Raw genomic sequence first — 279,828 nt, 5'->3', positions numbered from 1 at the left:
TCTCATAAATTTATTACAATCAATTTGGCCTAAAATAAATAAATTAATTAATCTTAAAAATTAATCAAGTTTAAGATGTAAGGGACTTACTGATGCCAAAATTACATTTTCAGTGTTTAATCTACTGGCTTACAAACCCTTCACATTCAAAAGCCTAACCATATAACAATATTTATTTTCGATTATAATTAGTTTGTTTAAAAGTAGATATTTCCGTAGGTTTTCTTTGGATATGTGTATCATGTTTGTGTGACGAGTATTTGCAGAGTAATTGATTTTTGTAACGTGTTTTGAGAGACAGCTTGTGGAGACAGAGTTGCACCCTGTTTATTTTCTTTATTTGACAAAAACACAAAGATTTGTTATTATTGTGAATGTACACAAATTAAAGAAGACCCTTCACGGTTTCAAATGATGTCTAACACATAATTGTATGATTATTAATATTTTAAGCTGATTCTGCTTTGATAAGGGAAAAACACATCAAAACGCAGAGCCATTTTGGACCCCAGGGAGTTAAATTAGATGTGCCATTAACAGAGATTTATGAGACCGCTTACACATCTAAATTGGAAAGTTAAAATTTCAGTGTTAAACATTGCTGAGTTGAATTCAACATCTAAAAAATAAATTGAACATATTTAGAGTAAATTGTTGTTCAGAGTTGGAGTTAATTGACAGTGTTAATCATGCCAGTTTTAACCCAACTCCTTATGCTGCGTTTACACCAGCCGCAGTAAAGGCGGCAAAAATGGGCTATTCGCAAGTAGTTGGACGCTTGAACATTTGAGTTCACTCGCTTCATAAACATGAACAAACGATAGGTTCTTACATATGAATATCTCTAAGTAATATTACATACTGAAGAGAGACACAGAGCGGGCTCTGATAAGGGAAAACGTGGGCTGGTAGTATTAACCCCACAGAGAATACACATAGGAACCCCACGTACGAGACGCTTTCTTTACGCCTACCCCTAACACAGGTTACAGAGAATACATTTGATGAAAAGCTGACAGCCGATGCTCCGCAACATCAGCCGCCAAGGCGGTGGAGGAGTACCAAGCTTTTTTGTAAGCATTTTGGGACTAACAGCATTCCATAACGGTACTATAGTATAGCACCAAAATGGTGCAGACATGCGAGCCGGTGCTCAGTGCTTCACCGATTTGAAGAGAGAACACGAGAGGATACCCGCTCGACTATAGAATCCAGTAAATGTGTTAGGTGTCACCCAGCCAGCAGCTCTGCAGATGTCTCTGCAGATGTCTGTCAGCGAGGAACTACGAGCTAATGCCCAAGATGATGCCACACTTCTCGTGGAGTGAGCTCTCAAATTAAAAGGGCATGGGATGCCCTGCTTTTGGTAAGCAAGAGCGATTGTGTCCACTTTCCAGTAGGACATCCTCTTGGTGACAGCTTTCTCCTTCTGCTGACCACCGTAACAGACAAAGAGCTGGTCTGAGGTCCTAAAGCTTTGCGTTCTGTCATCGTACAACTGCAGTGCACGTACGTGACATAAAAAAGTCATGGCTGGGTCTGTCTCCTTCAGCAGCAGTGCTTGCAGGCTCACCAGGGTCTGTCTCCTCCAGTAGCAGTGCTTGCAGGCTCACCACCTCATCTCTGAAAGGCGTGGTGGGAAACTTGGGCGCATAGCCAAACTGAAGGCACAAATCATCAATGCATAGAGGTGCCCTACCCTTTTAATCAGAGTTTTTATTGTGAGAAACTTGACACTCGTGGACTACAGAGGCTCAAAGGGAATATCCTGAAGGGCTTTCAGCATCACAGACAGATCCCAAGGGGAAATATAGAGGGGCAGCGAGAGATTTAACCGTTGCACACCCCTTAAAAACCTAATAACCAGGTAGAGCTGACCCACTAACCTACTGTTTATCAGTGTATGGTGAGCGGATATCGCAACAATATCTACTTTAATGGTGGAGCGTGACAGCCTACCGTCCAACCAATGCTGAAGACACAAAAGCACAACACTGATGGGGCATTCTCGGGGGTTTTCTTATTAAGAAGAACACCAAAGGAAGAACAGGTTCCATTTTTGTGTATAAAAAGTGTCACGTGGACAGAGTTCGTGCTGCAGCAATATTGTTAGATACCGCTAGCGGTAAATCACTTAGAACATCCAACATGCCATAATGTGCCCCCTTCTTGAGAAAAAAGATCGTTCCTCAGGGAAAAATGACAACCCCACCTCCGATGCTGCGACAGACATGAAATCATCCACAAGAGAGCCGTCGGATACCGGAGGCGTTGTAGAACACAACCCAGCCATCTCCATTGGCACCTCTACTGGCCGCGAATCTGAGTGCTGTGAGCCAGAGGGATTACTAGCCAGTCTAGTCAGCGCGGTGATGCGGACATCGTCCCTCCGCAGCAACAGAGGGGGGTACACATTCCTGGAGAAGGGGGACCCGGTCTCCTCAGATACGCATAGGTCATTTCGCGCAATAGAAACATGATGCCTCACATAACACAGCCTCAGCATGCTGAATGCCCAAGTAGGCCTACAAGAGACAGCGGTCATGACCATCCTTGGAACTCATGTAAATGCCGCATCCAGAACGGCACGGATGAAATGACATCTTTATAAAGACGCAATCCGCCTTGACATGAGAGAATGGCTGTCTTTAGAAAGACACAAATTCAACTCGCATTGCTCTTTTAGGGAAAAACTCTTTTTGGGTGGTGAAGTAATGTAACACACAGGGGAGTACAACGCACGGACTGAGAGTCAGAGGTGGAAATCCGTGAGCTTCCGCTTAAGTGCCTTTTCTCTAACCAACTTCACCAACTAAAATTTTATGATCTTGAAAGTGTTCATTTAACTGATAAATGTGGGGCTTAACACTGGACTTTTGCTATGTAGAGAACTTTAATGAACAATGTAACATGACGTTGATTTGTTTTAAATCTTTACCTGTATAAGTTTGTTCCTTTACTCTCATCGTCTTTGTCAATATATTCAGGTGTGAAGACTTCTGCATCATTCAAACACTGAAATACCAGCAGTATAAAAGAAAATCATTAATTTGCTAATTATAAAGTTTGTACTGTAAGTGATTCTTTACTAAATATGCTTTATATATTAATCATCAATGGGAGGTTTCCTGGATGGGGTTTTTATCCTAGTCCCAGACTAAAATGCATGTTTGAGCTGCCTTAATTTAAAAACACCTTGCACTGACATATCTTAACATATACCAGTGCCATTGTTTTGTTTCAAGATGTACACCAGTATTGTTTTTTGCAAGGTTTGTTGTTTATAAAAACGTCTTAAATGTCCTAATATAACCAAGGCCTGGATTAATTTAAACCCAGTCCATGAAACCACCTCAAACCTTTTTTATTGTAATGGAATTTTTTATTTGCTTGTAATGGAAACCAGAGCTACTGGGATGTAAATGTATGTTTTTTGTGCTGTTTTATAGCAATGCAATGTTGTACCAGAGTAATAAGCACTGTAATCTATAAACTTTAACCTTACTATATGAGGAATAAACATGAAAACATTTTTGCACTTGTTGATTCATTCAGGAATGTTATTGAAGACAAAGTTCTCACTGATTGGTCTGTAGAAGATGAGTCAGCTCCTAATGATACACATGACACAGAATCCAAACTCTCATCCTCTGTCAGACAAAACAACTTAAATGTTATATGAAGCAAAAGGTTTAAAGTTCACACAGTTCACTCAAACATACATCTATTTTTTAAAGTCAGTATTCATCTAATATCAATATACAGTATGCCTTGAAGTCTTTTTTAATTGTGCAGTTTTATTGCTGTCCACTAGGTGACATTATGTTGTCACTTTAGGATAAGTTAAAGGAATATTCAATTTTCTTAGAAGAAAAATCCAGATAATTTACTCACCACAATTTTTTTCAATTCAATTTTATTTATATAGCGCTTTTCACAATTGTTAATTGTTGCAAAGCAGCTTTACATGAGTAGATGTAGAGGAGAACATTGAAAATCAATACATAGTATAAGAAGTAGAATATAGCGGCTAAGGATAAAAAACTGTGTAAGCGAGCATATTAATAATGTAACGTATACAGTAAAGTGCTAAGTTAAGCCAAAGTTGGCTGACTCTCCCTGGGACTAAAAAAACCCCTAGGAGAAAACCCAATGGGAAAAAATCCTAGAAGGACAAAAAACCCTAGGGAGAAATTTATATTTATAATATATAGACATGGTAGGGATAGGAATCGGGTAAGCGGATTAAACTGGTTCAGCCGGTGGCTGTAGGTCGCGCATCGGTTGGGCATCACGTTGAAGGACAGCCAGTAGATCAGTGGTGCGATGACCTTTACAGCAACAGGAACTGGGTCTGTTTATCTCATTGTCCTCGGGGTCAATGTCATCCAAAATGTTGATGTCTTTCTTTGTTCAGTCGAGAAGAAATTATGTTTTTTGAGGAAAACATTGCAGGATTTTCCTCATTTTAATGGACTTTAATAGACACCAACATTTAATACTTAACTCAACACTTAAAAGTTTTTTTCAACAGAGTTTCAAAGGATGATAAACAATCCCAAACGAGGCATAAGGGTCTTATCTAGCAAAACGATTGTCATTTTTGACAAGAAAAATAACAAATATACACTTTTAAAGCACAACTTTTCGTTTAGGTCTGGTCCAGCGCGACCTAACATAAATGCGTAGTGACGTAGGGAGGTCATGTGTTACATTTATAAAACGCACATTTGCGGACCATTGTAAACAATAAACTGCCACAAAGACATTAATTAGTATCAGTTGACATACAACAACGTAGGGATGGTCCTCTTTCACCCCACTTGTAAACACTGGGGCGGAGTTTCGCGTTCGTCCTCTGTGACCTCTTGACGTGATGACGTATTGCGTCGGGTCACACTAGCGCATGACGACCGGATCTAAAGAGAAGTTGTGCTTTAAAGTGGATATTTGTTATTTTTATTGTCAAAAATGACAATAGTTTTGCTAGATAAGACCCTTATGCCTCATTTGGGGTTGTTTATAGTCCTTTGAAAATGGTTGAAAAAACTGTTAAGTGTTGAGTTAAGTATTAATTGTTGATGTCTATTAAAGTCCATTAAAATTAGAAAAATCCTGCAATGTTTTCCTCAAAAAACATAATTTCTTCTCGACTGAACAAAGAAAGACATCAACATTTTGGATGACATTGTGGTGAGTAAATTATCTGGATTTTTCTTTTAAGAAAATGGAATATTCCTTTAAAAACAAAAGCACCCAGTTTTGTTTTATGTAAAAGGATATCTTTCAAAACAATAAAGTTATTTTTAGAGTTTTCTAAAACATGTTTAAACACTCACAGTCGACCGTTTAGAGACATTCAACCAGTATTTCCAGTGCATTACCTAAGATGTACGTTCTATATACGTCTTATGGCTAACTGTTTAAAAATTATTTCAAGAAACTGCAACACTCAGGCTCAAGCTGCAAGAAAACAAGTCTTAAACTTCTCATAAATGTGTCGTTTATAAAGTCTAATGAAAGGACAGCCATAAGATTGATATTTTTATACAAACCATTTTAATTAAAAACACTTACATCACATTTAAAGATGGAGTAAATATCTCTCACCATTTTCTCTTTCTTCTGTCTTCAGCTCCTCCTCTGTCAAACTCTTCCTATCTCTCTTCTTGTCACGCTCAATCAACATTGACTTCCTGCAGCTACAGGACACAACATTTTACAGGACACTGATCACTTTACTGTAAAGTCTTTATAAAATTAATTTCAAATCCATTTTTTTTAAGTCTAAGGTCACACTCCATCACGCTTGGGTCCAAATGCTCTATCAGATGCTTAAAGCCAACGACAAACAATACTCTCCATACTGAAATCCCGGATGACCAGACTATGATTCATCTTTTATTAATCGTTTAAATATTAGTGTCCAGGCGGGATGCTGTGAGCCAGAAGTAGAGTGGATTGTGAAGTAGTGTGCACTGTGAAATTTTAAAAGTTATTTAGTTTAGTTTAAAGACGTGATAGGAATAAATAGCATTCATAAATGGCTTTTGAGATTGTTATCTCACTTAAAATGAGTGAATGGTTGGTCCCAAAACTTTTATTTTTTGTGACAAAACAAAGCGGATAGCTACAATAATTTGCTGTTTAACAATGACTGCTCTAACATTAGAAACAAGCAGAAATAAAGAAGCAGACAAACATACACAATTATATATATTTGAATGCTTGATTAATTATACCTATACTTTACTTACACTGTCATGGTCCAGCCCATCTGTCTCAGTGATTCCTTCAGGGTTACCAACAATGGAATAAAAGATAATCTGGTATTTATCCTAAAATCAATAAAATGTTTAGCTGCATATGCATTTCTGGTTTGCTGTGATGATAAATGTATAATTATATACATACACACTTGGTCAATTTTGTGCTTTCCTAGATGGCATAATGATAAAACAGTTACACTATAGACCCCTTGCACGTGACGTCACGCTCTACTCGCGCGAATTATGGCGGACGGCGGAAGTGCTATGTTGTAGACGGACGGCAAGCCGAACAAGTACGTGTTTGTGTTCGTAAGGGTCATAAAATGGTTATTTCGTGTTGCTATGATGCACCTACCATTACAGAAAAGTGGCATAAATACATTATTTTTACATGAATGTTATTGTTTAATGCTGCAGTGACACCATAAATCATAGCTGCTAACTCCCACGCATCGCAATTGACCCCATTCTCACGCTCTCACGCCACACATCCATTTTCACGATGTAAGTAGCTAAACCAGTGCTCGCAGTACTGACACTTTTATATTTTAGCGTACCTTCACTGTCTTTTGCGTGCCACCACTTCTCATGTTGCTGGTACTTTGCTGCAAAGAGTCAAAGAGCATTTCACTTTATGTGGCGCTGCGCAGGAAGTTCGGAAGCGAGGACATCAGAGAACCGCGAGAGCAAGTCGAAATGTTACAAAAGGGTCCGCCTTTACCTTTGCTCTCGCGTTACTCTGATGTCATATGCCGATCAGTCAGCGCCGCACCAGTCGAACACACAAAGCGTCAAGGTATGGATGAAAAGCAGAGACCTGCCCGGATTCCACGCACGCAGATACTCTCAGAAAACAGCCATTTTAATCAACCATCAGTCGCGTGTGCATGTTTGCAAGCAGTACAAGCCTGCGTGATGTTTGCGGTGACAGGTTTTAATAAAAGAGAAAAACGTCAATTGATATTTGACATCTATAAACAATAATATATACGAAATATAATTATATGGTCTTGACATCTGTTGCTTTAGTTTAATATAAACTACTCATTTGGTTTATTTGATTGTGACAGTCCCTCTATCACCAATCACAAATCATCACTTTACGCTTCTCTTTCTCAGTGGATAAACTGAATCAAAGCTGCTGTTATCTGCAGTTATACATTTTACAGAGACCAGTAGCCTATTCATTAGATTTTAAGAACTTTTTTTGGCACTTTTATCAGAAGGAAAGCATAATAGAAGTGTATAAAATAATAGTAAAGACTCTAATCTCAGGCATTTAAACTCAGTAAAAGCTTTATTCAATTTAATTTCTAAAATATGATTCGATTTGTATTGTGAACCATTTTAACGCAGTCTTTTCCAACTTTTTAACACAGAAATAGCTAAAATCCACACTATTATCAATTGGCAAATGGTTAGGACTTATATAAAAAATTATTTCCACAAACCCCCACCCCCCAAAAAAATATCACTCCGAGCTGAACTCAGAAGTTGGCAGCTCTGCAGACTTTTAAAAGCCTTAAGATCAGCACCAGTGTATGGGGATATCCCGTTTACCACATAGTGGTACAAATCATGCGGGCTGAAGTCGGGCAGACTCGGCGTTTAATGAGTTCCGTGAAAATTGAAGGAGGAAGAAGGTAAGGATCGGTATCCAGTCCCGCTATCTCTAACTTCTCTAAATAGCGCTTTTAGTGAGGACCTACCACATGCCCTACCTCGACCGATAACGGCACAACAACTTCCTTAATATAAGAAGCCATGTATTTTAGTGTAATATATATTTAAACTGTTTAAAACGAATCAAAAATCCCGCTCGTTTATTACTAATCAACCTAGTGCGTCAGTGATTTTGCCGTCCAGCATGGCGTCGTCACGTGGTCTAGGTCACGTGTTTGCAAAGGGTCTACACAATGAGGTTTCATTTATTAACATTACGCAACTACCTTAGTTAACATGACCTTACAATGAACAATATATTTCTAAAACACTTATTTAAGTTATTGTTAATCTTAAACTTCTAATTTTACTGGGGATCCTCATCTGCATCAATTTAAATAAATATGTTACATACAGGTGAGGTGACAGACTGATTAGATGGGAATAATACTGAGTTACTGATTATAAACTACATTAAAAAGTCAGTAGTAACAAAACAAAACATTTTTGGTAATGCACTGCTTACGTTTCAAAAATGTTTATTTGATATCACATACATTTAATAAAGATTGTATTTCTATTACTATTGAGTACTATTTTGACATTCAAAGAAGAAGTAAACACATTCCATGACTCTTTAAAGCAACACCAAAGAGTTTTTTTTACCTTAAAATAACGCTTCCAAAACAGTTTCAGTCATTCATCCACTCTAAACAGGGTGAACAGCACTTTCACATTCGCTTTGCAGCCCTCTATCGGCCAAAACCGCACTAAAGAAGTTTCCAACCGTCGGGTAGCGGTCCTGTAGTCCGAGTGAATACTACAAAAACTTGCTTTACGGCAGACCTACAATCCAATCAGAGCCAACTATGCCTCAGTATTTATGACAGTGGGTAATGGACAATTACGCTTCTAACCTGTAGGGGGAGCAAAGAGCAAAAACTCTTTGGTGTTGCTTTAAACAAACAAGATCCTCACAAAAGCTTCAGACATACTAAAGTGAATTTAGCATGACATTTAATGTAAAATCATTAATTTTTGAGAATGGTAAACTTTAACAAAGTTTAAAATTCTCAACTATAAAGTTTATAAAACTGATCTTTCTGTTACCTGAGTTTGTTGAGACTGGGACAGGATTTGATGAGGGAACGGATAACTGAAATCCATTCATCAGTCCATTTGTTCACCTCAAGATGGACTTTCTTTAAACCAGACAAAGATTGCAGGACATTCATCACAGCGACTGTCTCTACTAAACCGCCTTCACCAGAACCTCCGAAACTACGAAAAAAGGTGAATCATATTTGCAGCTAGATGTAAATACTAGAATACTTAAATGCAAACATTGGAATGCAATGGCATAAATTGGTATTTTTTGCATGGTAACTTGCTAATATGTTTTTATGTTGCCATTATGTTTTATGATTTGTTTAAATAACATATAAGCCGTATGGGGCAGTTTCCCGGACAGGGTTTAGATTAATCCAGAACTAGGACTTCATTATTTTAGGACATTTAGCTCGTTTTTACAAACGTACCTTACAAAAAAACTATATTGGTTTGCATTTTGAGACAAAACAATGGCACTGATTATGTTAAGATATGTCAGTGCAAGATGTTTTAAATAAAAGCAGCTTAAACATGTATTTTATTCTGGGACTAGAATAAACCCTGTCCGAGAAACCCCCCATAATGTTTACAGACCTTGGTAATGTCTGGAGTGTTTGCAGGAGGTTTCTACAGCTGGAAATCTCGGAGTGTGAACAGGTGAAAGTTAATTCTGACAGCACCTGTGATGATACTGAAAACCATGGTTTACTTTTGGAACAGCTAACAGACAGTCTGAAACAGCCACACAAACCATTTTAATTAAAGAATAAATTGTTGTATTAATTTTGTATAATTGAATTAAATTTGTATAAATTAAATGTCTTGATTAATGATGAGAGTTTTACGTCAGGTCTCCATCTCTGACTGAAGCAATAATCTCAGAGTAGTTTTGGCCTCTGTCTTCATCCATCTTTACACTGTTAAATATAATAAAGACATTTAATTTAATAAGTGCATTACTACACACAGTGACTGACTCTACACACAGCTACCTTCACATATTGTCAGTGCCAATTCAGCTACATCTGTTTTTTCATGTTTTAGTTTATAGGACAAGAACTTGTTGTTTTATCCAGTAAAAATGAGCAGGTGTTAAAAATATTTATACAACAGTTCTTTCTGGTTCTCAAATCTGATTGGCTAAGAGCTATGCGATATTGTACTGATAACGGCACTGTAACCGCTTCACCTTTCGTATCATTCCGCCACCTAGTAAATGGAGGTCCTAAACAGGCTCATCTCTGTTTTGAATCACTCTCCGTGTGTCTCATTAGTTCACTAGCTCAAAAATCAGTCTGTGAATCCCCAATCGGAAGTTATTATTCCGTTAAAGATCAGCGCTTTTGGATGTTACGTTAAACTTAATGGGATTAATGTCTTGTCACATCGTGTGGACACTTGGAAAGAGGAATGTAAACACTCGGTTTTTCTTCTGGAGCTATATCTCTTATCAGTACGCGAAAACACCGTGGAATTGCAGGTAAGCACTGCAGCTTTTAAATGTGGACATTGATCATTTATTTAATCGCGACGTGACTATTAAAACATGTTATGAGAATATCGCCACTGGTATATTTATAAGCAGCATGCAAAAACATCTCTCTGACACTTATAAAAAACAGTTTTATATAGTACTGACAAGAACAAAGTTTAATAATAATAATCGAGTGCTCGTATCGCGTTAAGAGTAAATGGGAAACCAATAATAACATTATATAAGTATAGTTTTATTAACTTTTACCTCGCGCCAAAACAATAACCACACAAAAGACACTAAATATGAATAAGAAAACAAGTAATAGTTTTATCATGACACCAAATACTGCTGATTTGATCTCATTTTGACCATCAAAAACAAACAAGGCGAATATCAGAGCCAGGGAATCCCTGTCAGAGATGTAGCCCAGAGAGGGCATTGGTCAGCGGGGCGAGTGAACACTGACGTCCGCTCATGCTTTGGTTCTCATTCGTACCTAATCTCACTAAGCAAACGTTCAAACAGGCGCTATCTTTACTAATCGACTGTAGATTTAAATATAATAAATATATATTCTCGACTGAACTAATCTTAAAACTACACTTTGTGACCAAGAAACGTTAATATAAAGAAACGCCTATCCGTCCATTGAGTTATTATGAGATTCAAAGCAGCCGAAAGTGTTACCTGTCATTCTGGCCGCCCTTAAATCCGTGGCGGAAGAAGTAGTTCTCAAACAAAGAGGCTTTTAAAATAACTTCGTCGTTGTTTTCAATTTTTCGTTTTTCAAATGTGTGCCGTCAAACTGTTGTATAAAAGCAATATCGCTCTCAGAGTCATGTGATATAGCTCTATATCATCACGGCTGTGATTGCCTCCGGCACTCGGCCACGATAGAGCTATATCACACTCCTACTCGAGCGATATTGCTTAAATGTACAACCCCAAATCAGAAAAAGTTGGGACACTGTAGAAATTGTGAGTAAAAAAGGAATGGAATAATTTACTAATCTCATAAACTTATATTTTATTTACAATAGAATATAAATAAAATATCAAAATTTGGAAAGTGAGACAAATATTGGCTCATTTTGGATTTCATGAGAGCTACACATTCCAAAAAAGTTGGGACAGGTAGCAATAAGAGGCCAGAAAATGTAAATGTACAGAAGGAACTTATATAGAAGCTTATGGACTAATTTGCAACTTATTAGGTCAATTGGAAACATGATTGGGTATAAAAAAAGCCTGTCAAAGTGGCAGTGTCTGTTAGAAGTCAAGATGGGCAGAGAATCACCAATTCCCCCAATGCGGCAGCAAAAAATAGTTTTCTGAGTTTCTCAGAGAAAAATTGCAAAGAGATTGGAGTTATCATCATCTACAGTGCATAATATCATCCAAAGATTCAGAGAATCTGGAACAATCTCTGTGCGTAAGGGTCAAGTCTGGAAAACCATACTTGATGCCCGTGATCTTCGGGCCCTTAGACGGCACTGCATCACATACAGGAATGCTACTGTAATCGAAATCATAACATGGGCTCTGGAAAACTTTCAGAAAACATTGTCGGTGAACACAATCCACCGTGCCATTCGCCGTTGCCAGCTAAAACTCTATGGGTTAAAAAATATCTAAACATGACACAGAAGGGCAGGCGTTTTCTCTGGGCAAGGCTCATTTAAAATGACTTTGGCAAGGTGGAAAACTGTTCTGTGGTCCAACAAATCAAAATTTGAAGTTCTTTTTGGAAAACTGGGACGCCATTTCATCTGGACTAAAGAGGACAAGGACATCCCAAGTTGTTATTAGCGCTCATTTCAGAAGCCTGCATCTCTGATGATTTGGGGTTGCATGAGTGCGTGTGGCATGGGCAGCTTACAGATCTGGAAAGGCACCATCAATGCTGAAAGGTTTATCCAAGTTTTAGAGCAACATATGATCCCATTCAGATGTCGTCTCTTTCAGGGAAGACCTTGCATTTTCCAACATGACAATGCCAGACCACATACTGCATTAATTACAACGTCAAGACTGCGTAGAAGAAGGATCTGAGTACTGAAATGGCCAGCCGGCAGTCCAGATCTTTCACCCACAGAAAACATTCGCCGCATCATAAAGAGGAAGATGCGACAAAGAAGACCTAAGACAGTTGAGCAACTAGAAGTCTGTTTTAGACAAGAATAGGACAACATTCCTATTCCAAAACATTGGTCCTCCTCCAGCTGTTCCTTATATGTACATGTAACTTTTCCTGCCTCTTATTGCTACCCAACTTTTTTTGGAATGTGTAGCTCTCATGAAATCCAAAATGACTCAATATTTGAAAAGACATTTCAAAATGTCTCACTTTCTACATTTGATATGTTATTTATATTCTATTGTGAATAAAATATAAGTTTATGAGATTTTTAAATTATTCCATTTCTTTTTTACTCACAATTTCTACAGTGTCCAAACTTTTTCTGATTTGGGGTTGTATTTCAAGTGTAAGCAACTATGAGGGAGGATTGTTTTCTGTTAAAACTAAGTTTTTGTCTATTTAAAAATCATTTGACAAATGATGAAGTTACTTTGGTTGCATGTCTAATGTGTGGGAAATTAAGTTGTTTTTTTCTAATCATCCTAAAACTTTTTAATCAGTGATCATTATTTATCTTACACTCATAGGAGAGATGTTTGCTACTACTGTCTGACACTTTGCTTGATCCAAACCTGACAGCAGTAGTACAGGTGCTACCAGAGTCTATAACAGTAATCTCCAAAATGGTGCCCGCGGGAACCAGGTTGCTCGCCAAAGCACATTCTATTTATAGCCTCAATTGTATTTATTACATATTTGTTATATTAGCTTAGTTTCTTTTAAATATGTTAACATTTTAAACAATGATAAAACATATCAACAAGTGAAATAAAATTAAATTAAATCAACAAGTAAAGCAAAAAAAGTTTTGAGTAGACTATATAAAAAGTAGCCCTCCAGATTGTTTTATCCATTGTGGCAGCCCTTGCTCACAAAAAGGATGGAGACCCCTGGTCTGTAAAAAGATATTACATAAAGTTTTGAACTAAATATTCATTACATCAGATGATTCAGAATGTTTCTTTCTCCAAGAGCTAAGAGGAAAATTTCAACATCTTCTGAGAAATCATCCACCATCAACCTATGAAAGTGAACAGAACACAACATCAGACATAAGACATAAATTCACATTATGACTTGATAAGAATTCATATATTCTAGCTTGATTAATACTAATTCATGAAGGATAATGTGTTTCATTGTTCTCTTTACTGTCAAGTGTTAGTATGTTTAATCAGACAGAGTGTCTGATCTTCACTCACCACAGCTCTTCACAACTAGACAATGCAGGCTGAAGTATCTTCAGATGATCAGATGTAACATTGAGTCTCAGGTTTCTGATGCGTTCACAGCACTGAAAACAAAACCGCAGCACCCAGCAGTCTGTCTTGTTTAGTGGAGTGTTGGAGAGATCGATCAGAACCAAATCTCCCAAAACTTTCCCAATGAAGCTCCTCTCATGAAGCTCATAGAGACAATGAAGAATGAACATCATGTTTTCATGTTGATATTTCAATAAACACTGATGGATCCATTCCTTCAGCTGGGTTTTTATGTTGATACTAACAGCCACATTGTGCTTTTTGAAGAATGAATCGATCATTTCATTCTTACAGAGACCACAGAGGAACAAAATCACAGACTGTAACTGATGTGAACTTCTTATTTCTGAATCTCTGTTTGAAAACTCAGCAACAGACCAACAGGACAAAGCCCATCCTCTCTCTACAATGTGAAGAAGCTCTTTGACTTTCTTCTGAGACTCATCTTCATCCAATAAGACAAAGTACAGAGCAGTGAAGAACTCCTGAAAGCTGAGATGTATGAATCTGAACATTGTCATCTGCTGTTTTCTTTTCTTAAGATGCAACTTATCCAGAAGTGGATTGCCGGCAGGGTCTAAAACAGTTTCATTTATGTTTTTCTCATCAAACAGAACTTGTTGTTCCAGCATCCCTCTCTCTGCCAGTTGACCAAGACTCCTCAGCAGGTTTGGGACAGACTCATTTAAACCCTGACAGTGATGCTCCAGTACAGTGGACACAAACTCAACATATATGGATGTGGTTGTTTCCAGACATCTTATATCTGCACCATCATTGAATCTTTCTGTGATAACTGTGCAGATGATCCAGCAGATAAGAGGAATGGAGCAGGCATTAAACAGGGTTTCATTTGACTTAACAGACTCATAAGCTTTCCTAAAGAGCTCCTCATCCTGAAAAAACTTCTGGAAGTACTCCTCTATCATCTTCTCAGAAAAGCCCACAATCTTAAAATGCTGTGGTCTTTTAAGCATTGTGCCCTGTATCACCTCAGTTCTAGTGGTGACCAGCAGGGTAGATCTGGGCAGGATTTCACCCCTTAGCAAAGCACAAACAACGACCTCAGGTGGTGCTTTCTTGGATACATGTAACACGAAATAGTCATAAAAGAGTCTACATTCATCAAATCCATCAATGAGAAAAAGCACATTGCATGATGACTGCAATATTATCTGTGAGATCACTTGTGATGGTAAATTACAGCTCCAGCTCAAAAGTTCAAACAAGTTCATCTCTTTAGAAATAAACTTCAGCTCTTCATACTTCAGATAGAAAACTAGTTGAAAGTTAAGGTAAAGTTTTCCAGATGCCCAGTCCAACATGATTTTTTGTGCTATGAAAGATTTGCCACTGCCAGAATTGCCTTGAAGAATGACAGATGTATTCCAAAGTGCCTCTGATCCAAGCAACTCATCGACACAAACATTCTTGAAACCCCCACTCTTACTTTTCTGAATGATGTCAGGTTCAGTATACATATCGGCCAGAGACGCTTTTGCACCAAAAAGGTGGTGTTGATCCTTATGCTGAATATATTTCTGTTTGATTGACATCTTATATTTATCTACAATCTCTGTCCACTCTAGACAAAAAACATAAAAAATTATACTCGTAACACGCGGTTAAATAAAACAGAGAATAGTCTAGTTCAGGGGTGGGCAATCCTGGTCTTGGAGGGCCACTGTCCTGAAAAGTTTAGCTTCAACCCTACTGAAACACACCTGAATGTAATTTCCAAGTCATACTGAAGCCTTTGATTGGGAGTTTCAGTTGTGTTTGATTAGGGTTGGAGCAAAACTTTGCAGGACAGTGGCCCTCCAGGACCAGGAATGCCCACCCCTGGTCTAGTTAAACTGCACTAAACAGACAACAATACTAACAAACATATATGAAGAGCTTTTGCAACTGACTGAAATTTATTAAACATATTGCATTAGATTACTTAAAGGAGTCATAGCGTGAAAATCAGACTTTTTTAATGTTTAAGGGCGCTCTAAGCGAATCCGTGTAACGTCACTTTTTGTTGATGTTTGAACTTTTTTCAAACAAAGGGACCGTAGTTAACTGCTCCCCCTCCCATCCGTGCTTTCATGAACGCGCCCAATCCCCACCCTCAAATCCTTCTTGTCGTTTATTGGCTGGAACACTTTGTTATGGTTTCTGTTTGTAGGTTTGGCCACTGTGTTGTTATTGGCATTTGTGGAGCCTGGGCTGTCTACAGAGATCGCTTTTTTTAAAGTTTGATCAGCGGACAGGCAGCAAGCAAATAGTGAGGAGATGTTTGCTGTATGTAACAAAAAATGTTTTATGGTCTAAAATGTGTAAATTCGCTTAGAGCACCTTTAAGTGCTAGAATTGGATCCCAAGTGTTTCTATCAAACTGGAAAATGTAAAAAAGAACAACCCTGTAACTTAGTTTTGGTAAACCGTTCTCTGCAAGCATGTGAAAAAAAATAAGTTGTTTAGATTTCGCCTGTTAATTACAATAATACAATAACATCATCTTATTACAATAATTAACCATTTAGTGCAGAGAGAAAGAGAGAAAAAAATAATTGACAGCACAATTAAAGTGCCCGTATTATGAAAAACTCACTTTTTCTGGGTTTTGGGGTGTTATTTTGTGTCTCTGATGCTCCCACACGCATACAAACTTGGAAAAAAATCCATCCATGCTGTTTTGAGTGAGATACAGGTTTCTGAATGTCCTCTGCCTTGAGTCTCAGATTGCGCGAGTTAAAACTCAGCTCCGTTGTGACGTAACAAAAAGTTTTGTCACATTCAGTTTGAATTTTCCCGCCCACCACCCCACTCGCAGGTCTCCACCCACCAGGTAGCTAGAGAGCATAGAGCAGTCACTTGAATGAGACCCTCTGTGCTGTTATCATGTCTCACGGAAATAACAGCGCTATTTGGATATTATGGATTATACTCCCGCCTACTTTTAAAAACAAAGTTTTAACGCGTGATTATTGGAACCCGGAGTAATCTTATATACACTGTGTTACAACGCAAACAGTCCTCAGATTGTAGGCGATAAGACCTTCATGCGAAATCTGATGTAAACAACAGACTATGTATCTATATTTCACGGATTATAAGCATTTGTGGACAAAAATGGTAATTGGATGTATTTTATTGGACTTTCATGGATCATTCACACATCTGAAACAGACTGGATTCGATTCGCGATCGCGTTGTTTCATCACAAAGGTAAGAAGTCACGTTATATTTTGCATGTTGTCATCTTCTGTCACAAAATACTACATTTATGATGCTAGAGCTAAAAGCTTTTTGCCAAACTAACCGAGACCGTACGCCCCGGCTTTTCTGACGAGGCGAGCCTCTAATAACTTTACGGTCCGCATAGATATATAAGTTACATGGTCCGGACCTCCCGCTAGCTTCTAGCAATTAGCACGCGGTCCACAAGCAGTATACATCCCCCGCCGGGTCTTAATTTCTGTAATTTGCGAAAATAATGCGTTTGAAAATGTTTTATAATGGGAATATGTTAGCATTGTCCAGGGAAAACGAGTTTATTGTTGTGACTGCTAACGTAACATCACAATTTACTCTGGAATCATTGTGTGTCATGAGTTTCTTCTCCTGTAGTGTAACGTTACTTATTAGTGATACTTTTCTGCATGATTTGTCTGTTGGCAACATAAACCGTTAATAATAATAATATATAAAATAATAACACAGTATGGTCTGTACTGCTCACGAGACCACTGAGCATGCGCACGGGCACATGACGTTAGTAGTGGGGCGTGATCAAAGGAGCAGCAGCTCATAAATATGTAAGACTAGCTCAAAACGGCACAATCTGAACTGCCCTGAAAAAGAGGCTACTAGAGATGGGTAACAATCTTTTCCTACAAGCTATTTCGAGCAAACAACTTTTGAAACATGCTTTATGGAACTCATACACCTATATAACTTGTGGAAAAGCAGTCATAAGATGGGCACTTTAAGTTTAAATTTCAATCATTGTGATCAGTGCTTGTTTTTCATTAGCTCATTTGCATTTAAGATGACACACCCAAAAACAGCACATTTTTGCTCGCACCTACAAACTGCCAATTTAAACCTGCTATTATAAATTATCCGTGGGGTATTTTGAGCTTAAACTTCACATATGCACTCTGGGGACACCAAAGGCTGATTTTACATCTTAAGAAACTCATAAAATAAAAAATAACTAATAAAATTTAAAAAATAATCTGATTGCTGCTCATCAGTTGCTGATTTATTATCCACCATAACACATTCATTAGCAACCAAAGCAGAGATCTCATATTGAAAGAAAAAGCTTGATCTTACCTTTTGTCCAGGGTTTGTGAATTCTAGACCGATAAAATGGCCCACTAAACTGCAAATACAAAGAATATTAAGCAGATCAAGAAACATGAAGTACACAGACAGACTCAAATAACAGTTTTATAATGTGAAGGCTCTGAAATCATTCCCAGTGCACCAAATGTCTCATTATACTGTAAGAAAAACACATCACCAGAAATTCCACTTACATCACTTAAATCCGACAGAAATGACTCTATGTTTCGCCCTGTTTAAAAAGAACAAGTTAGAGTTTAGTTGGGTTGTAATGTCAATATGAAACTGTTCAGATGCTAATTGAGCTAAAATAGTTTAGCTTTATATTCCAATAGAGACCTCATAAACTAAAGTATTAAGCTCTCCTCCATGCACATGCATGACTGCAAACACATCTTCGCCTTTTTCTGAATCGAGACCGTTGCATTAAGCTGTCATCTCTGAATAAGTTTTAAAAGTTAAAGATGTAAAGCACTAACGTTTTAAATTAATTTATTGTCTGTTGTTCTTATGACTGCGGGAAATGATAAAGCAACTAGCAAGATGTAGGTTTTATCAGGCAATCTTTGTCTTTAACCATTTTGACCTCGTATGCATTTAAACCTGTTGTAGGGACAATATTAGGCAACTTTAAAATACAATCTGAGGGGCACTTTGTGATATGTCAGTGCAACAGTTTTTAGTTAGGACAGCTCAAACAAGCATTTTATTCTTGGATTTAAGACTTCTTAAGACTTAAAGGAGCATTTCACCCATAGAAACATTAATCTTTATTGAAAGTGTGTCATATTTGTAGTCGAAATGTAACATACATTTAGAATTTGGTGCCTATTTGACAGAGAATAGGGGTGTTTGTAGTCTCACCCCCTCAACAAAGATATGGCACTTCCTTCTTTCAATGATGCAAAATGATGATTTTTACATCATTGAAAGAAGGAAGTGCAACACTGTAATCTGTATTTCTCCTGTCTCAGCGGCAACTGAGAAAATGATGCACGACCATTCAAAAACATGACTGGGGTTCTAACTATACAAAGCTTAATGTAAATGGGTGAAGTGTCCCTTTAAGCACTGTCCGGGAAAACTGCCCCACAGTCACCTCTACATTTATGTGTGTTGATGGTTTTGTGACATTAAGTGATTTGACTGATTTGATAACAATTTATAGAAGACTATCACAACGATTAAACTATATTTAAAAACTTTTTGTGACTTGCTTGTCAAGCATGCTTGTCGTACTCAAAATGTGACCTCTGCATTTAACCTATCCCAGAGAGTATAGTGAACACACGCACTGTAAGTCGTGAACCCACACACACCCTGAGCAGTGGGCACTATGTCTGCAGCACCAGGGAGCAATTAGGGTTAAGGTTCTTTACTCAAGAACACCACAGTGACAACCAGCCAGTTGTGAAACTCAAACTGGCAACTCTCGGGGGTTACAAACCCGACTCTCTAAGGACTAGGCTACTAAACGCCTTATAGAATTCTGTGCAGGTCTTAAGTTGGTGACTTACTATCCATTATAACATACATCAGCAATCAAAGAGATCTCATATTTAAAAGAAAGCATAACAGACAACCATACCTCGGCCCAGAGCTCTGACCTGGATTTCACCATGTGAGCCATATTCTAGCCACTCCTCCGAAGTTTTCGAAAACTGTATGGAAGATCAAAAAAAGTAAATGCGCAGACAGACTCAAATGACAGCTGAATAAGATAAACTCTAATATTATTCCCAGTGCACAATTAGTGTCTCAGTATAACAAACTTATGTAATGAGAAATTCATTATCACTTACAGGACCCTGAAGTGTCATAATTCTCTCCTCTGTATCTGAATCTGTTTGAAAAAAATAAAGAGATCAGCTGGATTGAATAAAAAACAATATGAAAATGTTTTGTTGCTAAATAAGCTGAAACAGTTTAGTGTCCTATGCTTTTGATTCTAGTATAGATCTCATAATCTTAAGGCCTAAAGTTCCTGGGTCCCTCTAAAGTTTAACATGGTGTCTTTAAACCAGTATTCTCTGGAGATGCTGTACATTATGAAAATGCTATCTGTTAAGCCACTGATTGCGCATTGAATTAGTAACAGGGGTGTTTTGAGATACAATCAAAATTGGACACCAAAAACTGGCAGAAGTCTTTGTAAGCCGTTTTTAATTTTTAGTTGGACTGCGGAAAAGATTTACATCCCACAAATTAGCTTGAATTACATCAGCGAAAAAGTGAGTCTGTAAATTTTCTTATGTTTTCTTTGTCTCTTATTACAAGTCTCCGTGAAATCAAAGTACATCATATGTTTTACTCTCACACAATAGTTTTATAATGGAAATGGAAATCCATCACACTGCTTCAATTTTGCAAAGATTTTTGTAAGTTGTCAACCGTATGAAATGCCAATGTTGTGCTGAATTTTGACTCCCTGCCAGACTATGACTCCCCTGTTGAAACTGGAACTGGTTAGCTAATCCTAAACTTAACACTACTAACAAATGGAGTAACCCCAGGGTGCACCCTGGACGATGGGGCGGCCATATTTGTTCCCCCCGCCTTTGGCAATTTCCTCCGACCCAGCAGGGGGCAGTTAGCGTTGAAACGGTGGCAACTGCGGTAGCAGAGTAATCATATAATAACCTTGTTGATTGCAGGAGGTGAAAGCAAAGAGTATAGAAGTTCTTTGGTAGAAGTGGTCAGAAAAAGTGGAAGCAACGGTAAAATACATTTTTTATTAGTAAAATGAGATGGAAAAATGTCAAATAAATGAATTTTATTTGTTTTATTTAAAATTATGAATTTTGAACTGTTGCCTAAGAATCATAAAGCACATCGCTTTCTGCATGGTAAAGTAATAGTCTAAATTATTTTATGGATAACGAGATATAGAATATGTATCTGATAATTGTTTCTTTGTTACAGGATTTCAACGTGTATGTTGCTAATTCATACGTGATAGTGACCTGGCTTTCACTCCATTCTTGTTTCCCTGGGTTGTCTTTTTCGGTACGTTTTGTAATGTTGTATCTTATGAATGATTGAACTATCACTGAATATAAACAACATATTTCCTAGGCTCTGATTTGGTTCTATATATTTTAGCCTAATGTCAGTTTAGCAATGTCCAATACTTAACAATGTGCTGTTGAATTTGGTTAAGTTGCACAATGCTATTAATTACATAAACCATTACAGAGATGTTTGTGTAGAGCATGTGTGTTATACAGATAGACACACCAAAGACATGAGAAATGTATTTTCTTAACCCATATGCAACAAGCAGGATTTGGACCGTACATTGACACATTCAGGTTATAGAAATGTTATCAGAATGCGTTCAGAGATTCTGTTTTAAACTGTAATCATATTTTTTTGTTTATTGAAAATTTCAGTGCATGAACAGTTATGTATCAACAAACCACCTATATGACACTTGAAAATGAAATATAAATGTGGTAATTGACACCCTAAAATATTGGGTGTCATTTTTCTTTACAGAAACATTGCGAAACAAAGTGCCAATACATTTGAAGTGAAACATTTTATTTAAATGCTAACAAAAGTCTATTTCATACATAAATTATAACATTTACAATAACTGATGTGATACTAATCTGTAAAGGTAAAACTATGTGCTTGTTTTCATCCAAACCTCACAGGGAATTCCGAAGCAGATGGGTGGGAGCCACTGTTGGATTTACATACTAATGGTAGGTAAAATTTGAAGAGTTATTGTTAAAAATTGTAATAACCTGCTAATGTTCTTGTTCTTTGTGGATTGTACATGGCTTTGGGTCTGGAATTTGATTTTACAGAGGTCATGTCATTAAATGTCTTAAGTTATTTAAACAGACATACATGATTATTTTGTGTGTGTGTGTGTGTGTGTGTGTGTGTGTGTGTGTGTGTGTGTTGGTCTATGTGGTTTACGAGGACATGAATAGTGTACAATAACATGTTTATTATGCTATAAAGGTGGTTTACGGGGACACAGAGAGTGTCCTCATAAACGGAAAAGCTAAAAAAACATACTAAATGATAGTTTTTCATAGATTAAAGACTGGCAACAGGTTTTTGTGACATTGGGGTTAGGGATTGGGGTAGGTAAGGGGGATAGAATATAACAGTTTGGACAGTATAAAATGCATTGCGTCTATGGAGATGTCCCCGTAAACCACATACACCAACATGTGTGTGTGTGTGTGTGTGTGTGTGTGTGTGTGTGTGTGTGTGTGTGTGTGTGTGTGTGTGTGTGTGTGTGTGTGTGTGTGTGTGTGTGTGTGTGTGTGTGTGTGTGTGTGTATTATTATTATTATTATTGTTTTTTTTCCAGAATGATGCCTCTGATTAATAGGTGGTGGTGTTCTGTTCTCCTGGACAATGTATGTAGCTAATAGAATGTTCCTACATTAAACATTACTCTGTACCATATCTACCAATATACCTACCTCTTGTCATTTGTTTTTCAGCACTCAACCACTGAGGGGGGTCTTCACTATTCAAAATGCAATGTCTTCAGGCAGAGTTCAGTGTAGCAGGTTATTTGTGCACATGCATTCATTAAGAACTAATAATAACATGTGTGTACATGCAGAGGTATTTTTTCTTAGTTGTTACAACTACAAAGTTGTTCAGATATGAAATTGAAGGGATTAAGTACAAGTACTACATCGGTCAGCACTGCAGATCATTTCATATTATCAGTTAACATCAGCATCAAAGACATATAGAGGCTGTTTACACTTGGCATTAACATGCGTTTTCATCGATCGGATCACAAGTGGACGACAGAGACACATTACGTTTACACCTGGTATTTAAATCCGTCTCTTTTGTCCACTTTCGACCGCATCTGTCCTGAATACTGTGAGGGGGTGGTCTGTGAGACGGTGGGCGAGTCTCTCTGCTGTCATTCAAACCCGAGCGGGAGTAATTATGAGTTTATATGGACGCAAACTATATTATTTCGGAGTCCACTGCTTGTTTAGCAAGTAAAAATGCTGCACGTAGTGTTTTGTACGTTTATATGTTCGAGCTTTCACTGAATTTTCAGCGCAATTGATGAAATAGGATCGCGCAACTTTCACACGCTTTCAAAACGAAACTACGGAGATCAGCCGCTTTAGTTGTATCAATGAAAGGCTAAAAATAGCGCTGTTCACCGTATGTTCACGCCAGAAGTCGAAAAAAGACGTAAAACTTGTGTTTAATACCTCAGATAAGATAAATGGGCGGAGAGAAGGCGGTCGCGTGTGGCTGTTCGAACACATTCAACCACATATGCGTTCCGCAACTCCAAAGCGATCCGATCGAAAGTGGTTTCGACTACCTCTGGATGTGGTTGAAAGTGGTCGAAAGTGGACGAGCTCAAAACGTTTTGAACACCGTTTACACCTGGCATTAACGTCGTCCACTTGTGATCCGATCGACGAAAACGCATGTTAATGCCAAGTGTAAACAGCCTCTTAATAACATTTCAGCTTAACTCAATTTCTGTTTGCTATCCAATGTGGATTTTGTTCACCATATAAGACAAATATTTATATTCAATACAAAAGATCCCCATGTGGATCATACTGCCGGTCTTCAGACTCCTTGTAAATACCAAACTGGATTATTACAATTGAACGCAAAATGAATGTTTGGAAATGTAAACTGTAATTTCCTACTGACACACTACACCAAAAGATATATATGGATTAAAACATTTTTTTTTTCAGTGTGAAAATACTAACATGCCTAAGACTTCTGCACAGTATATTAATATTTTATTGTAGTATTATAAAATAATATTAATCTTTATTTAGAGTATGAAGTTGAACAATCTTTCAGGTTTGTCTAAACTAAGGTTGTCTGTAGTCAGTGTTTATATAATGTTTAAAGAGTAACTAAACCCTAAACCAACTTTTTTTAGTTAGTGATCTGTAAGAATGATGCTTTATTAGTGCTGTTCATTGATTTTAGTAAGTTTTTTGACATTTGGATATAAAGTGTTTCAATACTACAATATATGGTGTAAAAACGTCTGAGTGCTGCCCTCTTGAGGTTGAACGGTGGCTTCTGCAGTTGAATTTTCCTATTGGATGTTGGGTCCAAGAAATGACTCGTGACGTAAGCAGGTTCAAGCTCACCACGCCCTTGTTACGATCTCACCACACACTTAGTTCGTCCCCTCTATCTCCGTTGGGATCTGCCCACTTTTCTTGCATTTTTCAAATATTGCAGTGGGTGGAGTCAGGCTCTGACCAGGGGTTTAGTTACTCTTTAATGACTTTTATAGTATAAATAAACATATGTTTGTTTATGTTTCAACAGCTTCCTCTGGAAATCTTTTCTGAACTCCTCTACTATTTGACACTTTCTCTGGGATGCAGATGATTTATGGATGTGGTCACTCAAGAAGTTTTTCGGAAAGCAGTGCAACACTTTGCATGGCCAGACGGTAAGATTCACCCCCCTGTTCAATGCACATTCTTCAATTGAATTTCTTTTTATTTATCTTTCCTGTATTTTGTCTTTAGAATTTAAGGTGTGGCCATCTGGAAGAATTTCAGTCCTGTCTACTGGACAGAGTTTAGATTGTGTACAGCATCAGGGATTGCTTGCAGTGCAGAGCCCTTTTCAAGTCATACCCACCGGGGTATAGGGGAAGAGGCCGACGTGGTGAACTTCTGGGCTTTTACTGAAATTTTTGCACAGGATTTTGCTTCCAGGACTGTTTTTTTGTGGGAGGAGACACATTGGTGTGTTAAGCGAGAATGAACTGAGATCAACTGGTTTTGATGTATGAATTTATAATTTAAAGTTAAACTTTGAAGTGTATAGTGTTCTAATAAAAAAAGCTATGGCAAACACGTGCATGAAAACAAGGTTTCAGTCATTTACATCATATTGTTCTTTAAGGTTTCTCATATTCCATGTAAACATAATTTGCTATGTATTGCTTTAAGCAGGCATGAAGTCCATCTAATTAATCAATTCTTAATTTAGCTGTGACAATTTTGTGTAATATTTCAATTACCAATGATTTTAGAAAGTGTTTAAAGGGTTATTAAATGTATTGTTTTTAAGTTTTTTATATAGAAATGGGTGACTACATTCAGGATTAATAATAATGTTTTCAGTAATGCAGTTCAGAAATCAAATACGATCTAGTTACTTCCTTGCGAAAAGTAATTTTTATTGGTAAGATTGACCATTTTAAAAAGTAAGGTTTTATTGTTGTAAAAGTCTTTGTTGGCATATGGATTACCATGTGTTACACAAACACATTTTATAAATATTATGTGTGTGTTTGAATATATTAATCAAGGTACATCTACATAACCATGCTTCGCATTATATTGTCGTGTCACTTACAAAAACCAGCGAGTAATGTCGAGGTAACCTTAGTGTCTGAGGGTGTCAGCTGTTGAGGGAGTAAATTAAACCATTTATTTATATTCTGTTCGTCGTAATCCTCAATTCTTTGTATATCTGTTTTCATGAAATGTTGTGGAATTGCAACAATAAACGCAAAAACACAATTTGTATTCGCTTTTTAATATATATTAAAAGTGTATTAATCTCATGCTTCGTCTGAATGGCTACTTCTGCATTCCAAGCCTGCTCAAAGCGTCATAATTATCTAACCAATAAGCTGTAAAAGCGTCGCACATCTCTACGCCAATAAGCTCAACATAATCATAAACCAATAACAGTCGAGCTGGGCGGGGCGACACCATCGTCCAGGGTGCACTCTGCTGGGGTACTTGGGGTGCGTTCCACTCCAGTTTTAGACACACACTCGTGAACTTCCCTAAGCACTTCCCCTCGGTGGAATCCCTGTAGCCATTTTGAAGTGCGTTCCACTTCGTCTAGTGGACGAGGGAAGTTTGTATGGACAGACCCTCGCTCCCTCGATTTTGACAGAGGGAGCGAATCTGCTTCATATGTACACTTCATGCAGCTTCATATCCCACAATGCAACACGATTGTGACGTCACTTCACCAACTTGCGCTTTGCACATGGAGGGGGCGGTCTCCACTTTCCATGTGATCAAGGGCTCAGGGCGATCCATTTGAATCCACTTCAAGTATTCTAGCAGTAGTGGGCACTCGTACAACGTAAGCAATGACGTACATCCGAGTGAACGAGACTGAGGGAAGTTAGCGAGGGAAGTTCATAAAAAAACAACTGGAACGCAGGGTTGGACAAATGGGGAGAGTCGTAATTTGGCGGGAGTCATTTTTTGCCACTACACCCAGTCCTTCCTATACACAAAGTATGCAACGTGAATAAGTCTAGTCTTTAGAGTTCAAAAGTCACCATGCGATGATGTGGTGACAATGGGACTTGCAATTATCTCCATTAAGGCTACTAAAGATGATCTACGTGACGATGATTTTATTTCTTTGTTACCGTTTCTTTAAATATTTTTTCTCATCTCCAATATGGCCCTTGGCCTTGTTTATGCCAGCCAGGGGCGTCGCTAGACCCCTTTTACTGGGGCACGTGCCCCACTGTAAATCTTCTGTGCCCCAGTGTAAATTTCAAGTTTACATTTTAGCAGTTAACTTGTGTATTAATTTTCAAATATAATCGAGGCAAAACGGATCTATATGCAATGTAGTTACCCAATTCACGTTTGAAAAAGCGACACAGCAGTCGCACTGACGCGTGCACGCACCAATTCATGTTCGTGCGCGTCTATTCAGACATGCGCAGCCGCAAACAAAAGTCCAGGTAAGGCTACGCGATTGAGTTGACTTATGAAAACATGACGAGACAAAAAAAAAACATGACGAGACTAAAGTAAGTTTCTAAATAATAATAATAATATTTTTTTGACTCGATCGTTATTGGCTCTTGTGATGGGCATCAGAAATGTTTTGTGCTAAGCAGAGAAAGGGAAGCAAAAAAAGAAAAATATTTTGTATAATCATTGTTATGTAAAATGCAAATGTGCATCAAAATATTTTCTCTGCTGTCATTATTTTCAAACATTTTATGCCTTCAAACATGTTAATAATGTTAAGCATATGAAGATACTTATACTTAAATATTTTTAAATACATGTTTTTTCATTCCCAGTGTTGGAATAGTGGGTTTAGCAAAGGAAATTGTATAGAAGTGTTGCACACTTATGGACACTGCGGGTTTTCAAGAAAAAAGTAAAAAAAAAAATGGGGAGCCTGTGCCCCAGTAGAGCTTTATATCTAGCAACGCCCCGGATGCCAGCTTTATGACAAGTGCTCAATGTAACCATAAGCAGAACATAATTCATACATCATTATAAATCCTGAAACAATCATGATTCTTACATATATGCTTTAAGACATTAAATACAGAACACGTCACTACTCATTTGGCACCTCCATGTAAAGCATAAAACAGTATGCTGTTACTTTTTGCAAACAAAGTTAACAGTGGCGGCTGGTGCTATTTTTTTTTTTTTTTTTTTTTTTGATGCTTACCTTCAGATAACTCAACCTATAAAAAACACTTTTGCATATAAAAACATTTAAATTAAATTAAACTTGTCCACTTACCGTAAGGGTCCGTCATCGTGAAAAATCGACTTTATTTTGCGAATTTTAACGCTTCCAGATATAGTACAACTATGGGGAAGTTTTCCTTAAGTTTATACAGAAATTAAGCCACGCAAAAATCGACTTTTCTCATTTTTGTTTGTCCTCCTACGAAAAGCCCAAAGAACCCGATCGTGACTACTGAATCAGGAAGTTGTTGATCTACGTCTACTATCATGGCTGTGTCCGAAACACTCAATTCATTCACTGTTCCCTTCACTCCCTACACACTCAATCACTGTAGCCTGCTTCACTAGTACAGTCCACGCGGCTACTGGGAAATACTGGCTGCGTCCAAATACCCACACTTGCACGCTGCGACCCAAACCGCCTACTTCCATACTATATAGCAGGCGAAGTAGTGCTTTTTACATACTATATAGTATGAAAGTAGGCGGTTTGGTACACAGCGGAAGTCTTTGCACTAGATCACTTCAAGCATGCGTGTAGAATTATTCACCCGATGGAACACACACACACACACACACACACACACACACACACACACACACACACACACACACACACACACACACACACACACACACACACACACACACACACACACACACACACACACACACACACACACACACTTAGCAACAGTAAAAAAAATGTCAGTTCTGGTAGTGGCAGCATGCAGCATGCACCAAAACGTATTCGTTTTTTATTTAGGCTACTTAAAATACGTATTTCTTTAAATATAATGAACAAACACTTCGAAATGAACATTTGCTAAACTTAAAGATTATTATCTACACTTATCTGAAACTTTTAGAAGTTTGTTTGCCCCTGTAAAAAAAACTCTTCATTTTGTACATGCAGCTTTAACAAAGTTGATTGTTTGTTCAGTAGTCCCTGAATAAACACAGTTAATACTGTTTCTAATTATGGGATAAAGACAGCTGCAGATGTTTTGCAAAAATACAATAATGCGATATGGATTTTGAAAAAAAAAAACAATAATAATAATAATTTTGGCCATACTGCGATTATTTACCTCATGTAAACACAATACTTCGTTAAAAAAATAATGCGATTAAGCTTATAATATTGGATATTTCTTGTAATAAAAACTTTTTGCAATTAATTGTTTATGTGAATATGTATGCTGTTCTTGCATTTACACAGCTGTACCAGCAGATGCCACCAACACGCTGCGTTTCTCTTAACTAAACAGTGAAACTAGTTTGTGTAAACTCTTACCTTTTGGCGTAGTCTCTGTGGCAGAAAAAAGCATTACTTAGTGAATTTCACACCAACTGCATCAGCGCTGGACACCTGAGGTAATTTACTGTATAGACCCCAGCACAGCATTCAAATTCGCATGCACTTCAAATAGATTTGATTGGCTGTCAATGGTTTATCGTTCATCATGTGGGAAAAAATTCCTCAGAAAGTGATCCCAACGTCACGATATTGTATCTTCTCGTTATAGTTGTGGCGTGAACTCCGCTATTATATTTAATATAAAAAAATTCAAAACTATATTTTTATAGTTATCGTTAAAATGTGAACGGCCCTTACAGGCACTGTCATAATATTTTCGTCTTCATCACGGCACCGGATGTATAACAACGTGTTTGTCAAGTAAATTAAAACAGTGGGAAGTATAGTTCACCATGGGCTATGTGCGAATAATACGAAAATAAAAACTGCATGTAAACAGGAGTGAAGGTTCCAGTCATGTAAACGTCTTACTGCGACTTTATTATTGGAAAAATCGCATTTTGGTGTACATATAAACGTACCAATGAAATGAAACACTTGTGTTTTACTACCAAAATATGTCAAATCCATTTACAATTAAAAGTTTCCACGACATCTTGCGAGGTTTGGGCAAAATTCGGATACGGCCTTGAACTCTACTCCAAAGTATTTGAGATAATGTTGTTTATGCCAGTGGTTTTCAAACTGGGGGCCTTATGGCATTTTATGAAATACATTAATCTATCATGAATTCTGTGTAATTAAACCTAAAAAAATAAGGCTACTAACCAAAAGCACTACTTTCTTGTATAATTTCATGGTTTTTTTTATTAAAATCTTGAGTTTTAGAACAGTTTTTTTGTCACAAATTTTCTTTGGGGGGCCGCGAAGGAATGTACCGTACACAAGGGGGGCCGCACGCTGAAAAATTTTGGGAACCACTGGTTTATGCACTTTGCCAGTTGTAAAGAAAAACACCACTGTTTTTCAATATTTTACTAAGTTCTTCCCTCTTACCGTGGGTTCACACCAGCTGCGCTTGAGGCGTCAAAATCGCATATACGGTGTCTAGTTAGCCGCTTAAACATTTGAGTTTACTCGCTGCATTCGCGCGTGAAATTCTAGTCATCAAGACATTCACACGGAAATCCGCGTCATTGGAGGGGCTTCTGCGACTCCGCTTGCTTTCTGTAATCAATTCACTACTAGAGCAAGCTCCTGATTGGTTAACGCGGCGCGTTTTTCTGCCAAAGTTCACATTTTTTTACTAGATGCGCAAATGAGGTGGAATCGTGTCTACCGCTCTGCACGAAGCGCCTCTTTCGTGCCGCGAGACCTCCAGATGTACGTCAACGTTTTTTTACATTGACTTAACATTGAAATCACTTGCGCTTGATGCCTCTACCGCGGCCGGTCTGAACGCAACATTAGAAGAATTAATACATACCTCTCTTTTCTCAATGTGTGCACTTAATTGCTGTATAGCGCGTCATAAATGTGTTAGCATTTAGCCTAGCACCATTCATTCATTAGGATCCAAACAGGGATGAATTTAGAAGCCACCAAACACTTCCATGTTTTTCCTTTTTAAAGACTGTTACATGAGTACAAGTAAGTATGGTGGCAGAAAATAAACGTCGCGATTTTCTAAGCGGATAAAAAATGAGAACACTATTGTATGGCGGAAGAGCACTTAGTTTGCAGCACTTCCACCTCGGGCGCAGTAACATCATCACTCCTGACAACTCTCATCCTCAATCAAACTTTAAAAAAAGTAATGCTCACCCTTAAAATGTATTCTATAAAGAACATCCTTTACAAAATGTCCACCAAAACATGGTTGACACATTTTTACAATTTTATAAAACCATGTTATTTCCTAGGTTATGCCATTTCTCACAGCAGTCAAGTGTCAATTCACAAAGGACACGCGATACAAAAATTGCCAAGATTGATGTGCCCATTGTACTTACACATTGCTGTAATTGATCTAACATAAAATATATTACTGTACTGTATTGTATGTATGTATGTAGTTATGAAGAAAACATCATGAACATAGAACTGTGAATGCCCCTAATTAAAATCCCCCCTTCAGGGCTTGACCCCTAATAACTTAACAACTCATTGCCTGACAACAATTAATTTTCCTGCAAATACATGAGGTCAGATAATGTGGTTTGGTGAAAAAGATGTGGTACATATTTACATAAGTCTGCAACATACATCTCAATTCTCAAACAGAGATGTTTATCTTAAGTTAATGTTCTCTTCAGCATTACTGAGATGTACTGGGTTCAGACTCCAATTCATCCACTAGATGAGGTTCCCTCTCTTTCAGCAGTCTCCAGAATTCTGCTTTTACAGCTGAACCTCCTGACTCAAGAACATCAAAAACAATCCTCATCTTCTCCTGTCGTGGTTCTGCACTATGTACTTTCTTGTACATTTCACCTGTTATCATGTATTTGCTCATGAGACAGTCAGCTATCTCCATCACTGATGTGACTCTTTGAATCAGTTGATCTCTGTGTTTGTCCAAAAATTCAGATTCTGATTGAAGAAAACGCCGATTCAGATGTTGATATGTGTGATATAAGCACAATAATTAACATCTCATTGAAGTTTTAAGCATAGAAGTCATACTATACCTGTAAACCTTCTGCCAACTGGAGGTTCCACACCTTGAGCTGGTGCTTTAAATAAAAAAAGACATGATCAAAAAAGAAATATCCATCATAATATTTATAGCTTAGATTAGAAATTTGTCAATGAAAATAAATTACTTTTTGCAGCTCTGTTGCTGCAGATCACTGAATGTTTAAATGGCATTTAATAAATGATCCCTCACAATGCCTCTTCATATCGACAAACAACTGATCTCTAATTCTCACTTCATAAACTGATTTACTTCAAACAACTGAATTTCATCAAGTACCTGAGAGAAGAACTCGTCGTTGCTTCCACACTTCTTTCCCTTTATTATCTGAATCCAGAAGACCAAGCCTGACCTCCTCAATGCTGACATTCAGAAACACTTCAAATGTAGTGTGAAAGTTTGGGCCAAAATTACAAACAAACACCTCATCCTGAAAAATTATCATCATAGAATAAAAATACTCAAATGTAAAACTATCAACAAAGCAAAAATATTGTGCTTTATATTTCACAAAAAAAACAGTCTGAAAAAAACTATTAATCACAACTGAAGGTTGTGTTATATAATAATTAGCATCTAAAGATGTTGCACAATATATTTTTTTGCTTAAATCTATTAAAATATATCAAACTACCGATGGCTGCACTTCACATTCTTCTGGATGACAGCACAGTTTGTATTCTTTCCCTGGAATCAGATGACAAATTGAACTTGTTTCAATGTATGTTTTCTCCTGATGTTGACTCTGAACCTTGAAGTAAGATAAAAGAAATTTTTTGTTAGGGGATGAAATGTTAAGCATCGAGTTATATCATGTGTATATTGAAAAAGTCTCTCTTTGAATATGAAGACAGGCTTAGAAGCTCATTTTAAGTACAGTAATTTGATTCCTCTATACACTAGGGATGTGCATTTATGTCATTTTTTCATTTCGATTAATCCATAGGTCTGAAGAACGAGTACTCGATTAACTGGGCGCGGGGCAATCATTTTCACCACGTCATGGTGAAAATGAAAATAATTAGATAAAAACACTCAAATAAAACTTAATTTTGAAGAAACTATGACAGAACAATGAACACATACGAGATTCCTAATTAATCAAATGTTTTTAACAGAAACCTCTAACAGGAAAAGCTGTGTGATGAAGTGAAACTAAAGGGTTAATAAACACAAACCGCAGCGCTTTCTATTTGACGCACTCTGCATAATATTAAGCCTTTATACAACATAAATGTACAACTATCTGCATAAAATGCAAGACTTCAACTAAGGTTTCAACTAAGTTATCTAAAAAAAAAGAAAGTTTAATTCCCTTTGTGGATGTGCATCAAAAACAGCGCACTTTTAAAAACGTCCAGTCAAAGTTCAAGCTTCATAACATTAAGCAGCTTTAAGTGTTTTGCTATCATTTTAGCGTTTAGCTGTGTCGTGTCGTCCTCTTACCTCAGTCAAGATGTAATGGTAATGCTCGTATGGCTCTCTGTATCTCTTGACATTTGATGTTTAAATATGAGATGATAACCAATTGAACTTTTGACGGCGCTGTACATTTTGCACCTGACTGACTGTATTTCCGAAAATCACGACATCCTTTTAAACCTTGATGTGAGTTGTGGCTGGCTTCACGGGATCGGCGGGCTGGCGGGCTGCCGCGCATTGCGCTGATCGGCGCGTTTCTGCGGTGCGGTCGCGCGGAATTATCTGTTTGTTTTTGAATCACGCATGGTAATGTTACTGATGTCATACGTCGGTCTGCGTAGCTTGACACGACGTCAAACACCCATCTCCAGACATAGTCTTTACTACCACATGCGCTTGTAATGCTAACCAGACATCCAAATGGCGCCATATCCACAATAAATAAATAAATAAACCCACATGATCATCGTTTTCGTGATCGATCATCGATGCCACGTTCGAGTACTCGAGCAATCGAGTACTCCCCAGATAGCAAAAAATAGCAATGAGTCGGCGGACCACCGGCGGTGCTCTGGCGGCAGTAAGCGTCATAAGGGCGTAATCGCAAACAGGTCTGACGGCGGACCGCCGTGGCAGCCGCTTTTGCATAAATTAAGCAGTCGGTCCGCCGGCTGCATGCTGGCGGCATCTCACAACAAATGAGAGTGACGTATTCGGCGGCAAAAGTTTCATCCCCGCCAGCGGGACGCACCTATAGCCGACAGCTTGGGGCTGGCGGCATATAGAAGCCATGCGGATATTTTTTGCTATCTGGGTCGTGCCCATCCCTACTATACACCGAATCAGAATTTTCAGATTTAAACTAAGCAGTGCTAGTGTGATATTTAACAAATAATTGTATAATTTCGAAGTACACTGATCATTTAAAATAAAGATGTTGTACTGTATAATAGTGGCATTTTGGAATAGGAGCTTCAAAACATTAGGGTTGGTTTTCCGGACGGCGCTAAAGCCTTGTCCCAGACTAAAATGTACACCATTGCCAAAAGTTTTGGGACACCTGCCTTTATATGCATGTGAACCTAAATTACCCCATTCTTAATCCATAGGGTTTAATCCAAAGTTGGACCACCCTTTGCAGCTATAACAGCTTCAACTCTTCTTGGAAGAAATAAATAATGCTTTAAGGTTTACCTCTGATAAGGGCACATTCCCTGGAAGCAAGTGAACATTCAGTATTTTCTGCTTTTGTGCAAAAGATTTTGGTCGAAGGAAAAGCAGAACTTGTGCACAGACAGGATACACAGGGAATATGATATCTTTTATGAGTCCAAACAGGGAAAACTCTGTGATATTTATAATCAAGTGAGTACTGCTCACTTTGATCGACTGCAACATTTCTACATTACCATCAGAGAAATGTGCTACAGCCAAACTGACTTCATTTTTCTCTGTAAAAGACATTTACAATTTGGTAAAACTTTATTTTAAAATATACATTTTATATTATTAAATAATATACTTTATAATATTTTATAACAGTGACTAAAATGTTGTTGACAGTGTATAATAATGTTTATTTTGAACTGACAAGTAAATTATTCATCACTTTTCATTGCTTCAGTTACATTAGTTAAAAATATTAATATTATTTTGAGAATGAACAAATAAACATACCAGAGAAAACTTCACAGTGTGGAAGGTGCAGTTGTGAGATTGAACCTTTAAAACAGTCGATGTTGTACAAGGGACCTGCAGGCTGCATCTGACCCAAACCATCTAAGAGCCGTGGATCCCAGGACACTATTTTATACAACACCTCTCCTTTACCCTCCATCACAAACACAAGGTTTGTCAAACTGCACTGAAACTGACCAGCATGTGGAGAAACAAACCTAGAGAAGAGATGAATCAACTATACTGAAACCACCCTGAAAAAAACAAATCCAGTCTACAAAGGAGATCGGAGTCACATTGATGAGTGATCTCTTATAAATCAGTTTTTCTCGATTGCTAAAACACTATAACCAGACTTCTGAACTAAAACTTCAAAACCATAACGCCATTCTTTAAGAAGCACAATCATTTTGCTGAACTATAAACACTACTCCCCTGCTTTAACACATCAGTCAGATTTGGTGAACTGTTACTTCAAAACTCTACACACAATTCCCTACATTTCTCAGTGCTTACACCATCTGATCATATGGAAAGCATTAGCATTCAAAACTCTTCACTCAAGTCAGCACAGCTTAGGCTCAATTAGCAAACAATTAGCAAGGTGGAAACACTAAGGGCCCTATCTTGCACCCAGCGCAATTGACTTTGTCAGTGACGCATGTATCATTCGTATTTTGCACTGGCGCACACCAGGGTTTTCCCTCTGCAGACGCACGTCGGCAAACTAGGGAAGGAACTTGCGTTCCCTGGGCGGTTCAGCGCAAAAAAGGAGGTGTGTTCCGACGCAAATCATCCCTGATGCTATTTTGCAGTTTTAAAAAACAATTGCGCCACTGACCAGAAAAAAATAGTCTAAAGTCAGTGGCGCGTTGCGCGTGGTTCATTATGCTATTTTAAGGGCACATGCTTGACCATAATGTATAGCGTGCACAATGCGCACACACTTTGCTTATCTAATCTACACAGATGCAACAGTTATTTTTGCAAATCATAAATTGTTACAATAAAAAATATTAACACATGAGATAAGGGAAATCATTGTGGTGAGCATTGTGGTGATAGTTTTTATTTATTGTGTGGCTGCGTTAAAAAATTCTCATGCAAATAACGATTAAAACATTTTCATAAGTTTGTTGTGTGGCTGTATTACGTTTATTTTATGTAAATAATAATTAAAATGTTTTCATAAGAAACCTTAATGTATATGAACTTGATTTGTAAGTGTACTTTGGGGTTGGACTGCTTGCGTTTGGCTTTAAGCGGTGAAGGTGGACGTAGCGATGTCCTCTGCTGGCGTCAGGACTTGTATAGAGGCAGATCCACCTCCCGTTACACAGCGTGCCTGATTTATGCTGGCAAGCTTGGGATTCCCCTGTCTCCTGACATCATTATAGCGCCAGCGGCGCAACGTCCTGGGGATGCCAGCTGATGAGAAAATTGTGGCTATTTCCTCCCACGCCTGTTTAACCGACGCTGATTTGGGCGGGTTTCTCTTATCCCCATACAAAACAACTTCTCTGTCTTTGACTGCTCTTACAAGAACGTCGGTCTCCTCGGCTGTGAACCGCTCCTGGCGTGCGCCTGGTAAATCCATCATAATAATAGCAACCCGCCATTGAACTTGCGCACTTGCGTTTAAAGGGAATGTTGGATGAAGTTCTGATTGGTTTAACCTCTTGAAAAGCACCCCCATTCTGGCCCGAAACCATGAAAATACCTACATTCACTAAAAGGGCTGTTTTTACTAAACCATTTATAGTATAAGCATAACTGTTGTATCATTAGATAGAAGACACTTTGAGCTTCGTTTTCAAAATTATTTTAAGATTAAAAAAAAAAGTTAGAGAGGCTGAAGTACATTGTAATAAAAAATTTTTTGCATAACATCTTTTTTAACACTAAAAATCTTAATGATAAATATATGTGTGAAACCTATAAATGCAATGAGGCCAAAGCCACAAGTCTAAAGAAGTTATATTTCACGTTTGAAGTCAATAGACCCAAAAATGAGGTTCTTGCAAGAGTTTTTGTAAGACTAGTGCATTTTCTAAGTGCCAGTCAGCCACAAAATAAAAGTCTTTTGTTTACATACACGTTCATTCTTTTTATTGTTTATCCTTATATAAGCGTATAAAATGCCGTATCCACACCAGGAAATAAAGCTTCACACAAAGATCGTTGAATTCGTGTTCTAATTGGCTACACGTTCTGTCTATCAATATTTTCCATGAAGTCATTGGAGGAACGCGCAAGTCAGATGACGTCACGATATTTGACAGCGCTGTTTGGATATTATGTATTATACTCCCGCCTACTTGTACAATCAAGTTTTGAACGCGAGTGTGCTCTCATATACAAGTGTTACGATGTAAATAGTCCTCAGATTGTATATTATAATCTATTACAAGACGTGCATCTGAAATCTGATGTAAACAATGGAAAATATATCCATATTTCACGGATTATACGCATTTGTGGACAAAACTGGTCATTGGATGTACTTTGTTGGAGAGTTTTTATGGGTTATTCACACATCTGAAACAGACTGGATTCGATTCGCGTTCCTTATACCAGCACAAAGGTAAGGAGTCAGTTTATATTATGCATGTTGTTATCTGGACTTCTGTAATAAAATACTATATTTATGATACTAGAGCAATTTAATCTCAAAACGGACACCATACACTGACGCTAAACCCTTAGACCTTTTAAACGATGTATAGTAGTGTTATTATTATTGTTGTTTGTACACAGTAGGCTATATATATATTGTTAGCAGCATTAAAAAAAACTGACGTCCTTCCGTCCGCGAGCTAGTGCGCGTCGAGAGGTTAATTGACGTTACGCCCAAACCACACCTATGAATAATGAACCTACTTCAGACCAACCCCTTATTGATTTGCGCCTGGCGCAAGAGTTATTTCTCCCGACGGGAAACTAGCAACAGCACCCAAGATCCGCCCACAAAGTCACTTGCGCTTTGCGCTTCGCACTTGTGTTTCAGATCGTTAAAATAGGGCCCTAAGAGTCAAAATTGAACACATCAATCAGATCCTTCAATAGATAAATAAAAGGGCCCGAATCAGTTCACTGAGCTTTGGAACAACGGATCCACAGAGAAATGAAGGCATAAGTCGAGGAGAAGGAGGAGGAGGGAGAGGAGGAGGGAAATAAGGAGGATGTGGTGAAGGAGGAGGAAGAGGAGGAAGACATCATGAAGAGGAGGAAGAGGAAGAGGGAGAGAAGGAGGCAGAAGATGAAAGAAGATGGAGGATATGGTGAAATAGGAGGACACGGTGAAGGAGGAGGGAGAGGACTTGGTGAAGGAGTAGGAAGAGGAGGAAGATATGGTGAAAGAGGAGAGAGACGAAGGGCAAGGTGACAAGTAGTCTCGGATGAAATTTGAGCCACTCTAGCTGACCATGTCCTTGTCCATGGTATGACTATGAGGGAGGCTAAGCAACGAGTAAAGCCTAATTTGCCTCCATCTTAAGAGCCTTCAGGGAGGAAAACAGATAGATGTACTCAGAGTAAGACTGCTCTGTACTTTAGTGTGCATACACTGTTGGACTATGCTACTGGAATAAAATAATGCATCAAATTGTTTTCCATACAGATCGACATATCAGTAGATGAATGCCAGGGGTGGATCATGCAAGAGGATTTTACCCCTGCTGTTTGACTAGGGCCAATATAGCCTGTGATGTAAATGAGATTCTCTGACCTGACCCAGAACAAAGACACGATGTTGAGGAGGAATAATTTAAAAAAATGTTTTACAGTTGTGCTGTGTAGCAAATTAATGAATAAAAATGTGCTAATCTTTTTTTTTGGTCATGTGAAAAGGTTTTGAGGGGGAGAACCACAAGCAACTTATCAGTTTTTGGATATATTGTTTTGAATTTACAGTTTTTCTGAATTGCTAAAACACTAAACCCCAATCTCTGAACCAAATTCATAGAGGCCTAAACACATCTGTCAAATCATGCACTCTTTTTGCAAAATTCTAAACACAAACTTCTCACTAAAACACACATTTCACACGGCAATGCACTTGTTTTATAAATGCTAAACACAGGCAGGCAAAAGTTAAACACAACTACAACGCCGTTATCATCGAGTAAACACAACAACTCAAAATTCTACACACTTTTATCTCATGGTATTTTTACCAATTGTGTGGATTGGAAACAGTCTGAGAGGCAGATGAAGAGTATGAGGAAGAAAAGGACACCAGAGATGATGCAATTGGCAAAATTTGCAGTTGGATTGCTGACTTTTTACAAAATACAAGTGCTGCTTACAGTAATATTGAAAACTTACTATTACTTGCAGTACTTACAGTAAAGTATTCACTATATTTACATGCAAATACTGTAAATTGTGATTACAGTAATAGAGAATTTTAATAGTATTTGTTAAGTGTGTTGTTATTTACAATAAACATGTATTTTTCTGTAAGCAGATCTCCTGGATGTTGTGTTTTCCATTTTTAAGATAGTGTCTAATGGATGCTTGTAGTGTTTTATATTATAGACTTATGTGTGTATGATTTGAAAGCTTAGTTTGATTTTGAGTACAAGTGAAATGGTTTTGAAGGAATTGTTTGATTTTGCCAGAAGAGTCAGGGGTTCTGTGAATTTTGTTTAAAATTGGGATTTGTGTTTAAGGTTTTGAGAAAATGAGTGATGGTTTCAAAAAATGTGTTTTAGCAATTCAGAAAAACTGTATTGGACCAGTGTGTAATACTATGTTGTAGTGTGTGTGTTTTTGAAAGCTTGTGTGTGATGTTTGAGGAAAAAGTGAATGCTTTTAAGTGTAGAGCTTCATTTTGAAATTTGGAAAGTTGTGTGAGATGTTATGGAATTGTGTTTACTGTTTTGAGAATATGAGGCATAGTTGTGTTTAAGCAACCGAGAAAAACTGTAAGCCAGGACTAGGCCTTAGTTTAATTAGGAAATATAACTAGTTTTAACAAGCATTCCTTACCAAAAACATAACCTGTGTGCATTTTGAGGCAAAACAATTAGTCTAGGACTAGTCTAATCCCTGTCCAGGAAACCGCCCAATAAAGTTTAAAATGTGAGGGACTTACTGACGCCAAAAAAAAAAATTTTCATTGTTTAATTTCCTGGCTTACAAACCCTTCACATTCAAAAGTGTAAACTAAATGTACCATTAACAGAGATTTATGAGACCACCCAGAAAACTTCAATGAATACAGAACCATGACTTTGGTTTGTTTACCTGTATACGTTTGTTCCTTTGCTCTCGTCGTCTCTGTCAATATATTCAGGTGTGAAGACTTCTGCATCTTTTAAACCCTGAAATACATGCAGTGATAAAGAAAATTATTAATTTGCAATTAAAAACTACTGCTGTTCATAATTCTGAATATGCTTTATATATTAATCGTTGATGGGAGGTTTCCCAAACAGGGCTTATCCTAGTCCAGACTAAAGTGCATGTTTGAGCTGCCTTAATTTAAAAACACCTTATACTGATATCTTAACATATATCCGTGCCATTGTTTTGTCTCAAGATGTACACCACTGTTTTTTTGTAAGGTTTGTTTATAGAAACGTCTAACGGATTAATCTGGGAAACCGCCCCTAAACTTCTTTTTATTGTAATGGAAGTTTTTTATTTTAATGTAATGGAAACCAGAGCTACTGGGATGTAAATGTATATGGTTACTTGTGCTGTTTTATAGCCATGCAATGTCGTGCCAGAGTATTTATCACTGTAACTTGTAGAATGTGTTATAGTCTTAAATTATTAGTTTAATTATTCAAACTATTTTAATCTTTAAGCTTTAACCTTATAGAATAAATAAACATGAAAACAATTAAGCTCTTGTTGATTCATTCAGGAATGTAATTGAAGACAAAGTTCTCACTGATTAGCCTAAGATGATTCAGCTCATACTCTATTGATTGAGTTGTTTGTGATGGTAAGGCAATGAGCAATTTGAAAAGCTCGGAGGCTTACCCATACCTTGTAAATAATAAGTGTAAATAAGAACGTTCCCTGAAAGTTCCCAACGTTCCCAAAAACGTTCTGCCAACATAAAAAGTGTCGGGTTTCTTGATGTTCTAAGGCTTCAGTCACACCAAAAGCGCTTTAAACGCTTGCAAACGCAAGGCGCGACGCACTGCCTTTTTTAAAAAAAGAGCAGTGCGACGCGGCTTTTCATATTGCTAAGCAACCACCGAGTCAGCTGTCTTGTCAATCAAATATTGAAGCGTGAGCGCTCTTTTGCTGTTAACTGTCATATCAGCAGAAACTTTAAAAAAAGGACGCTTGCTCTGACCTTGTTTGAGGGTGAGAGGTGCACAAACACACAGGAGAGAGTGAGCGAGTAGTGTCCGGTTCTTCAAAGCAACTGTAAACTTCCCTCACCACAACGTAAGGCCCGCCTCTCCCCTCATTCGATTGGACAATGGAAAGACACGAATGACGTCGGGCGCTTCTCCGCTCTCAGCGCTCCTTCAAAAACGCGTGCGCGGCAGGCGGCAAAAAAACGCAAGGCGCTTGGCGCGCATAAACAGCGCGCAAACGCGCCCTGCCCATAGAATATCATTCAAAAAAGGCGCCTGCAACTGCCATAAACGCTATTGGTGTGACTGGTCCCTAAGAATGTTTCTGGGTTGTCTGAACATTAGAGGAATGTTACATTTTACAATTTTCAAACATTATGACAGTGTCATGTTTTAATGTTCACACAATGTAAAAAAACAACTGTTTTTTAATATTGACTTGTTAGCTTGTTATGTAAATGATAAAGAAACATTGCATTTTATTATTTTAAAACTGTTAAAATTATTTCTAAATATTGCTGTAGAAAACACAATTCACTTATTAGATGTTGATGATTTGTTTCATTTAAAGTCACCATGATGGTGATCATTTGTTTAAGTTGAACTCTTGACCCTTGATAAAAATTAACAGCTGTATATTTGTGAGACACAAACATCAAGAATCAGATAATGAACCTCAACCATGGTGACAAATAAAATTATAAAAAGTTGTATGCTGGGAGTTTTTTATTTAATTGTCACCATGGTTGAGATTCATACTCTGGTTCCTTATGTTTCTACGTCCCAAATATACAGCGATTTATTTTTGCTTAAGGTTTCTAAGAATTCTTAATGACAAATTGTTGTGAGAATGCTGGATCTCATATACATTATTGACAGAAAAGAAACTTGATGAGTTGATAATCTTTACTATTATGTACCAACCACTACAGAATTGCACTATTAACTTTACATAACTATAACAAATGTGCTTTATACACACTAAGAAAAAGCCAAGGGTCAAGAGTCCAACTAAAACAAACACTGATTACCATCATGGTGACTTTAATATGAAACAAATCATCAACATCTAAATCTAATAAGCAAATTGTGTTTTCTACAGCAATATTTTTACTGAATATTCACAAATAATGTTGTTTTTAACAGTTTTAAAAGAATAAAATGCAATGTTTCTTTATCATTTACATAACAAGCAAACAAGTCAATATAATAAACAGTTGTTGTTTTTTTAAACATTTTGTGAAGATTAAAACATGACATTGTCATAACGTTTGAAAATGGTAGAATGCAACATTCCTCTAACGTTCAGACAACCCAGAAACGTCAAGAAAACTGGACACTTTTTTTATGTTGGCAAGCGTGTTTGGGAACGTTGGGAACTTTCAAGGAACATTCTTAGAACTTTTTTCTGTAAGATGGGATGCAGCTGTCCAAGGTGGAAAGTTCTGCCATTGTCTTTCCTCATCCAGTTGCACTGATTTCAAGTCGGTGTGCTGTGACACGTTTTTTAGTCGATAATTTAATGTGAAACCACTTTTTTAATTTCTGGAAGTGTTCCTCATTTTTGCTCTCTTTGCCATTATTGCAGTGCGGGAATATGCACTGCACAACCGCATGACTTATAAAGGGAGATGTTGTCACCATATATGGTTCATTGGAGGCGGTTCGGAATGCAAATGACCATGAAGCTGCATGAGCATGGTGCTTAAGAACATGTGGGATTTATCAACAAGGATTACTTATGTGCATAAGAAACATGTGCACACGTTTGATAAATACAGATTTTTTGGACTTACGCACATACTAAATTTCATTCGTAGAACATAATGTAGAACATTATGTTGATAAATGAGGCCCCTGGACACCACTGGAAGTTCAGCCTTATTGTTATTGCATCAGAATGAACAGCTGGAGTCATAGATCAAACACCAGTACTAAACATTACGTCCAAACAAACTCTTATCACCTTTCCTGCTTATGTCCACTTACACTCTCACTACACAACACCTGAGGATAATCCTCAAATCCGTCTGGATGATCAGGATACGGCTGGACTGTGTCAGTGTGAGTAATCATTCTGTTCCCCTCAAATAGGCTGAGATAATTTTTCACTGCGTTAAGATCTGGAGTGATCTGATGATAATCTATGGAGACAAAGAATATAATCTGTAAATCAGGGAATCTGAATTTCAATAATTGTGTTCCTGTGTAGATCAGTTGTAGAGCATTGCGTTTGCGGCGCAAAACCAAGTGTGCCGCACAAGCCCTGAAAAGTGAAGCCAAAACGTCTCGATCGCCCCCCAGTGACCGGTCCCAGTATAGGTCATAAAGCCCGCCTCCCCATGTTATTCAATGGGACTTAAGACCAACTAAAAAAATTAATTACACTTTAATTATTTTTTTTCCGAAGCTGGTTTCTGTCATTTACTGTAGTTTTTATCACACTGATGTAAATTCAAATGTTTGTTTTTAAAATAGGTTTGTGTTTAGTTAGTTATTTAATAATATAAAAACGGTGGTGTCACGTCATGATTGACAGCTGTGATATTGTGTGATATGCGCATTCTACGAGAGGGAGGGCGGGGTTTTGAATTCGCGCCTTCCCTTCCTGCTCACTACTGCGCATGACTGGTCCCGAAATCGCTATTGCGCAGACTCAAGACCCAAGATGTCAGCGCCATATTGGGCAACTGGCGGCTTCACTTTTCACCAATGGAAGAGAGCGAACAGGCGTCGTCCATCTTTTTTACAGTCTATGGTTTGAACCCAGGGAACACACATACTGTTAAAACCAATACTGTAGGCCTATACCTTGTAATGCACTATAAGTCGCTTTGGATAAAAGCGTCTCCAAATATATAAATATAATAATTAAATTATAGTGACATGTCACACGAGGCATTAACATTCATCCCAAAGTTACAGAAATATGGATTTAGGTCAATATCACCCAGCTCTAGTATATAACATACATATAGAATATACTTATGGCAATATTGCAAATGTCATTGATTTCATAGAAAAAGATTTTGCAAGGAACCAAAACTTTACTGATGTTAAAGCGGAACTCCATCCTAAAACAACATTATGCTCCAACACGATATTTCATCAAATATATGTAGTTGATTGTGCTGCCATCAATGGCCGTAGCCATGGTTTGAAAACTACCGAGGTCCAGGGTGGGGTGTTAAGAGTTAACAAATGCTATCCCAGGAGAAAAAAGTGCACTTAAATAAAATACACTTTTTAAGTACACTTAGTAAATGTACTATTTTCGTGCACTCATTTTATGGCTTATATATCACATTTGTTTATGGTACTTCTTAAAATTAAGTTAAAGTGTTATTTTGAGACATCATTTATTAAAAATCTAGTTGGTACTGGTATTCTTACTTTTTCAGGTAAACTGAATACTGCTCAAGTAGAACTTTACTTTTAATAAGTATATTTGTAGCATAACTTTACATAACTTACAAATCTACTTGCTAGTATTTAAGTGGTTTAAGTACATTGAGGCATACTTTATTTTACCTGGGATCTAATATATTCTGTCTTAACCTTTTTTACACTTTGGGTACACACTCTGTATTGGGGGATGGACTGGGACTGCTGGATTATTTATTACTTTTTCATGCAACAATGTTTATTTTTGTAATCATTTTAATAAGCAATATTATATAACAAAAACGTTACAAGATTTTAAACAAGAACTTGTTTAGTGCTCTTATTGTTTTCAGCACGACATTGTTAAAGGTTAACTTTTAAATTAAATGAAATAACAGAATTCTTAAAGCTTATGTTTTGTTGAGATTAGCTTTACCATTTTACGCTACGTGTTTTAACATATTTGGCATATTTTATTTAAACCCAATTCTTCTATCTTTGTACCAAAGAGTTATTTTCTGTTTTTCGATAGTGTTGTTGATACTGTTGATACTCTTTACAGACACAATTATGATCATTACTGCTTTAATCTTACCAAATGTAGTATCAGCAATAACGTGCTAGCGCTGAATGATGCGTCTTATTTGATAACTTTCAGTTTCCATGTTGCCAGATATTAGTACGAAAAGCAAGCAAAAATAATTGGCCTTAAAAAACAAAGGTCGTCCAAACCTTGTATTTCAGAAATAAATCAGAGAAATCTCTAATTCTAACTTACACCTAACAATCACTTTATAGATAATGTCAAAGTGTCACATTAATTGCTAAAACACTACGTCTAAAGAGAATTTTTAACAATGGGATCTGGCAACTCTGCAAATTCTGTACCCACGCCGTCGCAGCTTAAGCCAATCTTTGTCATTTTACACTAAACTATACAGCAAACCGTCCAAACTTAATTATATATGCGGATTCGTTTTGAAAAACTAATTAGTCATTCAGAGAACTTCAAATTTTATTTTTAATATTGAAAAATTACCGAGGTCCAGACCTCTGTGACCTCATAGCTGGCTACGGCCATGCTGCCATCAAACTCCATATAAAAAATTAAAGAAGAAAAACTGCCTTCACTCCCAGCAAGATTACCTCACATAAGAAACTCTGAAATGGCTCTGGCTGCAGTGAGAGGTGAAGTGAAAAAAGTGCAGGCAAGCCGGACGCTTCATGAATCTCGTTGTGTTGTGGATTGCAAATGTCAGCAATGGAAGAGATCGCTTTCGCGTATTTTATCGCGGACTTAATAGATGAAACTGAAATACTAATGAATGCATTTACATATAGATGTTTATAAGGGGAATCAATGAAGGTGAACTGTTCATTATTAAACGCTATTTAGTAAATGTTCTGGGTAGGGTTGCACCAGTCGTTCGTAAGTTCTTACTTAAACTGGGACGTAAAGTCCAAACTAGAGGCTTAGTAACTACTAGCTAGTTTATAACTAACTCTACTTAAATCGGTTGCACCATTTGTTCTTAAGGCAGAACGTAGCTAGTAGGTCGTAAGGTCTCCGTAAAGTAATGCGTTGTCGCATAGAATGACGTCTATTTTTCTTAACCCAATCACAAGCCTTATAATGGGTAAACAGGAAATAGTCTGAACAGAACGTAATTTCAAACTCATTCTTGTCTCGCCTAAACTGAAAGTTAAAAAAGACGTTAAAGCAAACGTTATCAAACTCAAAACATTACACTTTTAATTGAAAATCTCTATCCCACAAATGGAGGAGAAAATAAATAGGAAGACATTTTAAATCTCATTTTAATTGATGGATACACAGAAAATTAAACAGTTCTTGAAAACTCGTTGACGAACTCGCGTCTCTTCATAATTTATACGAGCTCATGGATGTAATATAATCTGGCTGACATCTTATTCCAATCATTATTCATGGACAGAGGCTTCCGTAAATATTTAGTTACAACGTATTGTAAAGTTTAATGGTGCAACGCAAAAACATTTAGTAGTGCGTAAATTGTAACTTAGTGCTCATTTACGTCGTAACTAAGCTACATTGTAACTTACGCACAGCGGGTGCAACCGGTCCCTGATGTATAAATCTAAGTCTAGTGGTTATACAAATTAGTTTCTGTTGTGTGAAATATAAACAGCTCACAGTACAAATAATTCAACATCAATACAAAAGTTTAAAGGAATTCATTAAAAGTATAAATGTCATAAGTCAATAATAAGTAAAAAAAATATATAAAAACTACTACAGGAAGTTAAGTTTTTAGAAGAAGTAGTCAGCTGACATCCCTGGACCAATGAGCATTAAAGCGGTGTCGTCAGCAAGTCTTTTCCCATCGTGCTTTTCGTCAGCAGAAAAGGTGAAGAGCAACTGCGCCCGCCAGCAGAACCTGACGAGGCCGTCTCCCATCACAAGAGATTTTTGGCACACCTCAGCATGACATCAGAGCAAGCAGACCGCCCTCGGACACTTTTCTTACCGGCATTTATCTCGCAACGATTACTGGTGATCGATTCTGGGCAGAATTTGCTCATCTCAAACAAGCCTATTGACTCAGTTTCGCACAGTGCATTCTGGTTAATTGAGTCCATCAAAGACTATTACGAAAATTCCGCTTCAACACAATTTCAATCTAATAATCGAAATCGTGCAATTTATTTTTTTCTCATTTAACATGCAAAATATACATAAATTACCCGTGATAACAGGCTAAAATGTCTAGGGTTCAATTCCGCATTCAATTCTGCTTTAATAAAATTGTACAATTGATCATCAGAAAAGAACTTACAGGCTTAGCACAAAGTGCCATAGTTCCCTTTCAGTCGGTCACTACGACGTCACGTCGTGACAGACGAATTGGGAACCACTTTGCGGGGACCTATCTACTTCGAGAAACCTTTAAAACACCAATGAACTTGGCATGCAGATAATTGCATCTGCCGGCGCCGCCCCGCCGCACAGGTATTTAATGAGAGGCAGGTGCAGTTATCAAATCAGCTTTTTAGCTTCGAAAGCTGGCAGACCTACACTGCTCACGAGAAGCTGCTCTTTTTCTTACTAGGAATAGATCTCTGCGTGCTAGTTGGTTGGGCGAAGGCACCACAGCGGGGCACCATCCTTTGATCTACGTGATCTCTTACACACTTTTTAGTTGAGTGTGTGCGTTCTCCTCCCTGTGTGCTTCATCAACTTGCACATCTGAAAGAGTGATTTCCCTAAAAGAGCTGCAGTTGAACCTGCGTCTTTTCAAAGACAGCCGTTCTCTGCTCACGGGCGTTAAGCATCTTTTTAAAGATGTCTTTTCGTCCGTGCTCCACTTCTGGATGTGGCAAATATATGGGTCCTCGTGATGGACACGATCGCTGTCTCTCGTCTCTGGGGGGCGTCTCTCTCTCGGACGTTGATCCGGATCCTCTCCCTTCTTCGGCCACCCGGCACCCACAAAACCACAAAAAGAGCAAATTACTCTTCCTCCTCCAGGTCTTCAGAGGCAGTCGGGTGTGACGGATGGGCTCATAACCCTATGTCCTCCCTCTCCTCTCTCGCCAGCGGATGTGTCGGGCGCACTGGGACGTCTTCATCAGGAGTCTTCCCTGCGCAGCCATCCATCAGCGGAGTCAGGTGAGTGCTCATTTACACAATATACCTGTCAACGCAGCCCAAGAGAGCGCGTCGTCGAACACCGCTGCTCAGGTTGCCGCGGGTACTTCGATTGTGCCGTTAATTCCCCTCGCCCGGTATCTGGAAGCTTGGCAACAACTTCCCAGTCCGTCGCGCTGGCTTTTACGCACGATCCGTCTCGCCTATGTGATACAATTCGCCCGGCGACCTCCCAAATTTACGAGCATTCGTTTCACTACAGTGAAACCCGCCGATGCGCAAGTACTCTGTGCAGAGATTGCCGTCCTGCTGGCGAAGGACGCGATCGAGCCGGTTCCTCCAGCCGAGATGAGGTCAGGGTTTTACAGCCCTTACTTTATCGTACCCAAAAAAGCGGCGGGTTGCGACCGATCCTGGATCTGCACGTTTAGAATCGAGAACTTCACAAAATGCCATTCAAAATGCTGACGCAGAATAGCATATTTCAATGCATTCACCAACAGGATTGGTTTGCAGCCATCGACCTGAAGGACGCGTACTTTCATGTCTCAATACTTCCCCGACACAGGCCGTTTTTCCGCTTTGCGTTCGAGGGACGGGCTTATCAGTACAAAGTCTTACGCTTCCGGCTCTCTCTCTCTCCCAGCGTCTTCACGAAAGTCACGGAGGGGGCTTTAAAACCCCTCAGAGAGAGCGGTGTTCGCATCTTGGCATATCTCGACAATTGGCTCATTATAGCACAGTCGCGTCAAATGCTTTGCACTCACATAGATCGTGTGCTCAAACACCTCGCCCGTTTTGGTCATCAGGTCAATCGAGAAAAGAGCAAACTTACATAGAGGATCTCTTTTCTCGGTATGGAATTGGATTCGATCAATCTCACAGCACGTCTCACGGAGGCGTGCGCTCAGTCGATTCTGGCTTGCTTGAATACATTTACGGGCAAGACTGCGGTCCCTCTGAAACAATTTCAAAAACTTCTGGGGCATATGGCAGCAGCTGCGGCTGTGACACAGCTCGTTTGCTCCATATGAGCCCGCTTCAGCATTGGCTTCACGACTGAGTCCCGAGGAGAGCGTGGCTCACCGGCTTTCAATGTGTTATAATCACACCAAAAAGTCAGGGAGGACGAGGAGAGTATTCTTTTAGTTGCTCCATATTGGGCCACCAGGAGTTGGTTTCCAGAGCTCACCCTCCTCGCGACAGCCCCTCCCTAGCGGATTCCCCTGAGGAGGGACCTTCTGTCTCAAGAAGGGGGCACATTATTGCACCCACGTCCCGATCTGTGGAACCTCCATGTGTGGTCTCTGGACGGGGCGCGGAGGTTCTAGGTGATTTTCCCCAGGCGGTATCTAACACCATCGCTGCAGCGCGAGCACCGCCTACGAGACAGGCATATACGCTGAAATGGAACCTGTTTGTTGAATGGTGTACTTCTCAACGAGAGGACCCCCGGGAATGCTTGATCAGAATTGTGCTTTTATATCTCCAGCACCGCTTGGAGAAGAGGCTGTCACCATCTACTATTAAAGTAGATATCGCGACGATATCCGCATATCATGCACCCATTGATGGTAGATCCGTGGGTCAGCACGATCTGGTCATTAGATTTTTAAGAGGTGCACGAAGGCTGAATCCTTCGCGCCCTCTCTCTACTCCTCCTTGGGACCTGTCCATGGTGCTGAAAGCACTGCAGGACGCCCCTTTCAAGCCTCTGCGGACGGTGAGCATTAAGTTTCTCACTATGAAGATTCCCACTCCTTTCAGAGAACAGGTGGTGAACTTGCAAGCGCTGCCTTCGGAGGAGGCAGACCCAGCCATGGCTTTGTTATGTCCTGTACGTGCATTACGTGTGTATGTGGATCGCACTCAAAGCTTTCGCACCTCAGAACAGCTCTTTGTCTGTTACGGTGGTCAGCAGAAAGGGAAAGCTGTCACTAAGCAGAGGATGTCTCATTGGATTGTAGACACAATCGCCCTAGCTTATTTTGGTTTGAGAGCCCATTCAACCAGAAGGGTGGCTTCATCTTGGGCTTTGGCTCGTGGTTCCTCACTTTCAGATATTTGTAGAGCTGCTGGCTGGGCGACACCTAATACATTCGCTAGATTTTACAGTGTTCGTATTGAGCCGGTATCCTCTCAAGTTCTCTCTTCTGATCAGTGAGAACATCTAGGAACGGCTCCTGTGTCGGCTTGGAGCCTTTCTTTTCGGTGCTGCACAACCGCACCATTATGGAAGGCCGTTTAGGCAAAAACATTACAAAAAACTGTTTTTTGTCTCCTCCAACGCTTGGTGGCCGATGTTGCGGAGCATCGGCTGCCAGCCTCTCACTAGATGTATCCTTAAGAACCTGGGGAGGCTAGCGCCCACATTGCGCCCCCTAGTGGTTCCTTTGTGAGTGTTTCCGTGGAAAGTTCTTGTTTACCACGTTTCCCTTAGTGGAGCCAATTCGTTGGTCACGACGTGACTTCGTCGTGACTGACTGAAAGGGAACGTCTCAGTTGCATATGTAACCCTTGTTCCCTGAAGGAAGACGTCACGTCCCATCGCCACAGTTTGCTGTTCCACTGCTGATATCGGCCGAACCCTTTCCTTCTGTCCAGCTTTCTCAGCAAAAAATAGCTGATAACTGCACCTGCCTCTCATTAAATACCTGTGCGGCGGGGCGGCGCCAGCAGATGCAATTATCTGCATGCCAAGTTCATTGGCTTTTTAAAGGTTTCTCGAAGTAGATAGGTCCCCGCTAATCGGTTCCCAATTCGTCGGTCACAATGTAACGTCTCCGTTCCCTGAGGGTTACATATGTAACCGAGACGTTCTCTTCTGACACGTTACAGCTGTAATACGTAACTTTTTGTTTAAAATTAGGCTAATAATAATTTTAGGATGGAGTAAGACTGTGGGGTTTATTGCACAAATGAACGTAACTGATCACTTCTAATATATTTCAGCATTTATCTAAAAATTGTCTTTTATAGTATTGGTGTATTATTTGCTAATACTCACATTGTAAGAAATGTTCCCTGGTATCCGGTTCAGGGATGGGAATGATGTCAATATACTTTACTATGGACACATAATTGACACATATGGATTCATTGTTATTAGTATGTAAAACTATATGGCAGAAAATAATTAAAAAATTTTACATATTTAACTAATTTATATATTTGGATTTAGCAAATACTGCGTAATGTGTGCCTAATATTTTAGAAATATAGGTGCCTTACCTCTATAAAATAATTTTCCAATCTCTTCTCTGCAGAAATCCTCCACTTTCTCTCTCAGATGAGACACAGATTTTACTACATCATCAAAAGAGATGAGAGAGCTGACAGTGATGCTGAGTGAGTCTGAAGATCCAGGAGGAACAGAGAGAGACTGAAAACTCTACACAAACACAATGACAAACAGCACAACACAAACAATTAAAGCATGTTCTTTACTTCCCAATGATCACTGTTGTGTTTTTCAGATCTCTGTTACCTGGAGGAAATGGATGTGATCATCTGTGTGTGAAAGCTGCTTCAGCTCAGCGTCTCTCCTCCTCAGATCATCAATCTCCTGCTCCAGTCGCTTCAAGAGTCCTTCAGCTCGACTCACTGCAGTCTTTTCCTGATCTCTGATCAGCTGTGTCACCTCAGATCGTCGTCTTTTAATGGATCGGATCAGTAGAGTAAAGATCCTCTCAGTGTCTTCCACTGCTGCCTGTGCAGAGCGCTGTTAGGACACACAGAGAGAGGAGCATTAGAATCAGCAGCATTCACTCAGCTCTTACTGGTACATCACACAGTCTGTTACCCACAGTGAACTTCAGTGAAAGTCATCCAGCACTGAACTCCTCACTGACTGATTGGATGAGAGTCATAACTGAGTCTGAAACAGATCTGAAACAGCAGACAGCAGTTGTTCTTCTGATCAAAACTCACCTTATGAGTCTTCACAGCATCTCTCAGCTCCTGAAGCTTCTTCTGGCTCTCCTGGATTCTCTGCTGGTATTTTCTCTTTGTCTTCTTTAGTTGTTTCTGGTAGATGTGGAAATAATGACAAACAGATAAACTGTACAGTACATGTAGCTATAGTGTAATCAGGGGCGCTGCTAAGGATTTTGGGCCCCATGAAAAGAATCTTGACAGAGCCCCAACACAGCTGAGTCTTTTTTCATATTAATTTACATAAAATCATGCGCTTTGATGGTATTTTGACTACCAATGGGGTGAGAAAATTTTACTTTAATTAAGTGTTTAAGAAAAAAGAAATATTATTTCACAATTTTTTTCTCAACCCATTGGCAGATCATTTTGCTTGTTTTAAGGACAATTTCACTTAAATTGTATATTAATTTGTCTTAAAACTAGACTCATTTACTTAGGTCATTTTGCTCATCAAGAAAAAGAATTTAAGAATATAAAATTAAGAATTTTTAGATATTTCTACTGAAAACAAGACAAAAATACTAAGTAAGAAAGTCATTTTTTGCAGTGTTGAATGTTTAACTAAAACTGTGTATTGTTATTTTTTCCAGCGTTTTCTTGACCTAACATGGGGAGAAAATTGAGTTCCCTTATCATGCACTTTTAACACTAGAACGGCCACCAGCAGTCATTTTAACCGCAACATTTAAACTTGATTTTCAAGAAAGAAAATTCTTTCGCAACGTTTTGCTACGGTTTCCGGGTTGAACGACATGTTTCCTAGAAACGGTGTGTAACGGAATGCAAAAGGTTTTAGATGCGTTTTCTCTTGTTTGGTGGGTGTGTCAGAAATGTCGGCCCAATCAGCGGCAAGACGTATATAAACCATGCGGTACTAAGAGACAGTTCGCTCAATGGGAACAAGTTGGAATGTTGTCTTTCATTCTGGACGGCAAGGTCAGTGACTGTAACATTGAGGGTCTTTTACAGTATTAAACACACATTTATAACGATTTCATCAGGCTTCAGAAACATAAAAAAAACACAAAGAATGGCCTCTCAGCTACCGTAATTGCAACTCTTGCGTCATCACAACAGGGCGTTCAACACATCACCGTTTCTGTTTAATAAACGTTATGCAACGTTTTGTCGAGGCTGAACGCAGCCCAGGATTATACAATTTGGGCGGATGGAACCGTTTTATGATAATTGAGAGGGGGGAAAGGGGCTCACGGACGTTTGTGTTTTCTAAACAAATATTTTTTTTATACCAGGAAACAGCAAATAGAATAATTTAAAGTTAATAATTTTTACTATTAAATATTTTTTAGCACCACAATTTTTGGGGCTTCTCTGGGCCCCCTCTTACTCGTGGGCCCCGAGAATCGTCATTGTTTACCCCCCCTTTACAGCGCCCCTGAGTGTAATCATGAAGAAACATTGTGGTGTATAACTGTTCACATTAAACACCACATGCTTTCAGTCCTTACCTGTTTCAATGTCCTCTCTGCTGCAGCTGATACAGTCTTATGGTTATTGTGTTTATTCACCATACACAAATAACATATACAGAGCTGATCAGTACGACAGTAAATCTCAAGGGCTTTATTATGTTGAGGGCAGATCATTTCCTGTAGTCGTCCAGTGGCATCAGTCATTTTGTGTCTCTTTCCTGAGTGAAGTTCTTCATGTTGTTCAAGATGATTTTGACAGTAAGAGTTCAGACACACCAGACAGGACTTGACAGCTTTGTGTTTTCTCTCAGTACAGACGTCACACTCCACATCTCCAGCTTCAGCATAACAGTGATCAGGACGAGCAGCTTGTAGTTTAGTCTTCTTCAGTTTCTCCACCATTTCAGCCAGCATGGTGTTTTTTCTTAAAACAGGTCTTGTAGTGAAGGTCTGTCTGCACTGAGGGCAGCTGTATCTCATCTGATGATCCAACAAGGCTGCAATACAGCTCATACAGTAACTGTGTCCACAGGGAATGGTCACAGGATCCTTCAGTAGATCCAGACAGATTGAACAGCTGAACTGATCCTGAGAAACACTCGCTTCTGCCATTTTAGAAAAGACATAAAAGCCTGACAGTGATTTAGTTTCAGTTTCCCTGAAGTCCAGAACTTCCTCTTTGTGTTTATGAAACGTGTGCAAAAAGAATTCCCAGTGATACAATAAAGAAGTCCACAAGATGTCACTTTCATGTAGAAACACAGACAGTCTTTATAAAGAAAGTGAACACTGGTTTGCATATTTACATTTTATAATAATGAATTACCCCCAAACAGATTTACAGACAAAGCTTGAGCCTAGCTATTAACATTGGATAAATTTGACACCTTGGGTACAGGGTTAAGCTGTCTCAACTAAAATAATTTGCACTGACAGATAAAAATATGCCAGCGGCATTGATTGTCTCAAGATGCACACTAGTATCGTCCTTCTCTAAGGCATTTTTATAAAATATGCTCAAACATCTTAATTTAACAAAGGCCTAGTCCTGGCTTTAGCTTAGCCATGTCTGTGAAACCAGGCATTAGAGTAATTTGATGTGTTAAAGGAATAGCTTAAATCTGAGGAAACCCTTGAGCCGATAGTGAGAATACTTCTCACTTTTTCAATGCCAAAGTTAAAGGATTTGTTAGGGGCGTTTCTAGGATTTCATTCTTAGGGGGTCTTAGCCTTCAGTGATGATGTGAAGAGAGCATTGTGATGCCTTTTTCGCAAATTGTGAAAATTATGTTTTATTTTTTTTTTATTTTTTTTGCAAACAGACAATTACAATATTTACAGATTAGAAGTGAAATGCAAAATACAAATACATAGATCCACAAAACATACATAACAACCAGTAAGAAATGTAAGTATATGTGTGTGTGTGTGTGTGTGTGTGTGTGTGTGTGTGTGTGTGTGTGTGTGTGTGTGTGTGTGTGTGTGTGTGTGTGTATATAACTGTAAATGTAATTGGATTTAAGAGTGGAAAATTTTGAATAAAGGAGAATAAGTACAACAGACATAATTAGATATAAATAAATCAACAAAATGGATAAGGAGGGTGATAATAGCAATAATAATAATAATAATAGGAAGATTATTAACAATAATAATAATGAAAAATTATATTAATATGAAATGACAGATAGCAATAATAGTAATGATAGACAAATTAACAAAAATACTAACTTCATCCGGACTTAGGGGGAGAGTGAAGGATCAGGAAGAAGATAAAAAATCATGAATTAAATAAGTAAATAAATAAATAAATAATAGCAATATTGATAATGGTAATCTTAATATAATATCAATAATATTAATGATAATAGTAGATGTAATAGGGATGATAAGTAGTAATAATATTAATAATGATAGTATTGACAATGGTATTAATAATGGTATATTAATGATAATATTAATGCAGATATTAATAATAATGTGTTATAAAACTGCCTCTGACCCCCTCATGGCCATGGCGTAGGAAAGACCCCCGCCAATGTCATATTCTAACAAACTGTCTCGGTTAGGTTCCGCGGGTCACAGGGCCCCAAAATCCATCCCCAGGCTGACCCACACACATGCCCCCGCTTATCCGGTCTGTGTTTTTTTTCCTTTCATCATTATACTCAATCATTTGTTTGTGCCAACTAGTGTACAATGCATTAAAAAAGCAAGGCGTGCAGCATGGAATCAACCCGGTGTAAATCTGAGGTCGCCACGCACACGCCTCCCTTACCCTATGTGTGTGTGGTTTTTTTTTTTTTGCTTAAATTTTTTCTATTTTTAAAGCTTCAAATGAATGACTGTGTGCACTCCATCTAATATGTGATGCATTAAAATAGCGAGACATTTGATGAGTCAGCCGGAGACAAGAAATCAAGAGGACGAACTAGAGAACGAAAGCCCAAGGTCCCTGGCCCCACATCACCCCCACTCACAAATAATCAGGGTCGCACAATGCAGGGACTGATATGCCATAGCCAACAATGGACCAGAAACAGTGGAAAAAAAGAGAAAGAAAGAGAGAGATTTGAATATAATCTAATAAGTATTTTATATATATTTGATATCAGTCCCCTCATTCATGTGTGACTATTGATGGTGTATCATTGAGGATAGTTTCAGACAAAGAGGGTCAGTAGATTCAAGACTGTTCGAAGTTAAGGAGAGATGACCAAGAGGGATGTAATTCTGATGCAGGGCCGGTTCTAGATATTTGGAGGCCCTAGGCAAAATTTATGTTGGAGGCCCCTCACACCCCTCTAATTTTCAGAATAATCTGAGAAAGTGTTTTCCTACCCAGAAATCAAAGCAACTGTAAACCTCCGTCACCACAACGAAAGGCCCGCCTCTCCCCTCATTCGATTGGACAATGGAAAAACGCAAATGGCGTTGGGCCCTTTTCCGCTCAGCGCTCCTTCAAAAGCGCGTGCTGAGGCCGGCGGAAAAAAACACAAGGCATTCGGCGCGCATAAACAGCGCGCAAACGCTCCCTGCCCATAGAATATCATTCAAAAAAGACGTGCACAACTGTCGTAAACACGTAAGGTGTGATCAGCCCCTTACTGAACCAATATACAGTATAAAGTTATCTATTAGACTATGAATATATTCATATGTATTTCAATACCTTTTTATACCTTAAATATCCACAATAACGCCAGGTTTTTTTTGCTGTTTGACTTTAAATACAAACTTTTTTAACTTGACTATTTTGATAGTCAGCTCCCCACGCAATGCTATTGTGCACACCCATTCAAAGTGTCTAAACAGAGTCAGCAGCGCTCAAGTTTGATCTGTCCTGAAATGATGTTGATAAACAGAACAAAGCTAAGATTATTTTTTAAATGCATTATTTTAAAATACCTGCATCATGTGCTGAACTGTCTTTGCATGCCGCTTTTGCTAAGCAGGAAAAGGACGTGATAGCCGCTTTCAGCGTCACTCAAAGTGGGTCAGCTGCAGAGATTTGAATGCTGTTCATCTAGGCTTCTTTAACTTCATGAGGTGCTGCAAGAACCGTCAGGTGGATGATATCAAAGCACTGCGAGAGCGAATCAAAAAATCTTACAGAGGAGTTTGCTTATCAATCGTTCTCAAGTCAAACGCCTGCGGTTCTTACGGCGGCAGCGCCGCATAAAGTCGAACTCACCTTAAAACTGTATTTATTGATGTCGGACTAGCGCACATGGATTTAGCAGTTATGGAGGCCCCCCCTCCAAGCTTGAGGCCCTAGGCATTTGCCTACTCTGCCTATAGCTAGCGCCGGCCCTGTTCTGATGTATTATTTTGAGTGAAGATAGACAAGTTTTCCATGGAGATGTACTCTATTAGTAAATTTTTCCAAGTTGCAATGTGTATGGTGTTCCTTGATTTCCAGTTCATGAGGATAGTTTTCTTGGCGATAGTTAGAGCCACTAGAAGTAATTGAGTGTTTATACTATTTAGATTAATTATAGATATGTCACCTAATATACAGAGGGATGGAGACAGCGGGATGTGACATCCCATAAGGTTGGATAGTGAGTCAGTAATGTTTTGCCAGAATTTTTTAACTGGGGTGCAATGCCAAATAGCGTGTAAATAAGTGTCTGGGGTGTTTTGTGTGCAATGTGAGCATGTTTCCGAACTAAAACCCATTTTAAATAATTTCCGTCCAGTTAGATGAAACCTATGAAGTACTTTATACTGTATAAGTTGTAAGTTGGCGTTTTTTTGTCAAAAAGTATATGTTTTTGCAGATTTGTGTCCAGAAAGTAGCATTGGGAGCAATAAATAAGTCTGATTCCCATTTAGCATTGGGTAGGCTTAACGTGTTGTCTGACTTTAATATTAATTTATACATTTTGGAGAGTAGTTTTTTTTGGAGAGGTCATATTAATTAGCTCTAAGATTGGAAGGGGAATGTCTAAGTTAATTGTCTGAGTGTCGATTTTTGATTGAATAGATGATTTGATTTGTAAATATTCCAAAAAACAATTACTCCCAATGCCATATTTCTGGACCAAATAGGAAAATGGTGCCAGGTTGTTATTAATAAAGATGTGTTGAAGTTGTGTGATGCCCTTATCTACCCATGTACGTAAATTGAGTGGCTTCTTGTTAACTATGAAGTCTGGGTTATTCCAGATCGGGGTGTATTTAGATGGTGCAAGAGGGGTGTTTGAGATTTGATGAAATTTCCACCAGGCTGTCAGAGCTACGGCTATTGTTGGTGTTTTAAAACAGTGATGCTTTTTGATTGTTTGATTATACAAGTGTAAAAATTTTGTTTTAAAACAACATAAGGGTAAAGTTGTTCTCTTCCATCATAAGCTTGGGAAAACAAGGACATTTACAAAAGGACATTTATGAAATAACTCTAAATGTGTTTGTCTGAAAGATGATGGACATATGCATCTCGGATTGCTTGAGGGTGAGTAAACCATTGGGGTAATTTGGATATTTGGCTGGAGTTTTGCTTTAACTCTTAGTATAATATTATTATTCAGTTATAAGAATTGGCTCACATGATCTCTCAAAAAACTATCGTACTAAACTAAACTAAACTAAACTAATTCATTAAACTAAAGAAACGTTTTTAGGAATTTTGCCCAGTAGTAAAAGTTGCCTTGTCTACATGATCTTTATTAAAAATTCACTCAAGTAATGAGTTATACAACCATGGTTATTTCCTAGGGGATGCCACATTTTCAAATATGGCGGCGCATGTACACGCTGCGGCTCTGTGCTCTGTAAGAAGGCTCTCATTAATAGGTTTTCTGTTAGTTTATTTGTCAGTAAGTACTACGTATGCTTATGTTAGCATAAAATACAGCCGACACGAACTGATAAACATCGGTTTGGCGCATATTGGCGGTATCAGCGGTGTTTATGACCAAACTGATTTTCCAACTGAGATTGTGAGGCCGCCAGGGTCTCCGAGGATTATTGTTCCTGCCGGGCGGGGACGAAGGCGGCGCAAAGACAGGAAGCAGAAACGGGGCTGTAGAGCTGGTGTACGTACAAGGTTAGCACGAGACCCATATAGACCACCACTGCCAAGTCTCTTCGTAGCAAATGTACGATCATTACCAAACAAGATGGAAGAATTGGAACTTACCATGTCTGCACAAAAGAACATACGGGACTGCTGCGTCCTGGTGATCACGGAGACATGGCTCAACGCAACAATTCCAGAGGAAGCCATCCAGCTAGCAGGCTACGCTACACATCGGGCTGACAGGACAAGTGACTCTGGTAAGAGCAGGGGAGGGGGTCTTTGTGCATATATAAATAACAGCTGGTGCACAGACGCTAAGATCACTAACATGCACTGTTCCCCGGATCTGGAGTATTTGACTGTAAAATGTCGCCCTTTTTATCTACCGAGAGAGCACTCGGTTGTCATTATCACTGCTGTTTATATTCCCCCTCATGCTAACATTACTATAGCGCTAGGCTACTTGCTAACTGCTATTAGCAAGCAACAGAGTGCTCACCCAAATGGGGTATTAATGATAGCAGGCAATTTTAATCAGGCTAACCTGAACACTGTTCTCCCTAAACTTTACCAGCATGTTAAATGTCCAACAAGAGGGAAAAGTACTTTAGACCATGTGTATAGTAACATTAAGCATGGTTTTAAAGCACGGGCTCTCCCCCATATAGGGAATTCTGATCACACTTCTCTATTTTTGACTGGGGTATACAGACCACTTATTAATACTGTGAAACCAGCTGTTAAAGTGATTAGAGTGTGGCCTGAGGGTGCATCTGAACAACTACAGGACCACTTTGAATGCACCGATTGGTCTATATTTGTGGATGACAATATAGACACTTACACCTCTTCTGTGCTGTTTTATATAAAAAGTTGTATGGATGTGGTTACCATCACAAAACAAATCCGTATCTTTCCAAACAACAAGCCATGGATGAATAAAGATGTCCGACTACAGCTTAAGGCTCGTAATATGGCTTTCAGGTCCGGGGACTTACAGAACTATAATGTTGCCAGGTCAGAACTGAAAAGGAGTATCAGAGATGCCAAAACGGCCTATAGGAGGAGGATTGAGGGGCAATTTGAAAACTCAGATCCCCGGCGTGCATGGCAAGGGATACAACATATCATAAAACAGGTTAACAACAATAATTCACCAACTAACAACAGCACTGTCATAGCTGGAGATCTCAATCATTTCTTCAGCCGCCATGAGGTAGTGGACGCAGAGCCTGCTAGGACCCTAGCTCCGGTAACTAACAACCAGGGACTCGTGCTACAGACTGCGGAGGTAATAGGCGCACTCCGGAAAACCAACATATGGAAAGCAACGGGTCCAGATGGCGTCCCGGGACGGGTCATTCGAGCCTGTGCCAGGGAGCTGGCGGGGGTTTTCACTGACATTTTTAACATATCCTTGTCAAAGTGCTCTGTTCCGACCTGCCTAAAATCTTCTATAATTGTGCCAATACCCAAGCAGACAGTTATAACGGGGTTCAATGACTATAGACCCGTGGCATTGACACCCATTATTATGAAGTGTTTTGAGAGACTGGTGCTGGAAAAAATCAAGGCTGCTTTACCAGTTACTCTAGACAGCCACCAATATGCTTACAAAACAAACAGGTCTACAGACGATGCTATTTCCATTGCCCTCTACACTGTTCTGCAACACCTGGAACAACCTGGAACATATGCCAGGCTGTTATTTGTAGATTACAGTTCGCCGTTTAACACCATCCTCCCAGGCAGATTGTTCCACAAGATGACTAACCTAGGCCTTGATTATACCATCTGTCTATGGATACGAAACTTTTTAACGAACAGATCACAGATGGTCAGGATGGGCAACTATCATTCTTCGCCCTTGTCTCTTAGTACAGGTGCTCCACAAGGCTGTGTTCTGAGTCCCTTCCTGTACTCTCTATACACCCATGACTGTACACCGACCCACAAAACCAATACTATCATCAAATTTGCTGATGACATGACAGTGGTTGGATTAATTAGCAGGGGAGACGAGCTGGCTTACAGGGAAGAGGTCCAGAGGTTAATAGACTGGTGTGTAGTAAATAATCTGTCTTTAAATACAAAAAAACAAAAGAGCTTATAATTGATTTTAGGAGGAAGAAAGAGCCGTTTCAGCCTTTGGTGATAAATGGGGAGGTTGTGGAGAGAGTGTCAACATTTAAGTTCTTGGGCACACACATCTCGGAGAACCTCACATGGAAACACAATACCAACTGCTTGATTAAGAAGGCTCAGCAGCGACTATACTTCCTGAGGGTTCTCATGAAGGTCAATTTGTCACAACAGCTGCTTTTATCTTTCTACCGTTGTTCCGTAGAGAGCGTCTTGACTTACAACATCCTGGTGTGGTACAGTAGCAGCTCTGTAGCGGAAAAAAAGGCTCTGCAGAGGGTTATTAAAACTGCGCAGAAAATAATCAACACACAACTACCATCTCTGGAAGACATTTACATCTCGCGCTGCCTTCAGAAAACAACAAATATACTGAAAGATTATTCTCATCCAGCTAATCATCTCTTTGAACTTCTGCCTTCTGGAAGACGATATAGAACACTCAAAACACGTACCACTAGATTGTTGAACAGTTTTTACCCGAAGGCCATCATTACACTCAACAGTGCCACGAACTCAACCAGTTAATTGGGACTGTGCAATATAGCGTGAGTGTTGGACGTAAGCGTGGTAGCATGCAAATTCTGAGTTATTTATTAATAATCATTATTATTATTAACCTATTGTTTGAGCTTGTTCTTACTTGTGCAATATAAATTTCGTTGTATTTTCTTACAATGACAATAAATGAATGAATCAATCAATCAATTCACATAGCTGTCACAGGGGCGTCATGCACCAATTTTTTTTAAGGGGGCACAGTGTCAACAGCTCACAGAAATTTGTGCATACACAGACATCAAACGAAATATTATAGAGCTTTCGGTCTTTTCCATGGCACTTACATTTCTAACAATCTGAAAACCCCTGCGTTCATGCAAAAACCTCCAAAATAAAAGTGATTGTCACCACCAGGGGCTGGCTGGTCTAAACTAAAGCCACGCCCCTTTGCAACTCCCACCTCGAGGAGGTCCCCAAAGCCAACCCAATGACCAGACAAACACGGGAACAGGTAAGTAAAATTTAAAACAAGCTTTATTTAGTTAAATATTTAAAAGAATGGGGAATTTGGGGAAAGGGGAAATTAAAACTAATAGGCCTCTTCTTCTCCCTCCAGGGAGACTGCAGCCACGGCAGACAGGCCAAGGGCAGCAAGGGTGCCAACCACCATAAGCTGGGGGAAAAGGGAAACGTCAGGCTCCGGCCTGGGCCCTGCTAACCGTGGCGCCCTCCTTCTTCCGTCCTGGAGGCAGAATAGTTTTGGTGTGACTGGTAAGGAAGATCTCCACTGTCGGTGTACCTTTCCTCGGGCCGGCAGGGGGTCCTCGCCCCACGTGCCTTTACGTTCCCTGTCGTACGTCCGTCCACGTTCTCCTTATGCCCCACAGATAGTCACTGCTACACAAAAGCACTGTTAGCTTGCACTTGAGGTGTCTCTCACCGGCTCTGCTGCTTGCAGCTCTCTGGGTGGGTATCACGTTACACAGTCTGTTTCCTAATTGCTTCTCCTTGCTCTCCACAGGCGGTCGCTAGGACACAAATGACACTGTTACTTGGACTTCGGGTATTGCTCACCGGTTCTGCTGCTTACAGCTCCCTGGGTAAGTATCACGTTCACAGTTTGCTCTTCAGTGGTTCACTCTCGTTCTGCTCTCTCTCCACAGGTGGCCGCTAGAACACAAAGACACTGTCACTGGGACTTCGAGTAATTCTCACCGGCTCTGCTGTTTACAGCTTTCTGGGCAGGTACCACATTCACAGTTTGCTCTTCAATGATTCACTCTCGTTCTGCTCTCTCTCCACAGGTGGCCGCTAGGACACAAAGACACTGTTACTGAGACTTCGAGTATTTCTCACCGGCTCTGCTGCTTACAGCTTTCTGGGTAGGTATCACGTTCACAGTTTGCTCTTCAATGATTCACTCTCGTTCTGCTCTCTCTCCACAGGTGGCCGCTAGAACACAAAGACACTATTACTGAGACTTCGAGTATTTCTCACCGGCTCCGCTGTTTACAGCTTCCTGGGTAGGTATTACGTTCACAGTTTGCTCTTCAATGATTCACTCTCGTTCTGCTCTCTCTCTCCACAGGTGGCCGCTAGGACACAAAGACACTATTACTGAGACTTCGAGTATTTCTCACCGGCTCCGCTGTTTACAGCTTTCTGGGTAGGTATCACGTTCACAGGTGGCTCTTCAATGATTCACTCTCGTTCTGCTCTCTCTCCACAGGTGGCCGCTAGAACACAAAGGCACTGTTGCTGAGACTTCGAGTAATTCTCACCGGCTCTGCTGCTTACAGCTTTCTGGGTAGGTATCACGTCCACAGTTTGCTCTTCAATGATTCACTCTCGTTCTGCTCTCTCTCCACAGGTGGCCGCTAGAACACAAAGACACTGTTACTGAGACTTCGAGTATTTCTCACCGGCTCTGCTGCTTACAGCTTTCTGGGTAGGTATCACGTTCACAGGTGGCTCTTCAATGATTCACTCTCGTTCTGCTCTCTCTCCACAGGTGGCCGCTAGAACACAAAGGCACTGTTGCTGAGACTTCGAGTAATTCTCACCGGCTCTGCTGCTTACAGCTTTCTGGGTAGGTATCACGTCCACAGTTTGCTCTTCAATGATTCACTCTCGTTCTGCTCTCTCTCCACAGGTGGCCGCTAGAACACAAAGACACTGTTACTGAGACTTCGAGTATTTCTCACCGGCTCTGCTGCTTACAGCTTTCTGGGTAGATATGGTTCTCCTCCGTAGGTCAGCAGAGGGGCGAAGGTCACACACCACCTCACCGGGTCGAGCGCTGCCCTATCTCCAATGCCCATAGGCCGATCGATTCCTAGACGGGGGCGCCCTTTTCGTAGAGACCACGGGGCGGCGGACCCTTTCGCCTCTGACTCTGCGACAAAACAGACACAGGTAAGTTCACACCACGAATGTTTCCAATGGTTTACTCACGGTCACGGACAGCTCTTAGTCTGCGTCCCTTCGTACTCCAAACAGCACACTATTTATAATAACAGTGGTTTCTGTAGTCGTTGGCCTCTCCGTCCTCTGCCCAGTGGAAGAAAATGGATGATGCGGGGCTTCGTCTACAAGACACACAGCAACCCACAGCAATACACAGCACCACTCCAAACGTGAAAAAGATTTATTACACAGTCTCACTCACCACACTATAAGTGCACCACAACAAGGGAAGCGCCCGGTGTCCTCCACTGCGCTTGGGCTACGATAAGGCGATGGGAAATATGACCACAATAAGTCTCGTTGCGGTGGCTGGTTGAAGTTGGACTTCTCACGGCTCGCCCACCACACTCTTATAGGGGTAGGGCCGCCCTCCTTCTCCTGGAGGTTTCCAATAGTTATACAAGTTAACTTTTGCCAGTTACTCCACACAAAAAGGGTATACTCACGGCGAATAGCCTTTGTTTACGTTGTACCAGAAGGTCAATTTTCTTCCTGCTTTACTCCTTCAGTATTGATTAAAACACGTTCCTTTCGACCCATAGGATTTTCCTGTTCACTCCAGCAGGTCCACAATCAAAACTGCAACGAGAGAGAGAGAGAACCACAGACAGCCACCACGTCCAAAAACGAGCACAGCTCCGTTTCCCAGCACACACTAAGCACCTCTAACTGTGTTCTAACTGTGCTTTATATACTCCTCTCTGTACTATAATCATCCAATTGCCCGGCGATCTCTTCAACTAGGCACAGCTGTGCCCAATCGGCTGATTACAGCCTCCGTGAATCTGCCGGATGTCCGGTGTTTCCGTTTTCCGGTCTGGACGGAAACATCCGGGCGGAACCAAAACTTCCTCAACTTTTGGTTCCGCCCTGAAAGATCGTCACCCCGTGACATGATGACTAACTTTAATATCAAATACTTATCAATCGGAATAATGACACATTTGCATCACATTCACATCTGAAACGGCATGTTTTATTTAAGTCTTAATGGCTTGTTTAATTGTGTCATTAATGCATTTTGCACAACAACTACATTATCATATAAAATTAATGTAATTTTAAATCCATAAAGTATATAAACAACGAAAATGACATAAGCTATAGCCACGTGATTGATTTTAATGTTCAATAATGATTTTAAAAAATATGTTTAGATAAAATTATTAGAGGAACGGATTTTTGCATTAAATTTTACCTCATGTGAGCATGTGAGATTCCGCGCCCGCGTGAACTTTGGCGAACTTTGGCGTTGTGCCAAGAAGATGAATCTCTGCTAATATAACGTTGAGACGGTCACATTTAAAACCATACATTTTCTACACAGAGACGGTTAACTGCACATTACCGTAATGGGGTTTGGAAATGTTGTGAGCGTTTCTAACACGTTTTAATTCCTAAGAAAGCCAAATGCAGCAGCAAGCCAGCAACAGGAGAGAGCTCGTGAGCGCGCCCAGACGCTGATGACGTCTGCGACTGCGCTCTGACTGCAGCGCCAACTGCCGCCAGAATAAAAGTAATGTAACATGATCAAAACACGATCAAAACGGCGAAAATCTCCGAAAAGTGACAAGGATGCAGCACAGAATGTATAATATTGTGCATAATAACAGATTAAAAGTCAAATAACAGATTAATGGACGCTTATTTGATTTTAAGGTTGGATTTTGATGATTGAATCCATTGGCTCAAAAAAACCAAGGGGGCAGGTGCCCCCTCAGTTTGAATGGGCATGACGCCTCTGGCTGTCAACTGTCAATTCACAAAGGACAAGCGATACAAAATTGCCAAGATTGATCAATAACACATGGCTGTAATTGATCTAACATCAAATATATTACTGTACTGTACTGTATATATGTATGTAATCAGAGGCGTCATGCCCATTTTTTGCAGCTCTGTTGCTGCAGATCACTGAATGTTTAAATGGCATTTAATAAATGATCCCTCACAATGCCTCTTCATATCGACAAACATCTGATCTCTAATTCTCACTTCATAAACTGATTTGCTTCGAACAACAGAATTTCATCAAGTACCTGAGAGAAGAACTCGTCGTTGCTTCCACACTTCTTTCCCTCTATTATTTGAATCCAGAAGACCAAGCCTGACCTCCTCAATGCTAACATTCAGAAACACTTCAAATGTAGGGTGATAGTTTGGGCCAAAATTACACTGAAAGACCTCATCCTGAAAAAAAAGGTAAAATAAAAATACTTTAAATAAAAAAAAACAATGTGCTTTGATAAAAACTATTATTAATCTAATAAAATTTGGAGTTTTATTAGTCAAAGTGACATGACTGTCAAGTATGGTAGCCTATACTCGAAATGCGACCTTTGCATTTAACCCATCCCAGTCACACACACAACTATGAGCAGTGGGCAGCTATCCCTGCGGGAAGCAATTAAGGAAATCCCTTTCTTAGGGATACATCAGTTGCAACCACCTGCCAGCTGCGAGACTCGAACTGGCAACCTTACAAGCCCGACTCAACCATCAGGCCACGCGGATGCCCCAAAGGTGATTACTTATTATTATTTTGTAAGAACTAAAGGCTGTGAGGTAGTTGAGGTTGTGTTATGTTATGATTAGCCTCTAAAAAGGTTGCACAATATATTTAATTGCTTAAATCTATTGAAATATCAAAGTACCAGTGGCTGCACTTCACATTCCTCTGGATGACAACACAGTTTGTATTCTTTCCCAGGAATCAGATTACAAATTGAACTTGTCTCAATGTATGTTTTCTCCTGATGTTGACTCTGAACCTTAAATAAAATAAGATTTCTGTTATGAGAAGAAATGCAAAACACGTGGTTGTATTACATCATGTGTATATTGAGAAAGTCTTTCTTTAAATATGAAAAGATGCATAGAAGCTCATTTTAAGTACAGTAATTTGATTCCTGTATACAACGAATCTGAATTTTCAGATTAAACTACACAAGCAGTGCTAATGTTAACGTTGATATTAAACAAATAAATCTATAATTTTGAAGTAGTCTAATCATTTAAAATATAAGGGATGTACTGTAAAAAAAGGATTTTATGGAATAAGAGCATCAAAACATTAGGGGTGGTTTCCTGGACAGAGCTAAAGCCTCGTCTCAGACTAAAAATGCATGTTTGAGCATTTCTGACCCAAATAATGGGTTGATTAACAAAAACTCATTATTTGGGTCATTTAACCCAGAAATGTGTTCTGTCCAATAGTTACCCAGCCCTGGGTTAAAAACAACCCAATATTTTTTAGAGTGTAATGCAGTGGCAGCTGAGGCGAGAATTCTAAATATATGTGTTCAGAGCGTCATGTTAACCATGTGCATCATGCATCTTGTCAAAATAAGTGCCTGCTGCGCATGCTTCAAATCGGTTTATGATAAAAGAGACGCTCAGGTTCACAAAATACTCCCAAGACATTCATTGAGTATCTGACAAACGCAAGCGTCACTTTTGTCATAAACTCTTTAAGTGTGATGCACATGGTTCACGAGGCACCAAACACACATTTTGAAATGACGAGCCACACACAAGGGGTTACATTTTGTGACAAGCTTTGCATTGTGCACACTCGAAAAAGAAGTCATCGACCACCACTGATATGTATTGTCATTTTTACTGTTTATCTTATTTTATAGGAGGAATAATGCTTTAACCTTTACCTCTGATAAGGGCACATTCCCTGGAAGCAAGTGAACATTCAGTATTTTCTGTTTGTGTGCAATAGATTTTGGTCGAATGAAAAGCAGAACTTGTGCACAGACAGGATACACAGGGAATATGATATCTTTTATGAGTCCAAACAGGGAAAACTCTGTGATATTAATAATCACGTGAGTGCTGCTCACTTTCATCGATGGCAACTTTTCTACATTACCACCAGTGATGTGTGCTATAGCCAAACTGACTTTATTTTTCTCTGTAAAAGACATTTACAATTTTGGTAAAACTTTATTTTAAAATATACATTTTATATTATTAAAAATATACTTTATTATTTCACAACAGTGACTAAAATGTTGTTGACAACGTAAAATAATGTGAGATGCTGAGCTCTTCACTTAATTTATTTTGAACTGACAAGAAAATTATTCATTACTTTTCATTACTTCAGTTACAATAGTGAAAAATATTAATATTATTTTGAGGATGAAAAAATAAACATACCAGAGAAAACTTCACAGTGTGGAAGATGCAGTTGTGAGATTGAACCTTTAAAACAGTCAATGTTGTACAAGGGACCTGCAGGCTGCATCTGACCCAAACCATCTAAGAGCCGTGGATCCCAGGGCACGATTTTATACAACACCTCTCCTTTACCCTCCATCACAAACACAAGGTTTGTCAAACTGCACTGAAACTGACCAGCATGTGGAGAAACAAACCTAAAGAAGAGATGAATCAACTATACTGAAACTACCCTGAAAAAAACATGTCCAGCATACAAAGCAGAAGTTTTCAGTATACTGCCTGCTCGACCAAATGGTTGAGCACATTTTGAGTCCCTATATTTTATTGAGAGGAGTACCTAACTTATCTCAAACTGATTGAGCCATATCTACTATTTGGTTGAGCTATGTCATGTAAAAAAAAATCCACTAGATGTCAGTGTGTCAATCAACAGCACTTGTCACAACACGTCTTCTTAGATGGATATCAGAGAGAAAAAAAATCACTCATGCCATGTGAACTGTTCTTGTTGAAATTTTGCAAGGAAAGAATTTTTTTGACATATAACACTGTAAGAGCCATAACTTTACATAATGTTACTTTGTACCATGAAAAAAACTTTTGTATGTTTTTAATAATTTTTCAGAAACATGCTCAATGTCACTTTATAGTAAATATAGAAAAGCTAAGCTAATGTTTTCAGATCAGCCATTTCTGCAGTTAGAATGTATTTGCTGAGAAATATACACCGTAAAAAAAATCTGTAGAAATTGCAGCTGGGTTGCCGGTAATTTACCGTAGATTTAAATTTATGTTTTTTACTGGAAACATTTTGTTCAAAGTTAAATGAACATTAAACATTATCAAGTATTTGTATTTACAGAGTAAAACTAAAAAAAACAGCATCAAGCAAAACTTTCTGGGAAACAAAATCTGATGCAAAAAACAGAAAAAGGTCGATGATGATTTTTGGTTCCCAGAATGCTTTGCATGAGGCTGTTATTGTAGCTTTATTCTGTAAAGATAAAGACTTGTTAATATTTAAAATGTATTTAACTTTGAACAAACTCTTGCCAGTAAATAACAAAAATGTAAATCTACGGTAAATTACCGGCAACCCAGCTGCAATAGCATTGTAATTTCTACAGATTTTTTTTACAGTGTAACTTTCTGATCATTCACAGCTATGAATATGAGTATGACACAGCTATTGTTATTTCTTATTGAATATCTTAGGAATTTATTGAATTTCTTAAGTATGTATTTTTTGCCACATCTGGATTTTTTTTAAATAAATATAATGAATTCATATGATTACTGTATGGAAATTATAATTACTTATAATATAAAATTACTTCTTAAATGATGTTTTATATTGTTTGAAGGATTGTTTCTAATTTTGGCTTATTCTACACAGCATTGCTGGTTATAAATGTTTATTTATAAAAAAAACTTGACAGTGTGTTTCTTGATCATAAATTAACCTAAAATGCCATTGTATTACTATCTTTTGCCTTCTTTTATTTTAGGTTTTGAATGCAGAAAGAATGTAATATCCTTATTTTTGTTACTTTTAGTTATTTTTTATTGTTTAAAAAAAAGAAAACGTTTAATTTCCTGTGTTAAAATAAAAACCTTAAATATTTTAATATTTTAACTTCAATAAATAAAGAAGATTTAATATACAAAACTGTTTTATTTTGATTGTTTTTTAAAAATTAGTATTATAGTTCATATTTTTTGATTTCCATAGTATGTGTATGAATTCCTTTAAGTGACATATCAATCATTTCATAGAGGCCAATATTAAAAAATGAGTGTGTTAACTAGCATAATAAGGAGATAAGAAATGCAAAAAAAATGCAAATGCCCTTTTCTTGGTGTTGCAGTTAAAGGGTTAATCTAGTGGCTTACACAAAATTCCAACATTTAAATTCAACGTGACATTAACAGAGATTTATGAAACCATCCAGAACACTTCAATGAATACAGTTACATGACTTAAAATTTGCTTAATATTTTTACCTGTATAAGTTTGTTGCTTTGCTCTCGTCGTCTCTGTCAGTATATTCAGGTGTGAAGACTTCTACATCTTCTAAACACTGAAATACATGCAGTGATAAAGAAAATCATTCATTTGCTAATTATAAAACTACTGCTGTTTGCACTGCAAGTTATTCTTTACTGATATGCTTTATATATTAATCATCAAAAGCATCTAAATTGAGATGCTTTTATTTAAAACACCTTGCACCGACACATCTTAAGATCATTGCCATTGTTTTGTCTCAAGATGTACACCAGTATTGTTTTTGTAAGGTTTGTTTATAAAAACGTCTTAAATGTCCTAATATAACCAAGGCTGGATTAATCTTAACCCTGTTCAGGAAACCACCCCTAAACCTTTTGTTATTGTAATGGAATTTGTTATTTGAATGTAATGGAAACCAGAGCTACTGGGATGTAAAATGCAGATTATTTAGCACTGTAACTTGTAGAATGTGTTACAGCCTTATATTATTAGTTTTAATCAAACTATTTTAATCTATAAACATTAAACTTTAACCTTACTATATGAGGAATAAACATGAAAACAATATAGCACTTGTTGATTCATTCAGGAAAGTTAATGAAGTTCTCACTGGTTGATCTGTAGAAGATGATTCAGCTCCTAATGATACACTTGACACAGAATCCAAACTCACATCCTCTGTCAAACAAAACACAATTAAATGTTATATGAAGCCAAAGGTTTAATTTACACTGTTCACTCAAACATACATCAGAAATGACTACATATTTTCAGTAGGTTAACCACTATTGTATTACTTTTTAAAGTCAGTATTCATCTATTGGAGCATTTGAGTCTTTTTTAATTGTGCAGTTTTATTGCTGTCCACTAAGTGGCATTATGTTGTTAATTTATGGGTAAGTTAAAAACAAAAGCACACAGTTTTGACCATGTAAAAAGAGTATCTTTCTAAACAATAAAATAATTTTGTTTGTTTGTTTTTTTAAACACAGTCGACCATTTAGAGACAACCAACCAGCATTTTCAGTGCATTTCCTAGAATGTACGTTTATAATTGTTTAAAAATTATTTCCATAAATTGCAACACTCAAGCTGCATGACATTAAGGGCCCTATTTTAACGATCTGAAACGCAAGCGCGAAGCGCAACGCGCAAGTAAGTTTGTGGGCGGATCTTGGGCGCTGTTGCTATTTTCCCGGCGTGAGAAATAACTCTTGCGCCGGGCGCAAATCATTAAGGGGTTGGTCTGAAGTAGGTTCATTATTCATAGGTGTGGTTTGGGCGTAACGTCAAATAAACCAATCAGAACGCTATCCAACATTCCCTTTAAACGCAAGGGCGCAAGTTCCGTGGCGGGTTGCTATTATTATGACGGATTTACCAGGCGCACGCCAGGAGCGGTTCACAGCCGAGGAGACCGACGTCCTTGTACGGGGGAATCCCAAGCTTGCCAGCCTAAATCGGGCACGCCGTGTAACAGGAGGTGGACCTGCCTCAGGACCTGACGCCAGCAGAGGACATCGCTGCGTCCACCCTCACCGCTGAAAGGGTTTGGGGGCTTTGAAATCGGACCCAAGAAACGCAAGGTCCAACCCCAAAGTAGACTAACAAATCAAGTTCATATACATTAAGGTATCTTATGAAAACATTTAAATTATTATTTACATAAAATAAACGTAATACAGCCACACAACAAACTTATGAAAATATTTTTATCGTTATTTGCATGAGAATTTTTTAACGCAGCCACACAATAAATAAAAACTATCACCACAATGCTCACCACTATGATTCCCCTTATCTCGTGTATTAATATTTTTTAGTGTAACAATTTATGATTTGCAAAAATAACTGTTGCATCTGTGTAGATTAGATGCAAAGTGTGCGCGTTGTGCACGCTATACATTATGGTCAAGCATGCGCCCTTAAAATAGCATAATTAACAACGCGCAACGCGCCACTGACTTTAAACTTTTTTTGAAACTGCAAAATAGCATCAGGGATGGTTTGCGCCGGAACACGCCTCTTTTTTTGCGCTGAAACGCCCAGGGAGCGCAAGTTCATTCCCTAGTTTGTCGACGTGCGTCTGTGGAGGGAAAAACACGCTGTGCGCCGTTGCAAAATACGAATGATACATGCGTCACTGACAAAGTCAATTGCGCTGGGTGCAAGATAGGGCCCAAAGTCTTAAACTTCTCATAAATGTGTTGTTTATAAAGTCTAATGAAAGGACAGCCATAAGATTGATATTTCAGAACAGAACTGCTTCAAGGCCAAGTTTTTATATAAACCATTTAATTAAAAACACTTACATCACATTTAAAGATGGAGTAAATATACATATTTTCTCTCACCATTTTTCCTCTCTTTTGTCTTCGGCTCCTCATCTGTCAAACTCATCCTGTCTCTCTTCTTGACACGCTCAATCAACATTGACTTCCTGCAGCTACAGGACACAACATTTTACAGTACATTGATAACTTTCTGTAAAGTCTTTATAAAATTAATTTCAAATCTACTTCTTAAGTCTAAGGTCACACTCCATCACTTTCGGGTCCAAATGCTCTATCACAGTGGTTCTCAAACTTTTTCAGCGTGCGCCCCCCCCTTGGGTACGGTGCATCCCTTTGCGGCCCCCCAAAAGAAAATGTATGACATAAAACATTCTAAAACTTAAAAATTTAAATTAAACAAAACATATTTAATTATACAACGTATTGCTGTTGGTTAGTAGACTTATTTTTCAGAGGTTTCAATACACAGAATTTATGATAAATGAATGTATTTTATAAAATGTCATAATACTGGGACCCCCCTGGCACAATCTCGTGGCCCCCTTGAGAACCACTGCTCTATCAGATGCTTAAAGCCAACGACAAACAATACTTTCCATAATGAAATCCCAGATGAGCAGACTGTGATTCATCTTTTATTAATCGTTTAAATATTGGTGTCCGGTATGCCGTGAGCCAGAAGTAGAGTAGATTGTGAAGTAGTGTGCACTGTGAAATTTTAAAAGTTATTTAGTTTAGTTTAAAGACGTGATAGGAATAAATAGCACTTATAAATAGCTTTTGAGATTGTTATCTCACTTAAAATGAGTGGATGCTTGGTCCCAGAAATGGTATTTTTTGTGACAAAACAAAGCAAATACATTAATTTGCTGTTTAACAATGACTGCTCTAACATTAGAAACCTGCAGAAATAAAGAAGCAGACAAACAAACACAAACATACACAATTATATATATTTGAATGCTTGATTAATTATGTATGCCTATACTTACACTGTCATGGTCCAGCCCTTCAGTCTCAGTGATTCCTTCAGGGTTACCAGCAATGGAATAAACGATAATCTAGCATTTATCCTAAAATGAATAAAATGTTTAGCTGCATACTGTATGCATTTCTGGATTGCTGTGATGATAAATGTATAATTATAAACATACACACTTGGTCAATTTTGTGCTTTTCTAGATGGCATAATGATAAAACAGTTACACTATACAATGAGGTTTCGTTTATTAACATTGTGCAACTACCTTAGTAAACATGAACAATATATTTCTACAACACTTATTTAAGTTAATGTTAATCTTAAACTTCTAATTTTACTGGGGATCCTCATCTGCATCAATTTAAATAAATATGTTAAATACGGGTGATGTATTTCAAAAATGTTTATTTGATATTACATACAATCATATTTCTATTACTATTTAGTACTATTTTTAAATCCAAAGAGGAAGAAAACACATTCCATGACTCATTAAACAATCAAGAGCCTTCAGACATATTTAAGTGAATTTAGCATTACATTTAATAAAATCATTCATTTTTGAGATTGGTAAACTTTAACAAAGTTTAATATTCTCAAGTATAAAGTCAAGTCTATAAAACTGATCTTTCTGTTACCTGAATTTGTTGAGACTGGGACATGTCTGGATGAGGGAACGGATTACTGAAATCCATTCATCAGTCCATTTGTCCACCTCCAGATGGACTTTCTTCAAACCAGACAAAGATTGCAGGACATTCGTCACAGTGACTGTCTCTACTAAAACCCCTTCACCAGAACCTTCAAAACTAAAAAAAAAAAGGTAAATCACATTTGCCACCTGATGTAAATACTAGAATACTTAAATGCAAACATTGGAATGCAATGGTTTAAAGGGGACAGAGAATGAAAAACCATTTTTACCTTGTCTTTGTTGAATGATGGTAGTCTACCCACATTCACAAACATACAAAAAGTGCTAGACATGCTAAACATCTCAGTCTCATAGAAATTCCTCTTTTAGAAATGTCAGCCAGAAAACGGCCCAATCTGAAAAACTGATGCTTATGACATCACAGGCATCTCCCTGCCCCTTCACTTTAAAATAATTGGCTACATTTTTTTGAGTGGCAGCAAAGTCAGCCAATCAGTAATGAGATTGCAAGTTTAAGTTTGCAAATAGGTGCAAAACCACTTGTTTAAAAACCCCACCCTAATAGAGCTATCTGAGAGAGGTTTTTAGGAAGCTTCTAAGGCATTACAGACCCAAACCAAAAATTTTTTGTCTACATTTCACATCACAGAACAAGGATAAATACCCCGTTCAATCATTCTATGTCACCTTTAAATTAGTATTTTTTGGTAACTTGCTAATATGTTTTTATGTTGCTATTATGTTTTATGACTTTTTTAAATAACATATAAGCCGTATCCCAGGGTTTAGATTAATCCAGAACTAGTTTTACATTATTTTAGGACATTTAGGTCGTTTTTACAAACATACCTTACAAAAAACAATACTGGTGTGCATTTTGAGACAAAACAATGGCACTGATATATGTTAAGATATGTCAGTGCAAGATGTTTTAAATTAAGGCAGCTCAAAGATGCATTTTAGTCTGGGACTAGAATAAACCCTGTCCGGGAAACCGCAATATAATGTTTACAGACCTTGGTAATGTCTGGAGTGTTTGCAGGAGGTTTCTACAGCTGGAAATCTCTGAGCGTGAAAAGGTGAAAGTTAATTCTGACAGCACCTGTGGTGATTCTGACAACCGTGGATTACGTTTGCAACAGCTAACAGACAGTCTGAAACAGCCACACAAACCATTTTAATTAAAGAATAAACTGTTGTATTAAGACTTTTGTATAAAGGAAATGTCTTGTTTAATGATGAGAGTTTCTTACGTCAGGTCTCCATCTCTGACTGAAGCAATAATCTCTGAGTAGCTTTGGCTTCTCTTTTCACCCATCTTTACACTGTTAAATATAATAAAGACATTTAATAAGTGCATTACTACACACAGTAACTGACTCTATACACCTTCACATATTGTAACTGCCAATTCATCCACATCTGTTTTTTCATGTTTTAGTTTATAGGACAAGAACTTGTTGTTTTATCCAGTAAAAATGAGCAGGTGTTAAAATATATATATATTTCAAGTGTAAGCAACTTGAGGGAGGATAGTTTTCTGTTAAATCTCCGTTTTTGTCTATTTAAAAATCATTTGACAAATGATGAAGTGACTTTGGCTGCATGTCTAATGTGGGTGAATGAAGTTGTTTTCTTCTAGTAATCCTAACACTCTTTAATCGGTAATCATTATTTATTTTGCACACATAGGAGAGATGTTTTGCTTGATCCGAACCTGACACCAGTAGCATAGGTGCAACAAGGGCCTATAACAGTAGTCTCCTAACATTTGATAGAGACATGATAAGAAATAGATGGTGAGTCAAGTGTGTATATTCATTATGATCCTATCAAGTGTTCACGGATGAGATAACCTAACTGTTTTTTTTTAAATAATGAGGGATGACAGAGATTGGAAGATAAAATCTGTAACAATAAGACATTACATACAATGTTGAAATAAATATTCATTACATCAACTGATTCAGAATGTTTCTTTCTCCAAGAGCTAAGAGGAAAGTCTCAACACCTTCTGAGAAATCATCCACCATCAACCTATGAAAGTGAACAGAACACAACATCAGACATTAGACATAAGTTGACATTATGACTAAAGCTCAGATAACAGTGAATGTATTCTAGCTTGATTCTTATGAATTCATGAAGGATAAAGTGTTTCATTGTGCTCTTTACTGTCAAGTGTTAATGTGTTTGATCAGTCTGATTTTCACTCACCACAGCTCTTCACAACTACACAATGCAGGTTGAAGTATCTTTAGATGATCAGATGTAACATTGAGTTTCAGGTTTCTGATACGTTCACAGCACTGTAAACAAAACCGCAGAACCCAGCAGTCTGTCCTATTTAGTGGAGTGTTGGTCAGATCGTTCAGAACCAAATCTCCCAAAACTTTCCCAATGAAGCTCTTCTCATGAAGAGCATAGAGGCAACGAAGAATGAACATCATGTTTTTATGTTGATATCTCAGTAAACACTGATGGATCCATTCCTTCAGCTGGGTTTTTATGTTGATACTAACAGTCACATTGTGCTTTTCAAAGAATGAGTCGATCGTTTCATTCTTACAGAGACCACAGAGGAACAAAATTACAGACTGTAGCTGCTTTGAATTTCTTAATTCTAAATCTCTATTTGAAAATTTAGCAACAGACCAACAGGACAAAGCCCATCCTCTCTCTACAGTGTGAAGAAGCTCTCTGACTTTCTTCTGAGACTCATCTTCATCCAATAAGACAAAGTACAGAGCAGCGAAGAACTCATGAAAGCTGAGATGAATGAATCTGAACATTGTCTCCTGCTGGATTCTTTTTTCCAATAGGAATTTGTTTAAGAATGCACTGTTAACCGGATCTTGGACTGTTTCTTGGATGGTTTTCTCATCAAACAGAACTTGTTGTTCCAGCATCCCTCTCTCTGCCAGTTGACCCAGTCTCCTCAGCAGGTTTGGGACCGACTCGTTCAAACCCTGACAGTGACGCTCCAGTAAAGTGGACACAAACTCAACATATATGGATGTGGTTGTTTCCAGACCTCTTGTTAAATCTGCATCATCATTGACTCTTTCTTTAATAACTGTGCAGATGATCCAGCAGATAACAGGAATGGAGCAGACAGTCAACAGGGTTTCATTTGACTTTACAGACTCATAAGCCTTCCTGAAGATTTCTTCATCTTGAAAGAACTTCTGAAAGTACTCCTCTATTTTCTTCTCAGAAAAGCCCATAATCTTAATGTGATAGTGTGACGGTAGTGATCTTTTAAACACTGTGCCCTGATTGACCTTAGTTCTAGATGTGACCAGCAGGGAAGATAGGCACTGAATTTCTTTCCTCAGCAAAGCACAAACAATGACGTCAGGTGGAGCTTTCATGGAGTAATGTAAAAAGCAATGGTCATAACACATGAATCTATGCTCATCAAATCCATCAATGAGGAAAAGCACATTACATCTTGACTGAAATATCATTTCTGATATCAGATTTGATGGTAAATTAGAGCTCCAGCTCAAAAGTTCAGACACATTAATCTCTTCAGAAATACACATAAGCTCTTCATACTTCAGATAGAAAACTAGATCAAAGATAAGATAATGTTCTCCAGATGCCCAGTCCAACATGATTTTTTGTGCTAAGAAGGATTTGCCACTGCCAGGATTTCCTTGAAGAGTGACAGTTTTTGGGTTATTGAGCCTGAACATCTCCTTCACGCTGATTTTTGTAAATCCACCATTTATATTTTTCTGAATGATGTCTGGTTCAGTATACAGGTCTGCCAGGGATGCTTCTTTTCCCAAGAGAAAGTGGTCATGCTTATGCTGGATGTATTTCTCTTTGATTGACATTTTATATTCATCTACAATCTTTGTCCACTCTAGAAAAAACATAAAACTTTTTTATCCTCGTAAACAAACATGGTTAAATAAAATGGAGAATGGTCTAGTTAAAGTGCACAAAACTGTCAAACATATAAAGAGAACTTTTGCAACTGACTGAATTTTTTTTACATATTGCATTAGTGTCATGAACTGTCATGGTCTTGTCAGACCTTCCGTGCTAGATTGAGGTCTGAGTACATCTGACAGGACCATGACAGTATTATGTTTTGTGTGGGGACACGTGGAGTCATATTGTGTATGTGGCTTCCACGTGTTCCCACGGTCTTGTCGCTGTCATGGTCTTGCCTGACCTTGGTATATGATTCAGGTCCTATTTCAGAGGGCAAGGTCATGGCAGCATTGTGTTTTGTGTGGGGACACGTGTTTTCACATTATGTATTTGTGTCACGTGTTCCCAGTGTCTCGTCACTTTTACCCTACTCCCTTATGTACTCGTGTCTTACGTAACAATTATGTTCACCTGTTCCCCATTGATGTCGTGTCTTTATATTGCCCTCTCGTTCTCTGTCATGTGCGCGTTTGTTCGTCTGGATTCAGTGTGTGTTTGTTCCCGTATTCCGGTTCACCTGAATCTATCTCAGAGTCTGTTTGTTATTTTGTATTCCGTGTTTGTTCCCAAGTTCTGTGTTTCATCACCGCTGTTTATTTATCTTCTGTTTTACCCCCTCGTGGGTTTTTGTGTTTATTATTTAAATAAATCCTCAGTTTTATGTTACACATTATCTGCGTTTGGGTTCTCCCTTATTTGTAACGTGACATGAACGAGGTGCCTGCTCCGCCCTCCGATCACCGCCAGAGGGAGGATCCCCCGAGTTTTAGTACTGGCTTCGGAATGCATTTCCCATAAACCCACATACCGGGACTGATAACACTTCCACCTGATGCCAATCATGAACTGCCTCTTTAAGCTGCACCTCAGTGCGAAGTTTTGATTTGCCAAGCCCACGGCTGTCATTTCTGAGCGTTTACTCCAAGGTAGAGCCCGACAGATAAAGGATTTTTAAGGCCAATACAGATACAAATGTTGATATATCGGAAGATATTTTTATTATTATTATTTCAGAAACGCCCAACAAAACATTAACAGATTTCCCTAACATTAGTTATTTGTAGTTATTTATGAGTTTTAACTAAAATAATATGATAATGCATTTTTAAAAGAAACTTGTTTCTTTTATTTTCACAACAGAACAGAGGAACATCAAAATATATTAAAGATAAATAAATAAATAAATAAAATGTATACAAATACAAACTTAAGATATGAAACATAATGTTCACTCCCAGCAAGTCTAACTTTTATTTTACAATGCAGGGACTGTAACACGAGATATGCTAGTTATAAATATAGTAATCATTACTTTATTTAGGCAGAATAAGGTTTCCAAGCTCGTTAACGTTAGCGGTCTTCCACTGATAGTGGCATTAGTCTATGATGAGCCATAATTTAGCAAAGGATAAGTCATACTGCAAATTGTAAAACATACATTTTCAATATAAAAGGCTAAGGAGAAATGATACGTCTCATTGCTTTAACTGTCACGCTATTAAAGAAATACTTCAGTTACATGTTACATTGTCAAAAGTCAGTCAACTACACTGTAACAACGTAACATTACTAGGTAATTCCGCTTCACTCTTGGCTTATTTAAAGGCACACAAGGCAAGTCTGAGTATTATTTCTCTACTAGCTCCCCCTAGTGTCTGGGAGTAAATGCGTTCTATGTCTAAGACTATACGAGACTGAAGGACACCGGGTCGGATACAGCGAACTTGCAAGTGGGGTATTCTTCCTACAGACGGTAGGGGCGGGCGAGAGAGTCTTCATTCGTCATGTAATGAGTCATTTAACCATATACCGACTTACGAAGATGATTTATTAACATAAAAATGCTGCCTTGTGTCCCTTTAACAGCAGCAAAACTGGACATGATGGTCACAAATTTTGTCATGCTTATTTGAGTTAAGAGAACTGATTGGGGTGTTCTTTTAATTGTTATTCAAGCAATGTATGTCTCGTGACCAACTCATCATGAACTCACTTAACCGTTGTTCTCTCTGCCCGACTCTGGCTGGATCAGCAGGTTGCAGGATGTGTGACAAGTTATACACGAGTTTTGCCAACAGGGAGGTTGTTGAGTGCCCTCTGGTGGACAAACTATACAACGGCAACACTCATGACATGGTTGAAGGCTGTTTCGTCCTTTTTTTTTATAATATTAATTTATCGGCCATTATGAATGCCGATACCGATAGTTTGGAAAATGCCTAATATCGGCCGATAATATCGGCCTGCCGCTATATCGGCCGGGCTCTACTCCAAAGTTGTCAAACTCATTTTAGGCTGAGGGCCTGATGGTAAATAACACCACAATGTGAGGGCCGGATAATTTTTTAAAACCTTAGTGTGCTGATAATTGTGTTAAAATTAAATTAAGAAACAAATTAATTAGCAAGAAAACTGTACAAAATCCACTGGCCTTAGGTTGAAAAGCCTTAATTTAGCTTCCTTTGCATGAATCCTTTTTGAAAATGAATGAAAATGCATGAAACAAAATTATACCTTAATGCCAAAATTATTTATTAACCATTCAATTTTCTTTGGAATTTATTTGTGATGAGAACAGTCATTTAGAAAATGAAAATGCTAGATGGGGCAGTGGCCCAAACCAAAAAGGGCACTAAGGGGGGTGTTACTATTATTATAGTTTTAAGAAAGTATTATAAATATGATGTGTTATATTACTAGCATCAACTTAGACAAGTGATTATAATGCGAAATATAATAACAAGAATTAAAATGTGACAATCTGCTATTAAATACCTGCTTGGCTTGATGGAGCTTTGAATCCATGTTTTTAATGCTGAATTGCCGTTCTCTGTCTTTATTTTGTGAAGGCATTGGTGTTTTTTGTATGTTTGACACCCCAGCCCAGTCTCAAGGAGTTGCGTATAAATAGCACGAAGTGTTTAGGGTTTAGGGTTAGAACAACTTTTTGTTATATAAAAATGACATCCTAACCCAAACCCCAACTCTAAGCCCAACTCCAAGCGACCATGGCTTAAATATGGACAAAAACATGGAGAAACCTGTATATTAATTAACCTCATGAAGCAAATCTAAAATCTAACCCTAAACCCAAGAGAAAATGGTTTAAAAAACTGAAAAAATTGAGAAACCAATAAATAAAACGACAAAAAAGATGCACCGTTTAAGTGAATGGGAAGGACTGGCGTATCATATGCACGCCAAAGTGGAATTTGGCGTAGTTATTGCACGATTTTTACACTTCGTGCCTTTTATACGCATCTACGTGAGACTGGGTAGGACACCCCTGGTTTACTCTGTCTGTGTATTTCCCGGTTTGTTATTTTGCTTTGTTTATCTTGTTACTACGATTGTTTGCAGCCTGCTCTGACCGTCTTGCCTGTTATATGACAGAGTATTGCCTATTCCACGTTGTTGTGTTAGCTGGTGTTGACCCTGATTTGTTTGACCACGAGAGATAATAAAAGCCTGCAAATGGATCCTCAGCCTCAGGGTGCATCATTAAAGAAGAATTCGCCACAAAGTGATCCACAACCATTTCTCAGCTTTCCATGGAGCTCTCTGCCCAAGCACAACAACACGCAGGTCACCAACAACAAGCTCGTCTTTCCACTTTCATGGAGGAACTGGTTGCCGCTCTCCAGAGCTTGAGAGATATCTATCTGTGGCTAAACCCAGCACACGCCGTACCACCATCGCCGCCTACCCCTGCTTCTGCATTGGCCGCTAATCCATGACTCGCTTTCCCAGAATCTGGCTTTTCGAACCCTTGCTGCCCAGGCGGGCTGGAATGAGAAGCCCCTCAAGTTGATCTATCGCAAAGGGCTTAACCGTGAGTTGCAATCAGAGCTTGCTTGTTGTGATGAGGGAAAGGTCTATCTGATTTTATTGAGTTGTCCATCCAGATTGACAATTTAATGAGAACACGTCGATCAACCATGCAACCTCAATCTGTCGAAAATATCGAGCCCATGCAGCTTGGATTTACTCGCCTTCCACCCGAGGAGAGAATGCCGTCTTTACTGCGGCAAACCCGATCATATTTATCAACTTGCCTCACCAGACCAACTAACAAACGAAACACTTTGGTGAGTTCAAACATTTTTACCTCTCGTTCACAAAACTGTGTCCAGATTAACGTATAGATAAAGTTACAGGGGAGAACAGTTGATACTTTGGCCCTCATTGACTCTGGCGCTGCAGCGAATTTCATGTCAGAGAAGTTTGCTAAACTGAATGAAATTCCATTAATTGAGTGTGTCTCTCATTTGGCAGTGAAAGCGATAGATGACTGACCTTTAGGAGAGGGAACAATTCAGTTAACCACCGAAGTCATCAGCCTGCAAATAGGTTCTCACCATCAGGAACAAATTCAACTTCACGTCATTACCTCTTCTCATCACTCTCTCAGCTTGGGACTACCTTGGTTACAACTTCATAATCTTGTTATTTCATGGAGAGATCATCAAATTATTCATTGTGACAATACCTGCAATCAGCAATGCCAGCTCACTAAGGTACAATTCCAAATCAACACCACTGCAGCTACTTCAAAACCCTTTGGTCCCGATCTTCCTGAAGAATATCACGATTTAGTGGAGGCGTTTAGCAAAGACAAAGCTGCCAACTTACCACTCAGGGCAGTGTGTTGAGCCCCCTCCTGTACACCATCTATACCTCTGACTGTGCTTCCTCGCACTCCTTCAACACTATTATTAAATTTGCAGATGACACCATTCTCATTGGACTCCTCCCTAGAGATGATGATACAGCCTGATGAGGTCCGGCCACTGACAGAGTGATGTGACATTAATAACCTTACCCTCAACACCAAAAAGACCAAGGAGGTGGTCATGGACTTTCGCAGGACCAAACAGGATCCCCCTCTCTGCATAAAAGGTGCTTATGTGGAGATGTTGTCCTCTTTCAAGTTCACCCGGGACCCACATCGACCTACTGATCTCCTTCTACTGAGCCACAATTAAGAGCGTGCTAGTGCATGCTATCACTGTGTGGATGTTGGCTGTTCAGTGGCTGATCGGAAGAGGATACAGAGGGTTATCAGAACTGCTGAGAAGGTCATTGGCTGTCCACTTTCCACCTTGAGACTACATCGTCAGCTCCAGGTGTTTCACCAGAGCCAGGGCAATCATAAAAGACCACCATCACCCGTTTTTTCTTAGTGAAAAAGAAGGATGGGACTACGACCTTGCATTGACTATCATGCGCTGAACGAAATTACTGTGAAGTTTCGCTATCTTTTACCACTTGTACCTTCTGCTTTAGAACAACTTTGATAGGCCAAATACTTCACTAAGCTGGACCAACGTAACGTCTACAATCTCATCCATATCAGAGATGGAGATGAATGGAAAACCACCTTCTCCACACAGTCTGGTCACAATGAATATTTAGTAATGCCCTTCGGCCTTTCAAAGTTCATCTGTGTTACAATCCTTCATTAATGATGCTTTCCGAGATATGCTCGATCGCGGGTCATTGTGTACATTGATGACATTCTTATCTATTCTGAAACGCTTGAAGAACACATCCAACAGGTGAGGGCAGTTCTCAAACGATTGATCCAACACAAGCTATATGCCAAGGTTGAGAAGTGGGATTTCCATCGAACCTCCACCTCCTTTTTAGGGTATATCATCTCGGCAGAGGGGGTAGCCATGGACAATTCAAAAGGTACGAGGGGTGCTTAACTGGCCACAACCAAAAATCGTAAAGGAACTTCACCGCTTTCTTGAATTTGCTAACTTCTATTGTCGCTTCATTCGTGACTTCAGTATAATTGCAGCACCGTTAACGTCCATGAGGAAAAAAGCACCTACTTGTCTCTCTTGGTCTTCTGAAGCTTTAAAGGCTTTCCAACGGCTCAAAGAGTGTTTCACCACGGCGACCATTCTCCATCATCCTGATCCTTCTCTGCCTTTTACTGTTGAAGTGGACGCCTCTAGCACAGGAATTGGAGCTGTTTTATCTCAACGTCAAGGTCCAGCAAATAAAATGTATGCCTGTGCATACTTCTCCCCCAAACTCTCTCCTGCTGAACCCAACTACGACGTGGGGAATTGCAAATTACTAGCCATGAAAGCAGCCTCTGAAGAGTGGCGACATTGGTTGGACAGCACGCTACACCCCTTTATTGTCCTGACCGATCACAAGAATCTTGAATATCTACGTTCTGCCAAACGGATGAATACACGACAGGCACGGTGGGCTATGTTTTTTACACAATTCCAGTTTAGCATATAGACCGGGATCCAAGAATACTAAAGCAGACGCTCGTTCTTGTCTCTATAACGAGCCCAACAAACACAGAACTGCTGAATCCATAATTCCTGAAAACCAGATCATCGCACCCATACATCATGACTGAAATAAATCAAACCGACACTCACTCTCCTCCTTTTCCAGAAGACTGCCCTCTTTTAAAAACTTTTGTACCCAAAAATTTACAACCTGCTTTGCTGGAACAATTACACGTTTCATCCAGCTGCGGTCATCCCGGCATTTTAGGTACTATTCACCTCACACAAAATAAGTTTTAGTGGCCTTCCATGTCTGAGGATATCACTGACTTTGTAAAGACCTGTGGCATCTGCAACATTTTAAAACCCTCACATCAACTTTTGACAACCACTTCCTATTTCTCAACAACCCTGGTCACACATTGCAATCACACAGATCTACCTAAAAATCCAACAATAGCATGGTAATCCTCACAGTGATAGATCGCTTCTCTAAAGCCTGCCAGTTGATACCCCTACCTAAACTACCTACTGGCTTCGAGACAGCTGAAATGCCCTGCAACTATGTGCTCAGGTTTTATGGTCTACCAGAAGACATCATTTCTGACAGAGATCCACAATTCACATCAGGGGTCTGGTCTGCATTCTTCAAACAACTAAACATCAATATCAATACATATCAGTTAAACCTCCGGATACCATCCACAAGCCAACGGTCAGATGGAAAGACTAAATCAAGAACTCGCCCGCTTTCTCCACTCATACGGTCACCAAAATCAAGCTGACTGAAGTAGGCACCTCATGTGGGCAGAATATGCTCAGAATTCGCTCAAAGCAGCCGCTGAATTTCCCCCCTTTCAAATGCATCCTAGGATATCAACCACCATTTTTTCCATGGTCTGGTGAACCCTCTGACCTGCCTGCAGTAAACCATTGGTTACGAAGAAGTGAAGAAACTTGGAATGAGGCTCATCATCATTTACAAAGAGCCATCACAGGACAAAATATACCGGCCAATCGACATCACAGTACTCACCCTGAATATCGGCCCGGTCAGTGGGTCTGGCTGTCCACACACAATATCTGTCTCAGTCTACCTTGCAGAAAACTCAGTCCCGGGTATGTTGGTCCATTTAAATTATTAGACAAATTAACCCTGTTTCATATTGATTGGCATTACCTTCTTCTTATCGTATTAATCCCAATTTCCATGTTTTTCTGTTAAAACCCGCTGGTGGTCCAAGAGGGGAGTGAGAGGAGGCAGCCGGTCCATTGGGTCCACCGCCCCTGCTGATCGGTGGCTAGGAGGCTTATCAGGTCCACAACATTCTAGATTCCAGACGCCCGGGAGCCTAGATTGGGAGGGGTACGGCCCTGAGCAATGCTCTTTGGTAAGGAGGGCATCCTTGACCCTTCACTCAACGTCAAGTTCCATAAAAATCACCCAGACAAACCGGCCCCTCAACCTTGTGGAAGACCCCAGCGTTGCACGCGTCCTCGCTTCAAGATTCGCTCGCGGGGGGGGGACTCTGTCATGAACAAGGCGCCTGCTCCACCCTCCAATCATCGCCAGAGGGAGCCATCTCCCGAGGTTTAGTTCTCGCTTTGCACAGTGGGGAAATACTGTAAGACTTTTGCCAGATCCCGCCCCTCCCCAAGAACACAGCATGGGTGCCCGAGAACGCAGTGTGTGTTTTCCCTATAGGTGCCCGAGGCAACAAGGACATCAAAAGAGAAATCTTTACAATACAAGTTTCCTCCAGGACTCACGACAGGGGACCAAGAACCCAAAACACCCCTCTCGAGAACCAGAACTTTATCTTGAAAACAGTAGGCTCCCCACAGGGTTACATTTGGTTTTTAAAGGTCCTATATTTTCAAATCTGAAATTTTGCGGCTTTTTTCATGATAACTGAGGTCTAGGGGCTTTGTAACTACCATATAAGTTTCAAAACAGTCGTTTAAGAGTCAAATGCACACAGCCTGCTTGAAATAGCTGTGAGTTAATACGGTTTGTTTGTACTTCCGTAAAATTGCTATGTCACCAAAACACAGTCACCGCCTTCAGTCTCCACCCCCAGCACTGTCCACCGCCCCACCCCCTTTTTGCCAAACAAACCCCTAAGGAATATCACACCATGTGAGAAAATGCTGTTCAGTTGATGGATGTCAGGAAACTAAATCATTGCACAGGCTTCTGAAAAACATTAATATATGAGAACAATGGCTAATGTTCATTTATTCAGAAATTCCTCAACAATTAGTTCGACTTTAGCCGTCTGTCCTAAACATTTTACAAGTGACTGTTTCAGTGTGGCAGTTCAGTGCTGGTTTATCCAGGAATCTACTCATCAAAGATGTTGCAGTCCTTACCTTGTTGGAACCGACCTCAAATCCACAACCAATAAGTAAACACATTTTAAGTAGGGCTACACAATAACTTGCACATCTCATTGATTAGAAGTAAAGCGGCATCACCTGCTTTCAGAACCTGCTGCCGGTTGCCGCTTCTGAAAGCAGTTGATGGTGATTTACTACTAATCAATGCACCGGCTTTACTGAAGAGGTGCGCGAGACAATTATCATGCAGTCCTTACTTTTAAAGGAACAGTATACAAGAAATTTATATAAATGAATTATAAAATGGCCCTGATATGTCACTAGACATGAATAAATCATTTTCATTTCAAATACTTATATCACTCACAACAGTGGTCTGGAAAGGATATTGTCGTTTAAAAAGTGTTGATAAGAGTTGCAGCCCTCAGCCCTCTAAAAGAATCAATGGAAAGTTGTGCGAATAAAAGTGAAAAATGGCATTTAAATTTTCCATACTTTGGTGTTTTAGTAAACCTCTGAGATGTGACTGATCAAGTCTTGATTTCTGTTGAATGTGCTCTGTAAAAAAAGATTTACAGCACACCGATTAGCTGGACAAACAACAACATCTAAAAAGTGAAATCACTTCCAATGGGTAAACTATTCATTACTCAAATGTAAATTTTCTTTTTTATGTTTTCTTTGCCTCTAATAACAAGTCTACATGAAATTCAAAGAGAATTCTTTTTACTCTTTTACAATAGTTTCATTATGGAAATCCACCACACCCCGAGGCAATGGGGTGGTGGACGGATGCTGCAAAAAACTGTCACAGGACAGAGGTGAGGGACAGCTATTTATAGGCACCTCTCGCGCTGATTGTTTTTATCACATGACCATGTTCCTCTCAAACTTTCAAAATTCCAAACAAGCTAAATGAATCAATGGAAAGTTGTGTGAATAAAAGTGAAAAATGTCATTTAAATTTTCCATACCTTGGTGTAGTAAACCTTTGAGATGTGACTGATAAAGTCTTGATTGCTGTCCGATGTACTCTATAAAAAAGATTTACAGCACACCAATTAGCTGGACAGACAACAACAGCTAAAAAGTAAAGTCACTTCCAATGGGTAAACTATTCATTACTCAAACGAAAATTTTCGGTAACACTTTATTTTACGACCCGCAAAGTACCGCGTAATTAAACTGAATTTACAGCGTACCTATTTGTAACAACAGAGTACCTCTACAGTACGTACTTGTAGTTATAAGGGAACAATATTTTAAGTTTGGGGTAATAAGGGGGTAAGAATATATGGAAAATTATTCTCTAAGTATTTCATAACTACAGGGTACCTATTGTAATATTACGTGGTATGTATGACTTACGTCTATGGGTAATATGTGTAATATGTTTTTTTTTTATATTTGCTACTTACCTGATAAAGTGTTTTGTATAGCCTACAGTTGATGTCTACAAGCCACGTCGGCAAATAAAATATAACACACAATAAAAATAATAGCAACTTGTACCTCTTTGATTGATCTGTATATACATGAGTTACCAGGTAACTCTTATATTTGCAGGCTTTAAATTAAAGTGGGGCTTATTCCCCGCTTGTTCTGTGTATGTACCAAGTAACTCTTATATTTGCGGGCTGTAAATTAAAGTGGGGTTTATTCCCCGATTGTTCTGTGTATGTACCAGGTAACTCTCATATTTGCGGGCTGTAAACTAAAGTGGTGCTTTGTTCACCTCTTGTTATAAATGTTATAGGGTAAATACCATAAACATACAGAATATTGTTATTTTTATTTTAAAACAACTTATTTCAAAACATGTTTAAAACACTATAATTAAGCCAACACTTAATGTTTATTATCACATAACTTTTATTTAAAATAAAAAGTCATGACAATTTTTCATTGTTTTTCCGTCTTGGCTTCCTCTGTTGGTGTTCTTGTCCACTCGGATGATGAGTTGATGTCGTCTCACAAATGCTGTTCTGCATTACATATAAAAAACATAAATGAAAGCCTTCAGTAAATGTTTCTTCACTGTGCCTTGACAGAAACAGAGTTTTCTGAGCCAGTTACGTTAATAACTTTAGGCTTACTTATGTGCTAGCTAACCTGCTACCGTTAGCTGGCAACTTTCTTGAAAAAACATTGTTTAAAATGCGTGAGTCATGTATTAACAAAACCAGTCACCTTATCCAGCATGCGGATCCTGCTCACATCACTCGTAGCCGTTCCTTCACAGTGTAGAACGTTTTTAAAACCTCTTAAAGAAATTTCACCTCAGGATCGCGTTCCAGCAAACCTCCTGCAAACGGCCGCACGCTCTACACCTGCGCAGTAGCCTACGCATGTAGTCGTCTTTTGCTTTAGCGGGAGCTGATATCTGCTGTTGTTTCATTCTGGTTTGCCATTGAATAAATTATTTTTGGCTAAAATACTTGTGTTTACAGTAAATAAATGGCAAAGCACCACTTCAAATATGTCCGCAAATGTAGGAGTTTCCTGGTAAATAGGGAATAAGATGCTATTTTTATTGTACTTACCTTAAAAAAAAAGATAACCACATTAAATCAGCTGGACTTTTGTTATTAAAAGCAAGTAATATATGCTACTAAAATAAAAGTGATGTGCTGTTATATTTATTTGCCGATGTGGCTCGTAGACATTGACTGTATACAACATTCAGTAGTCAATATGAAAAATTCACAATAAAAAAAAATATATAAAACATAATTTCCCCATAGACTTGACTAAGTCATACATACCACGTAATATTACAATAGGTACCCTGTTGTTATAAAATATAGTATAAATGATTTATAATTCTTCATATTCTTACCCCCTTATTACCCCAAACTTAAAATATTATTCCCTTATACCTACAAGTACGTACTGTAGAGGTACCCTGTTGTTACAAATAGGTACGCTGTAAATTCGGTTTAATTACGCGGTACTTTGCGGGTCGTAAAATAAAGTGTTACCAAATTTATTTTTTATGTTGCCTTTGCCTCCAATTTCAAGTCTACATGAAATTCAAAGAGAATTCTTTTTACTCTTTTACAATAGTTTCATTATGGAAATCCACCACATCCCGAGGCAATGGGGTGGAGGACGGATGCTGCCAAAAACTGTCACAGGACAGAGGTGAAGGACAGCCATTTATAGGCACCTCTCACGCTGATTGTTTTTATCACATGATCATTCTCCTCTCAAACTTTAAAAATTCCAAAAAATCTAAAAGTGAAAAATGGCATTTAAATTTTCCATTTACTGAACCTTGGAGATGTGGGATATCAAATCTTAATTTCTGTCGGATGTGCTCTGTAAAAAAGATTTATAGCACACTGATTAGCTGGACAGACAACAACAGCTAAAAAATGAAGTCACTTTCAATGGGTAAACTATTCATCACTCAAAGTTGTCTTTGTCTCTAAATTCAAGTCTACATGAAATTCGCTGTGGGCATTCAAATTACGCTTACGTATAAGGGACAAAAAAGGCAACGTCCATTCGGACCAAAATCTATGATTGGTTGAACATTTTTTGGTCCTACGCCTTTCACAGATGAAATAAATTTCTACAAAAACATTTTAACAACTTAGCACAGTGATTGCTATCAGGATGTGAGGAGACTTTTAACCAGCTTAACTAAAAATGTTTCAGGATCAAATGTGTTACCTTACCTTTAATGGCTCGGTGGTTGGTTAAGAAAATTTTTAGTTTTCGCCATCCCTAATTTAATATTTGATCCTTGTCTGCTATATAAGTGCATTGGGTTTTTATGCCGGTTTGATGGTATTGAAACTGATACCTTTGCTATTTTTAGATCCCACTGTATACCATATTACCGTATTACCGCCCAAGCCTACTGTATAATGCGGTTTTCACTGTCCTAAAAATGGGCTGATGTCTTCCTTGTTCTAAGTCCCTCCTTAAATTTTGACATTTTGACAGCAGCTTAGCTTAGCTTAGCAGAGCAGTTTGAGCTTAGCTGGGGACTGACGTATTCCTGTGGACGGAGTTTAGTCAAAAACTCTTATATTGTTGGATTCAACTGGGAAGTAGAGGGCTGTAATCCAAACCGGCCTTTCGCTGTAGGCTTTGAAAGGGGAATTCTGTTAAAGAAAATATATTGCCTGACAGTGAACTTTTCAGCTTTATCATTTTGCAGGTGTTATTAACTAACAGCAGGTTTGAAAAAATGGGATCAGTAAGAACGTGACCTTTAATATAATTGAATTTAGTGAAAGTGTAATAATAATTAATGTCTGTTATTAGTACACACAGAATTTGTTTACGATTAACAGACATTTACTATTATTAGCACTTTCAATAAATTCAGTGAGACCAGCAGAATGAGAAAAACTTTGCATTTTCTCTCAAATTGCCTTTTGTATTTGCAAAGCTTTTTCTGCTTGTTTGCGAGTCTAGTTTCCCTTTGCAAAGCGGATTGAGTTTGTTTGCAACATGCTGGATTTGTTTGTTTAAATATGGCACAAAATTCACTCCATAGAAATGTTTTCAAACAGCCACAGGAGACTGTGTGATGTACTGTGTAATGTACTGAGCACAATGTTTTACATCTTTTCTGACTTCTAGCGTAAACACACAGTGTACAGCGCTATCTTTCATTGATAAAACCAAAGTCGCTGCTCTCCAAATCTTTCATTACTTCATTTTGCGAGCATGTGAAAGTTGCTCTGACCTAATATTAGTTTGCATCAATTTAAACCAGTCTTTCTCCTGCTCATGTTTAAACAACAGCAGAGGTACTTGCTCACAGCCAGAATCAGAATAACAATGGTTGAAAGTTAACCAAAGTGACAGATTTAAATACCAGATGTAAACGTGAATGTGACTCTCTTTTCCACTTCCACTTTCACTAAGGGGCCCCTTTGCTCTTACTTCCTACAGCACTAAATGACGAAATGTTAGTCAAGACTAAATGTTTTGGATTTAAAATTAGTCCAGTGTGTTTTTTTAACAATGTCCCATGATATAATGTCAGTTAATTAAAACCTTTCATAGGCTAAAGAAATCAACACATTTAGACAGTGTCAACGTTACGTCCATAGTGCAAAAGTATACAGTTATAAAAATGCAATGCATGTTGATAACATGTCATGTTGTTTATACATTGCAACTCAGAGAATGTGTTTGAACGTGCTGCAGTGCCCCCTCACAAAGTTTAGCTAAAATCCTGTCTCTTTAGTGTTACTGAAATGTATTTAAAAAGAGGGTTCTAAAAAAGTTTGCTTTTAAAAATGAAACATTTAAATTAAATTAAACTTGTCCACTTACCGTAAGGGTCCGTCATCGTGAAAGGTCGACTTTATTTTGTGCTTTAAACGCACCCAGATACAGCACAACTATGGAGGAGATTTCCTTATGTTTATATGGAAATTAAGCCACAAATCGATAATTTATCATTTTTGTTTGTCGTCCTATGAAGCCCAACCCGATCGTGACTAATCAGGAATCAGGAAGAAGTTGACTTACAGACTATCACATGACTGTGAAATCGACCCACTCAAAACACTCATTCACTGCAGTCCACTGGAAATACTGATCGGTACGAGTGCGCTAAGTATAATGTAGTCTACTTGCTATATCTACCTGTTAAGGACAGCCCATATCTGAAACAGAAACTGAAAGTAGGCCTAAGTGCATTGTCTCCTCAGTATACATAGCGTTTAGTTTTCAGATCACTAACAAAATTGAGTGAACTCTTCACATGTATGGCCGTATAGACCATTTCAAAACACTGGTCCAGAAGCACTTCCTGTTTCAGTATCAGTAACACTAGATAAACGTTGGGATAAAATACAACCAACAAAACATATAGAACTGAATCAAAAAGTTAAACAAACATCTTAAAGATAATGATATATGTGAAATAAAAAAAATAAAAAAACAGTCACAAACTGAAAGAGGAAGTGTTTCTGGACCAGTGTTGTTTACATCTTTTAAAATGGTCTATATACCATTAAGATCCCCGAGGTCCGGACCTCGGTAATTTTCTGACACTTGTCTTATTTGACTTAACGCTCGGCGCTTCTTGCGGTGCCGCGCAGACCGATTGGCATGTGACGTCAAAGCCGCCTTTCCACTGCACACAACATACGGAAACGTAAATTTTTCAAAAACAAAACCTAAAGCTCAAAATATATCACATGACTAGACCGAGCAGACATTTTCCTTTACAAAGAGACCTGGTTTGTAAAAGTCCGTTGAGGAATGAGAAAGTTATGATATTTTTAATATTAGAAATCAGAGGAAATATTTATATAGGCTATGAACGAACGAAAATGCTGCTTATTCACACGTTTTTGCTTGTAATTATCTCATTTTATCAGATATTTGCATGAAATTTGAACAGAAGGTAGAATTTTATTAGTTCTATCAAATTGAATCATGAACATTTAGGGCCCTATTTTAACGATCTGAAACGCAAGTGCGAAGCGCAACGCGCAAGTGAGTTTGTGGGCGGATCTTGGGCGCTGTTGCTATTTTCCCGGCGTGAGAAATAACTCTTGCGCTGGGCGCAAATCAATAAGGGGTTGGTCTGAAGTAGGTTCATTATTCATAGGTGTGGTTTAGGCATAACGTCAAATAAACCAATCAGAACACTATCCAACATTCCCTTTAAACGCAAGGGCGCAAGTTCCATGGCGGGTTGCTATTATTATGACAGATTTACCAGGCGTACGCCAGGAGCGGTTCACAGCCGAGGAGACCCACGTTCTTGTAAGAGCAGTCAAAGACAGAGAAGTTGTTTTGTATGGGGATAGTGGAAACCCTCCCAAATCAGCGTAGGTTAAACAGGCGTGAGAGGAAATAGCCACAGTTATCTCATCAGCTGGCATCCCCATCTTTGCGCCAAGCGCTACAATGATGTCAGGAGACGGGGGAATCCCAAGCTTGCCAGCATAAATCGGGCACGCCGTGTAACGGGAGGTGGATCTGCCTCTACACAGACGCCAGCAGAGGTCATCGCTGCGTCCACCCTCACCGCTGAAAGGGTTTGGGGGCTTTGAAATCGGAGCCAAGAAACGCAAGCAAGGTCCAACCCCAAAGTACTCTTACAAATCAAGTTCATATACATTAAGGTTTCTTATGAAAACATTTTAATTATTATTTACATAAAATAAACGTAATACAGCCACACAACAAACTTATGAAAATATTTTAATCGTTATTTGCATGAGAATTTTTTAACGTAGCCACACAATAAATAAAAACTATCACCACAATGCTCACCACAATGATTCCCCTTATCTCATGTATTAATATTTTTAAGTGTAACAATTTATGATTTGCTTTTTTTTCTGGTCAGTGGCGCAATTGTTTTTTGAAACTGCAAAATAGCATCAGGGATGGTTTGCGCCGGAACAAGCCTCTTTTTTGCGCTGAACCGCCCAGGGAGCGCAAGTTCATTCCCTAGTTTGCCGACGTGCGACTGTGGAGGGTAAACCCCGCTGTGCGCCGGTGCAAAATACGAATGATACATGCGTCACTGACAAAGTCAATTGCGCTGGGTGCAAGATAGGGCCCTTAATGTTTTAGTTGGAATGGGCATCAGACCCATGGTAACCATGGTTTCTAGAATGATATTACCAGAAATGTGACTACCAAATTTCCGTGATGTATTTAAATACCTTCTCCTCCTTAAATTTAAGAGTACAATGTTTCAGTACCAAGATAAAAGATATTTTGGTCCACCGTTCCTTTCATTAGTTTAGCAGAAGCACACCTATGGAATTAGATGTGTGTCAAATAAAACAAATGCAACTTTTGCAAAAACAAACAAAAATATACATTGATAAAAGAAAAAAAAAACACTCTGAAAATAAAAACAATAAACTAACTAGCAAAAAAATTAACATCATCTTTAAATATACTGCATTCTTTGTTTATGGTTTTCTACGTTTCACTTACACTAAACATAGTTTTGAATGTGCTGCAAGTGTTTTCGTTTTCGCTTTCCAAGTTTTCGTTTGCCCTTTGCAAATTTACGTTCTCCATTTTGACGCAAACCTCTCGTGAGGGGCAGGCTTAACACCGGTTCGCTCTTATTGGCTTGTGAAATTTTGATTGACAGCTTATTGAACCGGAACCCCGGAACAGAAGGTGGCGGTAGTGCACAAATAAGCTGGATGCCAACCGCTGTTAAAAATAACAAGACGACGACGATCGAACGCTGTGTTTTCAGCGGGGCTTGCATGTCTGGACTCTGGAGCTGCAAGTAGTCTAAACAAATGGTAATAAGAGTATATTAAAGAACATTAATATACCGAAAGGTGATACTGAGGTTTTATGCTTTTCATGCTGAATTTGTTTCATTTATTAAAGCCCTTAAAGTGATTAAGAAGAAAAATGTAACTAGTCTCGTGTCCATCATATGTGAATATGATTTAGAAGAAAAACCCTAGCCCCTTATTATTATTTTTATTATTATTATTTTTTATTATTATTATTATTTTGCATTTAATTATTATTTAATTTTTATATAATTTTTGTGTATGTGTATTGTTGTTTTATACATCTGCACCTGATTTGTACGTTTAATGTTAACAAATACTATTATTGCCTTATTGTTTGTACATGAATATTGTTTAATAAAAAAAAAAAATTACTCTTTTATTACTGTACATTGCATACTTTCCTCTGAATTTGATTACTATTGGTTTTGTTAATAACTCAATTAATACCTAGCTTTGAAAGTAGAAGCCCAGGCACATAATGACAAAAGAATAGAAAAGATGGAAACTAAAGTGAAAAGAATACAAAATAGAAGTGACTCAGTTGAATTCATGGCAGAATATTTTCTGTTTCTTATAAGATGAAAACCTTATTTCTCATAACACAAATAATTTAAGAATTAACTGCTAAAGATAAAAAAATCAGTTATGCAATATTGAGAAGCATTTATGGTAAATAGTTACTGACAGAATACACCAATGCCAAGGTTTCAGGAAAAGGTTTGGTTAAGTGAAATTTACGTTCTGTACGGTTGAATGAGCAGTCCGGTGGTGTCATTTCTTTGCTAATATTGACCAAGACTGTCAATATTAGTGGAGTATATAAGTGTTTAAGTCCATTTTGTTGATTTTAAGCATCTGCATTGCTGATGTATTAGTATGGACATACACATTTTAAATACAGAGAATTTAATTTGTAGTTTCCATTTCCTGTCATTCTTAGTTGGAGACAATTAGTGAGATGTGGCTTAGGGTCTCCAAAGTTATTAAGAGTGAGAGATCATTATTATGATAAAATAATGTTTAGGACATCGACTGATTCAGACTGATGTATTCTGTGTGAGATTAAGTATCATTCAACCAAACCAAAGGAATTAATATTTGTGATCTGGGTAGAAAGCTTCATGTGCAACACACGCGCACACACACACACGCAGTACATGTTGTAAATGACATAATTTTTAATGAAAGTATAATTCGAGGTAACACATTTTTATGTCACCTTGAAAGCAGTTTATCAAATATAAACACTGTGGCAATATCAAAACATACTCGTAACAACATTGGATCATCCACATGTCTCTGTCTGTATTACTGAGGACTAGTGGATGATGACGACTCTAAGCTCTCTACTAGATGAGGTTCCTTCTCCTTCAGTAGTTTGTAAAATTCTGCTTTTACAACAGAACCTCCTGAGATCAGCACCATGTACAAGATTCTCATCTGTTTTCTGTGGGTATTCTCAGCATGAACTTCACTCCACATTTCATCTGTAATCATCTTTTTTGACCTCAGACAGTCAGCTATCTCCATCACAGACGTGACTCTCTGAATGAGTTCATCTCTATTGTTGTCCACAAATTCAGATTCTGATTCAAGCAGAAAAAGATCAAGACACTTGTTATAAGAGTTGATACATTTATGATATAAACAAAATAATATTGAATTGTGAAAATGTAGGATTTAATACCCGTGTCCTTTATGATAGCAGTAGAGTCAGTACTGGAACCTGATTCTATTGAAATAAAACAAAACATTTGATCACTGAGAGATCTCGAACATCATGAACATCTCAACAAATGAGAAGTAAGTGAGCCATTAAAAAATGTACAAATCTGTATAGTGTCAACAACAAGCTTTATTCACAGATAAGTTTTATACCTGTAAAAAAGATTTGGCGTGGTGTCCAAACTATTTTCTCTTCATCGGTTTTATCCAACAGACTGAGCTTTATCTCCTCAATGTTTACATCCAGAATCACTTCAAATGTGGGATGAAAGTTTGGGTCAAAATCAAACTCAAACAATTCATTCTGAAAAATGAAAATTGGGATTATCTAGATACATGTTTTTAAGCACACATTTTCCTCAGTTCAACTGAATTTAATCTGATTGCCAATTATGAAAGCACTATTTGTATATGGTATACCCTTAAACAATAAAACCTTATTTTAATGTTTTAATCAAAAGTTATTAATTTATTTTTAAATTATTTTAGGGTGTTTAAACCCTAAGGGTGCAGTTTCTCGGACAGGGTTTAGTTAATCCAGGACTTGGCTTAATATTTATATTAGGACATTAGTTTTTACAAACATGCCTTACAAAAACATTTTTGGTGTGCATCTTGGGACAAAACAATGGCACGGATATATTTTAAGATACTATACCGCTATATTTACTATTTTTAAGATACTATATTGCAACATGTTGATCTCAAGTGTGAATGCCCTTTCTCCCCTATCATCCCAGTGGTAGCCAACACCATTTGTTCAGGGTGGTGAGGGTCAAGCCAACCTTAGCACCATAAGATCAGACTCTGGTCAGCTGGGCAGAGCACAAGACTGGAAGCTGTTGGCAGACTTGAACAAGAAACTCTGATTTCCAGCTGAAATTGAAGCCACCAACCTGAGACCAGACCTTGTACTGTGGTCAGCCTCGCTCAAGCTTGTCTACACCATCGAGCTCACCGTGCCCTGAGAGGGTGCAGTGGAGGAGGCCTATGAACGGAGAAGGCTGAGGTACGCTAAACTTGCAACAGATGCGCAACAACAAGGCTGGAACGTGAATGTCTGCCCAATAGAAGTAGGTTGCAGAGGGTTCATAGCTACCTCAACATCCAGGCTACTCAGGGAGATGGGAGTGCGAGGAAAGGCCCAGCTTTCTCAACGATGCCTCAGGTAAGTATTAAGGGATATCAACATCAAGTCCTATACAATAGACCGGTGTTGTTGGGTAATTGCGGTAGATAGTTTGCCACCGTTTGGCACTGAACCTGCATGTACGACGATAATGGGGCCTCTGGCCTTAGTCAAACGGGTTGGCGTGTATGGGCGGGTTGTGGTGAGATTGTGGCGTAAGAGATTGAGGTTAGGTCATTTCAAGGGTATATGCACTGAGTAATGAGAAAGGAGCAACCTCAGGGGATGGAAGGGCTGAGGAGTAGTGTGGTAAAGGGTCACTCAATTGACCATCCCACAGAGTCTCATTGGTGCCTCAACTTTGCCTACATGAATGACCTCACAACTCTTGCCACAACCAAGGTTTGCACTGTATGGCTATTAAGTAAGCTCCAGGAAAACATTGAGCGGGCTTGCATGAAGATCAAGCCGAGCAAGTCCAGAAGTATCTCCATCATTAAGCGGAAGCTATCAGACCACCGCTTCCACATTGGAGAGGAACCCATCTCAACTGTCTTCGAGAAGCCAGTGAAGAGCCTAGGTTGTTGGTATGATGCCTCCCTTAAAGACAAAGAACAAGTAGAGCAGCTTAGGAAGGAGGTAGACAGTGGCCTGGAGAACATCGACAGAACCCTGCTTCCGGGCAAGCTGAAGCTCTGGTGCATGCAGTATGGACTACTTGTCTCCTGTGGCTACTAACCCTCTATGAAGTCCCGCTCTCAAAGTTGTAAAAGCTGGAGAGATTGGTCAGCTCATATGTAAGGAAGTGGCTTGGCCTTCCCAGGTGCCTCAGCAGTATTGGGCTTTGTGGCAAAGGGATGCTACACCTGCCCATTACCAGGTAGAGGAGTACAAGTGTTCCAAAGTCAGACTGGAGATGATGCTACTGGATTCGAGTAATCCATTTGTAGCCCAAGCTGCTCCCAGCTTGGCCAACGGAAGGAAGTCGACCCCGTTGCAACTTAGCAGGCAAAGATAGCACTCAGACACAAAACATAGTGGGCCGAGTGCAGGAGGGGAGGAGTGGTCTTAGACTTGGGGCCAGTACACCAGTGTGGAGCAAGGCCTCTCCATCTCAGAACCGCAAGATGGTGGTCCAGGAGGTACGTCGGGAGGAGGAAGCAAGAAGGTTCACCCAAGCTGTGGCAAAGGCAAAGCACGGGCAGTGGATGGCATGGGAAGGAGTGGAGAAAAGGAAGATCTCCTGGAAGGAGCTGTGGGAGATGGAGGCTATGAGGGCAAGCTTTACCGTCAGGGCTGCCTACGATGTCCTGCCTTCTCCTGCAAACCTAAGCCAATGGTACGCCGAGGACCCCGCATGCCATCTATGCCCAAGTCTAACAACACTGAAGCACATCTTAGTGGGATGCAAGATCAGCCTCACCCAAGCTCGTTACACCTGGCGGCACAACTAGGTGCTGAAGTATTTTGCTGCAGTGTTGGAAAGTTGACGGACAAGTGTGAATGCCCTTCCTCCCCCATCATCCCAGTTGCAGCCACCAACCTGCGCCCAGACCTTGTTCTGTGGTCAACCTCGCTAAAGCTTGTCTACATCATCGAGCTCACCGTGCCCAGGGAGGGTTCAGTGGAGGAGGCCTATGAAAGGAAAAGGCTGAGGTACGCTGAACTTGCAACAGATGCGCAACAACAAGGCTGGAATGTGAAGGTACGCCTCAACATCCAGGCTACTCGGGAAGATGAAAGTGCAAGGAAAGGCCCACCGGCAGACAGTCAAAGACCTCTTCGCGGCTGCAGAAGAGGTAAGCCAGTGGCTGTGGGTGAAGAGAAAAGACTCTGCCTGGGTCTTCAAGTGAGTTGATGGCACCTAGGGAGTGAACCTGGGACGCATGTTTGCTGAGTAATTTTGGTAGATAGTTTGCCACCGTTTGCCACTGAACCTGAATTAACGACAACAGTGGGGCCTCTGGCCTTAGTCAAACGGGTTGGCGCACATGGTCAGGTTAGGGTGAGATTTTGGCATTTTCTTGTGTATTGCGGTAAATAGTATGCCATACAGAACCATTTGCACTGAACCTGCATTAACGACGACAGTGGGGCTTCTGGCCTTAGTCAAATGGGTTGGCATGTATGGTGGGGTCGTGGTGAGATTGTGGCATTAGAGATTGAGGTTAGGTCATGTAAAGGGTTTATGCACTTAGTTAAGAGAAAGGAGCAACCTCAGGAGATGGAAGGGCTGAGGAGTTGTGTGGCAGAGGGTCACTCAGTTGACCATCCCACAGAGTCTCATCGGTGCCTCAAGTATGCATTAAGGGATATCAACATCAAGTCCTATACAACAGATCTTTACATGAAGACAGATTAAACATGCTATTAAGTCTGAGACTAGGATAAGCCTTGTCTGAGAAACCACCCAAAGATGTTTAAGACATGAACATATACAGCAGGTACTTTAGGTGGGATCATTACTTACAGGATCAATTGAGGTGTTAACATGACGGTCACATGTACAAACAGATGTTTTGCTTTGAAACATAGCTAATGATAAATTACACATTATGTAAGAACTGTGCTAAAACCTCATCAATCAAATACTAAATCAAGATTTTCATCAACATTTCACATCAATTTACATTAAAGCACAGTCAGATCAGTTTTAAAGTTATCTCATAGTCATAACATTACCTCTGGTTGTACTTTAAGTCCCTCTGGTAGACAACACAGACTGTACTCTCTACCTGGAGTCAGACGACATTTTGAACTGGTCTGAATGTGACGATTCTCCTTGTGTTGGATTTTTACCTTAATGAAAGAACAAAGAAGCTGTCAATTTCAGTTATGAAAGTCATATTTCACTGCATGAATAATTTGCATAGGAGAAAATATAATAATATTGAATTAACAAAAACACTTGCAGTTAGGCGTACAGTACCTCTGACACTGGGACATTCCTTGGAAGCAAATGGACATCCAGTATTTTCTCTTTCTGTTTCACAGATGTTTGACGGACAAAAAACAACACTTGGGACCGAACAGGTAATTCAGGGTATATGATCTTTTTTATGAGTCCAAACAGAGAAAACTCTGTGATATTAATAATCACATGAGTGCTGCTCACTTTGAGTGGCTGCAACACTTCTACATTATCACCAGTGATGTGTGCTACAGCCAAACTGACTTTATTCTCCCCTGTAAAAGACATTTAACAAATTGAAACCAGTTTAAAGTGATTTAATAAAAATAAATGTGTTATTTTAAAATGCAATTTTGACATATGTCATATATCTGACTGGTCGTGTACATGTCCCAGAGCCCAATGCAACGTGAAGCTTGCGTACAGGTGACCCAATATGAATACAGCTTGTGTCAAGTCCTGATCCTTTAAACTTTTCCCTGTCCCATCCAATAACAGACCAAAGTGTCCATTAAAAATCAATGCACAGACATACCTGAAAAAATTTCACAGTGTGGGAGATGCAGTTGTGAGATTGAACCTTCAAAACAGTCAATGTTGTACAAGGGACCTGCAGGCTGCATCTGACCCAAACCATCTAATAGCCGTGGATCCCAGGGTACAATTTTATACAACATCTCTCCTTTGCCCTCCATTACAAACACAAGTTTGGTCAAACTGCACTGAAACTGACCACCATGTGGAGAAAAAAACCTAAACAACAAAAACACATCATTGAGGATTGAGGATGTGTTTGTTTAGAAAATTCAAAGCATTATGAACAACTGAATATATAATGCTGCAAATTAAAGCAAACAAATCAAGTTTATTTCATCACTACAATGGATGGACTGAACCTCCCTAGGAATTATTATAGCTCTAGGAAATGAGTTTAGTTGTATCCTTGTTTTCATAATTTCCCATCAAATAAATTTTTATAAAAAATAGGAATGTTGTATACCTGTGTGTATTTTCTCCTTTGACTTCATCTCTATCAGTGAGTTCAGGTGTGAACATGGAGGTCTGCAATGAAGAAAGAAACAAAACAATTTATTTAGTTGAATATGCCATTTTATATTGGTAAATTATAATTCCCAATTGTATTATTATTATTTTAACATATTAATATTTTAATATAAAGGTTAAATGTAACATTGGCTTAATCTCTGGCCTAATCACAGCCGTGCTGATATAGTGTAATATTACATTCCTACTCAAACAATATAGCGTTATTAACAAGATGAGGCATTGATATTACCATGAATGAGGGAAATCCAATGCTCAATATGGCTACTCTAGAAACGTAGGTCTTGCTTTCCAAAAAAAAAGAGACTAGATAAAAGACTGACAATTCTCTAGGGGAGGATCTTTGTACAGTCTCGTAAGACACTTGCCAACCTGTGCACATGTGCAGTATAGGGCAACCTCAAAAATTTGAACTTGAGAAACAAAAGTTAATGTCAGATTTAATTGTTGTTCAGAAATAGTTTTTATATCGTACTGTGATATTCAGGTAGATAGGATTTTAGTCTTGCATGACTGAAAAAACTTTCCAGGGGAGTTGCATACATGACCACAAAGTGGTGCAACTTCCCTAAAAGGATTTTGGTGAGGCTCACCGTTGGTCCAGGTGCTTGTAATGTTGAGGAAGACACAGACACCAGAGCCTCTTCCACTAAAAAACAAAACATTAAATCTCTTTTTATTCATAAATGCTGAGGAATATATATATATATATATATATATATATATATATATATATATATATATATATATATATATATATATATATATATATATATATATAAATACAGCGGGGAAAATAAGTATTTGACACATCAGCATTTTTATCAGTAATGGGCTATTGACACAAAATTTCCACCAGATGTAGCCATCAAGCCAAATATTGAATTCATACAAAGAAATCAGAACATTTAAGTATACACAATGAGTCATAATAAATAAAGTGAAATGACACAAAGAATAAGTATTGGGCACATGCACTTTATTTAATAATTTGTAGAAAAGCCTTTATGGTGATTACAGCTTCTAGGTGCCTCTTGATGGAGAGACCAGTCATCTGCAATGCTCAGGAGTGATTTTGGCCCATTCTTCCACACAAAAGACCTTAAATGTTGAAGGTTCCTTGGGCCTCTTTAATGAACTTTGATCTTCAGTTCACTCCATAGATTTCTATGGGATTTAGGACAGGTGATTCACTGAACACTTATTGTTCCTTGGCCTTGTGTTTGGGATCATTGTCTTGCCGAAATGTCCACCATCTTTTCATTTTCAGCTTTCTGGTAGATGGCAGCAGATTTTTATCCAGAATGTCCTGGTAGATTTCTCCATTTATCCTGCCTTAAGTAATATGATGTCTGCCAGTACCCTTGCTGAAAAGCAGCCCCAAAACCATGATGCTTCCACCCCCAAACTTAACTGTTGGTATGGTGTTATTGGGGTGGTGTGGGCAGTGCCATTTCTTCTCCATACATAGTGTGTAGAATGACTGCCAAAAAGTTCAATATTACTTCAATCTGACTATACTATAGTCTCCCAATAATCCACAGGCTTCTCCAAATGCTCTTTCGCAAACTTTAACCGAGCCTCAACAGGCTTTTTGTTTAGCAATGGAGTCTTGCATGGTGAGCGTGCATGAATTACCTTGCTGATGCAAGACGTTACTGAAGTTCTGCCCGAGTGGTTCTTGGCTCCCCTGATTATTCTTTGGACTCCTCGGACAGGGATCTTACATGGAGCTCCTGATCATGGCCGGTTTATGGTAAAGTGATACTCTTTCCATTTCCGGATAATGGCCTCCAAAGTGCTCACAGGAACACTCAGCATTCTGGAAATGCGCCTATAAATATTCCCATCAAAATGCTTTTCAACAATAAGATTATGAAGATCTTGAGATAGCTCTTTTTCTCCTTTACCCATCATGAAGTCTTTCCTGTGTGCCTCCTGGGTAATGAGAAGCCTTTATAGGTCACCAATTAGGACTAAAGCAGATATCAATTAGTACTGATAGGGGGCAGGGTTTCTCTCTCAATACTGACAGATATCAAGTGATCTTCTGGCATACCTTTTGCACCTTGTTCTCTTCATGTGTTCAATACTTATTCCCTGTGTCATTTCACTTTATTTATTATGACTCAACTTGGATACTTAAATAATCTGATTTCTTTGTATGACTTCAATATTTGGCTTGATGGCTACATCTGGTGGAAATTTTGTGTCAATAGCCCACTTAGAAATCCCCTTACTGATAAAAATGCTGATGTGTCAAATACTTATTTTCCCCGCTGTATATATAAACAACAATTTTTTCTATAAATGTACACAACCGGCGGTATCTGGCAGCGGCTGTCTGCTGTGACTCTGGATGCTGCTCAAATTCCTGCCAAGCCACAGATCGCAACTCAACAGTTTACATTTATACATTTACAGGATGTTTATAAAATAATGAAGCCCTTTATAAATTTCATTTCACCCAGATGTGCCATTATTTATATGCCAACCTCAGTGCAATATAAGTGTAAACTATGCGTCACTGCGCAGACCAATTGATTTGTGACATCAAAATACTGCGGGAATGAGCTGCTTCAGTTACAGAAAACAATGAGCTTGCATAAGAATTGCTGAACCCTTTTTAGGTCCTGTCACAGTATCTCAATTGGTTTAAGTTATAATTATTGGTAGTATTACAAACAGCAGTAATTTAGTTGTTATAAACAAAAATTCCTTACTGTATTCTGTCTTCAGTTCCTCCTCTGTTGAATCTTTGTCACGCGTTAGCAACAAAGATTTCCTCCAGCTAAAGAAAATAACAGTATGCATTTTACAGCAACGTTGTTGTGTTCAATTTGTTGGAATTTCTCTTTTGGAAAGAAATAAAGATTCAACAGATGAAACAGAAAACAGAGAGATTATATATATACTCCTACATGTTGAGCATCCAATCCATGTCCGTTAATGATTCCTGTAGGGTCTGGATTACCTCCTGTTGTAATGTCAATATGGCTTTTATCCTGAAACCAAAACATTTACCTTTATTTTCTTTATCACTATTCACCTTTCACTCTAGATTGACGATTAATGATTATTAAAAGATTTTAATACAGGTATAAAACAGAAATTTTACCCAAATTCTCTGAGACTGGGACAGGTCTGGATAAGGGAAATGATTGTGTGGACCAGTGTGTCACTCAAGATGTCCACCTGCAGATGAATTTTCTTTAAACCAGATGAAGAGCGCAGGACTTGTAACAGAGCAACAACCTCTTTATCAGAACCTTCAGGTCTGTGATGATAAAACACACAAAATAGAAACAGAAAGAAAGACTCAAAAAGCAGTAAAGGCTAAGTCGTATATTTAAAATTTTTAAAAAAATGTAAGTTTCTCACTCTTTTGTACATCTCATGAACGTCTGCAGAATGTCTCTCCAGTTTATTGTGCAAATCACTGGACGAGGACAAATCAGAGTTAAATCTAAGGGTATTGGTCTAAAAATTGAGATTTTGGAGCAGCTAACGGACAATCTGCAATACAAGCAGACATAACCAACTTTAATTTTGGCCTGTGCTAAACATCAAGTCTTGCATATAAATTTGAAAATATAAACTTTGTATCAGTGGCATGAATGAATGATGTGATGTTAAACTATTATAGTTTCCTACGTGACGACACCGTCTTTAACTGATCCAATGATCTCTGGACAGCTTCTGTTCTTGTTTTTATCCACTTTTATCCTGACAATTAAAAAAAGGTTTTCCATTTAATAATTACAGAACTGCATCTGTGTTGGCAATAAATGGTGTTGGCATAATATTCACTCTAATGCCCATTACTGGCATACTTTCTGCATGTAATACAATAATGTTTATTAATGTTTATATGTTCACAATAATTTTAATCTATTACATCAGCTGATTCATAAGCTTTCGGTCTCCAAGAGCCAAGATGAAATCCCCAACATCATCTAAAATGTGATCAAATATCAACCTTTGAAAGTGAACAGAGACATTATCAGACACTCTTGCTGTTTGCTCAATGAAAGGTGTGTTTCATGTTTAACATCAAAACTAACATGATGAAAATTATGAAAATAACCAAATTATGAAAATGTTGCAGTATATTATTGAGTATTAATGTGTTGCATGATAGGACAAACAGTCTGATCTTCACTCACCTCAGCTCTTCACAACTACACAATGCAGGCTGAAGTATCTTCAGATGATCAGATGTAACATTGAGTCTCAGGTTTCTGATGCGTTCACAGCACTGAAAACAAAACCGCAGCACCCAGCAGTCTGTCTTGTGTAGGGAAATGTTGGACAGATCGATCAGAACCAAATCTCCCAAAACTTTCCCAATGAAGCTCCTCTCATGAAGCTCATAGAGACAATGAAGAATGAACATCATGTTTTCATGTTGATATCTCAGTGAACACTGATGGATCCATTCCTTCAGCTGGGTTTCTATGTTGATACTAACAGTCACATTGTGCTTTTTAAAGAATGAGTCGATCGTTTCATTCTTACAGAGACCACAGAGGAACAAAATCACAGACTGTAACTGATTTGATTTTCTTATTTCTGAATCTCTGTTTGAAAACTCAGCAGCAGACCAAGAGGACAAAGCCCATCCTCTCTCTACAGTGTGAAGAAGTTCTCTGACTTTCTTCTGAGACTCATCTTCATCCAATAAGACAAAGTACAGAGCAGTGAATAACTTCTGAAAGCTGAGATGTATGAATCTGAACATTGTCTCTTGCTTGATTCTTCTTTCCAATAGGAATTTGTTCAAGAATGGATTGTTAACTGGATCTTGGACTGTTTCTTGGATGTTTTTCTCATCAAACAGAACTTGTTGTTCCAGCATCCCTCTCTCTGCCAGTTGACCAAGACTCCTCAGTAGGTTTGGGACAGACTCATTCAAACCCTGACCATGATGCTCCAGTAAAGTGGACACAAACTCAACATATATGGATGTGGTTGTTTCCAGATCTGTTGTTATATCTGCACCATCATTGAATCTTTCTCTGATAACTGTGCAGATGACCCAGCAGATAACAGGAATGGAGCAGGCAGTCAACATGGTTTCATTTGACCCAACAGACTCATAAGCTTTCCTGAAGAGTACCTCATCCTGAAAAAACTTCTGGAAATACTCCTCTATCTTCTTTTTAGAAAAGCCAACAATTGTATTTGTGAAACATTGAGGTCTGTTAATTAAATTGTTCAGACTCTGTGTAGCTGAAGATCTGGTGGTGACCAGCAGGAAAGAGTCAGGCAGGATTTGTCCCTTCAGCAGTGCACAAACAGAGACTTCAGGTGGTACTTTCTGGTGTAAATCAGTGGGTGGCGGGGTGTAAAAAATGTCTTGTGTGAATCTAAGCTCCTCAAATCCATCAATAATGAAGAGCACTTTTGACTCCTGTAACATCTCTGAGATCTCATTTGAAGTTAAACTGCAACTCCAGCTCAAGAGATCAATCAAACTCATCTCTTCAGAGAAACACATCAGCTTTTCACACTTCAAATAAAAAACAAGATTAAATTTTTCTGGATATTTTCCAGATGCCCAGTCTAACATGATTTTTTGTGCTATGGATGATTTGCCGCTCCCAGAGCTTCCCTGGAGAATAACAGCTAATGGATTAAGTAAATCTCCAAAGAAGTGATCAACACAAACTTCAGTTACTGGAGGGAAAGGAAGCTCGTCTCTTTGAATGATCACAGGTTCAGTATACAAGGCTGCTTCTGACCGGTGATCACCAGAAAAGAAGGTTCTCGATCTCTCCATATTATACATTTGTATAACTGACATCTTATATCGACCCACCATAATCCAAGGTGATGGAATGTTAAGCGTCATTGATCCCTGCTCCATAAAAGAGAGGAAAAGCAGATCAAAAACATAAAGTGCACGGACACAAAATTTAAGAAAAAATGAGCTTTCGTGAAATTTTCAGTGAACTTTTATTAACGTAATGACTTGAATATGCAGTACTTAGAAAATGTATGGAAACTGATGACAACTTTGTACTTGTGTATTTTTAAAGTTAAAGGTGCAGTGTGTAAATTTTAGTGGCATCTAGTGGTGAGGTTGCAAATTGCAACCAACAACTCAGTTTACAGCTCACCCTTCACTTTTGAAATGCATAGAGAAGCTACGGTAGCCGCCGCAGGACAAACATATCACAGTTGAAGATAACTTAGTAAAAAAGTTTGTCCGTTAAGAGCTTCTGTAAAAAACATGGCGGCACAAAATGGCGACTTCCATGTAAGGGGACCCTCTGGGTATGTAGATAAAAACGTCTCATTCTAAGGTAAAAAAACATAACGGTTCTTTATGAAAGGTCTTTATACACCACTGATAATATAGTTTTGTATATTATTTTGCATTTCTGTCAAGAGATCCTTCAAAAATCACACACTGCACCTTTAACAAAATAACTTAATACTGATAACTTAGTTTTTCAAGTTCATCACTTAAATTTAGATTTAAGTAAACCAAACTCAAAGAAAATCATTAACCTCACCATTCTACAATTCATATTACTAGCATATTACCAGCTTATGCTGGTCTTAGCTTGATTTTATAGGGAGGTAAAACACATAATGGGCTTAAAATGTAGGAATCTGTATTAAACATGAGAATGTTTTACATTGCCCCTATGTGACAGTCGATTTGAATGTGACCGTGTACGTCACATTTAGAAATCCCACACAAACATTACAGTGTAAATCAGGGGCGTAGCCAGTAATGGGCCAGGGCGGCACTGGCCCGCCCACATAACTCCCTGGCCCGCCCAGGCAAGTTTAATTAAAATACATTTTTAGTTTATTTTTATTTTTCAAATGTATTTAAGAAAATATAGTAATATAAACCTGACTTAGTGTTGACTGGTGTGTGTTTAATTTGCTTTCTAAATAAAATGGAATTGTCAAAGCAAGTTGTAGGAAGCCTCCGCACGTAATTGGTTGCTAGGGGTTCTGACAGCTAGACTCTGTGGAGAGCGGTGGGCTCTGGTAGCCAGCCTGCTAACTTTGCTAACTGCTTTTTTAGCTTCGTCACAATAATGGCTAAAGTTTCTTTAATGTGTTATTTAAAAAAGCAAGAGTTGAGGAAGAAGATACGCCACTGCCTCCATCCAAGTACCCTCCATCTGCCGAGTCCTACCAGCTCAGTTCTTTAGACTCATTAACCCACAAGAAGGCTAGTCAGGCGCTAGTGGCGCCGGTTGCCGCTTGCTCACCTGGCGGCAATTCCAGTGCGCTCTCCCGGTCAGCCTGACACAGGTTTACCCGCCGATCTAACGGCAATTGATGAACCACGTACAACCCAATTCAAATAAATAAGCGCTACCCGCCTCAAAAACCTGTGCCTTTTGAAAAATAACTCTGTGACTCTTTGGACTATAATTAGATAATTTCTGTTTTCAACATTAAACCCAGGTGCTTGCTTCTTGTTTTGTAGAATGAAAACAACAAAGGTAGGCCTGTTGTTTAACTCATTTCCTTAATTTTTGCTCGTGAAGTGATTTAACTAACTTAAGTGGTGTGTTGTGTATAGATGTATGCCTTATAGGTTAATTTACATTGTTTAATTCAAATGAGTTGCTATTTTTTGGCACAAATGCTTAATTTCCACCAGGCTGATTGCACTGTATAGATTTAATATAAATTAGGCAGTGTGTTGTTATTTATTTCAAACCGTGCTCTGCTGAGAGTTTTCATTATTTCAATTTCCTGTTACTTTTAGCCTACTTTATTTCCGGTGAACTGTTTTTGCACCGCTGACTAGCCTGAATAAGACAGTTTAATGTCTATGCTGGCCTGGTTTGTCCAGCCTTTATTGAGCTCTGTGTTGGTTGAACATGTTTAGACAGTGTTTTATTTTTGCCTTCGCCGAAAATTGCAAAGTAAAGATATCACTGTTTTTGCAGTTTGTCTATACTTTTATTTCTACTCTACGGTTTAATTAATATTTAAGTCATTTTATTCTAGGATAAACTACAGGCCCACTCACTTTTGCCCGTGGCTTACCTAAGCATTGCCAGGTTCTGAAACATAAGAGGACCCAGAAGCGAACAAAATCAACACTGCTTTATTGAAAATCAACTTAAACAGTCGGGCTGTGTCGAGTCAACAGTTTTATACTTTTTTCTACCTCACTGCTTCAAAGGCGTTTAACGTTTTTACTCGCTTTTCACTCAGATCTGCTCTCTACTGCGCCCTGCACGCGCTTTCCAGATAACAGCAGCGATTGGAGGATGGAAAGCAAGAAATTACCGTAATAAACCATAATTTGCCAAAAAGTGCAATTTATCTTCTTTTAGGAACAATTTGTTTTTTGATAGCACAAATGGTTGAGCAGTTACGGTTAAATGAATAACGCTTTCAGAGTCCTTTAGCGGATAACGTAAGCAACATGCCAAACACATTAAAAACAGCCTTTAATGCTAAATTTCGTTTTCTTAATGCAGATTTATTAATTAGAGAGGCTATTAAACAATATAGTGCATATTTACGCGTAAAAAACGAGTGGAGTGTTTTTGGCAATGTGAATCTGCTGGTTAATTAACTTAAATGCAATAAATGCATTTATTAATATAACTAACTTGTATTAATAAACTGCATTTATTAATGCGTTCAGGGATTAATAATAATTTAAAGTGAGATGGCATCTCCCATCAGATGTTCATATTATCAACAAAAAGAAAATCTTGTTCTTTGTATATTTATAAATCAAACAGACACAAGATATACACAGCACACAGGTTTAAAGTTGTTGGATGTAGCGTAAAACATTGTAATAAGGCACATAGCCTACCAGCAAATTACTATACTAATTTCCATACTTTCATACTTCCCATATTAGTGACAATATGCATAAGAAGATGAGTCCACCCATCCACAATATGGCACTTTTAAAGGAAAAATGGGAAAAGATAAAAAATCATGTCTATGTCCAATCCCTCACTTATTAGTAACATAAGGTTAAAAATACAAATTTTGCCAGTAATTTAACAAAGGTTTACTACAGTGTGACTCCAAAATGTTTTATCTCATATGGCAACATACCGTAATACCGCTATACCGGCTGAAGAGTGGAAAATACCTTGATATAAATTTTTGCTCATACCGCCCACCCCTAGAACATGGTAATGTTTTAATGTTTTGCTTCAGTGTTTTATGTCAGACAATCATTGAAATAAATGAGAAAGGCAGCAGATATAGCATCCTTTTTCAGGAAGAGCTAAATTTTTGCAGCCAAATTCTGTTTAAGTAAAATGCATTTTAGTAGCCTACATATTGACATGATTTTCTGTATACGTTTTTCAGCAATGGGAGATATAAATTCTGGTTTCAAAGTAAATTTTAAACGTTTTATTTGATCAAAAAGTTTAGAAACACATGAGGTTGAATTATGACTATACAATAGATAATTGTGATTTTACACCTATTTTAAGGTTGGATGATTGACATGTTTGTTTGCATAATGACATTTTATGTGCCACCCCAGAATAACTGCTGGCCCCTGCCTGGCGACCCCTATGAAAAATCCCTGGCTCCGCCACTGGTTGACTCTACTTACAACAACTGAGAAAACGATTGCCTTAACAAAATATGTCAACTTAATCATTAAACAAATACCGATGACAGAAAACTATTAAATTCTTAATAAGTTGACTCATTTTATTAAGTAAACCTATTCCTTTAATCTAATTGTGTAATAGGGTCTCTCAAAAACTTGAATACTTAAGTTAATTTAATGTAAACTGTACTTAAATCATTGAATGAACATTTCCACAAAAACACACATCATTAAACATTCACAACATCTTAATAACAAATAAGAGCCCCAGTTCTTATTCTTTGACCAAACATTAATAATTAAAATATTCAGGCATAAAGGATTATGGGTATTCCTCACAGTACTTTGTTCATGGATGTTAAAAAGTTGAATGAACTATGATTTATTAAGTGAATTGTGCAATATACAAACTTTAAAAACTATTTCCTTGATTTTTTAAGTAAAGACAACATCTGAGTTTACAGTAAAGCAACACTGTACAAAGTTTAATACTTACAATTTTGACACAGCCACTTCCAGATACTTCTAAAGTGCAAAAGAAATTCACAAATTAGAAAATAAAAACACCTATTTCCAACACCTTAAGCATAAAAAATATTCACAGTAATATAAATTTAGCTGTAAAATATTTAAATTAATAGGTTTAGTCTCTTTTAATATTGCTATTTTACTATATTGTAAAACATTTTTATGTACTTTGAAATACCTTTGTGAATAAAACATACCAAGTATTTCTGTGCCTTAGTAGATTTAACTAAATAAAATGAGTAAACTGTATTAAAAATGTTGATCTCTTGTTTTTTTTTTATCAAAATATGAGTTAAAATAACATAAGAATTTGAATAATTTGTTCAAAAATTAATTCAAAATGAACACATTATTGGGTAAATTCAACTTAATTTTACCATGTTTAATCCACTTAAATTTTTCAGAAGGAAATTACATTAATGATTTTATTAAACATAGCTTACTAGGCAGTAGGCTCGCAATTCCCAGCATGCTTTGCATGGGACTGCATTGGGAGGGTAAAATTTCAATACACTATTTTATGTCGTTTTAACTAAAAAGAAACACTTTTTAGTGTTTAATGTTCATTTATCTTCGGGATTTGGAAGAGTTTCTGTTTCTTCCTTGAGTTTTGTAGTTACCATTGTTCAGAAGAACATTTGCTTGTGCATAGACAGCATTCTGAAGTATGTTGCGTTTAAGGCTGCCCAAACGAAACTGAGTGGGTGCGTTGATTGAATAAACGCTTCATGCCCTCATCTCACAGAATAAAAAAGAACAACAAACCATAAATACCTGTTCCAAGAAAAGTAAGTTAATCTAACGGAGTAGTACTTTAATTAGTACTTTTTTAGTATTTTAATCAAATTAATTAACAAATCAGATAACATTAACTAGTATTTTTTTTTATGTTTTTTATGTAACATTTAAATGTTACCTATTTTAATGAAGTTTGTGTATAATATGCTGATTTTTTTTACATTGATTGTACTTAATTTTACTTTTCTTAAAATGCCCCTTAATATTTTCTCACTTATTTAAATCTGTATTACTAAGTTGTCCTTACTCAAAATATCCGTTAGTTCAATAAACTTGCAAGAAGTAGTTGGAAAATGTTGTCTTGTAAATATGAGTTTAAAAAAAAAATTTTTTTTACAGTATAGGATGAGTGCTTCCTGAAATTGAACACACAACCTGCTCTTCAGAAGGGCAGCACAATTGGGAGTTGTTTTACAACACACAGCTTTTTAAGTTTTCTGTTTTCAGCCTAAAGTGCAGTTACAGTCATGAATGAGTATCAAAACTTTAACAACTATTGTTGCTGTTTGCAAAAGATCTTCATGAATGTTGTTCAAAACATTTCACAGGTTTATAATGATGTGAAATGAGATAGATTTTTGGGCAATACTTCAAACCAAACATGCTTGCATTATCCCCATCATATAACTGCAGATCCTACATGTTTCATTTTAGTGTTTGAGCTGAACAACGTTTTAATGGAGTGGGAAAAAATAAATGAGAAGAATGAGGAAACAAAAAATAATATTCCTCATTACACTTTCTAGCCAGTGATGTTGTTTTAAATAAAACAAATAGAGTAATTTGACAGCATTTACCATAACCTGAGAAATCAGCGGATGACTCTTCAACTGGGATAAGAACTTCTCTCTTTTTTTTTCTTCCTTTCCTCTTGAATAGATGCAGCATCTTAGCTTGATGTCTATATAAAAATTAAATAAAATTAATCAGTAAACTGGAGTGACAACAGCAGTAAAGGATGTGAAACCTGAACTATTGTAAAAACAGCATGTGGTTAATATCATTTATAACCATCACTGGTGGAAATTAAATTAAAGGTGCAGCAAGCATTTTCTGTGAAACTGTCAGGACTGCATCCCCATCACCGTCTACCTCACCCACTCCACCCACTCTCCAGAGTATTAATTATCTTTACCTGATCCTCATCACCCCTATCCTTTGTAATCCACTTTCATTCTACCATTCACCATCTAGTCTCGTCAGTAATGACACAGACTCACTCAAGCTACTTACCTCAAGAACTTACCTGTGTTTCCCTGTCATCAGCCTGTCTCCCCTCTTCATTGATCCATTCTGGAATCTTCATCTGCCACCTGCAACAAAGAGACTCTATTATAGGCCAAGCTAAGTTTAACCCAGGTGAACTATTGCATTCCACTTACCATATCTATTCCATTACTTCTGTGTTTTAAAGGCGGAGTCCATGATGTTTGAAAGCCAATGTTGATATTTGAAATCACCTTAACAAACACATCCCTACCCCAATAGAATCTGGACCTTCTGTTGATAGACCCGCCCCACACATACGCAACCCGGCATTTGATTTGATTGGCTATAAGTGTGTTTTGGTAGTCGGCCCGTCTCCTTTTCCAAACCGTTTTTCAAACATCGTGCACTCCGCCTTTAATAAAACAGTATTATACTTACTATCTGTCTGCCTGCCATCTCTCCGTTATGACAGAAGACCAGACCAAACATGCAGGATCCTACAGTTTCCGTGTCCATTCCACGTTTTGCTTATCAATACAACACGTCTTGATTTAAGAATTTTTAGATATTTGTAGTGAAACAGAAAAAATGTTTACGTAAGAAAGTCATAGTTTGCAGTGAGAGGAGTTCCAGACCTTCAGGGAAAAACATTTTCTCACATAAAATCTTACATTCTCTCAATAAATTACAGCGATTAGGCAATTTCTTCAAGAATGGACCTTACTTAACCTTGTTGGTTCCACCTTGTAATTGTGTTACTCACATTGAGAGATCACATGGCAATAATATTGTAGTGTCTGTGATAGCTCAAGACAGGTTTGGATCATGTTGCGGACCTGCTCATTTGATTTGATAAACTTAATAATCAGGAAATAAGGGATGTAACAGCAGCAAGTTTCACCAAATAGTTTAAAAAGCAATAAAAATAAAGCATAAATAATACATCATAAAAAATAGCATTCACAACACGCCATCCAATTTTGTACAGTATCAATTTGCAAAACATTCAGTGGTAGACGAATTACACAAACCTTGTACTTGAGTAAAAGTAGAGATACCCTAGGTAAAATATTACTCCAGTTAAAGCAGAACTATTGCTTTGAATTTTTACTTGAGTAAAAGTACAAAAGTATTTGCCTCAAAATGTACTTAAATATGAAAGTACTGTTGTCACGGTCATGTCTTGTGTTTCCCCTGTCTATGACTCTTATTTTGGAATAAGGTCTCTGTTTGCCATGTTTGTAGTTCTGTGTAGTTATTTTGTTCTTTGGTCTGTGTGATGATTGTCTTTGCTTAGACATTGCCTTGTTATCCCTTCAGTGTATAAGCCCAGTTGTCTCGTATCAGTCGTTGAATGTATGTGGATTACTGGGTTTGGTTCTTTGTTTTGTTTTCTGTTTTAACTAGTGATGGGGAAATGAAGCATTGAATGAAGCATCAATACTTCCCTTACTGTTTCGCACCGTGATTCAAAGCCTTAACGAGGGTGTTGAAAACAGCTCAATCTTTTGGTTAACAAACATATAGCAGTCGCTTCTGGAAGAAGCTGTGTCAGTGAAGCAACAAGCTGATGAAATTCAGATGAACAGTATGTGTATAAATAAAGCTTAGACAACATCTGTGTGAATGGTCAATATAATAAATGTATTTACTCATTCAAGTGTGGCAAAAATGTCAGTATTAATTAATAAGAGTTAATATTCATATGATTCAATACTGTATTTTTATTGAATAATGTTCACACCCACAAGTATATGTACATACAATACTATTTATTCAGTATTATGTGGGACTTAAATGTGAATAATGCAAATAACTTATAAAAAACCTCTGTGGCTCGAACGTTCTGACACGCAAAGCGAAGCGCGCATGTGACTGAGCAGAAAGTGAACCTTCGTTTGATATTGGTCACGTGATTTCTACGTTAACAACACAAGCTTCGAATCAATGCTTCATCTGGCACGCCCACTTTTGCTCGAAACAACCTCCGAAGCCTTGCTTCAAATGTAACATCACTAATTTTAACCATTCAGTGTTATGTTATATTTCTTTGTTTATGTTCACATTAAAGTCACTTGCACTTGGATGCGCTGCCTCTGCCTGCCTTTGTCCACAATCTTTCAAAATGACTGATCCACTAGGATCCAGCAGTGACTCTCATAAGTCCATGCAATGCCACTATGGACCCAGCAGCATTTTGGTCTCCTGCTGAGACTTCTTATGCTCCGCCAGGGTTCCCGCTCCAGGATCACACCCGATATTTTTTGGACCTTGTTCCACTACCCAGATAAGTCTTTAATAGTTTTCTATCAATGCAGTTTAAACAAACCACTTAAATCACAACTCTCACAATATGATCCTCAGAAGAGTTTTGAGAACTGTGTGGAGCTAGCCCTGGCGTTGAGCAGGTCCCTCTCCACTGTGGGTGAGGTTGAGGCGGACTCCTTGCCTAAACAATTTTTTGGGAGGGGCAGTAGGCACCAGGCTACGCAGGCCAGAGAGCCAGGCCGGTCAAGGATGCCTGAGTATGCTACACTAATGGTGGCTAGCCCAAGACGCATGCCTGCACCCGTGCCCAAGATGGCTGCCATTCCTGCACCTGTCCCTAAGATGGCTTCCAGCCCTACTCCTGTTCCTAAGATGGCCATTCCAGAACCCACTACATTAGTTAAACCAGGACGAGGTTCCAGGATGGCAAGTCCGCCATGCCTGTACCTGTTCTCAGGGTGGCCACCGTCATGCCTGTGCCTGTTTTCAAGATATCCGTGACCATACCAGCACCTGTACCTATTCTCAAGATAGCAATAGTCATGCCTGCACCTGTTCTTAAGATGGCTGCCGCCACACCCGAGCCACTATACAAGATTGCTGCCACACCTGAGCCACTATACAAGATTGCTGCCACACCCGAGCCACTCCACAAGATGGCTGCCACACCCGAGCCACTTCACAAGATGGCTGCCACACCTGCCTCTACAGTTAATGTCAGGACCCAGCGGTTGATGTCTAGTCTGGCGGATACCCAGATGATGTCTGTACGGGCGGCTGGGATCTCAAGTCCGGTTGTGTCCAGTTCTATGGTCCCTATGGCATCAGAGGTATGTCCTTTGAACTATGTGTTCCCTGTATTTGCCATGGTTCTGTGGTGTGTGGTCTGCTTTCTGTTCTTCTGTTTCGCAAGATGTCACTCAAACCCATAAACCTGAGTCATCTGAGTTGGCCGCAAAGTCCGAACCTGAGTCTCTTGAACTTCCTGTCACAGTTGAGAGGTCCGAACCTGAGTCTCCTGCACTTCCTGTCACAGCTGAAAGGTTTGAATTCGAGTCCCCTGAGCTTCCTGTCTCGACCAAGTTAGCTGAGCCTAAGTTTCCTGAATTTCCTGTCCTGACCATAAGGCCTGTTTCCGAGTTCCCCGAGTTTCCTGTAAAGGCCGAGATGGTTACTCCTGAGTTTCCTGTGTCCTGTAGGTCAGCCAAAATGGCTGCTTCCTGCTTCACAGACTCTCTGGCCTTGCCAAAATGGCTGCATGACTCCCAAAGTCTCTCTGTCCCGTCCAAAATGTCCGTTCCTGAGTTCCCCAGTCTCTCTGTCCTGCCTGGCCCAAGATGGCAGCTCCCAAGCTCCCTGAACTCTCTGCCTGGCCCAGGATGGCCAGCCCCGAGCTCCCAGAACTCTCTGCCACAACTAACCTCTCCCTCTGCCTAGGTTCCTGTTGCTGCCAGCACCCCCATGGGTTCAAGTTCTGCCCTGGTCTCTGGTTCCTACTGCAGCTCCGCCCTGGCTTCCTGGCCCTTGGTCAGTACATTGGTCCTGGCCCACTTTCTCTCCCCCGGTTCCGCCTCCACTCCACCACCCTCCTGGACTCTTGTGTTTTTGTTCTTGTTTGGAGTGTCTGGAAGCCACTACTTTGAGTGGGAGTTATGTCACGGTCATGTCTTGTGTTTCCCGTGTCTATGACTCTTATTTTGAAATTAGGTCCCTGTTTTCCATGTTTGTAGTTCTTTTGTTCTTTGGTCTGTGTGATGATTGTTTCCCAGGTGTGTTTTGTTTCCTTGTTATCCCTTCAATGTATATAACCCCAGTGTATCAGTTGTCTTGTATTAATCGTTGAATGTATGTGGATTACTGGGTTTGGTTCTTTGTTTTGTTTTCTGTTTTAACCATTCAATGTTATGTTATATTACTTATTCTTTTCCTTGATGCTGTTATGGCAACATACCTTTTAATGTGGCTACTATGCTTTCTCTGCAAAAGGAAAGATTCAAAATATTAACTACATATCTAGGAATCTAAGAAGTCTCCTTTTCTTAGAAAAATTAAATTAGGCCTTATAGAATATAATTGAGCACTTTAGCATGTTAAATGTATATTGTAATACATTTATACATGTATTTTTATATTTTCAGCATAGGCTTAGATCACAGTCTTTGGAAGCAAAACTTTTGAAAATAATCTCAGTTAATAAGGAGCACCACAATCCACCTGCCAGTTTAAGCATCATACACATGGATAGTCAAAATGTCATTTATATTTTACAACAGTGTTAACAGTGATTGATTGTCATTTCAAGATATCAGAGCACTGAGCTTCAAATACAATGAACTATACAGGTAAAAATAGCTCCGGCCTGGATATACGGTCGCGTTGTGCAGCAGTTACCAGTCAAGCCTATTAAACTTAGCAAACATAAAAAGTTTATTCATGATAATGTTGTATATATTTTAACAACACAATGAAACAGTTTTTTGCAGGCTACTTACTCATTTAAAAAATATAACCAGAATGAAAATGACTTACCTCTACGTGTTTACTTACATTTGAATGAGAATTGTAAAAGGAAATAGTCTCGAGGTAACTTAGGCAGAGTAGGACTAGTTCTGCTTTTCAACCACATTTAAAAAAACTGCTGTAAATAAGGCCTTGGGTGTCATGGCGAGTCATTTATGAATGCAGTTTTACTCTCCAAATGATAAGCTGGCTGGCCGCTGCACGGACACATGAAGCAGTTATTCAAGCTAAAGTATACATCCAACTAGAGTAACCAAAATAAGTTCAAAACGAAGCGCGTGCTGTACCCTGATTGGTGGCTTGACGTGTCATGACAAGGGTGCATCTTAGTTTTTTATCTACTTAAAAATAAAAAGGAACAACTGATTTTTCAAAATGTAAGTAAGATATTTGACTTTAAAAAGTAGTAAATAAAAGTCTCCCAAAAATAATAGCACTTGATTAAAGTACAGATACACAAAAAACTACTTTAGTACAGTAACGAATTACATTTACTTCGTTACTGTCCACCACTGAAAGCATTATAATTTGGACTACATGATTCCATAAAGTTCATCATCTTATATAATGCTGATGTCAGTCTAATAGAAGTGCGTAAAAAAGACTTCCTAAATCTGTCTTTAACACACTGGGAATTAATTAATCTTACGATCTTAGGAACTCATTTGAGCTTGAGCTTTTTTTCATAGAATGATGAACCAATTTTTTCACACCTTCTACTCTGAGATGTCTCCTCTAAAGTGGGTAACACACACCCGACAACCGAACCCACCTTCTTTATAAGCGTATTTAGTTAGTTTTTTTTTCCTTTTCCAACAGTCCCCCTCCCCAACAGGTGATGGCATACATAACAACAGATGATACAACAATGTCACAAAAAGTCTTAAGTAACACATCTAACACAAACAATCTCAGTCGTCTCAACAGATGAAAATGACTTTGGCTTTTCTTGTATACCCGAGTCTATTATTAGACAAGTCAAGTTAAATATTCAGGTATACCCCCAGGTACTTATAGGATGTTAGAATTTCTATTTCTGCTTCCCATTTATATAATGTTAGTGCTTGCAGAGGGTGTTTACTAAACTCACTGACAAATTACAAACTTAGTCTTAATAGCATTGAGTCTTAGACCATTTATCTCCAACCAGTCCACAAATTGCTTTATAACCTCCATATATTCACATAAAACATAAAATTAAGAAAGATAATAAATTGAATTCAGGAAGTTCAGACAATTGTACAGCAAAAACTGAAAGAGCGTGTTTAACAGTGTGCAGACAGTGTCTCGGAGTAAAAGCATGATTCGTCTAGTAAGGAATCGTAATAAATGTGAAAGTAATGTCTGTGTTGATCTGAGGAAAAAAGCTTCTCCTGAAACCCAGTTTTGGTGAAAAATCTTATATTTGTGCTCAGTACAATTCCACCAAATGGCTGTCTGAGGAATTAAACATGCATGAGATTTAAATAAGTTGTTCACTGACCGTGAGAATCACAAAGGTCCACCAGGGTGAATTTCTTCCTCAAAGTTTTATGAAGGTAACAAAGCAATTCGTCTGACATACATTTGCTGACAAATGTGCTAGACTACCAGGGGGCGGATACATTTGTGGTCAGCATTTGGTTTAATGGCACATCCTTACACTAAAATAACACACAGATCAGCTAATTCTCTGCTCTGCAGACAGGAAACGAGATGCCACAGATACTTTTGGTGCGGAAACACAGGGCTTGTACATGTAACACCTTGCAAACCCATGATCAAAACACACATCACTCTGTTTATGTTAAACTCCACTTTTCCTAATGACTGTATTTTAATGGTCCTGATTGATTACCAGCCTCAGTGGATCCACACCAGCTGGCTAAACCCAATTCCAGAGGGAAGCCACGCTGTCAGTGGGATGCCAGATTGAGATCAGCCAAAAGCCTTACTGCGAATGGGAAAAAACTACATAGGAAGCTGGTTGGTCGGGTGGCTTTGACAAATAAATGTGGTGAGTTATTCCATTATCTACCACTGAACAAGGTTTGAATGAGAAAAAGAACACAGAGACTCAGAGACATCCATTTGATCCTTGGTCAGGTTGATACCAAGTTTATTGACAAAATGATTTTGGTTGCTCTGCTGGTGTGCTCTCTCTCTCTCTCTCTCTCTCTCTCTCTCTCTCTCTCTCTCTCTCTCTCTCTCTCTCTCTCTCTCTCTCTCTCTCTCTCTCTCTCTCTCTCTCTCTCTCTCTCTCTATTCATGTGATGTGAGGTGATGAAGCATTGCTAACACATCTAAACCCTTTACATGCCTACACCACTAACATGTGGTAGAGATTCGCCAATTAAACAGCCAAAGTGACAAACCCTCGAGGCCACTGCTATGTCTGTACACTAATGCATACTAGCGCTGACCCCTGTCACCATGGTTAAGCCAGATTATATCACCACTGACTATAACCATATCGTCACAGTTTAAGCATAACTTTTTATATGCAATACATTTATCTAACACTCAAACTGTCATGTAATATCTTAATTCTACATATGTTGTAGTGAAATGTGTTTGTTCATTATGTATTATGTCAAGGCAGTGATCTCAAATTGAGGGCGTGAAGTTATTAAAAGCTTTGAAGGCATAGCTCTTGAATTGCTTTCACATTAGTTGTGGTGCTGTGCAGACAGATGACATCAAAGACCATTTTAGAGAACAAAAACAAAATATGTTAGTTTTCAGTTCAGCTGTTTGTGTGGATGACAATCGGTGTGAAATACAGGTAGAAATATGGTTTAAAGACACAGAGGTTTCTGCAGCAAAGCACAACTGGTATTATACATTGAGATTAATAACTAAAGGGAGTTCGGCCTATATGTGTGACCTCATATTCATACCTCTGTGAAACAGGTTGAACAATTTCCTGTTCCTACAGTCACCAAAAAAAAAAAAAATCGATGGAAATTTACTTAAAGTCGCAATGAAATTGAAATGAAAAACTATATATATTTTTTTAATATTGTGGTATTATTAACAAATGACTTATCTGTGAGCTTCATTATTTAAAAAAAAATTTGTGTGTGCTCATAATCTTTAATCAAACATGCAAATCTCCTCCCCTGCTCAAAACGATCTCTCTTCACTTACTGTCATAAGTATGGCAGGTGGGCGGGGTCCGGGAGAAGAGCACAGCGATTAGCAATTATCAACACGACCCAACTTCAAGCGATCCAATCAGATCTCGATGGACAAATTCAAATCCAGCCCTGCCTTATTTCATCTCAAAAGCTGTTTCATTCGAATATACGTCCACGGGGAAAATAAGGCAATTGCTACTTCCGTTTCATGGCGACTTTAAAAAATATTTGGCTCATTCATAGAGATTTATAAAGAAATTTGATCGTAAACGTTACGTTCTAGTTCTCAAAGGGAGAGGAGCCTGACAACCCACTACTCAGGACCACCGATGCAAGCAGGGAGGCATGGAATTGCGGCACGAGAAAAGGACACAAAAACCAAATACCGTATAAAACAAAGCTTTAATTTTTGTACAATACTAATATGAATAATAAACAATAATAACTTTCTGGGAAAAGGGGAGGGCTGGACAGACCAAAGCAAAAAAAAAATCCCCACCCCTAACCTGTATTGTCCCCCAATAGATTATAAAAATCCCTGCCTGGCACACGGTCAAAGCGCCCTAACCAAACCTAGAGCTGGTGGTCCGCCCAGATCTACCTAGTGTTTCTAGACAGAGAAATATACCTATGGATGATATGTATACCCCAGGGTAGCGCAACATTTACTCCCCAACTCCCTGTGAGAAAAAGAAAGATAATTAACACAAATTAATTATAATGATCCACAAACAACAAATGCTCCCTCCTGCTGCTACAAATTGCAAAAATATGGAACACAAGCTAGGTTTATGAACACACAAAATAGTTTGAAAACTATTGTAAGATGTTAAATATTTATATCAAAATGTCAGAAAATTGTCTAAATGTCATACATATCTCCACATAGGGTACAAACAAAACCAGCACAAGTGAGAGTGAACTGGTCCAAAACTGGGCTTTTTAAAGAGCCCAGCCAGCTGCAGCCACTGATGAGTCGGTGGAGTTCCAGCTCCCAATCAGCTGTAGAACAACCAATCAGCTGCCGGAACTCTCACAGAAGCAAACTTGCCTGGTAAATAAAACACAAACAAACAAACCACAAGCAATACCAAAACAAAAATGACTACAAAAACGAACCCAGAACACTGGGGATGTAACAGCGTGCATAAGCAAAAATCCACAGCAAAGTCCATATTTATAAAACGGTCTTTAACATGGAACAGTGCTTTGTTCCACGTCAGATTCTGAGCAGAGATGCAGAGATTTGAAACTATTTAGCTGCACACAATCTAACACTGTCTGTATTACTGAGCACTAGTGGATGATGAAGACTCTAAGCTCTCTACTAGATGAGGTTCCTTCTCCTTCAGTAGTTTGTAAAATTCTGCTTTTACACTAGAACCTCCTGAGATCAGCACCATATACAAGATTCTCATCTGTTTTCTGTGGGTATTCTCAGCATGAACTTCACTCCACATTTCATCTGTAATCATCTTTTTTGATCTCAGACAGTCAGCTATCGCCATCACAGACGTGACTCTCTGAATGAGTTCATCTCTATTGTTGTCCACAAATTCAGATTCTGATTTAAGCAAAAGAGGATCAAGACACTTGTTATAAGAGTTGATACATTTATGATATAAACAAAATAATATTGAATAGTGAAAATGTAGGATTCAATACCCGTGTCCTTTATGATAGCAGTAGAGTCAGTACTAGAACCTGATTCTATTAAAATAAAACAAAACATTTGATCAGTGAGTGAGCCATTAAAAAAATATACAAATCTGTAAAGTGTCAACAACAAGCTTTATTCACAGATGAGTTTTATACCTGTAAAAAAGATTTGGCGTGGTGTCCAAACTGTTTTCTCTTCATCAGTTCTATCCAACAGACCGAGCTTTATCTCCTCAATGTTTACATCCAGAATCACTTCAAATGTGGGATGAAAGTTTGGGTCGAAATCAAACTCAAACAATTCATTCTGAAAAATAAAAAATGGGATTATCTAGAAACATGTTTTTAAGCACACATTTTCCTCCGTTCAACTGAATTCAATCTGATAGCCGATTATGAAAGTATTATTTATACAGTATATCCTTAAACAATAAAACCTTAATAAAATATTTTAAATTAAAACTTATTAAAAGATTATTTAAAACAGTTTTTTATTATTATCTTAAATGTACATTATAGACCCTTTTACAGCTCACGTGATCAAATAGCCTGCGCGCGCATTTGGGCAACAGAAGTGGTGTTATTCCCCATTGGTTCTAACGTGGTAGCAACTCAGAAAGTTTATTAAAACGGTTTCTCAACATCAAAATGTCCCGTTGTTGCGTTTGGTTGCACTAATATAATATACTAATATACGTATATATGTATCTGGCAACTTTATTTTTGGCCATCTGCTAACGTCTTTTATCCACTCCACTATAGTACACGGATCTGGTAGCTGTGTTGAAAATGTTGATAAAGTCAATTTTTTTAAAATAACTTACTGTTTGTGTTGCTTCACTGTTGATTCTTACAATACTTCCGTTGCCTAAATGCGCGCGCATACGCTGCCACTTCATCATTGTGTACAAACAGTAAAAGGGTCTATAAACATCCTGAACAAAACTTCTAAACAGCCAGTGTTGCCAGATCTGCATAACAAAACCAGTGCAATGGTCATTCAAAACTAGTCAGAATACCACAGATTTGGCAACATTGTGCCCAGCGTCTGTTGCCGATTTCTCTGGATGAATATACTCAAGAATTATTTTTAAGGTGTTATACTCTAAGAATGTAGTTTCTCATGCTGCATTTACATCAACCGCATTGGAGGCGTCAAAATTGCGTCTACCGCGCCTAGTTTGCTGCCTGAACAGTTTGAATGCATTCGCACGTCTAGAGCGAAGTAGACGCGTGGAAAAAGCAAGTATTTGATGCGCATCAAAGGCAAAATCCGCTTCTTGTGGGAGGGGCAAGTGCTATGCGGTTGTCTGTTTGCAAGATGGCTAATGTTGTTTGTGCATTTATCGAGAGAGTTACCGGTTTGTATTTGGTCACCTTACTATAGGGGGAAAATAAACAGCGCGGGTCAATAAATGGCACCGGTCGATAAACGTCACATGACTCAAAAGTGAAATGTGTATTTACAACTTATCAGTTTGCTCAATGTCCTCACTGACACTCTTCCAAGCGAGGTCCTTTTTATTCCTGTCTCTATAGAAATAAGAACTTGTGTCGTATAGCCCCGGGTGACTGCTCACGGACAATATCAAGCGTTCCTTCATGTTGAATGAGTGACTCCGGGAGGGGCTGCCACCACAGCAGCAAGCAGGCTCTTGATTGGTTAACGCGACACAAAAAGTACTGCGTCAGACGGTCAGTTAGCGCGAATGGCGCGAATTGAGCATTTGGCGCGGTAGACGGAATTGAGTCTATCGCACCGCGCAAAACGCCTCATCTGCGCCGCGAGACCTCCAGACACGCGTCAACGCATCTTTACATTGACTTAACATTGAAATCACTTGCGCTTAATGCCTCTACCACGGCTGGTGTAAACGCAGCATCAGACAGGGTTTAGATTAATCCAGGACTTGGCTTTAGTTATATTAGGACAGTAGTTTTTACAAACATTCCTTACAAAAAACATTGTTGGTGTGCATGTTGAGACAAAACAATGGCACGGATATATTTTATGATACTATACCGCAACATCACTATTTTTAAGATACTACTGTATATCGCAATATTTTTTTTAAATAAAGGCAGTTTAAACATGTTATTTAGTCTAGGATAATCCTTGTCTGGGAAAACACCCGAAGATGTTTAAGACATGAACATATGCAGCAGGTACTTTAGACGGGATCATTACTTACATGATCAATTAAGGTGTTTACATGACGGTTACATCTACAAAAAAATGTTTTGCATTGAAACATAGCTAATGATAAATGACACATGATGTAAAAACTGTGCTAAAACCTCATCAACAAAAATACTAAATCAAGATTTTCATCAACATTTCACATCAATTTACATTAAAGCACAGTCAGATCAGTTTTAAAGTTATCTCATAGTCATAACATTACCTCTGGTTGTACTTTAAGTCCCTCTGGTAGACAACACAGACTGTACTCTCTACCTGGAGTCAGACGACATTTTGGACTGGTCTGAATGTGACGATTCTCCTTGTGTTGGATTTTTACCTTAATGAAAGAACAAAGAAGCTGTCAATTTCAGTTATGAAAGTCATATTTCACTGCATGAATAATTTGCATAGGAGAAAATTTAATAATATTAAAGTAACAATAAAACTTGCAGTTAGGCGTACAGTACCTCTGACAGCGGGACATTCCTTGGAAGCAAATGGACATCCAGTATTTTCTCTTTCTGTTTCACAGATGTTGGACGGACAAAAAACAACACTTGGGACCGAACAGGAGACTCAGGGTATATGATCTTTTTTATGAGTCCAAACAGAGAAAACTCTGTGATATTAATAATCACATGAGTGCTGCTCACTTTGAGTGGCTGCAACACTTCTACATTATCACCAGTGATGTGTGCTACAGCCAAACTGACTTTATTCTCCTCTGTAAAAGACATTTAACAATTTGAAGACAGTTTAAAGTGATTTAATAAAAATAGATTTGTATTATTTTAAAACGTAATTTTAACATATGTCATATATTTAATGGGTCGTGTACATGCCCCAGAGCACAATGCATCGTGAGGCTTGTGTACAGGTGACCCAATATGAATACAGCTTGTGTCAAGTCCTGATCCTTTAATCTTTTCCCTGTCCCATCCAATAACAGATCAAAGTGTCCATTAAAAATCAATGCACAGACATACCTGAAAAAATTTCACAGTGTGGGAGATGCAGTTGTGAGATTGAACCTTCAAAACAGTCAATGTTGTACAAGGGACCTGCAGGCTGCATCTGACCCAAACCATCTAAGAGCCGTGGATCCCAGGGTACGATTTTATACAACATCTCTCCTTTACCCTCCATCACAAACACAAGGTTGGTCAAACTGCACTGAAACTGACCAGCATGTGGAGAAACAAACCTAAAGGACAAAAACACATCATTGAGGATTAAGGTGTTTTTTAGAAAACTCTAAGCACTATGGACAACTGAATACATAATATGAATGTTGTATACCTGTGTGTATTTTCCCCTTTGACTTCATCTCTATCAGTGAGTTCAGGTGTGAACATGGAGTTCTGCATTGAAGAAAGAAACAAAACAATTTATTTAGTTGAATATGCCATTTTATATTGGTAAATTATAATTCCCAATTTTATTAATATTATTTTAACATATTAATATTAATAACGTAAAATGTTACATTGGCCTAATCTCTGGCCTAATCACAGCCGTGCTAGTGTAATATCACATTCCTACTCAAACGATAAAGCGTTATTAACAAGATGTGTGGTATATTACCATGAATGAGATAAATCCAATGCTCAATAAAAAAATACTAGATATAAAGACTGACGAATTAATTCTCTAGGGGAGGCACTTGCCAACCTGTGCGCATGTGCAGTATAGGGCAACCTCAAAAATGTGAACTTGAGAAACAAAAGTTAATGTCAGATTTAATTGTTGTTCAGAAATAGTTTTTATATCTTAGTGTGATTTCAGTGAGCAATTGATATCTGACTCTATTCAGGTAGATTTTGATTTTAGTCTTGCATGACTGAAAAAACTTCCCTGGGGAGTTGCAAACATGACCACAAAGTGGTGCAACTTCCCTAAAAGGACTTTGGTGAGACTCACCGTTGGTCCAGGTGCTTGTAATTTTGAGGAAGACACATGCACCAGAACCTCTTCCACTATAAAACAAAACTGAATTTATATGTTGTAAATGTTGTGTAAAACAATGACAGGGTTGCTCATAAACATAAAATACCAAACCTAATCTCTTTTTATTCATGCTGGATGCTGCTCAAATTGCTGCCAAGCCACAGATCGCAACTCAACAGTTTACATTTATACATTTACAGGATGTTTCTAAACTAACGAAGCCCTTTATAACCTTTCATTTCGCCCTGATGTGCCATTATTTATATTCCAACCTCAGTGCAATAAAAGTGTAATGCATGTGCAGACCAATAAATGTATGACGTCAAAATACTGCGAATGAGCTGCTCAATTGGTTATTATTGGTTTATATTATTGGTAGTATAACAAACAGCAGTAATTTAGTTGTTATAAACAAAATTTCTTACTGTATTCTGGCTTCAGTTCCTCCTCTGTTGAATCTTTGTCACGCTTAAGCAACACAGATGTCCTCCAGCTAAAGAAAATAACAGTGTGCAGTTTACAACAAAGTTGTTTGTGTGCAATTTGTTGGAATTTCTCTTTTGGAAAGAAATAAAGATTCAACAGATGAAACAGAAAACAGACAGATCATATATATACTCCTACATGTTGAGCATCCAATCCATGTCCGTTAATGATTCCTGTAGGGTCTGGATTACCTCCTGTTGTAATGTCAATATGGCTTTTATCCTGAAACCAAAACATTTACCTTTATATTTTTCCTTTTCACTTTTTACTCTAGATTGACTGTTAATAATTATTTAAGGATTTCAATACAAATATTCAAGCTATAACAAATTTTACCCAAGTTCACTGAGACTGGGACAGGTCTGGATGAGGGAAATGATTGTGTGGACCAGTGTGTCACTCAAGATGTCCACCTGCAGATGAATTTTCTTTAAACCAGATGAAGAGCGCAGGACTTGTAACAGAGCAAAAACCTCTTTATCAGAACCTTCAGGTCTTGATGATAAAACACACCGAGTAGAAACAGAAAGAAAAACATTTAAGCAAAACATTAAGAAGAATTGTATATTTAAAAAAAAACTATAGTCAAGTTTCTCACTCTTGTGTACATCTCATGAACGTCTGCAGAACGTCTCTCCAGTTTATTGTGCAAATCGCTGGACGAGGACAAATCAGAGTTAAATCTAAGGGTATTGGTCTATTTATTGAGATTTTGGAGCAGCTAATGGACAATCTGCAATACAAACAGCGAAACAAACTTTAATTTTGGCCTGTGCTAAACATCAAGTCTTGCATATAAATTTGAAAATATAAACCTTGTATCAGTGGCATGAATGAATGATGTGATGTTAAATGATTGTAGTTTCTTACGTGACGACACCGTCTTTAACTGATCCAATGATCTCTGGACAGCTTCTGTTCTTGTTTTTATCCACTTTTATCCTGACAATTAAAATAAGGTTTTTCATTTAATAATTACAGAACTGCATCTGTGTTGGCAATAAATGGTGTTGTCATAATAATCACTATAATGACCATTACTGGCATACTTTCTGCATGTATAACAATAATATAATATATATGTTTACAATCATTTTAATCCATTACATCAGCTGATTCATAATCTTTCCGTCTCCAAGAGCCAAGATGAAATCCCCAACATCATCTGAAATGTGATCAAATATCAACCTTTGAAAGTGAACAGAGACATTATCAGACACTCTTGCTGTTTGCTCAATGAAAGGTGTATGTTTCATGTTTAACATCAAAACTAACATGATGAAAATTATGAAAATAACCAAATTATGAAAATGTTGCAGTATATTATTGAGTATTAATGTGTCACATGATCAGAAAAACAGTCTGATCTTCACTCACCACAGCTCTTCACAACTACACAATGCAGGCTGAAGTATCTTCAGATGATCAGATGTAACATTGAGTCTCAGGTTTCTGATGCGTTCACAGCACTGAAAACAAAACCGCAGCACCCAGCAGTCTGTCTTGTTTAGGGAAATGTTGGACAGATCGATCAGAACCAAATCTCCCAAAACTTTCCCAATGAAGCTCCTCTCATGAAGCTCATAGAGACAATGAAGAATGAACATCATGTTTTCATGTTGATATCTCAGTGAACACTGATGGATCCATTCCTTCATCTGGGTTTCTATATTGATACTAACAGTCACATTGTGCTTTTTAAAGAATGAGTCGATCGTTTCATTCTTACAGAGACCACAGAGGAACAAAATCTCAGACTGTAACTGATTTGATTTTCTTATTTCTGAATCTCTGTTTGAAAACTCAGCAGCAGACCAAGAGGACAAAGCCCATCCTCTCTCTACAGTATGAAGAAGCTCTCTGACTTTCTTCTGAGACTCATCTTCATCCAATAAGACAAAGTACAGAGCAGTGAAGAACTTCTGAAAGCTCAGATGTACGAATCTAAACATTGTCTCTTGCTTGATTCTTCTTTCCAATAGGAATTTGTTCAAGAATGGATTGTTAACTGGATCTTGGACTGTTTCTTGGATGGTTTTCTCATCAAACAGAACTTGTTGTTTCAGCATCCCTCTCTCTGCCAGTTGACCCAGACTCCTCAGTAGGTTTGGGACCGACTCATTCAAACCCTGACCGTGATGCTCCAGTAAAGTGGACACAAACTCAACATATATGGATGTGGTTGTTTCCAGACCGCTTGTTATATCTGCACCATCATTGAATCTTTCTCTGATAATTGTGCAGATGATCCAGCAGATTACAGGAATGGAGCAGACAGTCAACAGGGTTTCATTTAAGTTAACAGACTCATAAGCTTTCCTAAAGAGTTCCTCATCCTGAAAAAACTTTTGGAAGTACTCCTCTATCTTCTTCTTAGGAAAGCCAACAATCGTATTTGTGCAACACTGAGGTCTGTTAATTAAATTGTTCAGTCTCTGTGTAGCTGAAGATCTGGTGGTGACCAGCAGGAAGGAGTCAGGCAGGATTTGTCCTTTCAGCAGCACACAAACAGAGACTTCAGGTGGGGCTTTCTGGTGTAAATCAGTGGGTGGCGGTGTGTAAGTAATGTCTTGTGTGAATCTAAGCTCCTCAAATCCATCAATAATGAAGAGCACTTTTAATGAAAACCGCTGTAGCATCTGTATAATCTCATTTGAAGTTAAACTGCAACTCCAGCTCAAGAGATCAATCAAACTCATCTCTTCAGAAAAACACATCAGCTCTTCACACTTCAGATGAAAAACAAGATAAAATTTTGCTAAATATTTTCCAGATGCCCAGTCTAACATGATCCTTTGTGCTATGGATGATTTGCCGCTCCCAGAGCTTCCCTGGAGAATAACAGCTAATGGATTAAGTAAATCTCCAAAGAAGTGATCAACACAAACTTCAGTAACTGGAAGAAGATGAAGTTTGTCTTTTTGAATGATCACAGGTTCAGTATACAGGGCTGCTTTTGACAGTTGTTCACCAGAAAAGAAAGTTCTCGATCTCTCCATCTCATACATTTGGGTAACTGACATCTTATATCGATCCACCAAATCCCAAGGCGCTGCAGGAAATTATAAGGTAACTTAATAATGTACACTTTAGATGAAATTGAGAATAATGTGGACATTTGCAGTGAAATACTGTGCTCTCTAACTCTATTAAGTAATAAACTAAATAAATAATAAACATGAAGAATATCACACTGATATTTTAACCACACATTCCGGTTGAAAGCCCTTGCTTTGTGCAATTTAAAAAACTTAAGGTATGTTTGAATATGATTATATATTATTGTATATATATTTAATTGTATATATTATTTTTTGCAAAATTGTATAAAGATTTGTCTAGAGAAACAGAAAAATTTGGTTACACTTTAGAATAATGGTCTTACTAGGTAGTTACACGGAAACTAATGCGAAACAAATGGTTACCTCAGCATTAACACTGAAATCTCTACTAATTACTAATAAAGAAGAACGATTTACTATTAAATAGGCAATTGTACATGTTTGGGTTAAGTAACAACTAGTAACATATTACTTATTTAATAATAATTATTAATTACTGCATGTTAAAAAACTCCTGCAGAACTATACATTAACTAAGACTTATTTAAAGTAACTATGAATTAACTGAGTATCAACAGTCACATAAAATCATGCCAATGCGCACGGTATTATCCTGTAACTAATAATACAATTTGAAACACAAATATGTTGGTAACAGTTTAGAATAAGGTTTATTTGTTAACATTAGTAAACTACATTAGTTAACATGAACTAATAATGAACTGCACTTATACAGCATTTATTAATCTTTGTTAATGTTAATTTCACAATTAGTAATACTTTATTAAAATCTTGTTAACGTTAGTTAATGCACTGTGAACTAACAGGAACAAACAAAAGCTTTATATCTATTAACTAACATGAACAAAGATGAATAAATACTGTAACAAATGTATTGGTCATTTTATTTAATACATTAACTAAAGTTAACTAATGAACCTTATTGTAAAGTGTTACCAATATGTTTACTTTGAATTATTCATGTTACCCATCATCACAGAAAAGGCTACATATTGTAAGTCATTCAGTTCTTCATGTTACCATATCAATTCAATCCTTTAAAGCCACCATGAAACACAAGTATCGATTGCCGGCTTTTGAAATGAAATAAGGCAGGGCTGGATTTGAATTTGTCAATTGAGATCTGAAGACTTTGAAGTTGGCTTGTGTTGCTAATCGCAGCGATCTTCTCTCGGACCCCGCCCACCTGCCATACCATTTGACCGGAAGTAAAGAGAGATCGTGAGGTGCGGAAGATTGATTTCTCCACTTTCTGATTTCTATCACTCTCTCAGCAGTTTGTCATTAAGGGCGCACTCACATTATCCAAACCAAACCAAACCATGCCCCAGCGCGATTGTCACCCCTCCCTACTCCCCCAGGTGCACGCACTCACACTGTACTTCTTATCGATCCGAGTCCAGGCGCGCTTTTGTCATTAAGATGCGATTGTTTTGAAAAAAGCAGGAAGTAAAGCGCTCTCTTAACACTGGAACCCACCGTAATGATAAGTCTGTGTTTTTTATTCGGAGTCGTTTGGTGCGCGATTACAGACAGCCCTCTCACATGTCATCATATTGCTAAGTTGATCTGTCACCTGTGCAGCTCGGACATTCACGTAACCCCGCTGCGCGCATCAAAAGGTTTTTACGGAGGCAGATGAACGTGAGTGGTCACGCAACTGACGTCTTCACCTTTTGAATCGCGCTCAGGCGCGATTGCGCTCACACCACAGCCTTCCGCGCCTGAGCCCAAGTGAACCGCGCTCCGGCCCACCTCTGCAACCCGGCCGCGGCGCGATTAAACAATCCGGGCACGGAACAGAGCGATCACACTAGTCAAACAAACCAGGCTTTGGGGGTCAAACGCGCCCGAGCGCGGTTTGGTTTGGATAGTGTGAGTGCGCCCTAAGGAGTTTAACAAAAAATGAACCGCTGTGCATTTGAGATGCACAAACATCAAGTATCAGAGTATGAATCTCAACAATGGTGACAAATAAATTAAGAACTTCATGTTGCAATGCATGCTGGGTATTAACAAATAAAAAATCTCATTTAAGACTACCAGCATGCACTGCAGCATGGATAAATAATCATTTTTTTACAATTTACTTTGTCACCATTGTTGAGATTCATGCTCTGATTCTTGATGTTTGTGCGTACCACATATACTTAAAAATCCCATGTAAACAAATTGTGTTTAGCCTTTACTTGGCAATTCTTTTAAATTTACTAGCATTTTCTGAGTGAAAATTACTTCCTAGCTTTTGTCAAGTAAATCCTACTCAAATTTTTTTCATTGTGATGGTCAAGGTCAAGGTCAAGGTATCTTTATTTCATACCGGAAGGTAAAATTGTTTTGCAGATAAGAATTTTGTTGTCCAGAGAAAACACATATAAGATATAAAAACATAAAACAATTCACATACAAATACACAGATTAATAACCTCATGACAGGCTGCATCAGACACATATATACCCTTCTTGCATTTAACTAACTATCACATAATAAAACATCTCTCTTCTTATTCTTATTTAAAAAATCAATTGGCACAGGAACAAAAGTATTCCTATAGCGTCTCGTTTTCCATCTCGGGGCCACAAACCGGCAACCCGAGGGAAGTAACTGAAACCGGTTACTTAAGGGATGTAGCTCATCAATTAAAATAGTAGTTGCCTTCCTGTACAATTGAGTTGTGTAAATGTGTTCTAGAGTCCGTTGATTTACTCCTATTATCCTACTGGCCCACTTGACAATTTGGTTTAAGGAGGTTTTGTTCTTCCCTGACAGACTTGCAATGCGCGATTTATTTTAGGTTATGGTGTACCTATGAATATATATTTGCAGTTTAAGTACCAAAAACAATCTCGATATATTTTTACAGCTCTGCTAAGAACAGGTAATTTTGGCCTGTAATAAGCAATATTCATGAGCCTTTCTTATGATAGGCCTGTTGTTTTGTGAGTGAAATACGCAGATGAAATAACGTTACCCATGGAAGTTAGGTTAGTAAACCAAGAGAAACCGAGACTATGAGATTTTAACCTTACCATGTTTAACTCAGTAAAAAAACAGACACTAACAGGGCCGGTGTCTGTAACTTAAGAAAACAAACAATGTCTGATTTCCAACACATATTCTATCAAAACCGGTGGCTACCAAAGACGTTACAAAACAACACGTTACCATCACATTAGCATTGCATAACTAATTAAAATATATATTTTCAGTTTTCTCTGGCTCAATAATGTAACTTAAATTTAGGGCTGCATGATAAATCGCATGCGATTGACCTATGGCTAAGCCACAACCCCAAACACGATGAGCCAATCACAGTGCGCATAGCTAACCTAATACACTCGGACATTCTCTGCTTACACGTCCATTGAAATGCATTGCAGTTCTTCAGTTTTTATTCGCCATTTTTCTTTTTATCTTGTCATTTTATCTTGATACAGTTTATCGCGTTTACCTGTGAAGCTTTTCATCGACCTTCTTAACAATAAAATTATTAATATAACTCTCCAATCCATAGTTAAGGCACTTTTGGTGACTTTGATATGATATTTAGGGCTCTATTTTAACGATCTGAAACGCAAGTGCGAAGCGCAACGCGCAAGTGAGTTTGTGGGCGGATCTTGGGCGCTTTTGCTATTTTCCCGGCGTGAGAAATAACTCTTGCGCCGGGCGCAAATCAATAAGGGGTTGGTCTGAAGTAGGTTCATTATTCATAGGTGTGGTTTGGGCGTAACGTCAAATAAACCAATCAGAACGCTAGCCAACATTCCCTTTAAACGCAAGGGCGCAAGTTCCATGGCGGGATGCTATTATTATGACGGATTTACCAGGCGCACGCCAGGAGCGGTTCACAGCCGAGGAGACCGACGTCCTTGTACGGGGGAATCCCACGCTTGCCAGCATAAATCGGGCACGCCGTGTAACGGGAGGTGGATCTGCCTCAGGACTTGACGCCAGCAGAGGACATCGCTGCGTCCACCCTCACCGCTGAAAGGGTTTGGGGGCTTTGAAATCGGACCCAAGAAACGCAAGCAAGGTCCAACACCAAAGTACTCTTACAAATCAAGTTCATATACATTAAGGTTTCTTATGAAAACATTTTAATTATTATTTACATAAAATAAACGTAATACAGCCACACAACAAAGTTATGAAAATATTTTAATCGTTATTTGCATGAGAATAAATAAAAACTATCACCACAATGCTCACCACTATGATTCCCCTTATCTCGTGTATTAATATTTTTAAGTGTAACAATTTATGATTTGCAAAAATAACTGTTGCATCTGTGTAGATTAGATGCAAAGTGTATGCGCGTTGTGCACGTTATACATTATGGTCAAGCATGCGCCCTTAAAATAGCATAATGAACCACGCGCAACGCGCCACTGACTTTAGACTAGTTTTTTTTGGTTAGTAGCGCAATTGTTTTTTGAAACTGCAAAATAGCATCAGGGATGGTTTGCGCCGCAACACGCCTCCTTTTTGCGCTGAACCGCCCAGGGAGCGCAAGTTCATTCCCTAGTTTGCTGACGTGCATCTGTGGAGGGAAAAACCCCGCTGTGCGCCGGCGCAAAATACGAATGATACATGCGTCACTGACAAAGTCAATTGCGCTGGGTGCAAGATAGGGCCCATAGGCTTTCTATCTACAAAAATCATCAATTGCCTCCTGTGAAATGTCAACCGAATGTTGATTGAGTGAGTGAAGGGGGTGTGGCTTAGCCATAGGTCAATTGTCTCGCGCACCTCTTCAGTAAAGCCAGTTCATTGATTAACAGTGTTGGGCAAGTTACTGAAAATTAGTAATTAGTTACAGTTACTAGTTACTTATTTTAAAAGTAAGTGAATTACTCTACCAGTTACTGTGTATCAAAAGTAATTAGTTACTAGGGAAAGTAACTTTTAAGTTACTTTTATGTCTGCTTTTTAAATGTAAATATGAACAGTACTGAACAGTCAAACAATAAAATGATATGGATGGGCTATTTTACACGTAAGACTCTAATGGGGGTTTGTTTGGCAAAAGGGGGTGGTGCGGTGGACGATGACAGTGCTCGGGGTGGTGACTTAAGGCTGTGACTGTGTGTTCCTGACGTCATGTTTATATGGAAGTCACAACGGCTCGTTACAAATCACAGCTACTTCATGCAGGCTGTGCGAATTTGACTGTGAAATGATTGTTTTGAAACTTATATGGTATTTATATAACCCCTAGACCTCAGTTATCATGAAAAAAGGCATGAAATTTCAGATTTGACAATATGGGACCTTTATTAAGATGCCTAATGACAATATTTTGTGGGCTTCTAGCATTGGATTTGTAGTGGAAGGCAAATTGTGAAGTATACCATGTCTCTGTATAGTTAAAGGGACTGTAAGTAGGGGTGTTTTAAGTGTTTTATTAATCAAAATCAATGTCTTGATTCATAAATATGTCCTCGTTGGTGTCAAATGACCTTTGCCAGTGATCTGACTTTTCTTTTGTAAGCTTAGGATTTCTTCTCTTTACTTACATTGAACAGGTGAGCGTTGGCTAGAGCCTATAATTAAGGGATGCATAAAGGCTTCCATGTCGTTCCGCCGTATTGATAAACTATAGTAGCAGAGAGGGACAAAAAGCACACTAGCCTACCAATGGGTTTCCACAACGCGTTTTCATTTAGAACACATGAACCACCTGAAACAGACAAGGAGATCAGTGATTACATAACGGCTACCGTAGTGGCAACACACATTTGGAAAGAGCACTATTGTTTGAATGCAAAATACAGTTTCACCACTAGATGGGGGTAAATCCTACTTATTGTCCCTTTAAGGAAAACTTTAACAGGACAGATGTACATTACTTATTTCATCAGAGGATAAGGAAGGTCTAGAATATGCCACAGGCCTACATCGTCTTCTGGATGCTGATGAGCAACGCTCCTTTAAAGAGAGGAAAAGCAAAAACATTAAGTGCACACACCTGCCCAAATAAACTACTGGGCCATTTTCAATAAACGTTATCATTATGCCAAAACCCCACAACTTACATTGCATTTAATCTGCATATGTTTTATCAGTGTGTTTCCTGGAACTGAACCCACCACCTTTGTGTTGCTAACATGATGCTTTTCCAGCTGTGCTTCAATAAAATTGGTGTTGTTGTGCAATACACTTTACAGTAGTTTTTTTTAACACACATTAAAAATAAAATGTTTACAGCCCAGGGTGTCCAGAATTTTATGCTTTAGTCAAGGTTTTTATTTTTCAGAGCATGACTACATTAAACTGTGGTTGTATGCTAAAAGGTCCATGAATTGTGTATTGATGTATTCGGCACAAACATCAACTAGACTGACAACAGCAATTAGGACTGTATACCCTGACGATCAAGAATCTGTCTCAAAGCCGCTTTTGTAAGGAAATAACGTATAATTTAATGAACCAACACAGCCTGTCCACTAAAAAGTTTTAAACTAAACAATACCTTTTTTGGGAACTGCATTTAGGTTTAACTGTGAATAAAATGCTATTTTATAAGAGAAGGCACAAGTAAAAAAATTAAGTAAAAATAAAGGCTTTTTCAATTTTTCTAATCCATTGTTTGGTGGAATGTCTTATCTTATAGACTTTAACTATATTCTCAGAAGACGAAGCGCTGCTACTGGGTGGAGTGATTTGCTCGCAGCACCTGAGAAGCCCCCTGGTGAGAAGCAGAGAGTTCGGTCAGAGTTGTGCAAATCACTCCGCCCGCGTAGCAGTACTTTGCCTTCTGAGAATATAGTTCCCAGTATGTATACTGTTAAAAGATCGCTGTGTCTCATATGACCTTGTTATTTGTACACAGTGTGACTATACAAATAACAACACATAAAGAGGAAATTTTTATTTTGTCACTTATTGGGAGCAGTTTGCTAGCTGGAGCCATTCACTTCCAGTCTTTGTGATAAGCTAACCTAGCAGGGGCTGCATTAGACAGAGTTACAGCACGCACGGAAGTGAGAAAGGTATGTATAAACTTATCTAACTCTGGGGGATTCCTTGAATAAGCTAAATTCCCAAAATGTGGGCATGTTCCTTTAAAGCTGCAACTGTTTGCATTGTCAAACTTATGAAAAAATTCACTCACCAGAATCGTAATCCATATCTGAATCCACCATCAGGAGATTTCTGCTTGTTTTAACACTCAACAGTGATCAGTCGCAACTGAAAAGCAGAGTTTAAAGAACACAGCTGAATTTCTTTGGAAGCTGACGATGATCAAGACAGAAAGTGAGAAAGTTGTTGTATTTCCCTTTATTTGATTTTGTCATCTTCGGTCAGAATTACAGAAACGGTAGAATCAAGAAACGCTGATTTTTATTCCTTACAAAACTACCTATTGTTTCACAGATAAAACAAATAATAGTTACTACATAGTTACCGTAAAACTTCAAATAATAGCCGAGTCCCAAATAGACGCCTGTCTCTTTTAGACGCCTGGTGTGACGACAGGTTTGGGTAAATAAACGCCTGTCTCAAATAAAGGCCTGGTCTGTTTTTTAGTTTCGGTTTGTATTTAATCTTCTAAAACCCGTCAGATATTCTGTTTAAGACAGTTCTATGGTGCAGATTGAACAGGATAAAGTTGTTTTTGCTTACCGGTAGATGTCCCGTGACAGACGCAGTCGTTCCGTTACTCATCACTATGACAACACAACAAGCTTCGTCGCCAGGATTGAGGTGATGATGACAGTAGCGAAGTGGCAATCGGGAGAGTCAGGACTTTTCCCGGTGGGCCGGTAGTGTTTTGAGGCCGCTGATAATAGCCGGGCTTTCAGTCTTTTGTCATGCATGCACTCCCGCCACACATTGTATTTCTCGCGCGGAAACACTATTTATCATATTTAATACGCTGCAGCGCCCAAAATGTATCTGGCCGCACTGCTCTCTCTCTCTATCAAGCCCGTCTTCCCTAGAGTTCTAGTCAAGCGAGCCAATACAAAAAAAAGAGAAAGAGGCTACACAATAGCCAATCAGAAAATAGCAAATAGAGTTGTATCTGGGTAAGATTTCACGCAACAACCAATAAAAAAGCATATGCTCGTTTGCTTTATTTATGCTGCCAATAATTTAAGACTGTTGTTATTACACAAACTAATTTGTTAAACACATTCAAATTAAAAATAAAACGTAATATGTGGTAACCTCCTGCTGTCATGCTGGAACAATTAAATTAAAAGCCTGTCTCTTATAGACGCCTGTCTCTTATAGACGCCTGGTGTGATGATAGGTTTGGGAAAATAAAAGCCCGGGCTATTATTTGAAGTTTTACGGTTTATGCATACTTTTTGTAACAATCAATTAATCATGATTTTGCTACAGTTACTATTGTAACCATGCATGGTATTTGTGGTAAACCTGTGGCCAAAAAAAAAACACGATTAATAGCCTACACTATTACTATAATGAAACCAGTTAATTTCGTAATGCCATATGTGGCTGCTGTGGTTTGTTGGTCCAGGACACCATTTTTTTTTCAGCATGATGTTATTATTCTGTGAAATACAAATGTTGTTGGGTGAATTGTATGTGAAAAATGTTCAAACAGAACATAGCAGACATTTCTTTGGTCCCATCAAAATATGTTCCCACTTGGTCAAATAATGAAAAAGAACCAAATTGCTTACGGACTAGCCGTGACAGTTATAGGGTATATGGGATATACAGATGTCAGTGCATTGATTCAATAAACAGTTTAACTTCTAATATATAGTTGAAATGTCAAATTCATTTTATAAGTTGTATCAACTCACTTTTGTCAAGATAAATACACTGAAAAAAATGATTCATTCAATTTTCTCAATTTTTTTAAGGTAAGTGGTTGCAATCAATTTATTTAACATACATTTAAACAACAACAACAAAATTAGAACTTAAACATTAAAACTTTTGTTTAAATGTAGCTTAAATAAATTGATTGCAACCACTTACCTTAAAAAATTGTAATAGTCAGCATAATAGTACATTGAAATGACTTGTAAATACGAGCTGATTAGATATAAAATTTAGGCAGCAAATAATTTTTTACAGTGTTGGTGGATTCTGCCATTGGCAAAGTTCAGTATGGAAGTGTGCTATCATACCAGCAGCAACAACACGCAACATTACTCACCATAAAGATGCCCCAACACCAGCTTAGGGAGAGTGCTAGGATGGGCTCTGTTAAAGAGCCACACAGATCCAAAATCGAAACTTTCCTTTATTGCAGTGTGTCATGTAGCTGTCCATCAATGTAAACAACGTGTAAAGTAGTTGAACCAAAAAGTGCACGATTAATAAAGTTATTGGCTTCTAAAGTAGGGAGTCGACTCTGAATCGCTGAAACGAGTCGTTATAGGGAGTGAGTCTTCTTCCTGATATTATCCACGTCACACGAACTTATCCACGTCACATGAGATACTAATCTCCGCCTACGGCCTTGCCCGGGAGAAACGAAAACTATGACCCGCCCACAGCTAGTTTGTGTGTGAGTGTAAACATCAGCTCACGCTGTGTTTTCAGCTTGTGTTGTTTTCACTACCAAAGGAGACTTTTTCAAGGAAGGATATACTAAACGTGTCTGGCTGTGAAGAATCAGTGGTTAAAATTAATTTTTATTAGAGGGATTTAGACGTTTGGCAATGAACGTGGTTCAGTACCCACTTTATTTGGAACAACATGCGTCTCCTTACCACAAACTGTAAGTATGATTATAGCTACATACTTGCTTAAAAGAGTGTAAAATGTCTATATTCGTTTTTATTGCTTGGATTAATGATGAATGATATCGTTGTTTAAACTCTAACTTATAAACTGTCAGAGTCACGATAGCAAGCGGTTTTGCTGTGACCCGGTTAGTTTACATAAATGCTTAAATGAGTGTCAAATGTCTATATTAGTTTTTATTGCTTGGATTAATGATGAGGGATATCGTTGTTTAAACTCTAACTTATATACTGTCAGAGTCACGATAGCAAGCGGTTTTGTTATGATCCGGTTAGTTTACATAAATGCTTAAATGAGTGTAAAATCGTTCGTTTCAATCGTCGTTTGTATTGTTTGGATTAATGATGAATGATGTTGTGTGTTTAAACTGTTATTGTACTGTCAGAGAGTCACGTTAGCAAACGGCTAACGCATGCTCATTTAAGGTTTTGTTATGACCCGGTTAGTTTACATAAATGCTTAAATGAGTGTAAAATGTCTATATTCGTTTTTATTGCTTGGATTAATGATGAAGGATATCGTTGTTTAAACTCTAACTTATATACTGTCAGAGTCACGATAGCAAGCGGTTTTGCTATGACCCGGTTAGTTTACATAAATGCTTAAATGAGTGTAAAATCGTTCGTTTCAATCGTCGTTTGTATTGTTTGGATTAATGATGAATGATGTTGTGTGTTTAAACTGTTAATTTACTGTCAGAGAGTCACATTAGCAAACGGCTAACGCATGCTCATTTACGGTTTTGTAATGACCCGGTTAGTTTACATAAATGATTAAATAAGTGTAAAATGTTAATTTCAATCGTCGTTGTTATTGCTTGTATTAATGATGAATGATGTGTATTGATGTTTATAATGTCTTCTCAGTAAATCATGTTAGCACGAGGTCAATACATGTTGCACTGTTGTTGGTCTGTGCCACCGATCTGTGGTCTGTGAGACTGATCTGTGATCTGTGCAAAGACACTGTGTCAGTTGACCAATCAGAGCAGAGTAGGCTACTGAAAGGTGGGGTTTAGGCAGACGTTGAACGGTTTCACACGAATCGTTTGGGGATCTCTGAGAAATGGGGTAATTTTAAATTTATATTTTGAGAAAATTACAGTGTTTTTTGACCTTGCATGCATTTAAACCTGTTGTCCGGGACTTATAGTGATAGGATGCTTAAAATTGTCATCTTACTGGCTCTTTAAAAACAATCATAATTCAGTAATTATAAAAAATCCGTAATTGTTTTTTCCTTCCACTATTTCCATGGAAGGTCTTATCTGTTCAGCCAGTGAAAAAACATTAAAGTTGCAACTGTTTGCAATGTCAAACTTTTGCACTCACCAGAATCTGTATCCGCTGTTTATCAGTCGCAACTGAAAAAGCAGAGTTTAAAGAACACAAGTGAATTTCTTTGGAAGCTCACAGTGATGAAATTAGAGCACTTTTTTTTTAGTTCCTCTTATTTGAATTTGTCATGATCAAAAGAAGTATGTTTCAGACTGTTTAAGGAAGTACAGTAATGGTAGAATCAAGAAACTTTTGAATTTATCTCTTTAAACCTACCTATGCTTTCACAGATTAAACAATGTTACTAGGCTTCGTATTTGTAACCATTAATTAATCATGACTTTGCTACAGTGACCATGGTATTTGTGATAAAACTGTGGTCAATCATGCAGTAACCAATCCTCCAAAAAAAAAAAAAAAACATGGTTACAACACTTTTACTAAAATGAATTTTCATAATGCCATATGTAGCAGTTGTGGTTTGTTGGTTCTGGACACAAAAGTATTTTTGATTTTAAGCCTTATGTTATTAATCAGTAAAAAACAAATGTTTTGGGTGAATTATATGTGTCATATACGTGAGAAGCGGGTTTGATCCAAATGCAGTCTTATTGAGACACATCCATAAACAGGCAAGGGTCACAAACCAGGCAAACATGTACATCAAAGTTAATTCAATCATAATTGGACAGACATAATTAAAATACATAAATATAACCAAATCTATTACCCAACATATACCACCATTGATTTTAATGCACCACATGCTGATTTTAATGCACTGCATCTTTCTTTTAATGCACCACCTTAGCTTAGGCATATTTACATATACAATTAGTAATTTTACCATTTATCAAAAAGAAAAGAAAGAAAAAGAAACAAACACTGACACAGAAGTTTGGTGTGGTATGTGTTTGGTATGCGTGTTGTTGTTATTGTCAGGATAAAAAACTCAAACACAGATCCAAATGCAGATATGAATTTTTATTTTGCACAATAAGGAGAGAGAAAGGAGTATGCTGAAACCAAATGTCAAAACACACAGACACATGACAAATCCCAAAGCAAAGCGGTCGATCAGACAGAGATCGTGACAGTACCCCCCCCCCAACGACCGCCACCGGGCGGTCAAGGAGGGGGCTTACCTTGTCGCCGGCGGATATCCTCAATCAGGCCAGGATCCAGAATGTCCCGGGCCGGTACCCAACACCTCTCCTCCGGACCATGACCCTCCCAGTCAACTAGATATTGGAAACCTCTGCCCCGATGACGCATATCTAGTAATCTCCTCACAGTGTAAGCAGGAGATCCATCCACTAGTTAAGGCATGGGGGGAGTGGGGGCAGAGGGAACAGGATTAATGTGGGAAAAATAACAGGCTTGACCCTGGAGACATGAAAAACAGGGTGAATCCGACCGAGAGCGAGATGCAATCTGAGTTTAACCGCCACCGGACCAACAACCTTAATGATGGTGTATGGCCCAAGGAACCGGGAAGCCAGTTTTAAGAGGGCTCCCGGAGAGGCAGATCCTTGGAGGAAAGCCACACTTTCTGCCCGCAGATATAGCGAGGAGCAGGTCTCGGTGACAATCGGCCGTGGCCTTGGTTTGTTTGGCTGCCTGTAGTAAGGCTGATCTAGCCCTGTTCCAAGTGCGCTTGCAATGTCGAACAAAAGCTAGAGCAGACGGAACCGCCACATCGGATTCCTGAGATGGGAAAAGAGGAGGCTGATGCCAACAGCCATATCACCCTGTAACCCAAGACAGCTTGCCCACTGAAGCTAAGCAGGGCTGAGCCTGGTCAGTACTTGGATGGGAGACCACCTGGGAAAACCAGGTTGCTGCTGGTAGAGGTGTTAGTGAGACCAGCAGGGGGTACTCACCCTGTGGTCTGTGTGGGTCCTATCACCCCAGTATAGTGACGGGGACACTATACTGTCAAAAAGCACCGTCCTTCGGATGAGACGTTAAACCGAGGTCCTGACTCTCTTTGGTCATTAAAAATCCCAGGATGTCCTTCGAAAGAGAGTAGGGGTGTGCCCCGGCTTCCTGGCCAAACTTGCCCGTTGCTGTCATGATCCTGTCTTCAGGTCAGTTTTCTAGTCATAGTGACAGGATCATGGCAGCCCAATGTTTTGTGTGAGAGCACTGGCTTTGTTTTTCATAGCCATGTGCTTTCTGTCTCGTCTCCTGACCCCGCCCCATTGAATCCTCGTTAATTACCTGGGTTCGTCTCCTGTTCCTGACAGTTGCCCTATTTATCATCCCTCATACTAATTGGCTATATCACTCTATCTCATCTCCACTAATAAGCTGGTGCGTGGTGGGCGTTCTGGCGTAATATGGCTGCCGTCGCTGGTGCACATTGATGGTGGTTGAGGAGATTCCCCTATTCATATGTAAAGCGCTTTGAGTGCTGCAGAAAAGCGCTATATAAATGTAACAAATAAATAAATTAATTAATATGATAACCCATCAAAGCTTCAAAAGGGGACATGTTAGTGGACGAGACAGGAAGAGTATTATTAATATATTTTACCCAGGGTATTTGTTTGCACCAAGAGCTCGGAAATCGCAATGTCAGACAACGGAGGGCTCGACCGAGATCCTGATTAGCATGTTCACACTGGCCGTTGGTCTGTGGATGGTAACCTGAAGACAAGCTGGCGGTGGCGCCGATCTGTCTACAGAACTCTTGCCAGAAACGGGAAACTAATTGAGGACCACTATCAGATACCATGTCAGTAGGCAGACCATGTAAGCGGAAGACGTGTTCGATTAATACCTGGGCCGTTTCTCTGGCAGAGGGGAGCTTAGGTAAGGGGATAAAATGAACCGCTTTAGAGAAGCGATCCACCACCGTAAGGACAACGGGGTTGTCTTTAGAAAGGGGTAAGCCGGTAACAAAATCTACGGCTAAATGTGACCAGGGGTGGGAGGGAACAGAATGGGTTTTGAGCAGACCAACGGGAGACTGATGAGAGGCTTTACTGGGTGTGCATACCTGACATGCTAATACAAACTGTCTGACATCCTGACCCATAGAGGGCAACCAAAATCGTTGACGAACGGGAAGGATGGTTTCGGCTCTCACAGCACAGGGACCCTCGAACAAACGGGAGAGGGCAATGGGTTTGACGTTCTTAGCACCAGGCCGGTACGAGAGGGTAAAGTTAAACCGGTCAAAGAAGAGCGCCCAGCGAGCCTGTCGCGAGTTCAACCTCCTGGCTGAACGGATATACTCGAGGTTTTTATGATCTGTCCAGACCAGGAAGGGTTCAGAGGAACACTCCAACCAGTGATGCCACTCAACCAAAGCCAGTCTAACCGCCAGCATGGGAGAAGAAAGTGCAAGGGTGCACTTTACCATCTTTAGAGGACTGCTGTGAGAGAACGGCGCCTACCCCGACATCAGATCAAGGTTATTATAGTTTTGCATTTTTCATTAGTTTTTATTTTTATTTCATTTTGACTTTTTGTTTTCAAATTCAGTTTAGTTTTAATTAGTTTTTGAAGTGGGTTTGCTAGTTTAGTTTAGTTTTAATTTTTTGAAAATGCTTAGTTTTAGTTTAGTTTTTATTAGTTTTAGTGTTAGTTTTAGTCTTTTTCATTATTTGGGTTATTTGTCAGGGTCAAGATTCAAAAAGGTCAGAAAAAGAATAGTGTAATAATAACTCAACAAAAACATCATACAATTTTAGAAAATATTAATTCAAAAATAAAACCAGTACATAAAATGTACATATGGGCACAAATATGTAAACAGTCTCAAGTTCAACACTCCACAGTAAGTGCAAAATGTGACATGTGCCAGTAAAAAACTTAAAGAGCCAACAGACTAAAGCAGACATACATGAACCGCGTGTATTCAACCCATTTTTGAGCCACAACAAGACATTTCTGTCAGATTGTCAGAGAGCTCAGTCTGAGACCATGACAAATAACCGGAGATGAAAAGAAGTAACTAAACAAAATTCATACTCAAGTAGCGAGTAAGTTACTCTTGAGAAAAAAAAATACACACATACATGCACACACAGTATACAGTGCACACCATAAGAATCAGGACAGTAAAGACAAAAGTTTGCTGTGGAGACCAGAAATTGGTAAGATGAATATCAGTGTGTCAGAAGTACAGAAGTCACATTTGATCAACCTTTGATTATGTTTCAACACATACATGCTTTAACAACAAAGAAAAACAGCCTTTAATGCTGACTTGTATGTTGTACCCAAACGCAAAACTCAAAAGAAATGGATCAAACTGATACTACACACGTGTGAACAATTAATGCATTAGGACACAGTTCACTTGAACACTTCTGAGTTAATGGTCTCAACGTGGCCACATTAGATAGTATTAAAATACAAACGTGTTGAGTTGGAATAGTGTGCATGTTAAAACAGGTGACATTTCTGTTTGTCTATTTATCTTTTAATGTTTAGACATTTCTTGACTCCACAGCAAACTGAGGATTTTTGCCTGTATTGTCTGAAAACTTAATGTTGATGTATACAGCTTATAGCTGAAATATCAGACAAGTAAACCGACAGTGTTTTGCATTCAGTTATGCATATTAAAGTTCACTCAGAGAATCTCCTAAGATGGTCATCGACAGTTTACACTTACATGAAATTCAAACTGATTTTAGAAAATAACTCATGTTTTCTTATGTTGTGAATCTCATGTCACGTGTGTGTGTTGTGAGAAGCACTTACAGTACAGTAGACAGCGAATCAGACGTCAATCATAGATGGACTTTCTTCATTCAGTCACGTGTTCACAGTGCTTCTGGTGGTTGCGCGCGTTTAAATGTTTCTGACGACGAACAGGTCGCGCGTATATAATGGCGGGTACACGTGTGAAGTTTAGCTTTTAGTTAAAAGATTAGTAAATTCATATTCATGTAATACAACACTCTTTATGTTCTGCGTGTTTCTAGACACAAGCAAAACCGCATCAGACGATTCAGTTGTTGCAGCGATCTAAACAATTTATTTAAACTGATTCGCGAACCAATTCAAGACGTTTGGCCCGTTTGCTTTGTAAAGAATCGACTCAAAAGACTCATTTATTTGCAACACTTTGTAAGGAATCAACTTAAACGAGTCATTAATTTGCGGATGTGTGTGTGTGACACCGCGTGAGTGAGAATCGCATGGAAAGGAATTTGAAGCTGAACGTTATTTGCTCTATAAAAGACAAAGACGAAAACTAAGGACATTTCATCTATATTTTTATTTTATTTTAGTTAGTTTTGCCAGACACACATTACAGTTTTAGTTAGTTATCGTTTTTTTTGTAATGCCTCGTTTTTATTTTTATTTCAGTTAACGACAATGTTTTTTCCCACCTAGTTTTCGTTTTTTCGTTCGTTTTCGTTAACGATTATAACCTTGCATCAGATGCATCCACCTCAACAATAAACTGAGCTTTAGGATCTGGAAAAGAAAGAACAGGAGCAGAGATAAACTGGACTTTAAATTTATCAAAGGCCTCCTGAGCATTGCGGCATTGCGGAATTTATTTATCATGTCTCTCAACACATCGTTAACCAGAGCCTGGGAGACAGAAGGGGCGTTACAAAGCCCAAACGGTAAAACGGAGTATTCAAAATGTCTGGACGAAGTATTAAATGCTGTGCTGTCTTCCATTCATCTCCCTCTCTTATACGCACAAGATAATAAGCATTGCGTAGGTCTAATTTGGTGAAGACACGCGCTCCCTGCAGCAATTCAAAGGCTGTTGACATTAAAAGTAATGTTGTTTTAACCTCTGTAATCAATGCATGGTCGCAAGGAGCCGTCTTCTTTTTAAAAAAAAGAACCCCACTCCAGCTGGAGAGGTGTCACGAATCCGGGATGATCAGTAGTCGGTGTGTGTTTATTTACCTGTTGATGATGGATCCTCTCGTGTGCACTCACTCCTCCCTCTTGTTTCACTAATTATCCTCCAGCTGTGTCTCGTTTCTGCCTTTCTATTTATAGCCCTTTTGTTCTGTCTTTGTCACGCGCTCATTGTTAGTTGATCTCTGCCACGCTCGCTGTCCATGGTTCCAACGGCTCGTTTATATCTGCTTCACCTTTATCTACTCTCGCTCCAGGTTCAGTCACCGGCGTCTGAGGGTTTGCTCCGCGCTGGAGTTTGACATCCTGTGTTTCGGCTCTGGACTAGTTTGTATGCACGTTGATCCTGTTCCCCGGTTCGCTTCGCCTTCAAGCGGTACACCTGTATTTCCGGTTTCCTGCTATAGACTCCTGTTTCATTCATGAGTGGATTACGTCATGGGATTTGCTTCGGTTCTCCGGCTCTTCAGGTTCGCTTCGCCTTTAAGCAGTACACCTGAATTCCGGTTTCCTGGCTGAGACTCTCTTTCCATCTGCGAGAGGATTACGTTGTTGGATTGTTTCCTTGTATGTGTGTGTGGACTAGTTGAGGTGCCGTGAACTGTGGAGTGATTTTTCTACCTCTCTATCTCCTCTTCTAAATAAATTACTGATTCGCAAGAGACTGTTTCCTGACAGAGAGGTAGAGGGTTGGATGAGACCGGCGAGAAGAGCATCATTAATATAACTATCCATAGCCTCTCTTTCAGGAGCAAACAAAGAGCAAAGTCTACCTTTAGGCGGAGGAGATCGATAGCACAATCGTATGACCGGTGGGGAGGGAGAGAAGTGGCCCGGGCTTTACTGAACACCTGAGAGAGATCTGCATACTCCACCGGAACCCCGGTAAGATTGGCCGCTGGAACCTGAAAAACAGAAGAAGAACCCAAAACAGCTGCACCAAGACAAGACACGTGACACGATGGGGACCAACTTAAAATAACATTTCGCTGCCAATCCACGTGAGGGTTGTGCTGTACCAACCAAGCATGCCCCAAAATAATAGGAGAGAGCGAGGCATGCAAGTGGTCACTCCTCAAGGTGATTGCCTGAAATAAAATTACGGGTGGGGTGCAGTGAGTGACCTGTGCAGTCTGCTGTCCCTTAAGTGTCCATACAGATAGAGGTACTTCGAGTGCAACAGCAGGAATGCCCCACTCCCGAGCGGTGTTGTAGTCCAGGAAATCTCCTTCAGCCCCAAGAGCCTTAGAAGAGGGTTCAACGCCACCAAAAATTTAAGTGACCGGTAAATGAGTTGAAGATGCAGGGGAGATTTCACACACAGCAGTGACCACCAGAACTCCCGGAACTACTGGTGAGCGTTGGCTTTTAACGGACAGTTCTTAGCCAGATGTCCAGATTTTCCACAGTACAGACATAGACCATTCACTAATCTCCTCTCTCTCTCTCCTTAGGTGTGAGTCACATCCTGCCCAGTTGCATGGGCTTGCTGGGGACAGCAGAGTAAGGAGGAGGGTGTGCATGAGTACTGACCGTCTCATCTGAAAAGACCCGATGACGTAGGGAGCGGCGCTGGCAGCGAAACACCATATGGCTCTCAATTCTGAGCACAAGCTGCACAAAAGAATCCATGGTGTGAGGAATATCATGTGTGGTAATCTCATCCTAGATGTCGTCTCGTAATCCTTCCAAGAACTTTGCGTGAAGAGCTGCATCGTTCCATCCACAAACTGCTGATAGTGTCTGAAACACAACAGAGAAATCAGTAACAGAATGGTTACCTTGAGTCAGACGGACCAGTCGGGCTGCAGCCGCCTTCCCCTGCGCTGTACGATCGAAGAGTCTCATCATTTCTGCCTTGAAATCCTCAAACGATCGACAAAACGGGGATCGAGCGTCCCAAACTGCTGTGGCCCACTCTCTGACCCTACCGGTCAGTAGGGTGATAACAAAAGCCACACGCGTATCTTCGGCAATATATCTCCGTGGCTGCAGAAAAAACACTAATGAGCATATTTTTCGGATCAGCAAAAAGGGGGTAGGAAAAATCTAATAACAATTAAAGAAATTAAAAAATTTTATAAAAAAGAACAAAGTTGTACATTAATAAGGTCTGAAATTATCCTTAGGTACAGAAATCAAAAGAATCATAAATCATAACACTGTCTTTATTGTATAAATTAAATTTATTATTATTTATAGAGCTATTTGTCTTTTTGTCATGGGTTGTTGGATTAACATTAATGACACAGACTTAAGTAGGTTAATCTTTAAGCACAGACTGGTTTCTGAGTGTAATCTATACATACACTTAAGACATAAACAAATGTTTTTATTAGAAAAAGAATACTCTGGAGATAATTTTGTTTATATGTGCCCTGTCAAAAACAGAGAGATTTTATGTTCGCTTGTAATTTTTTTAACGCGTCTCTCTCGTATGTGCACTATTGAGGGCACTTAAACGCGCGCGCACACAGAGACCGATGGGGAATCCCAAACAGCGCAACAGTCGCTCCACATAAAAACATTACGTTGTTTTTCATTGCTTTATTAGCCAAATGTATGTTGATGGATTACAGTATGAGACACATAAGCGCGACTCTCTCTAAAGTTTACACATCAAGAGTTCTGATTTTTGAAGGGCATACTGTGATGATCACGTCTGGACCGGACACATTCAACCGCATGTGCCTCTGTGCGTAAAGAAATCTGCTAATTTTAGCGCCTTTTTGTGGTTAAATACATCCACATCGCAGACATGTTGCTGCAGACGTGTGCAAACAGCTCGACCGTGAGTGAAACTTGCTTGAGCACGGAGGGGAGGGGTGGGTGACGACTGATAACAGCTTGACCGTGAGTGAAACCCAAGCGCTAGCGCACGGATGGGAGGGGCGCGGTTGACATTTTCAGCTGGATTGTTTATTTCGGCCCGAAACCGATAACGCCATTTTATTTCGGCGACCGAAATTTTGTCGCACCCCTAGGCAAAACCAGCTGCTTAAAGTCTAGACAAGATGTCCGCTGTATTAGACAGTGTGAAGTTTCCGCTGCATAAAGACAGAGTGAAGATTCTGTGATGCGATGACAAGATGTGACCTCCGCTGAGTGTAGACTGAGAGAGGCTCCACTGTATGTAGACAGGGTGATGACTCCGCTGTATGATGACATGGTAATGAATCCACTGTACGATGACAGGGTGATGTTTCCGCTGTACGATGACAGGGTGATGATTCCGCTGTACGAAGACAGGGTGCGATGATGACACCAAAGCAGGCTGTAGAGTTTCTGTAACACGCCGCGGATGGTCAGCATACAGTGCTGGACAGTGACAGTACTGAAGAGGCGGAGAGAATGTCCGAAGCAGTGAGAGCCCGTGGTGAAGTAATCCTGAGGGCAGAGAAAACGCACAGAGCACACCAGGCAGCACAGAACGACACAGCAGAGCGCACAGATGACAAAATAAACTACGAAAAATAGAACTAGATTAAAGGAGTAGTCCACTTTAAAGATGGGGTCCATTGACTTTTTATAGTAGGAAAAAAATACTATGGCAAGTCAATGAGCCCCATCTACAAAGTGGACTACTCCTTTAAGGAACAAAAACAAAACTGGACAAGACTGGGACGGTGAAGCACATAGCATGACGAACTCGCAGGGAAACAGAGGGAGGAAGAGAACTAAATACCAAGTTCAGGTGTGGGACGCAGGTGAAAGGAATGAAGCGGGAGGAGGAGCACCCGAGTGACAGACGCGCACGTGAAAGCTGTCAAAACACACAGACACACACATGACAAATACCAAAGCAAAGCAGTCGATCAGACCGAGATCATTATTATTATTATTATTATTATTGATACTGTTGCTGATTTTACAAAATATTAATATCATCACCATCCTTTTATATAATATTATATTTGTTGTTGTCTGTAATGTTACTATTATTACTATTAAAGGAACAGTATGTAAGAAATGTATATCAATTAATCATAAAATGGCCCAGATATGTCACTAGACATTAAGAAATCATTTTCATTTCAAATACTTATATCACTGACAACAGTGGTCTGGCCAGGATATTATCATTTAAAAAGTGGAGTTGCAGCCCTCAACTGATGTTTATGTTGTCATTTTGTGTATTGGCCACCAGTTGTGTGATTGAAGTACCAGTTTTGGCCACAATACATACTGTTCCTTTAATAATAATCATTTTTATTATTATTAAGATATTATTATGGGCACTCATATTTTATATATTCCTGTAATCATAAAAATCCCTTGAATTATTATTGCTATTACTACCATTATTGTACATACTATTATTACATAATATACATATTATAATTATTATTACACAAATATGTATTATTATCTGTTTAATTTATTATTATTATTATTATTTTGCTTATTAACATTGCTTCATAACAATATCATCATCTGTATTATTATCAGTTTAATTTACTATTATTTATTATTATTATTTTGCTTATTATCATTGCTTCAGAACAATCTCATTATCACAATTAGGCTTGTACCGGTGTTCGGTAATGTGATAAACCACGGTAGTAAAACTGTACGGTAGTGTTATTGCGGGGTCTTTAAATTACCGCAAAAAGACGTGCATAATTTTTTTTCCTTTGACCGGTTCAAGTTACACTGCACGGATGCTGCGCAGGTGTCACTCATACGCAGGTGCACACGTCAGACTCTCATGGGCTGCGTCCGAAACCGCATACTGTATAGTAGGTACTGTATAGTATGAATCCGGGTAGTATGAATGAGATTCGGACGTACTACATCCGCCATGTTGCTACATCACGTGACATACGTCGTCATCACGTCATGTCATTTCAGCGCGAAAACAGCCGCTTGCCTCTTCTTCTTTGTTGGATAACTCCTCGTCCGGGACATCATGGGATAGTGAAGCGTCCATCGTATGCACACTGCAAAATCTAACCGGAAGTAGTAGGTCATCCAGGTACTTTTCGCATACTGTTTTTCGAATACTATGTATTCGGACATACTACTCGCCTCACCTACTGATTTTCGCGTACTATATAGTATGTAGTAGGCGGTTTCGGACGCAGCAATGGAGAAGGATGGCGGAAGGATGATTGCTGCTGCTGACTATTTTTACACATTCTAAAGAGTAAAGTTGAAGTGTTTTGGCTTCGTGAAAAAACAAAGACGGAGTGCTGGTGATAGACAATTTCCCTATGTGTAGAATATGTGGACGGAAAGGGTCAGCAAAATACGGGAACATATGAGATGTTAGAAGGCGCATGCTCTGCTGCGACGTCACGTCTGTCATGGCAGCTCACGCTACTGTCCTTACTGTTACTGTACTGTCTTGGTTTGTCTAGTTTCTCGCCATCTGTGCGAGTTATTTGTTATCTAGTTTTTGTTAAGTGTGTCTGCTCTGGTGAAGTTAAGAACGACATAATGCTGAAACTGCTGTGGATTACCCTTGTGATTTTACGGATGATCGAGAATGGTACAGCGCTCACGGCATTAAAGTCAGATGTTGCTGCACTACTTACATACAGCCGAGATGAGCTTCTGCGACTCCGGTCATCTATTCTATGGAACAAAAAACCGGCTGACATCCAATGTTCGCTCTAAGCTGCGCGCGCGCGGACGCGCAGGCCAGTCAAAGTGGCCGCGCAATAGATTTGTCAGACCGCGCACATTTTTCAGACCGCACATAAACATTGATGCATTTGCTGTTGTAAAAGAATTAAGAGAGAGAGAAGGCGAGTGTTCTAGAAGGAGAAGAAACTTTCAACCAATCGCTGATCTTGCTATGGTGACAGACACTTTTATGAGCCAATGGTAGCAGCGCATTCAGTTCACACAGGTGCCGCTGCCAGCACAGAGAGCGAGTCAGATGAGCAGCTGCACGGGGCGATCTCAAGAAACTAAAATACTTATTAAGAGGAAAAAGTGATTCAAAACAGTGATTTAAAACAAATGATTGGATTCCTGAAGTGATGTGATAACTTGGAAAAGCTGTCGCTAGAGTGAGGAGAGAGCAAAATAGAGAATTAGAACGGAGGCAGATGCAGAATCACAGAGCATCAAAACACTGCGAATGAACTTCTTCTTTTAAATAAGAAGTTAAAATGTATGCTTTTGTAGCGCTCTTAACACTCTCTCTTTAACAGGTAAGTTAGAAACGCTCTGGGTCCGTGCCAATAAAACATCCCCTTTTTACTAAAGAGTCTGAGTTGTTATTTATTCTCTTACTTAGCAGGTATGTGTTACTAGTATCTATCCTTGGGCCCCTTAACTTAATGTTATCGTAATATCCAAAATGAAATAATGGTTTGCTTACCTTTAAATATGTTACAAGGTAAATATTAACCATCAACACAAGGGAAAAAGAAATAAGATTTCAAATAACCATATACTCTGAATGTATGCTAATAAAAATAACAGTGAAACGTTCAAGTTCAAACTGGATAACAATTTACTAAAGTAAAAGGAAAATAGTTATATTTCAATTATAATTTAAAGAAACCAATAAAATGTATACAGATTAACTGAGTGTTTCAGTGAAACAATTTACCTATACAAATAACTCTATACACAATGCTTTAAACAAATAAACATAAAATCTCTTTCAAACCTTTTCAAATGACATAGTCTTTCATATGAGCTTCAACTCACATATTTACAAATCACAAAATTTTTCCCAATATGCCGGCAGATTGAAATCAAATTTAAACCCCAAAGTACAAAGTCTAAAATAAACGTTGCAGGCCTGATCGCAGCTGGGGTGCGTTGCAAAACAATAAGAAACTCTCTTCACTCCGTGGAGCATTAAATAGAAAAAGGTACCTTAAATCCTCTTTTAAGAGAAGCGTGCTTCACCTCCCGAGGTAGATGTCCGATATCCCGTTATCAACGTGATGTTCTCACTCAGCGATTTAATGGTGTCATCTTTCACGCGAATTACCATGAATCTCCATGACGACGATTCGTAATGTGAACAAATAGTCCAGCTGATCAAGCTAAACAATGTTCAAGTCTCCGTCTCTGTAGTAAACATATAGTTCTCAGGTAGACAACCATTAACTACAGACACGAACAGTAAATCATTACAGCATTATTTATGCTATATTTATGCCTATTGACACCAGTGAGTCACACGCTTCTCTCCCTCGTGTGCCCAGAATTTTCCTTCCTCATTCCGCTATATCTCCGCCCCTTTCACCTTGACCTCAACCCGGATTGGACATCTTACCCCCCATGAGTGAGCACATGAGTAAAATAAAGAAATTTGTCATTTATAACATTATTTAAACAACAACAAAAAATACAAATAAAATTAACAACATCATGGTGTTTATATATAATAACAATTATAAAAATACAACAACAGAACAAATCCGAAAGAACATTGAAACTTTACACTGGGTTACACCCTCCCCCTTCTAATAGTCTGAATGTCCCTATCAGACAGTGAACTCAAACTCAAGGGTGATTTATCTCAGTTCCCCTTTATTTTTCTTAACTTTGACCCAATTTAATAATGACCCCTCTATGAACTATTTCAATGGGGTGGTCACTACACTTGCCCGGTTCATCATAAGTCAATCTTATAACAGGCTTTATAAGTCGCTTACTGCGGGATCTCTGACTGGGAGGCATAACCACTTTTGACCCCAGTCTCTGTCTTTCAGACATATTTACAGTGTCCGGTTCAAATTCTGATTCTGCACAAACATTTTCATCTATGCACTCTTCTTCAACCGGATCACTGTCATTTTGTTCTTCACTATGGCTCTCGGGCTCACCTACGCTGTAAGTGAGCGAGCGGTCCCTTGTCATCCGACTTTGCAACCACCTGGGCATGTAAGCTTGGTAAGGAACACCCACCCTTTCATACTCTGATTCTGAGGAGTCAGTTACTTCAGCATAATGTCTTTTAGTCTCTTTTGACACCCTGTGGCTTGAGTTTGATAGTCTTTTTGGTTTTCCAGGTGCTGCATCTCCCACAGGGTTTTCCAGCATCCTCACTGACTGCGTAATAGGTAGGAGGTGATCACGATGTATTGTTTTTACTCCTTCACTACCCTTTTCTGGTCTCACACGATACACTGGCAAGTTGGGCATTTTACCTACAACAACATAGGGCACAGAACTCCATCGACTCTGAAGTTTGTGTTTTCCTCTCAATCCTAGATTTTTCAGTAACACTCTATCACCAACATCTAGTCTCTGGAATCTTACTGAACTGTCATATGCTTTCTTGTTTCTTTGGTGTACTTTGTTTGAAACTTCCACTGCAAGCCGATAAGCTTCATCTAAATCCCTTTTTAGCTTAACCACGTACTGAGAATGTAGTTTTCCATCCTTTTCCCCCGATGAAGTCTGGAAACAAAGATCAACAGGAAGTTTGGCTTCTCTTACGAACATCAAAAAATAGGGAGAGTAACCAGTGGCGTCACATTTTGTGCTATTATAGGCATGGACAAGATACCCTACATGCTGACTCCATTGACGTTTTTTCTCTCGCCCCAAGGTCCCCAACATCGAGAGCAATGTACGGTTAAACCGCTCAGGCTGAGGGTCACCTTGAGGGTGATATGGGGTGGTACATGACTTACGAATGCCCAACAGCAACAACAGCTCTTTGATTAACTGGCTCTCAAAGTCACGCCCTTGGTCGGAATGGATTCTACCAGGTAAACCATAATGTACAAAATACTTGTCCACTAAGATTTTAGCTACAGTACGTGCAGTCTGATTCTTCGATGGAAACGCCTGTGCGTACCGTGTAAAATGATCGGTGACCACCAAAATGTTACTCAGTCCCTTAGAATCGGGCTCTAGAGAGAGAAAATCTATACAGACCAGATCCATAGGGCCATTGCTAGTAATCTGGTGCAAAGGAGCAGCTTTAGTGTAAGGTGTTTTGCGAGTAATGCACTCCCCACAATTCTTGATGTACTGTTCCACCTCACTAGCCATTTTGGGCCAATAAAATCTACTCCTTACAAGATTAGTAGTTCTTTCTTCACCTAAATGACCCATGTCATCGTGTAACAGCTTGCAAACAGTCTCTCGAAATTCAGCAGGCATGACCAACTGAGAGATCTCTTCTCCAGAGGGAGATTTGGTGTTCCTGTAAAGCAACCCATCTTTCATAATGAGTCTATTAACTTCATGTTTAAGAAGACACAACTCAGTATTCGGCTTTACATCTGCCGGCCACTTTCCTTTTTTCAAAGATTCGATTACTTGCTTCAGAACATCATCACTCCTTTGGGCTTTGATCAGATCACTCATGGATTTCTGCTCCAGGAAGTCACAACTCAGCAGAGCAGGAAAAGCATACACCTCGGGAATGCATTCTGGCGAGGCTCCCAATTGATCCACACACCTAGATGATTTGTTGAGCTCTAACTCAGCCTGAACACGCTGGCATAGAGACTTCACCTCTGTCTCAGACATTCTCTGCCATCCTTCATCTTTCTCATCTCCTGCCAGATTTCGGGACAGAAAATCTGCATCAATATTGGCCTTGCCTGGCCGATACACCACATCAAAGTTGTATGTAGCTAGGGCAGCAAGCCAGCGATGGCCCGTGGCATTGAGCTTTGCCGTGGTGAGCACTTAAGTAAGTGGGTTATTGTCAGTATGAACAGTGAAGGTGGCTCCATATAGATAATCATGGAATTTATCCACCACTGCCCATTTCAAAGAAAGAAATTCCAATTGGTGGATGTGATACCTCTGCTCAGAGTTACTTAATTTCCTACTGGCAAATGCTATAGGTTTGAGACTTCCCGAATGCTCCTGATACAAGACTGCACCTAACCCTTGTAGACTGGCATCTACATGTAAAGTGTAGGGTTTTTTGGGGTCTGCAAAAGCTAGGACAGGAGCATTAGTGAGACACTGAATGATCTGATGAAACGAATCTGTACACGACTGATCCCACCTATTCCCAAAGGGCTCAGACTCATTTAAGTAGGTTTTGCAGTTATCCTTGTCAGACTTTTTACCCTGCCTAGTGGGTGCATAACCCTTTGTAAGCTCAGTCAGAGGTCTGACAATTGCAGCGTAATTGGCTATAAACCTCCGATAATAACCGCAGAAACCTAGGAAAGACCTAAGAGACTTAAGGTTGGTAGGCTGTGGCCAATCGCGGACGGCCTTTACTTTGTCCGGGTCTGTAGCAATACCTTTGGCTGACACTATGTGTCCCACATACTTCACTTCGGTTTGACAAAACTGACATTTGTCTAAGGATACCTTCAATCCAGTTTCCTGGAGACGGTCTAAGACCTTCAGAAGCCTCTCTTCATGTTCTTCCAGCGACTTTCCAAAGATAATGAGGTCATCTAGATGAACTAAAACCTGAAGAAGGTTCATGTCACCTACAGTTTTTTCCATTAGACGTTGGAAAGTCGCTGGAGCCCCCGTAACGCCCTGCGGCATACGCTCAAATTGGAAAAAACCTAAGGGGCAAATGAAAGCTGTCTTCTCTTTGTCAGCTTCATTCATGGCTATTTGGTAGTAGCCACTTCTGAGGTCTATTACGGAAAACCAACAACTTCCTGACAAGCAATCTAATGCATCCTCAATGCGGGGTGTTGTATATTGGTCGGGAACAGTACGAGCATTTAGTGTGCGATAGTCTATGCACAACCTCACATTGCCGTTCTTCTTTCGGGCTACTACGATCGGGGAGGCGTAGGGGCTCCGTGACTCCTTAATAATGCCTGCTTTCATAAGGTCCTGAAGATGACTTCGTACATCTTCAATGTCTGCAGGAGCTAAACGGCGTGACCGCTCACAAAAGGGCCTTTGATCAGTTAGTCGGATGTGGTGTTCCACCCCAGTGGCTAACCCCACATCCCATTCATGTAGTGAGAACACACCAGCTCGTTCTGTCAATTTCTGTCGAAGTCTCAGTTTCCATGTCTCAGGAATGGGGGAGTTTCCAAAGTTAATGAGATTTGCATCAAACTCTTCTGTTGGAGTGGCTGAAATTACAGGGTCTATGTGGTACACATGTTCCTAAAATAATTGGGGTCTGGTCTGGAGTATGTGGCCCTGGACAGATCAAAGCCAGTACTGACAGGGTTTCCTGAGCCCCTATGGTCCACGCCGGAAATTCCACATCTACCATAACATACCCCAATAGCTGGACTCGCTTAGCCCCCAAATGGCTAAACCTTTGACTGACTGGGTGAATGGGAACGTCAGACAGATACCGTTTATACCAAGCTTCAAATATTATTGTTTCTTGCGAGCCACTGTCCAGCAGCGCATCACATTCCTGTCCATTCACTTTTAGTGAGACAATAGATGTGGGGCCGATCAGTCCTGCCGGCAGATGCTGTGGTTTCTGTACATCTACTGCACTCCGTTTTACTGAACAGTTGGTTGTACTGTCATTCGGTTCTGGTAATGGTACGTCCTTACCTTTGGCTTTCTTTAGCGACTGAATTAGCCTTTGGATAACTTTTGCCTGGTTTTCGTTATTTTTACATTTTGATGCGAAGTGCCCATTTTCCCCACAGCGATAACAGTAATATTCATCCGCATCGCTGGAATTGTTTGGTTTGTAAGTATTGCGAACAGTTCTGAAAGTCTCTACAGGCAAAGCTGCCACAGGTGGGATGGACTTTTTGCTTTGAACTTTCTGTTGAAGTCTCTTGACCTGTTTTTTTTTCAGAGCAATCACTTCAGGGTTCAGATTACTTTCTAGTGTGGTAGTTTGCATGACTGAACATGTTGACACTTCATCTTTCACATAAGGGTGAGGGTTAGTTGTCATGGAAGCAACCATTACTTTGAGTTCTTTTAACTCAGCTTTTAAGGCTTGGATTTCTGTCTGTCTACTGTCAATTTCTGTTTTGACCTGAACTTTATGCACGGTTGAAGTTAACTTCGCTCTAGAAGACTCATATTCCTCTTCCACGCGAATCTCATTCAGTAACTCTAAAAACGATGGCGGGTTTGCTTTCCTCTCTCTCAACTTCAGATTAACCAGCATTAAGTCAGAAGCAACAGCTCCCCTGAGCAGCTGTTCCACTCTGGCCCTGTTTGCAGATTCAGCTGACAAACCGCCTCGTTGTAATACTTTAGTTAACGATTGTTCCAGCCTTTTAAGAAAGTCAGAAAGTTTCTCCTTTGGCTGCTGCTGCATCAGCCTGAAAGCAATGTAAAGTTCCTCTCCAGATTCTGCTGTGCCAAAAGCACTTTCAATGGCCTCTAAGCACTGTTCTGGTTTTAGATCAGCAATAGTCGCTCGTACCGCTTTGACTATAGCTAATGCTGGACCTCGTAAACTTTCCATAATCCTGCGTCGTTTCTCTTTGGTAGAGCAATCAGTCTCTTCTACCATCAGGTGAGCTTGTTCAAGCCAATGCTCTAAAGACTCTTCTCCCGCAGGAGTGGGCACAATCCCTGAGAAAACTCTGAGCCGGCGGTATCTACTGCCATCTCCCACAGGTTTTTCTACCTTAGAGAGTAAATCCCCCACGGCCCGAATAATGGACTCTGCGGAACCATCATGTGCCCCATAAAATGACTCTGCACCTTCATTTTTATCATCTTGTTTATCAGCAGGCCTTACAGTAGGGGAGGCGTCTGGAGGCAGTGTGACTATCATCCATGCTACCTGCGCTCCTGTGGGCAGTATTTCAGGTGGGACTTTTGAAGGATCTACTTCTTCTTTACATTCACATAAAACGGTCAAACTGTCAAGTTTGGCATTGTATATTCGTCCCCTCACCCTTACTCTCCCTAAATTTTTTACAGCTTGCAGGCTATCTTCAATTTCAGAAATTTCAACATCTTCAGGGACTATTACCAAAAGGGCATGTTGTTCTTGGAGCATTTCTCCTCGACACCATCCTTTGCGCTCCTTCACAAGCTCAGGGTACAACAAACGGGCTGCCATAGTTATACAGCACTACAAAATAATGCAGCTGTTCGTTTTCGTTTTTCTTTAAAGACTCAACTTTGAATGGACACCCAAGGATCCCAGCGGTGCCTCCAATTTATGTAGCGCTCTTAACACCCTCTCTTTAACAGGTAAGTTAGAAACGCTCTGGGTCCGTGCCAATAAAACATCCCCTTTTTACTAAAGAGTCTGAGTTGTTATTTATTCTCTTACTTAGCAGGTATGTGTTACTAGTATCTATCCTTGGGCCCCTTAACTTAATGTTATAGTAATATCCAAAATGAAATAATGGTTTGCTTACCTTTAAATATGTTACAAGGTAAATATTAACCATCAACACAAGGGAAAAAGAAATAAGATTTCAAATAACCATATACTCTGAATGTATGCTAATAAAAATAACAGTGAAACGTTCAAGTTCAAACTGGATAACAATTTACTAAAGTAAAAGGAAAATAGTTATATTTCAATTATAAGTTAAAGAAACCAATAAAATGTATACAGATTAACTGAGTGTTTCAGTGAAACAATTTACCTATACAAATAACTCTATACACAATGCTTTAAACAAATAAACATAAAATCTCTTTCAAACCTTTTCAAATGACATAGTCTTTCATAGGAGCTTCAACTCACATATTTACAAATCACAACATTTTTCCCAATATGCCGGCAGATTGAAATCAAATTTAAACCCCAAAGTACAAAGTCTAAAATAAACGTTGCAGGCCTGATCGCAGCTGGGGTGCATTGCAAAACAATAAGAAACTCTCTTCACTCCGTGGAGCATTAAATAGAAAAAGGTACCTTAAATCCTCTTTTAAGAGCGTACTCACATTATACAAATCAAACCAATCCGTGCCCCAGCGCGATTGTCCCCCCTCCCCTACTCCCCCTCTGGCCTGCACTCACATAGCGTTTCAGCATTCGTGCCGGAGCACGCTTACGTCATTATGGCGCGTACCGGAGCACGCTGACGTCATTATGGTGCGACGGTTTCGGGATAAACAGGAAGAGCGGCGGTGTGACTGAACACAATGGAGTCCATCGCTCTGTTTACTCTGTGGATAATTTTAAGTCGTTTGGTCCACGGTGGTCCACAGCCTTCTCACAGCCTGTTGTTAAACAAATCTATCGCCTTTGTGGCACGAAAATGGTCACGTAATCGTGCTGCTCGTATGAGGAGGTTTGCAAGGTACCAGCTGAAGTGCAGCAAGGACTTTGCAGCTTTGATTACGGACTACAGTTCCCGTACATCGACAAGGTAAGAATTAAGATACTGAAATGTCATTGAACACAAATGAAAAGTGTATTGTGAAATTTGAAATTCAATATGTTTATATAATATATGTTTATGTTTTTTTTATTATTACGACAGTAGCGTTCTAAAGCTAATAATCATGTAACTTAAAGGGATAGTTCACTTTAAAATAAAAATTCTGTCATCATTTACTCATCACCATTAGCTTACTTAGTAGGACAAATATTTTGTATGTATTGTGATAAATGATGAAGAAAATATTTTGATAAATGATTGTAAGCACACAGGTAACGGTACCCATTAAATTCCATTTTTTTATTACTACTATGGAAGTATATGGTCACTAACTGCTGTGTGTTTACCATCACTTCTCAAAATATCTTTTTTTGTGTTTATCAGAAAAAAGAAATTCATACAGGTTTACAACATCATGAGGATGAGTAAATGATGACAGAATTTTCATTTTAAAGTGAACTATCCCTTTAATATCATTTGCGGGTTAATATTAGCTACATTCTTCTATTAACACACTTGTATTCAACGGGACACATACCTGTTATGTATGCACTGGAGCTGTATTTTGTTGTTTATCTAATTACACTTCAAAGTGCTGTAATGCTGTTATGCATAAACTATATACAGGTAACAATATTTCTCTATTCTGCTGCAGGACCATATGGATTCGGCAGAGATCTGGTGTGTGGTGGCAGCATGTTCTCAGCAGCTGGACAGACTGTGAGTGGAAGGCTAATTTCAGAATGAGAAGGACATCATTCTTGCAGTTGTGCAACAGCCTGCAGCCGCACCTTCAAAGACAGACCACTTCATTCAGAAAACCAGTGCCCGTGGACCAACGTGTTGCAATATGCATATGGAGACTGGGCACAAATGTAGAGTACCGAACCATCTCCCATTTATTTGGGATTGGTCAGTCGACTGCTGTTAGCATTACCAACCATGTAGCCTCTGCAATTGTGAAAAATTTGCTTTCCCTTTTCATCAGAACACCCTCTGAACAGGAGTTTGAAAGCATAATTTAGGGATTCAGAGACAAGTGGGGCTTCCCACAATGTGGAGGAGCAATTGATGGCACTCACATTGGGATTTTGGCTCCACCTGTTAGCTCTGCAGACTACTACAACCGGAAAGGTTTCTACTCTGTTATTCTGCAAGGTGTGGTTGACAACCGACTTATGTTCTGGGACATTAATGTGGGATGGCCGGGCAAGGTTCATGATGCAAGAGTTTTTGCCAATTCATCCTTGTTTGAGAGGGGTCAGAGTAATACACTGTTCCCTCGGATAACAGTGAGGTTTGAAGGAGTAGATGTGCCAGTGGTGATTTTGGGGGATGCTGCATATCCGTTACTGCCATGGTTGATGAAACCATATCCAGAAAATGAACAAACAACCCCTGCACAGGCCACCTTCAACAACCGCCTCAGCAAGGCACGGATGACTGTTGAAAGGGCATTTGGCCTCCTGAAAGGAAGGTGGAGATGCTTAATGAAGAGGTGTGATTGCCGCATACACAACATAAACACTATTATCAGCGCATGTTGCGTTCTGCACAATTTTGTCAAGTAAATGGTGAGGAATGTGAGGAGATTGCCACAGAAGAGGAAAATCTGAACAGTGAATGTAATCCTCGTAATACAGCCACTAGTTCAAATGCCACCAGAGATGCATTGTGTTCATATTTCTCAAATTTGTAGAGAGAGAGTGTATATTTCAAGAGGATAGTTTTCATTACATACTTCTGTGTCATGCCGCTACTACATTCAGTGCATGTATATTTGTTGTACTTATTGGTTTACTATGACTTATTTTTGTGCTGTTGTCAATAAAGTCATATTGATGATTTCAAGAACAGTGCAGGAGTTATTTACAAATAACACACAAAACATAAGATGAGGCCAAAAAAGTTTTAATCATAAACTCAGGAGCACTTCTCACAGGAAAAAAAAACAGTACTTCACAGAACACAAACATGTACAGTGGTGAAACAAAATAAGACAATAAATCAAATACAAAGTGCTATGTAACCAGGCACTGCTGTGAAAGAAGTTTTCTCAAAAATGACAATTTGCTTGCAGTATACCTTACTTCAATTTGCAAACATACCTGAGTGTCATTATTCAATACAGCATAGAAGAACGTATATAAACATGAAATTCAAAAAGTTTGTGTGAAGTCCAGTAAGTGTATATGGAAAGGTTTGAGAGAACTATAGGTTACCTAATGTGTGTGGTGTATAATTTTTGGAAGTGTGTGGTATATATTGTAGAGGTTCGAGTTAGAATTATAAAGTGTAGAGGTTTGAGGTAGTGCGTAGTGTTAGGGTAAACTGCATAAATATATGCTACAGGAAATTAAACAACTTTTGGTCATATTTACCTATGACAAACATGTTATTAATTAAAACAACAAGATAAAACTTAAATAACCCTTATAATAAAAGGCAACGTCCAAACACAACATACAAACATGGACGTGAACAACTGTGCCTTTACAGGTTGCGATAAACATGTGTAGAGTTATCAAGCTCAGAGTAGGATGATGATGTCTCAGCATGGTAAGGATACTGCAGATGAGGATGATGTGTAGCAGGAGGAGGAGGTGTAGGAGGAGGAGGAGCATGAGGAGAGGGATGTTGAGGAGAGGGCTGGTGATGAGAGTGTGAGGGAATCATGGCATCAAACAGTCTGTTCATGGTTTGCAGGAACATCATGTTTGTTTCTTGGCGTTCCTCCCTTTGTAGTTGCAGTCGACGCTCCTCCATCTGTACTTGAGCCTTCATCCAGTTATCAAACATTTCTTTTTCTTGCTGGTAACGCAAGTGCTCCCCTTGCATGAATTCGTCATTCTGCCTTTTCTGCATATCTAGAAAGGCAGTCATCATTTCACTCACTTCTACCTTTCTCTTTCTCTTTTTGCCTTGCTCTGAAGGTATTGTCTCAGTGTTATCTGATGTATCCTGTGTCTCATCACCAGTGTTTGAAGCGATTGAATTGACCGATGTTACTACAAAAATAAAAGCAAAATAAACACAAAAGGTAATCATTTTAATAATAACATTAAACAAACATCCCTTACGTAAACTCAATTTTTTATTTTTGTAGTATAACCCAGTTTTAACTGCATACCCATGGTCAGTTTGTGGACACCACGATTTTACTACAGTAACCATGGTTTCTTGGTTGGATTCATAGTAAAACCTTGCGTAATTTACTTTAGGGACATGCACAGACTGATTTAACAGAATAGATATCAAATGGAACTGGCATGTATGTTAACGTTACTCACAGCTCTGTGATCTCTCCAGTCCTGTGTTCTCCGTATCAGATGACGCAGAATCCAGCGATCTTCGCGGATGGGACTCCAGCACATTCGGTTGGCTAGAAGGTTTGCTGCCAATTATACTGTCGATAGCGTCATACCATTGAAATTTGTCCTTTTCTTCTGCAGAGCTGCCCGATTTACGGAGTGCATCCCGTACCCTCAAATACTGTCCCCGCAGTTTCTTTACCTTGTCTCTACACTGCTCGGTAGTTCTTTGATATCCATGACGAAGAAGATAGTCACGGATTTTTCTAAATATATCTGAGTTTTTATGCGTTTTGTCCAGCTGTTCTTGTATGCTCTCATCTGCCCAAATTTCCAACAAGCATTGCACCTCTGCCGCAGACCAAAGCGACCCTTTCCCCGCCATGTTGGTTTTGGAGCGTCGCAAAACCGTGACGTCACGCGTCCTGTTCCGTACTCCAGCACAGTTAGCGCTCATACTGCATGCGAACCGCGCCTGAGTCCAACTGAACTGTGCTCTGGCCCACCTCTTCCAAGCGGGCCATGGCCGGCTAATCGAGCCGCGCCCGGGCACGGTTCGGAGCACTCACACTAGTCAAACGAACCGCGCTTTGGTGGTCAAACGCACTCGGGCACGGTTCAAACTGGCTAGTGTGAGTAGGTCCTAAGAGAAGCGTGCTTCACCTCCCGAGGTAGATGTCCGATATCCCGTTATCAACGTGATGTTCTCACTCAGCGATTTAATGGTGTCATCTTTCACGCGAATTACCATGAATCTCCATGACGACGATTCGTAATGTGAACAAATAGTCCAGCTGATCAAGCTAAACAATGTTCAAGTCTCCGTCTCTGTAGTAAACATATAGTTCTCAGGTAGACAACCATTAACTACAGACACGAACAGTAAATCATTACAGCATTATTTATGCTATATTTATGCCTATTGACACCAGTGAGTCACACGCTTCTCTCCCTCGTGCGCCCAGAATTTTCCTTCCTCATTCCGCTATATCTCCGCCCCTTTCACCTTGACCTCAACCCGGATTGGACATCTTACCCCCCATGAGTGAGCACATGAGTAAAATAAAGAAATTTGTCATTTATAACATTATTTAAACAACAACAAAAAATACAAATAAAATTAACAACATCATGGTGTTTATATATAGTAACAATTATAAAAATACAACAACAGAACAAATCCGAAAGAACATTGAAACTTTACACTGGGTTACACTTTGGCGAGTTATATTCTAAATATTAACTTGACATTATGGCATAAGTGTTGCAAATTTGGCAGCAAACTATGAGTTTTATTAGTTTGTTTACATTGGCCGTTGGTATATAACGAATGAGCTCAAGCGCTATTTACATTTGAAAGTTAACAGTCAAGTAACGTAAATGTGATTAAAAAATAACATTTTAAGTGTCAATATGTTCAATAAGTGTTGAAACCCTGAGTTAGGTTGTTATTTGAAATGTTTACATGATGCTTATTGATAAATCTGTTGAATTGAAGATTAATTACTGTTCTGCCTTGTGTTTTTACAAGGCTGGGTTTTTTTGTGAGAATTTTGAACATCTGTAAAGTTCTCCTGCTCGATCTTGGACACGCGAGACAATTAAGTATATACTGAAGGTGTATACAAAAAGGCGAGCCAACCAGAACTGTGCTTTGAACTCATCAGAACTGGTAGGAGGATATTTTTCCTTTTTGTTTCGAACAAATACTAGGACGTGAATTCGCTGAAACTTCATTTTCCGTATTTTCTTGGATTTTCTTCAAAGGACACTGACTTTGAACTGAACTATTTGAACTATTTAAAGGAACAAACGGTCCTTTGAACCGAATCAATTGATTCATGAATTCAACCCAACTGAGTCATTTAAGTGAATCATGAATTTGGATTACAAACAAAATAAAACAGTGTTACACTTTCACAAGTATTTTATTTATTTATTTGCACTGTAGTATATGAGAACTGATTTTCAGCTTGAGTTGAATGGTTCAATCTGCTAAACCCAGGTACCTGGTAAATTCAAAGAGAGTGTTAATGACATGTATTGGGATTTATACACAGGCCCACATTGAACATTATACGTGTGTATAAACTAAACCCTGTTACACGCTACATTTTCGGCAGGTCGTGTGGTTGCGAATTGCTCACAGTACTGAAACATGCGCTCAGAAAAAAAAGAATTTGCTCAGTGCTGAAAAAAATTAGAGGGAACATTGCTGACATCCCTCCAGAGATCCGACCGAGGAAAAAAGGTAGCCGTGGTGGTATCCATGTATGGTTACGAAGGCCTCCTTTCAGACCTCCGTTACCCTCGGTCATATTGGCCAATGTACGTTTCCTTCGGAATAAGATGGATCAACTTCATGCCAAGTGTCAAGGGGAAAGACTCTTCAGGGACGCGTGTATCATCGCATTAACTGAATCCTGGCTCGATGAATCCATATATGACTCTGAGATCAGCCTGGACAACTTCTTTACGGTCGGGACTGATAGGACCCGTCAGTCGGGGAAGGAGAGGGGTGGAGGACTTTGTGTCTTCATAAACAAGCGCTGGTGTACTAACATAAAAATACACAGCATCATATGTACACCGGACGTAGAGATATTAACACTATCATTACGCCCCTTTTATCTTCCAAGAGAATTTCCCACGGTGGTTTTTGGGTGTGTTTACTGTCCACCAGATGCTAACATAAAAACAGCAGCAGAGCTAATAGCGGAGAATGCTAACTCGATGCAAAGTAAATACCCCCAAGCCCCGGTGTTCTATATGGGCGATTACAACAACTGCAGTCTTGACAACGCCATCCTTCCATCAGTATGTGCATTTCCCCACAAGGAAGGGAAATATCCTGGATCTGTGTTACGGGAATGTTTTGGATGCATTTACTGTCCGGGCTCATCCTCCTCTGGGTTCTTCGGACCATAATGTTTTGGTCTTTCTTCCGGGTTACAGACAGGAACTGAAGCGTATCAAGCCACAAGTCCACAGCGCCCCACAGTGGTCGGCCGATGCAATTGCATGTCTGCAAGGATCTCTGGCATGCACTGACTGAACCGTTTTAACGGCACATTGGATGAGAGACTGTCAGTTACAACGGACTATATAAAGTTTTGTATGGATACCTGCGTACCAACAAAAACCTATAAGACTTTTCCCAACTCCAGGCCTTGGATTACCCCACAGATTAAACAAAAACTTGTTGAAAAACACAAAATATTTCAATGTAAGGATTGGCTTTCACTTAAAATAATAGACAGACAGATAAAAAATGACATTATTAAAGAAAAACTTAAATACAAAGAGAAAATAGAACATGAGTTTTCCACAATAAACACAAAACAAGCCTTCAAGTAAATAAAAATACTGACAGGACAGAATGTGAAACAAGATTATAGCACAATCACAGACCCCATGACCTTTGCAAACAGTCTAAATACTTTTTATTCTAGATTTGACATCACTGACTACTCAGCTGTCTGTAGTGAGCTACTTAATGGTATCCCTTTTGACCCACCAACATCTCCTCCCTTTACAGAGGTAGATGTTCGACAGGAGCTGAGTAGGTGCAAAGTTGGCAAGGCCATGGGGCCTGATGGCATCCCTGCCAGGGTGCTCAAGCTTTGTGCAATGGAACTCTCCCTGATTTTCTATTCAATAATGCATGAGTCATTCAGTACAGCATGGTGGCCCACCCTATGGAAAATCTCTACCATCATTCCTCTACCAAAGAAACCCCGCCCGTCAGAGTTCCACCATTACAGGCCTGTTGCTCTCACACCCATAGCAAGTAAATGTTATGAAAAACTGATTCTCCGCAACATCTTGTCAACTGTCAATCCACAGCTGGACAAATATCAGTTTGCCTACAAAGCCAGGCGAGGGACGGAGGATGCTGTTGTATGTCTCCTTCATACCCTCCTTCAACATCTGGAAACATCTGGTAACTCTGCTGCAGTTCTCTTTGTGGACCTAAGCTCAGCTTTTAATACAATCCAACGTCATCGGATGATTGAAAAACACCACCAACTCAAAGTTGCACCTAATTACATCCATCTGATTCACAGTTTTTTGAGCAAAAGGCCACAGGCTGTGAGGATAGGGTCTGTCACATCGAACACCATTATAATTAACACTGGAGCTCCTCAAGGCTGTGTCTTCTCTCCCTTCCTCTACACGCTCTACACCAATGACTGTATTAGTCCTTCACCCATCACAACATACTACAAATACTCCGACGATACTGCAATTCTGGCTCTCCTCAATGATCATACTACCATTGCTGCTTACCACGATACAATATTACACTTCACACACTGGTGCACAGACAACTTTCTCCATCTCAATGTTGAGAAAACTAAAAAACTGGTCTTTAACGCACCCGGTCTCAGTCAGATCTCCATTCATGGCAACATCATAGAAAAGGTGGAGAAATTCAAATACCTTGGACTCACCCTGGACAATAAGCTCACTTATGACCATCACATAACAGACATCCAAAAACGCTCACAACAACGTCTGCATATTCTACGGAAACTTAGCTCCCTTGGCATTGCCCCTTGTTTTCTGTTACTTTTGTATATGAGCATTATCCAGCCCATTTTTTTATACTGCTCCACTAGTTTTTACACTATGCTGTCAGTCACTAACAAAAACAAACTCAATTAAATCACACACATAGCTTCAAAAATAATACATTCCTCTACACCTAACATTTCAGAACTTAATGATAGAGCAATAGCCCGCCTGGCCCAATCTATAACAACGGACCCAGAGCACCCCCTCAACATCAACTTTACTCTCTTTCCCTCCGGCCGCAGGTATAGGACCCTGACATGGAGAGGGGCACGTTTCAAAAACAGCTTTGTACCATTGGCGATCTCAATCCTCAATAAGTTACGAAACTGAACATTCACCTTTTTGTGTTGTGTTGTTTTTGTGTATGTATATATCATATGTTTGTACTAGCTGCGTGTACTGTATGAAAACAAATTTCCTGTTTACAGGACAATAAACTATCTATCTATCTAACACTAACTGTATGCATCTTTGAGACAATCATCCACAGTTCACAGAGATAAAGGTAAGATAAATGGCATCATATTTTATATCTTGTGTCTAAATAATAACATTTAAGTGTCCGCTTAGCAATGCTAAGGTCCGCTAGCTAACGTTACGCTGTTTAGTTTGTCTAATATTATTACGTCTATTAAAGGTGAAAAAGAGGATGTTTGTTTTATACATTTTTGCAATATTACTTGAAACTGTCTTTACTAAATGATAAAAGACTATTTATTAGCTGCACTGAACATAATATTATTAATATACTTAATCTGTGCACAAGATAGGGCCTTAAAAACATCATCCAATTGCTTATGCGGTCATCGCATAAGCGATTGGCCCTCTGGCTTGTCAATCACTGCCATTACGATCCTTGTGAGAGACGTGCGCGCTCCAGTAACTAAACACAGGCGACGCATGCGCATAGCGCATAAAACTCCGTCTTAAGTTTCGTTTTGTTTTCATTGTCGATCCTGCTTTCCTCCTCGAATTTGCACAGCGGTAGAGAAGAAATTTGAAGGAGGACGTAAAAGAAAGACTTTTTTAAGCTGCTGGGAATAGGAGAAAATTGTCAGAAGAATGAATGTAAACAGAGTCGTTATTGGAGAAACATTTCAACGCTGGAGAGCAATGAGGGAACGGAGAGGTGTCAAGACAGACGCGCAGTTCGCAAAATTCTTCCCGACAGGTAACAGTGATTACGCTTTCTTTGGGGAATCATTTTTGTTGTACTGTTATTCAAGTATATTGACGTTGTTCTTGTACTGTAGTTGTAAGACAGTGCCCAGACTGCTACATGCTAGTTGAAATGGGAGTAGCGTAGACTGATCTAACGTTTGTTTATTATCATCATTTCACATAATGAATCCACTGACGCGAGTCACGCGACACAGCATATGCCGGTGTTAAACAAACACTCGTGTTCAAATATTCGTGCCCGAGTTTTGGAAGGCGTTCCCTAAAAATGAGCTGTGAAGGAGGGAGGCTGGTCTTACGCATGTGCTCATTTAAAAAACTCAGTAGGCCTTACCGTTTTTGGATTCTCAGTCGGCGAAAAACATCCTCTTTTGCGCCTTTAAGCTAACGTTATATTAGCTATCCTACCGCTTGCTATCTGGTAAAATATATATTATTAATTATAGCTGACACTGAGCCTGAGCGGTAACGTTAAGTTAATTACTTAATAAATAGACTACAATTAATATTAGTGCAAAATGCTGCTGCTAGAGTTCTAACCAGGTCACGCAAGTTTGACCAAATTCCATTATCTTTACACTGCTAAGTTATCTTAAAAAAAAAAGATTTTAATCTTCCAAATTGTGTTTTATGTATATTTTCATTGACTGTTATAAATGCGTTATGTGAATTGAGTTAAGTGATGTGTCACTGTCTCACTGTCAGTAATAATGACCATTTAAATATGTTACGTAATTTATTTGAATATGTATGTTGAAACCACAGTACAGTGGATACAAATGGGCATAGCAAATGGGCTTACTAAAATGAAAGGAACACATATTTATATATCATATTTAAGTAAACAAACAAACAAGCAAAAAAGACAAACTATCAGTAAGCTTTGCCTTCTTTTTATTCTCTATAATTGTCTAAAATGCATCTTAAGGCATGAAGTTATATTTTTCTTCTCTGTTTTACAGAGTATCCAAGCATCTAGCAGTGCTGCTGCTGGCTCATTTTCAGTAGCCATACAGTCAACGGTCAAAGTGGCTTTTCAACGTCAGGCTGCATATGGACTGATTATATTTTGCAATTTAATCATTTAAACCACTAAAGTTGACTGCTTTTGCAGTTTGGACTTTATTTTGTTTGAATCTGATCAGTTTTATTTATATCATTTTAACAAGTTTAAGTTATTAAACCTTTTATTTACACTATAACAATGACATTTGCTCATCTTTTCAACCTGTTTTTGTAATGCATTTCAACACCGTGGTAGCCTAATACTGTCTACCGTAATAAAACCTTCATAAATCACTGCAACATGAAAATGTAACACCGGCACAAGCCTAATCACAATTGTTGTTTTGTATTTGTTGTCTGTTTTGTTTTTTGTTTAGTGTTCTGCTTAACTATTGGTGGAAGTTTTGCACTTAACAAAAAGTTAATCAACTAATCCAGGCGTAGGTCAAAATCAGGCAGCAAACAATCATAAACGATATCCAGGCACGGGTAAAGGAACACCGAACAAGAAAACAGGATAAACCCTTGGTATGATGACAATGCAACAATACTTCACAACATGGATGAGTTCTAAGTGAGCTTATATATTTCGGATAATGGCTAACAGGATGCAGGTGTGATCAACCGGTTAGTGCAAGGGATCATGGGTATTGCAGTCCAGAGACATATATGAATGTCAACCCTCTGACGGCCAGCAGAGGGAGCCATGATGACTGTAACAATATAAACTTGCCTTATGTTACGTCCTCTTACTTAAGGCTATGTTGTCTAGGATTACAGAGACGCAACCTTAAAAAAAAGAATGAATAGACTATTACATGGAAATCAGGCTTATGACACATCTCTCTGACTATTCAGTGAGCATTGAGCCATTGAGCGAAGAAACAGGCAGAGACCACAGTTTGTGCTTTTGCTTTTTTAGTAGGAATTCAAAATATTACAAAATGAGAAAAAATCTTATCGTCACCAAACACCCATAATCATATTTACAAATTATATACACAATGTAATAAACCAGAAAAGACAACAATAATGACGGGACAAACAGTGGTGTTTAAAGTAAAAATAAATTTAAAAAAACACTCTTACTAGAAACTAATCTAAAAAGAAACAAAAATAACATATTCCGCGTAAAACGCCACTGACTACACTAACTAACAAACAAGAAAAAAAATACAGCATTAAGCACCCGCTCCTAAACTAATGTATTTAAACAAATACCAGTTTACCTGTTTGTTGTACGATGTATGTCACGTGGCATTCTGAACTGATCCCATCATATTGCTGCCGAGATAAGACTAGTTTGTTCGACTTCATGCGGCGCTGCGCAGACCGATCGGCGGCTGACTTGAAGCAGTGGATTCCCAAAGAGTATAGAAGAACAAGAGGGGAAACTCTGATTCGTTTTTGGCAACAGCCTCCATCTATGAACAGCCACTAGGTGGCGCTTCAGTAGCGCGGCCGCCATTTTGGAATGAAAATTGTCACAGCCAATTAATTCTCAGCGAATCTCACAGCCAAATCAGAAGCGCAATAGTAAGTTTCTTATATTAAAATCTTCTTCACTTGCTACACATACACGAAACGATGTATTGTCTTGTATGTATGTGTTGTGTTGTTGTATGTATCAGTTGTGGAATGCAATCATTAAATAGATACACATTTGAGGAAGTTTTTTTCTTGCTTTATTATGTAATTTTAATTTATGCTACTTTACACATTTACTATTATTATTATTACCAACTCCACTAGGTATGAAATGTATTTTGTACATGTTAATCCCGTGGATCCCGCTACAAACATGATAATCTTATAGAACATGATGCATTGCTCTGTCGGTTATCCTAATTGCCACTTTTGGACAGTGGTTGTGTTTTTTTACTTAACCCATTGCAAAGGCATATGAGTATTTATCAAAACATTATGTATACAGATAATTAAGTTCATTACAGTTTTAATTTATTTAGCTGCATGAATTTTGTAGGTTAAACGTTTAAAGGAAATAAGATTTTTTAAACATAGGTCTTGAACACAACATATTGAGCAAGGACAGGTTTATATGATTGTTAAAGTAAAGACAACATTTGGGTTAGCAGTGTAATTACCACATTTTGTTAATGTATACTATTAGTATTCTGTTATATTACCTGTTGTGAATTTGTATTATTTCCATTCAAAAACGAAAGTATAGGAATATTACTGAAGTTTACTAATTTCACTAGGAATGTTATTACAGTTTACTATAGTAATTGTATGCACTATTGTTCATGTGGCACTGCCAGTGTTTTCAGACCGTTCTATCATTTTTTGAAAGAATCTACCAACATCATATTTCATGCTGTATGTTTCTGCTGGCACCAGCTTGTTTCCACCAGCAGATGTCAGAAGAGGTCTTTTCTAGAGAGGTTGTTTTGGGGTAAACTGGACTTCTATTGAAATAACGGTGGCGGACAACAGACAGAGAAAGTAATGAATAAAGAAATACAGAAATAACAGCATGCACATTAAGTAGCGCAAAAAATACATAATTTAACGTAAAACAATTGCAGTTTTTTTTAACGAGCTAACAACTAGTGTTGCTTTCGTCAACGAAAAGTATGACGAAATATAGTCGTCAACGAACCTTTTTCACGTGACGAAAATGAGACTAGACGCAAGGAAAATGCTGGTCATGTGACGATGACTATAATAAAATGTATAATGCAATATTGTTGACGAATAAAATGAGACTAAAAGTGGTTTACAAAATAAAAACTAAGCTAAAATGTCTCTTCATTTTCGTTGACCAAAACGAGACGAGACAAAATGTTATAACGTTATTTCGTCTTTTACCCATCCCAGCATCTCCGCGCCCCCGCCACCTGACTGCAGTTGATCACGTGTGTTGGTGGCGCTGCGCAGATCAATCAAAACATGAAAGTACCGCGAGAGTAAGTAGAAAGCATGCGGAGCAGTCTGCTCTCGCGATGCTTTGATATCATACACCTCCGTTTGCACATTTAGGGGTTGTGTACACCAGGGGTGTCAAACATGCGGCCCGCAAAGGTGTCCAATCCGGCCCGCGTGATGATTTATACAGTATTATTAAATATTAAATATATATTTTAAAAACCCTTTTAGGCGGGTGTCTAGTTCGTTTTTAATATGAGAGACTTGCGGAAAGCAGCAAAACGCGGAACATAGACTAAACACGGTGCCCAAAAATCTTGCCGTTTTATTGTTACCGCTCCGCTAAAGATCCACTGATTCCGGTGATCCACTTCGTGTTTTCTCGCCCGCTCCGCAGCATCTCTGTGTCCACTCTCTGCCTGGAGAGCGAAGACGACAGTTTCTGAAGTTCGTTGCATTAACAGGTAGATTCATTACATTATATCAGTTGTTAAACCGCAGAATTAGTCATTTGTAAGTATGTTTATGTATTTCTTCCGGTAATGATTTGCTGTCAGTGTTCTAAAAGTGCTAACAACTTAGCAAGCTAACAAAACCAAAATATCCACATTCTTATTTACGTTACAATGCTTGTCTAATCGATTTAATGTTCCCGATCAGATTTAAGTTAATATAAACACTAAATTTGCTGTTGTTGGCACACTTTGTAGACAAAAAATACAAAAAACACCAATGCCTTCACAAAATAACGACAGAGAACGGAAAGAGAGGCTTTTAGCAGCAGTTCAACATTGCAAACATGGATTCAAAGCTCCATCAAGCCAGCAGGTAAATCATATTGAATATTTAGCAGATTGTCACACTTTAATTCTTATTATATTTCCCATTATAATCACTTGTCTAAGTTGATGCTAGTAATATAATACATAATATTTATAATACTTTATTAAAACCATAATAATAGTACCCCCCATAGTGCCATTTTTGGTTTGGGCCACTGCCCCATCTAGCATTTTCTAAATGACTGTTCTCATTACAAATATATTCCAAAGAAAAGTGAATGGTTTATAAATAATTTTGGCATTAAGGCAAAAGAAGTTAAATTAAAGCTTTTCAACCTATAAGGCCAGTGGGTTTTGTTCAGATGTAAATTTGTGTGCATAATATACAGTATGAGTGTGACCTTATGAAATGTAGTTTTCACAGAGCTGTGTCTTTCTCTGGTTTTCTTGCTAAACAAACTAATTAATTGGTTTGTTAAGTAAATTTTAACACAATTATCAGCACACTAAGGTTTAAAAAAATTATCCGGCCCGCACTTCATGGCGTTATTTACCATCCGGCCCACAGCCTAAAATGAGTTTGACACCCCTGGTGTACACCAAAACTTTTAGGGGTTGTGTACACCAAAACATTTACGCCCGCGGCCGGCGCATGTTTTCAATTGTTTCCAATGGAAGCTCGGCGTTTTTCAAATAAGCCAGCAGCGAGCGGGTTTTTTCCGTGCTGAAAACCGGCGCTCGGCGGTTTTCATGCGCTCGGCGCTGAGAGTCTAGAGTTGAAAGAGGTTCAACTTTGGGAGAAATGCTGCGTTCCAGGCAGGCTTTTAAACCCGTGAGTTACGACTTCAAAACCACGACTCACGACCCTATGCGTTCCAGGCAGCCTGTAACTCGTGTTTTTACAACCTTCTACCGGTGAAAGTGCACTGGAACGGCAGTCAAACCCGTGACTTCCCACCCGTGAACTCGTACTAGATCGATGTACTCCCAGTTCAGAGTCGTGAGTCGTGAATTTGAACTCGTGAGTTACGGGTTACCGGTTGCCTGGAACTCAGCAAAAAGCTCCGCTCGTCAATGTCAGTTCTCACACGGCCGCCCAATCACAGTGGAGCAGGGGCGGGACATTACCACAGCAACCAACCGGCTCGCAGCTGAAGTATCACAGCTACCAAAGTGCTCAGCTGAAGAAAGCTGGCACTCAGCTGAAAAACAGCTGGCATTCGGCGTCCTCAAGGCGTTTTCAGCCGCGTTTAAAAGTTTTGGTGTACACAGCCCCTTACACCCGCGGCCGGCGCATGTTTTCAATTGTTTCCAATGGAAGCTCGGCGTTTTTCAAATAAGCCAGCAGCTAGCGGGTTTTTTCCACGCTGAAAACCGGCACTCGACGGTTTTTTCGCGCTCGGCGCTGAGCGTCGAGAGTTGAAAGAGATTCAACTTTGGAAGAAAAGCTCCGCTCGTCAATGTCAGTTCTCACACGGCCGCCCAATCACAGTGGAGGAGGGGCGGGAGAGCCTTGCTCCTTAGATCCTCTCCCTTTTACGGACACGACTCTTCATGGCAGTCGCTGTTGAAGATAAACACATTTCCACTAAATGCTGCACAAAACGCTTTCACTACATGAGAAAAGTTGTAGCCGCGCGAGGATTCCGACCGGGAACACGCAGCATTCTGGCTCCAAATGTAAAAGAAAAGTCCAAAATAATCCTGTGCATCACTTTCAGGTCAGTTGAACAAGCCTATTAAAATGTATAGCTTTGATTGCTGACACCACCAGTATAACAATGTACCAATTTATATCATGTAACAGTTGTTTAAATGACATTGTGCTGCGTTGCGTTTTGAAACATTGTAAAGATATCTATGCTAAAGACATTCGTTGTTTTGTATATGCTTAATAACTACACTTATTTATTATTTAAATGAACAAAACATACTTGGCTGAATACTTGAGTATTAAATCAATCAGACACCTGTAGCCTACTAGAACATAATCATACAACTTTGCTTTTCTTAATAGACAACTGCTGTTTTCTTAAAGCTGACTTTTACTTTACTTACAAGAAAAACATTTAGTAATTCTCCAAAATTGCTTGGATTTATACTGACATTTAAGATTAGATTAAGCCAAAGTCCATTAGCTACACTGGTACAGATGCAGAATTATAAACTATAATATATAATTGCATATTTGTATGATTGTAGTTTGTGCTTGTGTGTGTGTGTGTGTGTGTGTGTGTGTGTGTGTGTGTGTGTGTGTGTGTGTGTGTGTGTGTGTGTGTGTGTGTGTTTGCTTAGACTACTTCTGTTTTGATTATGTAAACTTTTATGTAGACTCTTACGAACAGTCAAGTCACTCACTCAGAGGATAGTAAAATAAATATCTATTCAAATCAGAGCATCTTCCATGTCTGGAATGGATGTATTCTTGAGTCTATAAGGTAACAATAATATAACTTTTGTTTGAAATGGGTTTGGCTGAAAGAATATATTGTTTTGTCTATACTACTACTAGGTCATTATATTATATGGGTTAAATAGAATTGCATTACTAAAAAGAGACTAAAATACAATTTCACTGACTAAAACTAGACTAAAATGTCATCAGTTTTCGTCGACTAAAACTAGACTAAAATAATCATGGATAAGTCTGACTAAAATAAGACTAAAATGCCCAGACTTTTAGTCGACTAAAACTTGACTAGACTAAAAGATTATGAACGTGACTAAAACTAATAAAAACTAAAATGCCAGCTTGACACAAAGACTAGACTAAAACTAAAATTAAAACAGGCTGCCAAAAACAACACTACTAACAACTGCTCACCGTAAATGCACTTTTATAATTTGACTACAGATCTACTGCATTTAGGGCAGATCATGTCAACAATATGCTAATGCTACTAGTAAACTAAAATGGCATTGTGTAAGTTTGTGCATCAGACGTTTGTATTAATATAATATGGGGTCATTTTGCAGCCCAAAATGTTTTTAAGACTAGTCAAATAAAGTCTAAGAGTCCTTTTAAATAAAAAATAAATAACTTTTTTCCTCGTTGTAATGCAAAAGGAAAATTATATTTCTAAGTAGTATATATAGCCTATTAAGAATTGCAATTTCAAAATTGCCAAATGCAAAAGGTAATACAGTAATGACACTTTTTGGTATTACGTGTGGTTACATCATGTCATGAAAAATGTGTCACAATCCAAAAACACGTTTCATTTTTATGCTGTATTAGATTTGGGGTAAAACATATTAACATTTTATTTTATTTATTTTTTTAAACATCTAACATTTTTTTTAAACATACTAACGTTTGCATTTACAGAGTTAAGCTATACGTCATCGGACTTCCCTGCCAGTCGGGGGCGCACTTCATAATACAACATTCCTATTTCTAGCAAAAACAACCCTACAAAACTCTTCTTCCAAGTCACCTATTTAATGTAATAAACGCCTGTTATAAGTATCAGCCCAGAACGGTACAACAGATATAAAAGTGGGACGTCTGCCAAAATAGGGAGGGGTTTCAGAGAGGTGTTCTCACTAAGAAGGTGATGTCGTAAAGCAGTATGTCGTAAACCAGGTGCAGACTGGGGGCTGTTATGAGGAGGGGGTAATGGAAGAGAAGGGGTTCACACTCCGCAAAGCTGCGTTTAGACAAAAATCATGGCGGATGGCCCCAGGTGCCAGAGGAGAAAACAGACACAGCCACGACGCAACAGCGGTGAGTCCCACATATTGAATTCAGACAGCACAAAGAAACATGAAAGAGAGAAGTTGTTTTCATTTTACTGCGTGAGGTTTTTTCACCTTTAGAGTAGTTTAATGGCGACTTTGTAAGTATTGAAGTGTGAGAGTAGGCTGTCCCAGTGTTACTGCACCGTTATACCTGAGTCTCCCCGGACCGTTATACGGAAGGGCGCGTGCTTTTCCACCCGTTAGCATGCACTAGCTTCTTAACTTCTAAATACTTTTTAAACAATTATTTTACAACAAGGTTAAGTGAGAATTACGTTTATCAGTATTAGTCTTTTATAGAAACGTGGAGCACGGTTGTGCTTTCTGTTAACACATTAAAAACTGGCACATACTTTTGACAATAAATTTGACTTTTTTTGTCTGCTGGGTTTTTTATTTTCTTGTTGTCATAAATCACTAAAAACTTTTTTAATCGCAAATTTAATATAACACGAAAGGGCGTCCAGTTATTCTCAGTGTTAACAACAATGTCACAAATGCATGCACGCCCAAAAAGTCTGTGCCTGTGCTTTAACTGTTTATGGCGAAATCATTTAGTAAAGTTGGTTTATTTTTACAGACATTACTTGATCATTTAGCCTCTTCTTAACACAGATAGTCGTGCTTTGATGTCGCTTTCACTTTAAATAGCCTCACCGTGATCACGTAGCACAGTTTACCATTCACATTATGAGCACAGCGCAACCTTTTCCTGCCTGTGCGTGCGTATGACACCGCGCGCTGCGACGTGACGCGCACAGGAGCCGTCAACGTGTTTACCTGAACGGTGAGGAGACAACGGATCAAGCCAATGTCCTCTTTTACCGTCCGTCGTCCTCCTCCTGTCTCCAGAGCAGCGAATACACGAGCGGTAAACGGAAATCAGTGCGTGATACGCGATCTGCGCGAGAGAAGCGAGGCACCCAGCGCACGCCACGGCAAATGGCAACTTGTGCAGGTAGAGAGAAGATGGTGTTTGATGGCAGACGTGCAATGTCGACCGCATCGTTTGCATCACCAAATTGACCATGGATCTGGTCTTTTCTCATGCTTTTTATATTTTGGGCGCCCGCGCGTCTTTGCTGGACGCGGGTGGTTTATTTGTTTGTTTTCATTTTCGTGCAGTTTAAGTGGATGTGAAGTATATTATACGGAGTTATGTAGCACCCGATGTGGTTGTTGGATGTGTTTTCCTTTAGATATCACCGTTAGATCACCGTCACCCGTGAGGTATTTATGTAATGGCGGTGTGGACCGTTATTTGCTGCAGTGAGGGCGGGGCGGCAGCGCTCGCATGTCGGAGAAGAGCCAGGTAGGATAGGTGACGAAACACCTACATAGGTACCTTCATCGTCTCGTTTTTGTAATTCTACACATTTGATGCTAAAATTCACAGTCTGCTGCTCACACTAAAACAGTTTTGACGAGCCTGGCGTATTCAACATGTATTTCTTTGTGGGGAAACAAAGATATTATTCGCAGCCCTGCATGGACAGGTCTCGAGGCACTGCTCCGCTGTTTTAATTTGTCGAGAACTCGTGGTTTACAGTTTTATGCTTTGTGACTGTTCTGAGCAACGACGAATGGTTATAATGTATGAAAGTTTGGTGTGTATAAATACACAGCGTTGGTGAACAGGTTATAGCGCGGACTGACGTATTGTGTTTATGAACGGGCGGCGTCACGTGACCACGAGGAAGTATGCAGCTCACAGTGAATGCTATTTTAATTTTTAAGTGCAACCGAGGACTCCCACTTGACATACACGAGACATTACGATTTTAGGGGAAATGAGGTCACGCTGTGGTCCACCCAAAGCTCGTTTCATTGGTTCAATTTCTACCGAGCTCTGTGTTTCAATCCAGAGCAATGTAATGTAGGCGCAGTAGAGATCACACGAGTTTGTGGTTAAGTCGTTTGTTTACATTTTTACAAGTGTTTTTGCCCGTTTGGGTTTTTGCCCGAGTTGGGAGGGAGCAGCACGTGTGTGTGATTCATATACCAGGACTGTCAAACTCTGGTTGCAGTTAAAAATGGTATTTCCTGTTACCCGTGTTTGATGATGAGCGAGAGCTTTGATGAATTTAAAGGCAGGTGTTTCACATTGATGGGTGCAGAATGTAAATAATGTTTTAAATGTGACATTTTGCCCCCATCAGTATTGAAATGTGTATGTAGTAATAGTGTTACTATAGCCTATTTATAACAGGCATACTTAAAGGAATATTCCACTTTCATAAAAAATCCCATTAATTTACCCCCATGTCTTCCAAGATGTTTATGTCTTTCCATGTTCACTCGAGAAGAAATTAAGTTTTTCAAGGAAAACATTATAGGATTTTATTCAATTTTATAGTCTTTATTAGACCTTAACAGTTCACCGTTTCAATGCAGTTTGAAATTGCTGTTTCGATGCTGCTTCAAAAGGCCCTAAATGATCCCAAATAAGGCATAAGGGTTTTATCTAGTGAAACAATCACCTTTTTTGCCAAGAAAAAAAAAAGTACTTTTAAACCACAACCCCTTGTCTTGCACTAGTCCGCAAGTGTGCGTTTCGCATATGTAGTGTGTGACCTTTCAACGTAATTACGCAATACGTAAGGTCATAGTGGCACGTCACACGGTTAATGCAAGACAAGAAGTTGTGGTTTAAAAGTACCCATTTTTTATTTTTTTTGCCGACAATGATGATCGCTTCATTAAATAAGACCCTTATGCCTTGGTTGGGATCTTTTGAAGCTGCATTGAAAGTAAAATTTAAAACTGCATTAAAACTGTGAACTGTTGAGTTCCAATAGGGTGATTCTTACAAAATCCAGATTTAGAAGGTGTCCAGCATCAGAATTTTTAAAAGGCCTTTGAGGCCATTTTTTGCACATATAAGATTAAAGTCTGAACTTACTATAACCATTATTTTTAGAGAATTCAAAAATATTTTCTATAGAATTATTTAAATTTTTTAGATTATCATTTTCAAAAGTTATCATTACCGCAACATGATATTACATTAAATAACTCATGTTTCTGTAATGAGAACTAAAAAGTTGTCTAGGTACTATGACAAACAAAATTTTAACTTTTATCTGGAGAGAAAAAATAAGAACTGCTTACCTGGTAGCCATCTTGAGTGTCACAGTCAATTATGTCCCTTCAAACTATTTTTTTTTTAATGTTAGTTACTTGAGGGCTTAAACAATGATTGAAAATTGTTGTGGAGGATTAGAAAATTGGTCTTGGACACATTTATATTCCTTATTATTGTCTCTACATTTACCAATGATACCCAAATACCACATGTTTCTTTACTGTAAATGTTTATAGTATAACATGCACTGAAGCTTTTTATTTTTTAGATTTTTTAATTATAAATATTTCCATGTCAAAAAACCCAAATCCAGTCATGGACACATTGCAGTAATGAAAATTTTCCCCTTAAATGTGGAAAAAACCAAATTTGGTTTGTAAGATGTCATTTGAAATCATGTGCAGAATAGTACATGAAGAGATGTTTGTAACTGTATGCTTCTTATTTTGATTGCATTTACTTTTTTTAATCAAAATGTTTCATGACACCTCATAAGTCTAATTTCGCGAGAATCACCCAATAACGTCTATTAAATTGAAAAAATTCTTGCAATGGTTTTCTCAAAAAACATAATTTCTTCTCAACTGAACAAAGAAAGACATAAACATCTTGGATGGCATAGGGTTGAGTAAATTATCAGGATTTTTTTTAGGATTTTCTTTAACGAGCTATTTACGAATATTTATTATTTCATCATAGGAATTTACACTTAAAACAATGAAGCATAGATTATTTTGTTGATATTTCCAATAATAAACTTTATTTTGGTTCACTGAATAAAGTTTGTTTTAAGATGGTTGAATTAAACTGGGCATCAGCTGATATTTTAATTTCATAATCTGCAATGACTTTTTTAATAAGGCATAAACAGCTTCTTTCTGAATATGACAGACACAGATGACACTGACTTCGTAGTGTGTAATGCAGTTTGTCAGAACGCTTGAGGTCGTTCTCGTGATACTCTCTTATGTTAAATCAGAGCAGAATGATGCATATTGTTTTCTCCTCTCCCCCCCATTGTTTGTGTGATGCGTGTGTTAATGCAAGTTGTAAAGGTGAGGTTTATGTATGCGAATGACGGGCAAAGACAACAAAACGAACACCTGTAGAATTAAGCTCTTCTTACACTTCCCTGTTAATGGAAACGGGAAATGTGAGGCCATTAAAGAGCTTTTCACATTTCAATGTGTGCATGTGTTTTGGGGGGGCTTGTGACTGCTGGTGAGCTCTTTTTGCATGCTAATCTCTCCCAGTGGTTTGCCGCCTCTTTGCAGGCAGGGGGAAAGTTTCTCAGGGTAAAGGGGAGTACTCATCTCTTTCTTTTAGAAGGGTGGGGGAAGGTTGCAGGGAGGGACTTGTGTTTTCAGGGGAATTACAAGAAATATTCTGGGTTCCATGCAAGATGGAAATGAATCTTAATCCACAGAAGTAAGTGATGTTAAATACTACAGCAAAAAGATGAAGGCCTCCTTAAGGCCTTTAAAAAAAACAATAATCAATGTTGCAGTGAAACACTAGAAAGTACAAAGGAAAAACAGCCAATGCATACATTTTAAAATGCATACTATTTTAAACGTATAGTCTCAGGTCCGGAAAATGGATGTATAATCTGTGAAAAGTTGCTCCCGATATTGCACTGTACTTGCCACGGTAAACTACTATTACTGTTTCTAAACAACGTCAAACAGACCCACTTCCATTGTAAGAGATCTTGATTTTTAAATAAACAAGAATACATTTAAATATGTTTGTAGTGATTCAAATTAGGACAAAAAACTTGTGAAAATATTATTTTAAGCAGAAATATTTTGGTAGATAAGACTTGGGGATGAATGAAAGAAAATGGACCAGAAGATGGTGCAGTGTGTTTAATTGGTCTCACCTGGGTTGCATGGTGTGGGTATATTAAGGCTCTTATTAGACCTGGGAAAACAGAGATCGCAGTGGCGGCTGCTCCCAAAGCTGTTTAAAATTGATTATGTCCCAAGACACAAATACACACAGCACCTAAACATAAACACACACACACACACACACACACACACACACACACACAGACTGGCAGTACATGTAGCACAAGGCAATGAAAATCTCTCTATTGTAGTACTCGATAACTTTAACATATGTCTGTAATGTTACATATGGTTTGCATATTTTTAAAGCTACATTAAAGAGATTAGTTCACACAAAAATGAAAATTCTGTCAATTTACTAACCTTCAAGTTGTTCATAAAGTTCTTTGTTCTGCTGAATACAAAGGAAGATACCTTGAAGAGTGTTTGTAAGCAAGCAGATCTGGGGCACCATTGACTTCCATAGTAGGAAAAAAATGCTATGGAAGTGAATGGTGCCCCAGAAAAGAAATTTACAAACATGAGTGTGGGTAATTGTTTAGTAAAATATCCCTTTAAAATGCAGTGAGTTGATCTCTGCACTAAATGGCAGAACAAAATAGAGTAACGCGAGTAACAAAATCATTTAAATTTCAGAAATTGTAACTGCGTAACTGAATTTAAAAAATACTTTGTTACATGCTTGTTACCGCTTTGTAATGCGTTAGTCCCATCACTGCTGGGGACCCAATAATTAAACGTGGAAAAGTCAGATTTTCATCATATGTCCCTTTTAAAGGGTTTTACGGTCAAATTTGTTAAATACCAATGAAATGACTAAAGTGACATTTGTGAAAATAAGGCATTTTAGTTACTGACTAATAATCTTTTAATTTCCATTAAAGTTAAATTACTGAACCTAAACAAAAATGCTTATTTACAAGAAAACATGCCAGACGCACTTAAAAGGTTTTGCATCTGAACTCTTCATATTTTGTGGTTACACTACCTGCAATATTTGCACTACTTTCTTCACACTTAGTTTTAAAATGCCCAGATGCAAACCGATCTAGCTGCTATCAAATGAGAGCATTATCAGTTGGTCCATGGTTTTGTGGTGCTACAGTGTCACCTGCTTTATTATGTTATATATTATGCTGGCAAATTTGTTGAATGTGTTTTTGTTAAAGACATTTGTTTACCATCCTCAGAAAAGCAACAGGTCAGAGATGTAAACCAGGCTGTTTTACTAATCTGTTTCAGTTTTATCACTGGCAAAACTGACTTAAAAGTCCAGTGCTACTTTAATCGATACATTTCATGTCTCTTATGTCAAGTGTGTGTGTGTATGGTAGCAGGTGCACCCTGTAACAAGCCAAATCACCTCATCCAAGGAAATGGCACATAAAATAGAGGTTGCCATGGCGACTGGATTGTGTTGATGATGAGGTCACACTGGAGCAGTTTTACCTGCAAATACAATTTGTCACACAGGTCGTTCATGTGCACAACATAAACACACTTATGAAAGCGAATGTACCCAAAAATTGTTTCTTCACCTTGCACTTCTTATTAAAACTGAATGACTTCTTGTTTTAGGAAAAATCTAAGAGAAATCATTCTGAACAATTTTCACGCTGTAACTTTTCATTCAACAAACATGCATGTGCACCAGGACAATCTTCTGTATTGATACAGTAACCTCATGTGAAGAACTGAATACAATAATAATAAGATGTTAATCACAGACAACCTTGCCCCTGCACTGCAGGCCTTAATTTTATTCACAAATTAACACTTGTTGTGAATTAAAGGGATAGTTCACTCAAAAATAAAAATTCTGTAATATTAACTCACGGTTATGTTGTTATAAACCTGTATGAGTTTCTTTATTCTTTTGACAACAAACTGAGATATTTTGATAAATAATGGTAATGGAGGGCTTCACGGGTCCACTTAAGGTGCTTTTCCATTGCATAGTACCCCACGGTTTGGTTTGGGTCAGCTCACCTCACTTGGCTTGGTTAGCTTTTCCATCAAGTTTAGTGACACTTCGGAGTAGGAGGGATTATAGACGTGTCGTTATATTTGCGCTGCCTACTGATGTGACATCATACAAGTGAGAGCGTCGTTGGACATTCCCATACATTAATTTATTTCTGAGTCCGCCACAAAATTAAAATTGACACCACAAATAGATGTTTGCACATTGCGTTTATCACTACCTCTGTCTCACATGACAGTTTCTGTACAAACACCCGTGGTGTTGGTCGACGCGCTCCGCTGAGCCTCATTTAAGTTGCATTTAAGCATATATGCGGATGTGCGCATCGTGAATGTGCCGCCACAAACTGCAAGTCTGAAAAATCTCTTAAGGTGTTCCTGATTCTTTTTTTCTGAAATCATGAGGTTTTCCTACGTTCTTTAAACTGCTCTTCCAACCTGTGGATGTTTTTCATCGCTAAAAGAGAGTTTGGGAAATTACTGCAAAGCTCAGATGACAACAGGTTTAGTCGAGGCAGCGCAAGCTAGAATGAAGGTAAAGCTAATCTTGCATTATAGCGTTGATGCTGATAGTGACGATTCTCTCAGACCAATCAGTGATCTACAGTTTTTTCACATCACGTTTTGGTATCAGCTTGGGTCGCTTGGAAGCCCAATGGAGGTGGTACCTAAAAATGTATTGGGTACTACGTACTGCACCCAGTGGAAAAGCTCACAAAAGTAAGATGACACAAACTGTGCAATGGAAAAGCGTCATTAGACTTGAAAACCGGAGGTCCGACCCGAGCGGGTTCAGGTCTAAAAGTTTCATGTGTGCCTCGGACAGTATAAGCGGCATCGGTTTTGGGTAATTTGAAGTAAATGTGTTTTTGCCGAACGGACCCGAGAAGACCCAAACTTACCTGTGTGTGTGCATCAAGTCCTTTTCCAACCCCCTCTCTGTTTGCTAAGAGCGTTTGCATTTGCCTGGCAGTAGGTTAATTTTCGTTGAGACACACCTGTCAATCAATTTTGAATGCACTTTTTAGCGGTTAGTGGTGTCGTCGTCAGATAACAAATGAAAATAAATGGAGCAGCAGGCCAAATTGGTTGCACCGGGCCAGACTGAATGCACTGAGGTTTCTTTTTGCCTGACTGGTGCGTGCTGGCTACAGACTGCGCACACGTCAGTGCTGTTTACATTCGGGTCCAGTCGGGTTAAAAAATAAATTGCCACAGGTTGGGTCGGACTTGGATCTTTCTTTAAAAAAAAAAAGATTTATGCATGTTAGGTTTGGGTAAAAAGCGATTTTGGTCATTTCGGGTCGGGTACATTTCTTTGGACCTGAGAAGACCTCTGGATGGTAACTAACCACACAGCTGACGGTAACCATTGACTTCAATAGTATTTGTTATTCCTTTCCTATTATGAAAGTAACTTAAACATTAATTTCTTGTACTTAAGTTTTAATATATCATAGATCTGAAGACACTCACTTCACATTTCCAGACAAATCTCCAAACATACCTCTGGCATTTAAATCAGGTTTGTCCCGGGCCAATAGACATGAATCTACTGTGAGAACAGAGAGAGTCCTTAAATGAATATCCATCTGTTAAGCACAAATACCTGTTTTCCCAGAAGTACCGCTCTTCACATCAGTAATCTCTCTCTTGCATGTTTTTGTCAAATCAGATGCATTCTGACATCAAAAGATTTGTGTAATAACCCGGGTGTCAACACATTTGAGGGAACAGAAAGCTTAGAGAGGAACCAGTTTTTCTTAATTTGGCCGCTTTTACATCATTTCCTGTTTATATGTGCCAGCTGTTTAAGCACCAGAAGAAAATAGACAAATAAATAATAGATAATGATCTGCTGTGTACTTTAAAACACACAGTTGACACTTGCACATCTGGAATCATTTATCACGTGGACACAAAATCGGCTTTTCAGTATCTCATTTAAAAACTGAATCTCGCAGAAAGGAAATATCAACGATACTACGTACGTATAAGTGTTTTTTTATAAAGTAACATTAAACCCTCCACCTTTCTTCCTTCCTGCTTCATCTCTAATGATGTCGCACAGCAGGTAAAAAACGTCTATCTGCTCAGCAGGAAACTGATCTAAAAATAGCCGAATCCCACTTCCTGTCTTTAAAACAAAAACACTACCTTTAATTGTTTGAGTACATTTATTGTTGCGCCAAGTGATGCAAGTGTGTCTTTGTATATCCTTTTTTTGTTTACGTTTAAGTACTTAGTCTTTCACACAAAGATAAAACTACTAGTATAAAACAGCAGTCACAGATTAGAGACACCACCACATAATTACAACATCCTGTTTGTAAGCACACGTCTCTTCTAAATATACAGAGTCAAAAATGGCGTATATATTCATTTAATTTGTGACACAGTTTATACATTTATTTTTGTTGTTGAACTGAACACGTGTTTCTTCTGTACCTGCAGTGAGGAGTTTCAGAAGCGTGCCGGAGGCGACCTCAGATTCAGATGATGAAGACAAACTGCACATTGTAGAGGAAGACAGTATTCACGACGATGCCGGCCGAAAGCCATCAGTGTTTCAGCTCAAAGCTTCACGACAGCCTGACACGGTCAGCCAAGATGGTGAGTAAAGAACCTAATACAATTAAATACAAATCAATTTTAAAAAGTACTGCTGGAGTTCATACATTCGTATTTTGTATACATATATCTTTTACTTTCAACAGATGGCAGCCTGGGGCCAGATGCTTTGATACAAGAAATAAGGATCAAAGGTCAGTCTCGAACAAACCATGCACACTTACTCGCAGAGCTTTTAGCTTTTGGCCATATGGGACAGCAGTAAACGTTAGGCTGAAGAGGGAAATTAGGATCAGGGTGTAACATGCATGAGGGCTACTGAAGGTTTTAACCTTTCGGGGGAACATGTGCTACCCTCCAGGCCACACCTCTGAACTGATAAAATGGAGTGTTGGGGCTTTGAAAAGTTGGAATGACTGTGAGGGGCTGTTTATAAGTTTTGGTTAATCTGATGACAAGTGGACGAGAGTGACACATTCACGTTAACATCTGATATTTTAATCCAATTTTTGTCCACTTTCAACCGCTTCTGTCCTGATTATTGAGGGGGTGGTCACAATCGACGAAAACACATCTTAATACCAGGTGTAAACAGCCTCTAAATGTGGACGTAAGCACAAAACTTTTCACACCCTGTTTCACACCTGTATTTAGCATCGTCCACTTGTGATCCAGCCACAAAAGACCGCCTACTCTCCGCCTATTGATCTAATGTAATGTACTGAGCTCAATGTTTTTCTATTAGACATGACTTCTGTGTGTTTAGCGCAATCTTGGTCTTTCATTGATAAAATTGAAGTCGCTGCTTTCCGCCCCTTCATTTTGCGAGCGTTTAAAAGTTGCGCAAGCTTATTTCATCAATTGCGTTGAATATGTCAGTAAAAGCTCTTACATATACATGTTTACTTACAATACAAGAAAGGGCACTCTGACATAATATTAGTTTGCATCAATTTAATCCCATCATTTCTCCTGCTTGTGATTAAATGACAGCAGAGGGACTCGCCCCCAGACCACCCCCTCAAAGTAATCAGGACAAAACAGTCGAAAGTGGACAAAAGAGTATCAGGTGTAAACATGAATGTGTCTCTCTTGTCCACTTTTGATCCGATTGACCAGGTATAAACAGCCCCTAAATGTACAGCATCAGTGCATCACTAGAGATGCAACCTTCTGTAACAGAAGGTCATTTGTGTTTTCAGTTGATCTAATCTGCCTGTGTGTTTTTGAAAGAGGAGTGTGTGACCGACGAAGAAGATGCTGATATTGTCGTGGCCGGTGAAGATTCGCAGCAAGATACGACGAATATTTACCCAGATACCCCAGAAGAGAATCAGGGCACGCCAGAGAGGGGAGTCCACGATGAGAATGGTACCCAACAATGTTTCTGTATTAATCCCTCATTCTTCCTTTTTCCCTCCTGGCCTTTTGTTTATCTCTGTTTCTTTTATAGTTTATTTTATTTTGTAAACATCAGTTTCTGGTTCTTGATGTTTTCTAAACTGTGCAAATCCTCTCGCTCACCCTCACTCTCTCTTTTTCCCTAGGTACTCCTGACGCATTTTCCCACCTGCACACCTGTCCGCACTGTTCCCGTGGTTACAAGCGTCAGACCTCTCTGAAAGAACACATTAGACTCCGACATGAGAAGAACGAGGACAACTACTGCTGTTCCCTTTGCAGCTACACCTTTACCTACCGCACGCAGCTGGTCCGTCACATGACCGCCCACGGACACATCCGGGAGCAGGTACGACACCCCCACTCACACCTTTGAGAAGTTCACACCTTTGCCCCGGGAAGCCTTTGTTCTCAGTCAAACATCGTCTGTGACACTTAAGCAACAGCTTTTTCCTTCATTTGACCGTGCTTCTTTCTCTCTTTTCAGAGGAAAATTTCTCAATCGGGTGGAAACAGAAAGTTCAAATGTAACGAATGCACCAAGGCCTTCAAATACAAACATCATCTGAAAGAGCATCTTCGTATCCACAGCGGTTAGTTGCATGCAGAAATTATTTTGAATTTGCTTTATATTGTAGGTTATATTAGCAAAATACGTAGTTAAATGCTGCTGTTTATCACCATGCTTTGTCTCGGTTATATACATTTGATAGTTTTATTAGTATTTTAAGTGAGAAATTAAGTTATATATTGTACAGTTGGGTATATATTTAAAAGTGCAGTTCATTATTTTTAAGTAACATCAAAATAAACTTGTAACTATGCTAACTACGTTATATGTTGAGTAGCTTGCAGTTAGCCTATAGTAAGAGTAAGAGTTTTATAGTAACTTCTCTATCACTGCTAAACTGTTATGGCAAAAGGCAACCAATACAAAAAAAAACAATACCTCATTAAATATTCACATGCTTTGTCTCAGTAACTTTGACACGCTGTTAGCTTTGCCATTGTGTGAAAGTTTTGGCATTTGTTCGAAACAGAAAGCAAACACTGACACTACACTATACAAATAAAATGCAGCCTGAAGCAAGGCAATTCAACCTACAATTTTAAGTTTTGACTTGTTATTAGTTGACAACTTATAAAAACAATTGTTTCACTTAATTTGTTAAGTTAAAATAACAAAAAATATATATTTATATTTTTTTTAAAGTGCGACTGTCTGTCGCTGTCCCCTTTGTTGTCTAGTATTTTTATTATTCTTGTCTTTTGACTGTGTTATTTCTTCTATTATGGATGGCTTTTATTTTATCTCAACTTTGTATCTATCTATTGTACAGCACTTTGGCCACAACAGCTGTTGTTTTAAATGTGCTATATAAAAAATTTAACTAAACTAAAATGTGAATTTACATGGTTGAAATAATAAATAATGCAAATGTGACCCTCGAACACAAAACAAATACATTGTATGGGTCAAAATTATTGATTTTCTTTCATGCCGAAAACCATTAGGATATTATGTGAATATATTTTGTAAATTTCCTACTGTAAATATATAAAAAAATATTTATCATCATTAGTAATATTTATTGCTAAGGACTTAATTTGGAAAACTTTAAAGGTTTTTATTAAAAAGGTTTTTATTAAAAAGGTTTTATGGTCCAGGGTCACATATAAGAACATTAGAGGGACATTCACATTATAACAATAACTATATTAGCATCCGCACTGACCACTGAACGAAAAAACTAACTTTATGCTAATTCACCCGCGAGGCACAGTACTCGCACAAATCATTTACCTTCAATGGCTAGTATTGCATATTTTCTTTAATAAAAACGCTTGTAATTGTCTACGGGTAACCAGCAGATGTCCTTAACACACTGAGTTTGCATAACTCTAAACTCGTGTTGGGCGATATGCCCAATTTTTTGAGATCGTCCTATCGTTAGCCTGTGAGATCGCCGATACACGATAGTATCAGGGGTGGGGCAGTAGTTTACTCATTGACTTATTTGTTAATTTTTTACTCATTTATGACAAGTCACTTGATTGGTGGACAAAAAGAATCAAGGGCAACACTGTCATGACCGTAACCTTCTTAACTAATGCCATTAATCCGAACGCGTCATTGTGCTCTAAAATGTCCTGCGTGCCAGGAAGCGGGAACAACACATTCGCTGGTTTTAAACCCTTGCGCCCCTAACAACCTCTTTAGTGCAAGGAAAGTCAGAGCCGTGTTTATTACAAGCTCATGTGCAAGGAAGAGTCTGAATCATGCGCATTACAAGTTTAGGTGCTAGAAGGAGTCAATGCCGCGCGCATTCAGGTCCGAGCAAGAATCCAAGATGCGCGCATTAAGTTCAGGTGCGTGCGAGAAGAAATCTGTGCGCGTTACAAGCTCTCTCACACAATGTGAAGCCCACAAACCACTAATGCGAGGAAAAGCACGCAATGCGCATGTTAATGTGAAACTATGATGATGATAATAACCATCGGCAACTATCGTCATGACAGCCTGCTATTGGCGATATGTCTGACAGTAGTCGATACACAATACTATCGGCACAACCCTACCCTAAACAGTGAATCTAGTAGTTTGTGTAATCTAATATCTTACAGAAAGTGATTCCAAAGATATCATTCATTGTATCTGTATCGTTATAGTAGGGGAGGAACGCTATTCTCTTTAATATAAAATGATTTTTAAAACTATATTTTTATAGTCATCATTATAATGTCAACGGCCCTTAACTTTGGGTTTACAAGTAAGTGTTGAATCTCAAAACTAGGATATAAATTACTCATGTGGGTAAAGTATGAACATTGTACATGAAAAGCTCAGATGCAAACACCGTCAAACACCACCTCCTGTGGTGGTTTTTGCTAAAGCAACTTGCATGCACTTAGAGGGTTTTGCAGCTAAATACAGTCAAATTTGTTAAATACCAATGAAATGAATAAAGTGGTATTTAGCTAATATTCTTGCTGTGACAATTCATTTATTCTAATGAAAACTAATAATATCATGATCTTTCCTGTTTCTCACCATATCTCTCTACGCATCTCTCTTTCTATTTTAATCCAGGCGAGAAGCCGTATGAGTGCTCAAATTGTCTAAAGCGCTTCTCCCATTCGGGCTCCTACAGTTCTCACATTAGCAGTAAGAAGTGTGCAACCATGACCCCGACGGTCAACGGCTTGCCCCAAACACCTGGGGTGAAAACAGCTCTCACCATTTCTGGGCCAACACACATCCTTCTGAGAGAAAAGATGGACGGTACCAACAAGCAAGCTCTCACCATTACTCGGCCCACACACATCCTTCTGAGAGAAAAGGTGGACATTACCAACAAGCCTCTACAGGAGCAACTCCCCCTGAAGCAGATCAAACAGGAGCCCGATCATCAAACCAAACCTGCGTCAACAACGCCAACTGTGGCCAATGGAGTTGCAGGCCCAGTTCAGGCCACAACACCTCAAGGCGTCGTCCAGACCTTGGTGCTGCCCACTGTCGGGCTGGTCCAGCCAATCAGCATCAACCTTAGTGACCTGCAAAATGCGCTAAATGCGGCGATGGATGGTAACGTTACTAGGCCAGTGTTACTTAGTGCCAACGTGAATGGAACAGGCACCAAAATTGTAGGGACAACGCAGGCACAATCACCAACTGTTGTGTTGCAGCCACAGCAGTCGCAGTCGCAAATGCTCTCTGCCTTCTCCGTGCCAGTTGTGGGCCAGGATGGAAAAGCCAAAATTATTATCAACTACAATCCCCAAATAAACCCACAACTAGGTGCACCAAAACCGAACACAACACAGCCTATTGTAACGCTGTCAAATGTAACAAAGCCTGCTGGGGAACAAACCGATACAGCACAGGCTACATCTACTGTGTCTAATGTCACACAGCCAACCGTGGTGCAAGGTCAAGCAACCCAGTCCAGCTTAACTGAAACCCAAACATCATCCACACTCAATGCAAAACCAACACAGATAAATATCGTCAGGCCAGTCCAAGCCGGAAACCCCAGCAAACCTGCGTCCATCATCAAGATAACACCTGAACAGGCTGCCAGGTTGGTCCAGGCCCGCGCGTCGCAACCAAAGTTCACCCAGCAAACTCTTTTGCTGGTGAGGAGAGCAGATGGGACCCAAAGCCTTGTTGTTCGACAGGTCGCTGTTGCCAATCCCAATACACAAGGCACGCCAACGGTGGAGGCGAAGGCAGCAGAGATAACCTCATCCCCAAAAAAGCCTACGAACACACTTACATCACCAGAAAAAAAGGAAGTGACAACAGAAAACACCAGTTCATTGGAGGAAATTTGTAAGCTACAAAATGTGTCCGAAAACATCAAAACAGAAGCCGCCTCTCCATCCAAAACCCCGACTGAGATGGAGACAGAGGAAGAGGAGGATACAGACACAGACAGAAATAAAGAGGAAGGGAAACAAACAACAGTTGAAAATGCGGTCTCACATTCTGGAACGGTTCACAGCGGTGTTGCCTGCGGTGATAACTTCCATAACTATGCCACTTGTCTGGTTTGCGATAACAGCCCAGGCAAACGTAACGGAATCGACGGCCTAAAAACTGACGCCAATGGGTCGCCTACAACTATCTCCCTCACCTCTCTACTTGATAAGGATAAAAGTGGAGCAGCAGAGCGCCTCCTTCCTCTCCTGAAGGCCTACAGTCAGAATCCCGAGCCTACAGAGGAGCAGTTGTCTCACGTTGCAAAGACGGTTAAACTGCCTCTAGAGTCGGTCAGCAAGTGGTACCAGAAGATGCGATCCAAGAAGATTTTGCTCCAGGGTGCAAACAACCTGAAAAACAACCAGCAGGTGAGCACAAAACAAGTTTTATTTATTATAAAGACAAGAGTAAAGCCCAGAGTATAGGCTCTTTTCCGTGTGCGCGAACGGTCAAGGAAAAATAAAGTAGGAAAAAGAATACTATGGAAGTGAATAGAGTTCATGAATGATTTGGTTACAAACATTCCTCAAAATATCTTCCTTCATGTTCATCAAGAAATTTATACAGGCTTGTAACAACATGTGAGTAAATGATGACAACATTTTCATTTTTGGTTGAACTTTAAGACATATCAGACCAATTTTGTTCTCAAGATGCAAACCAGTATTGTTTTTTGTAAGGTATGTTTGTTAAAACTACTAAAATGTCCTAACATAACTTATGCCTAGTCCAGGATTAATCTAAACCCCGTCCAGGAAACTGCCCATGAATGTGCTTGATTGATAAGGTTTAACTTAACCTTCTTATCTGTAGGAAAACACACCGTGTGATTCCACTGGGGTGAACCCAAGTCAAGACACCTGCACTCCTCCCGAACCTCTTGATGACACTTCAACAGATGTCCAGAATAGACCCAACAGCACTGATTCTTCACCTGCCCCATCTCCAGCCAGCCTGTCCACCGACGATCTTGTCATTGTAAAGACAGAAGACGTGGAAGAGGAGTTGCAGTCTGAGCCTCTGGACCTCTCGCTCCCCAAGTCCAGCCCCGCTCAAGCCAGCGTCGCCACCAAGCTGCCAATCTCCACCCAGAAGGAGCCACTCAACCTTACCTGCCTCAAGAAGCAGTCGTTGCCAGGCAACACCATCTATGTGACACAGGGGAGCACAGGCTCTTTGAACATCATGGCGGCGTCATTGCCGACACTCGTTGCCATTGCAGAGCAGGGAGGAGTTCCGTGTATAGGCGCTAACAAACGAACTATCCTCATACCGCAGCTCACCTACACGTACAACAACAACTCCAGCGTCCAGACGGCCGACAGCTCCACTGCAAATACAAAAGGGATGGTGATACTCAACAATTCCCTGGTAAGGACAGCAAATCACATCAGACTAATTTTTAATTTTCTGTTTGCACTCTTCCTCATTTTCTATTTCATCTGTGTCCATCAGAAAGCGACGGATGCTGCGACCGACTCCGTGTCAGGAGTAGAGGACCAGAACGATGAAGATTCGCCTGTCCAGAAGAAGAGGAAGAAGATTTCTGCCGGCATGTATGCCTGCAATCTGTGTGATAAGATCTTTCAAAAAAGCAGCTCACTGCTGCGACACAAGTACGAACACACAGGTACGTAACACACCTGCATAACTCATCACATCAGTTGGCCCCAAATCTATATAGATCTGTAAAAGATGGCACAAGTACACTTTCTGCACGTAATTGGTTTGGTTCTGAGGTAAAAAAAAACATGTGATACGCTAATGAAAAATTTAAACTATTAATTGTAAACTAACTTTTATTTTAAATACCAGATAGGTTATTTGCAGATGTTGCTAGATTTGTTACTTGGTTATCAACCGAGTGCCACAGGGATGACGTATTTTTTAGGCAAAACCCAGAAGCGAGTTAGCATTTTAGCACTTACGGTTCCATCATCCCGAGGTAAAATGGTTTATTTTATTTGGTTTTGATTAAACTCCTTTAATAATAACTTAAAACTTAAAAGTGTCTTAAAAAGGACGGTTGCTAACAAGTTGCTACATGATACTACAGACATTGTTGGAGACTTTGAAGGGACACGGCACTTTAAAAAAAATTGCTTCCCCTAGAGTTGAACATTTGATTTTTACCATTTTGGAATCCATTCTGCCAATCTCCGGGTCTGGCGGTAGCACTTTTAGCATAGTTTGGCATAATCAATTGAATCTGATTAGACCATTGGATGATAATAATCAATGGATTATGCTAAGCTATGCTAAAAGTGGTACCGTCAGACGCAGAGATCGACTGAATGGCTTTCAAACAGTAAAAATCAATTGTTTAACTCTAGGGGAGCTGGAAAATGAGCATATTTTCAAAATCAAAAAAGTGGAGTGTCCCTTTAAAAGTCATCATGCATTACGATCTCAAAAACAACGTAACATGGGCAATTCATCAACGGAGTATTTTCCTTATCAAGAAATGTTTTAAATGCGTTTAATAAAATTTGAAAGCTGTCAGAAGCTTGGTGGTGATGACGTTTATGTCATGATCGTGGTGCAATTCGCTTGTAGTCTAACTGTGGGTTCACACCAGATGCGTTTAAGGCAGTGAAATTCGCGTCTACCGCTTGTAGTTGGACGCTTGAACATCTTGAGTGTACTCACTTCATTCGTGCGTGAAATTCTAGTCATTGAGACATTCACACGGAAATTCTCGTCATGGGAGGGGCTTCTGCGACTCCGCTCGCTTCCTGTAATCACGTCAATACTAGAGTAAGCTCCTGATTGGTTATCGCGGTGCGTTTTCGCCAAAGTTCAGATTTTTCAACTTGCGCGTTTCCTGTGGCAACGCTCAATTCACGTCATTGAATCGCGTCTACTGCGGCACACTAAACGCCTAATTTGTACCGCGAGACCTCCAGACGACGTGTCAACGCGTCTTTACATTGACTTAACATAGAAATCACCATTGAATCACGTCTACCGCCCGTAGTTGGAAGCTTGAACATCTTGAGTGTACTCGCTTCATTCGTGCGTGAAAGCCACATGTGAAATTCTAGTCATCGAGACATTCACACGGAAATTTGCGTCAGAAGCTGCGACACAAGTTTGCGCCGCGAGACCTCCATGCGCGTCAATGTGTCTTTACATTGACTTAACATTGAAATCACTTGCGCTTGACACCTCTAACGTGGCTGGTGTGAACGCAGCATAATGTTAGCTTTTCATTTCTAGTAAATGCATTTAGACTTTACAATTAATAACTTGTGTTCATTTCTTAAGATCATCTTGTTAGACAAAACGTGCAAGTGTCATAAACTTTTGTTTAAAACTGAGCTTATTATTTATGATAACCAAAAGTCCATGGGATAAATAAAAGAGCTTTTTGGCGAGAGAACCAGTGTCACACCAACTTCAAAAATATGTCATTCCTCCAGCACTCCATGTATAACATTTATACATCTTCAAAGTGTAATATTTCTTTTTGGGGATACTGTACTTGTTCAAACATCACCATCATTACTGTTCCCAGGTAAGCGACCTTATGAGTGCGGCATCTGTCAAAAGGCTTTTAAACACAAGCACCACCTGATCGAGCATACGCGACTACACTCCGGAGAGAAGCCCTACCAGTGCGACAAGTGCGGGAAACGTTTCTCTCACTCCGGCTCTTACTCTCAGCACATGAACCACCGATACTCCTACTGCAAGAGAGAGACCAATGAGCATCCAGAACCGAACATCACCTCCACGCCTCCCTCTCATCTCGACTCCGATGACAGAGAGAGCGATGGAGAGGAGGAAGAGGATTTATCCGGTCTGGACATGAGCGAAATAAGAGTTATTCGAATAGGAGAGGATTATGACGACGACGAGGAGGAAGAGGAGAGTGGGGCAGAAGAAAAACAAGGGAATACACACGAGGAACAAGAGATGGAGGAAGGAGATTCAGTGATGGAGTTTCGAGATACTGACACTCTTGAGGATGAAGTGGGGGACATCATTGAAATGGAGAGTGGCATTGAAACGATGGAGGAGTCGGGCAATGGAGAGGAGGACCTAAATCTCAAAATTATTGATGAAGAACATGCAGAGATGGCAACAGAGTTGCAAGAAAATGACTGAAAGAGTGTGACCACTTCTGCATCCAGTTGCTATGGAAACTGTCTCAGCTCTTTACTGTGTATAAAACCCAGGTGTGCCTGATTTACAAACCGTATTTTCCTTGTTTCAAAGAAACATTCAACTTTATCAAGGAGAAAGAAACGAGTCCAGACTTCTTGGGACTCGTTTTGCTTAGTTCTGTTACCGAATCCCCCTGGTATGTGGATTTATCAGTGTTCATGTTTTCTTTTTTCCTCAATTTTATTGTCTGTACAGTCAGATTTCTATACCTTTTATATTTGCCAATGAAGTTTACGAAATCAGTATTTTGAGAAGAAATAACGAAATTCTGCACTGCAGGTATAACCGGTTTACTTACAGGCGTGAATCTCACAATAACCGTCAAAAAAAACATATTTCACCCCAAGATGAAAAGAAACCGTATTGTGCATTAAGCAAATTCACCACCGTGTTAATAAGGACTGTTATATTTTTATTTTGCAATGGGACATTTTCATGAAATATTGAATTGTTAAGTACACCTGTAAGTATACATCAAAGTAATGATCATTGTCACAATTCAAACATCTTAATTGTCCTAAAAAGAAGAATATTTTCTCCTTTTTATCTTGGGGTGAAACGTGATCCAGGCATTTCTGTGTGAGATTCACCCATGGATAATGCCTCAAGATACCATTCAGTATTTTTTACCTTATTTAACAGGTGAGCTGTTGTTTTCCCATCTTATCGTTTGTCTGCCTTATGAAGGAAATTAGCTTGCACTTCACCGTCGAGAGCTCATCTGTAAAGATCGAGAAGGTCAAATCAAATGAATCATTAAGTGAAGAAATATAGGAATGCTTTTACTGATAGCATATACATTGTAATGTGCTATTCAAACGAATTATAATTCATTTTAGAAAATGTGTTTTGTAACAAGCACTCCAAAGCAGTTCTCAGTTTTGTTTGTTTTAAATCAATGTGTGTTTAATAATCATGACATAATCATAAGGAAAAACAAAAACTTCAGTCAGGGAAAGTGTTCGTTGTTTGTGCCAGTGCGTTATTTCATTTACCTTTGTGTAGGCTTTACGTTGTAATGTGTCAGTCTGTGTTTCACCGTTCATAGTAGATAATCTAAGGAACTGCACACCCACAGCCTTATGCAAGACCGCCAAGCTGTAAATGTCATTTACGATATTAACATAGTGCTCCACAGTCAGATGGACAATCTAGACGTTTAGTTACCTGGCCAAGAAATTAAGTGAATTAGACAAGATCAATAAATTGTCAACTTTGGCCAAGAACCCAACAAGCTAGTGTTAGATGTACAGATGTGCCAGAAATTGTACAAAAGGTTTGTAACACTGCCCTCTACCTGTGATAATCAAAATGGCACGTTGTCTAGCTGTTAGTGACGTTCACCCCACGCTCGTACAGGTTTTTAGTGCGTAGAAATGATTTTAACGCAAATAGTCTTTGTTGTTTTCCCCTTTTAGTTCAAATATTGTTAACTAAATGAACAACACTGTTAAAATAAGAAAAAGATCTAGTATTTCTAGCCCTATACAACCAAACATTGATTTTCAACACAAATCTAGTAAATTGTGTAAATTGCATGCTATTGACAAAACCAATGTAAAAAAAACTCCTTGTTGCACTTAAAATTTTAAGTTCAATCAACTTGAATTTACAATTCATTTCAACTTTCTTGACTAGTGAGAAGTTGCTTATTTTTATAATTTGTAGCAATTCCTCACTAGTCAAGAAAGTTGAAATGAAGTTGATTTTTTTTACTTTATTTATATCATTTCTAGAAATTCCTCACTAGTCAAGAAGTTGAAATTAAGTGGACATTTTTAAAGTTTTTATCATTTATAAAAATTTCTCACTAGTCAAGAAAGTTGAAATTAAGTTGACATTTTTAAAGTTGATTTTTTTTTTCAACTTTTATAGCAATTCCTCACTAGTCAAGAAAGTTACAATTAAGTTCAAATTTTTAAAGTTGATTTTTTTCAACTTTTATCATTTATAGCAATTCTTCACTAGTCAAAAAGTTAAAATAAAGTTGAAATTGTTAAAGTTTTTTTTAACCTTTATCATTTATAGCAATTCCTCACTAGTCAAGAAAGTTAAAATTTAGTTGAAAATTTTTAAGTTTAATTTTTTTTTCAACCGTTATCATTTATAGCAATTTCTCACTAGTCAAGAAAGTTGAAATTAGTTGTAATTTCAAATTGATTAAACTAAAACATTTAAGTGCAACAAGGAACTTTTACAGCGTTTCATTCAGATATCTAAATATTTTATGCTTTGTACAACTTTATGTTTGAAACCATATGAAAAATTAAGATGAGTAAGTAAACCAAGTAGTTATAACAAGCCAACTACTAGTATGGTGAAGAATAATTTCACACAATTTTTACATTTGAAGGATATGAACCATAGGATTGTAAAGAAAAAGGGTGGAGCTGAAGATAACCCATGCTTGCCAAATAGAGCTAAAAACTACACAAGTTAAGATTCATAAAGCTGAGACTAAATATTACTTAAAGTCAGTATGTAATATGATACAGGAGTTATACACACAAGTATAGGAAAACAAAATGTCTTTCATTTGCTAGAGGAGTGCAGGATGAAAGCAGCACTTGGTATAGATGTATAGGATATTGAAATGTTTTTAGTTGATTGTGTTTAAGCAAACATTACAGTATTATTAATTTCAAATGTATTGCTAAATGTTTATTCTTTTATGTTTATGCATGTGTATATTGTGTTTACCATCAGTATTATTGTCATTGACAAATGTTTTGTTTTTAGAACCTTGTTATATATGTATTATTTTTGTATTGCTTTATTTATTTCATGTGTAATACACAATACTGCAAGTTTAACACAGTAATATGTTTTAGAGTTCATCTCAGTGCCACGATAAACAGTATACAAAAGCTGAACTTGACAGTGTTAAGTAACTTTATACTGCTACAGAAAGCCTAAAAGTAAGACCGTATTTTCAGTCAAGTAATTATTCATAACTGACCCTTAAACCTGTGACGAAAGAGCATGAATTCATGTTGTTGTACTGGTGTTGACATTGCGAAACTGGAACCAAAACAAGTCAATTCATTTCATCTTCATTTTGTTTTCATTTGTGCCAATTTTGCATTGTGTGTGTATTATCGACTTTCCCCCGAAATGGATGATGAATCCATAATTTGTAGGATTTCGTCCTTTGTTTCTTTTTATGATTCCCCATATAATAAAATGAAGTGAAGCAACAGGTAGTTTTTTTTTATGGCTTATTCTACCTTAATGAAAGCACGCCTAAAATAACACAACAGCGTTTACTTTGTTACACTCTCAGAAAAAAATAATCCCATTCATTTTTGCTTGCAAAAATAAAACCGCACCAGTGCCATTGCTTAATATTTGCTGCCCCCTGTTGGAAAAGTTTTGGTAGTAACACACCAAACACAAGCTGTCAGTTTTCATCTTTATTCTGATAAGCCAAAGCTTTGCAAGGTACAACAAATATTCAATTGAATTAACTTTTTTAACACTTATTAAACATTTTAATAAACTACATTAATACGTTTACTCTTTTTTCCCACCACGGACATACTATGTCAGTACCATCATACATTTTTACAGATCATTCGAGTAAGTACCTCACAATCCTACTGTATGACGGTTATATTTGTCCTACAGTGTACTGTATTCCAGTATTTAATAAGCGTTTTTGTAATATGCATGTCCGGGTATTGGTAAGGAACTGATGTATCCTCTCAGGGTTAAATGTGCCACGGCAGGAATCAAAGAGCGTCCACATACAGTCTGAAATTGATCTGACATACAGCAAGAACCCAGCTGTATGTCCAGAAACTCACTTTGATATTGAATTATCAACAGGAAATCAAGTCTGAGACTCAAAAACGAGACTCAAAGCCAACAAATGTTTGAACGTACCCCACAACTCATTTCCAGAAAGTTTAACACGGTAACTCCAGCGTGCATCTCCGCAGCGATCATCTCATTGGTCATTTCTGTCTGTCTTAAAAAAAATGTGATCCATCACCGCAAGGAGATTTATTATTATTAATATTTACATTATATACTGTAATAAGCTCAGTTCATTGTGTCAGTCATTTGATGTGCTTTTCCATCCATGGAGATATGAAGTAAAATGTAGTATCCTCAAAACGGAAATCTAAAATCAAACTATCAAATTTGTCCTTTAAGCATCACTGTTTTCAGTCGAATCGAATATCTCCAAAAGCCCTCCTGCTGTGCTTTAGATGGGAATGTAATTGATCCAAAACTCGTGTAATCCAAAGGGAACGGAAAAGTTTGTGTGCAAACAAAAATGTTACATCCAGTAGGAAAAAAACTGCTGTAAAAACGTAGTCCAATAAAGATGCAGGCAAAGAGTTCATTTTGTTATGTTAAAGAATTGGTGGAGGTTTTTCTATAACAGATAGTCATGTAAACACACCAACGTAAGTTAAGTTTTCGAACTGCCAGACAAAGAGCTGTGGGTCTTCAGCAGTAAACAGGTTGGTCTTCAGCAGTCCTGGCCTGTTGAGTTCGGACAAATGGTCGTCATGAGTGTGACCTACCTGCCAAATATGCTCTCATATTCTGTAAGAATGAGCTCAACGATCTGGTTCTGGTAGACCATGTGCACTGCCATATTTGCCGTCTCGGTCTCCGGCCGCAGGAGTGTTGGGCCGAACACGATTGCTACGCTCTGATAGGTCATTCTGTTCTCGTCTCCATGCTGTATCACTCTGTAGAGAAAATAAGAGAAGGAAGGTTTAAAATATTTATGTGACAATTCTTGTTTGTTAAGTTATTTGAATGTGTATATTAAATTCAACCAATTGTGAGGCTTAACGACAAAGACATGGTGATGGCGGAGCCAGGAAGTATATCGCTATCTGAAATATTGCCAAAGACGCCGTTCCAGGGCGCAGGAAATATGGCAAGGGAGACGCAGCATCTCAGTCCCTTTTTCCAGAAAACTTCTTGCATAAAATAGATTCAAGCACTTTCATGACCTGTCTCTATGTATGTATTTTTTCAAAAGCTTCCCAGGGTCTTGATTTTTTCCCCGCAGATTGACAAACTTTCAAGGATTTTTAAGGACCGTGGGAACCCTATGTGCTGCTAAATACAGGTTCAGCTAATACTCATATTTCATTCTCATATTACAGCATATGATACATTACTATCATTGGGAAAGCAGAGCAATTTGAATCAACTTGGATCTCTTCAACCAATCAAATAACGGCCCAGATGCTATAATTTGTATCTACAGACGGGGACTGACTGTCTTATAACAAGCCAAACATTTAAAAGATAAAATAACATTTCAACAAATGCTTCTCATCCACAGTCTCCGTTTACTTACTTCCTCAGGTGTTTGAAGAGCACCTGTATGGTGTCATAGTTTGGCAGTGGCAGCTGCTTCATCACATCCTTGACAGACTTGACTTTCTGCTTATAATCTGCCATTTCTACACAATCACAGACACACAAATGAATTAAACGTGGATAACGTCTCAACAGATACGCATGTGTGATTTGGCTAAACTCACTGATGGCGCTGAGGAAATCGTTGAAAAAAGTGTAGGTGAACAAAGGTTCTGGTAGTTCACGGAAAAACATCTTCAGAGCTCCAGTGGTCACGTGGATGTCTTCCCATTTACTGTCTCCTAGGTCCAACTTCTCATCTGTGTTTGTTTCAGTCATAGTAACACAAAACCACACTCAATGAGCACATTTAAAGCATTTGCTTTATAGGCATGATAAGAGGCGATGAACATATCATAAATGTCAGTGATTCGACTATTTTTACATCCCTGATGTACATCAGTGAGGATGTGAAAGGAAGCAGGACTCACCATGATTAACAGCAAACCGCAGTTTTTGTATGATTGCTAAATTTCCACTCACTCTGTACAAACCATCCACTCCTAACCCTACAGTATAAAAAACAGAAAGAAAAACAAAAAAATACATCACAATGTTTAAGGTCACGTTTCTGAAGCAGCAAATTTTAACCCATCATCATGCCATCACTGCTGCTGTCAATGTTAAAGTCAGTATGATTAACCTTTTCAAATGTGAACATAGTGAAACATGTAAATGCATATATGTGACACAGGACCGTTAAATCAGTCTTAAAGAGCACCTATTTCTTTGCTAAAAAACAATGTTATTTCGTGTATTTGATATAATACAATGTGTTTGCGTGGTTTATGAATCAAAAAACACATTATTTTGCACATACCGTACATTTTTGTAGCTCCAGAATTTGCTATCTTCCAGAAATGCACTGATTTTCTACAAACCTCATTGATTTGAAAAGCTCTGTGTCCCTGATTGGCAGCTACTCTGTACGTTACGATTGATCTGAATACCTCTGATGTCAGCCGGAAACGTGACACTCCTTACCATGTTTGAAAGATTCGCTCACAATGCTATGCTAACAGGAGTTAACTTACAGGCTGTGAGTCCAAGCGGGAGGAATTATGATAATGTCGGTCTTGTCCACGTGAACCGGCTCAGGAAGTAAACTGTTGCCTACAATTTGTGTGTTTGTTGTAAAAAGAGATTTACGTTGGAGACTCGCGTCATTGTTTACTTTGGGGTTTGTACCTTTTGCATATTGTTAACGTACTAATACACACATAGGAAATGTAAAATCGTGAATCGGATAATTGGTCACACGTGTATATATTTGTAGCAATTTTGTCTGGGTCAAAATGACTGATTTTTGAATGCCAAAATATATTTATTAAAGATTATGTTTCATGAAGATATTTTGTAAATTTCCATACCGTAAATTATTTAAAAAAATGTTTTGATCATTAGTAATATGCGTTGCTAATTTCTTAATTTGGACAACTTTAAATGCGATTTTCTCAATATTTAGATTTTTTGCACCCTCAGTTTCCAGATTTTCAAAAAGTTGTATTGCAGCCAAATATGTCCTATCCTGACAATCCATATATCAATGAAAAGCTAATTTATTCAGCCAACTTTAAAAAATTACCCATATAACTGGTTTTGTGGTCCAGGGTCACATATATTGCAAGAACATGTCATGAAGTGTTTAAAGTTGGGTTGAGTGTACATTTTAGATTTATAGAGTCAATATTTGGATATTGTCTGCTTTCTTACTCAGGGGTATGTTTGATTATTTTAAATGCCATATCATCCCCAAAGGCCATTTTCATGGCAAACCTCCACAATAATACAAACAAAAACTCCACAAACAATAATTTATATTGAAAACATTTATATAAGTTCTTTCATTTTAATACTTGATAAAAAAGCCAATATCTCTCTTAAAAAGATATAAGTATTTTTAAAAATGTCTAATAATGAATTCTCAAAGTAAAAACGTTGCTTAATATTATTTAAAGCAGAACCTTCCGACATTATTTATTGTTAATGGATTTTCACAAAACTCACATACTGGTAGCTCTTCGCCTTTTAATAAATATTTACTCAGTGGTAAGTTAACATCATTAAGATCAAAGGAAATGTTTGGACAGACACGTACCGTTTGTCTCCACATGCTCGATACAGAGACTGACAAAATGAGGAACAGTGGAATTCTCTCTCTGACACAAACTGCTCAAACTGGATCCAAACACTTGATCTACAGAAAGAGAAAGACAGAGAGAGAGAGTTAAACAACAATAAAACCCCAGTATACATAACATTATTTGCACTGCCTCTACCGCTGTGACATCATCATAAACACAATACAAACAAATACACAACACAGGAGCAATGGAGCATATCAATGGAATTGTGTTCTTGATACTCAGCATTTGTGAATGTTTTTAAATGCTAAAAGATACACAAGAGTTTGGGAATTTGTACAACAAAGTGCAAATGAGGACATTAGTTGGTTTGCTCGACGACGCACAAGGGTAAGATAATCTTGCATTTAGCAATTGACGCTGATAATGATCTGCAGTGTTAACATTTTTGTATCAGTGCAGCTCCCTTGGAATCTCAACCGAGATGGTACTAAAAAAAGTGCCAGGTACTAAGTACTGTAACCAGTGGAAAGCCCCAAAAGTAAGCCGTACCAAGCCGTGCCTTGGAGTGGAAAATCGACACAACAAGTTCTGATATATTACATGTTTTTGAGTTCATGTGCAGTACCTTTAATGTAGCCCTTGTCCTTGACGGCCTGTAAAGTGGGTCTGCGTGTGAGGAATTTCCTCAGCTTGGTCTTGGTCTTTTTCTCTTCTGAATTATCCATGCTTACAGAATTCTTCATGGCTGGGGTGTCAAAGGACAGGAAGCGTATTTAAAGAACGGCATACAATTGCACATGCCAAGTGCTGATAACTAATAACACAAAATCATGCACACACCTCTGCTTTTCTTGGAGTCTCTGTGCTCATGTTTCTCATGATCAGGAGATTCTGGCATGTCCTCTTCAATAGCCTCATCAGACTCCCATGCCTGTATACACACACACACACACACACACACACACACACACACACACACACACACACACACACACACACACACACACACACACACACACACAACATATTAAGTGTCATAAGAATACATTCTTTGTGTATTTTGTGTACTTGAACATGTTTAGTCATCCTTGGGGCAAATCATGAACTTGTGTGTGTTTAAGTGCTCACATGTGTATTTAAAGCTTCGTTCAGTGCTTTGTGCCAGTCGTTGATGCAGCCGTCAGTATCTGACTGCAGGAGGAGCTCCATGCCCTGGCGCGTCTTAAGCTACATCAACACATCAAATATAACAAACCAAATGTGTTACATACCAAGAGAGCAGTCTTAAAGGAACAGTTCACCATAGGGCTGGGCAAGTTTGTACCTCTGTAACTTTGGGATGAATGTGAAAAAAAATACTGGGAAAAATACTGATGTCAAAACACAGTTAAAAAAACGATATGATACGGCTTTTGCATCTGTACTCCTCATATACATAGATACATGTAGGGCTGTGACGGTTAGGATATTTTCTCACCGCGGTGAAGCATAAAAAAAATCATGCGGTTATGTGGTTAACCGCACAACAGTAACCCCCAAAGCCCAAAAGCACAACCCCCCACCCCCGCAAAGCATCGGAAACGTCTTCTTATTTATTATTAAAACAACAAATTATATTAGCAATAACAACATAAAATAATATTTATTTCCATAGGTATAAAATATATATATATATATATATATATATATATATATATTTATATATATTTATATATACATATATCAATACATATATATATTTTTATATATAATATATATAATAATTATATAATTTTTTGTCATCGTTTATAACCCATTTTGTACAATACATTTCATACAATAGCAACCTGAAAAAAACTAGAAAGAACATGTCGAGCTTAACATTGTTTCTTGTAAGCAAAACCTTGATTCCAATTTCTTTAGACATTTTTAGAGTGTTTTTCGGGTAACACTCCGTGGATATAACGCACAACTCCAAACGCAACGGGTTGAACGTTAAATAATTTATTGCACAATAAAATGGGTTACAAACAATGACAAAAACTGTTCCATAATTCATATTAAACTCAAAAGAAACGAAAATAAATACTATTTCATGTTACTATAGTTAATATGTTTAATTATAATTTTTCAAAGCAGATACGAAACAAAATAACGTATTGCATCATCCCGTAAATAACTGCGGAAAACTTATGGATACTCCAATCAATGCTTTAAATTACTGCTGTCCATTTACATAATCAAGAAGATAATAAAACTTTTTTGATCCCGAGCTGGAGAAATTAGTTTACAGCATTAACGGGTCACGCGGTCAGTAAGCCCTCACCTGCCTGATTGATGTTACTATGGTACTTTGCTCCTCTCGCAAAAGTCTTGGAGATTTCCAACTGTCGTTGCTGGGCTGAAGTTTTATGCTTTACTAAAGGTATGTTTGGTGCTCCCAAGTCCGACAAACGCCACATGATAGTTAATCATCACAAGATGTGATTTTAGATAGTGGCATTTCCTCGCTACGATAGTCAGACATATAGGTCTACAGCCGACCGCGCTAGCCTTCATAACTATAGTTGGTATGTTTGACCATTATAGTTTTAAATAATTATGCTATTATTATCAGTACCAACGCGCATTTCGTGCTGCCCGGTGACCTTCTTGCACCTGAATAATGTAATGCGCGTGGCTGTGAGATTTCCTTGCACTTGAGATTTTGTTATTCGCGCAGTGAGTGAGTTGGTACAGTTCCATGGCATGCAATAAATATCAGAGCACCTGGGCATGACGCGCTTAAATTAATGGCTTCATGTTTAAGAAGATTGCGCCCGTGACAGTAGGCTGTTGTGTGTATTTAAGTACTGAAACTAAGTAATTAAATAACAATTATAAGACATGCGCACATAATAAACCCCTATATATGTTTAATGCACCGTCCCTCCCCCTTGTGCGGAAAGCAGTTTTTTCTCTAGAACCCTTGAACACAGGATGGAAGACAGTAAATTATGATTAACAATGACTTTTGTGTATAGTTCATATCATACACCATATGACTTCTGTAACTTTCACCAGCAAAATAAAGAAAATATAAAAAAGTGCGGTGATGACGATGATGAACTCAGCACCGCGGTTGGCATCTCATTACTGCGGTGATGCGGTGACGCGGTTATCGTCACAGCCCTAGATACATGCATGCATCGATCTATCTATCCATGCATTATCTATCCATGCATTATCTATCCATGCATTATCTATCCATGCATCAATCTATGCATCAATCCATAAACTCTAATATAGCATCCAGCCTTAGTTCATCGAAAAAAATGTCTGTCATCATTTGACTCATTTTAATGTGTATTTAGGCATAATGTATGTGCACTTTTGAGTGAAAAATCTACTAATCACTGTAAAAACATTCACAAGATGACTGTTAACGTGACATTGCAATATCTTTAAAGCAAATTAAACAAAAAAACCTAAGCTGATTAGAGGTGTCATTTCTGAGCACCTTTAAAGGGGACATTTCACAAGACTTTTATGAGATGTAAAATAAATCTTTGGTGTCTCCAGAGTACGTATGTGAAGTTTCAGCTCAAAATCCCATACAGATCATTTATTATAGTATGTTAAAATTCCCACTTTGTAGGTGTGAGCAAAAATGTGCTGTTTTGGGTGTGTCCTTTAAAATGCAAATGAGCTGAGCTGGTATTATCCCCTTCCGACATCACAGGGGGAGCCAAATTTCAATGACCTATGCTTGCAGAGAATGGTTTACCGAAACTAAGTTACTGGGTTGTTCTTCACATCTTCTAGGTTGATAGAAGCACTGGGGACCCAATTTTAGCACTCAGGTTTTCATGATATGCCCGCTTTAAATGTAAAAATTAGGACATAACATAAAGGCTCACACGTCACTACAAAAACAGTAAGTGTCAACTGTGTGTTTACCTCTAGTACATTTTTTTTGCTCGATTTGTCCTTAGATGCCCATTCCACTGACCCTCCTCTCAGATCCACACTGAACTCCAGCTTCTGCTCCCTTCCAAACTGGTTAGAGATGAGAGACATAAACTCACTTACTGAAATAAAAATGCATAACTCACAAGGCCTACTAGCTATTTTTACCAAAAGAGACTGAAAACTATTGTTTTATTTACACTTTATGTTTAAAGTGGCTTAATTCCGTTATTTTTCCAATGTGGCACAGATCGGATAAGACCCACAAACGTATAAAATGCATAGATTCTGATATTCCCAGACTAATTAATATGCGGATGTAAATCCGATGCATGCATTCAAGGTCTACAATGTAAGCGGACACATTAGATATTCCCGTATCAAAATATCAAAGCAAATGATGTCATAAATCTTCTTAGCAGTTCAATCTAGGATGACAGATCCACTTAGTGGAGTAATGCTGAAGTTTCATGGTTTGTTACAAAGCTGTATAATCTTGTATTTAAATGTTGTATAATCATTTAGTCTGTGTCCATTGCGTATCGTTTATCCTTTCTCTGTGGTTTAAGCTGTTCTGGTTCAGTATGTCTACCTTGAATTGTTTTGCCATGTGTTTAGAGTAAATGCATAAATGGGATACAAATCGCATTTAAAGAATTATGTGAGCAGGTCTTTAAAAAAAACGTAGTCAATAAATCTGAATTGGGCATTAAGATCTGCAATGTAAATCCAGCCTATGTACTAAACTGTGACTCACCCAACCAGTCCCAGCCCCTTGGCTCTTATTAAACAACAGTGAGGAACCCTGTAAAACGGTCCAATAGGATGTCCAGTTCTTCCTGTGGAAATAACATACAGGAAAGAGACCAATCACAGCACCATTAACACTGTCAGTATAGCATTATCGGTTTTCACTAAATCATCAGAATGAAAACATTTCCTCCATCTGCATTTCCTTTTTTACTCACCTGACCTTCTTGCCATGCTCTGTGATTTTGGTCATGTTTAAAGTGCCACACTTCTCTGATGGCTGAAAGGAAGATGAGAAAAACAAATGTGAGAAATAGGAAACATGAACAAACCAAAATAAAATCCAGTAAGAATGATGACAGCAACAGCCAAGGATAGGGAGCAACATTTTATCCAGTGGAAACAGAGACAGAGCACCATGAGAAGACAAACACAGTGAAGCCTGTTAAAGGATTAGTCCATTTTCTTAAAAAAAATCCAGATAATTTACTCACCACCAAGTCATCCAAAATTTTGATGTCTTTCTTTGTTCAGTCGAGAAGAAATTAATTTTTTTGAGGAAAACATTCCAGGATTTTTCTCATTTTAATGGCCTTTATTGGAGTTTCAAAGGACTCTAAACAATCCCAGACGAGGCATAAGGGTCTAATCTGGCAAAACGAATGTCATTTTTGTCAAGAAAAATAATAAAAAAGGGAACTTTTATACCTAGTCTTCCTCCGGTCCTGTGACGCGCCTGTGCGACCTCGCGTAATTGCGTAATGACTTCGAAAGGTCACGTGTTACATATATGAAACGCACATTTACGGACCATTTTAAACAATAAACTGACACAAAGACATTAATTAGTATCATTCCACATACAACAAAGTCAGAACGGTCCCCTTTCTCCACACTGGTAAACACTGCGGCGTAGTTTCGCATACGTCCGTCATCCGTGACCTCTTGACGTTATGATGTATTACGTGAGGTTGCGCTGGCGTGTCACAGGACCGGAGGAAGACAAGAAGTTGGGGTCCATTGAAGTCCATTAAAATGAGAAAAATCCTGGAATATTTTCCTCAAAAAACATAATTTCTTCTCGACTGAACGAACAAAAACATCAACATTTTGGATAACACGGTGGTGAGTAAATAATCTGGATTTTTTTAAAGAAAATGGATTAATCCTTTACCAGATATTTTGTTGTGCTACAGCATGATACAGACAAACTGTAAATAACTGTAAATATTTTGCAGAGAAGCAGCACAGATGATACAATCAACAATTCAAGCTTTTTTGCTCCTAAAATCAGACAATACACACACATTATAAGGATTTGATGCAATATAGCCATTAAACACACACCTGTGGCCAAACAACAGATTTCCATATTAATCTACCAAGTTGTAATGCCAAGAACAACAGTACATTACAGTAAATGTAATTGTTTATTAAACATTTGTATCTTCTACAAAGCAATAAGCAACTTTTCACTGTGCATTATATTGATTTTACCACAATGAAGAGGATTTTTAGCACTCCCCTATACACTGAGCCGATTTACACTCTTTTAATGTGGTAAAATCGTTAACACACATCCTTTCATGGCCTATTTAATTATTGAATACACACACAAAAGCACAGTCAGAAACCAGGGATACAAAGACAAAAAGAGAGGTCTGTGAGTGAAGGAGCAGGAGGAGGAGGAGGATAGAGATGGACAATGCTAATACTAACGGAGAGGGGGGGTTTGGGAGAAGAGGGGCAGGAGGAGTCGGAGTCAGGTGAGCCTGGTTTGGTGGAGTCCTAGACAAGAGAACAGCAAATTGTATGGTTTACACTTGTTGATTTTTAACACTTGTAATAAACCAATGACGGCAAATTAGTGCACACATCAGTTACGAGTCAATACGGTTACGATTCACTGCTATTAAATCTAGATTGGGCTGTATATCGATCAGCATGTTGTGATTTATGACCTGTGATTAAACAAGCCTTTTTACAAAGCATTAAGCAGGGTGATAATTTTACATGCAATATGGACATTAAAAATTAGTGTTGCTTATACTGCAAGGAGGTGCAGTAAGTGAAGGTGCGCATGCAGGATTTCATTCGATGTGCTTGCTGGGATTTAAGCGTGGTGCTGCACTGACTTGAGGCCTATAGGGGTGAGAGCGGGTGGTGCCTTTGCGACTTGGGGAGAAGATTCGCCGGTCCTTCATGGACTTCTTTTTAAACTTTAGTCAGACATAAAGCACAATAAAAATGATTACCAAACCTAGAGTGGGATTCTGTTATATAACAAGTGTCGAAATCAATTCAGTTCATTTCTACATCAGCGCAGGGCTGGCATTTGACACGTGCTTGTGTTTTAGAATTAGCACACATGTTTGACAGCAGCATAAGTTCTGTATTTAAAAAAAAAATTTGGTTATTTGTTTTCTGTATTTTTTTACAGTTTTAACAGTGTTCTTTACTGTGTATGTATGAATGTGTGTGTGTGTACCTTGTCATTGCACTCCGGGGCATACACGCTGTGTCTCGACCTGCCAATGTGAATGGGATCTGGCAGTCTCCGGTCAAGACTACGAGTTTTGTGCAAGTCTCCGCCCCCTGGCATCAGAGGGGAGTGGTTAGACTAAAACAGGTGGGACGAGAGATAAAAGAAATTAGATTACTAGGACTGACAATCGTGTGAAACACAAAGGAAAACACATATGGAAACCGGCACTGAAACCAGGACTAACTGGTTTAATAACTGAAAGGGATTCACATAGTTTTAGATGCTTCCTGAAAGTTACTGAATATGAAAAGTTCAGATGCAAAACCCTTTAAAAGTGCCTCTTAAAGTTTTTAAGCATTTTTTATCAGGCTCTTATGTTTAGGTTCTGTTATTTCATTTTAATGGCAATGAAAAGGTTATCAGTCCATAATGGTAATGCCTTATTTTCACAAATGTCACTTTAGTAATTTAGTTGGTATTTAGCAAAACCCTCTTAAGGCATGCAAGCTTTTTGTCAAAGTCTGTACTTCTAAAAAAAGTCTTCAATCTTTACTGTTCTTTCTGAATAAAGGTAAAAGTCTTAAAGGAAAACAACACAGTTTTTCAATATTTTACTTTGTTCTTACCTCAACTTGGATGAATTAATACATACCTATCTTTTTTCAACGCGGACACTCAATTTTTATACAGCGCGTCGTAGATGTGTTAGCATTTAGCATAGCTCCATTCGTTCCTTAGGATCCAAACAGGGATGAATTTAGAAGCCACCACTAACCACGCTTTTCCTATTTAAAGATTGTTACATTTAAAGAGTAGTTACACGACTAAGTATGGTGGCACAAAATAAAACAAAGTAAAAAATTAGAACTATATTGTATGGTGGTCGAGCGCAGTAATATTGACAGAAGTTTGAGAGAGAGGGGGAGTAGTCAGGAGTGATGGTGTTACTGCATGCCGAGGTCAAACTGCTGCAAACTATGTGCTCTTCCACCATACAATATAGTTCTCATTTTTTATCTGCTTAAAAAATTGCCAAGTTTTGATTTGTGCCACCATACTCTTGTAACTACTCGTGTAACAGTCTTTAAATAGGGAAAACATAGAACTGTTTGGTGGCTTGTAAATTCATCCCTGTTTGGATCCTAAGGAATGAATGGGGCTAGGCTAAATGCTAACACATTCAAGACGTGCTTTACAAAGATTAAGTGCGCGCATTAAAAAAGATGGGTATTTATTAATTCCTCTAAGTTGAGGTAAGAACATAGTAAAATATTGAAAAACGGTGGTGTTTTCCTTGAAAAATTAATTAAATATCCTAATATTTTTTGTAAACCTCCTAAAAAATTCCTGCCATTTGAGAATTGAAATTTGTTGTACACGTGCCGTCGTTCATCCACATTCCTTGCACTTAAAAGGACTTTGCTGGAAAATTGTTGTGGCATTTAATGGATTTGCAAACAATGCGCTACTTCTGAATGGCATGAAGCCAGGATTAAGGAGATTTGAAGTGCAAGTATTTGATGAACATACGTGCTGAGAGCATTCGGTCAATTTCATTATCTTACTTTTGCATCTATTCATCAGTGGCAGCCGGTGACTTCTTTTTTCGAGGGCGCTCGATACAAAGTTCGTTACAACATGTATGTAGCCCGTCGTGTGTGGTTCCTTTTTTCAAAATATGTGTTCTGCGCGCCGAGATCACGTGTCTTGTCAAAATAAGTGCCTGCTGCAGATACGTCTAAAGGATTTATAATAAAAGAGACGCTCGCGTTTGCCAGATACTCAGAGTTTACTGTTAAGGGAGTGTCTTGCGTGTATTTTGCGAACTTGAGCGTCTCTTTTATCATAAACAGTTTTGATGCGTGTGCAGCAGGTACTTCTTTTGACAAAACACGTGATGCACATGGTTTACATGACGCAACAAACACATATTTTGAAAACGCAAGCAAACACTCGACACTCCGAACACTTATTTTGAATTAGCACCCTTCGGATGAGCAGTCACGAGCCGCCACTGCTATTCATACCATTTTAAATCTGATAAGCACCAGAATTTTACCTGTGATTTGAGACCAATTTTAGGCAGTTCCCATTCAGATCGAGAGCCATCCTCACTGTAGTTATAAAGCCGGCCTTTTTCCTCTGTGTTTCGCACCCACTACATACAAATAGCAAAACAGATAATGGCTACAGCGAAGTAAGTAAAATACGTCTTTAAAAAAATAAAGAGAAAATAACGTGTTTGTAGCTCTGAAAAAAAACTGTAAAGCATTGCGTTAGAAGTGCTGGTCATGCGTTCAATTTTAGAGAAAGCACATAAATATAAAAGAAGTTGCATTGGAGAAAATCGTTGGCACAAACTAGCATTTTGTTCAAAAATAGAAAAAATGAGGCACTCCTGATAACGTAAAAAAGCCTTTAATCAAAAAATGGCTACATGCCAATGTGTTTCAACTAAACAGTTTTCATCAGGGCATCGGCATTTTGTTAGTTTGCATACCTTGTGTGCATGTGTAACTTCTCATAAGTGGATTAACACACAGAGGATTTTGTTTGTCTAGTCACAGGCAGTTTGTACCTTATTAGTATAGTCGGACACATACAATGTGTGCCCGTGCTCAACCATTTCCTCAGCCCAGCCTCTAGGGGGCGAACCATACTGGCTATCTGACTGGCTGCTCAGACAGTTCTCTTCGGATGACAGAACCTTTCCCAAGCCAGTCGCAGAAAAGAAGGACAAGAGGGAAATAACCAAAAGAGAGAAAGAAAGAGATAGTGAGAGTGTTTATCCAGAAAGGGAATTATGTCAGATAAGAAAAGACAGATGTGATGTAAACAGGACAAAAGAGGAAATTAAAAGCTTGTTGTCTGAACTGTCACCAGGCAGTAATGGTTACAATCATCGCTTCACCCATAAAATAATTTTGGATAAACAATGCAGCCACGCTCCCCAATAAATTAGGGGTATACTTTGTTATTTAATAGGAAGCCTATGCCCCAGTTCTGATAAAAGGCTGACAGTATGTGATGGTTTTTGGTGTGTGTACCTCAGCTTCAAACGTCTCTTGTTTTTCCTCTTTCCTGGTGAGGCTGCCCCCTGCCCGTGGTGGTTTCCAGGTTCTTTCCTGCGTGTTTCGATTGTAGTAGAAGTGTCTGCCATTCTGGTCTTTATAAGTCTCCCATTCACCAATACTGTTGAGCGGTGAGGACGACGGCAGTGGTGGGATGGAGGACTGAGAGATCTTTAACTCCTTGAGGTTTGTGTAGACAGGAGAGTCAGGTCTACCTTGCTGCTTTAACAGAGAGAAACAAAGAGAAAGACAAACCCATCAAACATTATGCTGAGATTTCAAACTCATTTGGAGGTAAGACTGGACAAAGCACCATTCATTTTTGGATTTAAAGATGTAAACATGCATTTTTTTATTCTTTTAGGTCCAATGTCAGAATCAAAAAACATCATCTTTTTTGACCAAAAATTCTCACAATTTTAATATGTAGAACACATTCAGGACTTGGAAGCAAACCATACTTGGCTAACAGTTTTGAATAGTATTAGAGTAGGTGTGTTCGACTTTAAAAGTAGACCGTCCCATACTTTGATGTCATACGAGTGTAGGGTTTGATGCACCGCATGAAATCAAACACACCCAATGCTGAGACATACTCTGAAAACAATATGGATCAGCCTTCTAATGTTAAGATCACAAGGTATGAAAAGACACTAATTGCGTTTTTCCATTGCATGGTACCCCACGGTTTGATTTGGGTCAGGTCGGGTCAGCTCACCTCACTTTGGCTTGGTTAGCTTTTCCATAGAGTTTAGTAACACTTCGGAGTGGGAGGGATTATAGACGTGTCATTATATTTGTGCTGCCTACTGCTGTGACATCATACAAGTGAAAGCGTCGTTGTACATTCCCATACATTCATTTATTTCTCAGTCCACCACAAAATTAAAATTGACCACCACAAATAGATGTTTGCACATCGCGTTTCTCACTACCTCTGTCTGCACAAACACCCATGGCGTCAGTCAATGTGCTCCGCTGAGCCTCATTTAAGTTGCATTTAAGCATATATGCGGACGTGCGTGTTGCGCATGTGCCGCCACAAACTGCAAGTCTGGAAAAAAACTGTAATGCTGTTCCTGATTCTTAACCTGTGGATGTTTTTATCACTAAAAGGGAGTTTGGGAACTTACAGCAAAGCAGAGATGATAACAGGTTTACTCGAGACAGCGCAAGCTAGCACGAAGGTAAAGCTAATCTTTTACATTATAGCGATGACGCTGGAAGTGACGATTCACTCAGACCAATCAGCGATGTACAGTATTTTCGCATCACGTTTTGGTATCAGCTCGGGTCGCTTTGAACCCCGACCGAGGTGGTACTAAAAAAAGTAGTGTACTAGGTACTGCACCCAGTGAAAAGCCCCCAAAAGTGAGCTGGCCCAAACCAAACTTTGAAGTACTACGCAATGGAAAAGTACCATAAATGATGTCTTATAACCATAGGATTCACTAATTCTTGATGCACTATGAGAAAATCAGACAATGCATTTTGGAATCTTTGTTTTAATAAATGCTGTTTTTAGATTAACAAGGATCTTTTGAGTTCTGAAACTTAAAGTAAGTTTTATCGTAAATTTACATGTTGTCAAAATCACTTTTCCATTGAAAATATTATTTGTCAATGCATTGACTCTTTAAAAAGTTAGAATTGGGGTAAATATACTGCCCTCTAGTGGTCCTGTAAGGCCCAGCATGGTAAAAAGAAAAAAAATCAAGGGTATGTAATAATTTTTTTAACCACCTACTCAAGCAGGAGAATTGCAACAAAAAGGAAAGAGAGACGGTTTTTACTTTGTGGCAGTCAGAGAGGGAGAGAGAAGACAGAGAGAGACAGAAAGAAAGAGAGAGAGAGAGAGAGAGAGAGAGACAGAGAGAGATACTGCCACTCTTACATAACACTATTTATAGACGATCCTGCTTAACCACATTCCAGACTCTTCTTACAAACACACACCTGTATGCCCACTTTCATTAGATTTGCTATGGGTTAAAATGGGAATCTAAGTAATCTGCACAACACAGATAATAAGGAAAAGACCACACAAAAATGACCATGCAGTGAAAAACACTGACTGGAATATTAAATTTAGGAAAATGCTACTCTAGTCTATCGGCCTTGAGCCAGGTCACAAACACTTTGTAATCTTTTTTTTTTCAGATGAAAAGTGCACATAATCTGAAAGGGGTGTTGGAAGAAGTGAGTTATTGTATCCCTTTGGTGAGCTCCATAACATGTCAGGACTGTAACACAGGAGCCTCGTAATTCAATCATGACTAAGCACATTAAAAAGAAAAAAGAGGGAGACACAAAGAAAGAAATGTTTGTTTGGTTACATACACTAAATGAAACAGTCCTATATACAATCACACCTGGCAGACCAGGGCTGGAGTGGGACTCATTTTAGCCCTGGAGTTTGATGCCTAAGACCGGCCAACTTTAGTTCATGACAGACTATATTAAAATATATAATTAAATCCTCTGTAGTATATAAGTATGCAATAGTGCACTGTATTTTTCAAAATATATCATTGACAATTCAATGCAAATACAGTAGCCTAAACAATTATAATTTTTGCCATGCAGCCCTACCATAAGGTATTTTAATTTTATTCAATTAAACTTATTCAAAAACTACTGAAAGGGAACCAATGTGTTTGTGTTTTCTCCTATATTTCCATTTTCTTTAAAAATGGTGGGTCTTGAGATTACCTGTTGGTTGAAAAAGCTTTTGTCAATAAATAAATAATAATAATTAAATAATAAATAAATAATAATTAATAATAAATAATATATAAATAGATATTAAATATTAAATAAATATTAGATAATAAATAATAAAATAATTAATAAATAAATAAATAAATAATAAATAATTATTTATATATGGATTTTCAACAATTTGTTTTACTTGAAAAAACATCATTTTTATATAAAACTTACTTTTATCCAATAAACTAAAATGAGTTTTGCATAAAATAGATTTTTGTTTCTTGCAACAGAGGACGAATATGCGACTGATTATTAATAGAAGATTCATTGTTACACCAATGACTTAGATTTAAAAATATGATTTGTAGATAATTTTCCTTTTAGAGGCCATTCATATGAAGTCGCGCAAAAAAAACACGTCTGAAACGAAATTCGTGTTCACAGGTGAGAGCTTAGACGCGGTGCGTCCTGCATTTTCCATGAAGATGTTAATGAACCCTAATGCAAGAGTGGTCGGGACTCGGGACACAATCAACTTTGGCATAAAGCGGTGGGGACATCATCAGCAACCTTCAACCCGTGGCATGACAACACCGGCCCTTGTGGCCAAAAAGAAATAGACCGGACCACTAGGAATTCTCCCCGTCCTCCGTATGGCCAATCCGTGCAAGTGTTTGGGATGTCCCAGAATGATGTTAAAGCTTCAGTAATATATATTTTGTTATACCAATAAACACACAAAAATCTAAAAACTAGTAATAACAGAGTTAATGCTGATAGAAAGCACACCATGTATAAAGCAAGAGTCAGGAATAAATGGAATATATGAAGTTCAAGGTTCATTGAAATAATATTGTCAAACGAAGAGATGCATGCATGTCTTAACAATGCATGTATTAAATCATACTAGTCTCAGCCTGCTGGCTCCAACAGGATCACAGCAGTAATGATGTGCTGCCATGCTAAGACTGAATGCTAATACAAAAACACTCCTAGCAGCAAAATCCTTTCATAGCATAGGACATAGCCCTTTTTCTCTTTCTTTTAGGGACAGATGTTATGTAGCCTTGAAAAAGAGAAATAGGAAAAAAAATGTAAACAATAAGTAAGTGTGTATGTATGAAAAAATTAAAAGTAGCATAAGGAGATGCATGAAAAGATGGAGCTTAAGCAACCATCTGTTATTTTTAAATACAATAGACTAGTCCTACAAAAATGACCAAATTTAATTCAGAAACACAACAGGCTGTAATCAATATAGAAACACAAAAGATAACAGTTAAAGCCTCAACTCCAAGCTTCAAGATATTTCAAAGCATTAGAGAGATATGTTTGGGTATGAGAGTACTTTAGAAATCTGCCTGACACAAAGCAAACAATTGCCAGCAGATGGCGCAATGCTCACCCTATATTTTCTGGATTATTACCATTAAAGACAGGGGATCTCAAAAAGAGCCGCCTTTTCATTACATAAAACTGAGGTCATTAAAAAACATGACAACTTTTAAAGAAAACTCCATTCCTTCCATTACCAAAGATCTGATCATGACTCCCTAAAATTTACCCACTTCTGATTGGATGACACTGCTACCTCCACCCAGTAGAAAGACATGTGAAGCATATTTCAAGTATATGTAATTCATTCAGTCATTCACTGATAAAAAAATCTAGCTGTAATATTAAATATTTCAAGTAAAATACAGCATTTAGTTATAGCGCTTGACATATTGGTACAACAGCAAACCAACGAGTAATCATTTGAATTTTTATTTAAATCTAAGCCAGAAGCAGAATGTAATTTATCCCTCATTTTATTGTGTGGAAAGCCGTGGCTAAAGAAAGACATTGACAACCAATGAGAATATATCATTGGATGCAAGTTTGTGTGCAATTCAGTGTGTGCAGGTATGTGAATGGGATTGTAGGCAAAATCTTGGAATGAGGAAGAGTAGCCTATGATCTCACAGCATGTCAGAACAGAATCCCTGGAAAGGAGAACAGAGCAAAACTGCCTCTATAACTTCATTTGGTTCTCTCTCTGAACACTGTGTGCCACTGCCAACGTGCCCTAAAGTCACTGCTTCAGATGTGTCTTAGTACTTCCATGACGCCATGTAATAGACCCACACCTCTACTCACAAAAGGAAACCAAAAATAATCAGGGAATCAAAGAAAAAGACATTCAAACCAAGAAAAAGAAAAACCTAACTTTTTGCCACACCCGCCAATGACCGGTTACTTAAAGGGATAGATCATCATAAACTATCATAAATCACTTACCCACGAGCAGACTACGGCGCATGCTGCTGACGTCACCTGCTGACATTGCCAGTGTACAGACACAGAATACAAGGCAAGAATGGCAAGTAATTTGAGCATTTATACAGACAGTTTAAAGCAACACTATGTAGTTTTTTTTTACCTTTAAATAATGTCTCTAAAATCATTTCAGTGATAGAACAACTTTTAACTGGACAAATTTTACTGTTGCTGCAACCCGAGCAGCCTCCTAGCTGCTACAAGCACACTCTGAAAGTGGCGGTGGAGGGTAGGAAACACAGCTCCGCCCCTCCCCCTGCCTGCAGAAGAGTGTCTGATACCAGGCACAGTTGCGCTTTTCAACCACATGGGGGAGCTGTAAGTCATTTTTACATGGAAACTACATAGTGTTGCTTTAAGTATTGTTTACAATGTTTGCATAATTGCTTAAATAAAAAAGCTGAAAAAAAAACTAAAAATCACTGGCAACTACGTCAGCAGGTCACATCAGCGGCTTGAACCGTAGTCTGCTCGTGAACAGGCACTGAATGACTGTGAGGAGAAAAAATTGTTGAATACAATTGTTTGTTTCTTGTCGCTTCATAATATTATCAGTGAACTGATGGTACATGGACCTTTTTGCCGATGTCTTTTGATTCTTTTCTGGGTAAAAGAATTGTGAAAGAAGACTATGTGACAGACACGAAGCCTCCTGGTTTTAATAAAAAAAATATCTAAAAATTTGGTGGTTTAGAACGACACAGAGGTAAGTGATTTATAATAAAAATTTTAATTTTGGTGTAAACTGACCCTTTAAGAAAATTAACTGATCATAAATATTTTTCAGGAAGACTTTTTTAAACTACATTTACATAAACTAAACATTTTTAAGTAACACTAACCTAACCACATTACGTAAACATTTTCAACTTCAAACATTAGTTGGATAAATATTTTATATTTTTTTATGTTTTAGGGGCCATTCACATGTCGCGCTTGGAAAACGCTAGACACGTAGGTTATTTTCACATGACCTGCACGCTGCGCTTGTGTCATTCTGAAAAGTTAAAATGTTTTTGAAAAGCCTGGAAAAAACGAGCGCGTCGCACATACTGCACGCCTACATTTGAAATAATGAACTTGAGCGCGCAATAGACGCAATATGTGAATCACTGCTTCCACAGTACCTGTGTTTGCGCCGTCATCTCTCCTAAATCCCAAATAATTCCATGATATAGCTGAAGTGCTGTTTATTTTCACCACAAGGTATTTGTCTGACAACATATTTTTCTCACTCTTCTCTCCTTTCGCCGCCATCGTTTTTGCTAACAGGCACAGCGTCGCAACTGACACCTCACAAATCAATCTGAGCGTAGCTGACTTGGGGATTCCCCTGATTGGCCTAATAGCATGAACACGCAAACCATGTCTTCAGGACTGATAGGTCAAACGTTTATTCCATGCGCTTACCGTTTTCCCTTCATTCATCGCGTCAAGGCTGTCTGTTGCGATGTGTTCATCGCGTGAGTCCATATCGCGATGACGATGAAAATTCGATGTATCGTTCAGCCCTACAACAAATACTGCAAATATATCAATGACAAGCACCGTTGTGAGTTTGAAAGATCTGTGTATCATGCAAGGGATGTGCCGATAGACGATAGTATCATGTATCGACGATCGTCAAACATATCGCTAATAGCAGGCTTTCATGACAATGTTTGGCGATGGTTATAATTATTATCATCATAGTTTCATATTAACATGTGCATTGCATGCTGTTCCTCGCATGAGAAGGTTTGTGGGCTTTACTTTGCACTAGAGAGCTTGTAATGCACGCAGATTCCTTCTCGCACGCACATAGACTCACTGCGCACATCTTGGACTCTTGCTCGGACCTGAATGTGAGCGGAGAGGAAGTTAGGCACGCAAAGGGTTAAAACCAGCGAGTTTGTTCTTCTCACTTCATGGGACGCAGGCAATTTTAGAGCACCTGGACTTAATGATGCAGATGGATAAATGCCATCAGTTTTAAGAAGGTTGCGGTCATGACAGTGATGCCCTTGCTTCTTTTTTGTCCATCAATCAAGTGACTTATCATAAATAAGTAAAAATGAAAAAATGCGGCTTTTCCACATGCTTCAACAACAAAACTCAAACAACGTGTGACATGTGCTTCACATCTTGTTTGCTTGAATATTTAAATTAGCAAGGCCTAAAACACGTGCAAATGATAAACTTTCGTGACAATGTCGCACTGGGCAAGTGACAGGCTCTGAACTGGCCAAAGCATTGTTTAAGCTTGCACAAGGCCATCGGGTCATCCTATTGTCGAGCCCTGCTCATGAAGTAAAGCATGTTTTTTTTTTCTTAAATTGATCTTTTTTATTCAAGAACAGAAAAACAGAGAATTTATATTTTTAGTTTATACTATGTAGTACATTGAGGGTTTTAAATAAACTGCTAGAGATTCCATCCTATGCTGAGTAAAAAACAACAAACATACGGACCATGTAAATTAGTGAAACATTAAAAGTAGTCACACCGTTTTAGCTTCATAGCCTTACACATTATACAGTGCAATAGGCCCATGGAGCAGTTAAACACAGATATTCTGTTAACAGGTCAAACAGATTAAAACAGATTACACGTTTCATCTGCATCATGGCAGAATCAGAAATCAAATCTCTTTTTCAATATAACAGTTGTGTAAAGCCAAAAATTGTGTTGTCTTAACGTTTTTCTAAACAGATGTCGATTGCACTCGTGTATCTATTGTTGCATATGTGAATGGTTTTTTTATTGTGTGTATTCTTGCTGTGGTCGGTATGTGTGTATACGTGTTTGTGAGTGTGTATGTGCATGTGTCTTTCTGCCAGCTGTCCACTGAGCCGTTATGTAGCAGGTCTTATGTAATACAGTTATCCCTATCTTCCACAAACACAACAATTTTCTCACACACACACACACACACACACACCTTAGACAATGCCGTTTTGTGTGCACACGTATGCATAGTGTAACCTGTGTGCATATCACAAATACACCTAACAAATGTATAACTTAACAAATAATGTATGTATGAGTGAGACGAGAAGGAAAAGAGAGAGAGAAACGATGCGAAAAACAGTGACGATTAAAAAAATGCATTAGACTGTTTGAATAAATACAGTCACTGTAAACACTATCATTGTGTGTGATTGTTAAATACTGCAGACTACAAACACTCGCACAATGTTATTATGGTGCAAAGAGCAGTGTCTTACCGCTTCGTCTGGGTACATAGTGTCTCTGCAGTGCAATTCAATACAAAATATCTTAAAACGAAAGATGCGGCTGTGAGCAACTCTGATGCTGAAACCCTGGATACAGGATGCTATTGCACAGTGCTAATACACACGCATACTTTCTCACCCCTCCCATTTGACAGTCACGCTGAACATCCTGAACCAAATTCTCTCCCTCAACATTCCTCTGTTCTCAGAGAGATTATGTAAATCTTCACAGAAACATAGACAGTCCTGCTGTTCCCACACAAAGGGACAAACAGGGACTTTTCTATTTCTTATATCAAACTCTCAAGTTAGCACTGTGGTGGGGAAAAAGTAGAGAATAAGATAAGGAAAAATAAGAAAGAGAGAACAAGAAAAAGGTATGCACTATGCAGTACTCAAAATCCACCTCTTCCCTATAAATGACCTTTGGTCACACATGTTAACAGATAGACCAACACAAACAAAACACGCCTTACTTTACAGTTACAAGAGCCTAAACCAATGGTTGTAGTCTACTGAAATAAAGTAGCAAAGACCACTATTTTGGTTTTGGAGATGTTTTGTTTATGTAAAAATAAGAATTGTAGGAAATCTCTGAATTGATATCACTCATTACCAATTTACTCAACAATTCCACATTCTTTATAATTTGTGACCCTGGACCACAAAACCAATCGTAAGTCGCATGGGTATATTTGTAGCAAAAGCAAAAAATACAGTTTATGGGTCAAAATTTTTGATTTTTGATTCGGAAAAATCATTAGGATATTAAGTAGGATATTTAGTGAAGATTATGTTTGGATGAAGATATTTTTAATTTCGTACCGTACATATAAACTTTTATTTTTGTGAGTGAATGAAGTGCTAAGGATTTCATTTGGACAACTTTAAAGGCAATTTACTCAACATTTCGATTTTTGCACCATCATATTCCAGACTTTCAAATAGTTGTATCTTGACCAAATACTGTCCTATCCGATCAAACAATACTTCAATGGAAAACATATTTAACCCGGTAACTGGCGCTCCCCCGCGAGTGAGACACTTAAGTTTACTTCAATATTTTTCATATAAATGTTAATCTATCACAACTATATATTTTTGGAAAGGTCTAAGAATGTAGTTTTCATATTTCAAAACCTTTTAGCAGTAATAATAATGCAGTAACCTCAGGGTTTATTTTGATAGTTTTATGTATTAAAAATAATACTATATTGCATTTTTATTTATTATAAATAAATGTAAACTGCTATAAAAATATATTTTGACCTCCAAAAACGTTAAATTGTCTTCTTTAAAACAAGACCAAAATTAGGCTTCTAGATCAAAAAAATGCCAGTGTTATATTAATTTGAAGGTGTACATCACCTTTTCACTTGATTTTCTGCATTCAATAGTAGAGATGCAATGATATATCAGCCAATAATCGGTTTTGAAGGGTAAAAGGTATTTTTATACTATCTTACGATAGTTTAAAAACAGACAATAGTCATGGCCAACAGACAACAGGAAAATGCAAAGAAAATGTAAAGAAACATTACTAGTTTAATGTTCAATATTGATGGTCATTATATGAATGAATAACATTCAAAAAAATTATCTTCAGAATTTAGTTAATGCAAGTTACTATAACCACCAAACTACCGGCATCAGCAGATATCACTCTGAATAATCTGCAATTTTATCAGTGAATTTTTTTTTTTTTAATCGGTCCATCTCTACTCACTATTTCACTACATAGCAGAGACACTAAAGACATCAATGTTATACTTTAACATAGTGCTGGGCGATAATTCAATAACGATAATTTTACCAATAAACTTTTCAATAAAACGATAAGGACAGTTCGATAAGTGGTCAATAATGTTTACGCACTGTGCGCAATGTTGCACAAGCACTTCCAGATGCGGCACGCGCTCTTGGTTTACAATCGCAGTGTCAGTTAGACGTGAAGGAGTGGAAGATGAGGCAAGTTATTAATTTATTAGTAGAGCCCTATGATTTTCGCGATACGGATAACGCGGACGGAATCACAAAATCTAAATGGGCGGAAAAATTTTCTTGTTTGTAATGTTGGACGCGCAAACAGAGTTCATCAAACACAGTAGATAAAATAGGTACAGTATACTGTACTTTCATCGTCCGCCTTGCGCACGCACACATCCGCACAGCTTTAAAAGTATATTTACAGGACATTCACAAATGCAGGAAACTGAGAAAAAACTGCATATTCACCACTGCTGTGAATAAAGTGTATGAGTGTGCGCTCCCACAGCAACGTGATCCTCTTGACATCCATTTATCAGCATGTATAGCTCGTATATGTATAACACACACGTGATCACTGAACGTTCTTTCTTGTTTAAGTGAACATAAACAGCTGGATGTTACTCAAACTTAAAGCAGTCTGTCTTGGGTCTTAGAAAAAGACACAGCAAGACACGCCAACAAAAAAAAAGTAAAAACAATGAAACAAAACAGTGAGTGAAACTAAAACAAGAGTAAAAAACGCCAATGTTGACATCAAACAAGTTTGGTTTCTCCTATCACATATTACATCATAAACCTGAAACCAGTGCAGCAAAACTGTGTGTGTGCATGTGACTGAGAGGGAGCACAAAAATAACACATTTACGTCATCCTTCACATGTCACAATGACAAAAATTTGCTGTTAAGCAGAAATGCTGTGATGACATAACAGGAGGAAAGACACCAGAACAGTGGGAGGAGATGGCGAAAACAAAAAGGTTTAGAAAGAGTAGAGAGATTGTGGCCCTGTTACACCTAGTATTAAAATGTGCTTTGGTCGATCAGATCACAAGTGGACAAAAGCCAAGCATGCTGCACAAAGTTTTGTACATGTATATCTAAGGGTTTCGCAGATATTAATTTGGATATTTGACAAAATAAGCTCAATCAACTGTTACACACTAGCAAAATGAAACAAAAATGAAAAAGTCGGAGAGCAGCCGCTTTCATTTTAGCAATGATAATCTAAAGACCGCTGTGGGTTCACACTTGACGTCAGGATTGATGGAAAAACATTGTGCTTCTACATCACAGATTATATCAAAATATAGAGAGTAGAGTAGGCGGTCTTTTGTAGATGTTTTAACACATTCGATCACGAGCGGCTACACCACAAAAGCAATCCGGTCAAATGAGTGTGTCCAGGTGTAATCAGGGGCTTTGACTCCATGGGGCGGTTTCCCGGACATCCTAGTCCCAGACTAAAATGCATGTTTGAGCTGCCTTGTATTGACAACATATATCAGTCCCATTGTTTTGTTTTGTCAAGATGCACACCAGGATTGTTTTTGTCAGGTTTGTTTGTAAAAACTACTAAAAAATATATATACCTAAGGCCTAGTCCTGCATTAATCTAAACCCTGCCCGGGAAACTGTCCCCATGTGTTTATGTGAGAGAGGAGGATTAGGTCTAATTTTAAGACCCATGTCTGGTTTTACAAGTTGTCATGTGATATATATCTTAGTTTCAGTAAATTGAGGCTCCTGTGAACACTTGTATTCAATTTCAGAATATATACATTCACAAAATATGAATGTACAATATATAAATTATTCAATAGGTCAAAGTGTTAATGCATGTTGATAAAGGGCAATAACAGGCACAACTGGTGCACAGATGGACAGACTATCATTAACACAGGATGTGATTGTTTTTAACATCCACAAAGATGGTTGAAAAGAGATTAACAGAATTATGTCCAGGAAGGATTTTGGAAAAAGGAAACAAACTGGTAAAGGAATTTGTTGTATGTAAATCTCACCTGTAGGTTATCATTGGAACTGCTACTAAGCTCTTCCCCGGATTCAGAGTCATTCCGGTTCTTATCCGAGTCTCCACCCTCTCCAGCCAACTGTTCTGGAGTTGAACGTTCCCTCTTGTCTAACTCTCTGTTTTTATCCTTCTCCCCATTCGTTTTGCGACTCGGAGAGTCCGCTCTCAAACGAGGCAATGAGCCCTGGGATGCGCTTGTCTGCATGTGTGGGACCAGCCCAGTGGGGCTGCTTGGACTGCCCCTGTCATCTCTGGGCGGCAGTAGTGCGATATGGCCGGCTGAAGGGGAGGGACACGGGCTCTTTTTGTTATCATCTGATCGCTGGATCTCCAACGCAGAAGGCCGAACGGTTCCCCCTCGGGTCCCTGTGCTGGCCACTAAATGCGATAGAGGTTTTGGAGGGGGCATGAGAGCTCGCCGTACTTCTCGCACGTACTGCGCTGGGACATAGAAGGGCTTACTGTTCTCATCCTTGCGTACCTGCCACCAGTCCTCATTAGTCTTCTTCAACAGCAAGTAAGATTCCCCTTGTTTAATGGTGATCAAACGATCTTTGGATTTGTAGTCATAGTCGTACTCCACCTCTACGTATGTCCGACCTGGAGTCACAGAGCGCTCCGCCATCGCTGCTAGAAGTCAAATGTCAATAGCAGGAGAAGAAGAGCATGGTGAGGTAAGGTGTGTGTTGATATGAAATCAGCTAAAGGAGAAAGAAAAGATAATTGTATTATCTCAAAGTGCCACAATTTTACTCATAAACGTAATCAGTTATGTATTAAGTAAATGTTAAAGGTGTAGAAATAATATGCATGTTTAACAGTATATTGGATCTGTGCAGGTCTTAAAGAGGCAACACACTGAATAAAGTTTGCACAGAGTTATAATCGTATTTGCAGGTTGGCGATAAATTGCCTGCGATTCTCATGCGATTTATCGCCCACCCCTATTTGCAGGAATGTTATTCCCATAAAACAACCACTCAATACTTATAACACACGATAACCCAAATGCCGCAAATCATTTTGACAGGCACAGTATAATATAAAAAAAATTATATAAATATAGCTGCAAGCAGCGATGGCGGGCCCTCGCACGTTTTTTTACCGCTACACGGTGCCTCCGAGAAAACGATGCACGGTGGGCATGTGCATCAAGTGGGTAAATATCAGTGGACTATTTCATGTTGCTAATGACCTATTTAGGTACAGTAAGTAAAAGAAACCCCATATTTTAGACAAACGGGGGCGCTAGTCACTGACTAAATAGACACGCCTTTATCTGACCTTTTTGTGCACACTTAACAGCCGAAAACTCTGATGTGTGTGCCAACTTTAAAGTTCAACTAAGCACGCCAAGAGCCTTAAACATGCCTGAAATTAAAGTAAAGTTTGAGGCGTTGCCATGGGAACAGCGTTCGATGTGTCAAAAATTCCTTTGCAATTTAACATCTACAATGTCTAGGCATCATGTTGACAACTTCTGGAGTCAATTGCATGAAAATCCTAGAAGGAGTATTTAAAAGAACATCGCATGGAACTGTAAGGCTTAAATATGCCTTTAAAATGAAAGTAAAGTTTGACAGGTTGCCATGGGAACAGCGTTCGAGATATCAAAAATCCCTTCGCAATTTATCATCTACAATGTCTCTGCATCATGGTGACCACTTTTGGTGTCAATTGCATGATTATTCTAGAAGGAGTGTTTAAAGGAACATTGGCGTCAACTGAAAGGCTTAATATGTCTTTAAAATGAAAGTAAACTTTGATGCATTGCCATGGGAACAGCGTTTGAGATATAAAAAATCCCTTCGCAATTTATCATCTACTATGTCTCGGCATCATGTTGACCACTTTTGGTGTCAATTGCATGTTTATTCTAGAAGGAGTATTTAAAAGTTAACTGCATGCAACTGTAAGGCTTAAATATGCCTTTAAAATGAAAGTAAACTTTGACGCATAGCCATGGGAACAGCGTTTGAGATATCAAAAATCCCTTCGCAATTTATCATCTACAATGTCTCGGCATCATGTTGACCACTTTTGGTGTCAATCGCATGAATATCCTAGAAGGAGTATTTAAAAGAACATCGGCGTCAACTGAAAAGCTTAAATATGCCTTTAAAATGAAAGTAAATTTGATGCATTGCCATGGGAACAGCGTTTGAGATATCAAAAATCCCTTCGCAATTTATCATCTACAATGTCTCTGCATCATGGTGACAACTTTTGGTGTCAATCGCATGAATATCCTAGAAGGAGTATTTAAAGGAACATCGGCGTCAACTGAAAGGCTTAAAAATGCCTTTAAAATGAAAGTAAAGTTTGACGCGTTGCCATGGGAACAGCGTTCGAGATATCAAAAATCCCTTCACAATTTATCATCTACAATGTCTCGGCATCATGTTGACCACTTTTGGTGTCAATCGCATGAATATCCTAGAAGGAGTATTTAAAGGAACATCGGCGTCAACTGAAAGGCTTAAAAATGCCTTTAAAATGAAAGTAAAGTTTGACGCGTTGCCATGGGAACAGCGTTTGAGATATCAAAAATCCCTTCGCAATTTATCATCTACAATCTCTCGGCTTCATGTTCACCACTTTTGGTGTCAATTGCATGATTTTTCTAGAAGGAGTATTTAAAAGAACATAACATGGAACTTTCAAAAAAAATCCAACTTTGTGACTGACACACTTCCTGGCGCCTGGTGGTGGCGCTATACCCGGGAGTCACAATAGGCACATCGATGCGATCATATCTTCAGACGAACAAACACCCCGCATGGCATCACAATAAGATATTTTTTGCCTTAGATATTAGACACTTCCTGTTTCTCTGAATTCGCCATAAATTCGTCGCCTCGCCATGGCAGAACCGTTCGAGATATCAAAAATCCCTTCGCAATTTAGCAAGTACAATGTCTCGGCATCATGATCACCACGTTTGGTGTCAATCCCATGAATCCACTAGGAGAAGTATTTAAAAGTTCAATGCATGCATTTTTTAAACAAACCAAAATAGCCGACTTCCTGTTGGGCGGAGCTTAAATGTTAGAGGGCGAAAGTTGTTCGGGTCGATGAGATCTATATGCGTACCAACTCTCGTACATGTGCGTACATTTTTGCCCGATCTGTGCATCAATGTTTTTTTTTGCATTACAGGGGGCGCTATAGAGCCCCCGTGCCACGCCCGTGTTCCAGCCTTTGGATTTCTGCGATGACGGACGACTCTGACGTCTGTGCCAATTTTCAAGAGTTTTCGAGTATGTTAAGGCACCCAAAAAGTCCAAAAGTGTTAAAAAAAAAAAAAAAAAAAAAAAAAAAAAAAAAATCATAAAAAATATAGCTGCAAGCAGCAATGGCGGGCCCTCGCACGTTTTTTTACCGCTACACGGTGCGTCCGAGAAAACGATGCACGGTGGGCAAGGGCATCAAGTGGGTAAATATCAGTGGGCTATTTAATGTTGTTACTGAGCCATTTGGGGACTGTAGGTAAAAGAAACCCCACATTTTAGACAAACAGGGGCGCTAGTGAGCCACTTAAGAGACACGCCTATGTCTGACCTGTTTGTGCACACTTAAAAGCCGACAACTCTGATGTGTGTGCCAACTTTAAGGTTAATCTAAGCATGCCAAAGACTTAAATATGCCTGAAATAAAAGTAAAGTTTGCGGCGTTGCCATGGGAACAGCGTTCGAGATATCAAAAATCCCTTCGCAATTTATCATCTACAATGTCTCGGCATCATGTTGACCACTTCTGGTGTTAATCGCATGAATATCCTAGAAGGAGTTTTTAAAGGAACATCGGCGTCAACTGAAAGGCTTAAATATACCTTTAAAATGAAAGTAAACTTTGACGCGTTGCCATGGGAACAGCGTTTGAGATATCAAAAATCCCTTCGCAATTTATCATCTACAATATATCGGCTTCATGTTGACCACTTTTGGTGTCAATTGCATGATTATTCTAGAAGGAGTATATAAAAGTTCACTGCATGCAACTGTAAGGCTTAAATATGCCTTTAAAATGAAAGTAAAGTTTGACACGTTGCCATGGGAACAGCGTTTGAGATATCAAAAATCCCTTCGCAATTTATCATCTACTATGCCTCAGCATCATGTTGACCACTTTTGGTGTTAATCGCATGAATATTCTAGAAGGAGTATTTAAAGGAACATCGGCATCAACTGAAAGGCTTAAAAATGCCTTTAAAATGAAAGTAAAGTTTGACGCGTTGCCATGGGAACAGCGTTTGAGATATCAAAAATCCCTTCGCAATTTATCATCTACAATCTCTCAGCTTCATGTTGACCACTTTTGGTGTCAATTGCATGATTTTTCTAGAAGGAGTATTTAAAAGAACATAGCATGGAACGTCAAAAAAAATCCAGCTTTGTGACTGACGCACTTCCTGGCGCCTGGTGGTGGCGCTATACCCGGGAGTCACAATAGGCACATCGATGCGATCGGAATCTTCAGACGAACAAACACCCCGCATGGCATCACAATAAGATATTTTTTGCCTTAGATATTAGACACTTCCTGTTTCTCTGAATTCGCCATAAATTCGTCACCTCGCCATGGCAGAACCGTTCGAGATATCAAAAATCCCTTCGCAATTTAGCAAGTACAATGTCTCGGCATCATGATCACCACGTTTGGTGTCAATCCCATGAATCCACTAGGAGGAGTATTTAAAAGTTCAACGCATGCATTTTTTAAACAATCCAAAATAGCCGACTTCCTGTTGGGCGGAGCTTAAATGTTAGAGGGCGAAAGTTGTTCGGGTCGATGAGATCTATATGCGTACCAACTCTCGTACATGTGCGCACATTTTTGCCCGATCTGTGCATCAATGTTTTTTTTTGCATTACAGGGGGCGCTACAGAGCCCCCGTGCCACGCCCGTGTTCCAGCCTTTGGATTTCTGCGATGACGGACGACTCTGACGTCTGTGCCAATTTTCAAGAGTTTTCGAGTATGTTAAGGCCCCCAAAAAGTCCAAAAGTGTTAAAAAAAAAAAAAAAAAAAAAAAAAAAATAAAAATAATAATCCGAGCAAAAACAATAGGGCTTCGCACCTACGGTGCAGGCCATTCTGGCCTGCTCCTCGGTGCTCGAGCCCTAATAATAATCCGAGCAAAAACAATAGGGCTTCGCACCTACGGTGCAGGCCATTCTGGCCTGCTCCTCGGTGCTCGGGCCCTAAATATGTCTTTGTCGGGTTGTAGTAGGCCAAGTGGTAAGGAAGGAGCAAGGAAGGCACAAAACGATGGTTTGCTGTTTAGAAAATTGTCCCAAGGTGATTTATTGGTGAGTTTTAAATCAAAACAATAAAGGAAAAAAAAAAATAAAGAAAATTGCTTCAAGCAGCAAAACACTAGTGTTGGTCAAACACTTTCACTCAAGGAGCATAACTCTCTCCACATACGTCTCACAGCAGACCTCTCTGTTCACACCTCAAGCCAAACTGACCGTCCAGGTGCAAACACTCCCAGACTAATTAAACTTTCCCGCCAGCACTGTGGAACAGCCCACACTAGCAGGGACCAAACAATCTTTATCTGAGGATTAAAGTACATGGCATTACCTGAACTAATGCACCATATCCTTTCATCTCAAAAATGACTTAATCAGCATCTCATAAACTTGGACAATGCTCAAAATATACATTGACACAACAGGGTCATACACAGAATTATCAACCCCCATCACTAAAATGGTACATTCCATGTCAATGGTAAAGCAGTATTGCAGTATTGAATAAAAGCATCTCATTAGTTAGTAAAGACATTGTTTTTATGCCCACACACTTTCAACATGAACAGTTCAATCACACTGTGATCTCATAAAAGTGTATACATGAGAATGAACTGATGAATGTAGCATAGATTACACATGATATTAAAATCCAAGTGATGTTAAATGATGACAAGTGGTTTAACATTGAAAAACAAGAGACAACGCAATGTAAATAAAAGGACATGGTAGATTGCACTCTGGTGATGATGTCATCATAAGGATGCTTCATCACACACCCCCCTCCTCAAGACGCCCACTACCCCTAGTGGCGTGACAAGAAGTCAGCAATTACGTTTAAAGTCCCAGCTCTATAAACAACTTTAAACTTGAACGGTTGTAAAGACAAATACCAACGTGTGATCCTTGCGTTACTGTCTCTCATTTTATTTAGCCATTGTAAGGCCCTGTGATCAGTTTCAAGCAAAAAGTCTTTGCCGATCAAATAGTACTTTAACGTGTCTAAAGCCCATTTAATGGCTAAAGCCTCTTTCTCAATTGTTGAGTACTTAGTTTCTCGTGGGAATAACTTTCTGCTAATGTACAGAACAGGATGACGATCAACCCCTTCGCCCTGTAACAAAACAGCTCCCAGTCCAAGTTCAGAAGCATCAGTCTGTACAACGAAAGGAAGGTCAAAGTTTGGGCTTTGTAAAACAGGATCTTTACATAAGCAATTCTTTAGATCATGAAAAGCATGCTCACACTGTGATGTCCACTTAACTTTGATGGGGCTGCTCTTCCTTGTCAGATCAGTCAGCACTGAGGCTCTGCTAGCAAAGTTAGGAATGAATCTTCTATACCAGCCTGCTAGACCAAGAAAAGAACGAACTCTCCTCTTTGTTGTTGGGGGTGCAGCAGACAAGATAGCATGAATTTTATCCACCTGTGGTCTGATGGAACCACCTCCTACTACATAGCCCAGGTAAGAAACCTCTGGCTTAGCAATGTGGCACTTCTTAGCATTTACTACTAATCCAGCTGACTGTATCCTTCTGAATACCTCTGCCAGATGCTCCACATGCTCTGTCCATGTAGCACTGAAGATGACTATATCATCGATATAAGCTGCTGCAAAACTGTCCAATCCTCTTAGCACCTGATCCATCAAGCGCTGAAAAGTTGCCGCCGCCCCATGAAGGCCAAAGGGCATGTATTTAAAATGGTATAAACCAGAAGGCACTCTAAAGGCAGTAAGTTCTTTAGCGGAATCCACCATAGGAATTTGCCAATAGCCTTTACATAAGTCAAGTGTTGTCAAATACTTTGCCTTACCCAGTCTTTCGATGAGCTCATCAGCTCTCGGCATTGGATAAGGATCAAAGGATGAAACTGCATTCAGTTTGGAAAAGTCAACACAAAATCTTAGTGAGCCGTCCTTTTTAGGTACCAACACCACCGGGCTGCACCATTCACTTTTTGAAGGCTCAATTATATCCAACTCAAGCATTGTTTTTACCTCCTCTTTCAAGACTGGTATCAGGCGAGCAGGAACTCTACAATGTGTTTGTCTGATTGGCTCGTGAGCAAGAAGATGAATATTGTGCTGAATTAAATCAGTTTTTCCAGGGCTGTCACTAAACATACCTTCAGGAATTAAGTTGTAGAATTCTGTACGTTGTTCCCAAGTTAGATGGTCTACAGATGGTAATGTAAGTGAATTTTGACTCACAGGAAAATACTGTTCATTCACTTCTTCCTCTTCTTCCACTTTCCTTGCCCACAACTGCTCAGACCATTCTTGTTTTCGGTCATACCAGGGTCTTAGAAGATTAATGTGGAATATTTGAAGTTTCTTCCGACGATCAGGCAATGCAATCTCGTAGTTGGTAGAACTCAATTTACGTGTGACTTCATATGGTCCTTGCCATTTGGCTAACAAGCTGCAATCTGAAGAAGGGAGAAGTAACAAAACTTTCTGACCAGGAATTAAGGATCTCTTCCTGCTTGACTTGTCATACCATTGCTTCTGGTGCTGTTGTGCTTTAGTCATGTTAGTTTCCACCATTTCTGCCAAAGTCTCCATCTTCTCTCTCATTTTGATGACATATGACAGGATGTTTGTCTGTTCAGATGAATTATCTGCTTCCCAGGCTTCCTTCAGAACATCGAGAGGTCCACGTACCTGTCGCCCATACAGCAACTCAAAAGGTGAGAAACCTGTAGATGCCTGTGGAACTTCACGATAGGCAAACATTAAATAAGGTAGCCAGTGGTCCCAATCTGCACCTGTTTCAGACACATACTTGCGTAACATGGATTTCAATGTCTGGTTAAACCTTTCTACCATACCATCGGTCTGAGGATGATAAGGCGAGGTCTGAAGAGGAAGTATATGCAGCATTGAATAGATTTGTTTCATCTGTCTAGACGTAAAGTTAGTTCCTTGATCAGTAATTATCTCTTTCGGTAAGCCTACCCGAGAGAAAAGTTGAATCAGGGCATTCACTACCTGTCTAGTCTTCATATTCCTTAAAGGAAATGCTTCTGGATATCTAGTAGCATAGTCTGAAACAACAAGAATGTACCTGTTTCCTGACTTGCTCTTCTGTAAAGGACCAATAATGTCCATAGCAATGCGGGAGAAGGGAACATCAATTATTGGGAGGTTTACTAAAGGGACTCGATCACCTTTCTTAGCTGGCCTCACCATCTGACATTCTGGGCAAGATTTACAAAAATCTAGCACATCCATATACAACCTTGGCCAGTAAAATCTAGCAGCAATCCTACAGTAAGTTTTATGTTGGGCCAAATGTCCAGCCCATGGAACCGAGTGACCCAACTGTAAGACTTTAAATCTCATGGATTCAGGCACTACTAATCTTTCTCCTTCAGCACCCTGTAGGTAGAGTCTGTCTTCTCTAATCACAAAGTGATCTTTTAATGACGTAGCAACTGCATTACTTGCCTTATCAAATAAAGGTTTAAGTGACTCATCCTGCCTTTGAAGTTCAACAATATCGTGGGGAATATACTCAATGTCATCAGTGTGAGGAATAGGTAAGTTTTCCTTCACTTTTGTTCCCTCAACTTTCTGTTGACGTCTCTCACGTCTAGACTTCTTAACTTTTGGGTTTTGATCAAAAGGTAAGTCTTGCAAGAATTGTTTATTAATTTCCACCTGTTTAGCCTGAGCTCTTGTTAACACATTTACCTCGGCTGTCTGTTTGTCACCCTGCAGTAAATCAACAAGCACAGGAACATCCCTGCCTAGGATAACTGGGTAAGGAGACTGCTCTACAATACCGACTGACAAATGGTAAGCCTGCTCAGCTATCTCAATAACCACATCAGTTCTGGGATATTCTCTCTCATCCCCATGGATACAGCGAACTTTTAGACTACCCAGTGGAACGGTGTTTAAACCATCCAAGCATTCATTTCTCACTAGAGTTTGACTAGAACCAGAATCCAAAAGTGCTTTAAAAACCCTGTCTCCTATCTTTATATCAATGATAGTATCAGTATTTAGGTCTAGTTCATGAAGCTCCCTCATTGGTCTTGGTACATAACAAAGACGAGTGTTAGTGACTTTCTGTAAAGAACAATCTGCTCTTTTATGCCCTGGCTGGCCACATCCATGACACACAATAACAGATTTAAACTTCTGTTGGTCTTTCACACTCTGCTGTTTCTTAATGTGCGTATTAAAGTTACCAGAAGAAACATGAGTATCTGAAACTAAATTACTCAGACCATCGCCAAAATCATCAACAGACTTACCGGTTAGTGAACTTTTGTAGGACCGCCATCGCCTTGGCTGATGTACTGATCTTCTGGCGGCCATGAAAGTTTCTGCCATCTCTGCTGCATGCTTTGAAGATGTAGGGTTGTTTTGTTTCACCCATGTCCTAGTATCTGGATTCAGAAGCTTGAGGAATTGCTCTAGAATGATCTGGTCTCCAATTTCCTCTTTCGTGCGATTGCTTGGGTTCATCCATTTCTTATACAAATCCTTCAATCTAGCCTGTAGCTCTCTAGGCGTTTCATCTTCATGCATAGCATAAGCTCTAAAACGTTGCCTATAAGTTTCAGTGCAGATTTCAAATTTGTCCAATATAGCACGTTTAACACAATCATACTCAAGGGAATTGTCTGCATCCATAGCTACATAAGCAGCTCTAGCTTTTCCTGTCAAAAGGGGTAAGAGGTGTAACACCCAGTCTTGCCTTGGCCATCTACATGCATATGCAATACGTTCAAAAGTTGTTAAGTAATGTTCTATGTCTTCATCATTAGACCATGGTACCATCTTAGGCACAGAAAATCGCGGCAGGGAGGTACCCTGCACTCCCAACAAAGAGTCTTGAGATGCCGTCAAAGGAGGCATATTAGTAATAGGCTGTGTGTTAAAATCACTTGCTGGAGGTAAACTCACCGAGCCACCTGCTGTTGCAGCAGCCGGGACTGTTGCTCCTTCCATTAGCAGTCGTTGTTGTCTGTCTTGGTGCATCTCAGATTGCAAAAGTGAAAACTGATGTTGCAACATACGCCATTTATGTTCTTGACGTTGTGCCTCTCTCTCCAATCGCTCTTCTCTTTGCTCTTGCCTTTGAAGAAATGAATGCAACATTGACTTAAGTGCATCTGGAGCCTCTTCCAGTAACTCCTCATTTTCACCCGCATCGGCTCCGCGAGCCTGATCACTCACTGTTGAATCAACATTGGGTCTAACAATCTTTGAAGCTTCTTTAGGAAGATCTTGTTTCTTAGGCGGCATGTTCCATGAAACAGCACCTCAATGCCATATATACACTCCTCCAGAAAATACGGCTGCTTATGACATACAATAAAGTCTCTGGTTAAAGTGATCTTCCATTAGCTTGAAAGCAGTGTTGTTAACATACGTATTGGCCTCCTAATGGCCTGGAAGCACCGCTGCCACCATATGTCGGGTTGTAGTAGGCCAAGTGGTAAGGAAGGAGCAAGGAAGGCACAAAACGATGGTTTGCTGTTTAGAAAATTGTCCCAAGGTGATTTATTGGTGAGTTTTAAATCAAAACAATAAAGGAAAAAAAAAAATAAAGAAAATTGCTTCAAGCAGCAAAACACTAGTGTTGGTCAAACACTTTCACTCAAGGAGCATAACTCTCTCCACATACGTCTCACAGCAGACCTCTCTGTTCACACCTCAAGCCAAACTGACCGTCCAGGTGCAAACACTCCCAGACTAATTAAACTTTCCCGCCAGCACTGTGGAACAGCCCACACTAGCAGGGACCAAACAATCTTTATCTGAGGATTAAAGTACATGGCATTACCTGAACTAATGCACCATATCCTTTCATCTCAAAAATGACTTAATCAGCATCTCATAAACTTGGACAATGCTCAAAATATACATTGACACAACAGGGTCATACACAGAATTATCAACCCCCATCACTAAAATGGTACATTCCATGTCAATGGTAAAGCAGTATTGCAGTATTGAATAAAAGCATCTCATTAGTTAGTAAAGACATTGTTTTTATGCCCACACACTTTCAACATGAACAGTTCAATCACACTGTGATCTCATAAAAGTGTATACATGAGAATGAACTGATGAATGTAGCATAGATTACACATGATATTAAAATCCAAGTGATGTTAAATGATGACAAGTGGTTTAACATTGAAAAACAAGAGACAACGCAATGTAAATAAAAGGACATGGTAGATTGCACTCTGGTGATGATGTCATCATAAGGATGCTTCATCACAGTCTTATAATAACATATAATAATGTAATAACATATATGACATTATATATTTAAATCATTAAACCAAATAGTGTGTTCGTGATATTCGAACATCTTAAAAATGAAAGTAAACGAGTTTTCCTTTACGAAAGGTCTGCATTCATTAAAAATTAGCAAATAAAATATTTCTAAGTAACATTGAATGTTCCTTTTCTTACTTATGAGGTCAATTAGCCATGTAATAGGGTGGATAATGTATAGGCAGATGATTGTTATCGCAAAATTAACAATGAAGGGTCAAAAACTATAAAGACAACAATAATTGTTTATTTTAATGCTTTTTGGTGGCGCCAGTAAAAATCTAAACCACTGGCAACTAAACTAAAGTGACAGCAATCACTTTTAGGGGTGTTGGTTTCCCGGAAAGGGATTAGCTTAAGCCAGGACTAGGCTCTGATGTGTTTTAAGATATGTCAGTGCAAGTTTTGTTCAGTTTGGAAAGCTCTTACAATTATTTTAAGCTAGGACTAGTCTAAACCCTGTCTGGGAAACCACCACATACTCTCTAAACTATTCACAAATTTTCCTAATCAAATAGTGAAAAACTATATAAAGATCATGCCCTCTAATGGATGTAGATAATTGTTGTTCATCACTACTGTATGTATAATATGGCACAAAGATGATCAACTCACTCTTAAGCACCACCACAGAGAAAACCACCATCAACCAGAAACCAGGATTTTGAAACAAAGAGGAATTTGCTTCAGGGTACATTACCACACAGAGACCTGTACACTCAGAATAACGTGTCTTTGAATTTAGCAACACCATTAAAACGCACCCTGAGAGACAACAATGAGGTCAGACAGAAATTGTACAATAAGCAAAAGTGGTGACACGGCACAAGTTAAAACACACACACACAAGCCCACATGCATTCACTTAGAAGACAGCTGCAAAAATCTATTATAGTTCATATCTACATAGCATGCTGCATAACTCCTGATCCAGGCCCTGGTAATCTCTAGGCTGGACTACTACTGCTCACCTACAGAACTTTCACTGGCACCCCACCGAAATACTTTTACACTTTCCTGCATTCCTAAATCCCATTCAGAATGTTACATTCAGCAAATGAGCGACACCTTGTCATACCTTCACAAAAGGGCACTAAATCACGTTCCCGATAATTTTCCTTCACTACTTCCTACTGGTGGAATGATCTTCCAAAAAGAGTCCGGTCAGCCACATATCTTGCAACATTCAAAAAACAACTAAAAATCTCTTCCAAAAATACTTGACAAAATGATATTGACTGCATTACCAGTTCTTTTATCTAAAATAAAAAAAACAGCAACTGACTCTCTCTATCCATCTCTCTTCCTCTGTCTTTCTCAACAGGTGCTGTTTTGTAATAATGAAAACTTAATGAGAACTTATGAACTTCCTATGACAAATAGCTTCTTTTGTTTCTTAATCTTTGTAAGTCGCTTTGGATAAAAGCATCTGATAAATGCTTAAATGTAAATGTAAAGAGGTATGCAGGAAGACATGCAAACATAGTAATTTGGATCAATGGGTCAACATCAATCGTATTTAAATGGAGGGTAAGCAAACAGGTTTTTAGTTTACCCATGCTACTGTAGACATTTTTGAAAGTACATTTGTTGCTATTAATAATTCACAATTAAAAGTGTCCAATAACATAAATGAGGATAAATTAGCAGTATCAAGCTGTGATCTCATTATGGCAGCTATCATGAGGGGCAACATAATTAATTTTTAACAAAATGTTCAGTTATATTAATTTCTTTAGAATTAAAACCTTTTAAAGTGACTAAAATCTTCTTGAATAAATTACACTTGGATAACACCTTCCAAACATACCATTACCCTGTGCATTTGTATTTTTTGAGTAGGCCCTGTCCCAAATGGCACACTTCATGTGGACTTTCGGTCTCGTGGCCTTGAATTGTGCATGCTTGCTTAGTCTACGAGTCTGTAGGGTGTCCCATCTGCATTTTTATGCTCCGAAGGGTGTTAATCAGCGCCCCATTTGCATCTTCGATGCAGGCTTCGCGCACTTTACCAACCCAAAAGAGCAATCAGAGCAATCAGACCAATCAGACGACGGAAGGGAGGAGTTCACACTAGTGCTGCACAATTAATCGCATCGCAATCGCAATCGCAATGTCAGCCTGTGCGATTATATGACAGCAAAATGTTGCAATTATATTAAATAAATAAATGTGTGGACTTGTTAAAACAAACTTTCTGATAACAGTTTGATGATTTCCCTTGCTGTTTAAAAAAGAAAGAAAAACGAACAAAAAAGGCAGTGCACGTGTGTGGTGTGCGTCGTCACTTATACCAGAGCGAAGATGGATGCAGAGGAGGTTGACAGTGATCTGGTAGCTAAAAAAAACCTCTATGTCTGTTGTATGGCGGTATTTTGGATTTAGGATTACTGACACTGAGCAGTTGCTACATCACGTGGCAATACGAAAACATTTCTAGTTTTGCAAATACACATTTTAGCTAAACTGTGTGTGGATTTTCCTTAAAACCCATCAAGTTGACTCATGATACCATCAAATATAATCGCAATCACACATCGCAATATTAGCATCAATAACCGCAATGGGAAAAATTACCCAAATCGTGCAGCCCTAGTTCACACTGATGGGCAACTTCTCTTCCTATATCCGGCGTGACGCTCAAGTCTGTCCCAAAATATGCCCCCGGTGCGCCCTCTTGGACTCACGTCAAGGGTCCCTAAGGTCTGCGCTACTTGATGTCATCAAAGTGTGGACTCTGAGGAGGTTCACAAGTCTGGAGTTTTGCCATTTGGAACAGGGCCATAGTGTCAAAGCAGTGGTTCTCAAACTGGGGGGCAAGTTTTATTAAAATATATAAAATGCATTAATTTATTATAATTCTGTGCAATTAAACCTTAAAACTAAAATAAGAAAAATAAGACTACTAACAAACAGCACTACATTGTATAATTTAATATTTTGTGTTTAAATCAAATTCTAAGTTTGAGATTGTTTTATGTCAAATTTTCTTTGGGGGCAAATAGTTTGCGAACCACTGTGTTACAGGAAAGTGGCTTGTCATTTGATTTTCATGGTACTTTATGGGTCTGAAGCATCCGGATAGCTGCACTAAGCAGATGCACTGCATTGTCTCAGCACTGCCAAGGAACATAGCAATTTAACACCATAGCTTCCTGAACACAAGACTGATCCAATAAATGATGACATCAGGAATAAATTCTGGGGATTAGTGTGTTTCAGTATTTAGGACACGGAGACAAAGAGTTTTTTTAAAACACATTTTCTGTCACTGTTTTCTTTAAAATATTAAATATTACTCTATTTTAAATTGAGAGGCTGGTGACAGAGTGATAAAGAGATCAAAACCTTTCTTTTTTTTGGACCAGACGACGAGCGGCCAGATTTTATTCACCCAAACAAAAGCAAAAACTTCTGATGAGTCAGAGTTTTTCATTTTACTCTCCTGACTATGAACAAACACACATAAATAAACACAGCATTATAAAACACCCTCCAACAAACAAACATACGGCATGGGAATACTGCAGCGAATGAAAGACAAGAATGCCAGTGAGTGAGCACAAAGAAAAAGGTTACTTTAAAATGATTAAGAAATACAAAACATCCAATTAAATATAATATAGACAGTGTAAGACATAAGTTCCTGGGTTACACCCACACACAAAAACCTAATGTCTTTAACACAATCACTCTCAAACATGTTGCTGTAAACTAATAAATAGAGCAATGTTTTAAACCAAGAGTTTAAGAAATGGCCATTTAAGAGATAAATGACAACACATAAAAAATAACAACAGGTTTTACACCATTACCAGACCATTTTCCTCAAAATATGGCATTATTTGTCATTTCCATTTCAATTTGCTCAATGTACAGTATGGCATAATGTGTATTTTCCTTGTTACTTCTCTCAATATGTATGTGTGAGAAAACTGTGTTATAATGACATGTATAAATGTACATGTAGGCTACCTTATGCAATGACAGAGCAATGTCAAATGTCAGGTAACAAACTTTTCAAGTCAAACAACCATCAGAAATCTTATAAAAGTTTAAAAACTCAAGAAAATAATAAAACAGAATGACTTTAAAGTGCTAAAGTTTCAACTGATCTGAGCATAATTTTCTTCCCTCAGGTGAGACAGTTTAACGTTAACGTTACCTGTGTGACAGATTCTCTCGGCTATTGCTTCTCGCTAAAGTCTTACAAACGTCCCTTCTTTCGTAAATCGTACATGTATTTCGATCAACTAAATCCAGTATTAAAGGTTTTTATAAATGTCTATTTCGGCAGAGCGAAGGTAAGCAGACCTGAGGAAACAGGTTCGCTCTCATTCCTACCTGCTAATCTGCTAACACGCTACAAAAATCCCTAAAACCTGATAAAACGCCTTCAACCGGACATGTTTTTGCACCTGAGAGGAAAATAAACGTACCTGTACCGACCTCCAGGTGTTTCGTGAACTAAAGCTTGATAAATACGCGAACTACGAGGCAACTCGGTGGCGTTGAGAAGTTGTGCGTCGAAGTTCCTGATTCATGAGCGGCGGCGAGAGCGAACTTCTCCGGCACGTTTGCGCCTAGTTTTCCTACAAGCGCACTCCCGCGGCTCCGCTCCCACGCGCTCCTGTCTGACCGGTGACTACCTCACTGCTCAACCTGTGCGCTTACTGGGGTATGAGCGAGTGATGCGATACTGACGCCATCATGCGGCGAGAGATGGGAAACACAAACAATCATGAAAGTTAAAGGGATAGTTCACCCAAAAAATGAAAATTCTGTCATCATTTACTCACTCATATATTGTCACACAAAGTAAAGTGTACTAATCAAGTTTTGGCTTGTTGATTACCATTTTTAGACTATGGTTAGCAAGGTCATGGCTTGTGGTAAACAAATATATTTTGTTCTGGGTGACTATTGAAGATGCTAAACTATAACATGATTTATTTTTGCATAGTTATTTTGTTATTATACATTTTTAAACCGTATGGCTAAATCTAAACAACAAATGCAACTTAACAAATAAATTTTGTTGGATGTAATGATCAGTCCTGGAGTTTGTGGTGCTCTGAGTCCAGTTGTTCATTCTGGCACAATAACATTGAGACTAAACTCCCAGTAGCGTTCAGATCATCTAGAATAGGAGTTTATGTGGATCACAGTGGAGGATCTCTGTACTTCTAGCGTCTCTGACACAATGACCCTCATCCACAGAGTCAACACCACATTCACTAAACCTCTCTATCCTGGGTTTAGATTGGTTAACATACTTGGAAAATCAAAAGTAAAACTTATTTAAAACAGTTTTAATTTTTGAGGTCCATGATAAATCAGTAATAGTGAGATTGTTTGTTGAGTTGTAGAGTTTGTTAATTTGCAAGTATCAGTAATCGATACATGAGCTAAAATGCCAAGTAACATTATACGTGAGACCTTTTTATTTTAAAATCTTTGAGTAAAAGAGGGAAAACAGTAAATGTGGAAACACTTGAATTGAATTGACACCAGTAACACAAACGGTATTCATAATATTACATATGATGAGGTCAATTGCAAAACCCTGTAAGTGCGTCTGACATGTTTTCTTGTAAATTAACATATTTGTATTGTACATTTTTGTAAAGCATTCATGTAAATGACTCAATTAATTCTGCCAACAAACCGCTATTTCTGTATGGCTGGAGACAAATATGTCCTTGCAAATATTTGTACATGATATAATAATATTACAAGTTCTTATCTTGTCCTAACAGATTAGATGTATAGTGTTCCAAGACTGCTGATAAAAGATCAAAACAGCACGAGGATGCTATGTTTTCTATTGATCCACCACAGAAACTGTTAAAACATGGGATAATCGACAGCTAGCTGTGCAATAAAGGATCTTATTTTTGGTGATGCCTTTGTGAGGCCGGAAGTGGGCAGAGCAAGTGGTCTTGTGGACTGTTTCAAACATAGATAAAGGCTAGATGTCTCGACCAGCGCTGCTGGTCAATTAAGTGGAACGACCGCATCCCATCTTACCACAGGGCGCTCGCTCACTCGTAGCATTGAGTTTTAATGGTGCAGGTACTTTTAAATGACCATAACTTGCTTAATTTTCTACCGATTTTCAAAGATGTACCTATGATACTTATAAAAATGAAACATGTTAAAGCATCCGGAATTATAGCCACGTTAATAACGTTTGTAAGAAACCAAACCGTTTGAAAACTGGTAGAAAATTGAGCAAGTTATGGTCATTTAAATGTACCTGCACCATTAAAACTCAATGCAACAAGCGAACAAGCTGCCTGTGGTAAGATGGCCGCCAGGTGATGATGTTTGAGACTCCGCCGTAACACATCTAGCCTTTATACATATCTATGGTTTCAAGGTTTAAAATCACGTTACTATCAAGAAATTTATTACAAATATATTTTACTACCCTTCCAGCCTCAGACTGTTTGGCTGGCGGTGTTATCCAGGCTCAGACTGTCATGGTTTTGCACTTCTGCAGTTACATATCTTGTCATTTCAGTTATGCAAGACTAAAGTCCCATCAACTTGAATAAGGAAAGAAAGATATCTCTAAAATCAGAATTAAATAACATATGTCTGACCAACAATTAAACTTGACATTAATTGTACCATACAGTTTGTTTGTCAAGCTCAAATTGTAGTAAAATAAAGTTTAATGTTACTTGTAAAAACATATTCTGATTAACTCGTGTGCTATTTCTCAAGTCTTATAAAACCATAAATTACTTATAATGATCATCCTAACCCATAATATTGGCATTTTGAATGTGTCTGTAATAATGTTTTTGCTCTTTTTTTAAAACAATGTGAATTCAAACGTGAAACATTTCAAATGTGAAATAAGAACACATTGCTATTTGATGTAATTTTTCCAATTCTGACAAACTGTATCCTGCCAGAGAGGAAATCTAACAGCCAGTTGCAGAGTTCAGACCAAGCCATAACTTAAAAGTGAGCTTATGGGGATGATCCCTGTGGTAAAACCAGAACTGTAGTTAATGAAATGCATCCTAGCATAAAGGTAAAATATATGTACATATACAGTACATTCTCCCTAAAGTTCAAACTAAAGGAGGAGGTCTAAGTGCTTTAGCCAAGATGTGTCGGTCAACATTCTTATCACAAAAAAATATAGTACTGAACTTTATGCCCAATCCCTAACCAACCACTCAAATGAAGGGGATGAGGATAATATTATAAGGTAAACTGCACAACCAGGTTGAAACAACTGCTGAACATACTTTGTACAGGTGCTTGTCATATATCATCATAAAGTTGATTTATTTTTACAACAGCAATGCGGCGATCAGTCTATGGCACTTCTTAGGTGTTATACGAGCCCAGGTTGCGCTGATAGTGGCCTTTAGATCTTCTGCATTGTTGGATCTGGCATATCGCATCTTCCTCTTCACAATACCCCATATTTTCTATGGTGTTAAGGTCAGGCGAGTTTGCCAGCCAATTTAGAACAGGGATACCATGGTCCTTAAACCAGGTACTGGTAACTTTGGCACTGTGGAGGTGCCAAGTCCTGTTTGAAAATGAAATCTGCATCTCCATAAAGTTGGTCCTTGTGTCAAGCAAGCCACTATTGAACAACAGACAGCGACAGAGCGACAGAAGCGTCTCGCCTGGGCTAAAGACAAAAAAGACTGGACTGCTGCTGAGTGGTCCAAAGTTATGTTCTCTGAAGAAAAGTAAATTCAGGGTCCCAGAGTCTGGAGGAAGAGAGGAGAGGTCCAGTGTAAAGTTTCCACAGTCAGTGATGGTTTGGGGTGCCATGTCATCTGCTGGTGTTGGTCCACTGTGTTTTCTGAGGTCCAAGGTCAAAGCAGCTGTATACCAGGAAGTTTTAGAGCACTTCATGCTTCCTGCTGCTGACCAATTTTATGCTGATTTTCCAACAGGACTTGGCACCTGCACACAGTGCCAAAGCTACCAGTACCTGGTTTAAGGACCATGGTATCCCTGTTCTTAATTGGCCAGCAAATTCGCCTGACCTTAACCCCATAGAAAATCAATGGGGTATTGTGAAGAGGAAGATGCGATATGCCAGACATGCCGCATTGCTGCAGTAATATGGGATTTTCCTTAGTTGTCAGTTATAATCATAAAAATTAAAGAAATAAACATTTGAAATATAATGCACATGTATATCTTAAAATGCCAATAAATGTCTTTACAATCTATCTATTTGTCATTTTAAGTAGCTTTGTTTAAAAATGAAAAAGTCCCCCTCTCAGATTCTTTTGTTTGTTCTCTTTTAGCCACACCTTCAGTTCACTAAAAACGAAACTAATCTTTACTTCCTGCTTAGTCAGGGTGTGATAGTTTACTAGATTTTGTCAATTTCTTTCTGTTCAATCATTTCTACTTTTTAGGTGTGCTGTGTGTGTTTGTGTGAAATGGCAAAAGCTGTGGTTCAGGATCAGTTCAGCTGTTCAATCTGTCTGGATCTACTGAAGGACCCAGTGGCCATTCCCTGTGGACACAGTTACTGTATGAGCTGTATTACAAACTACTGGGATCAGAAGAGAGACTACAGCTGCCCTCAGTGTAGACAGACCTTCAGTACAAGACCTGCTTTATGTAAAAACACCAAGCAGGCTGAAGTGGTGGAGAAACTGAAGAAGACTAAACTACAAGCTGCTCGTCCTGATCACTGTTTTGCTGAACCTGGAGATGTGAAGTGTGACGTCTGTACTCAGAGAAAACAAAAAGCTGTCAAGTCCTGTCTGGTGTGTCTGAACTCTTACTGTCAAAATCATCTTGAACAACATGAGAAATTCTTCAGAGGCAAGAAGCACGACCTGATAGACGCAACTGAACGACTTCAGGAGATGATCTGTCCTCAACATGATAAAGCCCTTGAGATTTACTGTCGTACAGATGAGCTCTGTATATGTTATCTGTGTATGGTGGATGAACACAATGACCATAAGACTGTATCAGCTGCAGCAGAGAGGACTGAGAAACAGGTAAGGGCTGAGAACACTGACTGGTTTAGTTAATGTCTCAGTTCTGCTCTATAATAAATGTTTATGATCAAACTACATAAATGCTGATCACCATTGAACCTTTAAATTAATTTGGGATGAATCAGTTAATCTCATTATTTCATTGCCTAAGTCATCAAATACTAAATGTTTAAACCTATTGTCATAGTCTGTAAAATTTTCTATTAGACTTTTATAGGGCCATTGTTAGATTCAGCTGTGACTGGGGTTATTTTGCACACAAATCAAAGAAAACTAAAAAATGTGAAACTGCAAAACCAAAGTCAATGAAAAATTTATTCTGTCCATGCAACAAGGCTCATATCTCAGACAACTTTTTCCTTTGAAGTGAAAGTAACAAGCTTGTCAAGTATGCAACGTAGGCTTGAAATGTGACCTTTGCATTTAACCCATTCCAGTGAGTAGTAAACACACCCAGAGCAGTGGGCAGCTATCCCAGCGCCCAGGGAGCAATTGGGCTAAGGTGCCTTGCTCAAGGGCACCACAGTCACAACGCGAAAGCCGTGAGAGTCGAACCGGCAACTCACAACTAGGCTACAACTTGACACATGTTAGGCAACTGGTAATTTGCTTCAGATAATGGGGTTTAGGAATTCACAAAAACTGTAATCATTATTTCTACATCCAACAGAAACAACTAAAGGAGACACAGAGAAAATACCAGCAGAGAATCCAGGAGAGCCAGAAGAAGCTTCAGGAGCTGAGAGATGCTGTGGAGACTCATAAGGTGAGTTTTGATCAGAAGAACAACTGCTGTCTGCTGTTTCAGATCTGTTTCAGACTCAGTTAGGACTCTCATCCAATCAGTCAGTGAGGAGTTCAGTGCTGGATGACTTTCACTGAAGTCCACTGTGGGTAACAGACTGTGTGATGTACCAGTAAGAGCTGAGTGAATGCTGCTGATTCTAATGCTCCTCTCTCTGTGTGTCCTAACAGCGCTCTGCACAGACAGCAGTGGACGACACTGAGAGGATCTTCATTGAATTGATCCAATCTATTGAGAGAAGACAATCTGAGTTGATACAGTGGATCAGAGATCAGGAAAAGACTGCAGTGAGTCGAGCTGAAGGACTCTTGAAGCGACTGAAGCGGGAGATTGATGATTTGACGAGGAGAGATGATGAGCTGGAGCAGATTTTACACACAGATGATCACATCCATTTCCTCCAGGTAACACAATTTACACTTGGTACTGTATTAAGATGTGTTTTTGTCAATCGGATCACAAGTGGATGACACTAGACAGATGTAAAAGGTGTTCAAAAAGTTTTGAGCTCATCCACTTTCAACCACATTCAGAGGTAGTCGAAAAGACTTTTGTTGCTTTTGTGGTGTGAATGTGCATGTGGTTGAATGTGTTCGAACAGCACACAAGACCGCCTACTCAACACCTATTTATCTAATCTGAGGTACTGAGCACAATGTTTTACATCTTTTTTTGACTTCTAGCGCAAAAACACACTGTACACAGTGTCCTTAGGCTTTTGTTGATAAAACGAAAAGCGGCTGATCTCTGCGTCTTTCATTAGTTTAATTTAGCAAGCATGTGAAAGTTGCACGAGCTTATTTCATCAATTGCGCTGAAATATCAGTGAAAGCTCTTACATATACAGCTATTACAAAGCTCTTTTTTACTCACCTCATGGTTTTTATAAATACCTTATCTTGCTTAATTAAAACATAAACTTGCAAATAACACCAGAATTAACAATTAATTTACCTACACATATCCAAAAAAATAATCTTGTGTAACTGATACGCTGTAAACCAGTTGAATTTAGATCATAATTTTGAATGTTAGTCAATGACGCCCTCTGCCGGATGGGCACACGAAGATGGCCGCTCGAACTTTGCTCTGGCTTCACCTCACACTGTTACGCTAAGCGTTCTATGCGCAATCCAGTCATTTATATCTAGTTCGGTGGTGACACCATACATTTATGAATCATGAAGACATTTAAATTATATTAGTATTTAAATATATAAATGTTTACATTTAAATTTGCTTCACAAAATGTGTAACAATTTTACAAATAAGCACATGAATTTATTTGACACAATTTTGCACCATTTTGATTAAGTTTTAACATGTTAATGACATAGAGAAACGTGATGCTTTTTAAAAAATTAAGATGATGAATCACATCATTTTGATTTCGCTCACAGGCTGTTTATAATGAAAAAAAAAAAGTTTGCAAACACACACATACACACACACACACACACACACACATACAGGGCTCGAGAGTGTGACCAATTTAGCGCCCTGATTTCTCAATGGTGCTCCTTAAATATATTAGGTCAACCAGCAATTCGACAAATTAAAAACTCTGTCTTCAATATGCGTTGTTCAGCGATCTTGCGTCCTTGTGTTCTCGCTTTACGTCATCATTAACCGTCAAAGTTCAATTCCAATTCTCAAAAACACAAGTACAGAGGATGCATGAAAATACCCGGAGGTTTTCTTGATATCGAGGATGCATCGAGTGCAGACTTGCGCGCTGAAATCTGGGGAGGTCATGTGACCAACAGGAAGATCTCACACATCTCAATTCTCACAATTGCGTTCTGTGTTCTCGCAACCTTCTGAGTTCGTTCTTCCAAGGTCGCCTGGCAAGACCAATCTCCACAATAACGCAAGTCCGTTGTTTGCGTTCTTGGAATTGAGAAACAGCCAAAGTCTTCCTTTGGTTCAACAACAAGCACACACTAGGTCCATGTCGTGGTATAACCCAATCAGAGATAGTAAAGGGCGGACCCATCCCTTTGATTGGCCGTGGTCCAGATATTCCTGTACATGTTTGTGCATTTAAAAAATATGTGTGGCGTGCTGCAGTCAGAGGCGAGTGGCCCATCTGATAAACATAGTGGATGTAGCCGCAGATGTCAAGCCCTGGTAGGTAATGAACCACATACAATCGAGTCCGAGCAAGAGCATAATTCTTATAAAGAAAAACGTCTTGAACGTTAACCCAAAGTACAGCAATGTTACATTGAAAAAAGTTTATTCTTTTATTATTATTACTCACAAATTTCTATTTAGGGTTTTAATCCCTCATATCTTTGTATCAAATGCCTTTCTTTTAAAAAGAAGTTCATTTCTGTCAAGAGATCCTTTAAAAAATTACACACTGCACCTTTAAGTCTAGGAATAAGAGTAAAATGACGTCATTCTTAAAATTTTACTCTGAGTGGCTTTATACATACGGCCCCAGGTGTAAACAAAATATGTCTCTTTCATCCACTTGTGATCCGATCGATGAAAACAAACACATCTTAATACCAAGTGTAAACAGCCTCAATCACGACAGTGGTCTTTTGGAAGTAGAGAAAATGTTTTATAGAGATGTTTTTACTGTGTTTCAGAGGTTTATGTTTGTGTGTTTGTTTTTGTGTTTGTGTAGAGTTTCCAGTCTCTCTCTATTCCTCCTGGATCTACAGACTCACTCAACATCACTGTCAGTTCTCTTTCCTCATATGATGTACAAAAAATTAAAGAGAAACTGAAGCATGTGTGCAGTGAGATAGAAAAGATATTTGATAGAGGTAAAGCACCTATTTATCCTAGAAAATGTTGCACGTCATGTAATAAGAGTGTTATATTTTAGTAATACAAAGAAAATCACTCTCTGAATATATATATTTTTATATAGTTACTCCTGAACCCAACACCAGGGAACAGTTCCTACAACGTGAGTCTCCTTGAAACATGTCTGTTATCATCTGTTTACTTGCAGTGCATTTAATTGTCTTTGTTTTAATGGTATTTACTGTATAGCTTGTTTCAGTATTTGAAGTAGATTTCTATTTGTCTGTATATGACTGTTCATTATTTTAATGAATGAAATTCTAATTGATTAAACAGATTATATCATTTGTCTCCATCAGATTATCTCGGGTTTACTTTGGATCCAAACACAGCGCATAAATATCTTCATCTATCCAATGGGAACAGAGTGATATCTGACACTAACAGAGTCCAGCTGTATCCTGATCATCCAGACAGATTTGATTTTTATCATCAGGTGTTGTGTAGTGAGAGTGTGAGTGGACGCTGTTACTGGGAGGTTGAGTGGGGTGATGAGGTGGACATATCAGTGTCATATAAGAGCATCAACAGGAAGGGAGATAGTGATGATTGTAGATTTGGATGTAATGATCAGTCCTGGAGTTTGTGGTGCTCTGAGTCCAGTTGTTCATTTTGGCACAATAACATTGATACTGAACTTCCTTTAGTGTCCAGATCTTCTAGAATAGGAGTGTATGTGGATCACAGTGCAGGATCTCTGTCCTTCTACAGCGTCTCTGACACAATGACCCTCATCCACAAAGTCCAGACCACATTCACTAAACCTCTCTATCCTGGGTTTGAAATTAATAAAGGATCAACGGTAAAACTGTATGATATAGCATAATACAGAGATTCTACAAATTATTATATCAGGTGTTATAATAATACTCTAGTCTTGCATGAATTGACTGCATCACTTTACTATTTTTACATCAATAGCTGTTGTGTAGTGTACAAATCTTTGAGTTAAGAGAAAATGTAATACTTCCTTTTAGATAAATGTATTATTTGGGTACGAGTAAAATGCATGTAAATCATTGAAACACATATCACTAATATTTAATGTCACTTCATTGTGTTGTTTTTTGTTTTATCAAGTGTGATACATTTAACATTTTGATTTCTTAAACTCAATTTCTCTCAACTTAATTCTTCCCCCAAGCCTTCAGGCTCACATCCATCTGCTGAATATGTATGATTCTATGTATATGTTGTTCTGAGATTGCAATTTTATATTCATGTGTGCTATCATTTTAATGGTCATGGTGTGATTGATAAAAATGTCTAATTTCTGTTATTCTAAGATAAAGTGTACCAAAGTTAAGAATTTAGAGCATAATCTGCACTCCTGCTAGAGGTGTGTCATCCTAAAGAGATTTAGTTTACAGATGCCTAACAATCCCATTTGGTGCATCTGGTCGCGAGAACTGACCAACCAAATCCTGATTTGGGACTTTTATGATTCTTTGTCCCATCTGTGTATATAAGGTGGCCTGGCAAAATAGTCTGGGAAGCATTCTTTAGCAAGAATCTTCCCCACACTTTGTGTGTGTGTATTAAAACATGATTGAGCAATTCTTTAGCAAGAAGCTCCCACACAGTCTGTATATTTAAACATAATGGAAGCATCTGTATTCAGAACTTCCTGCACTGCTGTGTGCCAGGTATGATTTTGACTTTGTGACGTTTTATTTTCTATGCTGATGTTTTTAGTTATTGATATTTTTGATTGATTAATTTAATTACCAAAGGATTGATTTAAGTATAACCTGCCTGGCAAAATAAATGGTTAACCTTTATTTTAAAACTTGTCAAGTGTTTTATTATATTTTTTTGTGTTTAAGATAAATATACTGGAGGGGGCATAGATTAGAAGAATTGCCTCTATTCACTCTGAATTCTGCTGGGTTATTTTTAACCCAACGCTGGGTAAATATTGGACCAGAACACATGTCCACAGCAGGTCCGAACTGCAGGCACAAAGTGTATACCGAAAATGCATCGGCTACCCCTATCCTCTTAACAGAAGCCAATGCAAGGAGTGTTTTAATTTAGAGGCTCATTTTCATTTTTGTGCAGAGGCTTAAAGGGAGCATCCTGTAAGGCTTTCAGCACCACGGACAGGTCCCAAGGAGGAATAGAGGGAGGGCACGGCCGATTCTTACCAGGCGTGCTGACCCATGTTATATGCAGATATAAGATATACAGCCCACAGTTCTAAGCAATTTATGTGCCAATGCAGCTGGGGTGTCGTCCAGACCCCCGAAGCCACAAGCCTGTTGTACATGGCTTCCCACCCCGTGGTGGAGGCATCTGTGCATACAATGGCATGTCTGGAGACCTGTCTCAGAGGTACACTGGCCTGAAGAAATGATCGATCTGACCATGGAGCGAAGGTTAAATGACACCACAATGTAATGGTTACTAGACACCAAATGGTTTGTCCTGGCATTAACTGGGGATGCTTGTGAGGTGACCATCTTGTGAAGTGGCTCGGGTGTGGCAGCCATCTTGTGAAGTGGCTCAGGTGCGGCAGCCATCTTGTGAAGTGGCTCAGGTGCGGCAGCCATCTTGTGAAGTGGCTCAGGTGCGGCAGCCATCTTGTGAAGTGGCTCAGGTGCGGCAGCCATCTTGTGAAGTGGCTCAGGTGCGGCAGCCATCATGTGAAGTGGCTCAGGCTCGGAGAATCTCACGACTCTCAGGCATGAGATAGCAGACTGTTCCCTCCAATCTAAAATGTCAAAAAGAGCCACATCACCAAATTCCACTCAATTACTTAAACTCAGGAATTCCTCCACATAGTCCTCAAAAATGCAGACCATGAAATCATCCGTACTCTTCTGCCCACCAGAACCGCACTCTCCAGGAACAGACCCCATGCGGCTGGATTCAACCAGTATCCCACTGCCAGAGCATTCCAGGATCCCACTGCCAGAGCATTCTCGGTGGCTGACCCAGCTTCTGTGTTTGTAATGTAGTAATGGGCATATGATTGAAGAGTGCCCCATTCTGCCTCCAAGATCTTTGGTGGATTTGGTTCAACCAGAAAAGCATATTTACACCCTGCCTACTACTAAAGTTTACCTCACTTAGCCATTACCTCACTTCCTAACAACGGACTTACTATCTTTCTTTAGTTACCTTTCTCTTTATCTCTTTCTCTATTTACCGTTCTCTTTATCTCTACTTATCTTAAAAAAAAAATACTAACAAACCCTTGACTATGTATATTGTGTTGGACTTGATGAGACTATTTCCAGTGCACTTATGTATTGCTGTTCTTGTGTTGCTATAATTGCTTCTATTGTTTACCTCACTTGTAAGTCGCTTTGGACAAAAGTGTCTGCTAAATGACAAAATGTAAAGTTAAGTTGTCCTATGCAAACTTGTAAAAGATCTACTCACTGACACTTCTGGAACAGGAGGACATGGAGAAATGCATCCAAGAAACGCTGGAGCAAGGATTCAAACGACCATCCACTTCCCCTGCTGCATCTCTCTTCTTTGTCGTGAAGAAAGACGGTGGTCTATGCCCCTGTAATGACTATAGAGCACTGAATCAGATCACCAAAATGTTTCGCTACCACCTTCCTTTGGTTCCATTGGTCCCAAAGCTTGATTTACACAGTGCATACAACCTGAAACGGATCCGCAAAGGAGATGAGTGGAAAACAGCTTTTGTGACACCTACTGGCCACTGGGAATATTTGGTCATGCCGTTTGGATTGGTCAACGTCCCCTCAGTCTTCCAGTATTTCATGCATGCCATCTACAGAGACCTGCTAAATCGGTACATCTTGATCTATATTGATGATATTCTGATCTACTAGTAACCCTTCTGAACATACTCGACATGTCAAAGTTCTGAAGCGGCTACGTCAGTAAACTCTCTTCCTGAAAAATGTGAGTTCCATCAAACCAGCATCCAATTCCAGGGATATAATGTTTCCAAGAAGAGTGTAAACATGGACAAGAGGAAGGGTGATGCTATTACGAACTGGCCATCTCCAACAACAGTTAAAGAACTGCAACAGTTCCTTGGGTTTGCGAACTTTTATCATCGTTTTATCCACAATTTTTTATCCAGATTTTTACTTAATCTTGGACACTTTTTACTAAACCTGCCAACATATATTCTGTGATCATTTATAATTTAGCTTGCAAATTAACACACAAAAACATGTTTTGTTTCCTGTAAGGCTAGTTCACACGACTATATCAACTTGTTAACTGCTACTCATTATTAATATAATAAACTTATTAGACTGTAAAAAATATGGACGTTGTGTCACCCATAGGTTTGTGAAGATCTTTTTCGAAGCCAGTAGTTGGCAGCGCATCACCGTGCATCAATCGCAGATAACCAAAAATGGGTAATGAGGCGGGACGTGGGTGAAGCTGGTTACTGAAACCACAGCAGCCTAGCTTGATGCAGTTTTTAACATGGAGGTCTATGGAAATTGATTCCCTTTTGGAGCCAGCCTCTAGCGGCCTGTCGATTAATTGCAGTTTAAGTCGCCTCCATATTGGCTTCATTAGAGAGATCGGAAGTTTTCCCCTAGCAAATTATACATAACCCCCTCTGCTTGATGTAGGTGAAGTATTTTGCTGTCAATTAGCTTATCGTCTATTTTGTTGCTGCATTGGCTCACAAATTTTTTCACTTATTCATGAAAGTACAATCTGCAGACTAGCGACATCTATAGGACTTGGATTGTATTGCATCAAATTAGTCGATATTTCATACATTTCTAAACTGCTTTGCCGGCCCAACCCTGCAAAAATCTGAAGACTAGATTCATGATCTGTCTTTGGTACATCATAATAATGCAGTAAAAACACACCAGTTTTGTGTGTCAGCTGCATAAGAGGATTTTCCTAACTGTATCTACATGTATCATTGATTTTTTTAATTAACATTTACCCAAAACTAACACAAATATTAAAGTACAAATGCCATTATGAACTATCAGTTTTACCACTGAAACCATTATACAATTACTTTATGTAGTGTTTCGGTTCTTATTCCAGAACGATTTAATGGTGGTCATATGGTTCCCATCCGCCAGATAACATCACACCAATAAAACCCAACATATTATTACCAGCAGAGAGACCAATATAGACTATTAACATTATAACCATTAACATTTCTGTCATTACATTCAGCAGGGACCTTGTGTTAAAATGTATTAATTCACCTTAAACCTAATTTAAAAAATCACAATAGTATTAGCATAAAAATGTCCAATGCCCTATCCAAAACTATAACTAGTACTATTTAATACTTTTTGTGAGTGTTATTCTAAATATTTTAGATTATTATGTACATCAGGGGTCTCCAACGTGACAAAAAACAAAAAGGTTTTGAGTAGACTATATAAACAAATAGCCCTCCAGATTGTTTTATCCATTGTGGTAGCCCTTGCTCACAAAAATGTTGGAGACCCCTAATGTACATATTATAAAGTTTTTAAAACAATACATTAATTTTCTTAGAAACCTCTTCAAAAAGTCCTGTGTTATACATTAAGGCAGTATGAAGAGTCCTGTATTGGCTGTATGGCTTCTGGTAAGACACCCTGTGAGGTGGCCACCATCTTGATGCTGTTTCTATGGGTCAATTTCCTCTCATACTCCAGCAGCTGCCTCCAGAACCCTGCGTTTGGTCGGATGAAGGGCCGAGCTGCCAGAACCCACTGATGAGCCTGAAGAAGTGAGATGCCCTCATACCTCATGAGATACGCCATGATCAGTGAAGGAGATCTGCTTCTTCCTGCCGAGCAGTACACCAGCGAGCTTCCACTGCGGTTCTGGTGGATCCGCTCAGCCACACTGTCAAAGTGTTGGCCTAGAGGGGCGTGGGGTCGGTCCTCTACGGGTACACAGATGCAGTCCACACCCTGGTACTCCGGGCAGGGATACTCAGCACAGGCGTTCACAAGCAAAGTGACACCTCGGTTGGCCAGTGCAGACTGACTTAGGGCCTCCACTCCACTCAGATACAGAGTGGGAGTCACCTGGGAAATCATTCTGGTGACTGCAGGTGACAAAAACCAACACACACACACACACACACACACACACACACACACACACACACACACACACACACACACACACACACACACACACACACACACACACACACACACACACACACACACACACACACACACACACACACACACACAAAAATCCACAGCACTACTAAATTATTATCAGTATGTTATCTGGGATTCGAACCCATGTCCCTTGCTATGCTAATAAAGAAGCCACCCATGGAGCTAAAATAACAAAAGTGTAAAATGTATCTGAATGAAATAAAGAGAAGGTTTTCTCACCTGTTTTAAAAATTCAGTGGTATAGATTTTAACTTTGTTAAAGGGTTTTTCCCCCGAAAATATAATATGTAGGAAGCGTTGTCTGCTGTCAAAACAGTTATTGTATTGATCTACATGACAGCAACCACTGAAACGTTAGTTTACCTTACAGCAATGGAACACACAGTCGCTTCCTCTGGATCCTTATGCTATAATCCGAGTATTTTTGAGAAATTAATACAGGACGCAATGCTTTGTGAAACTGAAACATTTACAAAACGCTTGTTTCGAATCTTCTTCTTTTCTTTTAAATGGCGGCTGGGAAACCCACGTAAAGGTGCATTTCCGCCACCTACTGGACTGGAGTGTGGAGCATATTTTGATTAGTGACATTACATTTAGAAAAGAAATAAAGAAATAAGGAAAAAAGTTTGTTTCGAATCATTGTTTAGGAGAGTGTTTTTTAAACTTTCCAAGTCACTTGATTTTACTTTTTACATCACGAAACAACTGTTTCGGAAATCTGATGGTTTACCATTAGGGTAAGTTCACAAAGTGAACCCATGGACCAGTGTCTGTGTGAATATGGTTAGGTAAAATATTCTCCCTTACTGCTACATTACCATCTTGCCTACTTTTTTGTTTTTAGACAATTTGACACATGCATAATAAAAAGGAAGGTTAACGTGTTAATGATCTGTTTGCCCTAAATTACACTAAAACACTTTTACTTAATGGCTCTAGGTTAAGATTAATAATTTATTTTTCCTAAAACATATTTTAGAAAAATCTTGCAATTATTGTGTATAAAGTGTACAATGTTTGGACTGAGATCTTGTTGCTTTTACAACATTTTCACCAGCAGATGGCGCCATATTTAATTGATTCGAAGCTTCGAAAAGCTTCATATTTCTTCCATCACTAATTAACCGTTTGTAAATTTACAACGGAGTATAAACGTTTTTAAACTTTCATTTATGTAGATAGGAAAACATTGAAACCTACAGGTTGTCACTGTACCACTGTACAAGTTTTTACATTACAACCTTTATTATTTGCATTGTCACGACATTTACGCTCTTCTGTTCTTTAATGATGGAGCAGCGGTACTGCAGCGCCGCCCAGAGGCCTATGAAGCCCTAAACATGTAAACGAATCAAGCAAACTAATAAATAAGGAGTTTGGTTCCAAAACGAGATAACTCCGTTTTTTTCTAGTTTTTTATTTTGCATTCCATTTAATATTAATCAGACTGCAGTTGGTTTGTTTATATCTAAGAATTCATAACAAAAATAAATAAAATCCAGCTAAGTAGCACAATAAAACATCATAAAATGTATCTCGTTTTGGAACCAAACTCTTTAAATGTATGAAAACAAATGTCAAATACATGTATAAATGAATGAATAAATACTAAATAGGATAACAAAAGCAAATAAGTATATAAATACACATAGGAAACAAATAAATAAATGTAGAAATACAAAAAATAGCACAAATAAACTGATTAATGAGATTAAATAATTCACCCAATAATTTAACTTTTCATGACCAAATGTATAGATTTTTGTATTTATTTTTTACATTTCTATGTTTATTTATCTATTTTCTTATCACTTATTTATTTATATTCAAAGTTATTTTAGTCCTCCACAACTGCATGTTACTGCAGCCAAATACCTTTTTTAATTTAACATTAATTCTAATGGGCTATGGTACACTCAAATGCACAACTACATTAAAACACCAAATATTTTAAAAGTTTTTCTTCACTCAAAAATGACAGGCAGCATTTCCATAAACAAATCATGGAAGAATCATGTTTGAAAGTTTGTGAAATATAATGCATGTAAGAAATACATATTACATTTCCTCTTAACCTGTTCCTTAAAGCATAATGACACCTTATTTTTTGGAATAAACCAGTACCTTTGTTGAAAGTTTCTCCCAGTCAGTCATGGAGTTACTATAACACAGTGATTACAAAATTAGCTGTTTATTTTCATTGAATTTGTGGCATTTATTATACTTCATGCACAAAAAAAAAGAGAATTTAGGAGTATTACCATAATAATTTTAATGGCCCTATGAAAGGTATAAAACACACAAGCAAAGGATGTCATGTCCTGTAATTCTTTCATGTGTAACAATAGTTGACTGTAAAGTAATAGGACTGTTATGATAAAAAATATGATTTCTGACATGGTTATATAAGAAATGATTAAGATGCCTAAAACGTATTGATTACTGTCATGTATCATGCTTTTGAAGTTCTTTGTGAATAAAATCACAACATCAAGACTGACAATTAAGTTTTAACATAACAACACAATATCTACAGAGACTTCCATGCTTTCACTCTGACTACAAAACTATAGTACATTAAAACAAAAATACTAAAAATATAAAAAATGAAGTATAGAAAATATATGAAATACAGAAAAGGTACAAACATTGCATGTTTTACAGGTGCTTTCCAAAAAAGAAACACAGTTCCTTGGAATGTTAAAGAATTTAATAAGAACATAACTACAACATCCAGCTGGGTTTCCTTGCAAACGTGCAAAGGAATCTGATGTGTTTTTTATTTATTTTTTGAATTTTGAAAAGATTTGCCTATATAGATTTCATTTCATCTCCATCCACAGCTTCAAAAACGTCAGCTCTCTAGTTTACTGTTAGTTATTAAACTGTAGATTTAGTCCAAAAACAAAGGCCTTAAAACAGAGAGAGAGAGAGAGAGAGAGAGAGAGAGAGAGAGAGAGAGAGAGAGAGACAGATATTAATTTATAATCAAGGCAAAGCACTGTAAGTAGTTGTAACGGGCCACCATTCGTCAAACTTTTATGACCCCCTCCCCCACCCGTTGACAGGTCGTGTTTTATGACCCCTTTGACAGGGGGGCGGGACCATCAATCAAAATCTGTACAAGTTGTCAACTTTAGACAGAAAGTATTTAATGGTTTTATGGCCGGTCATTTAGAGTGATTGTTTTTCCTGAGTGTGTTTTATGTCACGCGTATGCTGTCATTAAACATGACAGGTTGTGTTTGTGACATTTGCTGTCTATCACCCCTCCCTTTTCGACCCGCGCGCGTCTCACCACTGCGTGTCACACGCAGTGATGTATATATATTTAAGTATATATATATATATGTGATTAGATGTAACTGGTTAAGCTTAAAGCCGATATTTTCTATCGAACTAGTCTATTTTCTGTTCAGACACAAAGTTTCTGATGCTGATATTATGTCAGTGTGTGTTTGTGTGGGGGTCGTGTGATGTAATCTTTGAAAGTTTATGACCGAACCTTTATTGGGGAGCAACAAGAGATCTCCCGGACTCAGTTTGGATGGAGCAGAGCTGTTATACTCAAGTCTATTTGTATGTATGTGTTTCGCTGTGTTCGTTTCATTATTTTGTCTGATTATTTAAAAACTAAAAATTCGATCTCTGGTCTTGCAGCGAAATTGTCTAAACTGGTATTTACTATTCCTGGTAAATCGCGGAGAAGAGAGGAATGAACAAAAAAGTCAGACCGAGACTAGAACCACCAGCAGCGTAACAAGGAAATCTTGGAGCAAAGAGACGTTGATTGGATCGTGTTGTCCGGTGTGTATTTATTTAATCCTGTTACAATAGATTTAAACAACCTGGTTTGATTTAATATTTTCTAATAACATGTGTTATCTGTTTTAAAGGTTTGGATATCAGCGGCAAAGCGAACGTTGTGTGTACTATTGCAAAAATATATATAGCGGATCTCCACGGTACGTTTATGTTGCATAAGAAAAAAGTTGTTTTATTTAGATATTTGTCCTAATAACTTGTTTTTATCTGTTTACAGGTTAGGATACAGACCACAACGCTTTGGACGTATCTTTAAAAAAGAGAAAAATCAGAGACTTTTTGGATTTTGTCTGGGGACATTTTAAACATTTTGTGGCAAATTGGATTTAAAACATTTCGGATACTGGATACCTAGTTTGATTTGTCCACAGAGCTTGTTTAAGACGTTTTCACCGCATTTTAGGGTTTATTTTTAATTAAAGGCTTCTTAAAACATGTGTGAAAATGTGTATATTATACAATGAGTCTTATATTGTCTGCTCTGACAAAAATAAATTATTATTTTAGATTTTAGATCAATTGACTGTGTGTGTTTTATGTCAAGCGTATGCTGTTATGTTTAATGACGGCTCGTGTGTGACAGCTTGTGTTTTGGCATTTGATGTCAGATCTCACACTTCGTCCATCCTTATTCACAAGCCCTGCATTCTTTCACAGGGGTGCGTGTTGTAAAGCGACTAAAGATTTCTAAAACTCAACGTTGGTAAAATAATTACCCATTACGGTATCAAAAAAAGTAAATGTTTATTTTAGATTTAGACAAATCATGAACAATGCTACGATTAAAACTTTTGTTTGTAACATCACAAGTTATTTAATTAAATATTCCGTATACGTGTATAGTTTAAGCAATGACCTGAGCCATATCCTTCGGCGCCATCAATACTACAATATTTAGACGATAGTCTAAACTAAATAAAATTTTAAACGGTTTCAGGAACTCCGTGAATCTTTTCATAACCTGCTCTATAGTTTCACGCGTATTAAAGATCCGGCGGTGCCTGACAAAGCGCAGGGTGTGTGTTCATATATACCGTTTTAAATTAACCTTAATAAAATGTAATTCTGTCCACTATGGCAAAATAGGGGGTTTATTTTAGATTTAGGGGATTCTTTAACCAAGGCTCTGATTAAGACATATGTATAAGGTGGATGCTACACATTGGTGGTGGTTGAGGAGATTCCCCCATTCATATGTAAAGCGCTTTGAGCACTGGAAAAGCGCTATATAAATGTAACTAATAAATAAATAAGTGCACCGATGGTGTCAGAGAACTTACATATGACGGTAATAAACTTTTTAAAAAAAAATTTAAGACGTCTTCACCTCATTTTAGGGTTTATTTTTAATTAAAGGCTTCTTAAAACATGTGTGAACATGCGTATATTATACAAAGAGTCTTATATTGTCTGCTCTGACACAAATAAATTATTATTTTAGATTTTAGGACAAATGACTGCGTGTATCTTATAAATACAACTTGATAATACGTTTGTTTTGTCAAGACACTTCTTTAACGTCACACAAGAATAAAATATTTTAGTTGTAAATGGTTAACCTTAAATGTACTATGATCTATTTAACTATAAGCTATATTTTTCTGATAAGCCTTAAACAGAAGCTGCTCTGTGAGCGTCTGGGTGTTTGCGATAATTCACATTAGGTGGCTGTTTGTAAACTATTGTCTTTTAAAACCGCCGTGGTAATGTGTAATATGGTAACTCTGTCAAAAAGTAAAAGGTTTATTTTAGATCACAACCTATTTATGGCAAACAATGCAGTATCTAAAAGTTTGTAACAACACAATTTTATTTAATGAAATATTCAGCATGGGTATACCAATGAACTGTACCAAAACCACCGTGGGGGCCGCCAATAACACATTCTTTAGACTAAAGGCTTTTTATTTTAAACTAAATAAAATCTTAATCTTTTCAAGCACAATATTCTGTTCACACCATTAGATTGCGGTTCTGCGCTTACAATAGAGAACATAAGCGGATGTGTGTTCATATCCATACGTTAAGAAACTTTTTTAAACGATTAAAGACATTGTCAATTCATCTTATGGGTTTGTTTTAAATTAATGACATCTTAAAACCAACTGGGGATATGTGTTTATTACACAATAAAATGTAATTCTGACCGGTCTGACAAAATAAGGGTTAATTTTAGATTTAGGGAATTCTTTAATAAAGTCTCTGATTAAAACACATGAATGCGCGAACCACCGTTGCCAGAGAACGTACGCTGAAGCGCTCTTATGGCGTTAAGAACCTTTTTAATGTTTAAGACATTTTGACCCCATTTCCTGGTTTTGTGTCCGCTGTGGATCCCAACCTCTATGTGTTTATTATACAACAAATGCAATTCTGTCAGCATTTCTAGTTTTAGAACGCCTCTGATTTAAACATGAGGGTTTTAAAATGAAACGGCCATGTGACTTTTATGACAAAAGCTATTCGATCTTAATTTTTTTGTTTTAACATCCAAACGTTTTTATACACAATCCATAATTAAACATCTAGGTGTGTATGAGTAAGTTTACATCTAATGTCACATGAGTGTGTGCATCCAGTCTGTGTGTGTGTGTGTGTGTGTGTGTGTGTGTGTGTGTGTTTATGAGCCCTGTGTCTTTGCAAGGTGTGTGTGCGTGTGTGTGTGTGTGTGTGGGTGTGTGTGTGTGTGTGTTTGCATGGGGTTCTATGAGGTCTCTGTTTGTTACTAAAGTTTTGATATTAAGTCTGTGTCCTCATTGACAATAAGTAAGGGTTTTTAGATTAAGGCTTCATTACACAGATACTGATTAAATCATGTTATCCATTATTTGCAATTTAAAGAAACTTAAAAGGTTTAAGACATTTTATCTCACATTGTGGTGTTGTTTTTTAATGAATGTAACCTTAAACCCATCTGTTATCCATTTAGGGAACAATAAAATGTTTGCAAATATTATTTATCAAAGTTGACGATGTTATAAGCCAGGATGTCACTAACGTGACAACAAACATTTCTTTAAAGACAAAACATTTAACAAAATTGCCATGGCTTACAGAGACACACTAGACTTTTTTTTGTGTGTGTGTGTGTGTGTGTGTGTGTGGTTTTGTTAAACACGATTGTGTGCAACCATTAAACTATCTATATCAACAACACCAGATAGGATGTACCTCTACATAACAATAAAATCATGTACATATATTAATTAGGTAAACACTTAACACTTATTTAAAAAATAAAAATATACTATTCGAACATCCTAACCTGATATAGGCTAGATGTTGTGGAAATGAAGGACTCAAATGCAGGAAATAGCAGATAAATGTTCTCAGTTTAATGAAGCTGGCCACAGGCAAAATAACGGCATCAACACAAACTCAGAAAAACAGAAAAATATCCAGATGGCTGGCAAAGGGTCAACTTAAAGGTCCTCTGTGGCAGAGCAAAAACAGAAGTGGCAGCAAGGGTTCACAGGGCAGCCGGTCAAGGTGAAGGCGAGGCAGGAGGCAGACGAACACCCCTCACAGGTACCTCTTAAGCACCACACTCGCCAGAGTTCTGAAATTGCACACGATAAAGGATGCAGGGTAATTCCAATGAAATAGCAGACAGTACTGATGACAAGATACTTAGACAGGACACGACACGACAGGACAGAGAACGGTATCTTTGGCGTAACAGCTCAGCTTGTGCAACACGTACACACCGAATTAACAATCTGACAATAAGACAAAGGCAGAGCAGGGTAGATAAAGCCAAAGCTAATGAGAGGAGATGAGACACAGGTGGAGAGAGGAGAGAGTGGAAACAGCTGCGGCTGTGGGTAATGAGAGCGGCTAATGCGTGGGTGAATGTGTGTGTATGTGTAAAAGAATGTAGAGAAAGAGAGAGAAAGAAGCTAGGTCATAACAGTGCCCCCCCACTAAGGAGCGCCCCCTGGCGCTCCCAAGGGGGAAGCCCGGCGAGACCGGAGGAAATCATCAATGAGCGAAGGATCCAGGACGTCCCGGGGGGAAACCCAACTCCTCTCCTCAGGACCATATCCCTCCCAATCGACCAAGTACTGATGCCCACGCCCCCGACGACGCATGTCCAAAATCTTGCGGACTCTGTAAACGGGTGACCCCTCGATACGAATAGCGGAAAGCGCGGAGCGAGGGGACGAGCGGGTGGCAGGCTTAATGCACGAGACATGAAAAACGGGATGTACCCGGCGAAGATTAGACGGGAGACGGAGCTTGACAGCGACAGGATTAATAATCTTAGTGATGGGAAAAGGTCCAATAAATCGAGGAGCCAACTTACGAGATTCAAACTGGAGAGGTAAATTAGCTGTGGATAACCACACTCTCTGACCCGGCAAATAGCGGGGGCTTTTAATCCGACGTTTATTGGCTGTAATGCACATGCGTCTACGTGAGCGACAAAGAGCGGATCTTACCCTTCTCCAGGTTCGTTTACACCGAGAAATAAATGTCTGAACGCTCGGGCATCTAGAATCAACCTCTTGTGATGAGAATAAAGGAGGCTGGTACCCGAGACAGCACTGAAACGGAGACAGTCCCGTGGCAGAGGATGGGAGCGAGTTATGGGCATACTCTGCCCACGGGAGCTGCTCAGACCAAGATAATGGGTTACGGAATGCGAGACTACGTAAGAGCCGGCCAATGATCTGGTTGGCTCGTTCAGCTTGGCCACAAGTTTGGGGGTGAAAGCCCGACGAGAGATTGGCAGTGGCACCAATGAGGCGACAAAACTCTCTCCAGAATAGGGAGGAAAATTGTGGTCCTCTGTCAGAAACTACTTCAGAGGGTAGACCATGTAATTTGAATACGTGATTGACAACTATCTGGGCGGTCTCCTTGGCAGAGGGGAGTTTAGTGAGCGGTATAAAGTGTGCAGACTTTGAAAACCGATCAACCACCGTCAAAATGACCGTGTTACCATCTGACGGGGGAAGACCGGTGATAAAGTCGAGCGCGATGTGAGACCATGGGCGAGTGGGTACGGGTAACGGACGAAGCAGACCTGCTGGCGGGGCATTACCAGCCTTAGTCTGAGCACAAACGGCACACAAAGCAATAAAACGGCGAGCATCGCGATCTAAGGTAGACCACCAAAAACGCTGGCGGATCGCCGCAAGTGTGCCCCGAACACCGGGATGAGCAGATAATTTAGAAGCGTGTCCCCATTGGAGGACAGCCAAGCGTGTGGGCACCGGAACAAAGAGTAAGCCTTTAGGGCAATCTCGTGGCACAGCAACACGAGATAATGAGCGCTTAACCTGTCCCTCGATTCCCCACCCCGCGGCCCCCACCACGACACCTGGAGAAATAATTTCCTTCTGTGACGTGGAGGGGGTCGTGGAATCAAAGAGCCGAGACAATGCATCCGGTTTTACGTTCTTAGAACCGGGGCGGTAAGAGATTGAAAAATCAAAGCGCGTGAAAAATAATGCCCAACGAGCCTGACGCGCATTCAATCTCTTAGCGGAGCGGATATATTCTAAATTACGATGGTCGGTCCAGACAATAAAGGGAATTGAAGAGCCCTCCAACCAATGTCGCCACTCGCCGAGCGCTAAGCGTATGGCGAGCAGCTCCCGGTTGCCGACATCGTAATTACGTTCCGCAGGCGAAAGACGATGGGAATAATAGGCGCACGGGTGGATCTTTCCATCAGCGGCCGATCGCTGTGAAAGAACAGCACCCACCCCTACCTCAGACGCATCAACCTCGACGATGAACTGTCTAGTGACATCAGGTGTAATAAGAATAGGTGCGGTAGTGAAAAGAGACTTTAAATGATCAAAAGCCCTTTGAGCGGATTCCGACCATTCAAAGCGTGACTTGACAGATGTTAGAGCGGTGAGAGGGGCGGCTACCTGACTAAAGTTTCGGATAAAGCGGCGATAAAAATTTGCAAAACCAATGAAGCGTTGTAACGAGACGCGAGAGTTGGGAGCTGGCCAATCTGCCACCGCTTGAACCTTAGAAGGATCCATACTAATCCCCTCTGCCGAGATTACTGAACCCAGAAACGTGACCGAAGGTGCGTGAAACGAACACTTTTCTGCCTTGACAAATAGTCGGTTCTCACGTAAACGTTGAAGCACACGGCGTACATGCTGGACATGAACCTGGAGAGACGGGGAGAAAATTAGTATGTCGTCAATATAGACAAACACAAAAATGTTAAGCATGTCGCGGAGAACATCATTGACTAGAGCCTGAAACACGGAGGGGGCGTTGACTAGACCGAAAGGGAGGACCCGATATTCAAAATGACCGAGGGGCGTGTTAAAGGCGGTCTTCCACTCGTCTCCCTCCTTGATACGCACCAAATGGTATGCGTTGCGGAGGTCGAGCTTGGTAAAAATCTTAGCTCCCTGCAAGATCTCGAAGGCTGAAGACATCAATGGCAAAGGATAGCGATTCTTAATAGTGATGTCATTCAGCCCTCGATAATCTATGCAGGGACGGAGCGATCCGTCCTTCTTCTTAACGAAGAAGAACCCCGCACCAGCGGGAGAAGACGACGGAACAATGGTACCCGCACTAAGTGAATCAGAAAGATAATTCTTTAGCGCCTCCCGTTCAGGAGCCGACAGAGAATAGAGTCTACCCCTAGGGGGCGTGGTCCCCGGCAAGAGATCGATAGCGTAGTCATATGGACGATGAGGAGGAAGAGAGGTGGCCCGTGAACGACTGAAAACCTCCCGCAGATCGTGATATTCCTCCGGGACTCCAGACAAATCACCAGGCTCTTCCTGAAACACAGAAACAGAAGAGACAGGAGGAACAGCAGATACTAAACACTCAACATGACAAGACAATCCCCAAGACACAACTGAACCCTTAGACCAATCAATATGAGGACTATGGCGTTTAAGCCAAGGATGACCCAGGACAATGGGGGTAAAAGGAGAACGAAAAATCAAAAAAGAAATTGTCTCTCTATGGTTACCAGAAACGGTGAGAGTCAATGGAACAGTCTCTTTCTGAACCCTGGGCAGGGAACTGCCGTCTAAGGCAAATAAAGGAGTACTGTCACTTAAATGCATGAGGGGAATACCTTGTTGTAGAGCCCAGTCCTCATCAATAAAATTTCCCTCTGCCCCAGAGTCGATTAAGGCAGAACTGGCAACCGATGAGGCGGACCAATGTAGCATGACTGGGAGTGACGTGCAAGATCTGGAAGGGATTCTCCGTGTGATGGCGCTCGCCAGTAACCCTCCGCCTACCGACGAGCGCTGGCCTTTTACTGGGCACGTAGAAACAAAGTGATTAGCAGCGGCACAGTACATGCACAACCGGTTCGCGATCCTTCTCTCTCGCTCCTTAGGAGAGATGCGTAGACCTCCCAACTGCATGGGCTCGGGCTCAGCACCAGCAGTTACGGGAACAGCCACGACAGAGGAAGTGGAGGGGAAAGACGTATCCAAGCGACAGGCTCTGCGTCGCAACTCAAATCGCTTCTCGACCCGAATAGCAAGGGCAATGAGGTCATCAAGCGAAGCGGGGACCTCCCTAATGAAAATCTCCTCCCTGATCTCCGGATTTAGACCCTCCAGGAAACGGGCGATGAGAGCTGGCTCATTCCAGCCACAGGTAGTAGAGAGAGTGCGAAACTCTATGGAGAAATCTGGAACCGAGCTCCTGCCCTGACGAAGGACGGATAACTGACGCGAAGCCTCGGCGCCGTGAGCAGAACGGTCAAAGACCCGGATCATCTCCTCCTTGAACTGTGCGAAGCTGAGGACGCAATCCGAATCCGCCTGCCAGTTGGCCGTACCCCATTCACGGGCGCGGCCAGCGAGGAGAGAGATGACATAAGCGACCCTCGCCTGTTCTCTGGCATAAGTCACCGGCTGAAGGGAGAAAACCACCTCACACTGGGTCAGGAAGGCACGGCACTGAGTGGGCTCACCCGAATAGACCGGAGGGTTGTTAATCCGCGGCTCCGGCGGAACATGAGTGTCTGGAGAAGAGACCCGCGGCTGGCGGATATGATGGACCTGCTGCGAGAGGTCAGACATCTGGGCAGCGAGCGTCTCAACCGCATGTCTGGCAGCGGTGATGTCCTCCTCGTGTCGTCCTAGAAGGGCGCCCTGCTGCTCGACGGCTGCCTGGAACGGGCCGGCTGCTTGGAAAGGGCTGCTACCCGCTGAGTCCATAACTGGTCAGATTGTTCTGTTGTGGAAATGAAGGACTCAAATGCAGGAAATAGCAGATAAATGTTCTCAGTTTAATGAAGCTGGCCACAGGCAAAATAACGGCATCAACACAAACTCAGAAAAACAGAAAAATATCCAGATGGCTGGCAAAGGGTCAACTTAAAGGTCCTCTGTGGCAGAGCAAAAACAGAAGTGGCAGCAAGGGTTCACAGGGCAGCCGGTCAAGGTGAAGGCGAGGCAGGAGGCAGACGAACACCCCTCACAGGTACCTCTTAAGCACCACACTCGCCAGAGTTCTGAAATTGCACACGATAAAGGATGCAGGGTAATTCCAATGAAATAGCAGACAGTACTGATGACAAGATACTTAGACAGGACACGACACGACACGACAGGACAGAGAACGGTATCTTTGGCGTAACAGCTCAGCTTGTGCAACACGTACACACCGAATTAACAATCTGACAATAAGACAAAGGCAGAGCAGGGTAGATAAAGCCAAAGCTAATGAGAGGAGATGAGACACAGGTGGAGAGAGGAGAGAGTGGAAACAGCTGCGGCTGTGGGTAATGAGAGCGGCTAATGCGTGGGTGAATGTGTGTGTATGTGTAAAAGAATGTAGAGAAAGAGAGAGAAAGAAGCTAGGTCATAACACTAGATTAGGTTTTAAGGTCAATCAGCGTCTTTAGCTTTACGACTTACAGCACAAAACCCCCCAATGACAGGAGCAATGACAGGATTTTTATGAAGTGGAGCAGACCCTTGGTTTGCCTGAGGGGTTAGGTTCAACTTAGGTTAACATCTATCAGTGCATAATAAGCAAACATGAAATTATATTTTACATATGGTTTGTTACTGGTGTTATTAGGTTCGCGTATTTTTTCTGAAACAAACTTTTCTTGTCAAACTTAGTTAGGATACACACTTTTGTCGCCTCAAACACCTGATCAAAGTTTTTCTTCGCTAGCGTCAACTAATGTCTGAGATTTTTGTAAATTCATCAGATGTTTCTTACTTGTGTATTTTCTTAAACAAACTTTTCTTTTCAATCTTAGACAGTCTTCATACGTTTGTCTTTCGATAAGTTGTTCATAGTTTTTATGTGGTAGTGTCAACTTATGTCTGAGATTTTGTAAACTCATCAGATTTCTTAGTTGTATATGCACAGTCAATATTATACTTATAACAGTCGTCTTGTTTTCTTTTGTACGTGACAACATATATCTGTGATTGTTTTATGAACACAGATGGTTTCATTTCTGTAGTTTATGTAACACCTTGTCAAACTCTTAAAGGTGGTACTAACTGTTTAAAACAACAATGCAAAGTGTTTTAGATTTACTTGATAAATCTTTTACATCAAAACAAACTAGGATAGCAATATGTTTGAATCTGTAACAGGTGATACCACCAATAGCGGGTTGTACATAACAAAGTATGCAAAATAATAAAGATTGATTAGGTTTTTTATTTAGTAAACCTTTTAACATAAAGTGTAGAGTCTTTTGTATGTAACAACAAAGATGCGATGAAACAACGCAAAACAAGAGAGGCTGTGTTTGTTAAACCACATATAAATTAAGATGCATACATCTACAAATGGGCAATGTTTGAAATAGTTTGGCCGTATAGCCTATAAATTCGGGACCAATAGATTAAAAACATTGCCCATTTGTAGATGTATGCATCTTAATTTATATGTGGTTTAACAAACACAGCCTCTCTTGTTTTGCGTTGTTTCATCGCATCTTTGTTGTTACATACAAAAGACTCTACACTTTATGTTAAAAGGTTTACTAAATAAAAAACCTAATCAATCTTTATTATTTTGCATACTTTGTTATGTACAACCCGCTATTGGTGGTATCACCTGTTACAGATTCAAACATATTGCTATCCTAGTTTGTTTTGATGTAAAAGATTTATCAAGTAAATCTAAAACACTTTGCATTGTTGTTTTAAACAGTTAGTACCACCTTTAAGAGTTTGACAAGGTGTTACATAAACTACAGAAATGAAACCATCTGTGTTCATAAAACAATCACAGATATATGTTGTCACGTACAAAAGAAAACAAGACGACTGTTATAAGTATAATATTGACTGTGCATATACAACTAAGAAATCTGATGAGTTTACAAAATCTCTGTCATTAGTTGACACTAGCGAAGAAATTTTTTTTGAACGAGTGTATGAATAGACAAAAGTGTGTAGCCTAGCTAAGTTTGAAAAGCAAATGTTTGTTTAAGAAATACATGTGTAAGTATCATCTGCTGAATTTACAAAATCTCAGTCATTAGTTGCCACTAACAAATAAAAACTATGAACAACTTATGAAAAGACAAACGTATGAACTCTGCCTAAGTTTGCAAAGCAACATGTTTGTTTAAGAAATACACACGTATGACCATCTGTTGAATTTACAAAATCTCAGACATCAGTTGACACTAGCTACGAGAAACTTTGAACAAATGTATGTAGAGACAAAAGTATGATGACTACCTAAGTTTGAAAAGCATAAATTTGTTTCAGAAAATACACATGTAAGAACATCTGATGAATTTACAAATCTCAGACATGAGTTGACACTAGCGAAGAAAAAACTTTGATCAAGTGTTTGAGTCGACAAAAGTGTGTATCCTAACTAAGATTGAAAAGAAAAGTTTGTTTAAGAAAATACACAAGTAAGAAACATCTGATGAAATTTACAAAATCCCAGACATTAGTTGACACTAGCGAAGAAAAAACTTTGATCAAGTGTTTGAGGCGACAAAAGTGTGTATCCTAACTAAGTTTGAAAAACAAAAAAAAATGTTTGTTTAAGAAAATATACACGTAAGAAACATCTGATGAATTTACAAAATCTCAGACATAAGTTGACACTACCACATAAAAACTATGAACAACTTATCGAAAGACAAACGTATGAAGACTGTCTAAGATTGAAAAGAAAAGTTTGTTTAAGAAAATACACAAGTAAGAAACATCTGATGAATTTACAAAAATCTCAGACATTAGTTGACGCTAGCGAAGAAAAACTTTGATGAGGTGTTTGAGGCGACAAAAGTGTGTATCCTAACTAAGTTTGAAAAGAAAAGTTTGTTTCAGAAAAAATACGCGAACCTAGCAACATCAGTAACAAACCATATGTAAAATATAATTTCATGTTTGCTTATTATGCACTGATAGATGTTAACCTAAGTTGAACCTAACCCCTCAGGCAAACCAAGGGTCTGCTCCACTTCATAAAAATCCTGTCATTGCTCCTGTCATTGGGGGGTTTTGTGCTGTAAGTCGTAAAGCTAAAGACGCTGATTGACCTTAAAACCTAATCTAGCCTATATCAGGTTAGGATGTTCGAATAGTATATTTTTATTTTTTAAATAAGTGTTAAGTGTTTACCTAATTAATATATGTACATGATTTTATTGTTATGTAGAGGTACATCCTATCTGGTGTTGTTGATATAGATAGTTTAATGGTTGCACACAATCGTGTTTAACAAAACCACACACACACACACACACACACACACACACACACACACACACACACACAAAAAAAGTCTAGTGTGTCTCTGTAAGCCATGGCAATTTTGTTAAATGTTTTGTCTTTAAAGAAATGTTTGTTGTCACGTTAGTGACATCCTGGCTTATAACATCGTCAACTTTGATAAATAATATTTGCAAACATTTTATTGTTCCCTAAATGGATAACAGATGGGTTTAAGGTTACATTCATTAAAAAACAACACCACAATGTGAGATAAAATGTCTTAAACCTTTTAAGTTTCTTTAAATTGCAAATAATGGATAACATGATTTAATCAGTATCTGTGTAATGAAGCCTAAATCTAAAAACCCTTACTTATTGTCAATGAGGACACAGACTTAATATCAAAACTTTAGTAACAAACAGAGACCTCATAGAACCCCATGCAAACACACACACACACACACACACCCACACACGCACACACACCTTGCAAAGACACAGGGCTCATAAACACACACACACACACACACACACACACACACACACACAGACTGGATGCACACACTCATGTGACATTAGATGTAAACTTACTCATACACACCTAGATGTTTAATTATGGATTGTGTATAAAAACGTTTGGATGTTAAAACAAAAAAATTAAGATCGAATAGCTTTTGTCATAAAAGTCACATGGCCGTTTCATTTTAAAACCCTCATGTTTAAATCAGAGGCGTTCTAAAACTAGAAATGCTGACAGAATTGCATTTGTTGTATAATAAACACATAGAGGTTGGGATCCACAGCGGACACAAAACCAGGAAATGGGGTCAAAATGTCTTAAACATTAAAAAGGTTCTTAACGCCATAAGAGCGCTTCAGCGTACGTTCTCTGGCAACGGTGGTTCGCGCATTCATGTGTTTTAATCAGAGACTTTATTAAAGAATTCCCTAAATCTAAAATTAACCCTTATTTTGTCAGACCGGTCAGAATTACATTTTATTGTGTAATAAACACATATCCCCAGTTGGTTTTAAGATGTCATTAATTTAAAACAAACCCATAAGATGAATTGACAATGTCTTTAATCGTTTAAAAAAGTTTCTTAACGTATGGATATGAACACACATCCGCTTATGTTCTCTATTGTAAGCGCAGGACCGCAATCTAATGGTGTGAACAGAATATTGTGCTTGAAAAGATTAAGATTTTATTTAGTTTAAAATAAAAAGCCTTTAGTCTAAAGAATGTGTTATTGGCGGCCCCCACGGTGGTTTTGGTACAGTTCATTGGTATACCCATGCTGAATATTTCATTAAATAAAATTGTGTTGTTACAAACTTTTAGATACTGCATTGTTTGCCATAAATAGGTTGTGATCTAAAATAAACCTTTTACTTTTTGACAGAGTTACCATATTACACATTACCACGGCGGTTTTAAAAGACAATAGTTTACAAACAGCCACCTAATGTGAATTATCGCAAACACCCAGACGCTCACAGAGCAGCTTATGTTTAAGGCTTATCAGAAAAATATAGCTTATAGTTAAATAGATCATAGTACATTTAAGGTTAACCATTTACAACTAAAATATTTTATTCTTGTGTGACGTTAAAGAAGTGTCTTGACAAAACAAACGTATTATCAAGTTGTATTTATAAGATACACGCAGTCATTTGTCCTAAAATCTAAAATAATAATTTATTTGTGTCAGAGCAGACAATATAAGACTCTTTGTATAATATACGCATGTTCACACATGTTTTAAGAAGCCTTTAATTAAAAATAAACCCTAAAATGAGGTGAAGACGTCTTAAATTTTTTTTTAAAAAGTTTATTACCGTCATATGTAAGTTCTCTGACACCATCGGTGCACTTATTTATTTATTAGTTACATTTATATAGCGCTTTTCCAGTGCTCAAAGCGCTTTACATATGAATGGGGGAATCTCCTCAACCACCACCAATGTGTAGCATCCACCTTATACATATGTCTTAATCAGAGCCTTGGTTAAAGAATCCCCTAAATCTAAAATAAACCCCCTATTTTGCCATAGTGGACAGAATTACATTTTATTAAGGTTAATTTAAAACGGTATATATGAACACACACCCTGCGCTTTGTCAGGCACCGCCGGATCTTTAATACGCGTGAAACTATAGAGCAGGTTATGAAAAGATTCACGGAGTTCCTGAAACCGTTTAAAATTTTATTTAGTTTAGACTATCGTCTAAATATTGTAGTATTGATGGCGCCGAAGGATATGGCTCAGGTCATTGCTTAAACTATACACGTATACGGAATATTTAATTAAATAACTTGTGATGTTACAAACAAAAGTTTTAATCGTAGCATTGTTCATGATTTGTCTAAATCTAAAATAAACATTTACTTTTTTTGATACCGTAATGGGGAATTATTTTACCAACGTTGAGTTTTAGAAATCTTTAGTCGCTTTACAACACGCACCCCTGTGAAAGAATGCAGGGCTTGTGAATAAGGATGGACGAAGTGTGAGATCTGACATCAAATGCCAAAACACAAGCTGTCACACACGAGCCGTCATTAAACATAACAGCATACGCTTGACATAAAACACACACAGTCAATTGATCTAAAATCTAAAATAATAATTTATTTTTGTCAGAGCAGACAATATAAGACTCATTGTATAATATACACATTTTCACACATGTTTTAAGAAGCCTTTAATTAAAAATAAACCCTAAAATGCGGTGAAAACGTCTTAAACAAGCTCTGTGGACAAATCAAACTAGGTATCCAGTATCCGAAATGTTTTAAATCCAATTTGCCACAAAATGTTTAAAATGTCCCCAGACAAAATCCAAAAAGTCTCTGATTTTTCTCTTTTTTAAAGATACGTCCAAAGCGTTGTGGTCTGTATCCTAACCTGTAAACAGATAACACATGTTATTAGAAAATATTAAATCAAACCAGGTTGTTTAAATCTATTGTAACAGGATTAAATAAATACACACCGGACAACACGATCCAATCAACGTCTCTTTGCTCCAAGATTTCCTTGTTACGCTGCTGGTGGTTCTAGTCTCGGTCTGACTTTTTTGTTCATTCCTCTCTTCTCCGCGATTTACCAGGAATAGTAAATACCAGTTTAGACAATTTCGCTGCAAGACCAGAGATCGAATTTTTAGTTTTTAAATAATCAGACAAAATAATGAAACGAACACAGCGAAACACATACATACCAATAGACTTGAGTATAACAGCTCTGCTCCATCCAAACTGAGTCCGGGAGATCTCTTGTTGCTCCCCAATAAAGGTTCGGTCATAAACTTTCAAAGATTACATCACACGACCCCCACACAAACACACACTGACATAATATCAGCATCAGAAACTTTGTGTCTGAACAGAAAATAGACTAGTTCGATAGAAAATATCGGCTTTAAGCTTAACCAGTTACATCTAATCACATATATATATATATATATATATATATATATATATATATATATATATGATTAGTGATTGCCTTAAAATAAACTTTTAATGTTGCAAAACTGTAGATTCAACAACACACACCCGCAGTGTGACACGCAGTGGTGAGACGCGCGCGGGTCGAAAAGGGAGGGGTGATAGACAGCAAATGTCACAAACACAACCTGTCATGTTTAATGACAGCATACGCGTGACATAAAACACACTCAGGAAAAACAATCACTCTAAATGACCGGCCATAAAACCATTAAATACTTTCTGTCTAAAGTTGACAACTTGTACAGATTTTGATTGATGGTCCCGCCCCCCTGTCAAAGGGGTCATAAAACACGACCTGTCAACGGGTGGGGGAGGGGGTCATAAAAGTTTGACGAATGGTGGCCCGTTACAACTACTACTGTAGCCATAATAATTAGTGTACTGTACTGTATAAGTGCCTTAATACAAATACAAAAGCAAATTCCTTTATTTAGAATTGTGCACAGTTACTAACAACCTTATAACAGTAAATCTTTAGCATATCACAGGCATATCAAAAAACTTAGGTAAGACTAACTTACCTTTTCCAAGTCTCCTCAGCAAAACCCTGACAATTCACAGAAATCATCACATGTTGGTTGCAGCTCAGAATACGCTCGCTATGCAGTGTGCATTTTTGAGATGGCTTGATACATCTAAACCTACAAAACAACGCAGAAAGCTACTGAGCTCTTCACAAACCTGACAGACAGCAGACTACTACTTTATATGATTTGCATAACATTTTGGTGGAAAAAGCAGAAATAATAAGTTGCTCACTAATAAATGTGCCAAGAAGAGTCAAAATGGCAAGAATAAATAAGTAAAAATTACTTTTGCACCTCACACAAAGCTATTATAAAACTTCTGCTTTACATGAAGAAAGAAGAAATGGCAGAGAACTACACAATTGTTAAATAATAGAGTAGAATATATTGTGAATTTTATTGTCCTCATAAATAAATTAAAGTCTAATAAAACGATGTAAACTTTTTTTCTAAATAAGAAAAAATATATATGAGCACATAATACATTTGCAAAAATACCACAAACAAAATTGTAAAAAAAAACAGAGAAACTGTAGTAACATGATTAAGTGCACACGCCTACAAAAATGTCTTTAACATTCCAGTTGGATCATTTTAATAAAAGCTATATTAACAGAATTAACTAAACCCTAATCCAAACTAATGTTAGCAGTCTTTCCGTAAGCAAGTCAACAGGGCATCAGTGGCAAGGAACCGAAACTCCACTTGTGGAGAAAAACCCTTATGACAAACCAGGCTTAGCTGGGAGGGCCGGTTTTCCTCTGTTACACATTATATGTACAACTGTAGAAGAACTGGAGTACCACAGGCTTATGGATCACTGATATGACAAGGT

The 279,828-nt window shown here is 38.8% G+C and overlaps 10 protein-coding genes and 3 long non-coding RNA genes across 26 annotated transcripts in view; 4 read left to right on the top strand and 9 right to left on the bottom strand.

Moving 5' to 3' along the window:
• The window catches only part of LOC135744151 (NACHT, LRR and PYD domains-containing protein 1 homolog), a 21,932-nt gene extending 3,640 nt beyond the window's left edge, over positions 1-18,292 (bottom strand). The window contains exons 1-10 of the mRNA XM_065262117.1: positions 18,250-18,292; positions 13,861-15,505; positions 13,599-13,679; positions 9,887-9,958; positions 9,636-9,773; positions 9,042-9,212; positions 6,258-6,338; positions 5,611-5,702; positions 3,583-3,650; positions 2,939-3,033 (exon numbers count right to left, since the gene is read on the bottom strand). Coding sequence (XP_065118189.1) covers positions 2,939-3,033; positions 3,583-3,650; positions 5,611-5,702; positions 6,258-6,338; positions 9,042-9,212; positions 9,636-9,773; positions 9,887-9,958; positions 13,599-13,679; positions 13,861-15,476 — 2,414 coding nt within the window. The 5' untranslated portion in view covers positions 15,477-15,505; positions 18,250-18,292. The remainder of the gene's footprint in view (positions 1-2,938; positions 3,034-3,582; positions 3,651-5,610; positions 5,703-6,257; positions 6,339-9,041; positions 9,213-9,635; positions 9,774-9,886; positions 9,959-13,598; positions 13,680-13,860; positions 15,506-18,249) is intronic.
• A 187-nt stretch (positions 18,293-18,479) lies between these two features.
• On the bottom strand, positions 18,480-28,127 carry LOC135744182 (uncharacterized). Its single transcript, XR_010530675.2, has 4 exons — positions 27,793-28,127; positions 20,064-20,104; positions 19,850-19,922; positions 18,480-18,493 (listed from the first exon to the last, which is right to left on the bottom strand). It is a non-coding gene; the product is annotated as an uncharacterized lncRNA (long non-coding RNA).
• LOC135744180 (uncharacterized) lies at positions 20,113-25,787 on the top strand. Its single transcript, XR_010530674.1, has 7 exons — positions 20,113-20,978; positions 21,184-21,267; positions 21,921-21,971; positions 22,595-22,643; positions 22,731-22,799; positions 24,577-24,703; positions 24,783-25,787. It is a non-coding gene; the product is annotated as an uncharacterized lncRNA (long non-coding RNA).
• A 1,418-nt stretch (positions 28,128-29,545) lies between the features above and the next one.
• LOC135744179 (E3 ubiquitin-protein ligase TRIM47-like) lies at positions 29,546-54,114 on the bottom strand. Its single transcript, XM_065262151.2, has 13 exons — positions 53,539-54,114; positions 52,064-52,159; positions 51,621-51,854; positions 51,365-51,524; positions 51,141-51,200; positions 43,111-43,265; positions 40,049-40,125; positions 34,799-35,016; positions 34,316-34,572; positions 32,334-32,450; positions 31,979-32,129; positions 31,692-31,736; positions 29,546-31,593 (listed from the first exon to the last, which is right to left on the bottom strand). The coding sequence occupies exons 1-13, from the start codon at positions 54,112-54,114 to the stop codon at positions 31,319-31,321; spliced, it is 2,421 nt and encodes an 806-aa protein (XP_065118223.1). The 3' UTR covers positions 29,546-31,318.
• Positions 54,115-66,166: 12,052 nt separating this feature from the next.
• Positions 66,167-92,360, bottom strand: LOC135744152 (NACHT, LRR and PYD domains-containing protein 1 homolog). The gene is made up of 16 exons (XM_065262118.2): positions 92,121-92,360; positions 87,794-87,853; positions 87,315-87,377; positions 76,489-78,145; positions 76,228-76,308; positions 75,525-75,596; positions 75,288-75,425; positions 74,255-74,425; positions 73,627-73,707; positions 72,695-72,786; positions 70,951-71,018; positions 70,334-70,410; positions 68,306-68,523; positions 67,801-68,057; positions 66,790-66,906; positions 66,167-66,325 (listed from the first exon to the last, which is right to left on the bottom strand). Exons 1-16 carry the CDS (start codon positions 92,134-92,136, stop codon positions 66,167-66,169), a joined length of 3,327 nt encoding a protein of 1,108 aa, XP_065118190.2. The 5' UTR covers positions 92,137-92,360.
• Positions 92,361-96,237: 3,877 nt separating this feature from the next.
• LOC135744176 (NACHT, LRR and PYD domains-containing protein 1 homolog) lies at positions 96,238-120,393 on the bottom strand. Of its 4 annotated transcripts, XM_065262149.2 has the most exons (19): positions 120,300-120,392; positions 113,617-113,720; positions 111,990-112,018; positions 106,080-107,773; positions 105,812-105,892; positions 105,568-105,639; positions 105,295-105,429; positions 105,032-105,190; positions 104,835-104,918; positions 104,637-104,704; positions 102,507-102,562; positions 101,849-101,910; positions 101,384-101,601; positions 101,053-101,123; positions 100,867-100,920; positions 100,620-100,736; positions 96,962-97,112; positions 96,771-96,815; positions 96,238-96,669 (listed from the first exon to the last, which is right to left on the bottom strand). In XM_065262149.2, exons 2-19 carry the CDS (start codon positions 113,705-113,707, stop codon positions 96,392-96,394), a joined length of 3,465 nt encoding a protein of 1,154 aa, XP_065118221.1. In that variant the 5' UTR covers positions 113,708-113,720; positions 120,300-120,392; the 3' UTR covers positions 96,238-96,391. The 4 variants fall into 4 exon arrangements, 3 of the variants coding, with proteins under 3 accessions (XP_065118221.1, XP_065118219.1, XP_065118220.1); XM_065262147.2 differs by having other exon boundaries at positions 100,867-101,123; XM_065262148.1 differs by lacking the exon at positions 120,300-120,392 and having other exon boundaries at positions 100,867-101,123; positions 113,617-113,909.
• A 1,789-nt stretch (positions 120,394-122,182) lies between these two features.
• On the bottom strand, positions 122,183-131,257 carry LOC135744178 (NACHT, LRR and PYD domains-containing protein 1 homolog). Of its 2 annotated transcripts, XM_065262150.2 has the most exons (15): positions 129,590-131,257; positions 129,320-129,400; positions 129,083-129,154; positions 128,811-128,945; positions 128,549-128,707; positions 128,351-128,434; positions 128,152-128,219; positions 127,700-127,755; positions 127,079-127,140; positions 126,766-126,983; positions 126,247-126,503; positions 126,000-126,116; positions 123,751-123,901; positions 123,601-123,645; positions 122,183-123,499 (listed from the first exon to the last, which is right to left on the bottom strand). In XM_065262150.2, the coding sequence occupies exons 1-15, from the start codon at positions 131,233-131,235 to the stop codon at positions 123,222-123,224; spliced, it is 3,429 nt and encodes a 1,142-aa protein (XP_065118222.2). In that variant the 5' UTR covers positions 131,236-131,257; the 3' UTR covers positions 122,183-123,221. The 2 variants fall into 2 exon arrangements, with proteins under 2 accessions (XP_065118222.2, XP_073670977.1); XM_073814876.1 differs by lacking the exons at positions 122,183-123,499; positions 123,601-123,645; positions 123,751-123,901 and adding an exon at positions 125,787-125,820.
• Positions 131,258-161,983: 30,726 nt separating this feature from the next.
• Positions 161,984-164,204, top strand: LOC135748862 (uncharacterized). The gene is made up of 2 exons (XR_012336807.1): positions 161,984-162,338; positions 163,006-164,204. It is a non-coding gene; the product is annotated as an uncharacterized lncRNA (long non-coding RNA).
• A 639-nt stretch (positions 164,205-164,843) lies between these two features.
• LOC135744154 (uncharacterized) lies at positions 164,844-166,118 on the bottom strand. Its single transcript, XM_065262121.1, has 2 exons — positions 165,641-166,118; positions 164,844-165,358 (listed from the first exon to the last, which is right to left on the bottom strand). The coding sequence occupies exons 1-2, from the start codon at positions 166,116-166,118 to the stop codon at positions 164,844-164,846; spliced, it is 993 nt and encodes a 330-aa protein (XP_065118193.1).
• A 13,440-nt stretch (positions 166,119-179,558) lies between these two features.
• Positions 179,559-202,578, top strand: zeb1a (zinc finger E-box binding homeobox 1a). 2 transcript variants are annotated; one of them, XM_065262154.2, is made up of 10 exons: positions 179,559-179,821; positions 189,211-189,369; positions 189,474-189,521; positions 190,561-190,698; positions 190,875-191,077; positions 191,216-191,321; positions 193,820-195,579; positions 196,025-196,582; positions 196,667-196,841; positions 198,729-202,578. In XM_065262154.2, exons 1-10 carry the CDS (start codon positions 179,764-179,766, stop codon positions 199,319-199,321), a joined length of 3,798 nt encoding a protein of 1,265 aa, XP_065118226.1. In that variant the 5' UTR covers positions 179,559-179,763; the 3' UTR covers positions 199,322-202,578. The 2 variants fall into 2 exon arrangements, with proteins under 2 accessions (XP_065118226.1, XP_065118227.1); XM_065262155.1 differs by lacking the exon at positions 179,559-179,821 and adding an exon at positions 180,553-180,793.
• Positions 201,624-245,350, bottom strand: arhgap12a (Rho GTPase activating protein 12a). Of its 8 annotated transcripts, none has more exons than XM_065262156.2 (19): positions 245,145-245,350; positions 229,131-229,842; positions 217,069-217,314; positions 216,600-216,728; positions 216,081-216,179; positions 214,025-214,156; positions 213,672-213,755; positions 213,256-213,324; positions 211,755-211,816; positions 211,544-211,625; positions 210,778-210,876; positions 207,988-208,086; positions 207,700-207,790; positions 207,485-207,604; positions 206,871-206,969; positions 205,204-205,281; positions 204,898-205,032; positions 204,711-204,816; positions 201,624-204,087 (listed from the first exon to the last, which is right to left on the bottom strand). In XM_065262156.2, exons 2-19 carry the CDS (start codon positions 229,764-229,766, stop codon positions 203,913-203,915), a joined length of 2,541 nt encoding a protein of 846 aa, XP_065118228.1. In that variant the 5' UTR covers positions 229,767-229,842; positions 245,145-245,350; the 3' UTR covers positions 201,624-203,912. The 8 variants fall into 8 exon arrangements, with proteins under 8 accessions (XP_065118228.1, XP_065118229.1, XP_065118230.1 ...); XM_065262157.2 differs by having other exon boundaries at positions 245,155-245,350; XM_065262158.2 differs by having other exon boundaries at positions 217,069-217,311; positions 245,145-245,349.
• Positions 245,351-249,033: 3,683 nt separating this feature from the next.
• LOC135744207 (E3 ubiquitin-protein ligase TRIM16-like) lies at positions 249,034-255,127 on the top strand. The gene is made up of 6 exons (XM_065262206.2): positions 249,034-249,710; positions 250,381-250,476; positions 250,686-250,919; positions 253,154-253,295; positions 253,403-253,441; positions 253,638-255,127. The coding sequence occupies exons 1-6, from the start codon at positions 249,138-249,140 to the stop codon at positions 254,162-254,164; spliced, it is 1,611 nt and encodes a 536-aa protein (XP_065118278.1). The 5' UTR covers positions 249,034-249,137; the 3' UTR covers positions 254,165-255,127.
• Positions 255,128-258,334: 3,207 nt separating this feature from the next.
• LOC135744208 (dual specificity protein phosphatase 14) lies at positions 258,335-259,935 on the bottom strand. Of its 2 annotated transcripts, none has more exons than XM_065262207.2 (2): positions 259,665-259,935; positions 258,335-259,360 (listed from the first exon to the last, which is right to left on the bottom strand). In XM_065262207.2, the coding sequence occupies exon 2, from the start codon at positions 259,350-259,352 to the stop codon at positions 258,843-258,845; it is 510 nt and encodes a 169-aa protein (XP_065118279.1). In that variant the 5' UTR covers positions 259,353-259,360; positions 259,665-259,935; the 3' UTR covers positions 258,335-258,842. The 2 variants fall into 2 exon arrangements, with proteins under 2 accessions (XP_065118279.1, XP_065118280.1); XM_065262208.2 differs by having other exon boundaries at positions 259,809-259,935.
• Positions 259,936-279,828: the final 19,893 nt, after the last annotated feature.

This window comes from Paramisgurnus dabryanus, chromosome 6 (genome assembly GCF_030506205.2).
Source record: "Paramisgurnus dabryanus chromosome 6, PD_genome_1.1, whole genome shotgun sequence".
NCBI lineage: Eukaryota > Metazoa > Chordata > Actinopteri > Cypriniformes > Cobitidae > Paramisgurnus > Paramisgurnus dabryanus.
Note: the sequence above shows the minus strand (reverse complement) of the source record. Positions and strands in the feature narration are given on the sequence as shown.

What these genes read in the sequence shown, in the direction of transcription:
- LOC135744179 (XM_065262151.2), bottom strand. Translation starts at nt 54,114, where the DNA reads ATGGCAGAAGCGAGTGTTTCTCAGGATCAGTTCAGCTGTTCAATCTGT. An exon ending in AAAGGAACAAACGTATACAG is followed by an intron (nt 35,017 to 40,048) that starts GTAAACAAACCA and finishes TCTCTTCTCTAG; the next exon opens with GTTTGTTTCTCCACATGCTG. An exon ending in GGAATGTGCCCTTATCAGAG is followed by an intron (nt 32,451 to 34,315) that starts GTAAACCTTAAA and finishes TCTTACTTCAAG; the next exon opens with GTTCAGAGTCAACATCAGGA.
- LOC135744152 (XM_065262118.2), bottom strand. An exon ending in CCCAGTCTCAACAAATTCAG is followed by an intron (nt 73,708 to 74,254) that starts GTAACAGAAAGA and finishes TATTCATTTTAG; the next exon opens with GATAAATGCTAGATTATCGT. An exon ending in CATCTTCTACAGATCAACCA is followed by an intron (nt 70,411 to 70,950) that starts GTGAGAACTTCA and finishes CATGTATTTCAG; the next exon opens with TGTTTAGAAGATGTAGAAGT.
- LOC135744176 (XM_065262147.2), bottom strand. Translation starts at nt 113,707, where the DNA reads ATGCTGCATCTATTCAAGAGGAAAGGAAGAAAAAAAAAGAGAGAAGTT. An exon ending in TGTAGTTGTGAAGAGCTGAG is followed by an intron (nt 105,893 to 106,079) that starts GTGAGTGAAGAT and finishes TCACTTTCAAAG; the next exon opens with GTTGATATTTGATCACATTT. An exon ending in GGAATGTCCCAGTGTCAGAG is followed by an intron (nt 100,737 to 100,866) that starts GTACTGTACGCC and finishes TCTTTCATTAAG; the next exon opens with GTAAAAATCCAACACAAGGA.
- LOC135744178 (XM_065262150.2), bottom strand. Translation starts at nt 131,235, where the DNA reads ATGTCAGTTACCCAAATGTATGAGATGGAGAGATCGAGAACTTTCTTT. An exon ending in GGAATGTCCCGCTGTCAGAG is followed by an intron (nt 126,117 to 126,246) that starts GTACTGTACGCC and finishes TCTTTCATTAAG; the next exon opens with GTAAAAATCCAACACAAGGA. An exon ending in GACTTAAAGTACAACCAGAG is followed by an intron (nt 123,902 to 125,999) that starts GTAATGTTATGA and finishes TTTATTTTTCAG; the next exon opens with AATGAATTGTTTGAGTTTGA.
- LOC135744154 (XM_065262121.1), bottom strand. Translation starts at nt 166,118, where the DNA reads ATGAGCGCTAACTGTGCTGGAGTACGGAACAGGACGCGTGACGTCACG. An exon ending in ACTGGAGAGATCACAGAGCT is followed by an intron (nt 165,359 to 165,640) that starts GTGAGTAACGTT and finishes TTATTTTTGTAG; the next exon opens with TAACATCGGTCAATTCAATC.
- zeb1a (XM_065262154.2), top strand. Translation starts at nt 179,764, where the DNA reads ATGGCGGATGGCCCCAGGTGCCAGAGGAGAAAACAGACACAGCCACGA. An exon ending in ACAAGAAATAAGGATCAAAG is followed by an intron (nt 189,522 to 190,560) that starts GTCAGTCTCGAA and finishes TGTTTTTGAAAG; the next exon opens with AGGAGTGTGTGACCGACGAA. An exon ending in TGATACTCAACAATTCCCTG is followed by an intron (nt 196,583 to 196,666) that starts GTAAGGACAGCA and finishes TGTGTCCATCAG; the next exon opens with AAAGCGACGGATGCTGCGAC.
- arhgap12a (XM_065262156.2), bottom strand. Translation starts at nt 229,766, where the DNA reads ATGGCGGAGCGCTCTGTGACTCCAGGTCGGACATACGTAGAGGTGGAG. An exon ending in GTTCCAATGATAACCTACAG is followed by an intron (nt 217,315 to 229,130) that starts GTGAGATTTACA and finishes TCTCTGTTAAAG; the next exon opens with CAGCAAGGTAGACCTGACTC. An exon ending in CTCCCAAACCCCCCCTCTCC is followed by an intron (nt 211,817 to 213,255) that starts GTTAGTATTAGC and finishes TCTTCCTTTCAG; the next exon opens with CCATCAGAGAAGTGTGGCAC.
- LOC135744207 (XM_065262206.2), top strand. Translation starts at nt 249,138, where the DNA reads ATGGCAAAAGCTGTGGTTCAGGATCAGTTCAGCTGTTCAATCTGTCTG. An exon ending in ATGCTGTGGAGACTCATAAG is followed by an intron (nt 250,477 to 250,685) that starts GTGAGTTTTGAT and finishes GTGTCCTAACAG; the next exon opens with CGCTCTGCACAGACAGCAGT. An exon ending in AGAAAAGATATTTGATAGAG is followed by an intron (nt 253,296 to 253,402) that starts GTAAAGCACCTA and finishes ATTTTTATATAG; the next exon opens with TTACTCCTGAACCCAACACC.
- LOC135744208 (XM_065262207.2), bottom strand. Translation starts at nt 259,352, where the DNA reads ATGATTTCCCAGGTGACTCCCACTCTGTATCTGAGTGGAGTGGAGGCC.